General features: G+C 45.7%; 2 protein-coding genes across 3 annotated transcripts; both read left to right on the top strand.

Annotated features, from left to right (window-relative positions):
- The first annotated feature begins 1,180 nt into the window (after nucleotides 1-1,180).
- LOC147748797 (myosin light polypeptide 6-like) lies at nucleotides 1,181-124,458 on the top strand. Of its 2 annotated transcripts, XM_086963889.1 has the most exons (7): nucleotides 1,181-1,405; nucleotides 104,482-104,509; nucleotides 117,272-117,415; nucleotides 117,810-117,983; nucleotides 118,526-118,603; nucleotides 119,228-119,267; nucleotides 124,145-124,458. In XM_086963889.1, exons 1-6 carry the CDS (start codon nucleotides 1,238-1,240, stop codon nucleotides 119,254-119,256), a joined length of 621 nt encoding a protein of 206 aa, XP_086820015.1. In that variant the 5' UTR covers nucleotides 1,181-1,237; the 3' UTR covers nucleotides 119,257-119,267; nucleotides 124,145-124,458. The 2 variants fall into 2 exon arrangements, with proteins under 2 accessions (XP_086820015.1, XP_086820014.1); XM_086963888.1 differs by lacking the exon at nucleotides 119,228-119,267.
- LOC147748798 (uncharacterized) lies at nucleotides 92,018-92,695 on the top strand. The gene has a single exon (XM_086952124.1). The coding sequence runs from the start codon at nucleotides 92,018-92,020 to the stop codon at nucleotides 92,693-92,695; it is 678 nt and encodes a 225-aa protein (XP_086808250.1).
- Nucleotides 124,459-243,793: the final 119,335 nt, after the last annotated feature.

Here is a 243,793-nt window from a genome sequence, read left to right as displayed (position 1 = left end):
GCCCAATACCTAAGCTGGGCCTGGCTGATAAGACTAGAAGCCCTACAATGATTTTGATTCCTCAGTATAGTTGCTAGTGGCCCTAGTTTTTATTTTAGCGAATGAATTTAAACGATGTTTGTCACACAGAAACTTTATTCAAAGCTGATTTATGGTTTAATATCCTTTTTTAACTATTGTATTGCATAATTGATTGTTACTTTTAAACTCTTTTACTGTTTGAAGGACATGTACTTTTTAAATATGATGTGCTTTTTAAGATATTTTATATCGAAATAAAGCTTTGTTGAACTGAACTGAACTGAACTGAAAACAGAGTGGGTTAGGGAGAGCCTGCCTTGCCTGTAAAAGCAGCTAGATTAAAGAAATTAAAGAAAATAGGGCTCACAGACTGTAGCTAAAACAGACTGTGTAACAACACAATTAAATAAGCCAGTCCTCATGTGAGGTTATAAATACAGACATGGTTTACTAAGGCGGGACTAACTAATCAGTAGCAACCATGTAGGAAGGACAGTAGCAGGAGCCAATTGAAAAGATGGGCAGAGAGTGGGCAGAGCTTTAAGTCCATACCTGAATACAGCAGGCCTCGCAGAGCAGCGCATACGCTGCCCAGGCTCGACCTAAACATTTTATAATAATGATGAAATACTACCACAAAATGTGCCAAATGACACCACATAATTTGCCTTTTCTTACCACATAATTTACTCAGCCCTGACACATAATTGCCCTTTCCCTGCCGCATAAATTCCACTGGCCTTGATTATAGACAAGTGATGTGTAATCGTCTCGCATTCCCCCTGAAATGGACTTCAAAGCGCCTCTTGCCGGGAGACTATGATCCCCCGGATGCAAGGTTGTTCCCCGTCTGATTGCCCAGCAGAAGGGACTGGACAGCTGGTTTAGGGCCACGTAGTTTTCCAGCACCTCACGCAGTAACAATCCCCGGAGTGTAGAGAGAACAATGCCCACCGAAGCCCGGGCATGCCGGGCATAGCATGCCTCCTGAGAATATCCTATGGGGGGATGGGGAACAATGTGCACCGCCCCCCCCCCCCCCCCCCCCCCCCCCACACACACACACAGCTCTCTAAATGAATCTCTGAAGGGTTCATTGGCTGTGACGTCACGCTGTCTGGCATATTTAACCAGGGAGTGGGATGGTAAACCCGGAGAGCCCACACTGCTGCAGGTGCCCCTATCGACTCGCGTCACCCAGCTCGCACGCGGCACTATGCCACCAAAGAAGGAGCTGCCCGTCAAGAAGCCCCTGGGGAAACCCGCTGCCAAACCCAAGGCGGCCGAACCGGCGCCAGCAGCGAAACCCAAAGCTCCAGTACCGCCCCCGATCCCGAGGCAGGAACAACCCAAGGAGCCCAAGCTCGACCTTTCGAAGGTGGTGGTAAGTGAGAGCGGCCCCCTCAGCCCTGGGCGGGAACTGTCGAAGCTCAAAGACGAGGTTAATACAGCACCTGCCCTACGCATGATAAAGGGATTCTAGTCAAACAAAATGAGGCCACGAATGACCACATTCCCCAGTAAACGTCCCCTCTTTCTGCGCGCATTCTTTTCAAGAACTGTGCACGTTTCTGTTAAGATTTCCACCCACTTTTCCAATATAATTTGCACACCTTTACTTTTTTTTTTAAATCGCGCCGCTTCACACTTCTCTTTAAAGCTCTTTCTGCAGCCTGAATGAATTTGAGCCGACGGTTACACCTGAACTGACAGAATAAAACCCGCATTCTGTGGCGACCAACCCCGTCCGTGACGTAATACTGCAGGCATTCAAACGATACATATTTGCAGCAGAAGATATCAATAATGCTACACATGTGTGGCAGAACTCTTGGATTTTATTGCACTGGGTAAAAAACGATGCATCAAAAATGCACGTTATGCATGAAGACCACCAAAGCTTAACAATATTACAATATTCACACCCCATGTGCACTTGATACTAGCTGCTGTCCAGACCTGTAGTGGAAAGTAGGTTCTGTGAATTTAAATCACCTGCATGATAATATTTGCTTCCTAGAAGCAGCGCAAAATGACTACTAAAAGACTGAGCGAAAAGCATTCGAAAAGGAATTAATCGAGGATTCGTGGTGCAAAAATGAGGAGTAATCCACGTTTAAAATTGGTGAAAATTTACCCCAACTACTCGCCCACACTCATAGGCCTGAGCGCAGTTGTTCTAGAACAATTTGCGGCCATCAGTGCTGCATCACTGAAGTCATAGGGATTGGGAAAAAGCATCACACAAACAACAAGTGCAGCAGATGCATTCAGCAAGAGAGTGGTATGCGTGTAGTGTGTAGCTGGTGGTGCAATTTGGAGCACACTTGCAAATATATTATTAAATCATCCTGCAGTTCTACGCCATCATTTTTCAACAGCACATTTCCCATTGAAATGGCCATTACGTTTGCACAGGCACGTTTTACTGACACAACTATACAGCACGCAAATTAAAATGTACGGAAATTGGGTTTCAGCGAATATTTCATTTGTGCATCACCAAGGAAAATGTCTAGCTTTGTTTTCATCCAATTAAAATCCCTCCTTCCATCATATTTCAGAATTACAAAAAATGTGCTTCATTTGTGCTTTCCTAACTGCTGATATATTGTGAAATATTTGTTTAGTTCATTTACAAGTATTTATATTTTGTTGATTGACAGCAAGATTGTCATAGTTCACTTTAGAAAATTCTCTCACTTTGCAATCAGAGAAAAAAAAACAAATACCAATCTCTCTTTTAAAAGAATAGGCATCAATTTATCAAAAGAGGGCGCTTGACATTGGACCTCTTTGAACACAGGAAATGTTACGAGATCATTACAAGAATTGAAGGTCTCTTTATTGCTCATTCATCTTCTAAACTCCAGCATTGTTAATTTGTACAAATGTTGTTATTAAGGCACCCAATTCTGAACCACCCTTCTTTCTTTACTAACTAGATAACACCTTCATACCAGAGGTGTTGTAAAGGACAAACTTGTGAAACAGTTTCTTATCCAGATACGGAAAGAACACAGGCCTCAATGGGTGGGTTGCCTCCTCAGTCCTGGGTAACAGCTGAAAACCTGTCAGGGGAACAAGGGCCAGGTAACTCCTCAACCCCCCCCCCCCCCCCCCCACCCCACCTCTGAACTGGGCTCTTAGCAACGTGATCGGCGATAAAGTGACATTGTTTCAAATGCTGCTCATGATAGCACCTCTTGGGGGTTACTGGCTTTTGGTTTTGAGTGAGCTTTTGGGTGATGTCTTGGAAGAGTTGCCCTACTTTCAGGTCCGAAAACAAGATAGCAAGCAACGCATCTGAGTGGTAACCTTGCCTGCGTCCCCTGACTGGGCAGAAAGCACAGTATAGGCTTCGAGTTTTTCAGCATATTTAAAGTACCAGTAAAACAGTCCAGCTGGTTGCGGCAGCGGTTGTGGGATCACTGGGAGGAGGAAGGGTCGAAGGTCCCAGTCCCACTGTCAACAATAATGCAAAGTTGCTCGAGGAGCCTGTGCCTATCTGTAGCTCTCAGCTACAGCCTTCCCATCTGTCTTTGCCTCTGTCTGTCTGTCTGTCTGAGAATAGCAGACTGGTGATGGATGCTTGGATTGATCTCAGCCACAGTTCATTACTTAGCGCAGCATTTCTGTTCATTCATTCTATGCTCACTCTGGAACTACAGATACGGTTCAACCATCGGCACATCAAGCTTGCGTCATCTGCGCATAGCCATAGTACTGAATTGTCTTTCCTTTCACCCTTACTTATAATCAGATAAAGTATCTTTCCTGCTGTGAGAAACCATTATGAACATCTGGGAACAGGGGGATTTCCATAACTATGCAACTGTCGGTTCCCATGCACTAAAATGTTAGCAGTGTACTGTTTTGCAGCAGGTCTGGGATACCACATGCAGGAAAAACAAGCACTGGCAAAGTCAATAAGTTAGGGTGTAATGTGCTAATGCTCAGCAGGAGTGGGTAGAAAGCACATTAGTTGTAACATAGTCCCTCTTTCATGAAGCTCAATGCAAACACTCGATCAGGGGCAAATGATCCACCCAATGAGCCAACAGCATATACTGTGCCAGGCAGAGTCTAGATGCGACTGAGTGTGTTGGGACAGAAAAGTCCCTTGCATGGTGATGGACATGGACATGCACCTGTGCCCTCAGTACCCTAACTGTAATGATGTCTGGATCCCTGATGCTGATTTTTGCTGTCATGGGTGATCAAGGATAACTTATGGGTTTAAAAGCACCTGCTGCAGAGTTCCTTGTGTGTCCAGTAGTTTTCAGGCAACAATAAAAATAACTTGGGTGATTAATGTTCCTGCTGGAAATAGATTGTAGGTTTGTGTAGTGACAGTTTTATCTCATAACTATCACTTACAAACATCTATCTGAGCAGAAAATAACAAAAACTACCTGGATTTCCGGAGAACTGGCGGGAAAAATCTTAAAAGAAGAAAGGCAACTAAAAGCATGGGGGATTCGAATAAAACCGCATCCCAACCCCGGCTATTCCAAACCATTACTCCGCAATTTTCAAGAATACGCTAACTCAACCCAGAACAAAGATCGACTTGATGCACCCAAAAAATCCATACTGAGAGGAGCCCGTGGAAGCTCAGCCGAAAGAAAGGCCAGAGATCCCCCTCTGCTAAGAAACAAAGGAGACCCGGATCCAAAACAAGAATGGGATTGGGTAGCAAAAACAATCAATATCAGACAGACCGGGCCATGACAGTCCGAAGATCGAATTAGAAATGCCTCAAAAACAAAGCCGCCGCAAAAACTGTGTTCTTGGAACATAAACGGGCTAGGTGCAAAAACTACAGATAAAGACCTATTGTTATACTTCCAGCAGTATGACCTAATTCTATTACAAGAAACCTGGTTGGCAGAGCCGTTCCATCTTCAGGGCTTCAAAACATACCATCTCCCAGCCAGGAGAACTTCAAAATTCGGACATCAGAAAGGAGGCCTAACTACATACACCTCGATAAAAACAATAAATACTGCAAAAGAACTGCTGAATAAAAACACATCTGGAACGAAAAATGGAATCACTGCAGTCCAGCTGGAAATATTAACCCCGGGATCTAACAGACAAGAGTTAATCCTGGTCAATACCTATCTGCACCTGAAAGGGAAAAAAAACGGCGCAAAATCCCTGGTGTTAGAACTGTCCAAAATAATAACGGAAGTTGAAACTCCGAACCTTATTGTATCGGGAGACTTTAATATGTTCCTTTCAAAGACCAAAGGAAAGAATCATCCAACAGAGATCACTTGCATGTAAGGGGGATCCCTTCATTGGAAGAGTGCCCATGGGGTAAACAAAGAAATTTATCAAAAAGCCTACTAGAGGATCTAACAAATCTGGGCCTGATTTCGATAAATGGGCAATCACCGGGGGACCGACCCCAAGCAGCTACTTTCCACAACTCCAACTCCAACTCAGCGATCGATTACACCTTCTTATCTTATTCACTTTTCACATCGGTACACGATTTTAAAATCGGCACATCTGATTGCAGCGATCACCTCCCGCAAGAATTGACACTGAGGGAAATGCCGTAGTGGAGAGAAAAAACCGTGACATAAAGCAATCTATATCAGCGAGGGTATTAGGTTCGGGTGATGGGTGGGTCAAACGTCTAATAAGTGTCCAACGAAGTCTTAACAATCTGCCAAGAAATTCTCTGGGTGGAATCACTCCGTATGAACTTTTGTTTGGTGCAAGAATGATAATCGAAGACCTCGATTGTCAGACTTCAGTGGTGGAACAAAAAGCTTTTGATATCAAAGATGGTTTGGCTGTTTTACAGGACTTGAATGAAACAAGAAGAAGTCTAAGTAACACAAAGCTAAAGCCAACGGCCACTGAAGAGAAACCACCTGTCCCAGCAAGACCTGTCTGGATTCCAAAGATTGGGGATCTGGTCAGAGAAAAGATCGCAGTGAAGAAGGAATTTGGGCCTTCCTACAGAAAAGAAGTACCTGTCTTAGCTATCAGCGGAACAAGATCAGTAGTACTACCGCCCCTTGCTGGTAAAAAGGAGAACCGAGTTGTATCAATCGACCTGGTAAAACCACAACCATGTGGCCAATAATAAGTATTAGGCCCAGTGGACTCCCAAGAAGTAGCAGAAGACCAAATCTTGCTACAATCCAAGAGGTTCAAACTGAGAAACTAATCACATTTGATAAACCTGCAGTAAATAAAAAAGCACTATGCAACAAAGCAATGGAACTTGTGCCTCTTGAAACCCAAATTGCAACAGTTCGTCAAGAAACGCCTGTCTACAATGATGTAGCCTCGGACTATGCTAATATGATAAAGGAAGAAGCGACTACAAAGATTAATAACAATTGTGATGCCATCCAAACAATTGACAGAACTGCATCTGGCTACTTCATCGATTTTGATGACTTTTCTAATGATCCAAGTGAACATGAAGACAAGCCAGCAAACAAAACTTTCAAAAACAAAATTACAGAACTCTTTCATCAACTTGGAGAAACATATTTGATTTCACTGTGGATTGAACTGTGGATTGTGTTAGGTGTACTTTTCCTCCTGCTCTGGCTCATCTTAGTTTTAAGCTTGGGAAGAATGATTGATGGAAAATACAGTACAATGGACACAGCAAGTCAGAACATCAACTTAGTTCTAAAACCTCACAGATCCTCTCACATTGAAAAAAGAGAACTATCATCAGTGAACATCACCTACAGTTCGGTTTCCAGGAGGGATTGGGCACTGTAGAACAGGCCCTTAATCTGACATTGCTCATGGGCAAATATGCTTGGCCAAAGGCGGTAACCTTTACCTGGTCTATGTGGACCTAAGCTCCGCATTTGACTGCGTAATCCATTCCAAGTTGTGGGAGATCTTGAGTAACTTGGGCGTAGATCCTGCACTCCTGAAATTTCTTCGAGAGCTATACTCGGATGCAAAAGCTTGCGTGAGGTATGGCATCAATGGAGAGCTTTCGGAATCATTTGGCATTGCAAAAGGCGTCAGACAGGGGTGCGTCCTTGCTCCATTTTTATTTAATATCTATACAAACGGATTGGAACAAGCGATGCTGGTAGATAACAAAGACCTCCCCTGCATAAACACCCGGCCAATCCCTGCATTACTATATGCTGACGATTCCGTCATTTTAGCAAGAACACCTAATCAGCTCCAGCTCCAACTGGACAAGTACTGCCAATACATGCTCTCTCTTGGACTAAAAGTAAATAAATCCAAGACTTTTGTTATGCATATTGGCAAGAAAGCCCAGAAATGCAAACCTCTTTATATCGAAAACACTAGGTTAGAAACTGCTAAAACATATCCTTATTTAGGGATCCTTATCGATAATCATTGTAAACAATAAATTGGTAACAAGGATAAGGGGCGCACAGCTATGATTATGGCAATGTTAGGGTTCAGGAATAATGACAGCGACTGCTACTAGGCAGAAAAGGAAGGTTACCAAACTTCCTTAAGTATCCTGGACTAGTCCAAGATGTAAACTAATTCTAGATTCCTACCGAGCAATCTTACAACTTCGTATATTCAGAAGAAGTCACAATGTGATATTTACATCAGAAAATTATTGTTAGAACACTGGTATAAGAGCAAAAGTCCCAATTCTCATCCAGTAAGCATGCAGACACCCGAATCTTGAGATACGTTTGGTCCAAGTTTATTCCAAGTTTCAAAGATCATTCCAAATCGTCCTTGATTCAATCAAAAAGTCTATTCAATTCCAAAGTTCATTCCAATTATTCCACAAAGTTCAAAGAACATCCACTGCAGCCAACACGTGTTTCGTTGGGCATTTATCTCATGCCAACCAACTTCCTCAGGGCTAAACAGTGAGCCAGTATTCTCCAATCTCAAGATCCTTTCAGCAAAATTTTGTGCAAAGACTTTACTATATCAATATCTCGGTATGTAATCGTCTAAGTCTCTGGTCCCGTAATGTCCGTTTATTTCACGTATTTTACTCTCGGGTCTATAACCCGGCTCCGGTTTCGGCGAGTATCTCCGCCTGTCACCTAGTTACTAGTGACAGGCGGAGATACTCGCCGAAACCGGAGCCGGGTTATAGACCCGAGAGTAAAATACGTGAAATAAACGGACATTACGGGACCAGAGACTTAGACGATTACATACCGAGATATTGATATAGTAAAGTCTTTGCACAAAATTTTGCTGAAAGGATCTTGAGATTGGAGAATACTGGCTCACTGTTTAGCCCTGAGGAAGTTGGTTGGCATGAGATAAATGCCCAACGAAACACGTGTTGGCTGCAGTGGATGTTCTTTGAACTTTGTGGAATAATTGGAATGAACTTTGGAATTGAATAGACTTTTTGATTGAATCAAGGACGATTTGGAATGATCTTTGAAACTTGGAATAAACTTGGACCAAACGTATCTCAAGATTCGGGTGTCTGCATGCTTACTGGATGAGAATTGGGACTTTTGCTCTTATACCAGTGTTCTAACAATAATTTTCTGATGTAAATATCACATTGTGACTTCTTCTGAATATACGAAGTTGTAAGATTGCTCGGTAGGAATCTAGAATTAGTTCTTATCGATAATCATTTGTCCTGGAAACCTGCCACCTCCAGCAAGAAATTGCAGTTTCAGCGCACAACATCGGCGTTGACTTCTTTTTCAAGGATGCTGGGCAAGCCCGCCCCTGCCGTGATTCTGAAAATCTACCAAGCCAAATGTTTGAGTGTGGCTACTTATGGAGTGGGTGTATGGGGCTACACGCCCGCTACTGAGCTTCAAATAATCGAAAACGATTTCTTGAAATATATATTAGCCCTCCCCCGAAGTGCTCCTAACTACGGTACCCATATTGAGCTCGGTTGGGAGTATCTATCCGACACCATTAGATACCAACCGATCCTCCTTTGGCATCGTATATGGACTCAGGAGCAATGTCTCCTTACTAGGTCACTAATAACTGATTGCCTTACATTGACCTACTGGAAAAAAATTCCCTGGCTATTATATGTTTTTAAATTTCTGAATGATCTGAATTGTCCAGCATTTTTCACTGACCCTGTCTCATTAACGGCTATACCAAGAAAAACCCTGAAGAATCTGTGTGTCGCCCATTTAAGAGACCTACGTATGTGTTCTGAAATTGGCAAACAATCAAACACTCATTTAATGACGATACAATCCTCCTATGGCATACAACCTTATCTGTCTTTTTACCTGTCAAATTATGATAGATATGTTTTAACTAGATTTCGGTTTGATTCATTTTACCGTCTTGTTTCGTTCCCTGAGCCCTCTGATTGGTCACGTGAACTAGCTAGTTGTCCTTGTGATGGCTGTTCTTCCCAGTCTACCTTGCATGTAACTTTATTTTGTAGCTTTTACGAGACCCCGCGTAAACGCTGGCTGGTCCCACTTCTCCGACAATCAGGTCTGAGAAGATGCAGACCTGCTCTTTTGGCACTTCAGTTCTTAGATACCCCGTTTGTTGCCAAATCTGTAGCTGGCTTCCTTGAGGCATGTCTGAAAATTCATTCTCAACTATTGGTTAGTGCATCGTAAGACTTTATTCTGATCATGTGAACAACTTGTTATTTTATTGCTGTACAGTGTGACATTGTATAGACGATTTTAATGATTAACTCATAGTTTTATGTATCTTCCAGTCAATAATGCTCAAATAAAAACTTTTTATAAATTGCTGTAAATATTTTTCTATAATGTACTTTTATGATTGAAAATTCAATCGAAATAAAGTTTCTTTTGACTTTGACATCAGTGAACATCACAGCCATTCCTATACCTGGTGGTGTAGCATGGGACAACACTGATTACAAAATCTATGGCCCGGTTGAACTCTTGAAATATCCACATCAGTTCAAGATTTCTTGAAGTGACTTTGTAGCACCTAGTACTTTCTCTGATGATTGGGACTTTGAAAATATTAATAATATGATGTCAGATTTAGAAATGTCAGCAAAATTTACAGAACATGATTATTTACAAGGTTCATCGAGTTATGAAGAAATGTATTGCTTTAATCATTTTGGGCATCATTATTTGCATAAATCTGCTAATCCTAGAAATGTTTTCAGTTATAATCAATGGGAACATTGTCCAACTCCGCCAAAAAGCAGTCCAAAAACATTTTATGAGAAATTCCCATACTTCTCAGGATTTAATATCACTGATCCAGAAAAGTTTTATTTTAAAATTATAAATAAGACTGGAATAAAAAACATGTTGACAAACACTAAACTGATTTATTCTGAAAAATTTTATGAAAAAAATGTCTCCATTTGGTTTTGAATTTTGGAAAAACAACATTAAGACAAAAACTGTCTGGGTGGGGTACAAAAGAATGGCAGGTACAATGTTTAGAATCATTATTCAGAGCCTGCATGATCCCAGAACAAATAATGTTCCTGAATGACACCATTCAACAAACAACCTGTCTTGGTCTAGCCAAGATAAAAGACTTAAACAAACCGTCTATACCAAAACCCATACCTGATAGTAATAGCACTGTAGAAGTGGAGATAGACGTATCCCATATTTTAAAACAAAATAGAACAAATCCTGATTGGAACAAATGGTTGATCTGGCCCACAGACACTAGTAACTGTCAAGATAGATTCCTGAACAAAGTACAGGGGTTCAAACAGAATAGGCCAGACCCAAGATATTCCCAGAGACAACATCCAGGGATAATTACAACATATAGTGTAGGAAAACTATGCCTCGAATGGCTACAGAAATCCACACTACCTGAAATTAAGCAACACTTAACTTTACTTAAAGAAGGTGCTGACTTGCGAGATTTCTTACTGGGACCTCGCAAACAGCGTCAAAAACGTTTCATATACACCGGTATATACACAGCTTACAATGAAGCTTGGAAAATAACACAAATTGAAACTGCAGAAAAAATACGAGAAATTGATTGTATTAATTTAGAAAAATCACTTTCTGTAGTGGACAATGGGTTAACGACTCTGTCCTCCAGAATGTATTCACTGGACAGCATTGTATCATCTACTATTGATATAATAGAACAGGATATGCTAATGTTACAACATGGCCAGTCCCAATTACGTTCTATTGTACAGTTAGGCTGGACGTTACGAAATTTGCGTTCAGGCAACGTGCCATGGCGTCTAATCAACACAACGTCATTATTTTTTATCTATAACCTTACTGATAAACAAATCTCTTTGGCACAAAGAGGGGCAGACTATACGGTGCTGAGCATTGAAAAACTTGAAAAATTACCATTGACAATGTCACAACGACCGGTCATTAAGTGGATAATCCATGGCACCATTACAATCCCGATAACAACTTTTCAGTTTCAATATTGCCAAAAGTATAATCCAGCAGGCCTGTATGAAAGGTTGGGTAAAGGATACATCAAGTCAACCTGGAATTTGCCTTATACACATAGATATTGGAGTGGGGGCAAGAAAGAGGTATTCCTTAGTGGTAACAACTGTAAACAACCAGTGGTAAAGGAGTCACGGCCTGCGGCCGTGAAAAAGTGAAGTGAACGAGCGCACACTGGGGAAGCCTGGAACTCGAGCGACCATATGGAGAGGGAGGGGGGTGGATAGCCTGCTGGGAGAAGGGCTGCCTTTGATGTGGTGTCGCGACCATATGGAGAGGGAGGGGGGTGCCTGGTTGGGGCTCAGATTTGCATGCAGCCACTGGAGAAGCCTGTTGATGGGGACTGGGAGGAAGGGTGACAAGATGCAGGCCCTGCAGTGAATAATTATGGGAGGTGAGATGCTGGCCTGAGGCAGAGCACACCATATGGAGAGGGAGGGGGGTGGGCCGAGTGCAGGAGAAATGCTGCTGGCAGGGGGAAGGCTCGGGCAAGCTCGTGCATGAGGAGCTTGTCAGGTGATTCTATTCTCGTGAACTCTTGGGAATCCGGCTTGAAGAGAGCCAATCAGCTGCCTGAAGATTTTGAGCTATTGGCATTGTAAATGATAATGCCTTTTATTTATGTGTTTAAAAAAAACATCAATAACAAAATGCATTGTCATTTATAATACCAATAGGTCAAACGTTCAAAAATGTAAGATCTATTGCATTGCAAATGTTTGTTCTTGCAGGGTTCAAGGTACATAGATCTGAGACACATTGCACAGTTGTGTCGGGAGGAGCAGGAACTTATGTGTGTAAGGGAGAGCACATGGCTGTGTGAGGAGGAGCTGGGACTCGCAGGGAGTTATAAAGTTCACACAGTTGTTTGAGGAGGATCAGGGCCTCACAGGGTGTGAGGAAGATCACACAGTTGTTTGAGGAGGAGCAGGGCCTCATAGGGAGTGAGGAAGATCACAAAGTTGTTTGAGGAGAAGCCAGGCGTTTTAGGGAGTAAGGAAGATCACGCAGTTGTTTGAGAAGGAGCCGGGCCTTCTAAAGAGTGAGGAAGATCAGATAGTTGTGTGAGGAGGAGTAGGGTCTCATAGGGAGGGAGGAGCAGGGCCAGGAAAAAACAATTCCATGATACATTTATGGACACCTAAAATTAAGGCACGCTGACGGAAGAACATGCAGCTTGTCTTTTGCCCGATTGGTCCGTGATAAATGCTAACAAAAGCTTATGCCCCAGGCCAGTTGTGCATATGTTTATTTGCCAGACAAGAGGAGGGTTTAGTGCATCCTTAGTGAGGTAATTAAAACAAGCTGGAGACCGGTGACTGATTGGAAGGGATGGGAGAAGGGAGGGAGAGCAGAGAGAGTGGGGTGGAGGGGCGAGGAAAGAGACAAAACAATGAAAGCATTACCAGCGCGGCGCTTGTGTACGAGCGCCGTGCTGGAGACCGGTGACTGATTGGAAGGGATGGGAGAAGGGAGGGAGAGCAGAGTGGTGGGGTGGAGGGGCGAGGAAAGAGACAAAACAATGAAAGCATTACCAGCGCGGCGCTTGTGTACGGGCGCCGTGCTGATAGAGCTCATACCTAAAGTTTTCCCCAGAGACCAGTGCAAGTCCACGCCCGGGGCAGCTGTGAGATGCAGGCACACACAGCAGTGCCCCCTGCTTTGAGGCAGCATCACAGCCCCCCCTCTGGTCTGCCTGCCGGCTCTGCTGTGAGGCAGTTGCGGATGGAGACATTTCACTGATTGGGAAGAAGGGTGTAGAGGACCCTGGAAAAGACAACAGTGAAAGCAAAACCAGCGCTGCGCTCATGAAACGGGCGCCGCGCTGATAAAATATGTATGTATGCCCACTTTTGTTAAACAAGGGGCTGAAACGCATTTGTTTTGAGCACCAAACAGTATTCAATTGCACAGACTGCTCGCTACAGCCATGTTGAAAACACCCCGCCCTGTAACGTCCGGCGCTGCGCTGATACAAGTAAAATTGCGTGAAGCGTGTGAAAGTTGAATTAATTAAAAATAACATCCCGCGAAGCGTGTGCTCCGAACATTCCCTACATGTTTTAACAAGCTGTGGTAAAGGAGTCACAATGCGGGCGTGAAAAAGTGAAGTGAAAGAGAGCCTGCTGGTGGGGACTGGGATGAAGGGTGACAAGACGCAGGCCCTGCAGTGAATAATTATGGGAGGTGAGATGCTGGCCTGAGGCAGAGCGCACCATATGGAGAGGGAGGGGGGTGGGCCGAGTGCAGGAGAAATGCTGCTGGCAGGGGGAAGGCTCGGGCAAGCTCGTGCATGAGGAGCTTGTCACGTGATTCTATTCTCGTGAACTCTTGGGAATCCGGCTTGCAGAGAGCCAATCAGCTGCCTGAATAGAGCCTTTGGGGAAAGAAGCAGATCAGCGACATAAGTGCTCACCCCTGTTTTCTATTTCTGCAAAATAGAAAAGGGGCGAGCCCTAAAAATCACTAAGCGGTACACTTCTGTGTCAAGGAATTAACTTGAATGGAGCCTGCGAAGGTTCATCAAATAACCTTTCATGTCACCTGCACGGCACCCCTGCTACACAGATAGAGCCTTTTTTCAGACAGCTTTCCAACGGCAGCTACGTTCTAATAAGTGACCACAGCTGTTGTGGCATGGTGCCAGGAAAAGCCTATCTCGTAAGCGTTACTTCCATGGTCACTTGTTGTATGCAAGTATTGTATCCAAACAGCAAACCGGACATGGAGGCGGCGATATGGCCTTCTTTGAATATCTCTTCAATTCGAATTGATACTTTAAGCAGAATGAAGTCTATTCTTTTACAAACAACTGTGCCTTTAACCTCGTCTAGAGAAACGTATGATCTGAAAGTTGCAAGGACACGAGCAGAGATACATGCATTATTATCAACAAATTGTCCCATACATTTTGTAGAAATGTTAAGTCAAATCTTAAACATGTCAAATACCAGTGGCATCGCACATATATTTAAGACAATTTTTTCGGGACTGCTACCACCCTTTGAAGCAGTTCTTGGCATCTTCCCGAACTTCGTACATTCTGTGTTCAGCGGCTGCCTCTCATCTTGGGACTCATAGCAGGAATCTTATTTTTGTTCCTTCTGCTCCGATATGGCAAGTCAAGTCACAGACAAAACTCAGACTACAATGGAAGACACGATCCTAGCAAAGCAATACCGAGAACGGATCACTAAAGTCCTCGGCTTGGCTCGGCTAAGAGATCTGAATACTACCTGGTTTCTTTCATTCAGACCAATCTGGCAAGATTGCATCTTACCTGTTCTATGATGCCTGCTTTGTGGAGAAGAATGCGTGTTAGACGACTGTCTCACACTCCCATCAGTAGTACCTATGGATGTCGATACTTTGCTTGGTTCGTTGACGGCTCATGCTACGTGTTGTCCCCAGCGGCTACCCATTCTGATGACGGCATTCGTTGAGACCTCACCATTACGATTAGGTGGCGGTGAGGTACGAGATGAAAGCGGCACACAGGTACAATCTTCCGTGACCATTGCTGATCTAAACACTGATGATGGCAATGCTTCACACATATGCACTATTTCTACTTTTTTGGACCTGGCCCAACTTTCACCTACTGTTGTAGACGATTTTTTTACCAGCCTATCTGAATTAATGTTCTCTCCTAACAACGAGAATAACTTTTGAAATAGCGAGCACACAACGTTCCCTGAACTCTGAATTCGGCCTTCAGTTTTGATAAACAGAACTTCTAAAAAACATTGGAACTATTTTTCTTCCCAGAAACGAAATTATTTTTCCCTAGTTCCCAAAATATTTACCTTTTTTTTTTGGCACATGATACTCTGCTTAAAGTAGAACTATTCTTAGAGAACAAGATTTCTAATTTTAAAATCTCTAGAGACAATATTTTGATTTAGCCTCTAGATTTAGCCTCTAGCACATGTACAGTCTTGTATAACTATGTGATGAAATGGTCTCGACCTTCTCTTCTGTATTAAGAGCCATTTCATAAATGTACATTTCGTGATTCATTCAGTCAACATTCTAAAATGTACAAAAATATGCATTATCTGAATGACAACACTGCTTACTAAAAGCGTACAGTATTATACTCATTTTTCGTGTATATACCATTTCAAATGCTATATATGTATTTCGGGCTGGGATGGAAAACACATGCATCGTTATATGTTTAGTATTGCTTAGTATTTAGTAATGATGGACATTATAAGTGGAGTGGGTGTTGTGAATGTATCTAGGACCCTAATTAAGACATCCCGATTTATGCCCTTATGTGGTTATAACAAATCAAATCCTTATAAAGGCATAAGAATCATATCCATATTAAGTCATAGCCAATGCAGTCCAAATACGGCAAGGCTACTCCCATAGACTCCTAGAAAGCAAAACGCGTTCTTAAACAAACCAAGCCGCCAGCAGCCCGAGAATTCCCCCTGCTTCTGTTTTGATTTGTCCTATAACTCCTGGAGTCCTGAATAAACTGCCAGTTCTTAGTGACGTCTTATGTCCAACCTTACGTCAAACTCGGCACATTCCAGGTATAAATATACCAACATCTGCCTTAAGCAACACACGGTGGTTTGGAGCAGATCGGCTATCTACTTGCCCGACGCCCTGCTGATGCGAGTGCCGAAGGAAGCCGACCCTCCCTGCTGACGCACTGAGAGAGACGCTGTCTTTTCTCCTGCCGAGAAATCCAGCTCCAGTGTTTCCCTGACACCCTCGCGGGTTGCTGGGAGATCGGGTCCTGAGAGAGAGATACAACACCTCCTTCATTCTATGCCCAAGGTACAGAGCTGATTAGACCCACAGAGAATTCTTGATTCAGATTTTTGGCAAAAAACTGTAACTCATCTACTCCTTCCCTGTACTAGGCTTAAGTTAGGTACACTGGGGTAGGCGTATCTTAGAAACACCAGTTGAGTACGTTTAGTCATCATTTTATTGTTGTATGTATTTTATCCATTTTAAGTATCTTATGGCTTAGAAACCATATAAATGCTTTTACAGTATTATTTCATAATACTCCTTTTACTGTACGCACTTTACTTTATGACAAGTATTGCAAATGTGGCAATTCATTTCTCTTGCATGAGAAAGAAGACTGCTCAATAAATAACCCTTTTATTGAAAACGCCTGTCTCTCTATTTCTCTGCATTTCTGGTAAAACGAAGCATGCACGATTGACTGAGTAAAATAGCTATCTATTGTTTCAGTGACTCCTTGTTCTGGAGGGAGCAAAGTTGTCATGTTTATGCGGTTGTCAGAAGCTAATCCCTTCTTGTCTATTCAGGAAAGCTAAACACCTTCTTGTTTACTCGAGAAAGTTTCTAGTGACCTAGCTGGCACACACAATTAAGTCTAACATATTCAATGGAGACCTAGTCGACCTCAGTCCTACGTCTAAACTATCGTTTATGTTATTCCAATGCGCAGAGCCTATTGGGAATATAGGAACTACACTACACCCTTCTTCAAGCCCTGAAGAAAAGACCGAGAGACAGGGATTCTGTTGCCAGCTTGAGGAAGACATACAAATTGGCTATTGCCAATCGTAAACAAGAAATTAAAGATGAGGTGTGGAACAATCTGAAGTTCTACAGGATAGTAGTACATTTTGGACAACTATTAACCATCCTTTTTTCTCGGGGCAAGAGAATTCAACACTGGATTGTGTCATCCCAGATGATCGATGGCTCTCACACTTTAGTGAGATTTATGGTAATGAGTGCCTTGCTTCCCTGGAAGATGACAATATTTTCAAACAGTCCTTGCCTCCCCTAACTTTTGAAGTGGTTGAGGTAGAAAGAGCAATCCTGGAAATGTCTAAAAACAAAGCCCCAGGCCCGGACGGGGTCCCAGCGGACCTATATGGCAACTTTCCTAAATTCTGGGCTAAGATTCTAACTAATGTTTATAATGCCTCAAGCTTAAATGGGTTCCCTGCATTATGGGCTACTTCCATTATAATCCAAGTTTTTAAAAAGGGGCAGAGAGGGGACCCTTCCTGCTATAAACCAATCTCTTTGATAGAGTCAGCAGTAAAAATCCTGGGTAGAGTCATCTTGTATAAACTTAGGGATTAGTTAGATAGCAGAGGGGTCCTCTCTAACCTTCAATATGGCTTCAGGGAGAAGAGAAGCACCCTAGATCAATTCCTGAATCTACAGCTCCTGATAAGTAAATACACTCTGGCCAAAGATGGGTCTCTTTATATTGGTTTTATGGACCTTTCCTCAGCCTTTGATCTGGTTAATCGGGCAAAACTTTGGTCAATCCTGTTGAATATAGGCATTGACCCACCTTTGGTTAAATTTTTAGCTGTTTTACATCAGGGTCTTTTAGCGTCAGTCAGGGTTACACGGGATGGTAGATGCACCAGTCAGTTTAGTTTGAAGAGGGGCGTCAGGCAGGGATGTATCCTGGCCCCCCTCCTTTTTACCTTATATATCAATGCCCTGGAAAAGTCCCTAGGGGGGGCCTCCCTGGATGTACCGCGTATAGGAGATTCAGTAATCCAGGTTCTCCTATACGCGGATGACGCTGTTTTATTGGCCCGTACTGGCCTTGGTCTCCAGAGGCTGTTGGACTCCTTTGGGGATTTCATGGGGTCTCTGGACCTGAAAGTTAATAGCAAAAAGTCACATGTCATGGTGGTTGGTAAACGCTGTAGTAATTCGAAGTTAAAATCCTTTTTTTGTAATGGGACTGAGGTAACTAAGGTGCCTGTTTTTACATATCTTGGGGTCATCGTCAATGGGAGAGGTACCTGGGGACCCCAACAGAAGCTCAAAAGTAACGCTGTAGCCAGGTCTACCTCAGCACTCCTGGGTTTTGCTAAGCGGCTGGGGGCAAGACCGATGGAGGCACTCATGAAAATGTATAAATCTAAATGCTTGGCTATAGCCACGTATGGCGCCTCTCTATTGGGCTACACATCCCAGGAGAAGATCCAAGTTGCAGAAAACAAGTTTTTAAGACCTCTTCTAGCAGTACCCCTGTCTACCCCAACATTTTCATTACATACGGAACTAGGGTTGGGATATGTCATGGATCAATTGAAAGTTGCCCCACTGATCTGTTGGATAAAGACTTGGTTAAATCAAGAAATTACATTGAACCATCTGATCATAGGTGATTGTGTATCTATGGGTAAGGCTAACAGGGTGCCCTGGCTTGTGTACGTAAGATCAATGTTCACAAAACTCGGGCGCCTCGAGATTTACACATCACTGGACTGCATTAAAAGGGAGGATATAAGCTGGACAAAGACTAGTTTTTTAAATATGCTAACATTGGAACGTGAGGAGCAGGAGTTAAAGAAACCATGTGCAAAAGCCAATGATGTGTTATTAACTACTCCCTCACTTGAGCCGTATTTAAAAATTGTAACTAGACCTTTTCATCGCCAGCTTTTAATCAGATTTCGAATTAACTTTATTCATTTAACCCTTGGCGTTTTCCCTACTTAGGGCAAACCTGAAAATTGTAACCCATGCAGTTGCGATAATTTTTCTATACAAGACACAATGCACTTTGTTATGTTTTGTGAGTACTACTCGGACATTCGGAAAAAATGTTTAGTACCGATTTTAAGAGAGGCGGGCTTTCTACAAGTTAGGCCCACTCGTACTTATCTTCAGATGTTAAGTAGAACTCGCAACATTTTTTGTGTTGCTAGGTTTCTGGTGGTTGCTGTTCGGAACAATGCTAAAAGATTAGCCGTCCATAATACCCCTGTCTGATTTTTATCTGTTTTTAAAAAAAACGTAATTATGGGCCCTCATTGTGTATTGCATAGTGATTGTAATTATTGATTGTATATAAATTATATGAAAGGTTTTTATATTGTCTTTTATGATTTTAAGTAATCAAATAAAGTGTTTTGACTGACTGACTGAGCTTCAAAGACGGGTACCACATTTTATGTGGTTGATGTGTTTGCTGGAGAGTTTTCTATTTAATCTGCAGGTCAGGGGTTTGAATCATGGTGCCACAATGATATTCAAAGACCACATTTATTTAATTCCTTGGCTCCCAGGACTATCAAGCTGATAAACGCCGCTCTTCAACTGGATCATTTCCTGCTACCTCAAGCACACACTAATTACCACTTAAGGCAAACTGAAAACAACAAAGAACTGGTAAAATTCTCCTCCCGTTTTTTAATTCCTAAGCAAAATCTTGGAGGATGACTTACACGCCAACTCTGTGAACACATCCAATTAAACAATATACCACCAGTCGGGTTCAGTCTTCTCAGAAGAACGGAATCTGCTCTAGCAGACATCTGAGAAGTTTAGGCGTTTCTTCCTATCAGCACTACTCTTCATTATCTGTGGGATGCCCTAGGAGATGTCATCTCACCATTGTAACGACTGTACTTGACGGTAGTAGTCCTTCCTTTATTACATATTATTCCATGTGTTCTGCATATGTTATTCTTTGATTATCACAGCTGTGCTTGCGATAAACTTGATGTTCTTTGACTTTTAGCCCGTGACAGTGTACACGTCAGGTGTGTTCTGAAAGTGACTGTTTGTCAGTCACAGTCGGAAAGGCACTGGACTCGGGGGCTCCTGCTTCTGGAATAAAAGTAGATGAAAATTATTTCTTCTTGCCCGAGCCTACTTATTGGTGATTATGCCTCACTTTCAACCATTCAAGCTGCAATTGTAAATATATACAGCTGACACAGAGGCCCACGTACAGCGGGGACCGACCATGAACATCCGACGAAAACCACCTATTTCATGAGGCACATCCAGGGTTTGAGGAAATACAACTGCCTGTGCTAGAATGGAGATAGTAGAAAATTGAAGATGCTAGCCCTCCACCACTTATCTCACAACTTTTGTGAATACAAACAGACAATTGTTTTGTTTGTATGGGCGAGTTTATTTAACCCTTTTCCTAATTTTTTTTGTCTTATTTATAGAAACGTTTTAGGTGAGAAAAGGCACAGAAATACAAACATTTACATTATTTACAGCTCACACGCATACATCTTTCATACCACTATTGCAACTAACATATATACAAGTAATCGACATATTTTATACACACTATATATACAAGCTTCTTTATGAGGAAGAATTTCAATTTTTAAACCACAAATAATGATTCTCTGTGGAGAGTCAAGTTGTTACGACGCCCAACAAGGGTCAAACAACAAAAAGGCAACAAGAAAATAAATTGCAAATTCAGTGGTTGAAAATAGTAAATCAATTATAACACAAATGTTAACTCAAGGATGCCTAATTTGCTGTTTTTTGCCAACGCGTTTCGAATCTGAGTCTGATCCCAGATTCTCCTCAGGGCTCTTTAAATGAAGATTCTGTAAAAAAGAGAGGAAGATTGCTTTAGCCACTGTACATCTAACTATTTTGTTCCCCTAGGCGGAGAGATTGTTAAGATTTTTACCTCAAAAATGGAAGGCGCGGTCCCGCGATGCCATTTTCAGGTGAGGGCTTTAGTTTAAGAAGAGGTTCTGTTAAAGAAATTATGGTGGTTAACCAACCATCCAGAGACACACAGGATTTAACGGCTTCAAACCTTCAAAGCATAAAGGTCCTACCTTTAAATGTGGAAAGTGAGGTCGCTAATATTTCTTTTTGGCGCTGTGTTTATTTCGCTGTTCAGGCAGAGCTGCTGCAGCCTAGAACATGTAAACAAGAGCGGCACTGAGTATATGTGGGGTTTTAAATTAACAGTGACAAAGTGTGCGGCGGGTGGGGGTTGAATCATACCTGGTGACTGTTTTTCGAGCAGGAGACTCGCTGCTTCGCCAGCCCGTAGCTCCTTCGTTTTCGCGCAGGCGGCGAGCCGGGACCAAAGCAAAATGTTCCCAACAGTTGGTGTGATTCACGCTGGTTTCTGGGGGGATATCGGGATAAACATTTAGCGCTGGGGCGCACAAGCTGGCTCATCTAGATACCACGTATTAGAGCTTGGGTACTGACCTTCTTCGCCAACTCTATGGAGATAGTGGCATGCATTCTACCCCAAAGCAAAACACATACTTGTGGTTATGGTTCGATTCAAACCTTTGGCTACCACAGAAGCCTATGCTTGCCATGAACAGCAGCAACTTTCAGCTCATCTTATTGAGCAAGGTTCTCCCACTCAGCCAGTTGTAACTTACCAGGGTGCTGGTATTGTCTGGATCACTGCAATATATGTGGGATAAACAATCGCGACCTCGTGGGATAAACGTCGGAGCACAGAGACAGAAATAATGTGCCATCCTAGAAGGGGCACTACGAGACAGCAGAGCCATCACTGTGACGTCACGGAACAGCAGCTGAGAATGTGACATCACAGGGACTTTTACCAAGCTCGTAGTGTGCCTTTCGTCTTACCTGCTGCTGCCATTGGGGGCTACGACATCGCCGCACCTCCTGCTGTGCCGTTTCCCGGATTGTTGGTCAGGACGAGGGGGAACAAGGAGAAGTACTGCAACTCCCAGCAGCCTTTGTTGGCGCCCTCTGACGCCGTCATACGACAGCGCCAGGAGGCGCTAAAAAGCATCTAGAGCTTCCCGCAGCGCGGGATGCTCGCGGGCGTGCCCGGGCACTGCCCGGGCAAAGCCTGGGCCAAGGGCGGGCCCATCCGCGCCTGTCGTAGCCAGGAGGAGGCAGGGCTGGCCCACCCCTTTTTAAACAGCTAATTGGCACCTACAAGGACCTGCTTAGTGACTGTGAATTTAGCTAAATTTGTGTTCATTCATTCCATATTCTTTGGAAACCAGGATTTGGGATAAAAGTTTAAAATGAGTAAGACCATTCATAAGGGAGTAATTGGGACACTATATGCCTTTCTGCTGAGAGCAGAATCTGTACTTATCAAAGAGATTGAGCTTACCCAAAGGAGATTGTCTCTAGATCCTCGTAGAGCACCTGCTGGGGCTCCATTAGCATGTCCTCAGGAGGGTTTGGGCTCATTTTCAGACTTACTGCAGCAATTATCCTCTGGGTCACCTCTAACACCGATAGCTGTTCTTTCCACCCCAGTTAGAGATCCTACCCCCACTACTCTATCCCCTGATAAGATGCTAACACATCAGCAGCGCCAAACCCAGGCCAAGAAGGCGGAGGGTGTGGTTACAGCACCTTCTAAAAAAAGGGATGCAGGTGGGTTACCCCTTACTTTATCAGGCCAGTAAAGTGGCAAAAACTAAAGGGGCCACCCGTGGTAAGAAAGGCCGTGATCAAGAGGCTGCAACACCAAAGGTCTCCAGTCCGATATCTATTAGCTCCCTGGCCAGTTTTAATCAGAAGCCACAAAATATGGAGGACAGGCTTTAAGTCAAACTTGAAGAAAAACCACAGGCAATGTTTGAGCCCCTAGTATCAAAACTTATAGACATTGCTCAAAGATTGACTAATATTGAGCACCAACTATCCCTGCCAAAATGTAATCCTATTAGTGGCCCTATTGTTTCTAATGAAGTGCTTGTTTCTGTACCAACTCTTCCCGCCAGTGACATGGTTATGGTCACCATATTGTCCCAGAAGCACCCCCTCAAACATTGGGTAACTTATTAGACTCAGAAGCAATCGCTCCACATAGGAGGGAAGTACTCAGAGGTACTGCTAGAAGGGTACCACAGTGAGGTGTGTATAGCCATACTTGTAATGAATTTCTCAATCTACACCCCCCCCCCCCGAGGCCACGCCCTATACTTGTACTCACGAATGTACCTCACTTACAATCTGGCACTGAGGAAAACTGGGTTTTACTTAGGAACAAGGACCTCCATTTAATAAATGCCAAAACAGGGCTGGGAGGTTATCTATTTGGGGGTTTTAAAATGACACGCAGGATCGCGTGGATAGGGAAATCGAAGAAAATAAGCAGAGGCGATTGTGTGGTGGTGAATTTTGGGTCCCCCCATCTAGTCAAAATGATCCTTGATAGGGCTGGATCAAGGCATTTGAGTAGGGAAGGTATCAATATCCTACCCTTAGGGTTTTTTTTTACCAAGCCACACCGCTGTCGACAATGGCAAGGGCTGATTGTAATATTGGAACACATGCTCAGGGAATGTACGAGTACCCTGTCCCAAATTTTAATAGATTTGAATCCTTCACTAATCTGGAGGATAAAGATTGACTGGGTCCTCCGATCTTGATCGGAAAGACCCTACTTCAAAGGGATGAGCAAGGTAGGGGCAATCGAGTGTCGTACATTCGTAGTTTGGGTACATCTCTAACCCCCGGGGCACGTGATAATGTTACGGTTCATCCGTGTAACTCCACTGATAATGTTCCAGCCTTCCACTTGTCAAAGTACGGACAAGGCCCCCAAATAAGTGTTCCGAGGGAGTCTAGCACTTTTTTAAAAATAGCTTCTTGGAATATTGGCTTGTAAGCAAAGTAGCTTCTACCGAATGGACCTCATTTATAGAGGACCAGGATATAATATTTTTCCAAGAAACCTGGGCAGTGGACCAGGTCTTTTGTGAGGGATACGTCAATTTCTCTAAGCTAGCTGTACAGGGTGAAAGGGGTAGACCTAAGGGGGCTTGACAATGTGGGTCAGGCAGCTCCACCACTTCAAGCTTGAGGAGATTGCTATTGACTCTCTGGACATTCTCCTTGTTAAGTTATCACAGGGCAATTCCCCGGATGTTTTACTCAATAATGTTTACTCTAGGGGTCAGCAAGGCAGGAAGGCGCCAGATATTGTAGGCCTTCTAGATGTTTTTTTAAAGGATCACAGAGGCAATAGTAACATCATAATTAATGGGGACTTTAATTGCACATATGAACCACTTGATTGTGAGGATATGAATTTTAGTGTGGAGGAGGATGACCAGTGGTCAATCCCACCTCTGGAACTTCCGCCCATAAAAAAGTGGACCAGAGCAGCACTCCAATTAAAAGCATTCTGTCTGGAACATGGGTTGAGAGCAGCAAATGGTCGCACGAAGTCTGATATACTAGGGATGCCAAAATATAGTAGTGGGCATCGCTTTAGTCGCATAGACTACTTTATTATAAATAAGGAATTTTGGCCTAAATTGTTAGATATGATGGTGAAAGCCCGGCCTGAAAGTGACCATAATCCTCTTTTAGTTTCTATGCGGGCTATAGAACCAAACCATGTCGAAGAGTTGCAACACTGTCCAGATTTTGTTGAAGGTCATTTGTCAAATGATACAAGACGTCTTAAATGGGCCAAGGTTGCACTCAACCCCAAGAAGCTGCTAGATATGAGAAACCTAGTAGCTAATACTATAGTTACTCTTCAGACAGACGCTGAATTGGGGGTACACTGGGATAGAGCTGGCCAGACACATGAGCATCTTTTTAATCAACGGAAAAGTTTTTTTATTATGAAAAATAAAAAAGGCCCCGTATCATCCAACGCCAAGGCTGCAGTTTGGTATAATTCCAACTGTCGCCCGGCCAATAGAACTTTGGCAGCTGCAATTAGGAATAAAGAACAGGTCTCAATAAGGGAGAAGAGGCAGGCATATAAGGCAGAAAAATCCCAGGCAAAAAGAGACTGGGATGAAGCTCATTGGGCTGAACTACTTAATGCATGCTCTGGGAGGGATATGACGAGATTCTGGCATCTGGTGAAATGGGGGAGTGGGGACCCTAGAAATGTTCCCACAAACCACGTGGAACCAGGTCAGTGGGTCCACCACTTCAAATGTCAATTTGCTAATGATTCAGGAGCTCAAGACACCTTTGTAGTGCCATCTTCCTCCCCTTCCCTCTGCATCACTAAAAAGGAAGTAGAATCCGCTATTCTCCAGGTCCCTAAAGGTAGGGCTCCAGGTCTTGACTGCATTCCTGCAGACCTTTTTCTGCAAGACCTGGATTCCTGGGCAACATATATTCAACTATTAATGAATGCTATCGATAAGGGAGCGGTGATCCCCAGTTCCTGGGCAGGTGCAGCAATCCTTCCCATCTTCAAAAAGGGGGATCGCTCCCTACCAGGAAATTACAGGCCTATAAGCCTGATTGATTGCATTCAGAAGGTAGTGGCAAAGTGGTTTTAGGTAGAATGCAGGCATGGATGGAGGAATGTCATATCCTCTCAGACTTACAAGCAGGATTTCGACGATGTATCAGTACAGTGGACCAGGTTTTAAGGTTTATTCTCATATACTGGGGCACTGTTACCCTGGGGAGAGGCTCTATCTATGCAGCTTTCGTGGACCTTAGGTCAGCTTTTGACCTAGTTCCATGTTCTAAGCTGTGGCACAGTCTCTTAAAGTTGGGTATGCTGCCATTGGCTATCCTGGCTTTTGTTGTCAAACTGCATACGGATAATTATGCCCAGGTTAGGTGGGATAAGGCAGGCCGTACCACCGAAAAGTTTTCGGTTGAGAAAGGTGTAAGGCAGGGGTGTGTACTCACACCCACCCTTTTTTCAATATATATAAATGGGGTTTTGAAATACTTTGAAAACTTCCCCACAGATGCCCCAAGTCTAGCTGGGCTAAAGATCCCTCTCCTAATGGTCGCCAATGACACTCTCATTCTTTCCAAAACGAGACAGGGCCTCCAACGTGCCCTGTCAAGATTTGAGGTGTTCTGTGCGGATCATGACCTCGTTGTCAATGTTGACAAAACAAGGTTTATGGTCATTCAGAACTCTAACAAATACATCAGTGAAGTTAGGATGCAGGAAAGTGTTCTTGAGCAAACAGTGATTTTCTCATATCTAGGGGTAACCATAGACAAAAAAATGAGCTGGAAGCCGCAAATAGACTGTCTCACGGTGAGACATGCTCAACTCTCGGGTGTGTTGCTTAGGGAGCACAAATGCTCCTATACCAAACCCATAGCTCCAGTATTGCAGATCTATAACTCCAAAATTGGTGCTTCAATCCTCTATGGTTCAGAGTTGTGGGCGTATGCAAAACTGGATTCCTTAGTGGTGGGCCAAAATAAATTCTTAAGATCGTTAATGGGCCTGCCACAATCTACCCCACTGATCCCCCTTTATTTGGATTTGGGGTGTCATTATATTAGGGATGTAGCCCGTTATAGATGAGTATTATAATGGAGGAGACTCTGGGTGACTCCCGAGTTAGCCAACTATGCCCTGGCTGTGTTGGAAATTCGGGATATGGATGTAACTAATAAAATTGAGTGGTTTCGGAGTGTAAAAAATATTCTCTGTGAATTGGGACTGAGTCAGCTGTGGACTTCCCCTGTGGGAAGTACGTTTCCCAGTAAAACAGAGTTAAAGGCAGCTTACTGGCACATGATATATTTCCAGAAGTTTTCAGCTTCCAGTAGTCTTACCCTGTCCAGCACCTTCCTTGAAATTAAATTCGAACCAAAATATGAACAGTACTGGGATCTAATCACATCGACACATGATTGAAAATGATTCCACCAGTTTAGAGTGGGGACATTACCCACTAAATATTTTACTTCAAAGTGGTCTAATTGGCATGCAAATAATAGTAACTGTCCTTTTTGCCCTGATAGGGCTGAATCTTTGGCCCACATTTTGTTTGTATGCCCAGCATATAACAACCTGAGGCGATGCTGGTTGAAACCCCTGTGTTTATCTTTGGGGACTAGGGTATACAGTGAGGCTTTTAGATTACTTAAAACCGCAGTAGATGGCCCCACTGTGATTGCCACAGCCAAGCTCTTGGGCTGGGTGTGGGTGATTCAACATTAAGCTGAAGGCTTTGACTCGAAATGGAGAAGCTGCACCTCAGCCCTGACAGAACTCCTCTGGCTCCTTCTGGACGAAAAATAAACTTCAAACTATTTTTCGTTGTCTTGGAAGCCTTCAAGGAAAGAGGGAATGAATGCCAGTGCCCAAATACACCCTGGTCACTGCCTTCGAGCTGCTAATACTAAAATAACTGCTCATCCTAAAAAATACAGTTAATAAATCACAGTGCTTAGGCCTCAACTCTCAAACCCCAAACCCTGTACTGACAAACTCCAGCTAGAAAGAAAGCTCTGACGGCTTGCTGGTTCCAGGAGACATTTGACACCCTTCCTTTTCAACAGAGCGGTGCACAGAAACTCCAAAGTCACCTCAGCAGCCAACATCAGACGGCAGCGATTCGAGCCCTGCAACAGACGCCAACCATGTAAAAGACATGTTCAGATTCACAGGCGCGCGCTGCGGAGTGGCCAGACTGAGGCAAGATGGATAGTATACATACAATGATTTTAAAAAACGAAGAAGTAACAGACTTCAATGATCTCACGCCTGTAGCAGAGAGCCGTTCGTAGCCTGTCCGTGTCATGTTTAAATCCTGGTAGGATGGCTCAGTGAGTTACGCTTTTTACGCAACATCCGCAAAAGGCGTACGTACCAATCCCAGCAGGACTAGCTCAACATTTTTAATTCTTTTGAAGAGAATAAAATGAACATCTTTGAGTTGGGTCGTAATTAACCTGCATTATTGAACACCGTGGAACAATTATGTTGTGGTTGTTTGCTACAAACATGGTTACTACTAGTCTAAACATCGTGTAGCCTTCGGGTATGCGTGTGCTTTATACATTAAATACATTATGCATTCAGAAAACATGCTGCTTTGCTTCGGACCCTTAACTGAGACTCGTGTTTCCCACAACTGCTTGTTTTAGAAGTATTTATTTCCTACAGTATTCGTTTACTTTTAGAATAAACATCTTCATATGTGTACCCACCTCTAGGTATACCACTAAAAAGAATTGTGTTTGGGCAGGTGCCCTGTTTTATGAGAATTCTTTAGTTCGTAAATATAAAACCAACAGGAACCATATGTTGTTGAGTTGTTTTCCGTTGCTCCTGAGAATGTTCTCTGTTGATGTTTTATAATCAGTTGTTTTCTCTTTCAAAACACACTTACACATACTCAGAGAAACAACGCCGATTTGTTTTACTTATCTTTCATCCTTTGCTTGCAACTCAAAGGCTTCATGGCAGAAGCAGAGCAGGAATCAGGGTGCTGGACAAAAGAACCAGCAAGCCATGATTCCTAACGAGGAGCCAGACAGAGCAGCTGAGCCAGGTGAACCAGTGGCGGCTGGTGGAAATTGAAACTGGTGCGGCATAAGCAGAAGGAATCAACGTATGCGCGCGCAGCGAGCGAGCCCAACAGCAATAAGGGGGGTTCGGGGGAAGATTTTTTTTTTAATTGCCATCTTTTTGGTGCGATTTTCAGCACTATTTCTGTGATAAATGGACTAAAAATTCAGTTCTTCTGGGTATTCATAAAAGAAAACTCATACATTATTTCAGAGAATTTTTGGGTTGCTAAGCAAGTCTGACTTCTAAAGGGGGCTAGGGTACTGAGCAAGACTGCTTTGGCTCTACCCCTACCAATAGAAAACAATAGTTAGCGATGTGAACATGTTCAATGGGCAAACCTGGGGTCTAGGGAGAGTTCCTTTCCTGAGAAAAAAATGTAAAAAAGATTGACAAATGGTGCATTTTAAAGCAAATGAATGAGGTCATGGCCACGCTGTAGCTGCTGTGGGTAAGAGCCTATCCGGAGCTGACGCCTAGCCTGAGAAGTGACACACTCTCCCGCCAGCCTCTATCAGGCGTTTACCCAGTGCCCACTGAGCTGGCCCCCCTTCCCTCTGCCAGCAGCTGTCATGACCTACACGCTGCAATCCCACAAGGCCCAGAGGAGCCACTTCCAGCGTGCCATTCTGGATGCCAGGCTAAAGCAATTAATAGAGTCATATTGTGCGCACTGACACAGGCAAGGTAAGCTCACTGAAGGCCGGTGGAGGCTCTAGGTGCTGGCTAGCCGCGAAGAGCCGCACCTTAGTAAGAGAAGGGGAAATTTGATAGCAGGAGGCATAATGTGGGAGAATTAAGGAGGTTGTGGAACAGAGAATCAGACTGGGGAGGGGTCAGGAGAACTGAAAGGCCCTGACAACTTGCAGCTCTAGGCCGGTTTCAGCATAGACTGGGTCACCTAACTACACGGGCCACCGTAAAATGAACAAGTGCTTTACGCCCACCCCCTCGCCGCCTTCCACCGATGAGGTGACCACTTTGGTATGGCCAGGGACTACCTAACACCCCCCTCCCTTATCAAACCTTATTAATAGACATGAGAGGAATTTCTTTGGAAGCAGGGGTTGTACAACCCCCGGCCGTATTTATTAAACATAAAAAAATGATTAAATAAACAATATTTACATGAGTTCGCAGAAAACATTTTCAAGACATTGATTACAATTGATAAATACAGATTTCAGATGCTAACCTTAGTATAATTCTAGTACAAAGGTATTTCCTATCTGAATCTAACATATCATCCATAATCATACAGCATTTACTTTTCTGGGTATCCTATTTGGGCCTACGGCAAGGTCACTAACTGGTGTCAGATCCTTATCAATTAACCACACCCTCCAGTTGAAGTGTGCATGCACAGAGGGCCCGTTTACCCTGAGTGTACTCCCCCTCCCAGTTACCCCCGTACGCTCTATTAACTCTATGAAAGGGGGCCCTTGCATTTCTGCGCTGTTTACTGGCGTCATTGTGCACGTGTGGGGTGGCCAACCAGCCTAGAGAAAGCGTGACTCCCCTTCCCCCACACCCATCTAGCCAACTGGCTGTAACTGCCCCTGGAGTTCTAGGGGAGACCACTTGTCCCTCCCCTTGGGCGACCCCATTCAAGAATGGCACCGCCCTCTAAGGACCTTAAATTTACTGCTCACCAATCATGACCTTACCGCCAGCGTAGTTGACCGACTATCTGGCCCCCCCAAACTTCCTCACTGAAAGGTCATGCCCCGTCTTGAAAACTTCCCAACCAAGCAACTATATTTTCTAACAGGATTTCATTCCCTACCCTAGTCAGGTGGACCTCGTCTTTTAATAAGCACGGCTCTCCCCTGATATACCTGTGTGCGATTGTTTGTAGCTGAATAGACCTGAACAATTTGTCTTTTTTATTTATGATGCTTCTTACTGAGTGATTCAACGCTTTTACAGAATCTCCCCTCTCCATTTAAATCTGGGTACAATCTGAGACTATACTATGGTGCACCCCTGGCATGTCTTAGCTAACCAACCCACTTCTGAGATTATGGCTTCCCCAAAATCTCCGTGACGACACCCCTGAACTGACTAAGGCAGAGCCCCCCTTTTCCATGAAAAGACACCCTAAAACCGGCCTGTTCAACTCTGTGTTTGTAATTTCCTGAAAGAAAAACTTCATTCAAACGTCTTACATATGAGTGGCCAATGACCCAAACAACATGTTGTCCTGCTTCCTGTGGGCGTGCCCGTCCTTGTATTGGATCTTGCTGCTGGTGCGCCGCCGCCAGTTTCCCACCTGTGTGACAAGTTTGAGAAACTGTAAATGCAAGCAGAGATGGGACATGCATCAGTACAAGTGTGAAGTGCCCCACGCACAGCATGTGTAGCCGCACATAGTGCTTATAACAATTGGAGGACCATCTCCCAATCCTTTTTACATTGCTGCTGTGCAGACCTAGAGCTGTTGCTTCAGTGGCAGCCCCTATTCTGAACGAGTGCATTCCAAAACACCTAGGATCCAAACCTGCCCTGTTTGTTGCCATCTCCATAACCCTTTTAAACTGGAACCTGGTCAGCGGGGTCCCATCTGCATGTATTAGCAATGCTCCCTCCACTGTACTTTTCCTCTATCGCAGGAATGTTTGTAGCTGAGTCACGGGGCAGCGAGTATTATCATATGCGCTGTGGAGTACTATCCCCTTGCCCCAGGCTTCCTGATCTGTTTTGGACTTTTTACAGATATTAGTAACGTGTCTCCTTGCACTTTTGCATGTTCAAGCTGCAGCCCTCCTTGCACATCCTGTTTATTTTGCACCACCAGCTCCCCTATCCTAAAGGCTCCATAAAAGGCCAGTGAAAAGGCGGCTATGAACAGCAAAGCCTCCCATGTTGAGCTGCAGATGCCATCCAGAGCTGCCAGTAGAGATGTTAGTAGTTCTATCCTAATTGGGCATCTTGTGTCTGGTGCTGCTCCCTGGAGGCATCTCCACCCTTTTAGGGCCTTCCTAACAATGAAACTATTGGTAGGGTCCCCCTGCCCTTAATTTGCGTGAAGAAGGACATTGCGGCCACATGTCATCTGGCTGCCGCCACTGAGCGCCCTTCTTTATTCAAAGTATCTAAATACTGCAGGAGTGCCCCTGTGTCATGCCAGCTTTCAACCCAATTTTTTCCCCAAAAAGCGCAGTAAGCCCAAAACGCCCCTTCATAAGCTTTCCTGGTCCTGGGAGCTAGGCTAGCTGCCACGAGGTTCTGTAGTTGGGGGCACCAATCCGCCAAAGTACTTCTGGGTAGAATGTCGGGGTTGCCTCCGCAGAGGGTAGATGTTCCCTGAAACCTGCATCAGCAGCATTATTCAAGACTCCCGGGATGTGTTTAGCCTTAAACTGTATATTCAATTTCATACATAACAACATTATCTCCTTCAACAGGCGGAGGATCATTTTACACCGTGCAACCTGCTGGTTGATGCATTCTACCAGCGTCATGTTGTCTGACCAGAAAATCACAGATTGATTACGCAGATGTTGAGGCCAAACAGTGAGTGCCATCCAGATGGGAAAGAGTTCCAGGAAACCAATGTTGGCTGTCACACCATTCTCCACCCACCATGCCAGCCAATGTTGCGCCACCCACTCATTCCCAAGTTTGGCACCAAATCCCACACTGCCCGCAACATCAGTCCATAAACCTAACTCCGCAGAAGTAGTGGGAGGACCGGGCCACACCACCCTGCTGTTGAAACCCTCCAGAAATGCTATCCAATTACGCTTGTCCTGGCGAACCTCAAACGACAGTCTTGTGTAATGGTGTTTTTCTTGGAGACCTGTCATGGCCTGTGAGATGGAGTGGGAGAATGGTTGTGCCGTAGCTATGACTCTCAGCGCAAAGTTCAACTGACCCACTGTCTGTTGTAGCTGATGTAAGGTTACCTTATCTTTTGCCAGGCATTGTTGTAATGCTGTCTTAAATTTCTCAATTTTTTCCATAAGTAACCGGAAACACCCCTGTACTGATTCTAACTCGATGCCCAGGAATTCTATTGTGGTCGCTGAACCCACTGTCTTCCCAGCCGCCAGGGGAACCCCAAAGGTCCGCATGAGCACGCAAAATTCCTTCAATGCCCAAGCACACTCCCGGGAACCCGCTGACCCCAGAAAAAGGAAATCGTCCAGATAATGCATGACATATTGGTGCCCTGTCACCTGTCTAAAAACCATTCCAAAAATGAACTGAATTTTGCAAAGTAAGCGCAGGAAACAGAGCATTCCATGGGCATGCACATATCCATGTAGAATTTGTCTTGAAATTTAAAACCCAGAAGGTGGTAATCTAGAGGATGGACTGGCAGCAAACGAAAAGCAGACTCAATATCTGATTTGGCTAGCAAGGCCCCGGGGCCCAGACCCCTTAGCATATCTACTGCCTGGTCAAAGGAAGCATATTTAACACTACAGATTTCCTCACTGATGGCGTCATTCAATGAATTGCCTCTAGGTTGCTGACAGATTATAAATCAACCTGAACTCCCCCTCCTCTTTCTTGGGGACCACTCCAAGGAGTGAGCAAACAAAATTGTGTACAGGGATGTGATCAAAAGGACCAGCCCAGGTGAAACTCTTTTGCAATTTTTGTTGCAGCCACCCCAGGATTGGTCCTTACAGAAAGCTGATTTTTGCAATCTAGTGTCCCTATGTAATCAAATGCAGGAATCCTAAAGCCATACAGAAACCCTTCTTGTAATGTCCTAGCCGTGGCATGATCTGGGTGGTAAACAGACATAATATCGAGTCCAAAATATCGTTTGGACAAAATATCGAGTAAAAAATATAGACTAGCCAAAATATCGACCAGACATAATATCGACTACAAAAATATCGAGTAATATCGATATTAATAGCCTAAATATCGATTCAAAAATATAGACTAGACATAATATTGACTAGATAGAATATAGACAAAAAAAATCGAAAATAAGGTAGTTCTTAATAATTTTTAATAATTGTGTAATATAAATCTGTAGCAGGTTGTGGGTTTATAGGGGAATAGGGTGGGAAGTAATTTAATTATAATTCAATAATTATGTAAATTATTATTATTTGTTAATTAATTGGTAAATAATTAAAATATAATTGGTAAAAAATAATAAATAATTAATAATTAATTTTTAGTAAATTATTTTCTGTAGTGGGTTGTGGGTTTAAAGGGGAATAGGGTGGGAAGTAATTTTATTATAATTAATTAATTATGTAAATTAATAATAATTGTTAATTCATTATTAATAGGTAATTAATTAAAATATAATTGGTAATTAATTATAAATATTTAATTGATAAATAATTAATATTTAGTAAATTATATTCTGTAGCGGGTTGTGGGTTTATTGGGGGATAGGGTGGGAAGTAATTTAATAATAATTAAATAATTATGTTAATTAATATTAATTGTCAAATAATTATTAATTGGTAATTAATTAAAATATAATTGGTATTTAATGATAAATATTTAATTGATAAATAATTAATATTTAGTAATTTATTTTCTGTAGTGGGTTGTGAGTTTATAGGGGGATAGGGTGGGAAGTTATTTAATAATTAATTAATTATGTAAATTAATTAAAATTGTTAAGTGGGAATAGTAATTTTAAGCCTTACGCTATCCAATGTTTTCCCTACTGTTGCACCCACTGGAGTGGGAATAGTAATTTTTACCCCTACGCTATCCAACGCTTTCCATACTGTTGCACCCACTGGAGTGGGAATAGTAATTTTTACCCCTACGCTATCCAACGCTTTCCCTACTGTTGCTCCCACTGGAGTGGGAATAGTAATTTTAACACTTACGCTATCCAATGTTTTCCCTACTGTTGCACCCACTGGAGTGGGAATAGTAATTTTTACCCCTACGCTATCCAACGCTTTCCCTACTGTTGCACCCACTGGAGTGGGAATAGTAATTTTTACCCCTACGCTATCCAACGCTTTCCCTACTGTTGCACCCACTGGAGAGGGAATAGTAATTTTAACCCCTACGCTATCCAACGCTTTCACTACGGTTGCACCCACTGGAGTGGGAATAGTAATTTTTACCCCTACGCTATCCAACGCTTTCCCTACTGTTGCACCCACTGGAGTGGGAATAGTAATTTTAACCCTTACGCTATCCAATGTTTTCCCTACTGTTGCACCCACTGGAGTGGGAATAGTAATTTTTACCCCTAGGCTATCCAGCATTTTTCTACTGTTGAATTCACTATAGTTGTTACAATAAATTTTATCCAATTTGCTATGCTACGGTAAAAATATGATATATGTTTAGTTAATAATATGTATTTATATATATATATATATATTTATTCATTTATTTTTGTAATTTACATTAATTATTTATTAATATTACATTTATTTAATCATTTTAACTAAGTTTATATTAAATATATTTATTTTTATATATATTAGTTTTAACTTAATTTAAAGACATAAAAAAACGATATTTTGACAGTCTATATTATTTACAGTCGATATTTTAGAGTTGATATTTTTGTACTTACCTGTATAAAGATAGAAACTCGATATTTTGTCCCTCGATATTTTCTCATCGATATTTTTGCAAGTCGATATTAATGGGCTCGATATTATTTCAGTGATCCGATCTAGGTATTTGTTTAACCAAGGAGTCATAGCCGTAACGTCAATGGGTGAGTGTGTTACAAGTTGTGTCCTCTCCTCACTCCTGTTTCTTCTTTCGCATATATCCTGATTTTTTTTAGGCATTTTGATTCTGGGTGTGAAGGGTTAGCGCAGATAGAGCATGCATGCCTAAACTTACAGGTGCCTTGGGCGCTGGTGTATGTCCACCTATTAAAATCCCAACATATCCCATTCCGTCCCCCACTGCTCCCTGGACTAGGGGCCGTGGTTTGGGGTGGCCGAAAGGGCTGAGAACATTGAAATGTGTGACCCCTGTTGAAGTTTTGCACTGGGTTAGCAAGCTGCCCTGGCCCAAACTGATCCAACCATGCGATCGTGTCGACTCGGTCCAAGGAAAGTGATGGGTCAACTGCCCTATTCTTCCTGAAATTTCTGGCATATTCCTTCCACCCTATGCCCCCATATTTGTCATGAGACATAGTAATCCTGCTCTGGTAACAAGCCATCTCTGCTTGTATGTTAGGAGGACGCTCAGCTGTTATAGCCATAAATACTGAAAAAAGCCCTAAACCAGTTGCTCAAATTCTCCTCTACCATGAATTTCAACAATTCACTGCGCCATTCACTAGGAAGCATCCAATCTTTCTGTTTCCTTGAATAATCCATTTCCCTTTCGTCCACGAGCAGAGAGAACATAATCACGGAAGCAACAGACCATACTAATTCTTTCACTTCCCGTGTTACATGCCTGGCCAAATGCTCCCTTCCGGTGCGTGACTCACCCAAGCCCAGTAATGGTAATGTCACTTCCTTACCTATTGAAACAACTCCAGCTGGCTCCGTCAGCTTGTCCTTCCCATGGCTGCTCACTGGCACATCTTTGTCGTTTCCTACTAAAGGAACCCCCCCAGTCGGTTGCGGAAGAGATGGAATAGCTGGCCTCTCGCCTGGCGTCCCACTTGGTGTTGCAATGATCTTTGCTACCATCTTTTTTGCCTCCGCCAAGGGGTCCTCCCCTACCTCTTTTGCCCCCACTGAAGTTGGCAACATCCCTGCCCTACCTAACCAAGGGAGAACCGCCGCTATCTGCCCCTCAACTCTTTCCCTGAGGTCTGCAAGGCTCTGCCCTAGTTTATCAACCTTAGCCCATCTCCTATCTATAGTCATCATCGTGCGCATCATTGACTCCATCATGTGCTCCATGCAGGAACACTTTGCGCCACGCTTACTGGCCATAGCTCCTAAGTCCAAATTGCCGGGTCACTTATCAACTGATAAACAGTAACACCGTGAACACAATGTTATCTGCACTTAAGTGTTTTCTCTCCCTGAGAGCCTCCCCACAATATTTGCCTGGCCTGGAAACCTGTCCAGGTCCTTACCTGCACGCTGTTGGAGCCGCACCACACCAGCTAACCTGGGTGTTGGGCGAGTAATCTCAAGCCCGTGCGGTCCACAGAAGGAGTGAAATGCAGGCTGTCTGTGACCTCTGTGAGTGATGTCCTTGTGCCACCTCCGATGCACCAGTGCGGAGAGTCTTTTTTTAACTTGGATTCTGTAATTAGGACAAGTAGAATGTTATTTCTCTTGAAATGTCATCAAATAACAATTGTGTTTAATACAATTCCACACAGTATAGCGAAAGGTCCTTGATGTAAGTGTAATTGGAACAAGTTCCTCCACCAATGCACACTTGGCCCCCCAACAATCGCCTTAAAAAGGAACTTAGACCAAGCTCCCCACTGTTCTCTAAATGTTATCTTGATGGTAGCAAACCACTAAACCCTGTCTCTAAAACAGAGAGCCTACCAACACTCGACGACAAGAAAACCTCCGATGTACACGAGCCCCCACAGCCCCCGCGCTACCTCTAAAGTGGGAGAGCAGGAGAGAAAATTCCGTAGGAGGGACAAAAACAGGCGCACCGTGCTGCCTATCCTTGGTTTAAAACAGAGCGTATACCGTCCCCCTTAGGCGGCCAATTCAAATAACTGCTCTGTTCATGGGTTCTGTAACGTATCAAACACCCCCTGAGTACCGCTCGCTACCTGCTAGTTAAATGGGCCCGTACAAGAAAATTCCTGCTGGCACCCAGAGCTGGATCAGACCCCTTGCCTTCAGTAGTGAAGAGGCCTGCAAGATCACTGCAGTGGACACACTATTGTCTGCCGTTGGACTCAAACACTACGGAGAGCGGGACGAAGCTCTGTAGCACCGTAGCACAATGCGGGCCTGCCCACCCCGAGTACCTCAGAGAAACGCTGTGTGCGCCTCTCAATACCAACAACTCCTTATCTCTCCCGGCGTGACACGGTGTGATGCTAGTGTCCCGGTAGCAGTGAGGCTTCCTGACTCCGCCCATGCTTGCAATCACCGCGCAGCATTCACGCCGCCCGAATGCCGACCACGCCGCGAACCTGCAAAAGGAGAGAGAAAACAACAAAAGGAGGCGCAGCCGAACTCTCCCGCGCCGCAGTACCGCTCAGAGTCCTCTGAATTCTGGAACCACAGACCCTCGAGCCGTCCACCTGTAAAGAGAAAACAAAAAGAAAATAATTACAGCCTCTCTGGAGGCTGGATGCGGCAGGCTGTGGAGCGCGGAGTCAAAGAGGCAGACTCCCGTGCTCCTCAGCCTTTTAACCTTTCCTCGCCAGTCCGGTTCTAACTGGCCTGAACTTCGTTCTTTGGGTGAACCGGAAGTGATTCAAAGACCGGGGACCAACCACCTTTGAGGCGTGCCTGTCGTGTCATAGCTGTGCGACAGATCCGCCTCCGTGATCGAGGGAGGGGGGCCGGTGTGCCCGCCATACTTTTGGTGGGGGCGATGCCGACCCCGCATTTCTCTGACTGGCGATAATGTTCCTTGAGTGACAAAGGCAGACAGTGGAAGCCTCTGAGACAGGCAATTAAAGCCCATGAGAGACAGAGACATGCAGACGCAGCTGCAGTGACAGCAAATGACTGAGGTGGCTGCGGGCAGCGGGCGCGGGCGGGGGGGCAACGCCCCAAAGCCCCGAATGGACGCACCACCACTGAGTAAGACCCTTCTCAAGCCCTCTCCAGGCTTCTTGATTGGACTCGAAGCACAATCCTATCAGAAGCTGGGCAGTTCTGTGTGGCTCCTTGCCCTTTACTGCTTGTTAATAAAAGCAGCAACAGATATTTTTTCTGTTGTATGGTTGAAGAGCAGACTTGACGGGATTTTTTTTTACCTCCTGCACTCTACATATTGCATGAAAGCACAACAATTGAACACAAGCATGTTCATACTGCTGCACTCAGCTGGCATCTTAGGAAGAAGGTGTATTTAGCATGACACTTTTGGAGGCACATACATTGGCTTCCCGGGTTACTCAGAGGAGCAAATGTTTGAATATAGTGGAAAATAAATTAGGCCCTGACAAGCATTTCCCTTTTTCATTCTAGCGCTTCCTTATTCTTTAAAAAATTCTGTTCAGAGTTTACTGAGTGGAAAGGTTTTAAAAAAGAAACCACGCCATTTCCAAACACTTAAAACACTGAATTCAAAGTATAGTTTTGAGATAACAAGCTACTTGCCTGCTTTTCCCCCGGGATTTTGAGATTTGTTTTCACTTACTTTTTTTAAACAATACTTTACAGACAAACATTTTGAAAATGCTAACAGTTTGGTACTTACAATGTTAAGGTGAACCTATTGGCTTTGTCAGTGCTTCTTGTCTTTGTTGCTAGCTCTTGAGTACTCAAGCTAATTTGCTGGAAGAACTTGCCAGTCTCGTCAACGGAGGTGGCACTGGTTCGCCTCTCTTGTTTTTTTTTCCAGTGCTCCCGAGACCTATGGTTTGGGTGTGCACTTCGCTGACAGCAGCACCATGGGGTTTCACATCACCATCAATTGTTAAGAGTTGGAATTTGTGTGTGTGTGAGATGAGAGCACTTTCATGCGAATGTATGATGTTACAACACATACATTTATAATGCATGCCTTTATAATGCAGTTTTTACATTGCAACATCCTTTACAACGCATTCTTTTACATAGCATGCCATTACATCGCATTTTCAGAAACTACCTTTACAACGAATTACACTACATCGCATTATACCTTTACAATGCATACCATTACAAGGCATACCATTACATTGCATTTAAGGTAAGTGTTGGATAGTATAGGGGTAAAAATTACTATTCTAACTCCAGTGAGTGCAACCGTAGGGTAAGTGTCGGATAGGGTAAGCGTACTATGCATTGTAATGGTATGCGTTGTAATGACTTGCGATGTAATGCCTGCGTTGTAGTGACATGCAGTGTAATGACATGCATTGTAGTGACATGCAATGTAATGGCTGCGTTGTAATGGCATGCGATGTAAAGGATGCTGTGATGTAATGACTGCAATGTAAAGGTAGTGTGATGTAATAACTGCATTGTAAAGGTTGTTTCCCCATTCATGCACCACTGAGGATCCTTGTGGAGCACAGACAAGCCTATATGGATGCTAAGAGGTGCATGGCCGTTTGTGCGTGCCCAGATTTTCTATGCGCACTTCTCTGATGTTCTGTAGGTTTTCACCCCTATACCATTCCTCTTGACCCCGCTGGTTTATAACTCAGCCCTGGCCAGCCCCGAACCCCACCCATAAAAAAGAAGCCAGACCGATTTGCAAATGGGGCTGAGGTGCTTTACCCCACCTGCTGCAACACACCTGCTCATGTACTCTCGCAATTAGTTCCAAAGCAACAACATTCCATCCGCCTCGCGCGACATGGTGTTCTCAGTGTGAGTGAATGCGTGCTGACACCAGACCACGTCCACAATATTTCATTTCTTCTTCCTTGCTTGCTACCTTCACACAAAACCGTTTTTAGTTGCTCATAGCAGAAACCTCAGAGTGACTGTAGTGTGTACATAAGTTATGAGGTGTACACATGTTTTAGATAATTTCTTCCCTCACACACTGGCACCGTAATCATTATTGCGGACAAAGTGGGTGACCGTACTACCCAGGATTCAAGTAGTTTAAGTTGGAAAAATGTAGTTAACCTACCCCCAGAGGCGGCACCCCACGTAGTAATTTTAAGTGGTGTGCCTGAGCTTACCAACTCTGCACTAGAAACCTTTGATTCCCTAAAAAATAAAGTGATCAGTTGGTTGAACATCCACAGGCCCCTTCCCCCAAACATGAGAAGTGAACTGCTGATGGTTAGGAGGGTTACATGGGTGGGATGCACCACGAAGAAAATCAAAGGTGATTGCATCCTGGTAAACTTTAGGAATCCACAGATCGTTTCTCATATTTGCAATTGGCTGAATGGTTCGGGTAATACAACCATTCAACCGTTGCCATTGTCCTTTTTCTACCCACCTCCAAATACCCGATGCATCTAGGGATTGATGAAGGATGGACAAGGGTGGGAACAAGTTTTCAAGGCAGAAGGCACATGCCTATCTGTTATGATGCACCTACCCCTGGTGATTATTCGTATGGCAACAGGTATAGCTGCCTTGACCACGTAGATTGACCACAATGGGATGTAGGTCCAGGGGGAAGAGAAGGAGGGGTGGCCCAAATAAATCTCTGTAATAACCAGGAAATAGCCCAGGCTATCCCAGCTCCAGTGGTGACAGTGGCGGATATTCTTGATAATGGTCACCTTTCCCGAGAACACTCACTCCCTGGCCCAGCGAGCACCATCACTATCAATGAAGAACCCTCTATGCAACCTCCCGGCAGCCCCCCCAGCTCTTCTGTACTAAAAATCCTTTCCTGGAATGTAGCGGGCCTTTGTAACAAACTGGCCTGCCCTGACTGGGGATCATTTATAGACCTGAATGACATCTGTCTGTTCCAGGAAACATGGGCGCGGAAGGAGCAATTCCGTTTTGGATTGCCTCATTTTCAGTCCCCGCAAGGTGGGGGGGGGGGGGAGGCAGACCGTCGGGGAGGTTTAACAATCTGGATAGCAACCCATTTGGGTTGCAGTGCTAGAATTATGGACACAGCATCAGGGGACATGCAATGCGTGATTCTAGAGTGGCAGAATGGCTACAGACTCGCATTAGTCAATATCTATTCTAGACCTGTGAGTCTCAGCTCTCAAATGACGCAGGAAATTCACAGGTAAACAGGATGGGGACTAGGGCAAGGACAGGTGAGGGCAAAGGTTAGTAGCAGGAAAGAGGAGAGGAGTAGAGCGGGGAGGGGTAGGGGGTAGGTAGTTCGGTAAAAGTTCCAATGGATCTGCTGCGAGGCATTCAAAAAGCAGGTCCGTTTCTTCGCAGGCGCCATCTTGAAGTTAAAACGCCGGGTGAGAATTACGCCAGAAGTCTTGTGTTGCTATGACATGTAGGAACGGCCGCCATAGCGTCAGACGCTCCCGACCATTCGATGTCCGGGGACAAGAAAAATCCAAATAATGTCCGGGGACAGGTAAAATTTTTGCTAATAATTCTCATTAGTGCTAATTTAGAGTTGTGGGGAATAGGGAGTTTTTCTTGTTAACGAGCTAGTTCTTTCCATTCTGCTGGGCTATTGATCAGGGCTTGTGTGTATGGGGGATCACTGAAACAATATTGATGTCAACAATATCGAATCACAAAAATATCAAGAAAAAACATATAGAATACCAAAATATCGACCTCCTATCTCCAAACAGGTAAGTGCAAAAATATCGAATAAAAAATATCGAAGTAAAAAATATAGTTAGTCAAAACATCAAATTTTTTAAAATGCTTTACATTAATTAAAAATTTATGAAATAATAAATATAATTAACTTAAACATACTTAAAATTCCTTAATAACCTTAAAAATAATAAATAATTAATGTAAGTAAAAAAGAAATATACAAATTTATTTGTTAATACATATATATATATATAGAAGCTCCCAGTTGCACCGGCAATCCCAAGGCACTCACCAGCGGGTGCAGATTCCGCGCCGATACTCGCGGTCGATTATTCAGGCTCAAACCATTTCCATCAAGAAATGTAAAACGCACTCCGGGGGTAAGCGGCAAGATTTTATTTCAGCCCACAAACTTGTGTAACAGACACGTTTTGGACGCAAAGTCCTTCGTCAATGTTTACACATTGACGAAGGACTTTGCGTCCGAAACGTGTCTGTTACACAAGTATGTGGACTGAAATAAAATCTTGCCGCTTACCCCCGGAGTGCGTTTTACATTTCTTGATGGAAATGGTTTGAACATATATATATATAAACATAATATTAATAAAAAAATTACAATATTTTTACTGTAGGATAGCGGAAAGGGTAAAAATTACTATTCCCACTCCAGAGAGTGCAACAGTTGGGAAAGCGTTGGATAGCGTAGGGGTAAAAATTACTATTCCCACTCCAGAGAGTGCAACAGTAGGGAAAGCGTTGGATAGCATAGGGGTAAAAATTACTATTCCCACTCCAGAGAGTGCAACAGTAGGGAAAGCTTTGGGTAGCATAGGGGTACAAATTACTATTCCCACTCCAGAGAGTGCAACAGTAGAGAAAGCGTTAGATAGCGTAGGGGTGAAAATTACTATTCCCACTCCAGAGAGTGCAACAGTAGGGAAAGCGTTGGATAGCGTAGGGGTAAAAATTACTATTCAAATTCCAGATAGTGCAACAGTAGGGAAAGCGTTGGATAGCGTAGGTGTAAAAATTACTATTTCCACTCCAGAGAGTGCAACAGTAGGGAAAGCGTTGGATAGCGTAGGGGTAAAAATTACTATTCCAACTCCAGAGAGTGCAACAGCAGGGAAAGCGTTGGATAGCGGAAGTGTAAAAATTACTATTCCAACTCCAGAGAGTGCAACAGTAGGGAAAGCGTTGGATAGCGAAGGGGTAAAAATTACTATTCCCACTCCACAGAGAGCAACAGTAGGGAAAACGTTGGATAGCGAAGGGGTAAAAATTACTGTTCCCACTCCAGAGAGTGCAACAGTAGGGAAAGCGTTGGATAGCGTAGGTGTAAAAATTACTATTCCCACTCCAGAGAGTGCAACAGTAGGGAAAGCGTTGGATAGCGTAGGTGTAAAAATTACTAGTCCCACTCCAAGGAGTGGAACAGTAGGGAAAGCGTTGGATAGCGTAGGGGTAAAAATTACTATTCCAACTCCAGAGAGTGCAACAGAAGGGAAAGCGCTGGATAGCATAGGGGTAAAAATTACTATTTCAACTCCAGAGAGTGCAACAGGAGGGAAAGTAAATACTTCATATATAAATAAAAATAAATTAAATATTAATACCAATCACAAATTTATTCAAAGTAATTAACAATTTTATATAATATTATAATTATTCAATTAAAAATACAAATAAAAATTAATTATTAAAAAGTATTACCTAATAATACAAATTATTTACCAATTAACAATTAATTAATTAACAATTAAAAAATAATTAAAAATTTGAACAAAAAAACAATAAATAAATTAAAATATTTAATTAATTACAATTAAATTACTTCCCACCCTATTCCCCTACAAACCCACAACCCGCAACAGAAAATAAATTGATAAAATTAGCATAATTATCAATTAATCAATTAATTAAAATAAATTACCAATTATATTTTATTTAATTACCAATTAAATATTTTAATATCAATTAATTCGAAATAAATACCAATAAATAAATAAAAAAATGTAACTAATTATAATTAAATTACTTCCCACCCTATTCCCCTATAAACCCACAACCCGCTACAGAAAATAAATTAATAACATTAATATAATTATCAATTAATCAATTAATTATAATTAATTACCAATTATATTTTAATTAATTACCAATTAATAATTAATTAACAATTGATTCAAAATAAATACCAATAAATAAATTAACATATTTAATTAATTATAGTTAAATTACTTCCCACCCTATTCCCCTATAAACCCACAACCTGTTACACAATTATATTACACAAAAATAAAATAACATAACATTTATTAATTAAAATAAATTTGAAAATAAATATACACTTTTCACACATATACTAACATAAAAAATACCTTAAAAAATTAGATATTATTAAAAAAATAATATTAACTTACTTACCTCAAATTCGATATTTTTGTTGTCTATATTCTGTCCATTCTATATTTTTGTTGTCTATATTCTGTCCATTCTATAATTTTGTAGTCTATATTCTGTCCATTCGATATTTTGAATTCGATATTAATGCTATTCTATTCAATATTTTTGTTTTTTTCCCCCTGCGTCGTCGCTACCGTCAGCGCGTCAGTGACCTGACCCGCTTTCCTTTTTAGCCCACCTGAGACTCTGCAGCGGTGTATGGGGCATCTGACGGGATTAGCGCCGCGTTTAGTGCTTGGTGACACTCCCACTTCGACCTGTACTGTTGCGGAACACTACTCGCGCTACAGACTAGGTGTGAAATTATTGCGGTCATTCTCCTGATCCAGCGCACAAGAAACTGCAGTTGTTGGTCTTTTTTTTTCCCAAATCTGGGGCGGGTGGTTCTGTTCTACCGCCTGTGTGCTGTGCCTCGCCTCACTAATTACGCGCTATGCTGTGCATTAGATATCCCTGCTCTCGTCCTCCCCGGTTGGTCCCGCTTACTCCTCGCGAACTGCTGCATTTGGGGTTACGATCGTCTTAGTGCAGCATTGTGACCGCCATCTTGTTAAAGGTCCGCTACCGGCAGGATTGCTCTCCCCTGAGTGCGTCTCGCGTATGCCACTCATCGCCTCTGTGAAAGAAGGTCTTGGGACTTAGCTTCGCTGAGGATGTTGAGCTTGGCCGCTCAGCAGGGGCATTTGAGAGTTCCTGTCGGCATCTACAGCACAGCGTTATTATTAATGGCATCACTGCACTTACAGTGCCCAGGAATGGTCCTGGGTACTCTAGGAGCACAGGGCTCTAATCTGTGCCCACACCTCTGGCATAGGGCACCCAACTAGAGGGGTGACTGAAGTATGCCAGGGCAGTGGGTTCTGTGGGCATGGCCCACAGGGATGTGTGCCATGTCGACTCTGGTTTTAGTTCTGTACTTAGGTTCTCAGCCTGCAAAGGCAGTATGTGGGTGCCAGGGTACAGGGCCCCTGAGGGTGGCACAATAAGTGCTGCAGCCCTCAGGGGTCTTCTCTGGTCACCATGCTATGGGTACCTAGGGTACCAACTACTAGGGGCTGACAGGTGGCAATAGATGCCAATTGGGTTTTGTTTCAGTACCGTTTTAGGGAAGGAACACAGGCCCTGGGTACCTGATTGGCAGGAGCCCATGGCACACTCAGTCAAAGCACATCAGCAATTCAGAAAAAAGTGGGGGCATACCAAGGCAAGAAAGATGGCACTTTCTCACAGTTTCCCATCCCTGAGCCACGTGCCCCCGCGCCGCACCCTACCCCTGTTTTGCTTTCCCAGCCCTGTTTCCTCACACTTCCCTTAGTTTGTTCCAAAATCCTACGTTCCTACTCACAAGATGGACCCGATCCCATGGTCGAAGCCGGTTCCCCGCTCACGGTCCGCTCAATGTCAGCAGTCCTGGCCATAAAAACATTGCCCCTTACCACTCTACCTTATGATTGCCTGTTTGGCCACAAAAACACGTTCAATTGATCCTGGAGACCCACTTGCTGTAGTGTCACAAGTTCGATAAACGCAGTCAGAAAGAATTAACAGGTTACGCGTCATCCCTTTCGTGGCAACCCTCCATGACACATGGTAGGTAGTGCAATCGGAACAGGTGCAACAAATTCTTTCATCTTAGCTGGGATCCACCCAGCTCGAACCCGACCACTTACACCAGCCAGCAGGCTTTATATTGCCAGCCGCAAGCCGACCCTTATCTCACACGTGGGTAGTGGCCACAATCTTGCCCCGTGTTTTACCTGCACCTTAGTGTTGCCACAGACACCTTCCACTGTCGTGCTACCTCATCCCTGCAACACAACAAAATTAAAACAGCCCTTTAATTTGTGCTATGGGCACTATATCTACCCAACCGTCGCCAAGGCACCGCAGACAGCTGTCCCACTCACGGTCCGTGCGATCCGTGAACCGCGACCATTATCCTCTTGGTCACTTGCCAGTGACCAGGGGCTCGGTAGACGAATGTCCACCAATGTCAGGTGCTTCAGGTAAGAAGAGGTGAAGCTTGACTCTGCAGCCACGGGGACCAGGAGACGTCGACGATGAACAAAGTCCACAGGCGAGCTGTCCCACGAAGGATGTCAAGTGCAGGGGGGGGTCAGTGTCCGGATTGAACACCAACAAGCCTTGGCAACTGCAACCCACGCGGTCAGAGAGAAGATGCTTCGGTGAGGACCAGCAAGGTCCTTGGGACTCCCCAAGCGATGGAGAGTAAAGGCACGTCTGGAGCGACCAGGTAAGCCCATGGAAAGTTAAAGTTGCCTTCACAGGGACCCACAGGCCAACGGACCAGGGATCGCGAAGGGACCTCAAGATAAATCACAAAATACCAGCCCACGAAACACTCGTGGAGTGTAGGACGGTAATCCTCGGTGGAATCACTGCTCTTGGTCTGGACTACAAGTAGCCGAAAGCACAGCTTCAGGGGTCGCCGGAAAGCAAATGCTTCTGCAAATGGACACCGTGCCCAGGGGTTCGGGTTGCACGGTCCCCACGAGGGATACAGGTGTCAGGTTTCTGAGCACACTAGTCAACCTCAGGGACATTTGGAACCATACCTCCTGTATTGCAAAAATCTTCGGAGTCCTCAGGAGCTTTGGAGTTGCAAACCGGCCAGATGCATCTTTGGTACCTGCTTAGCACGGGACTAACTCCTTTACTCCAAGGGAGATTCTTCAGTCATCCAGCGTCGTGCAGATCGTCAAAGTGGTTTCTGTAGCAGAGTTTAGTCCAGATAATATCTAAAGTCCTTTAAAATGGAGTTCCAACTTTATACTCAAGGAAGGGGTGGGACAAACTCTGGGGACCCACTATGGAGGGTCAGGACAGAGGGGTGGCTACACCCATATCCTTTGTCCAGTTTCAAGCCAGAGCAGTGCTGTCATATTTCTCCCTCTAGGAGGGTGGAATCATACCTCCCAGTACCAGTTACTGGTGTGGAGGTATAATTTCAAGGTGTTTGACAGCAAACACAACAGTTTTCTGTGCAGCCGTTTTAAAGTTATCGTTTAATGCGAGGTTATAATGCACTTAAGAGTATATGGTATGGCTGCATGACAGAACAACCCCGGAGAATAGATTCTGAAGGCTGCAGAGGGGCCCTGCTCATGCATGGGCACCCTCTCACATAAAACCCAGCACCCTGCCTTCAAGATTGATAAAGCTAGAGGCCAGGCCCTCTCACTGATTGCGGGTGAAAAGAAAGATAGGAATAAGGCCGTCGTCGAAGCAGAAGTTGAGATAGCTCACCTTGAGGCGGGACTGGGGGAGGAGGTGACTTGTTCTAAACTGCATGTCTTGAAGCTCAAACAACTCGAGTATAGATCAATGGTCACGGATACTGCCAGACCCCTGAGTAGAGAGCAGCAGGGTAGGTTGTATGATGTCGGAGACAAGGTGGGGAAACTCATTGCCTAGTTAGACAAGAAGGATAGAGCGGAACGGGTCACCCCGGAAATTGTGAATGCGGATGGTGTGCGACTCACAGACCCACAGAGCGTAGTGGACAGTTTTGCTGATTACTTTCAGACAGTGTACAGGTCGGTTTCGGATCTGCCGGAGGAGGATTCTCTCCTGCTTCTGCGGGATCTACGGTTACCATGCCTATCTAGCAAGGATCGTGACCTCATGGACGCTGTTTTTACGGCTGATGAGGTGGCTCTAGCGGTGCGTTCATTGAATGCAGGTACGGCGTGGGGACCCAATGGACTCCCGATTGAGCTTTACAAATTATGGCCAGATAAGATAGCGCCTCACCTGAAGGACATGTTTGTGGAAGCCCGGGAGGCGGGAGTGTTACCTTATGATCAGAGGATTGCCTCAATTGTGGTTATACACAAGGAGGGAAAACCAAAATTGAGCTGCGCCTCGTATAGGCCAATTTCATTGTTGAATGTGGAGCCTAAGATACTAGCTAAGCTCCTCGCTAATAGATTGATTAAAGTGATTGGCGAGCTGATACACCCGGATCAATCGGGCTTTATTCTGCATAGAAACACAGCCTTAAATCTGCGTAGGCTACATGGAGTAATAGCTAGGGCTCACACCCTACGAGAGCCGGCCATAATAAGACCCCCCAGGATATAGCGGCATGGATTTGCAAATTTAGCGGCACAAATATGGAAATTTAGCGGCACAAATATGGAAATTTAGCGGCATTTTTGCGGCACTTTATTTTACTCAGGTGAAGGCTGTTATCCCTTGGAAATGCAATCCTCCATTTGCTTTAGTATAGGTTCTGAGAAGCCCAACAAAGATGGCCTGGTAGCATCCAATAGGAAATGGCATTCCAGAAGCTACCTTAGTGAAATTAAATATTTGCCTAAGATCACACAATGTGCCATGTTACAGCAAGCTCGGAAAGCCAAGGTCAGACAGCCCAGGCCAGGGCACTTCGAATGTAAGCAGCTGGACAACTTCTGAAGGTCCCCCAACCAGGGCCGTTCTGAGTACGCAAACTAGCCCAGGCAATTATGTCTGATTGGCTGGGGGGTGAAGAATGGCTTGGATGTTTGGCCTGGCTTTCTAAGAGGGTTCTTTGTTCTGTAGTTGGATGATGAAGCAGTTCCTCCTACAGCTGGAACACTCTTCGGAGTAGCTGTTACGCTTTATAAATAGCTGATTGATTGATTGATTAACTATTTGAATGCCATGGATGTTGACTTAACATGCTCTGTTATCCGTCTGGTGCAACTGCCAGTGAGCTGTGACCAAAAATGCAGGAATGAAAACAATGCTTCCCTTGGATCATAAATACAGTGTGCTACTCTGATAAATTCAATCATCCATAGAATTTTGGAAAATCAATAAAAGTACAGAGTTTATCACAAATAGTCTAAAACAGCAGTCAGCTAAGCATGAACAGTTAGTTATATGTATTAGTTGCATCTCAACACAATAAACACAGCGAAATGTGCTCCACAGAGCCATTTGTGCCTATTGATATATACATGAAAGGAAATGTGCTATTGTACAAAGGCACTGCCTTTTGACAGTTCACAATTGAACCTACTATGCAACTCTGATGTGCACAAGGGCAAAACGGATTTCACAAAACATTCACAGGATTGTTTCTGGGAATCTGCACCTGGCACAGTTTTCTAGACATACCCTAGCAACATATTGTGCGAATTCCAAAAAACTGTAAACATCCATGCAAACGTCAGAAGCAACTACAAACATACACGGACACTTTTATCTGTGAACAGGGTCCTGAATGTACAATCCCGCCCTCTAAATAAAATGCGGAGCCAGGAGTCATGGAAGGCACTTCTTTATTTATTGCCTTTTGCCTTCTAACTGACTTCGTTGGGAAACCTTGAACTGACTTGCGAGATTTGGGATTTCCTTGCGACCTGCCTTGCCGGACCCGCTGCGCGGGTCCCGCTGCGTAGAGAGACTCCCTGTGGGGCATAGAGAGGGAGCCCTACTGCCAAGAACACCCTTTGGACACCGGCGGGGCTGCGAGCTGCCTAGCAGGGACTCCAGTGACCAGGAGTCCCTGCGTGCAACACCTGTGGCCGCTCTCCCTGCCGGCACCGCCCCTGACAAGCGGAGTCAAAACCCAGCGTCTCCCTTGACCAGCGGGAAACCTTGAACTGACTTGCGAGATTTGGGATTTCCTTGCTACCTGCAACGCCTTGCCGGACCCGCTGCGCGGGTCCCGCTGCGTAGAGAGACTCCCTGTGGGGCATAGAGAGGGAGCCCTACTGCCAAGAACACCATTTGGACACCGGCGGGGCTGCGAGCTGCCTAGCAGGGACTCCAGTGACCAGGAGTCCCTGCGTGCTGAGGAAATATAATTTTTGATCGAGTAGTGTTCCCCAGCGAGTACCCCACCGTCTCCATGTACTAGCTTGCAGTGCATGTGATTTCCCTCCTGTGTCTGCTACGAAGACGCAAATACATTTGCGTCCATCTTTAACATGTCCCCTTTCAGATCCGCCATGAACGGAATGTATATTCAGTTCCTATGTATGCTGTGCCACCGTCTTTGTGGTACACTTTTCACGTTTTTCAGCTCTGGCGAAGTAGGCCCAGATTATGCCATTGAGCTTTTTCTTCGAGTCCTCTCCTGCTTTCTGACTCCGAGGGCCTCAGCCCAGGCTACCTCTGTGCCAGTGGCCCCCACCTTACTCCTTGCGCGGCTCCGGCGCATAGCCTAACCTCTGCCTGCCAAGACTGTATTCAACCTTCGAATTATCTGCTCCACTCCTCGAAAACACATTCCTGTCTCGTAGCTCAAGTAAACATCCTTCCAGCTGCAGGAGCAGAGGGCCCGGCTCTCCTGTCTCCGTGCAAGTAATTCATAGACTCCGTTGCCATGGTAGGCCTATGCCCCCTCACCCTGCATGCCAACACGTAGACGCATACATGCAGACAGTATAGAGTAGTCTCCGCCCGAGAGACCTTTTCCCTTCCAGATACTACAGTTCCTTAAACACATGATATCAGACATGATTTGGGATTAGGTTGATCTGACATCTCAGACTTATGTCTACACTTGTAGTGCTAAGTGTCAAGTCCCCTTCACCCTCCAGTAACACGTCAGACTCACGTCAATCTGCTGCGCGCGCATCTCTGCCATGAATTTCTGCTGACATTGCAAGATTCTCTTATGTATCCACCCATTTTGTGACTTCATGATTAATGACGTTTCTAGTACACGCCTTCATGCACGCCCATTGTACCGCCTTTTTGATGACGTTTTCATGTTTTATCTCTTCTTTTCCAGTTGTTACGCCTACTACATGCTCATACATTGTAATGCATTGACTATATATATGTACTTCTGTAAACAATATGTTGTCTGTCTGCCCTTCCTGAACCTGTGTGGTGATGGAATGGTTATGCCACCTTGGCTCGAGCCAATAACCCAATTCCTTTTACAGGAATAAAACCCTTTTGAGTTAACCTCAATATCCCGGATTTTGCCTCTTATTTTTCTGAGTTATTCTTATTGATTATTGATAGCAAATTAAGTATAGGTAATCGATTTTACCACAGTTCTGGCGCCCGAACAGGGACCCCTCCCCCACCCCACGCGCCGGAGGTGCGTTGCAGGCCTAGCCCCCTGCCACAGCCGGACGGACAACTACGCGTACCCGCAGGATTTCCTGTATCTCCCTCAGGCCAACGGAGGTGACTGAGGCTGCGATCGACACCCAGACGAGGCGGTGAGGAGTGTGGAGGATCCCGACCTGAGCCTAGCTGAGAGAGCAAGATCCGAGGTATACAGAGGCCCACCAGATTCCGAAGTTCCGAAGTATCTACGTCGCGAGTCGAGTCCGAATCCAGTCCGAGCCCAGTCCAGTCCAGGGTTTCCGAGGCCTTCTGTTTCCGTGCTTCCTGGTGAGTACCGTTGCTAGGGACGCATCCTGACGTGCGCATTAGTTTGTGCCGGTCAAGTCGGGTTCGGGTACACGAGCCTGTTCTGCACTGTTTAGCAGTGTATCTGTACTGTATAGCAGTATATCTAGTTTGCACCCGCACAAGGTGTATCTGTGCCGTTTAGCGGTACATCCTGTTACATGTCATTGTACTCAATTAATGTGGTTCGTTCTTGAAATGTTTTAATGTGTCATTCAAATGTCGTGGTATGAGTGAATGTTCGATTTTCATTGTTGTGCTTAGACGTGTTTAATGTGTAGTGTGTTCATATCTAAGTAAGAACCAAGTAGCCAGATTTCAGAATGCCGTTGTTTTCCAAACTAAGACAAATAAAAACCCGTAAAGGGGTTCTAGAAGAAGCTGTTCCCGTTCCACCTAGGGACACTCCAGGGTACTTTATGTACCATAAGCACGGCCTAGATGCTGTTTTATTTCTCGACTTATGGGTAGATTACACTAAAGAACTGTCAGAGAATCAGAGATGGCCCGCTGCTGGGACATGGGATGCAGATTGCATCATGAGAGTAGAAGAAGCATTATGGAAAAAGAAAGCCAGACAGTCACAGAAAGATGCCATCGAGTTATGGCGTAAAGAGTCGCATAGACGCACAGAAAAAGCTCACAGATTAGAAGAAAAGAGTAAAGAGGAGTCTGACAAGGCCCGAGAAGACGCATTAGTTGAGGAAGGTATCAGAGTAAAATTAGAACAAGTAGACAGACAGCGAAATACACTTATGAATGGCATGTTCCCCATCCTGTCAAAAGGCCTGCCAAAGGCCTCTCCAGAAGTACCGAAGGGCCTACCACCCCATTGCTCCCGACTAAAACGTACCAGAGGACAGCAAAGGACGTTTTCCTTTCTTCCTACTTAGATGATGTTGCTCCCACCTATGTTAATACCCCATTGCCTGCGCCAGTGCCTGCGCCAAATGGTCAGAATCCCTATGCCCTTCCTCCCCGACAAGCTACTCCTCCCCGGAATCCTCCTCCTGATCTACCTCCCCCTACTTCCCTTGATACAGATCTGACTAACCCTTTCGGAGCCGGTGCCTCAGGAGGCGCGTCCGGAGGGGCAGGTTACCAGACTCCGCCACCGACCCATCGCCTGAGTCTTAGAGAAATAGCGCAACAGCGTACACCTAGAACAGATATTACATTTTATGGAGATCGTCTTGCAGATTGTAGATATGATCCAGTACCTGGTAAAAAGAACGACGTGGATATGTTACTTGCATCAGTACGTTTACGACGAGTCACGAACTTCCTAATGACACTACCTGAAATGACAGAACATATGGATCGAATATATAAGTTTGTGCAGACAGGAGTAGGGCCTGAAAGCATTATGGAGGCCATGGCTCATCAAAAAGTGGATACTAAAGCCAAGTTATTACGGTTTCTTATAAACTGTTTTATTCGAGAAGCAGATAGGCCGGGTGCGAACCCGGAAGATTTGAAAGCACTCCACAAATGGGGCCGACATATAGCCGATGGACAGCATGACAAAGAAGCTTGTATAGATAACATGTACCGAAGAATCAGAACTTCAATAACTAAGATGCACGAGAAAAGACAGGCCGCACTAGACATAGATGCAGATAAACAAGAATTCACAGTGGAGGAGGCAGAGGAAGACCCAGAGACACCAGCACAGTTGCCAGTTAGAGAAATGATAGCGTATGTAGGTAAAGGAAGACCGTTTAATAATTCGATGCGCCCAGTGCGCCCAGAATGTAAAAGAATATATCAGGAAGCCATGTGTAATCCTAGAACTCCCGAACACTTATTCCAAGCCACTGACAGAGTACTTCAAGAGCGCATGGGGTATCATGCACTTGACTCTATGGATGAACAAGAATTAGCCAGGTCAGCCGTGCAATGGGCTGACAACTCTGAGAAATATGGTGATGATGTATTAGCGCATACGTTCCTGAACTTGACACCGAGTGAACAGCGTTTGGCTGGTATGTACATGATACAGCATCTGCTCTTATTATATAAAAGCCAACATTCTGATCCAGGTCCCCTGCGCGATATACTAATAGAACTGGTCACGAACAGATGGAAAGGTCTAAGTACTGATCTAATTAAAGTAATTCTAGAACACCGTCACAAGTATAGTACATTCCTATGTCCACAGATCAATTCAGCACCCGTTATGGAGCGAAAAACCATGTATTATATGGATAGACAGAATCCGTTACGAGAAGTGCACCCCGTACAGAATGCAGACCACACGCTTAGACGCGTATTCGTGTATACACCTGTAACTAAAATTGAATTGTTGGAAATGAAGAAATTAGTACCCAGTCACGATAAAGACCCTGCAGGTTTTCACCGCGAAATCAAAGATATGTTACTAATGGGCGATTACACTTATCCCGACCTTATGAAAATACTGAAAGTACTACTACCTCCAGGCATATACGAGAAACTCAAAGAAAAAGAGTGGGAGGTGGGAGACGCAAAGATTGATTGGGCTGCATTACAAGATGAAGAGAATACCCGAGTGCCAGGCCTAGGGCTTGGAGACAAAGTTAAAGCGTTACCAGGTTTATTAGTGCAAGTGTTGCCACGTTTATTGAGTACGAAAAAGGAAGATTGGGGTGCTATTTCAGCATGCAAACAGAAACCTGATGAAGACACTAGTGATTTTTACACACGATTTGAGAAATGTTTTGGTATTAATAGCGGTCTGAAAGCAAGTAGCGAGTCATATCCACATCTTTTTGTTACGAAATTAGTCGAGAATTCCTTACCCCAGGTCAAGAATAGAGTACTGAAAGTAGAAAGTACTTGGCAAGCTAATACTCCTTCACAAATGTTACAAATGTTACAGTATCACCAGAATAGACTTAGAGAAGAACAAGAACATGAACAAAGACGTATGAAGGATACAAAAATGAAAATGTTAGTTGCTCAGTCAGCTCCCGCCGATGGTCAGAAAAAGGGTGCGAATCAATCTAGTAATTCATCAGTTCCTGTAAAGGGTGTATGTAATTATTGCAAACAGCCAGGTCATTATATAAACGATTGTGCAGTTCTGAAACACAATATCGCCACGGGTAAGACTAAAGAGAGACCGCGCCCTCCTAGACAAGATCAGACCTCACAACAGGTACCCCAGAATATACAACATATTGCACCCATGCCAGCATCTACACAGACCGTAGCGATACCCCAAAACAGCCCATTACTGCAACACAAACCACGACACAGCAAATGTATCAGTATGCACAGAACGATTACCCTGATTACCAACGATACACATGAAACAGCCTAGAGAGTGAATTCCGCTTGCCCCTTATTGAAGTTCCTGTAGATCAAGATGGTCCTTATGTACATAGTCAAGTATTAGGGAAAGACAGAAAGTTTCTCATTGACACAGGGGCAAGCAGAACCACGATAAGCCACAGTGAAGTACCAGGGGCACCCCTCTCAGGCTCACAGAACGTGTCCCTTGGGTTTTCAGGAAAACCCATTGTTAATGAAGTATCACAACCCCTCCCTCTTGCAGTAGGTCCTCTGACACGGACTACAGATTTATTGCTCACGAAGTCATGTCCAGAAAATCTATTAGGCATAAAAACACTGAAAGCTCTAGGAGCCATTATTTGTTGTTCTCCCGAGGGAGTACGATTGTTTTTGCGAGATTTCAAAGGCCATTATGTATCGAGAGATATGGATCCCCGGCTACAGAACGTCCCTGCACACTTGTGGGCACAGGGCCCCACTGATGTAGGTTGCATGCACATTACCCCATATCGAGTCACACTTAAGGCAGGAGTGGTATTACCACGAATCCGACAATACAAGTTACCCCCAGATGCTGTAGTGGCTTTACTGAGAATAATTGACGAGCTCATTGCACAAGGAGTGGTTGTAGAAACCGACTCCAATGTGTGTAATTCTCCTATCATTCCTGTTCTTAAACGTACTGACCCAAATGCTCCACCTGTTTATCGATTAATTATTGATCTGCGCGAATTGAATAAATGTATCGTACCGCAGTACCCTGTGGTCCCAGATATCTCTTCATTGCTGACTGCTATTGATTCAGAAGCGACGTTCTTTACTGTAATAGACCTCAAGAACGCCTTCTTCAGTGTCCCTATTGATCCAGAGAGCCAATATCTGTTCGGATTCAGTTTAAATGGACGATCTTTCAAATTTGCCCGTGCACCTCAAGGATTCACAGAAAGCCCCAGCATCTATAGTCAAGCATTGAAAAAACAACTTGATTGTATCCACATGCCAGTTCACACTGCTCTGCTTCAGTATGTCGATGATCTGCTGATCACCGCTCGAAGCGAACCCGAATGTGAAAATGCATCACTGATTGTTTTGAACTTCCTGGCCGACAAGGGACACAAGGTGTCTCCTTCGAAGCTGCAATTCTGTGTTCAGCAAGTTGTGTACCTGGGTCACTTGCTGTCCAAAGTGGGGAGACAGCTCACACCTGATCGCATTCAGTTAATTGTTAACATGTCGCCACCCAGAACGCAAAAGGAAGTGCGGGCTTTCATAGGCCTCACCTCATACTGTAGACAATGGATTCCCCAATATGCATTTCTAGCAAAGCCACTCATTCAGTTAACAACACAAGAGGCAGCGACTTCGTCTGTCCTCCCTTGGACTCAGGAACATACACAAGCTTTTGAAGACTTAAAGAAAGCCTTATGTCAAGCACCTGTCTTAGCAACACCATGTTACAGTAAGCCTTTTACACTTTTTGTCACAGAACGTGAGGGTACTGCCTTGTCAGTCCTCACTCAGGAACAAGCAGGTTCACACAAGCCTTGTGCTTACTTTTCTAGCACATTAGACCCAGTCGCACAAGCCCTTCCAGCATGTTTGAAATCAGTTGCAGCAACAGCTTTAGCAATCAGACAGAGTGATTCTATTGTGTTAGGACATCCATTGACAGTACAGGTTCCACATTCTGTGGAAGTTCTTTTAAATCGAACTCAGACCCAACACCTGACCATAGCAAGATTGACAGGTTACGAACTGACATTGTTTCAACCACACATCGAAATCAGACGCTGCAGCACATTAAATCCTGCCACGTTATTGCCAGTGAATGGAGTAGATCCATTAGCACATGATTGTATTGAAGTTATTACTATCACAACAAAACCCAGACAAGACTTGACAGATGTTCCGTTACCAGATCCAGACCTGACACTTTATGTGGATGGTTCATGTATGAGAACCAAGACAGGTGAATTAGTGGCAGCCTATGCTGTCACGACAGATACTGAAGTCATTGAAACCAATTGTATTGACACTTTGTCAGCCCAAGCCGCAGAGCTTATTGCTCTGACACAAGCATGTATTCAAGCCAGAAATAAGAAAGTCAACATATATACTGATTCACGTTATGCCTTCGGAGTCGTTCACGACTTTGGAGTCCTTTGGCGAGAAAGAGGTTACTTAACTTCTCACGGTGCCACCATCCAGCATGGTCCCCTCATTCAAGCTCTGCTAGACGCAATACATCTACCAACTGCAATCTCAATCATGAAATGTAAGGCACATACCAAGGTTACTGATGTCATTTCCCAGGGTAACGACCTGGCAGACCGAACAGCAAAGCAAACTGCTCAAAACCGAACTCATGTAACTGATCAGACACAAATAGCGGTACCAGCACACTGCATGTCAGTTAGGGATCCCGCACATGATGTAATTGACATACAATCACATGCAACACCAGATGAAATTAAGGAATGGACTAAACTAGGAGGGGTCCAAACAGACCAGGGATGGATGACAAAGGGAAAATCTACATGGTTTCTCCCTGATTCTATGGTACAAGTCATCATTAACACAATACATAGTCCCGCACACCTCGGAGAGAAGGCAATGCTAGACAGTATTCAACACATATGGTCCAATAAAAACTTACGGGCAGCAGCCAAACAGAAAGTGCGTACTTGCATGATTTGTGGTCAGTTCAATCCAGGTAAAAGCATCCCCGTAGAGCAAGGTGGATTTCAGCCTCCCGACCACCCTTTTGAAGTCCTCCAGATGGATTATATCCAGATGGAACGGTGTCGAGGATTCAAGTATGTCCTCGTAGTCGTGTGTGCTCTTTCCCGATGGATAGAGGCTTACCCAGTTCCCGATTATACTGCTCCGACCACTGCCAAACAGTTGGTTCGTGAATACTTCCCGCGGTATGGTTTGCCCCGTATCGTGTACTCAGATAATGGTCAGCCATTCTCATCCGAACTTGTGAAACATATTACACTTCTGTTAGGTTACCAGTGGAAGTTCCATTGTGTCCGGCATCCCGAGGCAGCAGGTCTCGTGGAGCGTCATAATCAAACACTGAAAATCCGACTTTCCAAGATCTGTAGAGATAAAGGTATAGACTGGATAGTTGCCTTGCCGGTCGCCCTCTTCTATATGAGGATGGTGGCCCATTCCCGTTCTGGGCTATCCCCGTATGAAGTGGTCTTTGGTAGGCCACCGAATATGTGGGGGACGCCTATTCCACGTAAAATAACTGATGTTGATTGTCTTATGCTGACAGATTACCTTGCCTCCTTGATGTCTGCACTACAATCTTGTCGTTCACAGGTAGCTGCAGCCTTTCCCGACAACACCGAGACGAAGCCCCATGAGGTGGTTCCTGGTGATTACGTTTACGTCAGGAATTTTGATCGGAAGAGCCCGCTGGAGCCCCGCTGGCAATCGCCGAAGTTGGTTCTGCTCACGACGAGGACAGCTGTTAAGATAGAGGGCAGGAAGGGATGGCTGCATTCCAGTCATATTAAAAAATTCTTTGGACTTCCTTCGGACTTGGACACTAAGCCCTGCCCTCCTCCACAAACTGATACGAAACTCCCTTTGGTTGAGAAAACTGCTTCAGAAAATTACAGACAAAAGTTACGATCTAGCAAGTCAGACAGTTTAATTGTTTAAGTCCTCCCCTAGGTGAATCGGTTAAATTAGTTTCTGACATGTATCCCCTAGATCGAGATAGAGAGACAGATAGACAAAGACAACATAAGAAAAAGGCGTATTGCAAATCACTTCGTAGTCGCTGTATAGTGACACTACTTGTTATGTTTTTTCTATGTTTGCTGGTTATCATTGCTGGTATTCTTCTACATATCTATTATCCTATATTCAAGCGTGCACAATCTGCTTATAATGCTACTGCTGAACATTCTTTTAGCGAATTACCGCCACATGAATTATCATATAGGCTTGCGCTGCGCAACAACACTTTCATTAGTATGTTACATCACTCCCATCAGGTTACAAATGCTACAAACTGTTGGATATGTGGTCGACTCCCTCCCTACCAAGAAAACAAGGGAGTTCTTCCCCTTTTTCCGTACCCGTTCACACACAATGGCACATGTGGCGCATGGTTTAAAATGCTCAATGCCCTAGTTTCTACTGCTGCTATTTATGAAGGTAACTGGGTTTGGGGAAACCTGAACTCAGCCTTGCTTAAGGTATGCTACCCTGACAAGGAGGGACTCCCCGTTAGTACTGGAACCGATCTAGAAAATGAAGTATATGGATTAGATAATTACACAGTCACTTTCATGATTTTATCTGTCGAATCTGAAGCTGCTCCTGTTCTACCTGCTATGGCAGTTTTGCCAGTTACTGGTGAACTATGTGTTCGCAAGAATGGTTCTGTACACGTAGGTCATAGTAAATGTACTACTGTAGTCGAATTCAGTGATCATGGTAGATCCACGTTTAGGGCTTTACGTCATTCCTATTTTGTTTGTGGCCATACTGCATATGTCCGTTTGCCTCTAGATTGGGATGGTACCTGTTACATTGCATTCCTTCTGCCACCTGTTTTCCTAGCCCCTCCTGACTATCATAGAAACACTAACCTGATTAAGCATCGTTATCAACGAGATCTCCCACTTGTCGATTATACTGAAACCACATGGGAACAATATACAGATTTCAATAAAGGTTTTTTCCCCTACTTAGGTACTGTTTCCAATAGTAAGCTAATCCGTAGATTAACCAGAACCCTCGAAGCAGTGGTGCTTGAGACCACTTCAGCCTTAGGTAACTTAACGGAGGAGCAGTCCGCTATGCGGGTTGTTGTTCTTCAAAATCGTCTTGTTATTGACGTCATCTTGGCAGATAGGGGTGGAGCTTGTAAGGTCATCGGGTCAAGCTGCTGTATTTTCATCCCTAATAACGCGCCAACCGTGTACAAAGCTATTACACGTCTCCATAAGATTGCAAGTTTAATTCATCAGACTCCAGGCACCTGGACTTGGTCCGGTTGGTTCTGGACAACGTTATCAGCCTGGGGGTGGAAGATCCTATCCCTCCTAGGTATTGGCTTTCTCGTAGTACTCAGTTGTTGCCTGTGTCTCCAATGTGGACCGGCAATTTGCGGCCTGTGTGCCACTTCATGTATTCCACGTTCAAGTTCCCATTCAAAACACGAGAAGCAAGAAGAGCAATTGATGTTAAGTGAACAGATTGATCAATTGATGAGAATCGATGTATCATGAAGGGTCCGTGGGGAACAAGGAGGGAATGAGGAAATATAATTTTTGATCGAGTAGTGTTCCCCAGCGAGTACCCCACCGTCTCCATGTACTAGCTTGCAGTGCATGTGATTTCCCTCCTGTGTCTGCTACGAAGACGCAAATACATTTGCGTCCATCTTTAACATGTCCCCTTTCAGATCCGCCATGAACGGAATGTATATTCAGTTCCTATGTATGCTGTGCCACCGTCTTTGTGGTACACTTTTCACGTTTTTCAGCTCTGGCGAAGTAGGCCCAGATTATGCCATTGAGCTTTTTCTTCGAGTCCTCTCCTGCTTTCTGACTCCGAGGGCCTCAGCCCAGGCTACCTCTGTGCCAGTGGCCCCCACCTTACTCCTTGCGCGGCTCCGGCGCATAGCCTAACCTCTGCCTGCCAAGACTGTATTCAACCTTCGAATTATCTGCTCCACTCCTCGAAAACACATTCCTGTCTCGTAGCTCAAGTAAACATCCTTCCAGCTGCAGGAGCAGAGGGCCCGGCTCTCCTGTCTCCGTGCAAGTAATTCATAGACTCCGTTGCCATGGTAGGCCTATGCCCCCTCACCCTGCATGCCAACACGTAGACGCATACATGCAGACAGTATAGAGTAGTCTCCGCCCGAGAGACCTTTTCCCTTCCAGATACTACAGTTCCTTAAACACATGATATCAGACATGATTTGGGATTAGGTTGATCTGACATCTCAGACTTATGTCTACACTTGTAGTGCTAAGTGTCAAGTCCCCTTCACCCTCCAGTAACACGTCAGACTCACGTCAATCTGCTGCGCGCGCATCTCTGCCATGAATTTCTGCTGACATTGCAAGATTCTCTTATGTATCCACCCATTTTGTGACTTCATGATTAATGACGTTTCTAGTACACGCCTTCATGCACGCCCATTGTACCGCCTTTTTGATGACGTTTTCATGTTTTATCTCTTCTTTTCCAGTTGTTACGCCTGCTACATGCTCATACATTGTAATGCATTGACTATATATATGTACTTCTGTAAACAATATGTTGTCTGTCTGCCCTTCCTGAACCTGTGTGGTGATGGAATGGTTATGCCACCTTGGCTCGAGCCAATAACCCAATTCCTTTTACAGGAATAAAACCCTTTTGAGTTAACCTCAATATCCCGGATTTTGCCTCTTATTTTTCTGAGTTATTCTTATTGATTATTGATAGCAAATTAAGTATAGGTAATCGATTTTACCACAGTGCAATACCTGTGGCCACTCTCCCTGCCGGCACCGCCCCTGACAAGCGGAGTCAAAACACAGCGTCTCCCTTGACCAGCGGGAAACCTTGAACTGACTTGCGAGATTTGGGATTTCCTTGCGACCTGCAACGCCTTGCCGGACCCGCTGCAAGGGTCCCGCTGCGTAGAGAGACTCCCTGTGGGCATAGAGAGGGAGCCCTACTGCCAAGAACACCCTTTGGACACCGGCGGGGCTGCGAGCTGCCTAGCAGGGACTCCAGTGACCAGGAGTCCCTGCATGCAACACCTGTGGCCGCTCTCCCTGCCGGCACCGCCCCTGACAAGCGGAGTCAAAACCCAGCGTCTCCCTTGACCAGCGGGAAACCTTGAACTGACTTGCGAGATTTGGGATTTCCTTGAGACCTGCAACGCCTTGCCGGACCCGCTGCGCGGGTACCGCTGCGTAGAGAGACTCCCTGTGGGGCATAGAGAGGGAGCCCTACTGCCAAGAACACCCTTTGGACACCGGCGGGGCTGCGAGCTGCCTAGCAGGGGCTCCAGTGACCAGGAGTCCCTGCGTGCAACACCTGTGGCCGCTCTCCCTGCCGGCACCGCCCCTGACAAGCGGAGTCAAAACCCAGCGTCTCCCTTGACCAGCGGGAAACCTTGAACTGACTTGCGAGATTTGGGATTTCCTTGCGACCTGCAACGCCTTGCCGGAACCGCTGCGCGGGTCCCGCTGCGTAGAGAGACTCCCTGTGGGGCATAGAGAGGGAGCCCTACTGCCAAGAACACCCTTTGGACACCGGCGGGCTGCGAGCTGCCTAGCAGGGACTCCAGTGACCAGGAGTCCCTGCGTGCAACACCTGTGGCCGCTCTCCCTGCCGGCACCGCCCCTGACAAGCGGAGTCAAAACCCAGCGTCTCCCTTGACCAGCGGGAAACCTTGAACTGACTTGCGAGATTTGGGATTTCCTTGCGACCTGCAACGCCTTGCCGGACACGCTGTGCGGGTACCGCTGCGTAGAGAGACTCCCTGTGGGGCATAGAGAGGGAGCCCTACTGCCAAGAACACCCTTTGGACACCGGCGGGGCTGCGAGCTGCCTAGCAGGGGCTCCAGTGACCAGGAGTCCCTGCGTGCAACACCTGTGGCCCTCTCCCTGCCGGCACCGCCCCTGACAAGCGGAGTCAAAACCCAGCGTCTCCCTTGACCAGCGGGAAACCTTGAACTGACTTGCGAGATTTGGGATTTCCTTGCGACCTGCAACGCCTTGCCGGACCCGCTGCGCGGGTCCCGCTGCGTAGAGAGACTCCCTGTGGGGCATAGAGAGGGAGCCCTACTGCCAAGAACACCCTTTGGACACCGGCGGGGCTGCGAGCTGCCTAGCAGGGACTCCAGTGACCAGGAGTCCCTGCGTGCAACACCTGTGGCCGCTCTCCCTGCCGGCACCGCCCCTGACAAGCGGAGTCAAAACCCAGCGTCTCCCTTGACCAGCGGGAAACCTTGAACTGACTTGCGAGATTTGGGATTTCCTTGCGACCTGCAACGCCTTGCCGGACCCGCTGTGCGGGTCCCGCTGCGTAGAGAGACTCCCTGTGGGGCATAGAGAGGGAGCCCTACTGCCAAGAACTCCCTTTGGACACCGGTGGGGCTGCGAGCTGCCTAGCAGGGACTCCAGTGGCCAGGAGTCCCTGCGTGCAACACCTGTGGCCGCTCTCCCTGCTGGCACCGCCCCCTGCCCTCCCCTATTTTACAGGGCGGAGCACCCGCTGCGCGGGAGCGACCGGGGCTAAGACCGGGTAAAGAGCGGGCCGTTCGAGGATGGAGAGGACTGGACTGGGCCATCCCTCTTGGTCCTAACCCTCGGACTCTCTAGTGACCATTCACCATGTCATCTCGTGAGTACAAAGAGAGGGCTGCCAAATCCAAATTGAAAAATGGTACCCTAGACGATTTTATTACTAGGACTCACTCAGCCATAGATACAGAGATTGCTAAAATGCAACGTCGAGTTTCCATTGAACTGGATGTTGCAAGGAGGCTGTCACAGGAGTTAGCTGCGGCAAAAAAATCTTCACTAGGGTCCATAGCTTTCGCAAAAACTCCTGACCGTTTAATTGGCCCACCTCTTCCCCTGATTGAAACAATGGCAGACATTCACCAGCCATCAGTACCCACTATATCCATACCGAAGGAGGATTCACCATCAGTATCCTCTAACTCTTTAAAAACGCCTATGGTTGGGTCAATAGGGGAAATGAAGGAGTGTAATAGAGGTTCACCGGAAATGGCGCTAAAAACAAAACCTATAGAGCAGATTGGGGGAATTTCTGACATTAAACAGCAAGGGCCATATACTAAAAGGAAGCGTAATAACCTAACAGCATATGCTAGGAAAAAGGCCAAGATTGCGAAGGCTCCGCTAGCCACTAAACCACCATCTCCGCCCCCAGTGATTAACACACAGCCTTCTGATTTGACACCAGAAGTTGATGTAGACTCGCTGGCGATAACTCACAATAACAATAATCTCGTAATAGAGAATGAAACTAGTGGGGTACCATTCTGCGTCATAAAAGGGAAAGATGTTGAATTTCTGACTGTGGTATGGGAAACACTTAAAAAGCTTTTAAATCCCTTTGAAGATAGATTATCACAGATAGGATCCCAGCTTTTAAACATGGAAAAAAGCTTTTCAAATTCAGGGAAAAAAAACATCCCATAAGGAAGATAAGGATCTCATGGCCAGTCTTGAGAAGCTTATAAAAAGTCTGCTGAATCCCCTGATGGAAAAAACTCAAATTATAAATCTAAAATTAGATCAATTGGAGTTTTTAACATCCAAGAACACCGCTCTACTGGAGAGCCTGGTAGGAAATAACAAACAACCCGTTACTACTGGTGGTCACACTAATAGTAATAGTAATAATACCAGTTTAGGAAAAAAGGGCCCCAAGAACAACCAGACACATTTACAGCAACCCAAACCTGCAACATCCACAGATCCTAACGGTATCACCCCTTGTATAGCACCAGCATCTTTAATTAAAATTAAGCAGGTGACTACAGCAGGCCCTAAATCTAGCAACTCTTTGGCGGTGACTAGACCGGTTAACACAGCCGCCCCGACCCTGCTTAACACTGAAGGGAAAGAAACTCCAGCTAGTAAACCTCTGGTCCCTAGTAAAACCCCCTTACAAGGTAAGCAGATTTATGTAAATATACCCCCGGAGTCTGCCCCTTATATGGCAATCCTGACAGGTGTTCCATTAATCCCAGAGAATAAATATGAGAAAAGCGAGGACCTCTTAAATAAAACTAAATTCTGGCTAAATACCAATAGGCCTTTAACTGAGGAAACACTACGAAAATCTTAAGTGTGCGGAGGGTCCCCTGGGTTGGGCCAAGTAAAAAAGACCTGGAGGGTGATTGCATCCTGATTAACTTCAGAGACAACTGGGTTAAGGATATCATTTGCAGTAAGGCGAGGTTTGGTAGGGTGGTGGATATTCAGTGTGTGGGTCTTGAATATTTTTATCCCAACCTCTATCAGACTACCCCAAACCAAAACCCCTATCATCGAGGTTATAGTACAAATGGCAAACATCACATGGGTTGGGCACACAACCTGAACATGAATCAAGGCTTGCAAAACTATTATACCCCTTGGCATGAGACAGTTCGCTTTATGGGGCCACCAAGTATGGGCAACTTCACACAAGTCCCTTATAACCCACAAAGACCAAGGTTCCAAGGCACAGATTATTCTGGTTGGTTCCCAAATAATAACAATAATATCCCACTGAGGAATCGCTTTGACCCTTTAATGGGTATGGATGGGGTAGACTGACTACCATCCGGGACTGAAGGCTTCGCACCTACTACCCTGAATGTGGGAAAGAATGAAGACTTAGGGACATGCACCAATGATGATGATTTAGTGCTGGTGACTCTTGAATGTGACAATGTGAATGCTGGACCTCCTCAGCCAGGGACTGCTGTCACGCCTTTGGGAAACATCTCCATGGGTTATGAAAGGAATAGGCCATTATTGCCTGAACAAAACACCTCCGATACAATAGACGCTTTGGGAAGCAACCATGGAACACAAGGGCCATCATCATTATTATTATCTTTACTATCTTGGAACATTTCCGGATTAACAAGCAGACTGGAAGATGAGGCATGGTTAGACTTTGTGGAAGCTCATGGAATCCTGTGTTTTCAGGAGACGTGGTCTAGGACCACTTGTGACATCGAGGGTTTTCAATCATTTACTGTTTCGGCTGTTCCATCTACATCGGGGAGGGCAAAAGGTGGAATAATGACAGCATTATCTACAAAACTACAGGAGCTTAAAACCTCGAAACTGGAGCTTAAAACCTCGAAACTGGTGGAGACAAACTGGTACCAAGTGCTGTTATTAGAACATCTCTTCCCAGACCCAGTGCTATTAATTAATTGGTATTATAATATCTTCAATGGACATGACATCTCGATAATCCAAAGTTTGGAGGATGCATTGGGTAAAGTACGCAGCAGGCACCCTTCATCGTCTCTCATTTGGGTTGGCGACTTCAACTGTACGTTGTGCAGTTTTGGAGGCTCGAATGTGTGTGGACTAGAGGACTCGAACGCCCAGCCTCTGACCCACTTTAGACATACACCCCAGGGGGATGCTTTGAATAATATTATTATCATAAATGATCTGCGTGTAGTAGACCCCTGGTCTGCCTCAGATACCCTGCATATACCAACCTTTCAGGGCACGAGGGGGGAGATGAGCACAATTGATTTTGTTTTGGTATCCAGCACCTTTTTCAAGTATGTCGATAAGTTGGAGGTGGTGGCGAATCCTGCAAGTGATCATAACCCTTTAATGCTGTTATTGTGTGTGCCAACAAAAGAATCACCAAGGATTTGGGAACAGACAATTAAGTATAATAAGAATCAGGGTGTCACATTGAAATGGGGGAAGGTAAATGTGACAAAACTGGAGGAAGACATTGTTGCTAACTGTCAAACGGAAATGGAATCATGTCTAGCCCCAGGATCTGACTCCCACCAGGTTATCGAAAGCTTTGAGAAGTTGTGTGGCCATGTAGCAAAGCACCTTAGAAAACCCAAGGGGAAGGGAGGCCAAAAGGCCTTTAGATGGTTTGACTCTGTGTGTTCTGCTACACACCGATCGTTAAAACTGGCTCTGCGCCAAAAAACAAGAAATAAAGAGCTTGTAAGGATTAGCAGAAAGGCTTATAGGGATGCTATTGCAAAAAGAAAGCAGGACCTAAAAGTCAGTGCCTGGGAAGATCTTGAAAAGGCTGCAGAACTAAAAGATAGTAGGCTCTTTTGGGAGGTCATAAATCGTCCCCTCTTTAAGAGCGACAATAAAGAATCTATAGTTATGCAGGTTACCGCTGATCAATGGGTTCAACATTTTAGTAAGATTTTTAACCCCAATTCCATCTCAATAATGGCAAGTACCGAAGGGACAGGGGATCTGGCTGCACCTCCCTCGGCTTTGACCCTCAGCTCATCACTTACACTGATTGAGATTGAGGAAGCCTTAGGGAAAGGAGCATCACTAAAAGCCCCAGGCCCAGATGCTGTCCCCCTGGACCTTTTTAAGTCCAATGTCAATCTGTGGGCACCTATCTTACTGAATGTCTTCAAGGGTGTTGTGGTTGGGCGTATCCCTGGCACATGGAAGGAGGCAACTGTAGTGCCGATTTTTAAGAAGGGCAATAGGTCTGATCCACGTTGCTACCGCCTGATTTCCTTAATGGATGCCTCATGCAAAATTCTGGGTGGGGTAATCTTGGCGAGATTAGAAAGCTGGGCAGATTCTACAGGATTCTTAGTTGACTCTCAGTATGGTTTTAGACGTGGAAAGGGGACAAACGAGCAGTGCCTTAACCTGGCACTAATTTTAGGCAAGTACATGAAGGCAAAAAAATCCTCTATACATCTTGCCTTCATGGACTTGACGAGTGCTTTTGACACTGTTTGCAGGCATAAGTTGTGGCGGATGATGGATGATATGGGCTTTGAGGAACCTTTAGTCACATTGCTTCGCAGGTTACATGCAGTAACAACTGTATCTATTAGATTTGGTTCTGGAGGGGAAATAACAAAACCAATACCTTCAACTGAAGGTGTGCGTCAAGGATGTATCCTGGCGCCTTTTCTCTTTTTGGTTTACACAAATGGATTAGAACAGTACCTACTAAATCAGGGTTGTGACTTCCCAAAAATCAATGGTAAAAGTATTCCCATGCTCTCTTATGAAGACGATACTGTCCTAATGACATTGACAGGAAATAGCATGCAAGTGTGTCTAGTTGCTTTCAATACATTCATGCTTGATCTCGATCTAAAGGTGAATTTTGAGAAATCTTTTGTAATGTCTTGTGGCCCAAAAGGGTCAACTATTAGGAAATTCGTGGTAAACAATCGCATAATTGGAAAAGTGGGAAACATTAATTACCTTGGTAACTTGTTTGACAGCAAACTAAGTTGGACGCCGGTGATGAAGGTTCGAGCCCAGAACATGACAAGGGCGATAGAGGGTATTTTTCGTTTCTGTAGCAAACTGGGGCAAAAACATATTATGCACCTCAGAACCCTTTACACTTCAAAATGTTTATCAGTAGCCACTTATGGGGCAGGGGTGTGGGGGAACGAAATGCCATCCGTGATACAGGTGGTGGAAAATAACTTTATAAAAGGGTCCTATCAGTTCCTAAAAGCTCCTCAAAAATTTTCTGCCTCAAAGAAATTGGTATGGCCAGTGTTTCTGATACAATTCGCTTGTCCCCTCTACTGCTATGGGGTAAAATTTGGCAATCTGAAGACCTGCAACTTACCAAAGACATTATCACCGATTGCATGGCTTTAGAAAACTCAAAACAGATTCCCTGGTTGTCTTATGTTTATAATATGCTGAATAAGATTGGACTGGGCTCCTATTTTGACAATCCGGGAAAAATCGAGGGAAACTATAAGGATGACATAAAAGCAAGGTATTGGAAATCACTGAACCCACCGTCTATAGTCAATGTTACTGACAATGCTATTGCCTATGCCTGTAAACCCCAACCTCAGTTTTATCTAACATTTACCCTTAATGTGCAATGGCGATTCCTACTAACAAGGTTTAGGCTGGAGATCCTGCACTTTTTGCTTGCATTCCCGAAACAAGGGGGTTGGTGTGAGAGGTTGCCCCCTTGTCCTTGTAATAATAGGGATAGACAAAGCACCCTACACCTGGTCCTTTTTTGCTCCTTATATAAGGAGCCAAGACTCTGGTTTATCAAACCAATCCTGAAGGGGAGGCAACCTTGCACTTATGAGGAAGGGTACGAATATCTGTCATCATTATCCTCTGTAGAAATCTGCTGTTCCATGTTAAATTTTATTAGAATCTCACTAAAGATTAGGAAGACCTATGGGTAGTACTACATGTATAGAACTTTTCCTGGTGAAAATCATGTCTTGTATATTCTTTTATGGTCATTATTATGTATTTTTTAATTCTGGAAACTGTGCTTTTAAACTAAAACTTTTCAATCCTATGAGGCATGATGAATTGTATGTTCAATACTTTTATGATTCATTTTATGTATCGAATAAAGTTTTTGAAACGAAACGACTTCGTTGCCCCACTTCCTGTGTATCCGCCTGCCCTGTCCCAACAGCGGGTCAGGCAGATACGATACAACACCTCCCCCCTTTGTACAAAACATTCTTACTGTCTTTAAAGTTTTTCAATGAGACGAACTGGTCGCTTGATGTGTCTTCGTGGACGGCGGGGCTGTTCCGACTCCGGTGTCTGCCGGTCTCTCACAACTTCGTGGCTGGCTGGGCTGAAATGATCTCGGTCACTGCTCTCACTCTGACTCAGGGAGTCGGCACTAAAGTCATGAGTTTGGGTTTCGTCACACTCCGGGGGCGTGCATCTCTTGAGGTGTGATATGTTTTGAGTTATTTGCTTGTGATCTGCCTCGGCTGTGATCATAGTCCCTTTCCGACTGGAGACTCGCAGGGGGTGAGCGAGGTATCGACTGTCCGCTTTCGTCGTGAGATCACGTCTGACCATCACCCAGTCTCCTTCCTGAATGTCTGCGTGTTTTGCATGTATCCGCTTATCAGCATATATTTTCATCTTCCATTTCTTGTCATGATCTAGTTTGACCAAGGTGTCGTGGTCAGTGGTCACGGCTCGAGATTGTGAGGCATTGTTCAAAGCAGGTAGCTTGGTGCGAGGAACTCATCCTAGCATTAGTGTGGCTGGGCATTGATTTGTGGTGCTGTGAGGTGTGGTGCGGTATGCCCGCAGTACCTCATTCAAGACCTGTTGTGTGTCACGGTGAGCGAGCTCAGCTTGTTGGATTGCCTTCTTGAGTGTCCCCATAAATTGCTCGACCATGCCGTTGGCTTGGGGCCATAACAGTGTTATCTGTTTGTGCTTGAAATTGAGGTGTGTTGCAAATTCAGCGAACTCGTGCCCGTTGAACGGTGGCCCATTGTCTGATTTTACTCTCATGGGGATGCCCCAGGCTGCAAAGGTTTCGTCAAGGATGGGTATCACTGATGTCGCTTTGGTGGAGGAAACTTGATGTGCCATGGGGAATCGTGAATATTCGTCCATGATGACCATGATGTACTTGCCCGACTTCACAGGCCCAAAGAAGTCGATGGCCGCTTGCTGCCATACCCCGTATGGTAGGTCTGACATCTGCAGAGGGGCCGGCGGTTCATCACAACTTACTAACTGGCACGGGATACAGTCTTTAAGTGTGTTTTCCACCATCTGGTAAAGTAATGGGAACCAGACACGTTCTCTAAGTGCTTTCTTGGTGGCGACTATTCCTCTGTGGCCTTCGTGGGCCAGGTGGATGACGCCTTGTCTTAGTTTCTGCAGGATCACTATCCTCCCCCCTCTCAGCAGGAGGCCCTCGATACTAACGGATAGCTCTTCCTGTATGTGTTTGAACGGCAATAGTTCTTGGGTGTTGTGGCTACCGTTTTGAGAGCTGTCCTGTAGGTGTCTCCATGAGTTGGTGCGTACGCGATTCATGACGTCTTGGAAGACGGGTTCTTGCATTGACGCGCCATGGATGGCTTCCCGTGGTACAGTCGGAGGGCACGCATTGTCGATGACGAAATGAATATACTCCTCTGCCATGGAACTTCTTTCCTTGGTGTGTGGACGGGGGTGTCGTGACATGTAGTCTGCTGGATTCTCTGATTTTCCAGGCTTATGGATGATAGTGTATACATAGTCTTGGAGGCGCAGTCCCCATCTTTCGATGCGCTGGGGCATTTTGGCTCTGGGGTTTCCGAATATAGTGACAAGAGCTTGATGGTCCGTAATGAGAGTGAAGTGTTTCCCATATACAAAGAGGTGGAAGTGTTCGCAGGTCCATACCACCGCGAGACTCTCTTTCTCGGGCTGCGAATATGCTTTTTCAGTATCAGTGAGACTGAGACTGGCATAGGCAACTATGTGTCGTTGATCAGAGTCCTCTTGATATTGCGCGAGGATAGCGCCCAGTCCGACTGGGCTGGTATCAACAGTCACTTCAGTCTTTCGCTTGGTGTCGAAATATGCGAGGTTAATGGCTGAGCCCACAGCTCTCTTGATTTTGTTGAAGGCTTGGTCACAGGCCTGTGTCCACAGGAATGGTTGTCCTTGGGGAGTGAGTTCTCTGAGTGGGTAACTGATTGTTGCATAGTCCTTGATATATCATGCGCAGTAGCTTGCCATCCCTAGAAAGGATCGGAGGTCACTGACGTCTTGTGGCTGTGGAGTATCTGCCAGGGCTGACACTTTCTCTGAGTCAGGTTTCATGCCGTCCTTGGAGAAAATGTGGCCATAAAATTTTAAGGTCGATTTGTGGAATTCACACTTGTCGGGATTCAGAGTAAGGTTGGCATTAAGCAAAGCATGGCAAACTCTGTTTAGTGCTGTGTCATGTTCGGTCTGATTGTTTCGAAATACCAGGATATCATCGCTATAGTTAAAAGCATTAGGGATGCCTTGAATTACTCGCGTAATGGCTTCTTGGAATATCTCGGCGGCCGAGGATATCCCGAAATTAAGTTGCTTATAGCGGAAAAGTCCTTGATGGGTTGTGAATGTTGTGATATACCGTGACTTCTCATGTAGTTCTAATTGATGGTATCCCTTGTTGAGGTCCAGTTTTGAGAAGACAGTCGCTCCATTAAGGCGGGCGATCATATCACTAATGTGAGGTCCTGGGTGTCTTTCTCTCTCGATGGCTGTGTTGGTGAGGTTCCGTGACGATCGTAAGCGGTGTTTTTGACTCGCACGAATATGGTCGAGTCTGGTATCTATGAACCGCAAATGACGAGTTCAGTGGGTGTACGCGTTTTCACTGTGCTAGCATAAACCGTTCGTTTGTTTCGTGGGTTTCTACATCCGAGCCCACGGGTTCCATCTTAGATGCGGCATCCATTTTGTCTCTTGCCCTCAAGTAGCCAGTGAACGGACGCTGTCCGCTTCGCGACCCTGGGATTCCCAAACTTTTGCGGAAGACACGTTTCCTTTGAAAGTGTCTTTATGATGAGGGAGATGACACTGTAAGGCAGATGGCCCCGCTCAAGGCTCATCTTGCCGTGCCGGTCTATTGTCTTAGTTGTGCATTCATTAAGCACGTCCCCTTTGATGCCTGCAGCTCGTGTTTCCCGATACCACCCCTTTTACACCCTCTTCGATCTGCTTACTGTTTCTGTCTTCCTCTGCACCTGTTTTCGTCTTTTCCTCAAACTGTTTACTGCTGATTGGAATGTACTAATGGTGGGAAGATGGACTTTTACAGTTGGGAACTACCAAACGTTTCTGTACTTATGTTCCCGGCCCTGAATACATGAAAGCAACCCCTTATGGTCTTTTACGATGGGAACCGAGTTGTAAACCTTTGTGTACTGTGTTATCTTATGCATGAAAACTGTATAAAAGGAGCGATCCACAGAGGCAAATCGAATCAGACTCCTCAAACCTACACGTGTTGTACTTCCTGTGACTTCTGTGTTCCCTGCAGTAATAAACCTCGAATCTTTGACGCCGAAGGAAGTGTCCCGTGTCTCTGCCATTTGTACGCCGGAACAGGTTACCCACGAAGGTTTTAGGTGTTATCCCTGGCACCGCTGGGTCTTAAGAAAACCCAGTCCTTCATTGGGCGCATGCATGTCCACACATAGGCGTACTTTGTTGTCTTTCCCCTTTTTAGGTACTACCACCACCGGCGATACCCAAGGTGTGGGACCAGAGGAGCGTTCAATGATGTCTGTCCTTAATAGATCCTGTAGTTCATCATCTACGGCCTGCTGCAGATGGAATGGCACCTTCCTGTGGTGCTGCGCCACCGGCGTTACTAGCTCATCGATGTGTAGCTTGACCTTGAATTGGTTGAGCTTCCCTAGACCCTTGAAGAGATTCGGAAACTTGCTGACAATGTCAGGGGCATCCTCTACCATGTAGAGAAGGTCTACAAGTTTGAGTCGTTCTGCTGTTGGCAGACTGAGGAGACAGTCTGCTGCGTCAGGACCTTCAACTACATGAATGTATGCTTCAATTTGTCGATATTTGGATGTTAGTGTGGTACTAAATCTGCCTAGGCATGGCAGTGGTTTTCTGGACATCCAGGTGTAAACTCGGACTGCGGCAGGTTCTAGCTTAGGTTTGGGCGTCATGCTTTGATTTTCGAGGGTGCATATATAGTTCAAAGACGCTCCAGAGTCCAGCACAAATTTCGCTGGGTGGTTTCCGATTTTGATGTCTAATTTGGGATATTTCTTTAATCTGTCCGGGTCCGACACCATGCATATGTATTCGTCACTGTCCTGTGACACGGGTGTATGTGGCGATGATTCTCTGGACGTTGACCTTCTGGATTGGTAGGAGCTAATTGAGCGATCACTTGATCGTGACGAGCTGTCTGAGCGTCCTTCTTTCCCTTTTACTGCTCGAGCATGATGGCGCGTAGTCGGCCGCAATGTGATTGACTTCCGCTCAGACTGTCGCGTTTGACAGGCCACTTCAAAATGATGGTCCCTTCCACATCGGTGGCATTGTTGACCAATGGCAGGGCATTGCCCCGAGTGTGGGTATTCTTGACCACACCGGTAGCATCTTGATGCAGGTTTGCTACTTCTCTCATGTCACGGCTCATAACGTGATGACGTTCCTTGACGAGATGACGTTCGTTTGGACGTCTGCGTGAATTTTCTTGACTTGTGGTGGTCCGAGCGATGTTTGACGTCTGTGCGGGCTTGCATCCTGAAGACCTGTTCTTTCTTTTCAGGCTGGGTGGCTTCCATTTTCTTCGCGTGATCTTCCGCCTGATCATTTATTCTCGTCATCTCTTCTATTTCTTCCAGCGTGTAGTGTTTCTTTAACAGGCGGCAGCGCAGGGATTCGGACTGGCAACCTTCAATTATGCGTAGTCGCAACGCATCCTCTGTGTTGAAGGTGTCGAACTCGCAATTTCGAGCCAACCGCCTGATGCGTACAATGAAATCACCCATGGACTCGTCCTTTTCTTGTGACGCTAGGTTAAATGTGTAGCGCTCGTAGTCCAAGTTGCGTTTGTGTAGGAATTTCCGGTCTAGGGCCCCTTTTACGTCATCATATGAGGCGGCGTTGGCGGCGGGCAGTTCTTTGATGATTTTCGCAATGTTTTTCCCCACTAGGTTTCGCAGTGCTATTAATTTTTGCTTGGAGTCCTGCACTTGGGATCCAGTCATGAAGTCTTTGAAATCCTCTGCCCAGCTCTTCCATTTTGGTCCCATGCTATTTCCGGAGGTTAGCTCCAGGGGATCTGGCGGGCGCAGATAGGATATTCCCATGAATACTTGCGGCAATTGTGGGGGTTGAGCCGCGGCTCCAGTGCCTGAGGGTTGTGAGGTGTCAGGCTGGGTGGTCATCTTGAGCCCGTTAGTTGATTCACTTGATCAACTGCTGTTCGGTGCAGTTCTTTTTGTGTCTCCTTCACTTAACCCCTTCCATGCTGGTGACGAACCCCAGCCGTCATGCACTACGGTGCTCGTGTGCTGATGACGGCTGGGGTTCGTCATGGCCCGCCCGTGTTCGTACGGCGGCCGCACACAGGAAAAATCGCGGCCGCTCGGAAGGGGTTAAAGGCCTTGCCTGACTTTAAGATGGCCGCCACTGAAAATCCAATAGGGTCCTATGGACGATGCCTGACTTTAAAATGGCCGCCGCTCGGGACAGAACTCTCCTCACACAGTCATTGAAATTGTCTCTCTTTTCTATTATAGAGGTCCTCAGACTTCAGTATTTTAGTCTTATAGGGGAATTCAGGCACACCCTCGCTCATTCAATGCAACTCACAGAGGGGTGGGCTCCCGGTCGTTTCCACACTTCTCACGTGTCTCAGCTGGAACTCCCTCAATCTCACTGCAGTTTGTGTTCCAATGTGGACCTTGTGTGCTTGGGCTGCGCTTGGTGTGCAGCGCTCCTGTTGGGCAGCACTCCGGCGTCGCGCGGGTCTTCTCTGCGATATTTGCACTCTTTTCGTTTCGATCGCGGGGCTGCCGGCTCTCCGATCTTCGGCTGTGATTTCGCAGTGGGCGCGGGTGATGTGGGTTCTGTGTTATCCTACCCTCATCGCCAGTGTACAATCCCGCCCTCTAAATAAAATGCGGAGCCAGGAGTCAAGGAAGGCACTTCTTTATTCATTGCCTTTCGCCTTCTAACTGACTTCGTTACCCTAATTCCTGTGTATCCACCGCCCCTTCCCTTCCTGCCTGCCCTGTCCCAACAGCGGGTCAGGCAGATACGATACGACACTGAATTTCAAGAAAATCGAAATCACTGACAATGATAAATGGCCACTGGGGGACACAATGTGTATGCTCCTGCATGAAGGACAAATAGTAACACAAAAGAAATGTGGTGGAAACTGTTTCATAGTCATTTCTCAAGGGTTCAGTCCTGTGAAGCTCCTTCTTTGCAAGGTCCAAACTTTCAATTATTGAGTGACGTTTCTGCTGCCTGGACAACAGAGAGTACAAAAGGGGGTGGTGATGGACGGAGCATCTGAACCAATCAAACACTCACACCCAGTCAACAGATCTGAGTTTAATCCATCACCGTTCTTTAGCCCACTCTGCCACCTCAGTTCAGACATGGCCATATGCACATCAGTCTGACCCTGTGCCTCATGGGAACAGTCCAGCCCGAACTGCCAAGCCATGCCTTCCCTGGACCGGAAACAAGCTTCCAAGGACCGGTTTCTGTCATTTCAGCCGTCTTCAGCCCGGCTTGCTTAAATCCAGTGGTAAAGTGAGCAAGAGACTCACGTCTGAGCATACCCTGCCAACTTATGGAGAACAAAGTGGTACATCACCCACAAGGACCATCACCCACAAGGCTCTTCACTGTGCTGGCGCCAAGGGCCTTAGGACCTTAGTGTCGACCTATGTCCCAGGCAGAGCATTACGCTCCTCCGGTCAGAATTTGTTGTCTATCCCCCGAGTCGCTAAAGCGAGATGGGGAGGTAAGGCCTTCTCTTCCCTAGACCCCAGACTTTGGAATGAGCTCCCTTTGGAACTCAGGGGCCAGGATTCTCTTCTGCTCTTCCGAAAGGGCCTTAAAACCCTGCTCTTTACTGAAGCCTACTCCTAGATCTCCATACCCTGTAACGCTATATCTGTACCTGGCTTTATTCCATCATCTGCGCCTTGACGCCTTTGGGCAAAGTTGCGCTTTCATAAATTGCCATTCAATCAATCAATCAAAAGGGGGTGGTGATGGACGGAGCATCTGAACCAATCAAACACTCACACCCAGTCAACAGATCTGGGTTTAATACATCACCGTTCTTTAGCCCACTCTGCCACGGAGTGGCGCACGGCAGGGGTCAGTGTGTCCAGCGGCGGACAGTGGACAGAGGAACACAGACCCTGAATGCTCAGGCTGCCAGCCCCAGCCAGTGGTGTGGGAGGGTTACACGTGCATTGCGGACCTGCCACCACGTACTGGTCCAGACTTCTGTCGAGCTACTGCTGGGGGACGACACAATTGACAATTGCAGTGGCCCGACTGTCTCCCTCCTTCTGTCCTCTGGAGAGCCGAGGTCACATCTGCCCACAGGGCCCTCCAGTGAAAGCCGTCCCTCCCAATACCAGCGCCACGGACAACGATCCCACGCAATCCCTACCACCTTTGATCATCATCAACTGCACCTGTGGTGGACGTGGCCCGGCATTCGGGGTGTACACGTGCGTGGGCGACCGCGGACTGCTGTGCCCTTTCCGGCGCCACCCTGCTAACGAGAGCAATGGGCAAACAAAGGGGCAAGACTCATGACCGGGGCGCTGCGGCGTACCTGCAATCAACGGGCTCCGAGGACCCGCTGGCCTCCTCCAACATGGACATCATTCCGCCGACTGGGAAAAGGTCCCAGGACGCAAAGTTGGACCTTATCCTTAATGAAATATGCGCGACTCGCGAAGCCCTGGAATCGCGAATTGCCAATATGGCGACTGGCCTATCACTATTAAGGGCGGACCATAACAAATTGGCGGAACGGGTAGCGGAGCAGAAGATAGCGCTGAATGACCTAGTGCCACAACAGACGGAACATTCCACGAAGTTGGAGGGCGTGGAGAAACAGCTTAAACAACTCTGGGACAGGGTGGACGAGGCCGAAGGACGGGCGCGCCGCAACAATGTCCGCATCTTAGGCATTCCGGACAGAAGCGAGGGGAGGAACCCCACCCAATTTGTGGAGGACTGGTTACGGACACTGGTGGGCCAAGAAGACCTCACTGCTCTGTACAGCGTGGAACGGGCGCATAGGATGCCTCCACGGCCCCCCAAACCGGGGGCGCCTCCTCGTCCCCTGATCGCGCGCCTCCTCTACTACAGAGACCGAGACACTGTACTGCGCGCGGCCAGAGAGAAAGCACCGATACGTTTTGAGGATAAGAACATTTCGGTCTATCCTGATTTCACGCCCACTGTCCAGCGCGCCAGGTCCACATTCATGGGTGTAAAACGCAAATTAAGAGACAGGAATATGAAATATGCACTGCTGTTCCCTGCTCGGCTTAAAATATTACACAACAATAAATCTCACTTCTTCAACTCACCAGAGGAGGCGGAGGAGTGGATGGAGGTCACACTGACGCCGCCGACGTCGCAGGACCCGTTTGAGGATCGCAAAGAAGGCGAACACAACGACCACAGAGACCCACCGGACCGACAGCACAACACTCCCAGCCCGGGACATCACTCCTCCCATGGACCTTCAGCGAAGGCACACCCTCATGATACTCGGATGACTAGCCACCCATCATCAACTCAGCGGCAGCGGCTCACAGAGGAGGCGCTGGCAGCTCACGACGCGGACGCACTTGGGGACAGGCACACCACCACCACAGACACCCATACTGAGGTGTCTGGGTCAATAGACAGCCTGCCGCTGTTCCCGAAAATTACGGCCCAAATGGCAGAGGAGTTCTGATCTGCTGAGAATATGATCCCCTCCGGGTGGTAACGTATAACTGAACCCCCCCCCCCCTTTTCTTTAGTATGTGGTGGGTTGCATGGGGGACCCACTTTGTTGAGGGCTAACTAGCCCATGCAGACCGTTCAGTGACAGTCGACAGAGGCCTGTCACCCCCCGGTATGCACACGGACTTCATTGACTTGTGCCCACGTTGGGCACCACGGTTTGGCTCCTGGGCACGTTGGCTTGGGGACCTTTTTGTTCAGGGGTTATATGTTATCACGACCCTCTCACCTTATCGCAAAGCAGAACTGACATGGGTACCCGGGTGTTTCACTGGGTCGCATCACACGGATGGATATGGGGGCCACTTAATAATTACCAACTGTGCACCTGGAACGTACGTGGCATTGGAGCAGTGCAGAAACGTCATAGAATATTGGCCCAGCTTAATCGCAGGGGGACACAGATTGCATGCCTACAAGAGACACATTTGAATGCTGCTGAAACTGTGAAACTGCGCAAGAAATGGAGGGGGCAGCTTTTTGCTACCTCCTATTCTGCGTTTTCGAGAGGAGCAGCGATATGGTTTCGCGGCTCTGTCCCCTTCCAGATGTTGGAGCAAAGAATTGATAATATAGGCCGATATGTATTTGTACGGGGACTGCTAGACGGGGATGCTGTTGTATTTGGATGTGTGTACTCGCCGAACTCCAATCAGTCGGAGTTCTTGTTAACAGTGAACGGGGTGCTGGCGGAATGGGCTGATCATCGTTGGTTCATTGGGGGTGATTTCAATGCTGTGCTTGATGTTACATTGGACAGGTCTCATCCTCCTTTACAGGCGGCTGAGAGTAGGAAACAAGCGGATGCTCTTGCTAGATGGGCTGTGGGCTGGGACCTGACAGATGCATGGCGCAGCACACATTCACAGGAGAGGGAATATACTTTTTTCTCCCCGCCACACCAGCTTCACACCAGAATCAACCACATTTTCTGTTCCCGCTCCATAGCAGATACAGTTGTCCAGACCCAACACATGGGGAAAACTTTATCTGATCACAGCTCGGTAGAACTCACCTGGCAGTGGGGCAGGCGGCTAGCCCCCATCCCCACTTGGAGACTGTCTCCAGACCTCCTTGAGGACTCGGTATTCAGGGCCTCTCTATCCGATGCTATAGTAACCTATTTCTCCGCGAATACAAACACGGCCAGCACCCGTCAAGTGGAATGGGACGCATTTAAAGTCTGTCTGAGGGGGGCAGCAATGACCGCTGGAGTGGGCAGGAAACGGGAGGTACTTAATCAACTGAAGGAAGTGGAGGGCTCACTAGCGTCCCTAGAGAATGAGGCTGCCGGCACACATGCACCCTTCACTCCACTACAGGAGGCACACATTAGGCACGCAGAGCTGCTGGAAGACTTGAGGCTCATAGACTATCGAGAATACACGACCAGGCAGCATACACATGCGGATAGGGCTGGCCCCCTTCTAGCTCGCCTCCTACGGGACTCCCCAGTCAGTCACCCTATTCTGAAAATATTAGACCAGACGGGCAGCCCGACTACCACCCAGGTAGGGATTAACACGGCGTTCAAGGAATACTACACCACGCTGTACAGTCCCCCACAGCCCCTCCCCGAGGTTGCTTTCGAGGCTTTCACAAGGGACTTGGAACTACCTCAACTCACTGACCGGCAAATCAAAGACCTGAAGCGCCCCATTACAATAGCTGAAATCAGACAGGCAATACGAGCCCTACCAAAAGGCAAGACCCCCGGTACGGACGGCCTACCAGCCGACTTTTATGCAACATACATAGACCTACTGGCCCCGCGGTTGCACACTGTTTATTTGGAAGCACTACGGACAACTGCCCTACCACACTCGTCTATGCAGGCATTAATCACGTCCCTTTTGAAACCTGCTAAAGAAGGGCTTCAGATGGCTGATTACAGACCCCTGTCCCTTCTCAATACTGACTCCAAAATATTGAGCAAGGTGCTGGCATCGAGACTCGTGCAATACGTACCACAGCTGGTTCACTCGGACCAATGTGGTTTTGTTCCGGGCCGCAACACGGCCATGAACCTCAGGCGATTGGCCTAGCTCATGCTCGGAGACCGGGAGGACACGAGCTCCGAAGGCTGCATATCCCTAGATTTGAAGCTAGAATTTGATTCCCTTAGATGGGACTATATGTTTGACACATTGTCTAAATTCGGGATCCCACCCGAATTCCTCGCTTGGGTCAGATTGCTGTACACCATCCCCACAGCTAGAGTGCGTACTTCCGGCCATATATCAGCTCCTATAGCTATAGCGAGGGGCACCAGACAGGGCTGCCCGCTCTCCCCCCTCCTCTTCGTCCTTGCCCTTGAGCCTATGCTCTGTAAACTCCAGTTGATAGCCCCCCGATATGGCATCCTGAGGCATGGGACAGCACACATAGTGTCCGCTTACACGGATGATATTATCTTATATCTTCGAGACTTGAGGGGCGACTTGAGTCCTATTGCCCAGGTCTTTGAGGACTTTAGGACGATCTCTGGTTTGACCATAAGCGAATCCAAGTCCTATGGATTCGCATTTGCAGCTGCGGGCCTGACTGCCCCCCTACCCTTCACCCCACACGAGTTCCAGATGGCTGAAACCACCTTCAGATACCTGGGGATGCAAATTTATAGGGAAGCTGACAAGATGATTGACGGCAACCTTGGGAGGGCCATCAGAGCACTGAAATCTCAAATACAATTTTGGCTCACACTGCCACTCTCCATACCCGGCAGAGCGGCGATATCTAAGATGGTGATGCTCCCCCGCCTTCTCTACCACTTCACTAACTTGCCACACCTGATCCCAGCAGCGACATTTAAGACACTAGACACTCTACTCACCGAACTTGTATGGGGGCACGGCCGTAGGCGTGTAGGTCTGTCCAAGCTGCAGCTCCCCTCTGACGCCGGGGGCATGGGCCTGCCGGACTTTAGAGCTTACAACTATGCGTGTCAGCCGCAATGGCTGGCCTTCTGGGTGGCGGGCCGCAATCTTAAGGAGATAGATATGTCGGATAGGGAGCATGCAATGGGAAAAATACATACGTTACTTTTGCCCAATTCGGTTGTACCGAGAGATGCCCTGCCTCTCCTCAAACTAGCGATAATTTACTGGCGGAAGGCATTAAAGTATACGTCTCCTGCGTCGTCGTATGCACCCACGATCCCGCTCCTGGGCATCCCGCTAGCCACGGGAACTCTAACGGCGGACTCGCTGGAGCAGTGGCATGATGCAGGAGTATCGCACGTAGGTGACCTGTTTGCGGAAGAACACCCGTTGTCCTTTGAGGACTTTAGAACCACCCATGGAGTCCCTAGAGGCATCTTCCTCTTACACGCTGGCCTTCGCCATTATATCACACACAAGTGGTCCCCTGAGGGCCAAGAGCCGATTACAAACCCTCTCATCACAATGCAATACCTGATGGGCACGGGCGCCCACCTGACAAGATGGCTCACCGCTAGCATTAAGACGGGGAGGGCATTCAATTTGTCACCACTCCGGGAAGCATGGGAGGGAGACATTGATAGGCCCCTGATGGACAAAGAGTGGGATCGTATCCTTCAGTTTCCCAAAAAGGTAGCCAGGAACCCCAAGTTTAAGTTCATTCAATTGATGCTACCACATAGAGCCTACCTGACCCCGCACCGCATACATGTGATGTTCCCTGATGCGAAAAGCAATTGCCCCCGATGCGACACCGAGGACGCATCACTACTGCACATGCTTTGGCAATGCCCCAAACTAGGATATTACTGGACCACGGTCCATGATTCGCTAGAGAGAGCGGGAGCTCTGTCCCGGTCTCATACACTAGAGTACACATTGCTGGGGTTGGGACCCTCACAACGCACCAGAACCGTGGTGGCACGTTTCTCGGACCTGGCCCTGTTGCTGGCGAAGCGTGCCATCACGATGAGATGGAAGTCACCCAAGCCTCCCAACCCTGAACTGTCGAAGGCGGAAGTGGTGCGATGGGGTAAGGCAGAGGGGGAGGCACTGCAGCGGGAGGAATACAGAGGTCTGCGGAAAACACCAATCTCGCTGGACTGGTTCGCCACATTGGGAATGTTTGAAACTGGTGACGACGGGGAAGACGGGGATACATGTGCCTCGCCGAATGTCGGATAAATGTGTCCTTAGCCAGGCTGTCATGCACTGTCACTGACTGTGGTGCACTACGAGGAGGTGTGAGGGACCTCATACCACTGTACTTGACTCGTTCCACCTGTGTGTACAGTCAGATGAAGCCATATGTTGTAATGCCATAAGGGACCCAGTTTTTGTTCATTCAGTCATATATTGTTGTGAGAGTGTCGGATGGGTTAGTTGAGGGTGGGGGGAGGGATAGCATTGACCGGGGTTTGTCTATATTGTGACGGTTATAGTCATCAGCAAAACGAAAAATCAGGATAACTATACAATTATATGTTTTAAGCGAACACGCAAATGCATTACCCTGCTTTCTATGGGGACTGGAAATTTCTGTAACTGCTTTACCTACTATGCTAATAAACAGATTTTCAAAAAAAAAAAGATGTGCTTCCGGCTAGCTATTTTCGGGAGGTGCAAGGACTCCAGCGCAGTCTATTACGGGAGGGAAGACCCCGTATCGCCTTGGCCAAATTGACACTTCCCTGGTATGATGGGGGAATCGCTCTCCCCGATAGCAAACGTTATTATTGGGCCTCTCAGCTGGCAGCCATTAATCACGGGACCTATGGGCCTGTTACAGACCCCAGTTTTGCGATGGACAGGTGGCTTCTCCCTGGTGGTAACTATAACAGGGTACTATATGATAGATCCTCGGCCACGAATCTCACAGGACCTACCAAACATGTTTAGGAAGGTGGATACCTGACTATGGTTACCCCAGATTTTTTGCCTAGTGTTTAGCTGGTTTTCGACTTAGTTGGCCTGGGAGCCTGCGAATCAGGGCCCCAGGCTATCTGCTCTCTCTTTAAAATTAACTCCATGTACCCTAGGTACATCTCCAATTGGATACTGGGTCACCTCATGAGCCCCTGTACAGTGTACTATAGGTACCCAGGGCATAGGTGCATCCAAGGCCTACCAGGGGCTGCAGCATATCTTTTGCCACCCCTGACTGGCCATCCAAACTGACACAACTGGCTGATCACTCAGCTGGGGCAAGGTGGTGTAATCACCCCTTGCTTAGATATAGTATACCTATGTCTAAACCTATATCTGGACACATATGCACCTATAAGTCACTCCTATGGCAGGCCTTAACACTCCTGGAGGCAGAGTGCTTGGTTTTATGTGAGATGGTGCTCTAGCATGAGCTGAGCCTGTCTGCAGCTTTCTGAACCATGTCCTTATAGCTGTTCTAGGATATTGCCATATCATATACTCTTAAGTGCATTATGAACCTCCCGGTTAAATGCTAACTACGGTTTGGCTTTATCAAAACATGTCATGTAAGGTGTCATATGCTTTGGAATACTACCCCCTCGCCAGTCGTGGCGACGGGGGTAGCATTCCACCCTTCTAGAGGGAGAAGACATGTTACTTTCCTTAAACGCGGTTAAATCTAACCAGAGCCTCAGCATCACAAAATGGATGCTTCTGCCACAGACAAAAGTCTGGTCTCCTGCTGCTGACCGAAACTCCGGCAGGGGAGGCCTGTTCAAAAGGTTTCCACCCAGACAGGAGATAGTGGATTGGGGCAGGGAGGGCTGAATGAAACTAGACACTGCCTGGGGCACACAAGGTGTCCCATGCAAAGCCCAGTTCAAACTGGTGCTGGGTCACTCCAGCCCCAGCTCTGGCGCGAAACTGGACAAAGGGAAAGGGGTGTAACCACCCCCTTCCTGGGTCTCACCCATAGGAGGAACCTAGTTGGTGATTCAGCCCCTTGATTTGGAATAAAGGTAGGAGCTGTGCCCTTAGACTTTAGGTCATCCTGACTGAAACTTTGATACAAAACTCTGGACCCTTCGACATCCTACTCGACGTAGAAGACTGAAGAATCTCCCTTGTGGTCAAGGAGTGACCACCCTGCACAAGCAGGCATCATCAGCGCTCAAAGGTTTTCTTTGTTGTTGCTCCCACCGGAGCTCGAACGACAGAGACCAACAAGACCTGGACTCCCAGACTTCCAACAGCCTGATCCACAGCCCCAGCAAAGCTGAGACTCGTGGAGGCGACGTGAGACGTGGGACCGGCCATCTTGGAAAGCCAGCAAAGTGCTTCCTGTGCAGCTCCCGAGGCACCCTCGAAGCTGTGCTTTGGGGATTGAGAAGCCCCAGCCCCTAGCAGCTCTTGCACCGAAGATTACCTCTCCACACTCACCGAGTGCTGCGTGGGGCCCTTTTGCATTTTCCTTCTTGATGCGTTGTCCGGTCACTTGCCCGTTGGCTAGTGGCCTCTGTGACGACGAACCTTCACATTTTCACTGCTGGCCTGGTTGTTCTAGACTGGCCCTTGCTCCCCTGAAAAGGAGCAGCCCATCAGACCTTGCCGGTCTGATCCAGAAGCCATCTCCGACAAACTTCACCACAGCACCTGATCGCAACCCGACATCGCCTGGTTCCTTCCTGGTTCCATCCTGGTCACTGGCTAGTGACCCAGACTCTGTCCCCTCTGCTTTCAGGTACTCTACATCTTCGATCCACCCTTGGATCCAACCGGACTCTTCTCTCCTGGTCGCCCGCAGCATCTTTTCATCAAGGCTCCATAGAACTCCACGACGAAACCCGACGCACTTTGACACCTTTGCACCCGCTTCCTGTGGGTGAGGTAACGAGGGTAGTCCGGTGCTCCTGTAGAGATTTACATCCCTAGTGTCCTAGTTTTAAGTGGTTAAGTTCTAGTCCAGTCGGAAGACTTTCAAAACTGCAACTTTCCAACTTTTACGAACCATTGACTTCTATTGGTGCACGAGGTTGCCTATAGACACTGCACCCGCATCCTGTGGGCCTCCCCCGACCTAACCTTTGTTAGTCCAGTGTAGCCCCAGTGATTCTCAAGGCCCTCGGCCTTACCATTGTTCGCGACGTGGTTCTTATACGACTATTTTAGTATATGGTTTGAGTGGCCACCAGAGCCTATCCATATTTGTGCAACTTTTGTATGTTATATGAAGTTCTTTGTTTAACGCTTGTGCTTCTGTCCTCATAAAGAGTACAGGGGAATATTCTAGTAATATATACATATATTTTATAATATATAACTTGAGTGGTGTCCTTTCATTTGGTATTAAAAGGATTGCATATGGTAAAACAGCAGGCTTTACATGCCCTCTTGAGTTTAGCCTAAGACTGCTTTTGTCCATGCTAGCAATAGGATAGCTGGTCTATAAGGTTGACTTACAACCAATCACCATAGGGGTCGTTTGAACTGGTGCAAGGGGCTCACTAGAACAGTGAACATCATATACCAGGCCACTTCTCACAGTGCGTATCTGGCGAGACGCCACAAACTTGATGGGATGGTGAGATTGATTAACACTTGTTACTCAGTTGTTTGCGTCTGAAAAGTTAGGCAAGCTTTGGCACACAAAAGGGTTTGATAAGTGGGACTTGATTGGGATCTCGACCATTGGTAATATTTTGATGAAAGGGAGGATCAAAACGTTTGAGGAATTACAGACGGAATTTGAGCTGGGGGGGATCTGAGTACTTCAGATATGCACAAATTACACATGCGCTGAAAACTGCTCTTGCGACGGAGACGGACCAACCAGAGGCCTCGCCCCTAGAGGACAGGATTCTGGATGGTCAAATGCCGGAGATGACTATTTCCCTGAGTTATAAAAAAATTATTAACCATAGGGCTTATCTGCTTACTGAGGTGAGGGAAAAATGGACACAAGATGGTCTTGAAATAGACGATGAAGATTGGCAGTCAGCTGTGTCTTCACCGAAGGAGGTTGCGATCCCAGCAAGGCTAAGGCTTATTCCGCTGAAAATATTACACAGGGTGTATGTTACTGGACCCCGACTGGTCCGGATGGGTCTAACTGAAACGGATTTGTGCAGAAGGGGGTGTGGCCTTGTTGCTACGTTTATCCATGTCCTTTGGGAGTGTCAATATATAGTTGAATATTGGAACAAGATACACAATACGATGAGTGAGCTTTTAGAGATCATCATACGGCCGGAGGCTAGGAGAAGCATACTTAATATTTGGGAACCGACAGATCTAAATGTGGCACAGACGAAATGGGCAACGTTGGATGCCATGATCGCAAAACGTAATATTGCTCAAAAGTGGGGATCCGAGAGTATACCTACTCTCGAGGGTTGGAAAGAGGATATGGACTGGTCCATGTTCCGTGAAAAGACTGTCTATGTGGCAAGAGGCCGACCTCGTAAATGGTCCACAGTGTGGGGTCAGTGGAATCGATACAGGGGTGAGATTTGTGTACCACCTGCCAATTCTACCTTTGATGTTCCGAATTCACCCTGATCACTATATTTTTTTCTTTGTCCCTTGTTCCCCCCTTCCCCCCTTCTGCATTCTTCTGTATTAAGTGCTGTAATATTGAAAGATGTCACCTCTGTTTAATGCCTTTGACCTCATGATGCCTTGTTTTTAAATAAAAAGAAATATTTTTAAAAAAAGGATTGATAAAGCCTGCCATAGGGTTGACTGATAGGTATATATGTGCAGTGATAAGGTAGATTTAGTGAATCTATATCTAAGTAAGGGGTGCATGCACCACCTTACACAGGTTGCAGTAGCAGATCTGTGGTGTCACTTTGAGTGGCATCTCAGGGGTGGCATAATACATGCTGCAGCCCCTGGGAGGCCTTTTGGGTACCTATGCCCTGGGTATATAGTATACCATATACTAGGGACTTATAAGGGTACCCCAGAATCCAATCTGGAGTGTACCTAATGTTCTTGCAATTAATTTATAAGAGAAAGCAGCTAGGCTGGGGTCCTGAATAGCATGATCCCAGCCAGACTAAGTCGAAAACAGTGAAACATCAGCAAAAGGTGGGGGTAACTATAAGAAGCAGATCCTACTCGCCTACACTCGTACCACCCCGCGCATTGGAGGTCTGTTGCTCGCCCATCAAGGATGCTAAATTTTGAACTAGGTACAAGCCCGTGCTCGGGGAGACCTCACAGCAGCAGATACAAAGGGCGAGGCTAGACGAGCCCGCCTTTAGGGCCCGGCCCCCCGGCCCACGCAACGCCATTGGTCAGGGTATCTGGCCGGCCGCCCTATGGGCGGCCTGCCGGACGAAGTGCTTCCGGAGTAGGGGGGTGACGCACGTCCGGTGGGGGCGTGGGGGCAGAGGCCATGACCTATTTAGGTAAAGATTACAAAGAACTCGGCCTCTTCCCTCGCCAGCACCGGACCTGCTCGCACCCTGCTCAACGACCTCACTCCCCTCGCCTTAGGATAGCGCTTCTGAACTTCTGAACTTTTTTTTGAAAGTTAAACTCGAGTTTCATTGGGCCCAGTAGCTTCCCATCTCCCGTAGTCGAGTCCCTCTCCAGATCTTGCCGGAGAATCGTGTGGAGCAGCGGGTGGCTGGCAGCCTGCGGGAGGACCGGTGCATCGATTCGGTCGATTCAGAGGGAGCAGCGACCAGCTCGTCAGGTGAGGTGTCGGGGCTCGTTAGGCTGTGGGCGGGCGCGGGTGCTCCAAGACAAGGTCAAACCCCTACCCCCCCCCCCCCCCCCCTCTCTCTTGTACAAGGCGCGGTAGGCGTCTCTGGGGCCCGAGTTCGACCACATGGGTAAGGGGCTCCGGCACCTTTCACCTTTCGGCCTGGTTGGTTGCGCGGGCAGGGGAGAGGGCGGCAAGGTCCGAGGTGGGGTTTTTTGGTGCAGAAAGGGTACGTGTCGCTAGCGAACCATGCCGGCTAGGGGCCAGAGCTACAAGCGCAAGGACAAAGATCCTGAGATAGCGCAGTTATTGACTCTTTTACTGGCTAAGTTCAATAGGGATGATGATAGCAGTGAAGAGGAGGCAGAGGAACAGCTCTCCAAGCCGAGCCGGAAGGAGAGGCTCCGATCAGGGTAGAGCGCCCGGGCAGGCAAGGTGTCCCCCCCAAAGCCGCTTTCCCGCCATTAATTAAAAAGCCCAGAGTGCAGAAACCGGGCGGTCGGGGAATTCATAAGAAGAAGGTGAGCAACAAAGGGGCAGGTGGGAGTCATCCGGTGAGCATTCCCCTGGAGCCAGTGATCTTGATAGTCCCTGCCCCCATACCGCAAGCACAGCTGCCCGTAGTACCGCACTGCAGCGCCCCTAGTGAGCCAGTAGTGCCCCCAGCGGAAGATGCGACCGGGGCTATCATGGATGAAATTCGGGGGGCCTTAGCAGCGCTGGGATCTTCCCCGGCAGTAACAGAGACTGCCAATGCAATTCGCCCGCGGGACGCGACCTCCCTCGCAACTTGGGGGTACTGGTACGGGGGGCGCGCTAAACTAAATCTTAGGCGCCATAAGGACAGTGACGCAGGGGCCGGCACCTCAGGGGGGGGGGGAGCGGGAGCGTCGCCGAGTGTGCCTTCTCCGCCCCCTCCACCGGCATTAGCGACCGCGACCGCTGCCGTCGCGCCTTGGGCCCCAGGGAAGGCCGATGAGGGCGCCCTCGGCGAGATTAGGGAACAGCTAGCCATGTTAGTTAAAGCACAGTTCTCGAGCATATCGACTGCGCAACAGGGGGTCCCAACCCCGTCATATGCACAGAGTACTTCAGGAGGTAAGCCTGAGAGCGCGGACAGCAAATTAGGAGGGGGTGCCAAGGCTGGAGGGGGCCATGGTTATGTGCTATCTAAACCGGGCCGTTTGGCGACACATGTGTCTCTCGAAGTAAAAGAGAAGATTTGGAAGGGAGAATACGTGGATATCTTTTCTTTAATCAGGCCAAAAAGATGGGAAGTGGAGAGCAAAGACAGGGAGGGGAAGGACAGCTCCTCTAGGGACAAAAGACCGAGGGTAGAGGAATCTATCACAAATTGGCTCTTTGGCTTCCAGGTGTTTATGACAGTAATCATTGAGAAAAAGCCAGAGTTAGCAGGGTCTTTGATATTTTACATGCATAAGATTCTGAAAGCACACACAACGCACAGTGGCACGGCGTGGCTGGATTACGATAGGGATTTCAGGTGGGAAAAGGTGCAGGACCCGGACATGGGATGGGACCAGGTAGAGGTCAATGCATGGCTGGAAAGCGTGAATGGCAAGTCAGGGGGATCTCAAGGCAATAGGCAGCCTTTTCGGACCTCCCAGGGAGGACCTGGGGAAAAGAGGGGGGCATGCTGGGCATTCAATAAGAAAGCGTGCACCTGGTCCACCGAGAAGTGCAGGTATAAGCATGCGTGTTCCTTTTGCGGGCACCCTTCCCACCCTGAATTCAAATGCATTAAAAAGTTCAAGGAAAGGGGAGGAGGGGGCAAGGAGACCAAGCCTTCTCAGCCATAAGCTGCCCACTCCTGTAGACATTGGGAAACTGATTTTTTGGCTGAATCAGTACCCAGACCGGTCAGCAGCCAAATTGTTGTACTTTGGGTTTTCCGAAGGGTTTCGCATTCCAGCAGGGCCGGACTGGGAACCAGAACCGGCCCTGGCAAAGTGCTCGGCCGGCCCCCCTCCCCGCTCCGGGAGGAGAGGGGAGGGGGGAGAGGTGCGACCGCGCTCTGTGACAGGGCCGGTTTTCGGCCGTTTTTGTTACAGGGCCGTTTTTGCAGCATAACGGCCCTGTAACAAAAACGGCCCCAGGGGCCCAAAACCGGCCCCCAACCATGCGGCCCACCGGGGAATTGCCTGGTGCCCTCAACGGCCAGTCCGGGCCTGCATTCCAGCTCAGGGCGTCCTATCTGTTGAGTATTGCAATAATTTATTGTCCGCCAGGACTCAGCCTGTGGTAGTAAAGTCGAAAGTAGAGAAGGAGCGCGAGCTGGGGCGCGTGGCGGGCCCTTTTCCGGCCCCACCACTCCCTGGTTTTGTGTGCTCTCCGCTGGGTGTGGTACCTAAGAAGGAGCCGGGCCAATTCAGAATGATTCACGATTTGTCAGCTTCAAAAGGGGAGTCAGTGAATGACGCTATCGACCCGGCTCTTTGTTCGGTGACATAATCCTCCTTCGATGCGGCTTTGAAGAAAGTGAGGACTCTAGGTCCTAATGCTATTATGGCCAAGACAGACATAGAGTCAGCATTCCGCCTGTTGCCTGTGCACCCTGAGGATTATCATTTGTTGGGTTTTCAGTTGAACCGCCAATTTTACTATGATCGGTGTATGCCTATGGGGTGCGCTGTCTCATGCAGATACTTTGAAACCTTTAGTTGTATGCTCCAATGGTTGTTTACACTCAGGACAGGGTGCAAGAATGTAGTGCATTACTTGGATGACTTCATGGTGATGGGACCGGCTGCCTCGACAACATGTGCTCAAGCATTGGAGCAGTTAGTGGCCATGTTCAGGGAATTTAATATTCCGTTGGCCCCGGGCAAGACTGTTGGTCCGGCGACATGTATGTCTTTCCTTGGAATTGAGATTGATACAGTAGCATGGAAGTGCAGGTTGCCATCAGACGAGGTGCAGGCTTTTTCCTGGGCTATAGATGCAGCGTTGGCTGGTCCTAAGGTAACCCTTCACCAGTTGCAGGTCTTGGTGGGTCAGTTGAACTTTGCACTCAGGATCATACCAATGGGCCGCCCCGTCTCAAGATCGATAGCCAGGGCTATGGTGGGCGTAACTCTGAAGCATCACAGGGTGCGTCTCCGAGCGGAAGTTAGAGAGGACCTGAGAGTGTGGCGTGACTTCCTGACAAACTTTAATGGCGCTGTGGTTTGGCCACCCCCCCCCCCATGTCTAACTCTGAATTGGGTCTGTTCACGGATGCTGCAGGCAGCATTGGTTTTGGGGCTATCCTGGGTCCTCAGTGGTGTGGGGCGGAATGGCCGGAGGAGTGGCATAAGAGTGGACTGACAAAAAACATTGCATTTTTAGAGTTGTTCCCAATTCTGGTGGCGGTGACCTTATGGGCAGAGAACTTCAGGGATAGATCAGTTACATTTTGGTCAGACAATATGTCTGTAGTGGAGGCTATTAATCGGCAAGGGGCTACTTGTAGACATGTTTTGAGATTGCTGAAGCGCCTAGTGTTGATATGTCTGAAATTAAACTTGTTGTTCAGGGCAGCACACATCCCAGGTGTTGACAATCATGCTGCCGATGCTTTGTCTCGTTCTAAGCTGCAGGAATTCCGGAGGTACCACCCCGAGGCGGAGGACCGGATGACAGTGTTCCCACCATCACTGTGGAAGATTGGAGCCCCGCTTTAGCGGGCTGGTAGGTTCCTCATTGAGTGACCGCACTCGGAAAGCATAAGAGCAGAGTTTCTTGTATTACAGGACATTGGTACAAGAGGCGGGGTTCTCATGTTGGTGTACCGATCAAGCGATGTATCATTTTTTACAGGAAATCAGTGATCAGGGCAGGTCACTCTCTTATGCTAGGCCTCATGTGTCTGCAGTGGGGTTTTTCGCCAGATGAGCGAGCTTACATGACCCTGGGGCATGATTTGTAGTCAAGAGAGCTTTGTCTGGTTGGGCCAGAAGGGAGGGGCCCCAAGCGGGATAGTAGACGCCCAATAGACGTTAGGACCTTGAGAGACATACTGAGTGCCCTCCCTAGACTGTGCACCTCTTCATTCGAGGGCACGTTATTTTCAGCAGTGTTTTCCCTTGCCTTTTACGGGGCATTCTGCCTGGGGGAGATTGTAGGCACATCCCGCAGCGATCACGGGGGGGGGGGCTTCAGTTTGGGGACACCAGGGTTAGCACTGGGTGTTTGGAGGTGATCCTTAGAAAATCAAAGACAGATCAGTTGGGAAGAGGGGCTGTGATTCAGCTGTGCCCCGCACCGGAGGCACCTATTTGCCCGGTCGCATGTATGCAGTCATACTTAGCCATCCGCCCCGGGGGGAAGAGTCAGGCCTTATTCGTTCATGAGGGTGGGGACTGTGTGTCGCAGTACCAATTCAAGGCGGTTCTGAAGATGGCCTTGGTAGAACTGGGCCTTGGGGATTCTGGCTATTCATCGCATTCCTTTAGGATAGGGGCTGCTACTTTGGCAGCAGGAGCAGGGTTGTCACCTAAGGCAGTGAGGAGGGTGGGCCGCTGGTCGTCCAACTGCTACAGGCGGTATGTAAGGCCTGATTTGCTTTGACTTAATGCCACGACATGTCCATGCCTGACTTTTCTATTTCCTCTCCGATTAATAGTATGCCGAGAAGGTTGGTGTGGGTATTGGGACACTCGTTCGTTCGGCGTGCAGCAGTGCGATTGCGACACCGGCGAGTGCGGAAACCACCAAGTCTGGAGGGGACAGAATTTTTGTGGCACGGTGTGGGAGGAATGCGCATCCGGCACCTGCGGTGGCTCGTGGAAGAAATAAGAGAACGTGAGGGACAGAAGTCCCCTGAGTTGATCATCATCCACCTGGGCGGCAACGACATGGTAGACCGGGGACGCTTGGCGGTCAAAGAGGCACTGCTCACGGAATTTGCTTGGCTGGGGCGGACCTTCCCACAGGCCAGGATAGCATGGTCTTGCATGATCCCACGGCAATGGTGGGGCGACGGAATCCGGGCGAGAGCTTTAAATGTGTCAGTGAGACGTCTCAATGGGGAGCTGGCAAAGTTGTGCTCAGAGAAGGGCCGCTTGCTACACCTCCAGCACAAGATGATTTCAGGACCAACTATGTTTCACCATGATGGAGTACATTTATCTGACTCTGGCGCCGATACCTGGATCAAAGGGATATGGTCATTTGTGCTGAACTTGGCTGCAGGGGGGAAGGGCGACGGACCTTTGGGCCCTGGTCTCCCTTGTGGCGGAAAAGAGACATTGGACCAGTGATAGACTTACAAAATGGACGGGAGTCCACCTTGCGCACTCCCTAGGCCAGCACTGAGGGGAGAGAAGGTAAGCTATCCGCAGGGGGATGGAGGCCACCGGCTGGGGAGGCTAGGGCGACAGGTACGAGCCTCCTAGGCAGCCTGGTGGACGAGAGGTGGGGCCCTGGAAATGGCGGACAAGGACCCGAGGGCTGGGACTCATCGCTCAGGGGCGCAGGTGGATTGCACCTTGCCTGGGCATCTTAACCTGGGGAGATGCGAACCAGAGGGCCCCTTGGTGCTGGGGGAAAGAAGAAGATTTATGAGCAAATACATTTTGAATAATGCAAGTTGATAATATGATTTAATAATAAATGTTGATTATGATTTGATAATATGTTTTAATAATCATGTTTGTCATGTTTATGAGTGTTGTCATTAAACATGGCCTTTTTACACCCACCCTTTCTCAAAGTCCTGATTAATTGGTGGGTTGGGGGTGCGTGGGGCATGCTGGGGGATCCGGGCCCTAACACATGCGGGCACATCGTCCTTACCTGCGCCCGGATTGTGACCCTTTGCTTGCCGATAGCCCCTATCACAATAACCTTCTGGCACACAGCATAGCGCACTCGTTACTATCTCGAGCCTGCCCGACACCCGACTCTCCTCTTACCTTCCTCGGCCATGGGACATTCGCGCTTGCACTCCTTTTATTGTATGTTACGCCAAGCAGTTTGGGAAGCCTTGCAGGAACGCTCGAAGTACGCGGCCCAGACGTAGCCCTTACCCAGCCACCATCGTGCATGAATAATACAAGAGACATCGTGAAAATTCGCAAGCATATGTGACATTTACATCGCTGAAAAACGAGTACAGCACATCACGCCTCACAACAATATGCTCTAGCCAAACAACTGTAAAATCCGGAAGCCTGTAAACAAGTACGTAGCCTGCAAGAGAAGTACAACACATCCTGCTTTATATGTGGACAATTACATTGCACATAAAACTAGTACAGCACATCGCGCCTCATAACAATCTGCCATAGTCATACAATGACATCTTGTAAAATTCGGAAGTTTGTAACCAAGTATGTAGCATGTAAAAGAAGTACAATGCATCATGCTTCATATGTGAACAATTACTTGGCCTGTAAAACGAGTACAGCACCTGGCGCCTCATAACACTCTTCCATAATTATACCTTTATAGTAATATGCCAGAACAATACATTCAACCCCGTGCCCACTCACAAGCATTTAAACAAATGCGTAGCGTGTAAAACCAGTAGAACCATCGTGCTTCACCATCCATGTGCAATGTTAATACCATCTTTTAAGTTTGAAAAGCTTTATTGAGTTGAAGAAAACAATGTAAAACATCAGTACAATAGCACAAATAAAGAGCAATAGGAATTAAAATAATTGTGGAGAATAATGTGCCAATAAACAAGATAGGCCCCAAAAGGGGAAAACGCTATACAAAGAAAAAATGCTTTTATAACTTTTCATTTTGTGGGGAAAGAAGAGAGAAAGAAAGAGGGAAGAAAGGGAAAAAAGGGGGGATGGAAGGGGAACAGCAATAGAAAAATGTATGGTAAGAGACATTAAGAGGTATGAAATACAGAGAATTTCACAGTAATAATAATAACAATAATACTAAATATAACAATAACATGTGATCAAGAGGCACTTTTAGATAAAAAGTCTGTTAAAGGGGACCAAAGTAAATCACGTTTTATCAACAATGGAATAGAAGAAGCACATGCACGATCTAGTCTATGATGATGGCAGAGCAAATTCCACCAAGCATTATAAACCACGTTTGTAGTGTCTTTCCAATTAGTTGTTATAATTTGAAAAGGGATAGCTATGCAAAGATCAATAAATTTACGAGTATGGAGTGGGACATCCCAAACTGGGGCCAAACCACCCAGGAATACAGAAGAAATAACAAAGGGAACATTAGTAGATAAAATCTTATTAAGTGTAGACCAAATGTGGGACCACATAAGATGGACCTTAGGACAAAGAAAAAACATGTGAACAAAGTCACCAGGAGTGCATGAACAGGACGAACACTTCATAGTGTCTAACAATTTAAATTTAAACAAATCACAGGGAGTATAAAATAATCTATTATAAAAAAAATAAAGGGTTTGTGTGGTACTAGCGGAACGAGAGGTGGAATGAAGTTTGGACCAAATAGAGTCCCAGGTAAGTGAGGGGAAAGTTTGATTGAGGTCCGATTCCCAGATAAGTTCCAGATTAGTTTTAGGCCTGTCAATAAGTGGGGGAGAAAGTAATTTATAAATAGCAGAGGCCTTATGGGGAACCTGAAAGTTAGGTGGAGAGGCAAGGAGGGGAGGTGAAGAGGATGAAGGAGTATTGTGTAGGATAATAGTGGATAGTTGGGGCAGAAGTTCATGAAAGTGTGTGCAGTATTTGTTAGAGATACCGAGGAGTCACGAAGTGCTGGAAAGGTTAATAAGGAATTGTCAGAAATAAGATGATGGTAAGTGAGAATTCCTTTGTCAATCCATTCCTTCCAAAAGAGCGCACGATTGCGTAATTTAAGAGATTTATTATACCAAAGTGGGGTATTCATATGAAGAGTAGATGGTACAGAGAATGAACGAAAAAGGGCAAGTGTTAAAGCTTTGGAGTGTTTGAAAATAGGAGAAAGTAGCTTAGGAGGTGGTTGAGTGAGATTGGAGGCAATAAGGAAGGAGAAGGGGTGAAGTTGAGCCAATTCCAGAGAGCTCCAAGCCGTAGTAGGAGGATACGAGGTATCAAGAAGAAAAGGCCAAATTTGCTTGAGAGTAAAAGCAGAATGAAAGCGGGAGATATTGGGGAAGTTAACACCACCAAGATGTTTATGTTGTTGAAGACGGAGGAGAGAGACTCTAGCCTTACGCTTATTCCACAGGAATTTGGAAAAAAGACTATTGATAGACTTAAAAAAGAAATGGGGGAGAGAGATAGGAAGCATGGAGAGACAGAAGTTCACAATAGGAAGGAGCATCATTTTAATAGTGGGGAGACGACCCCACCATGAAAAAAAAAGAGGGGACCAACGTTCTATTAGAAAAGAGAGCTTTTTAAGGATATCGGAATGATTAATTTTGATAGTTTCTCTAATAGTGTTAGCATATAAAACGCCAAGACATTTGATAGAGCCAGAGTTCCATTGGAAACCAGAACCCTGAAATATGTGAGTAAGACAGAATTTATTGAGGGGAAGGACTTCAGTTTTATCAATATTTAATTTATATCCAGAAACAGAGGAATAATCATGTAATAAAGAAAAGAAAGCGGGAAGGGCAACAACAGGGTTAGAAATGTAAAGCAAAATATTGTCTGCATAAGCAGTAAACTTAATCTCAACATCTTTATAAAGAAAGCCAGAATAGGAAGGGGATTGTCGAATTTTCTCAAGGAAGGGTTCGAGTGCCAGAATAAAGAGAAGGGGGGAAAGTGGACAGCCTTGTCTGGTTCCTCTATGAAGGGGAAAATAATCAGATTGCATACCATTAATCCATATAGAAGTAGAAGGAGCAGAATAAAGCAACTGAACAAATTTAAGAAAAGTGGGACTGAAACCGTGCCAGCGAAGAGCGCCAAACATAAAATCCCAGTTGACACGGTCAAATGCCTTCTCGGCGTCTAGAGTAATGGCAGCCAAGGGACTGTCCATTTTAGCAGAAAGATGAATGATATTAAGAAGGGTTCTAGAATTGTCTGTAAGGGATCTTCCCTTAACAAAGCCGGATTGATGAATGTTAATCAAATCAGGGACAATGGAATTAATCCGTAAAGCCAGAATTTCCGCATACAATTTACAGTCAGTATTAATGAGGGAGATGGGTCGGTAATTTTTACATAGGGAAGGGTCCTTATCTTTCTTGGGGAGAAGAACAAGCATAGCCTGCGAAAAAGAACCTTTAGATTCACCAGAGGAGAGAAAATGGTTAATTAACTGAAGAAAATGAGGAATCAAGATAGATTTAAATTGGAGGAAGAAACGAACAGTAAAGCCATCAGGGCCAGGTGTCTTATCTTTGGGGAGAAGAGAGAGAGCAGCAAGAATTTCCTTTTCTGAAAACGGGGCATCAAGAGAAGAGAAATCCAACGAAGGATTGGGAGATTTAGGGACAGAGTTAAAGAAAGAGTCTAATTGCTCTGCAGAGGGGGAAGACTCAGGAGTATAAAGAGAAGAATAAAATTGAACAAAGCAATCCAAAATTTTGGCATCAGAAGACTGGAGCGAGCCTTGTGAATCTTTAATCGAGACTATTTTCAATTTCTGTTTTTTAATTTTGAGATAATTTGCCAGAGCCCTACCAGCTTTATTGCGACCACCATATATCTTCGCATTAAATTGAAGAAGCTGATTGGAGGCCGATTCCCAGGAATGTTTATTAAATTGCAGTTTAGCGGAAATGAGAGAGGACAGAGAATCAGGAGCGTTGGAAGTGTAATAAAGATGCTCTAGTTCTTTAATGCGTTTTAGATAGGAGGAAGCCTGGGATAATGCTTACTTTTTTTTACGTGAAACAAAGTCAATAATACAACCCCGAGCAGTGGCCTTGAAAGCATCCCAAAGAAAGTGAAAGTCAGAGGTGGAGTGTAAGTTAGTAGTGAAAAAGTCATCCATGAAATGAGTGAAGTGTTCAATGAAAGTGGGATCAAGTAAAAGGGAGATGTTAAAGCGCCATCTACGGGCCTGAGGCGTGGGAGAGAGGTAATCCATATCTAAAATAACTGGGGCATGATCTGAGATGAGGATAGAGCCTATTTCTGAGTTGGTCATAAATTGGAAAGCATGATGGGAGAGAAAAATATAATCAATACGGGAGAGGGAATTATGCACAGGAGAAAAAAAGGAAAAGTCCAGAGAGTCAGGGTGGGACAACCTCCATGAATCTATAAGGCCTCTGGAGGAGATGGCTTTGTGGAAGGACTTTTGCATTTGGTTGGGAATGTAACGAGCTTGTGATTTGCGGTCCAAAAAAGGGTCCATCAATTGATTACAATCTCCCCCAACAATCAAATCTTCATTAGCATTAGAAGAGAGAAGGGAGGAGAAATAATTCCAAAAGGAAGAATCAATGCCATTCGGACCATAAACATTACAAAGAGAGAGATTAACATCATTAACAATGCAGTCAAGGAACAGCCACCTGCCATTAGTGTCAGTATTTTCATTTAGAATTTGAACAGACAACGCTTTATGAAATAAAATAACAACACCATTTTTGTGATTAATAGCAGGAGAGCAAAAAACATCCCCAACCCATTGTCTACGTAACATTGATAACTCTTGAGTAGAAAGATGTGTTTCTTGTAAAAATGCAATTTGACATTTTAAACGAGCAAGATGAGATAAAACACGTTGTTTCTTGATAGGGTTACGAAGACCCTTAACATTCCAGGAAATGAGTCTGAAACTTTTCATATGAGGAGATTAAAGGAAAGTAAAAAGAGAGAGTAATACGGGTAAAAAGAGAGAATATATAGAGAAAATGGCAAGGAGAGATGGAAACTAGCTAGAGGAAGTGAAAAGAAGAACGATGGAAGTAGTAGAGGAGCCCAAGTAGAGAGAGCAAAAGGAAAAAGGAGCAAGGCCATCATAGGAAGGTGAGATGAGAAGAAGTGAAGAGATAAAAATGGAGGAGAAAGGGAAGGAATGAGTAACTTCACAGTGCCAAAAGAAAGGAGGAGAGGAGCAAAGTAAGGTGAATAAAGTTGAAAAAGCCGAATAGGGTAAAAAAGGAAAGGGAAGGAGAAGTAAGTGAAGGAAGAAGGAGGAAAGAGGGAGCCTAAAGCAACCCAAAAGAAGACAGCGAAAAGAAGGACGGCAAAAAGAACCAAGGTGGTTCTAGCCATACAGAACATGTAACAGAGAAAAACAATGAGGTGAGAGCGGGAGCAGCAATGAAAGACGACCGAATAGAAGGGAATAAGTCGAAAACACAGTCCAAGGAACGAAAGAGAAAGAACCAAAGGAGAGAGAAAAAAATGCACAGAGAACCTGTGACTGAGAACGACATAAGAACAAATGAAGGAGACTTACCAAACAGATATGCAGGGAAAAACAGCATACTGGGATGACGGAGACGTACGATAAAACAAAACAATGCAGAGGAGGACTTTCGAAACATCAGGAAACGCACCTAAGAAATAAAGGATAACAAAAAAAAGTGAGGTGATGTGAGGAGAAACAACAAGCCATAACAGACAATAAAAGAAACACAGAAAGGAAACAATAAAGGAGAAAAAAAAATTAGGAGCTGCTTTGTTCCATGGAGTCCTCTCTGTGGGAGTGGATGAATCTGCGGAGGTCAGCCGGGTCTTCGAAACTGTAGGACCGTTCCTTGTATGTAACCTTGAAAAAACAAGGATGAATCAAGCCGTATCTGGCATTCATGGTTCGAAGTGTAGGCCGCAGATCCAGGAATTCCTTACGACGCGCCGCTGTCTGTTTGGAGATATCCTGAGAGAAAAAAGTTTATGGCCGGACCATATCAGTTGCTTGTGTTGTTTAGCTGAGTGAAGTATAGTCATAAGGTCAGAGTAGAGGAGAAAATAGGCGATGATACCACGAGGTTTCGATGGAGTGGAAGATGTTTTGGGACCCAGACGGTGCGCTCGTTGAATATTAGCATCCACATGTTTCAGCAGGCCAAGTATCGGTAAAACTTGTGTTTTCAGGAATAAAATGATGTCCGACCCTTCAGAATTTTCCGGAACACCATAAATACGAAGGTTGTTGCGTCTATTTCGATTTTTCAAATCCTCAGACGTCTTCTTGAGGACTAGAATCTCTTTGGTGAGGGTATCCACCTTGGCAATAACATCTTGTGGTCACTGATTTTCTGTTCAACTTCGGTGACACGTTTATCAAGGTTGGACCACTTATCGTCCAGCCTTTGCAATGTAGCAGTGGTGTCCGCTATAAAAGGGCGGAATAATTTGAGTTCCTCCATTAAATCCTCAAGGGTAACGGGAAGAGGAGATTTGGAGGGAGATGGTGGGTCCTTCTTGAGGCGTTTGCCTGCAGGAACAGCGTCTTTGCGTGTAGCGGTAGCTACATTAGAGGTCTTAGAGGCATATCTGTGCTCCATGATGTAAAGTCCTGAGAGAGGAACAGCTTGAGGTAAAGAAGGAGTGACGGAATATGGTGAAAGGCTGCAAAGTCCTCTGAAGAAAAACACTGAAACTGTGAAAAATAGAGACCACCATCAAGGAGAGTCAAACTGGATATCAACAGAGCGCAAAAATGAAGAAATGATGCGTGCGGAGGAAGCAGAAAAGCAACTGCGCACAGACAAGTCAAAAGTTGATGAGAGAAAAAACTGAAGTGGAGGTCCAGCAAGACGAAGAGAAGCAAAAAGGACTCAGAACGACATATTAGATGACAAATAATCGTGGAAGCACTGCAAAATTGAAGGAGCACAGCCAGGAGACAAGAAGCATCAGCAGGAAGAAAAATAGAATCATTGGGAAAAAACATCACCGAAAAACGATGAAGAAAAAAAAAAAATGGCGGCCGTTTCCAAGAAGAAAGCATTTGTGCAAATTATAGCCTCAAAAAACGAGGAAGGCGTACAGAAACATACCCAGTTGTGGAGGGGCAGTTCCGACGCACAAATCAGCCGTTTTCGGCAAGAAATGAAGCCCAGAAGCGGTCCCTTCGTGTAAAAAACGCCGCAGAAATCGCGGAGCTCAGGGGGGGAGCGGCCATCTTGTTTGCCGCGTCGCGCGCCCTCTCCATGTTAATACCATCTTAATGCTGCCCGGTCGGCGGCCACGTGTATCAAACACCACCTTCCGGAAGAAACACTAGCCAAAGCCGGACCTACGACCCTCGCACATGCTCACACAGTTGCACGCCCACTAGCGACAGTGAACACCTTGTCCCCGTTAGCGCTAGCAAGATCGGTAAAGGATTCAACTGATCGCCTGTACCACAACGCCCATCGGCAACGTTACTAGGCACCACGCTGCCTCGTAACCATAACGCCCCGTGGGGCTTGCCCAGCAACCGACCTCCAGACCAAGCGCCCCACATGTAACACAGCCCCCCTTACCCCGACCAGGCCAGAGAACCAACTCGCCTTGAAGTTCTTAGCGAGTGGGAGAAGTAGGTTTGGGGGAGCATGACCTCTCAATCTGCCAAGTAACCCTGACTAAGCCGCCCGACCAGGAGAGGAAAACACGACTCTAGATTTAGCCGCAATTGAGCCCACACCACGAGACAACAGTCGAGACGGGTGCACGGCGCAACAGAGGACACCAGGATGAATAAATGAATATAAATAAAATGTGTGAAGCGCAAACTTAGCCCAGGGGCATCAAGGCACTGCGGAAAGAGATCAGAGTAAAAAATGTCTAATATTTCGAGGGCTTAAAGGTTAGGACAAGTAAAGAGCCATGTCTTCAAGGTTTACGAGTTGGGGAGGTATAAATACCCTCCCCAACTCACCGGCGCGCCGGAAGTGGCGCGCCTAGCGCGCCTAAGGCGAAGGGGGGACTCCTCCATTAGTCCCGGCACTAGAAGGGGGTGGGTTGGTGCCCAAATTACTCTAAAGGGCCGCCCCTTTTAGGGTGGCCCCCTGTGTAGGCCGTGGGCAGCCCATTTGCTACAGAACACCCAACCCCTCTTAATTATGTGCACCCGAAGACGGGTGCCAGCTTAACCCTATACTATACTTTGGGGGGGGGGGGGTGAAAAAAATCTCCTGAATACTATATTGACGCTAGGGCCTATTAAGGTTGTGGGTTTCGCTGGTACCCACCGAGATCAAGAGTTACCTAAGCTAACCATTGTGTTTTGCTCCAAACAGAGCACACCTCTGGCTGTGATGATTTCTAGCCTTAAACTCACTGCAACTAATCTGTGAGGCGCTAAACACACTGTTCCTGCATGTGCATCTGCAGCCTATGTGATCGTGCACAAACTGCTACTGCCCTATGAAGGGTTTTACGAGCTCTGCACTTCTCTTGTGCAGGCATGAGCACTCTGACCCAAAGCTCTAAAGTTTCCAACGTCATTACGGGAGGAGCTCATATTTATTTATTTATGCGTTTTTATATAGCGTGGACTTTAATCGAAGGTATTTGTATTTTAATTTTGTATTTATTTATTTCACTTTTCACTCTGTAAATCGGTGATATATACTTGTCCAAGCCGAATCGCTTCAGACATTTCTCTTACGCTGACTGCCTTATCTCTTTCTTCCCCTAGGGTCCCCCTTTCTCCTCTCACCAATCTCAGCCTCCAACTCTTCTCCCCCACATTTATTTATTTATTTATTTATTTATTTATTTTAATTTCTCTTTTCACTCTGTAAATATATGATACATCCTTGTCCAAGCCGAATCGCTGGTAAAATGGAATCCTGATAAAATCTATTATTTGTGTATATGTATATATATATATATATATATATATATATATATATATATGAAGAAACACTTTCCTGACGAAAAGAGGTGAGTCGCACACGTATCGCATTACTTTTTAACAGCTGATTTATTGAAATGCTCCATATTCCGTTTCCTAATGCATTTCGACCGTTCCACGGTCTTCTTCAGAGGAGGAGCTCGGCAAGTCTTAGTGGCGGCGCTGTAGCTGCATGGCTATAACGAAGCTTCTTTTCATTGTCCAGCCCATCATGGGCGTGTCATTTTACCTTGAGCTTCTGGTCAATGTAGTCACTTTGCCGCCTTCGTCACAGCCCTTCAATGGGAGACGCTTGTGCCAATTAGTGCTGATGCGATATTCCAACAACCCGCTTTAGGAACTGCTGGGACCTGTACCATGGTCCAGTCCATGGTGGCTGCCGCTGCCCTGTAGCCTTGAGGCAGGAAACTTGAACGGTCAGATGCGGGCAGTACCGGCGCTCTTCCCAGGCGGTGCGGTGTTCCACGGCCAGACCAAGCCGTTAAATATGAAGAAACACTTTCCTGACGAAAAGAGGTGAGTCGCACACGTATCGCATTACTTTTTAACAGCTGATTTATTGAAATGCTCCATATTCCGTTTCCTAATGCATTTCGACCGTTCCACGGTCTTCTTCAGAGGAGGAGCTCGGCAAGTCTTAGTGGCGGCGCTGTAGCTGCATGGCCATAACGAAGCTTCTTTTCATATATATATATATATGTGTGTATTTGGAGATAACTCTAACCACTAGTATATGTAGTAGACCCTTGTACTCACTACTATTCCTAGGTGGTTCTTAGAGTTTATCCATTTGTATCTCTTCCTTGAGTGTTACATTTGCATTTTTTTTTCCTGTTTGTATCTTTTATGTAACATCCTAAATCCTTATGTATCGCAACTGGTTCTTTTGTATAGCGCTCACACCTTCGGGTAATGTTGGCGATGTAGAAAATCGCATAAAATAAAATAAAAATACAAAACCAAACGTTACATTACATGTTGAGCTAAAGAAGACTTAGAAATTCCCCGAATGTAAAGCAAAAACCGGGCTGTGTGAACTTCTCACGCACTGACTTCGAAAAATTGGTGCACACCATTTTACCTACTATGGTGCTTTAGAAAAGGCTCCTCGCCATAACTGCTCTAGTTCTGGATTTTCACACCAGGGGGAGCCAGAGATATTAGACACTGGAAGCCACGCCCACTGGTGTGAGGCAGAAGAGGGTCGGGCTGGTCAAAGTTTGCTCTCGCCTCTCTGCCATTGGCTCCCAAGTGTTCCGCTGTAGCACTGTGACGTCAGCACCCGTAGAAAGGTCTCGCGCAGCCGGAAAGGCGCTGCATTCCGGGAAGAGGCAACACAACGCAACAGAGTCAAGATGGTGAGATACAGGCGGGATCTGTTAAGCTAGGGAGCTGACTGCAGCCCGGCGGGAGGGGACCCGGAGCGCACAGGGAGGCCAGCGAGCTTAAAGACTGTACAGACAAGGCACCCCAGAGAGAAATATCTTTATAGCGTGTATGATTATAATAAGGCAGCAGACGGAGGCCTGGTGATAGTAGGGAGCGCTCAGAGGTTAGTGTAGGGTGTGGCTCTTCAAGACAGAGGGCAGTACACCGGAGCTCGGCCGACTGACATAGGAAAACAGATGCCGGGTCTGGGGTAATGGTGGCATGTAGAGCAGGAAGTGTCTCATAAGGGGAATATTTGAAAAGGGCTTTCGTAGCAGAGACGCGTAAACTGCACGGGGAGCTAGAGTCGCAGGGCTTGTTGATCATCCTTTGGGGGTTAAATCGCGTCAGAAGCCGCAGTCGGCTCAGTAAGACAGGCTTTTCAAGTTTTAGTCTTGGGAGAGGCCTTGCAATTGAGTAACAAATAATGCGTTCCAGTCTAAAACATGAAGAGCTATTTAGCCTGGCCTGAACCCGCGGTAGCTACGAGCTGTGGACAGTTTAAGATTTGGGTTCACTGCTCCATTTGCTGCAGAACACCCACCCCCTCTTCATTACGTTCACCCGTAAACTGGTGACAGCTTAACCCTGTACTAGACTGGACTAATATGTTGTGCTTTGGGCGTGAAAATATCTCCTTAATAGTATATTGACGCTAGGGCTTATTTAGGTCGTGGGTCTCGCTGGTAGCCATCGAGCTCAAGAGTTACGTAAACTCACCATTGTGTTTTGCTCCAAACAGAGTGACTTCGGCGAAGACCAGATTATTGGTAAGTATAAAGAATTTCCTTTTTTTTCATGTGGTGTGTGACGTTTAGAAAGGTGCGTCGTCTTTCCTCTTGATTCTGTCAAGCCTTCCACCCTGCTTCCTGTATCCTCACCCCATCTTTCTTTCTTCTGCTCTCTGTAGATTGAGTTCACCCCAGACCAGCTCACTGGTAAGTGTTGTTTAGGCTTAGAATGGGGCCCACGTCATCTGGTCTGGCATCTTTGTTTCTTTGTGGACCGTGTGATTTAGTTGTGTAGTTGCAGTGCTACCCATTACACTAACATGATTGAGTTTTCATTCGTCATCCCCTGTCCAGTGCCTGTTTCCGGTGTGCATTTTAACACTTCATAAGTTGATTCTTTCTGTAGTGCATTATGACAACGTAAGATCGCCTTAAGGTGATGATTGAGAGCCCCAGTGGTCGGGACCCCCACACATGTCATGGATGGTTCCGCGGATCGGTCTATCGCTATTGGCCACAGGAGTAAGAATATGGCTGAATTGTTATTAGGCTAGTACATACCCTATAATATAAAGCAACAACGTGATGGATGGAATGCTTTAACTAACAGCATCTGGTGTCTGCTTGTAGCACATTTCAGTCCGCCTTTTTTTTGCCCAGTAAGATATTAGACATAGGCTAGATCTGTGACTTGGCCCTGCTTATATGTAAACTATCTCGACAGCTGTTGGGTTAGGTTCACTTTTAGAAGAGAACATTAGCACCCCCAGGCAGTATCCATCCATTGGGCCTCATCTGTGAGGTGCAGATTGATTCCAGTGCCACACTGACTGCGGGATCCATGTTTGGGCTTATCTGTCATGCCTTGTGTGTCTTACCTAGAAAAAGGTTAATGTGTGACGTGCTTGAATTTATCCCAGTCACTGGAAATTACTTTTAGCAAAGGTTAAGTGTTCACCTTCCAACTACTGGTTGCTGCATTTAGATGTTAAACGGGTGTTGGCGTAATTATGCAAAATTACAGCAAAGTTACACTCCAGTGCAGGCATAACCAATCATTTAGTGCTATTTTCTTAGCGCAAAATGCACCCTTGCATTCAAAATGGGCACATGGCCTGCATTTTGCACTAAGAAAATACCGCTAAATCCAACAGACCACGAAAACCAGCAGTTGCTCTTGTTTCCTAAATTTTGTTCTTGCTGTAGGATTTTTAAGCCAAATTACTCACGATTATGCAAATGGATTTAATTTTATGTCAGAGTAACACAGAATTACCACAATTACTTCACCTTAGTTAAAATTTTGCCCAGGCCTAGTTAAAATTACAAAATGGTGGGGGGAAAACAGAATATGTTGCATTATTGGGTCAACCCTTACGAATAAATTGGTTCCCCATCACGGTGGGCCTGTTCAATGGTACCCTAAAGCATCAATCTTCTGGTCTATTGACAGGTCTGGCTGTAGATACAGGGGTATTAAATCCATTTTTGGGACTCCTTGTCTAATATAGCTGTGAATAAATCCCAGTGGCAGTTTTACACCAACTAAAAAACCTAGTGTAAACAATACATTTTTACAAAAAGCCTGATAATCCCTTATTGAGAGCAGTGTAAATTCCTTGGTTGGTGGGGGCAACAGAAAATCTAATTGGTACAAAGCTGGAACCGCAGCCCCATAGCTTGCTCATTGCCCCCGCCCCCATGGAGCAGAGGACACTTTAGTTGAGGGATAAAATGCCATGACACTGCCCCGATCTGTGGCGATCCTTTGCATCTCCCCACAAACCATGGGGACACTCGGGGTGCAAAGGCCTCCGATACTCTCCTGACTGGTTCTGTGTCAGTCACAGGGTGTTCGCTACAACTCACCCCTTAAGGTACACTTTGGTGCCCTGTGTGGGGATGCTGTATGGCTTTCTTGGGTTTCCCTGTTATGTCCCTGACTGCTCTTTATACTGATCTGAGCTGCATGTTATGGCTTTGAAGCAGTAGTGTAGATGTAGATGCTGACTGGCATTACGTTCTATTTCTGGGATGCAAATTGATTGTTAGGCGCCTGTTCCTGCCTTGCTCTGGCCATTCACTATCCGTACATGTTGGAGCTAAAGTCGCACATCGGAAAGGTGTGAACCCCAATTCTCTTTTCACATGAAGAAAATAGTTGTTTCCTTAGCCAGATGTGCACATTGTATTAGCCCCTCGCGGCCGATTAGTATCCGAGCCCCTGTGAAGCAACCCTAGTTGGGGATATTAAGTATCGTAGCAAGAACAGAACTTGCTGGTCTTCTTGTGGTACACAATGGCACGTCTGTCCAGTGCATACATTGACAGTGCCTCGGGCGCACAGATGGCACTTGTGTGTTTTTTCATTACAGTGGCGTAACGCAAAATGAGGATCAACCCCTGGAGAGCTTGATGAGTCAGACCCCCCAGGATATAGCGGCATAGATTTGCAAATTTAGCGGCACAATATTTGAAATTTAGCGGCACTAAAGTGGAAATTTAGCGGCATTATTGCGGCACCTTATTTTTTTCGTAATCATTCCTTTTCAGCCTTTAATCAATGCAAACTGATTTAACAGGGTATTCCACTGTAAAACTGGCATCTTTAAAGTGTCTGCGGCTCTACGGAAGCACAGGTCCACTCTGCACCTCGTGAGAGGGGGCCCCATTTCTCCTTGGGTTGTTCTAGCACTCATGTATGCACCCCTGCCGGGGCACCACTGCTTCCTAGACCCACCCATTTTAAACAGTAATTTCTATCACCCTTTTTTACATTGAAAATATATTGTGAATACAAATATGACCCATAGAGGAAGTCTTGCTTTGCTGCTAGAGCGCTTTACTAAAAAGTAATGCAGCTAATTAAGGGTGGCAATTTAAGTGCCACTCTGTGAGTGGACAAAGACAAGGCAATGCATTAAAAAAAACTATCCTCTTTTCTGAAACCCAATCATCTAAAAAGGGGCCTTAAAATATCCCCAGCAGTTCGGAAGCGCTGCTGCAGGGTACATAACTGCCAGGGTTTCAGATTGCTTATGTGTGCCATTTTCATAAATTCACTGTAAATATGAGTGACTTTCAATGACTATGAGTGACACTTTCTCCTGAACAAAATCAAGCAATGAAGTTAGGGAAACAGATAAATAACAGAAATTGCCCCAATTTGAGCAATTCGAAACTCTAAGAATATCTTGAAACTGCACCAAAGTACCAGAAATGGAAAGACTCTAGCCTACTGCCTTTGTAACCTGATTTACGGACTTTGTAGCAGGCATAATAATCCTCTGCCCTATTTTATTATATATCCCTGAGCTTGAAGTCTGTTGTACAGTCTGGCGAAGTTAGTTACAACGAAGCATGGCTGTGTTGTTGGCATATATGACGTGTGCTTGCTAGTATCAAAATGAAAATGTCCTTTGTTAAAAAGATTCTGATACTTAACATGCAATGGGTTTGTACGATTGGTAACCCCAACAGCAACCAAAAAAAGAATTGCCTCATGATGTGGGATGATGTGATTGGCTCAATGAGTGTGGTGCCAGTGGAACACAGACAAGAGGATTTGGCAAAGCGAGATGTATACCTATCCAGGTCCTTTGGAAAGAAATATAAATGTCTGATGCAGCACTGGTAAATCTGGAAAAACGTATAACTGAAGGTATATTTATGTAGTATAACTGACAACTGTAGTCAGTGGCAAGTGTCTCGTCCTAGGTTGAAGGGGAAACAAGTATGTTCTTGAAATGTTTTAAATATATTGTATTTTGATCCAGGACAAAGAGGATGAATCCTTTTTGCTTCTCTCACCTACCTCTGAGTACGTGTTAAAAACATATTTTATTTTAACAGAAGAGGAGAGACACTGCCGCACACCAACTCGTACTACAACAGATAAAACGGCCAAGTACATGTTTTAGTGCTCCCATGTGATTGCTGATTTAGTGCCCGGAGCCACGGCTGGAAACTTAATCCTACAAAAACGTCATTCATTCATAGAAGAAGGTGTCTTGCATTCCTCTGGGACCACCGGTAAGAAAGCGCTCCTTCCAAAAGCAGGTGAGATGAAGGATTTGACCTCACTGCGGACGCTAAACTTTTACAGTCTCCCCTGACACGTCATTTTACAGACCCCCACCTACGAATGTGGAATGGAAGCTCCGCCAAGCGCCGGGCCTATATCCGGTGATTAATGACCCTGCGCTTCCACAGAGCACCTAGGAGGCTGGAGAAGGCCTCTTCAATGGCAGAAGAGACATGTGGACCCAGCTGGTCCGGGCGCTTGTGCCTTCTGCATGCGTGTCAAAGCCAGCCATGCAGCGGGGTATTTCCGGATGTTTCCGGTATTTCATTAATGAAGCCTGGCCTCAGCATGCTTATATGGACATACAGGCCCGCCTGCAGAGAATCAGGGATACAAGCGCTGGAACTCAAGAGCAGAGAGGACGTGACAACAGGAGGAAGCAGGTATTGGACAGCTGGCCGGGATCACGTAGTGACGTGTGCAGGCACAGCCAATTAACGGGCTTTGTTTGTGTTGCAGACACTTTCTAGCAAATATCGCGGTGATGATTGTAATTATCGCGGCCATCGCGCTAAACGGCCGATTTCGCGATTTTTTCGTGAATCGCGAAATCGCGAAACTCTGGAGGGTCTGATGAGTGACCCCTTGAGTCTCTATCACAAATACTAATTGGCTTTATGGCTGCCCGGGGCTCCTTAAAGGGTAGGGGGCTACGCCCCTGCCTCGGTACACTGATAGTGCTATGCTGTGTGGAGTGCGCACTTAATTTGCCGTTTATAACAAACTTTGGAGGAGTGTCCCGTAGAGTTGCTTGCCCCAGCCCCGTATTGGTCTCCAGCTTTCGCGACTTCAATGCTGAGATTGATGTGAGTAGTGCAGTGACAGTTTCCATGGGCTGATCGGTGCAAATAGTCACGTTATGGGAGTGTTCATTGATAGGCGGTCGCCGCTGAGCCTTGATTTGTGGGTGCTTTAACTTCAAGCAGCTCCAACCCTTCATGCTAGCAGTGAACCCGTTTGGTCTGTGTTGGGCTGGCCTTTGAGGGTGTAGCGATCACCTCGCTCGTGGGCCCAGCGTCTGGAGGGGCGGCCAGCCTGAAGAGTCCTGCGGCCAGCGGCAGTCTTCCCCACCCAAGATGGCGGGCCCGGTCCTCTCGGTTTGCTTTCGCTTCCTTATTTGGTGCGACAGGACGCGGCCTGGCGGGGGTGGGAGCATTCCTGTCTGAGAGGCCCTGCATAGCTGGAGGCTGCCCGTCCCGCCCTTCCTGTCTTGTCAGCGGGAGGAGGCGCTCACCGTGCTGGTCGGGGAAGTCCTCTGGCTTGCAGGAGGTCCCTGTTACGTTTAAAAAATCTGACCCCTTTGGCCTTGCTTTACGGTTCCCAGGTGGGAGGGCCTATTGTATTTTATGGGCACATTTTGAGACACTTCACTCTTATTTCTTATCGTTACTCCTCACTTGTTTCTTCCATCTTTCTCCTACGTATCCCAGTTTTCTCCCTTGCCGCTTTTTTTTCCTGTTATGGTTGTTACTGAGCAAAGAAAGGGATCATCAATGTTTTTCCCCCAGCGACACTGATGTTCCTGCATGTGCATAACTCCCCTTTGAGAAACAGCCCACTTGCTTCAAAACTAATAATGCTTTTAAAGTCCAGCAGCACCTGGTACTTCTAGACGCTTCTATAGAAACTAATGGAGATATGTACTTAAAGTAAAACTCCACAGGAAAGAAAGTTACATTAAAATATTTAGAATGGTTAAAAGTATAAATAAATGTGTTTTAATGCAAACAATCAGAAAAGTAAACCTGTATTTAATTATGAATATTTCAGTAGCCCTTCATTGAATTTGTATATTATGTAATATTTTTTCATTAAAATATAATGAAAATCGTAATTGTATACATCACTTCATAATTAATGCAGAATATACATTTTTTAATTTCACTTGAGTTTTCATTTTTAATTTGCACTTTAGAGAAATTAAAATGTAATTAACAATTAAGTACTGTTTTTTTATTTTGTTCATTTAAAATACATTTATAAATTAATTTGCATTAGCACAAACCTTGTTACAGATTAATTAAAGTTGAATAATCTAATAATATCCCTTATACTTGACCATAGAGAGATCTCCACCCTGACTGTGCAGTCTCCTATGAGAAGGTATAGGGAAAAGTTAAAAAAAAGTTTATTTAACAAAAATATGAAACTATGGTTTTGTTAACCTGTCCTACTTGCTGTACCAGTGTTTCTTTAAGCTTTGACGCAAATGGGGGGGTAAATAAAGACGAAATGCCTTGATTTGGTCACCAGACAGGTGGGAGGGATGTGGAGAGATGGGATGGGATGGAGAAGCATGATTGACCGGAAGAGGGTTGATGTGAGATGGGAGCCCATGGTGTTTATAAATGTTGGAGAAGACAGCAAGGCGGTACCTATCATTAGTGACACTGGTGCAGCGAAAAATTTTACCAGGGTCCCACTGCATCACAATTATGAATGTTTTACACTAAAAAGTGTGCATGGGGGCTAATTTTCCTTGCTAGCATTAGGGCAGATGGTGCCCATGGTACATAAAAGGGAGCAGCGTGCAGTTGTTCATTTTCTTTCAGAAAGTTTTGAGATTACAGTGATGGTCAGACATGGTGGGGGAGGGGTGAAAGAAGAGGAGCTAGCCTGCTTTTCATGGCTACAGCCATGATAATTGCAGCAGGTGGAGTGCCTTGGGACACACATCACCTCCATTATAGAAGTATTGTTTTTGGTCAATTCTGTTCTTGTTTGCTGATGCTTTTTTAAAAGTCCCACATTTAGTGTGGATTACATGCTACAGAAAGCACCCCTGAAATTATCTCGTGATCATCCCTCCCCAAATCCTAGGCATGTAGTTTTGGAGCGAGCCCATCTTCAAAATATTTTGCAGGGCGGTGCTCTGCAAAAACGTTTCTAGACCATGTTGGCAATATTTTGTGTTTGTAATGACTGCGCTTATTTAGGAGCAATTTTAAATGGGGCTTTCTTCACTTTGAATCGAGGCTTGTCCTAGGATTGTAGGCCACACAAATGAGCACTACTGGGCCTCTTTCTCACCCATGGCTCTGTTGGTGAGTTGAAGACACCGCCAGAATTTCTCCGTCCAGTCGTTTTTATAATTCTGTGATGGTGAGATTTGCCTTGCACCTTCTCTAGTTCATGGTGCTTATATGCATACTTCTGACTTGAAGTTGTGTTCTGTAATGTGTCCTACGTTGGTAGGTCATTCTAGCGGTGTGGCCTCAGTAGACTGCATGGTCCCTTCTGAGAATAGGATAATTAGTTGAGTGGTTTGTACTGGTGGATTTCTGAATGATGGTAGTGGGCCGGTGAAAGCTAGGACCAGATGCCTGGCTCTAGATTGGCTAGAGTTTCCTGTTGAACCTCTAGCCTGTAACAAGTTGAACTTTCATGGAGGCGTTGTGGCCTAGTGTCTACAGCTGCTGACCATACAACATGGAGAGCCAGGTTTGAGTTCACAGCTTCAGACCTCATCCTGTGAAGCCCAGCAAATCTCTCTGCCAAAAAATAGTGTGAGGTAATCTCTCTCCTGTCAAGTGCTCTTACATCCTTGGACAGGGTTCTGCAAACTACCATAAAAATGAGGTTTCTCCTTGTCACTTGCGCTTTAATTTGACACCTTCAATTAAACACATTTGATGTGAGAAATATACTTATCTAGTGGTTGAATTACATGTGTGAAACTAGAAAATCTGGAATCTGTCCCGTCTTCCCTGCTTGACCAAATTGTATTATCCTGGGCAAACATTTTAGGTAATTGATCTCCTTTTTGTTCACCATCAAATATGTTTGTTCAGCATGTTTGCTGTACAAAAATATTTTGTATGATTTATTTAACCTCTAATGTAGCTCCAGCTATAATAAGAATTTAGGCCACATATAGGGTACACCAAAACTAACTTGTCTCTTTGTTCGCTAAAAGCATTATCGTGGGGAGATGGGAAAGCAGGGAAGTTTCTCAGTTTACGTTTATAAAAAAAGAAATATTTTGATGCTTATCAATATAGAGATACCATCTGAAGGATTAAGGTTAAACGCTTCTGCGTGTTAATGTTGAAGAAATGCACTTAAAAAAACATTTTGCTCTACTTGCCTCTCTGGTGTGCATGGCAGTCTCTCCCGGATCGACTATTTCTTGACCTATGCACCCTCGGTAGGCAACTTTATGCGGCCTAAGACGTATTCTCTGGGCCTCTCTGATCACTCCCCAGTGGGCATAGATTTCACGCATGGAGCTCAACAGCCAAGTCACACCATAGTTATTAATCCATGGCTGCTTAAGATCCTGGATATCAGGGAGGAGCTTGGTGTGCAGACTGGTTATTTTCTGGAAGAAAATGTGGGAGCTGTTGCTTCAGTACAGACTACCTGGGAGGCGTATAAGGTAGTCCTGAAGGGATATGCCCTCTTGTTGAAAACAAAATACATAGCAAATTGACGAGAAATATTGACACAGCTAGAGGACGCACTGAAACGACTTGAGGCAGAATATGCAGTCCAGCCTTCAGATGAGACACTGAATGGCCTAGTACTTAAAAGGAGGAATATAAGCTGAAGGCCCGCAAACACGTTAGCTAAGCAAACGGCTACCCACCATAGACTGTACGAGTTTGGGGATAGGGCCGGGAAGATGTTGGCTTGGTTGGAGAGGAAGGAGCAGTGCTCTAGATGGGTGCCCAGATTACAGACACCTGCCGGAGGGATTATATCCTGCCCAGATGCAATAGCAGAGACATTTGCTGATTATTTTGAAGGGGTGTACTCACCATCTGCTGTATACAATGCGGAGGAGTCACGGCACCTTTTGGCGCAAAGCGATGTGCCGGCTGTATCGGATGAGGACAGGGATCTAGTAGAGGCAGACCTCGCTGATGACTAGATCCGGAAGGCTATAGGCCCAAAAAAAAATCAGGTAAAGCTAAGTGGCCGAATGGCACTCCAATAGAATTCCTTAAGGCTACAGCCTCCCACGTGGTCCCACACTTGAGGGGCATGTACCAAGAAACTTTGGAAAAAGGTATTTTACCCCAGCGACTGGCTAGCATTGTCGTCATACACCAGGATGGTAAACCGGTAGAGGATTGCCGTTCCTATAGACCGATCTCCTTAATTAATCTAGAAGCGAAAATACTGGCAAAGGTACTTGCTACGAGACTGGGTACGGTGATATCCTCTCTGGTACACCCAGATCAATCAGGCTTCATGCCAGGATGAAATGCAGCTCTTAATATTCGACGTCTTAACCATGTGCTGGCTCGGAAGTGCTACCTCGAAGAGGATGCAGTCATACTTTCCCTCGACGCGTCTATGGCGTTTGACTCCATTGAATGGTCTTATATGTTTGAGGTCCTGGAAAGAATGGGACTGGGCCCTAAAAAAAATTTTTTATTTTTATTTTTTTCTGCGCAGAGGCACCAGACAGGGATGCCCTCTGTCGCCAATGCTGTTTGCTATGATGTTGGAGCCTCTGGCGTTATGGATACGGAGAGACGTCTTGACCAGGGGCCTGCGATAGTCACATGACGAAGATAGAGTACTATATCGTCTGCGTATAGTGATATTCTATCTGACAAAACCCTATCCAAGTAGTCCTTGATATTTTTACCAATTTTGGAAAATACTGCGGTTATGCTATCAATTGGAGCAAATCAATATTTATGGCCTGCATGGCAATGTCCCACGTCTTCCGAAGGATTGTGCCTTACGAGTTGCGGAGGACGGCTTTTGGTATTTGGGCATATTTGTAATGCCTGATCCGACCATTTATGACCACATCCTAGTGCCTGCGTTGACGAGTCTGCGAGCAGATGTCCAACATTGGAGATCCCTCCCATTGTCATTGATTGGCCGTGCAGCCCTTTTTAAAATGCTCGCTTTGCCACGGTTTCTATATATTTTACAAAACTGCCCACATAGAGTTCCAGATGCCTACTTTACAGCGGTAGAGGGTGAGCTGCGCACTTTGTTATGGGATGGCAAGGCCCGAGGATAGCACTCCCAAAATTAATGAAGGGGTGGTACGATGGAGGTATCGCATTGCCCAACATACGACTATATTATTGGGCCTCGCAAGTAGCTATAGTAAACAGATGGAGGTATGCCCTGCCGGATGACCCGGCGTGTGCTCTTGATAAGTATCATATGGGCAGAGCTGGCTACCTTGAGGCACTATATACTGGCTCACGAAGAACGCAGATCATAGGACCCGCAAAACACACACTGCAGATATGGAGATTAGCTAATTCCAGACTGGGTTGGACGAGCAGACTTAAAAGAATGACGCCGCTGTGGTACTCGTCGAGGCTAGGTATGCTCTGTCAACATCTGGGATTCGACAAGTGGGTCATGATTGGTATTTCGACCGTAGGAGACCTGATTAAGAAGGGTAAGATACTTCGGTTTGAAGAGTTGCAGAAGACTTACCGCCTAGCGTCAACCGAAATCTTCCGCTATTTGCAAATAAGACATGCTTTGATGGCGTCTTTCTCTTGCTGTGACAACATACCGGAGTCCTCTTTGCTAGAGGATCGTCTGTTAGACGGACAACTACACACTAAAGTGATCTCCCTCACGTACAGGAAGCTTAGTAATGGCTTATCAGACTCGCTTAGACAACTGAAGGAGGAATGGGAGGGTGATTTGGGGGTCATTGAGGATGAGGACTGGAGGGCAGGCGCTGAAGTCTTCCAGGGAAGCTGCCATCACACTTAGGTACCGCCTTGTTCAACTTTGTGTTTTTCATCGCTCCTATATGACTGGAATAACTCTGGCAAGGATAGGTACCAAAACTGATGATCACTGCTTTAAGGGCTGTGGGCAACCTGCCACCTTCTATCACATGGTATGGGACTGCCCAGCGTTACAAAGCCGGTGGGGTCGAATCACAACACCTATGTGGAGAAGTGTGGCTCACTGGTTAGAGCAGGCAGACCCTGAAGCAGAGGTCAGACCCGGGACCAGGGTTCGATTCCCGACGCGGCAGGGTGTTGAGCTCAAATGTCCACGGACTTGATAATTCTCGCTTCGGTGCCTGACCTAATCATGGGTTCACACTCTGCAACTCTGGGCATTAAGCTTGCTTAATCTCCACAACGGCCCCCCCGCGGCGGGATGCCTGGCTTTCACCTTGGGGATGCCCTGTAGGGGCTATCTCACAGGGAAAAACCAGGACGGGTTCCCAAGGCAAGCGCGGAGATACCCCTTCGGGGGTCGATTCTGGCGCTATATAAGAAATGTAGTAATAATAATAATAATATGCACTCTGCCCTGGGTAAGGGGTTTACCTTGACTCAGAGGCTGGCCCTGCTCAACATCTGGGAGGCGACAGACCTAACTGAAGTGGAACAGCAATTGGTGACGTTTGGGCTTTACACTATTCAAACGGGAAATCGTCAGAGGATGGGGTGGAGTCAGACCACCGGAAGTGGCAGTGTGGAATAAGGAAATGGATAAATGTATGATAGCCGAGAAGGAAGTATTTATCGCTAGGGGGTGCCCTAAGAAATGGGGTAGGAAGTGGTCAAAATGGAATCTGTACAGAGGAGATATTTGTGTCTCACCAATGGTAGAGTTGGAATTGAGGAGGACGAGGAGTGGAGCACAAATTATGTAAAGTATACCTTTGCCAAACTTGATTTATATATGTCAACAATATGATGTGATGTAATGAGATTATTATCAGCATCTGAGTGAAATGTCATTTGTGTTGAATCAATAAAAATATATTTAAAAAAAAAACATTTTGAAGACCTCTTATCATATTCTAACAGGTTTGTTGGCAAATAGTTTCAGAGTTCGGCTGGCTGGTTCCAGTGCTCGTGGAGTCTTGGCTTTTTAATTTGTAGGCTCCCCTCACCTCCATAGTTTAGTGATGAAAACACACGCTACAAGTGTAACTCGATTCTGCAGCACAACTGAAATATTAAGCATGCTTTTCAGCTGCCTGTCGCGTCTAGGGAATCAGGTGACCGGTTGTACACCGGCACATACCGTGGCTCTGGTCCTGTAATTGACACTTGAGCAGAGAACATTGTCTACTACTCGCCCTGCTGACGTGAGCAAAGGCTTGGAATAAGAGGCTATTTTTCCTGTCTGGATCTACGGCCATACGCCCTGGCAGGTTTATCTGCAAATATATTTTGGGGAGGGGAGTGGGATTTAACTGTGGTAGGTGACCTTGCTTTGGCAAGGTGCGGACTGGGGTACTGAACCAAATGTGTGCAAAAGCAGTATTGCACAGATAGGATCTCGGTCCTCCTGCTCAGTGGCAGAAATGCTTTATTTCCCCCACCCCTAAAAAACAAAAAGTACCAGGACCCTCCATATCTATGCATATAGACTCCAGAAGGTAAATGCCTCTTGAACGCAGTGATTCCGTTTGACTACCCCAATCCGCTGGGGCACCCGTCAACATGCTGCCAAGTGTGGTGGTTGTGACCAGACCGTCAGCCTACTTCCATACGTTTTTACCTTTTTGTTTACCCCCTTGGCACTGATCGTTTGTTTTTGGTGTAAACGGTATACTCACCTTCCCCCCCCCCCCCCCCCCCTTTGCGTTTGTGCTTCTATGTTGACACCCGTTTCTGTGCACAAACCGTACAGCCGTGTTCTTGCTTTTGTTTTACATTGGGTGCCAACTCTCACCGCGACCTCCATGTCTCCATTTCAAGTCATAATCCATAAACGTTCTGCGTCTTGGATAGGTTGTCTCCTAATAGGGACGCCTGTACAGACCTTCAGCTTTAAAGGGTGGTTGCCTTTTTGTGTGATGCAAACAAGGGTGATTTGTTCTTTCTGCCTCTAACGACCCCCCTCCCTCTACTCCTTTCGTTCTCTCATTGTAACTGCGGTCCCATGAGTTGTGTTGACTTTCCGCTTGCTTTCCTCTGCAGAGTACAAGGATGCTTTCCTCCTCTTTGATCGCACCGGCGATGGCCGGATCCAATACAGCCAGTGTGGTGACGTCATGCGGGCCTTGGGCCAGAATCCCACAAATGCAGAGGTCCTTAAGGTGCTGGGAAACCCCAAATCAGAGGGTGAGTGTTTGCAGCACCCAGTCACTGCTTTTTGGGTTGGCATACCTTTGAGCTAAGATTTTACTTGTGTGGGTGAGTTTGTGATGGCTCTGACCCACTTTAGTCGGGGAGGAATTTGCTGTGTCCTGGGTATGTAACATGATCTGTTAAGTGTATTTTCTTGCATTGAATTGGAGATCTCTGCCTTGTTCACAGTTGCTAGATGGACCATATCAGTAAGTACCCCTTTATTGGAGGTCTGGGGTGGGACAAAAACCTGACTGGAGGTGGTGGGGGGTTTTGGCGACTTGGACGCTCCCGTTGCTTAAAGTTTGCTGCTGTTAATGTGTACTCGCCAGCATGGCACGCTGCTGCAGCAGGTGGCTGCTTCTCTGAACTCTTCTCTCCTTCCCAGAGCTTAACACCAAGATGCTTGGCTTTGACGATTTCTTGCCCATGCTGCAGACAATTGCGAAGAACAAGGACCAGGGTACCTATGACGACTTTGTGGAGGGGCTGAGGGTCTTCGACAAAGAAGCCAATGGCTCTGTGATGGGCGCTGAACTGCGACATGTACTGGTCACTCTGGGTAAGAGGCCATTTTGGCACAGTGCCATTTTCAAGGCAGAGTACAGTTGACTGTTTAACTCCTGTTGTGTTCAGGGCCCCCCTTTCTGATTCCGAGCTTAGGATGCTACCCACGTCTGGATATTGCAGGTAATGTGCCCTGTTTCAGCCTTACAAAGTGTCCTATGAATCTAATTTAACTTTACATTCTTTTGGGCCGAGGGAGGACGGGGACAAGGTTGGGGGACAAGGTTGGGTTACAAGTGTTTTTGGGATTGCCCCTTCTACAGGGTAGAGCTTTGACTGACTAATAGTTAGACTTGGTGACCCATGTCCTGGAAATTGGTGGCTTCCTTGTCTTTTGGGCGCGGGCCACTTCAAAACATCTACTCTGTCTGGTTTTACTCTGGTGGCTAGTCTCACCAGCCAGTGCTGCTTCTGAGTCGGAAGTGCATTTTTTGGGTAAGTGGTGGGTCTGAAGCTGTGCACGCTGCTGCAGTCTGGGCAGTTAATCTGGAAGATGTTTGATCGAAGCCTGTGTGTGTTCTTGTCTCCTTTGTGCAGGTGAGAAGATGACAGAAGATGAAGTGGAGTTGCTTCTGGCTGGGCACGAAGACGCCAATGGCTGCGTCTGTTACGAAGGTAGGCGTGATTCATGGTCTGTTATTCTTTTAGTGTGGTTCGAGGGAGGGTTGGCTTGAGGAGGCTAGTTCGTTTCTTACCAGCTCCTGACCATGTCAGTTCACATTCAGTTTTTTTTGTATGTTTTGGTTTTGAGTGCTTCAACACCAGATTGTACAGACACGTGAGAATTGAGAACATAGTATAACAAATCTCCTGCTCCAAACCCGTCTGGTAAAGTGTTTTTTTGAGGTGTGGGGTGAATTTCCAATGCAGACTTTCAACCTCATATTAGGTTTCCTTACCTATGAGGCCAGCGGCCCCCCCCAAGGTGTTCAAGGCCATCAATGAGATAATAAGCTACCCAAGCTAGAGGGGAAATGGGAGGCACACACTTGCTATTCATTTTCAGTGGTAAGTTGTATGTGTTCGCGTGTTTTGGGAGGTTGGGAAAGGTTATTCATCTAATGTAATGTTGTGAGCTGGGAGTGTGAATAAGTGTATAAACACTAGGAATCCAACTGTGAATCAAAATTGTTCCCTACAATGGCGGGGAGCACACTGTGTGTGTGTGTGTTAAATATGTGTGAATAAGTGGACATTGGTTCTTTAATTTTGTTCAACAATATTTCTTCCTTCCCACAGCATTTATCAGACACATCATGTCTGCTTGATGGGCCCCGGGGTATGCATCCTCTATGAACTCCTTTATTTTAAGGACTTCCGTTTGCTTTCTTCTCCCCCTCCACCTTACCTGTTCATTCCTCTCAGCATGTCTCTGCATGGACCTGCCTTGAAGGAAGCCTTTAGAAAGTCTCGCATCTATACATTTTCTTTCAGCAAATGTATATATGTATCTGCCATCCTGAATAAGTGACCCCTAAGCTGTGTGCTGTTCTTCTAACCCCAAGATCTGCATTTGCTGTGACTGCTTAAGAGTAGCCCTGACTGTCTAGGTGTATCTTGACAGTGCTTCTGTAAATCAGTTTATTTTCTCTCGCCCTTCTTGAAGGTTAGACTTTGCTCCTGGAGACAGTAACATGTTTTGTGCATTTTGCCACACTTTTTGGGCGTTTAGACCAATGTGAACACTTGCTGCCTCTGCATCCGAATTTCCTTTTCCTCAGTACCTCATTGACTGCAGCACTACTGCCGGTTAGTTAGTGATGCTTTTTGTAGCTTTGACTAGTCTTCTCTTTACATGACTCCCACTAAAGTCGCCCTTCTGTTTACCAGATCCGTGGCAGCCAGGGCTTTAAGTGGGGCCAGTTCTTTCCGGTGCTCAGCACCGGCAGTTGTAAAAAGCAGGTGCCGAGACGGGTCTGTATCAGGCTCTCCATTTTTTTTCCCTCACCGTCGGTGAACAGATACATCTCCACACTGCGGCAGTACCACTGCTCACTGCCTCTGAGGTAACTTCATAGAAACTCATTTATTGCTTTCACAGTCTCCTAATTTCAAAATGGACGCATTTAAATATTTTTATACAACAAAGTCATAGGTGCTCATTCATCTTATGCAGCTAACAATCATTGGCAAAACCAATAGTCCTGACATGTTGTTGGTGTAATGCTACTTACTGTATAATATATCTGGATGTAAAGATAGAAACCGCAAAATGCAAGCCTACCTATTACATGTGTATGGCTACTGCCCCCTGAGAACTGCCTGCTCTGTCTTCACATGCATGTGCCATAACACCTCGAGGAACAGTAGTACCTGACCATTTGCAGTCCTGCTGTTTTTTCTTCTCTTCTGTGCCTGTTACCCTTTGGAATCGTGAAGTGAATTTAGTTCTTGCATTCAGTCTCTGGGTCCTCAGATTGGTTGCACGCTGGCAGGTTCTGAGTGACTCAGTCTTACCTTTTTTCCTGGACTGTCATTCTCCCTTCCCCTAAAGAGTTATTGATGTCTAAGTGAAAATCATTTCTGCAAGGTGTCATTGAAACCAGCAGGAAGGTCCTAGGTGACTTATTCACGTGTATGTACGTGGTACTGACTCACGCCTGCTCCTCATAAGAGCTCAGTCAGTCTTTCCCATCTTGAAATGTTTTTATCTTTATACTCCTTAAAAGTCAGCCAGTGGAAATTGGTGGCAGTGGGGGACCTATGCAGGTGCTTTCCGCTAGAATGACCAGAGTTTTCTGTATTCCTCCCCACTTATTGACTCTCATCCGCAGGATATTAATGTGGTCCTTGCATTATGACTGCTCCAGTTTGGCCTCTTTGATTTACATACCTGAAACTTATATTGTCCCAAAACGTCAGCCCATCCCCGCCCCTCCCGCCGGCTTGCGGCTGGATGGGGGTAATTCTTAAGTCCTCCATGTCACGGTTGAATTTATATGTGAAAATGAGACTCTAATGTGAATTGCTAGAAAGCAGTCTATTAGGAAAACATAGTTAATGTCATGGCCTTTGGGGTGTGAAGAAAGGTTTTATCTGCTCGTAATGGGGATCTTTATTGATTCCTTCAAATGCTATCCATCAGTCACCAGCTTATTTGCATGCTTTCCCTTACGAAAAAAAGTGCAACATTTTGATGCATTTTAACGTTTCAGTCATCTGGTTGGAGACCCTGCACCTCAATCTAAAACTTTTTTTTTTTTTTTTTTTTTTGTCTAACACGACTTGTTTGGGCTAATAGTGTGTGAACTGACCTTGGAGCCCCCTAGTATTTCCCAAAACTGATCTTCTAATGTTACTTTCTCTTGGCCCAAACGGTATTTATTTAGATCCGCTAAGAATGCTTCTTTTTTCAGGCATACCCTGTGCTTCCTCAATTTAGGACATTTTGCATAAAGACCAGAGCGCCTATATCTCTATCCAGTAGGCCTGCTCCTTCATAAATTCTAAAAACAACAATTGATGGACAGAATGCAGAACCATGTGGGACGGGTATGCTCAGACGCGAGTCCCATGCTCTCCACACCACTGGAGTCCAGCTATCCTGGCTGAAGACTGCTGATAGCCAGAAACCGGTCCTAGGATGCTTGATTCCGGTCCAGGAAAGACATGGCTTGGCAGTTCGGGCTGGACTGTTCCCATGAGGCACAGGGTCAAGGCTGATTTGCATATGGCCGTGTCTGAACTGGGGAGGTGTGGAGTGCAAAAAAACGAAGGATTTAGGCCAGGGCCGGACTGAGAACCAAAACTGGCCCTGGCAAAATGCTCGGCCGGTCCCCTGGGGAGCGACCAAGCTCTTTAATGGGACTGGTTTTCGGCCGATTTTGTTACAGGGCCGATTTTGTAGCTATGCTGCAAAAACGGACCTGTAACAAAAGCGGCCCCCAGGACCCAATATCGGCCCCCACCATTGCGGCGCACCGGGGGATTGCCCGGTGCCCGCAATGGCCAGTCCGGGCCTGATTTAGGCCCCGATCTCTGTACTGGGGTGAATGTATGACATTGTTCTGCATTCTGTCCATCAACTGTTATTTTTGCATCCTTCATAAATGCTGAGCATCTTCAATAACCTAGGTGGTCATCCAAGACCGTGAGACAGGCAACCTGCTGGTCATCCAAGACCATGAGACAGGCAACCTGCTGGAATCCAAGACCGTGAGACAGGCAACCTGCTGTTGCCAGGAAGATGGTCTCCTTTATTTAAAAATTCTATCAGACAAGTGGAGTCCAGGCTCCTCTCCTCCAGAGTAAAAGCAGCAGCTGTGTTCCTCTCTGCAAGTCTTAACCATTCCATAGTTTATCAAGGAAAGGATCAGCTGTTAATCCAAGGAGTGGTTCGTAACTGATTTGTTTGGTCTGATTGGGCATACACCGTCACCCACACCCGTCTTTGAAATCTCCAAGCTGTAAAGGAGGAAAAGCAGGACGAGAGTGAGGGGATCTAAATGACATTCTCTATTTCTGGCTAGCATCTCTGGTACTTCTCGACTCGTTGTGCAGGTAAACGATAAAGGGCAAAATAATTTCCCCCTTTTTCACAGCAGCCCTTGGAGTTTGGTCTAGAAAATCGAGAACTCCGTTTTTTTTTTTTTGTGTCGGAAACCTAAGGCACCGTACTGAACTTTTATGTCAATTTTAATGTTAAATAATATCCTGAAGTTCCAAAGTGAGTGACTTTTTTCAGGAAAGTTTAACCTGGTTTCAGATGTGTCCATTGCTACAGAGTATATGCGGTATGACCTGAAATCGTGGGCAGCCTGATGCATTTGTTAACTTGTTTTTAGGATATAGAACTCTCAAATCCAAAAAAATGCAGCCTGACGTTAACACCATTTCCATTAGCAAAGTTCTAAATTCTTGAAGTAGCTTATTTTCTTGCTGTTCTATTACTCTGCAGTTTAGTCTTCTGCTTGTATTCTCTCGTAACAGAATTCGCATTACTTTTATTTTGTGGATGATGACAGGTCTTTGGCAAGTGCGACTACCTGAAACGCCCCTTGCTGCTTCATGACGTGAGCCCTAGGCAGTGATTCTCAGACTCTCGTGCTCCTCGGCTGTATGAGAGAGTGAGACTGGGGTGCAAGGATCAGAGCATCTCGCTGCAGAGTCCTTGGGACGCGTGCTTTGCTGTTCCTGATAGTTCGACTCTATCCCTGCAGCCTTTCCTCTACACTGTCTCTGGGACTGCATTGCTCTCCCATGCCACCTTTTCGCTCTTTATGAATGGCCCTCCTGCCTGCTGTCCAAGACTGGCCTCTCTGCTGTCTTCCTGCCCTCTGTAGATTACTTCAGAACTTTCTGCAGAAAGCAGAATTGCACGTGCGCTGCTGGGCTGGCCTCTAGTGCTGTAGAAGCAAGCCTTTCGTTGACTCCCCTTGCGTGGTAGGAAATGAGCTCCCATGACGCACAGACCTGTTGGGTGGTGGGGAGGAGTCTAGAACCCTTTTTCAGTTTTTGGTTGACCCTCTACATGGAAAGTTTGCGTTGGGAAATAAAGAAATGAAAGTAAACTGCTTCCAAAATTAGTATCGCGGGGACCCTAACCTATCATCTAAATTTCCTTTTAGGACTTTCTAACTCGTTTCCTGGGTATCTCAGCTAGAAATAAATAATTGTAGGACCATTTTTGGAGGGCACGAGGAATGCCCATTTCTTCTAGCATTGGGTGGTTAGTTACAGAAACAACAGATTCTAAACAGCCATGTAGGGGGTGGGGCATTGCATCTGACTTTGATCATTCTGTGAAGCCCAGAGGTGCAGCATTAAAATAGGACGTAATCAGTATATCTGCAGTAAACCAATATTCTGCTTTGTTGTGTCAGAGCAGGTACTTGGATACAGCAATGAATCCTAGGGGATAGTTCAGAGTAATCCATAGATCCTCTCGGGTTAATGGTGCCTGTAAGATCTGCTGTCTTGCCCTCTGAGAAGAAACTGCTGACTTGGGTCTAGCTGGCTTGTAGCAGTTGAGCTTCAACTTACATCGTTGACATTCTGTGAAGATAAAGTGTAGAGAGATTTTCTTGACTAGGCACGAGGAATCTAAGCCCCAGGCGTCATGGGAGCCTGTTTCCCACTAGTTTCCAGCGTACATGCTCCTGGGAGAGGAGCTGTGACCCATACTCCTTCTCACTCATGTCTGCTTTCTTTCCACAGAACTCGTCCGAATGGTGATGAATGGCTGAAGTACCCTCCCAACCTGCACTCTTCTATGAAGTGACTTTTCCACCACCAAGCCCCGCAACATACTTCACGTTTGGTTCAGTGCCTTTATCAACCTAGAGCTCTTCGCCACCTCAGACTAACAAGACCAATTCTAGATGTTGCTTTAATGCTCTGTTCTTGCACAGAATGCGTTTGAGGGCTGGCCCTGTTATATATCCAGGTTGCAGGGACCTATGAAATGAGTACATCTTGTCTCTCGTAACTTGTTACTACAGTTTTCTGTAATAAAGAATCTTTTCACACTCCCCGATTTGTGTTTTCTGGGTGAAATGGGGATGGTGGATTGCTGCCCACTCACATACATTGTGATAGTTGTATTTAAGAAGCTGTATGAGAAATGTAAATTGTTTTTGTTGTGCACCAAAAAATAATGTGCACCAGCACATTGTTTAAGGAGTAGTGTGAAGTGTACCCAGCATTTGGCTGCCACGCATGGCCAAATGCTGCACAGCTGTGGGCATCAGGACTGGGATTGGTGTCTGGAATGCTAACAGGAGTACCTACCAGGGACTGAGATTGGTTCACACATTCCACCTGTTGGAACTGGTACACAGGTTATCTGGCAGAAGCAAGGGCTACTGAACCTCCATCATGGTGATGGAGTCCATTTATATTAAACCCTGGGCCATCCTGTTTGGGACTATGGAAACAGAGCACCAAATACTAATTTTAGCGCTTAACTCAAGGTAGCGAGATGAGCAGTAATTTGATATTGGGTTTTATAGAGCGCTCTTATGCTCTAAGGCGTCGTGGCGCTGATCTGCACAAAAGAAGATGCAAGAATAACAGCAAGGGGAAGATATATTATTTTCAGTAAAGCCAGGTTAACATTTTTCCCTAAATGAGTGGGGGGCGTTTCTAGGTCAAGAGTAAGTTGATGCCAGAGGAGCGCAGTGTTTTTCATGAAGCTTCTGCCACCCCAAGTAGCTAGTCTGTGACGTGGCACAATAGTTTTCTCCAGGCTAGAACGAAGGGGTCTTTATATTTTATTTATTTGAAAGTTTTATATAGCGCGAACAAGATCTTTGCGGATATCAGAGCGCTTTACAAAGACCAGGGGTAAGAACAGGGGAGTGCATAACAGGCATATGGGCATAGCGTAATTGTAGGTAATAAGTGAGTGGTAGGATAGGTACATGAGGGAGCATAGTCAGGCAGGTAAGTCAGTAATACAAATAGTACAAATAAGAGTGAGCATAGACCATCAGGTAAGTCGATAATACAAGTAATACAAAAGAGCAAAGAGATCAAACCAGTAGTACAGATCGGCGCAGAGTTTTAAAAAGTCCAAAGTAATAGTTCAAGTGTATTTAGCCATGAGGATAGCTTTTACTTTCTTAAAAAGAGGAGTGGAGGAGATAAGCCTGGTTTCAGGAGGGAGTGAGTTCCAGATCCTGGGCACCATTCCTGAGAGAGCGTTTGTAAGTTTTTTTTCCTTCTGGAATCTTCGAGGCTTCAGCAGAAGATTGTTTGTGCTTCTAGTGATTCTCGAGCCACCAGAAATTGTCAGCTTCTGAGTGAGGTAGCCAGGTTAGTTCAGGTGTACAGCCTTGTGCGTGATGCAGGCAATTTTCAGATGTACTCTGGCTTCAAAAGGCAGCCAGTTCAGGGATTTAAAGTCGGGGGAAATATGCGAGTGTTTTTTAGATCCAGTGATGAGTCTCGCTGCCGTGTTTAGCGAAGCTCTTTTAGGAGTGCAGTTGTAGTTAGGGGGAGTCCGCAGAGGGCGATGCTGCCGTAGTCTATGCGAGGGATGACTAGTGCTTGTACTGCAGTTTGGAAGTCTTTGGTTGGGAGGAAGGGTTTACGTTTCCTCAAGGTATTTATTTGGAAGTTCGCTCCCTTAGTTGCCTTGCTGATATGCTGCTGCATGTTGAGATTGGTGTCAAGTGTTATGCCTAAAGATTTTGCTGAATCCACGATGGTCGGTTGGACATTGAGTGCAGTTAGGTGCTTAAGCCAAGTTTAAGTGGTAGAGATTTTCGCGGGAGGTGAGATCAGAAGGAACTCAGTTTTCAGAGCATTGAGTTTGAGGTGGTTATCGGCAAGCCAGGATTGGGGGCTTCTGATCGTTGAGTTCAGAAGTATAATGTCTCTGGGGGATTGTAGTTTGAGATATAGTTGGGTGTCATCTGCGTACATGTGAAAGTGTACATTGGATGCTTGTAGCAAGGTGGTAGCAAGGGGATATACCAGCAGAATTCCTTTTCCATTTATTCAAGACCTATTCTAATAAATGCCTTCTAAGCAGTACATAGATTTAAAAACTGTTCGCTTTTTCACTGAAGTCTGTGGAGATCATTCAGTGCCAGGGTAGCAGACAGAAATTTAAGTCCATTTTTAAGCATTCTAGCTTCAGAATTTTGTACAGTTTGCAAATTCTGCATACTATTCACTTGGAGGCTGAGATCTAGGCCATTGCAACAGTCAATATGTGAAAATACTAAAGCAATGGCCGCTGTGCTCAAAAGGTCAAGAGGGATCAAATTTGTAATTTTCTTCAGGGTTTTTAAAATAAAAAAAGAGGAGAGAACTGCAATAACCCGGTTTTTATGTATGTTAATTTTTTGTCCAAAAGGACTACTAAGTTCCTGACTATTCTTTGGGATGGGAAGGGTTCTCATATCTTTAGGCCAGCATGATGGGGTCCAAAAGGATGTTATGTCCAAATAGCATCACCTCTGTCTTAGCCGAGATTAATTTAAGACCTTTTTTCTCATCCAGTCGCTAACTGCAGAGATAAAGTTGTGAAAAGAATTATCAATACCTTGATGGCAATTGCAAAGGGATACTATTCTCTGGGTATCATTGGCATATTAAACCACTGAAACCCAAAATATCTAATAAGTGCTGCTAGCGGAGTAACCTAGACGTTGAACAATGATGGGCTTAGCGATGATCCCTGGGGAACCCTGCATGGTAAGACCTAAGATTCAGAGGTGTATTTATTAGGATGAACTAAATGACTCTAAGTGAGGAAAGATTTAAGTAAGGTAATCGATTTGATGTATCAGAATTTTCTCATGGACCTAGATTCCCCATCTCCCTGAGAGTAGGAACAAACACACACTAAGGCACACTGATTAGTAGTCGGAAAACTCAAATTAACCTTCTTCTGATAGTGCCAGGGCATTGCAAAAATGACTGCTAATTACAGTGGATTTGGAAGTAGAAATAGTAAGGATCGTGCGCAAAAGCTCCGTAGAGAAGTTTTTTGCCTGTTCTACTTTTTTTTCCGTGAATTTTTGATTTGGTAGCTATGAGAAGAGTTTTGTATTTGGCAATGCAGTTTGAATTTTTTTTTCAGTTTTACTATAGTTTATTTTATTATTTTATAGTGAGTGCGAACCAGACCTGTGAGGGTATCCGAGCGCTTTACAGGATTAAGGGGTAGTATAAAAGCGTAGGGACTGGAGGGATCAAATTGGGAAAGGTAGGGGATACATTATACAGGAAAAGCACGCTGCACGTTTAAAGTCCAGGCTACTTGTGATATAACAATTAAAACAGGTAGATAAATTATACAAGAAGGCACAGTCTCCGGTGTGGGGGGGGGTGCCCAGGAGTGCAAAATGGGTATCTTCTGTTGAGGCCATGGATCGTGCCGAGGTGGAGAGTGGGGCAAATCAATGCGGTGATAGTGAAGTATTCGTTAGGCGAGGTATTTTCCCATTAAAGAAGGTTTTGGTTTCCTTCTTAAAGTGTTCCAAGGACGAAAGTCTTCTAATGGTGGGTGGGAGAGAGTTCCAAATTCCTGGCACAGCCCCAGAGAAGCCTCTATTGTAGGTTTCTTTTCTTTTCTTCTGGAAGCGTGCTGGTTGCAGCAGCTGGTCTTTGGCAGATCGGGAGTTTCTGGCTCCTCCGGATACCACAAGTTTTTGTGCGAGAAATGAAGGGGAATTGGGAAAAAGGGCTTTTTGAGTAATGCAGGCCTGTTTAAATTGGATTCTGGCCTCTAGGGAAGCCAGTGCAGAGTTTTAAGGTGGGGGGGGAGATGTGGTCGAATTTTTTTGAACCAGTTAGGAGTCTGGCGATGGTGTTGAGGCAGGCTTTCAGTGGGGACAGGGAGTTCTTGGGTAGCCCTGCGAGAGTAGAGCATCCATTTTCGAGTCAGGAAATGACTAGTGCCTGGGTTGCCGTTTTAAGGTCCGCCACATCGAGGAAGGGTTTTAGGTTTCTTAGGTAACTCTGGTGGAATCTGGCCGTTTTGACCATCGGGTTTATATGGCCGCGCATGTTCAGGCTGCTGTCAAGGGTTATTCTAAGAGATTTGCAGAGTCAACAATGGTAGGAGGGCAGTTTGGTGCTGTAATGGTCACCATCTCTCCAGACGTCGCCTTCCTAACGGAAACATGGATGAACGCCTCCTCCGCCCCTGACATCGCCATCGCTATCCCTGACGACTATAAGATTACACGCAAAGACCGCACCGACCAAACAGGAGGAGGAATCTCTATCGTCCACAAGAAATCAATCCGCATCTCAACCAGCTCTGACGCCAACCTCGCCAACTCCGAACACCTTCACTTACAGATCCACATCGACCCCAAGACCACTCTCAGAGGCACCCTCCTCTACAGACCACCAGGACCCCGCGCAAAATTCAGTGAAGACATCACGGACTTCATCACCCCACACGCGCTCCCCTCCAAAGACTACATCCTCCTGGGAGACCTCAACTTCCACCTTGAGAAGATCAACGACCGCAACACCGCCACCCTCTTAGACAACCTCGCCAACCTCGGACTTAAACAACTGGTCACTTCCCCCACCCACATCGCAGGTCACACACTCGACCCCATCTTCACCTCTAGCAACCATGTCTCTTTCAACCACACTACGGAGCTCCTCTGGACTGACCACAGCTGCGTCCACTTCACCTACAACAAGCCGAAACCCATCATCCACCTCCAACCAACTCTACAAAGAAACTGGAACAAAATCACCAAGGTACAGATCTCCTCATCGCTCCTTCAAACCTCCCCAGCCCTCTCTTCTGACGCCAACGAAGCCGCCTCCAACCTCACCCTTTGGTTATCCAACACCGCAGACACCTTAGCACCACTGAAAAAACGCCTACACAAAATCAAGAAGGCCTCATGGTTCAACGAGGACCTCAAGAAATCCAAGAAACTATGCCGCTCCCTTGAAAAGGCCTGGAAAAAAGACTCGTCCACCAGCAACAAGGACGCCTTCAAAAACGCCATCCGTACTCACCACCAACTGATCCGAAAAGCCAAAAAAACAGCATTCAAGGATCGACTCGACAACAACGCCCACAACAGCAAGGAACTTTTCAACATCGTCAAGGAATTTTCCAACCCCTCGGCCAACTCCAACGACATCACCCCCTCTCAAACTCTCTGCGACTCCCTAGCCTCTTTTTTCCACAACAAGATTGTTGACATCCACAACAGCTTTGACAACCAACCCGGAAGCCAACCCACCCTACCATCAGCTGACTATCTTCCCCCCGTTAACACCCTCAACGCCTGGAACCCAATCACCACTGAGGACACCATCCGCCTGATGAATTCCATCCACTCTGGATCCCCCACAGACCCATGCCCTCACCACATCTTCAACAAAGCAGACTCCGTCATAGCTCCGCACCTCCGAGACGTCATCAACTGCTCCTTCAACTCCGCTACCTTCCCAGAAGACTGGAAACACGCTGAACTCACCGCTCTTCTGAAAAAACCAACAGCAGACCCCACCGAACTCAAAAACTACCGCCCCATCTCACTTCTTCCATTCCCGGCCAAAGTCATCGAGAAAGCTGTCAACAACCAGCTCGCCGCCTTCCTCGAAGCCAACAAATCCCTCGACTCCTCACAATCTGGATTCCGAGCCAAACACAGCACTGAGACCGCCCTCATCGCAGCAACAGACGACATTCGAACTCTACTGGACAATGGAGACACAGTCGCCCTCATCCTCCTCGACCTCTCTGCAGCCTTCGACACAGTCTGCCACAGCACCCTTTTACAGCGCCTCAAAAACATCGGAATCCAAGGAAAGGCACTGGAATGGATCACCTCGTTCCTCTCCGGAAGAACCCAGAGAGTCCGCCTCCCACCATTCAAGTCCGAGGCCTCTGAAATCATCTGCGGCGTACCACAAGGATCCTCACTCAGCCCCACCATCTTCAACGTATACATGAGCCCCCTCGCGACCATCGCCCGCCAACACAACCTCAACATCATCTCTTACGCGGATGACACTCAACTGATCCTTTCTCTCACCAAGGACCCCAGCACCGCCAAAACTAACCTACACGAAGGAATGAAAGAAGTCGCCGAATGGATGAAACAAAGCCGTCTGAAACTGAACTCAGACAAAACAGAAGTCCTCATCTTAGGTAAATCCCCCTCTGCTTGGGACGACTCCTGGTGGCCGGAAGCCCTCGGAAAAGCACCCATCCCGACAGACCACGCACGGAACCTTGGCGTCATCCTGGACTCTTCACTTTCAATGAACAGACAAGTCAGCGCCGTATCCTCATCCTGCTTCAACATCCTTCGCATGCTCAGAAAAACATTTTGCTGGATCCCCACCGAAACAAGGAAAACAGTCACCCATGCTCTGGTCACGAGCCGACTGGACTACGGAAACACCCTCTACGCAGGTACCACCGCCAAACTACAGAAGAAACTACAACGAATCCAAAACGCCTCAGCCAGGCTCATATTAGACATCCCACGCAACGAACACATCTCTGGTCACCTTAAAGACCTCCACTGGCTACCCGTCAATAAGAGGATCACTTTCCGACTGCTTACCCACGCACACAAATCACTCTACGACATCGGACCAGATTGCCTCAACTCTTTGTCCTTCTACACCCCCTCCCTCCAACTTCGATCTTCCAGCCAAGCATTCGCCACTGTCCCTCGCATCAACAAAACCACCATGGGAGGCAGATCCTTCTCATACCTGGCTGCCAAAACATGGAACTCACTCCCCGCTTACCTTCGCCTCACCCAGAATCGCCTAGCGTTCAGAAAACAACTTAAAACGTGGATATTTGACAAATAACCCCCCTCCCCTCCCCAAGCGCCTTGAAACCCTCTGGGTATGTAGTGCGCTATATAAATTTTATGACTTGACTTGACTTGACTTGGATGTCTGGTTTGGGTGGGAAGATCAGGAGAAATTCAGTTTTATTTGCATTGAGTTTTATCTGGTTGGCAGTGAGCCAGTGGACTGTCCACTTCAGGACCTGGTTCAGGGAGAGAATGTCCTTGAAGAGATTTTTATGTAGATCAGAGTATCGTCTGCATACATAAGGTAGGAGATGTTGGTGGAATTTAGCCCCTCGGTGAGAGGTTCAAGGTAAAGATTGAAGAAAGTAGGGGAGAGGGTTGATCCATGGGGGAGTCTAACCGGAGAGGGGGATGATAGATCAACTTTGAGGAGGACTCTGTGAGCGGTTCTGGAGGAAGGATCTAAACCATTCAAGGACCGTTCCATCCATCCTAAATTTGAGGCATTCTAGGAGAATTTCGTGGTTAACCGGGTCCAAGGCAGAGGATAGGTCTAGGAGGATTAGGAGACAGGTTTTGCCTAGGTTGAGGGCTTGGAGGGCGTCATCCACTATGTGGAGGAGTTTCCGTGCTGTGCCCAGGTCTGAACCCTGATTGGGAGTCATCTAGCAGGTGAAAGTTGTTGCTGTGAAGGCTTAGCTGCTGTTGTACACATTTTTCCAGAACTTTGGCAAGGGGAGGAATGTTGGATATGGGTCTATAGTTCTCGGCTGAGGCAGGGTCCAGCGTTGTTTTTTAGGATGGGGATAACTTGGCCAGCCTTGAGCGAGTCAGGAATTGAGCCCTGTAGGAGAGGTGTTGATTATTGTGGTCCAGGAAGGGTGATAGCCTGAGAGGCAGAAGCCAGGTAGTTAAAGGAGAGAGGATCATTAAAGTGATTGTTCGGTTTTAAGAAGGCAAGAATTCTCGAGAGAATGTTCATCATAGGTTTTAAACTTGGACCAGTGCGCTAGGTGTTTGGGAGGACCGCGCGGAGAGAGGAGGTGGAGCAAGCAGATTTTGGTGGGGAGTTCCGGATTTAAGTTCATTTCCAAGGGCAGAGATTTCGTCGCAGAAGAAGGAAGAGAATTCCTCGCTAGATATTGGGGGTTTAGGTTTTTCTTTGGTGGATTTATTTAGTTTGTTGGATTTGTGTTTTACCAAGTCGAACAGCTTGCAAAGTCGATTTTTGGTATTCTCCAGTTCAGACCTGAAGAATTCTTTTTTTTTAGTGTTGAGGATTTTCTCCTTGTAGGCATTTCTGGCCTGGCGGAGAAGTTTTAGATGTGCTGCTGAAGGGTGTTTCCAGTTTCGTTCAGTCTGTCGAAGGGATCTCCTCTCCTTGTTGAGAGAGCCGCTGAACCAGGGATTTTGGTCTTTGACCTGGGTTCTTTTTAATTTTATAGGTGCCATATCATCCAGAATGTCGGATATGGTGGAGGAGTAATGGATCGCTAGGTTGTCGACCGAGGTGCAATGAGGGGGGGGTCGGACACAACGTGCTGCCAGTTTCTCGTGATCAAGGTTCTTAGTGTCTTTAACGCATCGTTTGGGAATCACGGGTTGAGGTGTCCATGTTTTGTGGGTGCTGGGCAGGAAGGTGATGGCGTGGTGGTCAGACCATTCGCAGGGGTCAATAGAGCTAAGTTTGACCGCTGATTTCTTAGCAATGATCCAGTCTAGAGCGGTGCCTTTCGAATGAGTAGGGAGGGAGCAGGCTTGGATAAGGTCTTGATCGGCCAAGAAGTCTCTGATGACATTGACCTGAGGGTCCTTAGGATCGTTCCAATGCAGGTTAAAGTCGCCAAGGGAAATGTCATTGGAGTTTGGAGAAACCTTGGCTGTGATGATTGTGATGTATAGTCCTTTCTCCATATTCTCTCCTGTTTGCAACAGAATTGTTTCAAGTTCAGAATTATACCAGGGAGCAGAGGGACTACTTCTTTTTAGGATTTTACTCTTTTATTGGCGCAAGATTATCAGTAGCTGCCTGAATCCAGTTTGTAGTTCCTAGCAGCAGCATCTGGATCTACTAAAGTTGCTGGATCGGAGGATAAGAGTATTCCTAAACTCTGAAACCTGAACTTTCTTCCCAAGACTGAAAGATTTAATACTATTAGTCTTGGATGGCCTAAAGTTAGAGGGGAGGGGGGGGGGGGGGGGGGGGGGGGGGGGGAGAGACTGCGACTGAAAAAACCACTGCCTTATGGTGAATGTCTTCCCATTCACTATAGGCCTCCTAGCCCATAGGAATGAATGACTAGGTATTCCTTAATAGTGATTCTCAATTACTGATTCGTTATTAAGGAATGTTAAAGAATCGCTAATATTTTAGCGATTTCTACCTACATTCCATTTAGCGAGTCCTTAATAGCGATTCGGTAAAAATCGCTATTAAGGACTTGATAATTGGAAGTTATCTACATCTGGCCCATAGTTTCTAAAAGAGCATTGGGGTCTTGTGGAAACCTAGTTCTAGCGCCCTGTGGGCGATATAATAACAGACCATTAAGTGACTGATTTTTGGAAACTTCACTGTTGAAAAGTAGAGCTTCACAATCGATAACCATGGCGGGGAAGCAAGAGACAGTGAAAACTTCTATGTATAACTGAAAGCACTTCCCCTTTCTTGTGCGTTCTAGCCGATCTGAAAATGGCATACTCTGGGGGCATGGCGGCTAGGTGCTCTGAATTGCACGTGGGATGCGCCCATGATTCCGTAATGAAAGCTATGCCAACATGGTGACATTCTAAACTCTGCGCAGCCAAGCAAATGTTTGACTAAGGATCTTTCGTTAATCAGCGTGCAACTGCTAGCTAATCTTCTTTAGAATTGTGGACTTTAGTGCTAGGGTCGTTAATAGCAACATTTAAATAAAAGAGATAGCAATTCGTGAAAACAGGTCTGAGTTCCGACACTAAATAGGGACTGAATATTATACAGCTAGGAATCTTACCTTCCCTTAGGCAAAGGAGAGAATTTCTGGAAGAGTAAAGCCGCATGTGGTTTTCTAAAACTTGGGAACCAGGGGGACAGGCCCCAGGCATGGACAGGCGCAGACAGGCTTGCCTTTGGCGCGTCGGGTGCGCGTTGTGTGCGTTAAGTGGCCTGTCCTACTGAGGCATGTCCAGGGGCGTGGTTATCTCCAGCGCTTTCGAGCACTATGACCTGCCGGAGAAAAGAAAATTAATTGGGGGTCCAGCAACCCCGATCAGAATCGTGGGCTTCCCCCACAAGGATGGACTACTGGTTAAAAGTAAAATAACAGTGAGAAAGGGAAATCCTAAAAACGGCCCAAGCCTGTTTCAGTATGGCGGCCAAAGGAGCCAGGCACCTCCTAAAAGTAGCACCTGAGTGGTATACAATGAATTTAAAATAGCTGGCACACCATCCTTGCTGTAGTCCATTTTCGGGTTACTCGCGAAAGTGGTGTGGTTGGACATTCAGAACTCAGCAGTTTGTTAAATTATGCTTAATAATGGTCTGTCCCATCAGTGTATTTACTTGGACAAGAAGTACTTTTTAATACCAACAAGGAAATACTACACAAATATGACCACCTAGATGCAATGGATCACGAACAAGAGTCTACTAGCTGCAGGGGACAATATCTGCTTACTATGGAATACTTGAACAATTGCTACTTCACTGTGCTTTTCGTGAGTGGATTTCTTCGTAATCCATTACCTTGAGGTGAGGCTTGTGTTCAATCTGGATCAGCTGCTATGGCCCATGCTTGTTTCTAGCTGTAATGGCAACAAGAGCAGCCCAGTAGTTGTCTTGAACATGTGACAGCAGAGCTAGAACACCTACTATGATTCTTTGGTGTATATTAGATGTATTTGAAAGATATAAATGTAGCAAGCAATCAAAAGCTTTATCAAGCTTTGGTATAAGCATAGGTCATGCATTCAGACCAGGGATCGAAGTCCACAAAGAAAAGTATGGAAACTGTGTTCCTGAGTACAATGGGGAGTGGCCTGCAAAAGGGGGGGGGGGGGGGGGCTCAGACGTGGCTAAAAGAATACACAATCATTTGAAATAATTTTAGCCTTTGGCCTACAGTTGGGTATAAAATATAATACACATTTAAATGAAAAAATAAATGCAACTTAAATCAATCTGTGTGAATTGCAGAATTTTGGTAGGACAGTTTGGTTGGGTAACGCAATCACTTAACATATCTGCGAGTGTACCCGGGCAGTTACTAGTTTGCATTTATAGTGTCAAGACATCCAAGCCTGTGACCGCAGAGTGAACTAAGTAAATGATTATTTAACAACGCATATTACTCACATTATAAGATAGGTAGAGCAGTGGCTGTCGCAAGTTGTGTTTTTAGTAATGCGCTGATTGTTGCTAGCTCAAACCTTTTTTAGGTCTCGCCTATGCAGCGCGCATGCGAGGCATAGGAGACCTTTAGCCATCGTTCAGCTCTTTTTCGAAGCAAATACTCATGCTTGTGGCAGCATGCACCTTGTGGGAGTGCGCAGCGGCGCGCCACAAGCACGAGTATGTGCTTTGAGAAAGAGCAGACTGTGCATGCCTGCACCACTCCTGGGCCAGCAAACACGATTGCAGTGCCGTGCACGGCTCTCTTGCTTTATTTAAGGTCTCTGCGTGCGCTCGTGCACACACACCACTCAGGTGCTTGTTTACTTTTTTCATCCCAATTAAAGCCCTGACCGTGCTACATAGTAAACGACTTGCTAGGCGTCCACCGTTATCCACAGAGGCATAAGACATCTCTTTGCGACATTCCTAGAGTGATAGCAAAACGTGTTCTTGTGTGACGAGAGAAAGCAACTGTTTGTTCTCCCTCGTATGACCAAGTCCAGCGGCCACGACAAATAGGATAGTGCCTGCTTGAGAAAGCTGTACGTTCTGTATTTGTTTTGCTCAAGCAAAGCAAGTTGCCTCTGCTCCCTTTTTCCGTTTCAGAGCTTCCGCCACTGGCATGTACTTAACTTTCGCCAGTTCTCTAATATTTGTAGTTCGGTATGTTGGCGAAAACTTGTAACTGTCTTAGTGTTACCTTGCTGTATTTGTGTACTGGCAAATCAGCTTGGTACATAAAGCTGCCTACCCTAGGGGAATTCTCAGTGCGAGTTTACCAGACTGAAAAACAAGATTTAAACAAAGCACCGAACCACTTACAAGATATTAATAAAGGTCTGTCTTAATGCAAAGCAATGAGCTCAGCATTCATTGTGGTAGCTCTCCGATGATGTCGAACAGTAATACTCTACGCCATCAAGAGTGTAGATGTGAGAACCTTTCGGAAGGCCTGATGCACTATCCTACCAGCTCCTGACTATTGTCCATAGGTGCTCTGTTGCACAATCCTCTGATCCATGTCCAGTGGTGCCCTATCACACAAACGTCAAATCAATGTCTGCTGTTGTGCGATTACGCAAATCTTTGATCTTTGTCTTCTACTGTTTCATCACACAAGCCTCTGATACTCATCTCCTCATGTGCTGTCTCTCAAGCTTCGGTCCATGTCACACCGGTCTTGAAATTCCTGTGTGCATCAACTTATCCACATCTCTTGACGGCTGGCTTGGTGGGCGAACCTTCTCACAGCTGGCTATTAAGCTTTGGAGCACGCTTCCCCTAACCCCTCGTTTACTACTTGTACCAGTTTTGTTGCTATTTTAAAAACCTATTTGTTTGACCGACAGCAGGTTATTCAATGCAACCTGTCCACCCTCTACCTGCCCCAGTTCCTTGACAACTTCAGGTAACCTTGTGCTCTATAAATATTTCATTAAATAAATTAAAAACGGAGAGACAAACTGAAGATAAACTTGCAGTTTCTATGAATGTACAAGAGCCCTTTAAACATCTAGAAACCCATAACAATAATGACTTATTTTATTGAACTGTATAGTTAATGGTGACGTTGGATGTCCCGTCTTATTTTAATTAGATTTTTTTCCATGATGGGGCAATTTAAACCTAAATTCTCAGTAAGGGTTTTCCGGGGCTGAGACCTTTTTTATTTTTTCTAATTTTATATAGAAATTGACTCAATTATATGACTTGAACTTTGCTCAAATATGTAAACTCTTGTTTAAGACTGTTATCGCTACTCTGTTGATAGCGTGTCCGCTCACACACTTGAACACAACTCCAAAATCCTTACTATAATAAGGGAAGAACGGCACTCCAGGAGCTATTGAAGTACCGAAAATTATTTATTATAACCCAATTAGAGTCAAACTTACAACTATCCCATTCCCATTACCAATAATCAGTCGGTTGGCAGTGTTGAAAGTCCAATCGTTTATTAGAACAAACAAACTCTGCCAGAGGAGCTCCTTGCGACCTAACCCCACGAGGTCCGCCAAGAAGACTGCTGGCACATTGTCAGAACATCACATATACACTGTTACAATTCGAAATTGTTACCCAAGATGGAAAAATACAAGTTGGTGCAGAGGGAAAGACCATATATGGGAGACAAAGCCCTCTCGGTTTAGCTCATCTTATATTAGCAAGGTCACACGGGTGACTCCCTTCTGCTAACTCCGGGAGAGTCTGCACTGTACCTCCAGGAATGTGCATATCCGGCCGTCTCCTTCTACCTATAACCTTGACAGGCCTAACGAGCAGAGACAGCAGTTTGCAACAGTTGGGCTGTATCTCAAGGGAACGGTTTCGGTGAAATGCAAGGATAGGGCTTGCTAATACAGAGCTCGAGCGAGGCCGCAAAATGGCGTCGGTCTTGTCAAGCAAATGCAAAAACGTGTAACGTGGCGTATGTTCCTAAAATACTGCTTTTACTTGTGTATATTAGTATTTGCGTGCCTTTAGTATTCTAGATGCATCACGCTAATAAACAAAATAAAACAGTTCTATAGTTTGGGGGACCGGAAGTCAATTCCGGTTCCTCAAACCCTCCTTTTAGCTTGATGTAGCTAATAAAGAGGAAATCCTAGTCCTGGAAAACCTCATCAATGGCCATTAGTTCATGAATCTCCTGCTGGAGCATCTGAATTTCAGGGACGCACATGGCAGTCACCCTAGTAGCACTATAGGAACAACAAGCCGGGCCACATTGTACGAGGATGCAACAGGTGAAAATGACACCGGCTGACCCAGCCAGTATCATTAATAATTTCCAACCCCATGTCGTCGGAAGCCCCCAGAACCACCCAGACCATGACCAGGACCCATTTTCGGTATGCATTTCAGCTGCTATGCGATGTAGCTTTTGGATAGCTAAATGGACAGTGGGGGCGGAGTCTGGAATATACACGCAACAGGAGCTGCCAATCACTTGGCATGCTCCTCCTCGATCAGCCAAGATAACGTCCAAAACCATTCGGTTTTGGAGCGAAACGAGCCTTGTCGCCTGAAGCTCTACGGTAATATTGGTCATGATATCAGTAGTGATATTAATGACATTCTCCACTATTCTGGACAATCGTCTTATCTCTCTGCTATTGAATATGGGTCCCCAGAATGGGACCAATCCCTTGCTAAAGTCAGTAAACTGCTGTAAGGAGGTGTCAGTCTGATCTATTTCCGTTGCTATGAGCTGTCTACGTAGCCTATGGGTACTGCTCTCGCTGAGTGTAGCTGGTGTGTTCTATGATAGTCTGATGGCGCTATGTATACAGGCAGATACAAGAAAGACAGATAGCACTGTCCAGCCCAACCTCGGGGTAACCAAGTGTAAGCATTCTCCCCGCATACGAAATACACATTGGGTGGCGTTAATAATGGCGGGCTACTAAATATCTTCATACGGTAAGTGTAGTTACAGACACTCACCAACCTGTACACGCCCCATCCCCTGTACGCAGAAATCAGAAGAGGTGAGGACCTGTTCAGATGGACAGATGAAACGGTGCAGGTCAGACCGAATTCTCAACCAGGGCTCAATCCGGGCTCCCCTGAGGGCTCGCCTCGGGCACAAAGAGGCCGGACGTCAAGGCACGGACGGAACAAACGCTCCAAATCACGCAAGCGCGCAGCCTCGGCCGATGGCACACAGGACACTGGTAGAACCGAAGACTCATAACAATCTGGCACGGACCACTGACGATTCCGGGGCCTCGGCTCCCTCTTCTGCTGTTAATGCTGTGAATCCTGGATGGGTGCACCTGGTCGCCTGAGACCAGCTGTATCGCAGCCTTGAGACGCTACTGCCTATGTCTCCTGAGCGTGGATAGGGTTGTGGGGTGGGGGCTCGGGGACTACACGATAGTGGCTACCACTCTCCTGTTCGAGAGAGGGACACTGAGGGAGGGGGGGTGAGTTTGCTGTTCCTTTTTGGGATGTTGGGATCCATTGGTATGGGTGGGCCCGAGCCCTCTGTTTTGGTCTCGGGACTACCCATGCCGCGACAGGTACTTCATAGTTCATTGAGGTATAGGGTGGGGGGAGGCAGGGGATGGGCGGTCAGGGTTGTGGCTGCTGAGTTGGAACTGTTGGGGATTGTGGGACTAGGGGATTGGTGTTTTTTTCCGGGGTAGATAGTAAAATGCATGTGTGTGTCGTAATGATGGTCCGTGCGGTGGGTGGCGCTGGAATGGGGGGCTCGCATGGTGGACTCTAGTGGACTATGGCTGATTCAACTCCCTGAAGACTCTATGCGGGTGATTACGTGGAATGTCAGGGGTTTGCTAGACAAAATTAAACGTGGGGCAGTGTTGCGATGGGGGAAAAAGGAAGCAGCAGATGTGTTATTGCTCCAAGAAACCCACATGATGGGCACAAAGGCACTGGGCCTGCAGAGGTTTGGTTATCAGCAGGTTTTCCATGCGGGGTTTTCCAGGGGATCCAGGGGAGTGGCCATATTGATACACCGCAGAGTAGCATACGTCCATGAGAAGCAATGGGTGGATCCCCAGGGTCGTTACCTGTTTGTTAAAGGCATGGTGGGCACGGAACCGGTGGTGTTTGGGAGTATATACGCCCCCCCCCCCCCTGCAGTGGGCCCTGGCTGAGAGGCTGTTCGCAGTGTGGGAAGACGTCTCCGGGTCAATGGCAGTAATTGGGGGAGATTGGAATGACGTGATGGATGTATGTATGGATCGCCGGAGGCGTCAGGAGGTGACTGGAACCCCTCCCCCTTTCCATTCCACCCACCAGATTGCATGCAATGAGTGAGGGGCTGGGCTGGGTGGATGCTTGGCGACATATGCACCCTGCAACCCGTGAGTATACCTATGTCTCAGCGGTACATGGGTCATTCTCACGCTTGGATTATGTGTTTCTACCTCGAGAATGCTTGAGTAGGGTGAAGAGCACTGACATCTTGCCGAGGGGCCTATCCGACCACTCCCCCGTTTCAGTTAGTGGACCTCCTGCGAAAACGGCAGCCGTTCAGATGGAGGATGTCCTCGTGGCATCTACTACAACCGGCATATGCTAAACATTTGCGAGAAACCACAGACCACTATTGGCGGGAGAACCTGATAGAGGGGGCTGACGTAGAAGTGGTGTGGGAGGCTATGAAACCTACCATACGGGGAGTAGATATCGCATGGTGCTCGGAGGCCCGTCGGCGGCGCCGGGAACAGACTGCGGAAGCGGCTGAGCGAGTAGTGACCCTAGAACAGGAACACCGCGAGGGTGGCGATGAGATCGGATTACGGCTGCTTCTGCAGGCACAGCAATCGTACGCATCCCTATTGATGGATGAAGCCAGACAGGCGTGGCTGGCCACAAGAAGTAGGGTGTATCAATGGGGGGACAAGTCGTGCTCAATGCTCCATAGATTATGCCAACACAACTTCCAACCCCTCATGTTGCCGGGTCTCACAGACAATAATGGGGAGGTCCTGACTGACCCAAACGAGTTGGCTGCGAGCTTTGCCACGTACTTTAAAGCCCAATATGCCTCATGCGACCAATTGCCTGAGGGCAACTTAACCCGGTTTCTCGCGGAACTGCCGCCCATACAAGTGTCGGACGAGATCAAGAAGGCCTTAGATGCGCCCCTCACAGCGGAGGAGCTGGGAAACGCTCTGGGGCAACTCAATGCTGGTAAGGCTCCTGGTCCAAATGGTTACCTGTGTGAATTTTTAAAAAAATTTCATGTACAGCTGGGGCCACACTATCGCCGAGTTCTCGAGGTGGCACGAGCACGGGGCGCACTGCCCCTGACTGGCGCCATGCTGAAATAGTGGTCTTTCAGAAGCCTGGTAGACCCCCAGGTAGCCATGACTCGTATAGACCCATTTCCCTCATCAATATCGAGGCCAAAATATTGGCCAAGGCCCTAGCAAACAGTCTGGCTCCGTATATCACAGACCTGGTCCACTCGGATCAGGCAGGCTTCATGCCCCACAGGGCGACGCAACATAATATCCGTCGGGCACAGGCGGCGATAGACGCTGTTGGAGCCTTAGGGGACCAGGCGGCATTATTGTTGGCCGACATCAACAAGGCCTTCGACTCGGTTAGCTGGTCGTACATCTTTACACTACTATCCTGGCTCAACCTAGGCCCAACCTTCCGGTCATATATCAAACTACTCTATACGGACATCACAGCCTCGGTGCGCGTCGCTGGGGCGGTGTCTGAGACATTCCGCATTGGCCGGGGGACTAGGCAGGGATGCCCCCTTTCCCCCTATCTATTTGCCTTGGCCATGGAACCCCTGGCTGCCAGAGTACGCAGCGATGCGCTGATACGGGGCTTTGTGTGGAATGCCACCCTGACAGATAAGATTGCGCTATACGCGGACGATGTCCTCTTCTTCCTTACCGATTTGCAGCGCTCCGGCCCACGTGTCCTGGAGGTCATGCAACTGTTTGGGGAGGTTTCAGGTTTATATCTAAATTTGCGTAAATCCACCCTATGGGTACTGCCTGGAGGCACGGTGACGGATCCCTGGGCCTCGGAATTGCAAGTGGCCACAGCTGGTCTGAAATACCTCTGGGTGTTTCTCTCAAACTCAGCGGATACTGCTTGGGAACGTAATATAATGCCCGTCTGGGAGCGGGTCCAGACAGATGTCAAAACTTGGTCTCGAATGCCCCTGTCGATCTTTGGCCGGTCTGCTATTTTTAAGATGGTTGCACTTCCGCGCCTACTCTACCAACTACAGAACCATCCACATCCTATCCCGCCCCAGTGGTTTCGGCAGGTTAACTCAGTGCTGGGCTGCTTCCTTTGGGCTGGAGGTGCTGCCAGAGTGGCGCTGCGCACATGCTTTTTGTCCACATACTGTGGGGGGTTGGCCACCTCGGATATACAGTCATACTACCAAGCCGCTCATCTCCTTGTTCTAAATGAATGGTGGTATGGTGACGGTGGGGATCCAGCCTATGCCCTAGAACGTGCATTGATGGGCGATAACTCGCTCCACACCATCTTATACTCACCCCGACTAAGTCGGTCGCTGCCGAGGGTCGCTAAACTTGTCTTTGCGATATGGCGACAGGCCTTGCGTCGCATGGGCTGGTGGGGCAGACTGACCGCGGAAACGCCACTGTGGTGCAACGGTTTACTACCCGAACTGTCTACATTATCAGGCTTTGATGGCTGGGACACTATAGGCATCTCGCAGCTAGGTCATGTGATGTCCGGGACGACTCAAGTCCTTTCAGGCCCTCAGTACCGAATTCGATATGCCCCAATCTCAATTTTTTCGATATTTACAATTCCGGCATGCACTGACGCCCAGTATAACCAACCTGGACTCACTCCCTGAATTCAGCCCAATCGAAGCAAAGGTCTTCATGGGTGACCTTGGGGACAAGAAGGTATCACGCATTTACCAGACTATGGTCACCCATTGCTCTTCCACCCTTCTTCCACTAAAGGCGACCTGGGAGGCAGATATCGGTCCGTTAGATGAGGATGATTGGCGGGAGGCCTTAGAATCCCCGAGGGGTGCGGCTATAGCAATATGGTTTCGGCTCATACAGTTCAAGATTCTTCATAGGGCCTACTATACCCGAGAGCGACTGTGGAAGGCGGGCCTGATTGGGTGCCCGGAGTGTTTGCGATGTGGGACAGAGGTGGGTACGTTGCTCCACACAATATGGTCGTGCTCCAAACTGGTTGGCTTCTGGAGGGGTGTATGGGGCTGCCTGTCGGAGGTGCTGGGCTGGACCCTTCCCCGTACCCACCGTCTGGGTCTCTTGCACATCCTGGAAGGGGTTGGCGGTAATATCTATAAGAGACACCTACTCCTCCTGGGGCTGGTGGTAGCCAAAAGAGACATGGCCCGAGCATGGAAGGACGTGAGGCCCCCCCCCCCTCTGACTGCATGGAAGGCTGGTATGGACTTCTGTATGGGTCTAGAGAGACCAATCTTTGAGGCACGAGGATGCCCTCGTAAACATTTTAAAATATGGAAGAGGTGGGCAGATTAGAGGCTTGACACTAGACCCCCCCCGGCGGAACAAGAGGAGGACCTTTAGCCCCATATGAACCGGCGAAATCCATTCCCACACACATACTAGACACGTCAAGAGCTTACGTCAACGCAGTTCGTGCACACGTGCATGGGGTTAGGGCGGGTTCCAGGGAGGGCTCTGGGAGTTGGGTGGGTAGATAACTGAAAAGATGAAGGTGGGGTTACTGTTTCCTTGTATCCTTGATTACATTGGTTCCTTGCATAAACGATCGGACTTGTATTGTAATTGTAACAAAAATGTCTGGTGGTATCGTCCTGATTATGGGATGCCACCCTAACTCATATGCTCATCTTTATCAATAAACCTGTTGTGAAAAAAAGAAATCAGAAGAGGTTTTCAGAATGGGAATGGGTACGGTGCGCTCACTGGTAACATTTCTGACCACAAAATGCTGGAAATACTGTGAATCATTAAAATTAGCCAAATCATAGAGTTCATCCTTTAACCAAGTACTATTTTCAACCTCTGTATACATATTCATACAGGCTTCTGGATCTAACAATCCCTGTCCCCCATTTCCTTCTGGGTCAAATCCCTGATGTTTCTCAATGTACGCCAGAATCATATTCTAGTGCTTCTCAGTGTATTGTTTGGGATTTTCTATATAATGATTGTACATAGCAGAAAACAGTTTAAACCATGCTTCACAACTCCCTAAATAGGACAACGGTAATGAGAGGAACAGGTCATGTTTATGCATAACAGATGGCAGGAGCCCCCAAACCCAACAGGGAGCATTTCTACAAATACATTTTTCGCATAAGTCTGGCGATGCCGTTCTTTGTGGGGTGCTAAGGTGAACATAAAATGTTCAGGTGGGGTACAATAGAAGGTAGAAAGGTTTGCAAGGGGTATTTATGTTCTAGATATATGAATAAGCCCATAAAAATAGCTAATATGACAGTTATAACCAACACGAAGGCTACCTTGACCCTCGTGGTCCAGGTAGAAAACATTGGTTCATAAAATAGCAAGTATCGAGGTGCAATGGGAAGTTCTTCTTCCACTACAATACGACCAAAAGGGTACATTCCTAGCTAAAAGTCCAAAAATAAACTCGGGCCTAGCAGTCCGTTCTGCCAGAGGGTTCTTCTCCCTGTGTCCGTCAGTCTCTCACAGGCAGACTCCTATTGTTCATCTCAAGAAAAACGAAGCGTTCTGGTCAAAGTGGTTCTGTTGTACAACCTGACCGTTCACAGGAGTTAGTCTTTCTTTCTGAACAGAGCACAGTGATCAAAGTTCCAGCTCTCAACGGGTTCCGTCCAGTGTCTCGCTCAGTACCTCAGACCTGCAATCTAGCAAACCCTGTCTATTCAATAGAGTCTTTCCTTATCTCCTAGCGGTGGGGTCTGAGGCACCGTGATGCTTTCTCGGCCGCAGGTTGTATCGCACATGACCCGGAACTTCCTGATCAGAAAACAGCACAGTAGGTATCTCTCTCTCATTAGAACCTTCGCTTGCCGGGGTATTCAAAACAGGATTCAGAGCAATTGCAGATTCAGCAGAGATCTCGTCACTCCCTCCTCTTGCCTTTGTTCTATCTCTCAGGCGTCGGAAAAGGGTACGAATGCAGTGGCTCTCTCGGTCTCCTGGGTCAGAATTCCCCCTGAGCGTCGCTGATCATATGGAAGTGGAAGCGGCAGCTTTTTCAGATGGGAGACATGAATCCAATGTTTTCTCCCATCCACTTTGATGGCCGTCCGCGTGGCAAGCAAGATTTGTGCGGCTCGGACCACCTTGGAGCCAGACTGGAGTCTCGTTCGAACTTCTTGACCAGCACCCACTGGCCGGGTTTTAGTCGATGTCCGGGGCCCTCTGGCAGAGGCTGCAGTACAGATGCTACCTGCTGATGAATAGAACGGAGATCTTTAGTCAGGGCATACAGATAATCGATCAACATAGGATATTCTATATTAGAAAAGGATCGTGGTCTGGGTACCCCCCATATATTAGCGGGCCGCCCAAAGGTTATCTCATAAGGAGAAAGGCCAGAGCGAGAATGAGGGGTAACCCGCAATGACATAAGGGCCAAGGGCAAGGTGTCAGGCCATTTCAACCCAGTGCTTTCCTGCATCTTAGCCATTTTAAGTTTCAGAATCCCATTGTATTTTTCCACGAGCCCCGCTGACGGGGTGTCGGGCTGCGTGGAATTTTTGTTTTATCTGTAATCCCTCACAAATATGCTTAACAAGGGCCCCATGGAAGTGTCCCCCATTGTCTGACCAGATCAAACGGGGCAAACCATAGCGTGGTATAAATTCCTTGAGAAGAGCCTTTGCTGTGGCCAGGGCAGTGTTCTCTTTTGTGGGGTAGGCCTCGACCCATTTGCTAAAAGCACAGACCACCACCAACACATATTTCAAATTGTTGACACGTTCCATGTGGATATAATCCATCCGGAGCACTTCAAAGGGTAACGTTGGAGGTGCAAAGTTCCCACTCAGAACATTTTCTGCCTTCCCCGGATTGTGTTGTAAACAGACCATGCAGTACTGTAGCAAACGGACAGCCGTCCTTTGTATGTTAGGGTTATTCCATACTGGGTCTAGCAGGCCACAAATACCTTTAGCTCCTACATGGGCAGGACCATGGGACATAGTTACAACGGCCTGCACCAATGCATTAGGCAGCAACCATCTCGGTTTTTCAGTCAGATCGACCCAACAATTATTCTCGTCCAATCTTCCCACTTCCTTTTCCCATCTCTCTAATTCGGCAGGGGTGGCCTCCATCTGTAATTCTCTCACACTTTCCATAGTATTATCAAACAATTCAGATTCCTCCACCCATCTCGCGGATGACATTACAAACCTAGCCGACATTGGGGATTGGGCTGTCTGTTTGGCCACCTGATCTGCGAAAGCATTCCCTTCACCTACTTCATCCACTACTGCCTTGTGTGCACTGCATTTTATTATGGCTAATTTCTTGGGCAGAGTTAGGGCATCCAACAATCGTAATACCAGGGGACCATTGTGTATTTTCTGACCATGAGAAGTAAGGAAGCCCCGTTCCTTCCACAGCTGCCCAAAACTATGGGCCACGCCGAAGGCGTATTGGCTGTCTGTGTAGATATTAACTTCGAGTCCTTCACTTAATTCACAGGCTCGTTATAATGCCACTACTTCAGCAGCTTGGGCTGACCGGTGTGGTACTCGAGATGTTTCAACTACTGTCTTCAAAGTCGTAATTGCATATGCAGCTGTTGTTGTTCCATCTGCTAATTTAAAACAGGACCCATCCACATATAACTCCACCAGTCATGTATATCATTAGTAGTTTCACTCGTAGGGAGTGGTAGCAATGTAGCTGGATTTAACGTAGCACATCGTGATGTGCGGGGCAAATTGTGTCAATTCATACCCAGTGAGGCGTGCGCTCGTAAAGTGCTGTGTTTTAGTTTTATTTAATAATGTTTCCACAGCATGCGGCACCATCATGGTTAAGTTGGAATTTAGAACGAGTCCTTCCGACTGCCGGATGGCCACCGCTACAGCTGCAGTGGCCCTCGGGCAGCTAGGAAGTGCCCTTGCGACATTATCCAATGTGGCTGACAAGTAAGCGCAGGGTCTTTGCTTACCGCCAAATTCCTGCGTCAACACTGAAAGCGAGCAACTGTCGACCTCATGCACATATAGTACAAAAGGTTTACGGTAATCCGGGGTACCCAAGACAGGAGCAGAACAGAGAGCAGTTTTTAAAGAGTCAAAAGAGCGCTGGCATTCATCCGTCCAGGAGAGGGGTTCACGCACGTCTTTAGTGGTTAGATGCAACAGAGGCTTAGCGAGAAGAGAAAAATTAGGTATCCATTGGTGACAGTAAGAAGTGATGCCAAGAAAAGCACGAACTTCGCGCTGAGTGCAAGGGACAGACATGTTAGAGATGGTAGTAATACGTTCAGGAGTCAATCGCCTACCCTCCTTCGACAGTAGATGACCTAGGTAGGTAACCTCCTGTCAACAGTATTGGAACTTAGACAAGGACACCTTATTCCCCTTTGCTACCAAATGGTGCAATAATTTAACAGTGGCGGCCTTGCATCCGTCCTCTGTGTCAGAGGCGATCAACAGGTCATCCACGTATTGCAAAAGCACATTGCCCTCAGGTAAGACTAGATCGTCCAGCAGAGCCTTAAGGGCCTGACTATAGATGCTCAGACTTTCAGTATAGCCTTGAGGTGCACGACAGAATCTGAAGCTTTGGCCAGATAACGAGAATCTGAAGATCTGTCTCCTATCGGGATGGATAGGAATACTGAAGAAAGCATTCTTCAGATCAATGGCCGAAAAATACTGGGCAGTGGGCGGGATCATGGTAAGGATGGTGGTGATGTCCGTCACCACAGGATACTGTGGCACAACAATCTTATTAACAGCTCTCCGGTCAATCACAAAACGATAAGCATCACTGTGTCCCTGTGTGGCAGGATCAGAACTTTTCTTTAAAATCGGGAGAATTGGGCTATTACAAATATTAGCTGCTGTTTCTTCCACCACCCCTTTGTCAATGAGGTCTTGAATGATTGAAAGTAGAGCCCGTTCACCGGCTGGTTATATCTTATACTGCGGTATGCGTGGTAATTTTGCGCCAGTTTTCAAAGTAATATGGACTGGGGGAATGTCTAACTTACCCACGCCCGCACCTCCAGTTGCCCACAGGGCAGCGGGACTGCCGTTAAATTCAGGGGGAAGAGGTTCGTTTTTAGCAAAACATTGTTTCATGCAATCAGGGAGGGGTTGTATCGTCAAATAAACCCCATCAGGGGAGCAGCATATTTTTTCATTCAATTTCTTTAGCATATCTAAGCCCAACAGATTCTCCCCACAATGCGAAGTTAGCAGGAAAGGTGATTCAATAGTAGCAGGACCTATCGTGAAGGGGAGTGGTTTAGAGATGGGACTGACTACTGGGACTCCTGAAAATCCCACGGATACATTATTTTGCCCGGACGGAGTCGCCCCTGGAGCCAATGATCGAGCAACTGAACTATTCATTGCTCCTGTGTCAATTAGGAAATTATCAGAAGTCCCCATCAATTCCCCCTTCACATAGGGTCTTTGTTTATTGACTGGGATCGACACTTGGCCCCTACTCTGTCCCTGGCTGTCCTATGGGTGGACATACCCATCCTGATCCTCGAATGCGTAATCATCATGATAATACTGTCTGCCTTGGTGACCGTCAAAATGATTCCGTTCAGACTTGCCTGATGCTTCCTCCCTGCTCATATCACTCCGATCTGGGCGTCCTCGCCCTCAGACTGTGCCGTTCTGGGCAAGTAATAACGGACACTGCACTTTCCAATGTCCCTCCTGTTTACAATATGAGCATTGGTTTATCCCTACGGTTGGGGCCCCGCATGTGCCTCTACCTGTTCCTGCCCCCCTGGACACAGGCCCTCTTGTCCTCGGACAACTTGCTGAAGCAGCACCCGTGTTTTAAGATCCTTGGCCTTTTTCTCTACTTTACCTTGCTTTTGTTTTCCCTATGCTCGTAATATTGGGCCATGCTCAGAATCACGGTGGGAGTGGAGGTAGTCCAGGTGCTTTCTGCGGCTTGCAACCGTGATGAAATTTCCGGTGCCAAGTTGGTAACAAATCTATTCACAAACAACCTAATTCCACCTTCCGTAGCCAAGTCCTGTCCGCTGAAGTCAATAAAGACCCCTTCGAATCTAGTAAAGAAGTCAGACACACTTTCGTCCTTTTTCTGTCTACAGGCAGTTTATCCCAGTCAACCTTTCGCGGGGGAAGCAGGGTATGCATAAATGCTATTATTTTTGCTTGCAAGGAGGTAATTTCATTTCTGGGCTTATCCCCAGGTTTACAATCTCGGTCCCAACCTCTCAATTCGTCCCAAGTTCCCCCTAGTTCAGCATGATCGGCTTCATGCACCTGCCGCCATATAGCGACGGGAACCAGTAACCCAAAGAATAGTTCGACATCTGCCAGTCATCACGGCTGAGGCCGCAGCCTCGGTCAGTTCTTTGTAATAGGCGGTAGGGTTCTTGCGGGGATAAGGGAAGTTACGATTTTAAAGCAAGAACCTCACTTCGTTTCCACATAGTGTACACTCATTGTTCCTGAAACCGGGCATCCACTCGAGCCCGTATCACCTGGTCAGCATTATCACGTGCTTCGGGAATTTCGGGATGAAAAATGGGGTGCACTACTCGCATAGGATGCTGGGAAGTCCAATTGGGGCTTTTTATGAACATTCTGCCTCGGTATTTCACTAAGGTGTCGACATTCTTGAATACCTCCCGGGGGTCCATATTAAACTTATGAGTCCAGTCTTGGATGGTATATAGTACTTGAGGGGCCCTCCCATCTCGGAAACATAATTCCCAAGCCTCGATGAGGTGCCATAAGGTATTGAAAAGGAGGGGTCCTATCCCGTGCTTATAATACATATCATGGCTGGGAGTCTCCTCCGGAGGGGCCGGCTGGCTTTCATCCAACCTCGTGCTCCCTCTGTGAACGCAGCCAAAGCATCGTTTACTAAAATTCGGCATTGCCCCTGTCTACTTAAATTAAACTGAAAGGGAATCAAGAATAGTTAAGCATTACACTCTCATACACATGGCCATGTCTCCATTCGACTTCACTCTTACACAAATCAAGTAACCGCAGCGTGAAAACAAACCTTCAATTCACAGTGACATAAAAGACAAAAATGAAAACACAGATATTTGCAAAACAGAAGGTGGAGCCCGTCGACTCCCACCTATTCCAAACCTTCAAAACTCAAAATGTCTCCTTACAACAGTCTTGTCCTTAGACTGCCTAGAGATAGCCACACAGGTTTCTAAACCACAGACCGATCTACAGGCTATTCGACAGCATTCATGGTTCACCTCCCAAACTATTCTGGCTAAGCCCGCTTTTTCAAGCGCTGCTCCAGATCTGTCCGAGTGCTACCCAATCTCAACTGCTGGCGTTCCTGAGAGCAGTCTGGCCTGGTGGAAAACCGCGGTTCACACCAAGGCGTCTGGTCTCTATCTCTAGTTACTTTCATCAACAAAAACAGGGGCGTCTGCCCGTGCAGGTTCAATGCTGCCCCGTCAGACCCCCTTTTACAAAGTTCTCCGTGACCGAGGGTCACCACATGCCAAATCTCAAATCCAGAATTCAGAACAATATCCAACACAAGACAATACACTCACCTGGTGCACGCAGGTCTTATTGTACGTTCTTCACTGCCAACTCCCGTTCATGCCAACGTGGCTGGTTCTTGGGTTTCACCTGAAGGACTCCGGCGTGGGGTCACTAGCAGCTGGGGTTTTCGCGATCGGGAGTGAGGAGCAGACCCCAAATTCTTTGGTCTATTCTTCAAACCCCTAATCAAAATTTGCCCCTTTCAACGTCCCGTCTCTTCTCTGATTACAGAGGGACGACCCCAACGCGGAGTCACGGCGGAGTCGCCAACTGAAGTACCGAAAATTATTTCTTTATCATAACCCAATTAGAGTCATACTTACAACTAGTCCCATTCCCATTACCAATAATCAGTCGGTTGGCAGTGTTGAAAGTCCAATCGTTTATTACAACAAACAAACTCTGCCAGAGGAGCTCCTTGCGACCTAACCCCACGAGGTCCGCCAAGAAGACTGCTGGCACATTGTCAGAACATCACATATATACTGTTACATTTCGAAATCGTTACCCAAGATGGAAAAATACAAGTTGGTATAGATTGGTGCAGAGGGAAAGACCATATATGGGAGACAAAGCCCTCTTGGTTTAGCTCATCTTATTTTAGCAAGGTCACACGGGTGACTCCCTTCTGCTAACTCCGGGAGAGTCTGCACTGTACCTCCAGGAATGTGCTTATCCATATAGTTCGGGGGACCGGAAGTCCATTCCGGTTCCTCACTATAACCATTTAAGTCATACATTTATTCCTCAGCCTTAGTGGAATAAGCGCATGACTGAAATGCTGATCACTCTATCCTTTCCTTCTTATAGTAAGGATTATATATATTTATATAAAATATACAAGACATCTACGCGTCTTTTCCATTGATGAATGACTAAGCATGGGATCCCAGCCCCCAGAGTTTGGATTTTCTTCTGGAGGCAATCCTACCCCCCCTCCCTCCCTCATGAATCTCGGGGCGCTTGACAGCATCTCCTCAAAGGTAACCAGCATTGGTATAGCCAATAGGTCTTGCATTTGGGACTTAAGTGTTTAGCCATGCAACAGTTGGTGTTGGTGCACCAAGGATATTCTGCTGCATTACTAAATACGTATAGGGTCCCAAAAGCGAGACCTATTGGCTATGCCAATGCTTGTTTGTTTTTTTGTTGCTGTTTTGTTTGAGTTGCCAGATCTACAATAGCTGGAAATATTTTTTGTTAACAGTTCTTTGCATCAAATGAACTTGTTTTCATTGCTCTGAATTTTGTTTCCATTCTGGGTGTAGGGAGCAGTCATTCCCGTGGGTGTGGGGGCTGCCTAGCTGTTTGCATGTGCCACACTTTGCAAATGAGAAAAAGCCTGGTGTAGGTGTAATTTACAAGTGTGGAGTGAGTGAGCTCCAGGCAGCATGACTCACTCACACAGGAGTTCATGCACTGCACTTGTACACTCAGCATGGTTTAAGGAAACTCAACCCACTCCCTCCCAGGCATCAAACACATATTTACCAAGAAACTGGTGTGGGTGCCCGGTGAAAGCGTGCATGGACGGCTGGTGGTGTGTGTGGGCCTGATGAAAGCGCGCACTGACGGCTGGTGGTGTGTGCCTGGTGGAAGCGAACACTGACGGCTGGTGGTTTGTGTGCTTGGTGGAAGTGTACACTGATGGCTGGTGGTGTGTGCCTTGTGGAAGCGTGCACTGACAGCTGGTGGAAGCGTGCACTGACGGCTGGTGGTGTGTGTGCCTGGTAGAAGCGTTCACTGACTGCTGGTGGTGTGTGTGCCAGGTGGAAGCGAGCACTGACGGCTGGTGGCGTGTGTGCCTGGTGAAAGTGTGCATTGATGGCTGGTGGTGCGTATGCCCGGTGAAAACATGCACCGACGGCTGGTGGTGTGTGTGTGTGTGCCTGGTGAAAGCGTGCACTGACGCCTGGTGGTGTGTGCCTGGTGGAAGCGTGCACCGACGGCTGGTAGTGTGTGACGGGTGGTAGTGTGTGTGCCTGGTGAAAGCGTGCACTGACGGCTGGTGGTGTGTGCGCCTGGTGGAAGTGTGCACTGATGGCTGGTGGTGTGTGCGCCTGGTGGAAGCGTGCACTGACGTCTGGTGGTGTGTGCCCAGTGGAAGCGTGCACTGACGTCCGGTGGTGTGTGTGCTTGGTGGAAGCGTGCACTGGCGGCTGGTGGTGTGTGTGTGCCTGTTGGAAGTGTGCACTGAAGGCTGGTGGTTTGTGTGCCCGGTGGAAGTGTGCACTGATGGCTGGTGGTGTGTGTGTGCCCGGTGGAAGTGTGCACTGATGGCTGGTGGTGTGTGTGCTGGTGGAAGCGTGCACTGATGGCTGGTGGAAGCGTGCACTGATGGCTGGTGGTGTGTGTGCTGGTGGAAGCGTGCACTGATGGCTGGTGGAAGCGTGCACTGATGGCTGGTGGAAGTGTGCACTGACGCCTGGTGGTGTGTTCCTGGTGAAAGCGTGCACCGACAGCTGGTAGTGTGTGTGCGCCTGGTAGTGTGTGTGCGCCTGGTGAAAGTGTGCACTGACGGCTGGTGGTGTGTGCACCTGGTGGAAGCGTGCACTGACGGCTGGTGGTGTGTGCACCTGGTGGAAGCGTGCACTGACGGCTGGTGGTGTGTGCACCTGGTGGAAGCGTGCACTGACGGCTGGTGGTGTGTGTGCCTGGTGGAAGCTTGCACTAATGGTTGGCGGTGTGTGTGCCTGGTGGAAGCAGGAGCATTCACAGTGATAGAAGACACAAATGAAACTGAGGAAGAGGAGGGGGAGAAGGGAGGGGGAGTGGAGCAGAGGAGCATGATTCACAGCTAGGAGACACAAATGAAGCTGAAGGTGGAGTGCTGAAAGCAGCAAAAGAAAAAAAAGAAAAAACAAGCCAAGCCACGAAAGTGAAAGTTAAAGTGATTGGACAGAGGCAGAGGGGAAAGCTACTTAATGACCCGTGACGGTGAAGACAGATGGCGGTTGCGCGCGTGCATGCGCATATAAGCTTCATGCCAGCAAAAGCCTCTGCTAGGTAGCACTTTTTCTTACCCTTTACTAAAGGTCGACCAGAGACCCAGCACCTCTTCACATCCTGAAACAAGTTGCCACAACCATCTTGCCCACTATATTGGAAATGATCAATGCCTCACTTACCACTAGGGTGTTTTCCCCTCCTTGGAAGGAAGCGATGGTGAAGGCACTCTTAAACAAGCATTTGTATAGCAAGCATTGGCATAGCCAATAGGTCTCGCCTTTGGGACTTTATAAGTATTTAGTTATGCAGTAGAATACCCTTGGTGCAACAACATCAACTGTTGCATGGCTAAACACTTATAAGGTCCCAAAAGCGAGACCTATTGGCTATGCCAATGCTTGTTTTAATAGGTTTCCTTTAAAAGGATAAATTCCAGATTCGATCAATTAAAGCAGTTAGTGGCTCCCAAGCAGCCTTCGGATTTGCCAATTAACCAATTGCACACATTCACATTTCTTTCAGGTAGTGGGTACCGTAGAGATGAGGCTGGTCTTCTGAAGCTCCCTCAACCGTTTTTTCAGTTCATGGTAAAGGAGACCCTCCATCGCCCCTTTAAACCTGTGGGACCTCAACCATCCAGCGACAGTTGTTTTTCAATAAAAAGTATGGGGACTGTTTTCTAAAAATTAAATTGATAAAGCTTGGGCAAGTCTTTCCCCTGTCCACTGCGACCTCTGATTCAAGCATCACAATTAAACGAGAGCTTACTGCTCACATACAGAGCGAAAAAAAGTGATAGGTGCTCAAGTGATCCCATGTATAAGGCTCAGCCGTAAAAAGGTTTGTGTGTGTGTAATATTTAGAATAAGACAATAGACCATGGAAACTCAAAATATTGGTGTAAAGTTCATTGTAGTTTAAATTAGTCCAAATACAATAGTTTAATTTCATGGATCCAATTGTGTTGACCCGTGGTGGTTTGAAGGATTATCAGGACAATAGGTTATTGAATATAAGCCGAGATACAGAGGGCTATGAGTTCATGTGATTCTAGATACACGCCTAGTGTAGAAACAATATAAAATAAAGTGCACTGTCCAGCTTCAGATCAGAGCACAGTGTATGTGGAACCATTTGAGTACAACCAGGGTGGTCCAAGCCTATGAGATAAAACTTTAATGAAACTGTCTAGATGTGAATGTGGCGTGCATTGTGAGAGAGAAGTGCTACAACAATCAGTCTCCACGTTCAGATGGTGACTGCTTTAACTGCAGTGTGCCAGTTTGTGCTAGGCGACTGCCAAATTCAGTTGCCTACCTGCGGCATCCACGTTGGCCAGCGCTGCCTTTTCCCAGAGGCATATGAAACTGAAGAACCAACAACCCCCCACAAACACAGGGCTGGCAACACCGAGGCTCTTCCTGTTGACGTGGAGGTCGTAGGGGGACTACAAGTATACCAAAAACCTGTGATCTAGGATCCTCAGGGCACGTTGGTCCATGGACAAAAGGTCATAGTCTGCACTTGCAAGCACAGACACTTACTCAAGCTCTAAGCACCTCCGTAGAGCAGGGCATTACTCTGGATGGTCAAGGGTGTATCCTGTTTGGTAAGGTTTCCGAAGATAGTTGATCAATGGATCCTATATCCCTTCCTGCAAGTCCTCCAAACTCCTCCAGGCCAGGGAGGAGGGCTGAAGAAACCTAGAACAACGGTACTAGCGTAACCTTAACCTCCAGGGTCACCAAGCAGTGTCACTCACACAAAGCACATTACATCATCTTTGATAGCACTAAACTTGCCACATGGATGGCGCCACATATTCAGCGGTAAACTAAAAGGAATAATTCAATACCATAACAAAGCTAAAGCCATACTGTTTTATGTAAGAACCGTTTTATGACTTAAGACGTCCCTGATCAGCATACAAAGAAAATGTTAAGATCACAACCTTGGTGTAACAATACTTGCACTAAAAACAGTTGTGGAGCTACTGATTGACCTAATCGCAGGCTGAATTATTTTAAGTAATTCATTTATCTTCAACTGTAAGGACATGCCTTTTTTTGTATGGTCACCCCCAAGTTTTTCAACTCTCACTGCCCAGACCCTTATTTTTTATTTTACAGAGTTTTATATAGCGCGAACGTGACCCGAATCGGGTATCAGAATGCTTTACATAGCACCAGTTGCATTACATGAGGACACATTCATTTTATTTTAGTCACGGGGAGATGAAGTGATTTGCCCAGAATCACAGGATGTTCGGCGTCATTGCCAAGACTCGAACCCAGTTCCCCAGATTCGAGGTTGACCGACTTAGCCATTAGGCCAACTCCTCTACCCTGAAAGTATGTCAAATTGGCTGTACCCAATTTAAAATGGCTAACTTTACTGTAAGCCCCCAGTTAATGATACCCAGGGCATGTAAGTTAGACTGGTACCATGATGCTTGCAGCACTGATTGTGCCAACCTGGAGGTCCTCCTAGTAAAGTGAGTCCCCCAGTCCACCATTGCAGGCTGGTAGATCAGTCCTTCACTGCTGACTAAGTCCCAATTCCCCATTACATGTGTGTAATTCACCCCTCTAGCAGGCCTACTGAGTCCTAAAGGCAAAGTGTAACTTAACAAAGGAAGAGTGTCCGTAGAATAAGCGTTCAGAATGATTATAGCACGTGAGATTGAGGCCAGTTGTAAGTGGTCGTATGGAAAGACCAATTTCAAGAAAAAATGCAAGATTTTTTCAGGAAACCCTCACTCACCCTAGTGGTGACATGCTTCCTCATCGGGTCCACCGGGAGAGATCGAATACCTCCCCGGGGTGCTGCGACGCCAGGAGACTGCGGAGCAGGTTTTCGTGAGGGTAGGGAGTGAAAAAAGTAGTGAATTTAAAAATGTCCAAGGTTGTACCAAAAAATCATTTATTGGTTGGTCAACCTGACATATTAAAAACTTTCTATGTGTGGGGAAAACTAACCAAATAAAGTATACTGGTGTTTCCCTTTTAAAGAGAGGTCAACATGTTTCTGCCCGTGTTATGTGTGACTTTACAGGGCTTTCTTCAGGACCAGTTTGCGAGTGTCACCTTGACAGGTCTGGGCACGCTAAGGCCCACCCTGCCAAAGGCAGTGAAAGTTAAAAATAGCACTATGTGTGAAAAGGTGCATGAAAATAAAATCATACAAACTTGTAAGTATGGGGTTTTACCTCTATTACGAGGAACCTAGAAGTTTGTAAACAAATGAACCACGCCCCATAGAACTCAGGAGGGGGGTGGGAGCGAAAATGGCGCACCGCCCGCAACGCTCTGCACCCTCTCGGTACCTAGCTGCTCCCTGACTGGATCTCGTGGATCCAGTGAGGGAGCAGCTAGGCACCTTTTCACACATAGTGCTATTTTTAACTTTCACTGCCTTTGGCAGGGTGGGCCTTAGCGTGCCCAGACCTGTCAAGGTGACACTCGCAAACTGGTCCTGAAGAAAGCGTACAGGGGTTACACGCTGACCCCTCTGCTTTTTTAACTCCTGAACTGTGAGACCACAGTATCAAACCACTTGTTACATTAAACCTGACTTGTATCTCAAGTCAAAATTAATGTAACTTGTTGCAGTGTGCACCTTTAGGAAAGCTGCCACTTTATTGCACTTGACTCATGTTCCTTCCGGGGCACGCATAGAGCCTTCTCGACGAGACCGCTTTCTGCCCTCCTGGATAGATGTGCCAACAACTTTCAGGAAGGAGAACAAAGCGGGATTGCAGGCCAGGGAGGTGTCACTGCCCTACTACAAGAAGCCACTTGGGTTTTAGCCCCAAAAGGCAGTCTTTAAAGGTGAAGCTGCCTTTGAAGGGCAGATGTGTAGCACGGGGTTGGATCAGAGGGCAATTGCATTGATTTATTATTGTTTGTAAAATCCATATCTCCGGAACCCTCTGGTGGATCTTTTTTTGTTCTAGTGTCTACATTTTCTATAAAATACAGTCTATTTTTAGGTCGAGCAGACGTACGCTCAATGCGTGAGCATTGAGAGTGTCTGCTACAGACCTAATGTTGCCCGTATTCAGGAGACTGGACACGACTCAGACGCGCGCTTTTGCAGTCTCGGATTTGCCCGCGGGAGCGCGCGTCTGAGCCAAGCTTGCGCAGATCAACTCACAGCCCCTGCTCACACACAGCCAGCCCCCACCCCTCTGCATGCACGCATACACACAGGCGCGCGCGCGCACACACACACGCTGCCGCCCCCACCCACCCACCCCCCTGCATACACACACACACGCTGCCGCCCCCCACCCACCCCCCTGCATACACACAGACACGCAAGCACGGAGCCCCACTCACCGGACACATCCAGCCCCCACCCCTCTGCATGCACGCACGCACACAGGCGCGCGCGCACACACACACATACACACGCTGCAGCTCCACTCACCGGGACTTCTACTCCGCAGGACTCTTCCGACGTCAACGGGCACAGGGACACCGGCACTCCGCTCCTTGGCTTCCCGGGCGGACGCCGGCTGCACGCAGGGCTCTCCTCTCTGCACCGGAGCCATGCGCCAGCCACTGCAGCCTGCCTCTTGGGAAGCTCCGGTCGCGTGTCCGGCCCCGCCCCCGTCCCAACAAAGGTTGCCTGGCTTCCTGTTGAAGCCGGGCTGCTGCGGTGAGTTTGCTTTTTAACCCTTTCCTGTCTGTAGACACGTCACCCTGGGCACCACAACAGCACATAGGACTTCGATATGTGTAAAAGTTGTGTTTTATTTTATTCGCCCGCTTTTCTGTGCTGACACTTCCTTGTTTCCCTGCGCTGCAGAGACCCGGGGGAGCCCCTCGTCCGGGTGACTTGCATTTTGAATGGGGAATGTCATGGCGCTTCGCGTGTCATTCATTATCTCTGTCCCCGCCTCAGACCAGTTTCTGCTGACGTTGATATTCATGCAGTCTCACAGTTATTCTCACGTTTCAAGTCATGGAGAATTTGCGTAATTTATTGGCTGAAACATTCTTGTTTGTTTTGTGGCTTCAGGTGTCTGGAATTCCTGCGTTGGTGTGGGACACTAGCGTCCCTCTGAGTCTTGTTAACTGTTCCGGTTTGCAGTTCATGACATTTGACCCCAGGCCGCTCTTACATGCTTCCTTTCCACTCCAGGTGCAACAGGCATTCTTTTACCCTGCTGCTGCCAGAAACAAGGTGGGCACACATAGATCCATCCCTAGTTCTTCAGATTCCCTGCTGTCTGGTTCTATTCAAGGGAGTGTATTTGAACTCAGTGACTGAGCACAGCTATGTACAAGCAGACTTGCACAACCAGTCAGCACCTTCTCTGTGTGTGTGTGTGGTTGGAAGCTCTTTTGCTCTCTTTTCTTCACCGGTAGAGATGTGGCTGTTGAGCCGGAGGATGATGTAACACTTACACAATGAAAAGAGTCTAGCTAAACCTTTATTCCGGTGCTTAATTTGTAAAATAATATATGCATAAAAGTGCCGGAGCTCAGTTTTCTCGGGAGTTAACCACAGATTCTACTGAATGCTGGGATTGTTGAATACTGAGGCTGCCTTGTTTTGATTCCACCTCATCAACTTTTCTTACACCACTTTACTCTTCCTCTCTTATACCTCACTTTCCAGGTTCTTTTTCTTACCCCTGCTGCTTTAGTACCAGTTTTCTTATCCTTTCTTCCTTTTTAGCCTTTCTCTGTTGTGCTCTACACCAAAGTCAGATGACGAAAAATAATTCTTGGACCTTAAAAATAAGTACTGGTGCCCACTACCTGCACTACATGCCCATCCCTGTCTGTTTTTAAATCTGAAACACTCAGCTGTGTTGTGTTGGAGGCAATAGGCTTTTGCAGTAACATCAAGATCTCTGTTGTGACACTAGGTGTGGAACCGGAGAACTACACTGCCAGCTTCTCCTAGTCACCCTCACACCCTCACTCACCCTCACACCCCCCTCACCCTCACAACCCTCACACACCCTCACATCACCCCACCCTCTCACATCCTCGCACACTCACCCTCACACCATCAAACCCTCACTGACCCTCACACCATCACACACTCACCCTCACACAATCAAAGCCTCACTCATCCTCATACACCCTCACACCTCCTCGGCCACACACCCTCACTCACCCCCCTTCACCCTCCCTCACTCACCCTTACACACCCCCTCACACACCCCCTCACACACCCCCTCACCCACACACCCCCCTCACCCTCACACCCCCCCTCACCCTCACACCCCCCTCACCCTCACACCCCCCTTCACCCCCACACACACCCCTTCACCCTCACACTCACCCTCACACACACACACACCCTCACCCCCTCTCACCCTCACCCACCCTCACCCACCCTCACCCACCCTCACTCACCCTCACCCACCCTCACTCACCCTCACTCACCCTCACTCTCACCCTCACTCACCCTCACTCTCACCCTCACACCCCCTCTCACCCTCAAACACCCTCTCACATCCTCACCCCGCATCACTCATTCGCCACCACAACATCAATCTGTGCAACCATTCAACAACTACTTCAAATATGTTCTCTCAATGTTTCAAGCTTTATTACAAATGTAACAAAAACATGTTAATATTTCACTTCTGTTCTAGGAGTTTTGTAGCAATAAAAGACACAGAACATAATCTTCACAAGTTATTTACAAAACTTTAAGCTATTGCCATTATAAATTATAATACATTTTATTTAAGTATTAATTATGTAAAAAAAATGAAAAGCCATTGTTATTTGTAATATCAATACATGTAAGTCACGTAAATACAACACATATTGCATTACAAGTGCAATATGTGTCACATTTGCAAAAATTATAACTATTGGCATTGTAAATGACAAAGCTATTAATTTCGCTATTTTCAAAAACAAAACCTAACTAAAAAAATTTGTCATTTACAATTCCAATAGCTCAAACTTTCCTAATGCGAGACCTATTGCATTGCAAATGCTTGTTATAAATTGGAGTCAGATTTCTTGAGTGTTGTCCATTCCTTCTTCAATTGTGCTGTTTAAAGGCTTAACACTTGTTCTGCTGTGTAAACCTTGCTGCTCAGTGCCACAGCTACCCAGGGTTGAGCTGAGAGTTTTATAGTTGAAACCTACTGGCCCTAAAGGGGTTGGTAAGTGCATTACACAGTGAGGTCGCACAATAACCCCACATAACACACCCCATTTCTTCACACAATCTCCGCACACTCACTCTTATTGACAAATGCACTTGACTGTTCAGTTTCAAGGGTAGGAGTTCTGTCACTACCTTAACTAATGCAGTCTCCAACCTTTTAGAATTTGGATTATAGGCACAATGCTAGTGCTCCCCCCTTTAACAACAAATAAGTCTGAAGTAAAGGTTTTTTCACCCAACGAAAATATATATTTTCATGGACCACAGTTTACGAAAAACATTGATGGTAAATCCCATGAGCTGCTTGTTATCTCAGAGATGGTACCACAAATGTCATCATTGATGACCTCAAACATTGCATCAACGTTGTCACAAGTGACCTCACTGAAGCAAACTTGGTGCCCCTGCACCCTAGAACCCACTGAGCTCGACAGTAAGCTGTACCTTGGCTCAAGGCTTCTGCTCAGCATTACGTTTGCTGTTTCAATTAGGGAAAGGGAGGACGTGCTGGCAATATATCTGCTATCAGTTTCTTAATCTAATAGCCAACTGGGCAGATTTTTTGTGTGTGCCGAGCACATCAAGGGGGCAGGCACTGTACTTTGGCCAGGCTCTGGTCTCTGCACACCCATAAGCGTAGCTCCTTTAGCCACACCACTTGGGTAATTAAAAAAAAATGTTTTATACCTTTTAGTGCTTGAGGTCAGCAGATGTGTGAAACTGCAATTATTTTTAGCTTTAGAGAAGTAATCACTGATGTCTGTAGTCATTGGATATCACCAATCATGCCTCTCATGATACCATCTATGTGAACATGTGTGAGATCGTAGGCAGGGCTTTGGGGTGAGTTATGAATGCGTATCAATCTGTCTGATTTAATGAGTGTGAGAAAAAACCTCTACTGGGAAATAGTGTTGGGGGAGCAAGTGTGGAGGTGATTAACCTAAGAGGATGCTTTATTGAGAGTTATTACGGTGACAATAGAGTGCCGCCATGATGTGTCGTCCACTCGGAAGAACCACCTAGGTCAAAGCTCTCTACGTGCTGCAGTCATCAGCAGGCACGATGGCCTTTAGGAGATGCAGCATATGATATGCTGCAACTAACTTATTTTACCTGATTCAAAGGGGAACCACAATGACCAGGTACCCCTAGTGGCTGCTGCCTTCAAGGAGAGGACACACGTGGGCAGCTCTTGCCCCTAGCTATGAACAACCTTGATGAGTTCAAAAAGAAAAGAGAAACGACCAAAATGTCTGGGTATGCTCCTCCTTGAATAGGCAGGAAGACCTGCCGCTCATTAAAGCAGCCACAAATGAGAGATGTACGTACCAATGCTCACGAGGTAAGAGAGGAAGGCAAGAGATCTAGGGACTCATTTATATGTTGCCTGTGTGTATACTCCGTTGCAACGGCAATGGAGTTTAATACTGCCAACATGAAGGTCCACATGCCTGATTTGAATGCCGGTGGACCTTCGGTTTGGCTATGGCAGTGTCCACTGCATCACCACCATAGCCAAATATCTCTGACAGCGTAAGGGCCGTTGGAGAAATGGCTTTGTGTCCACCCGCCCACCCAATCAGGATCAGTGGCCATGCAGCCATTTTTTTTTACAGTCCTTCACTGGCAGGCAAATACTGGCGATGAGGGACAGTTAAAACTGAATAACGCGCCCTCTGCCATGGGAGATGACTCCCACGGTGAGGAAAGCATAACTTTTTTTATTCTCAAAAAGAAAATCTAGTTTCGGAATTTTGTTTTTGAAAATAAAAAAAATACCGTGTGGTGCAAGGTTACTTCATGCTGACGCAGCCATGCACCAAACAGCGGATTTCATTGACAGAAACCGCTGTGACTGCAGTGCCTGCCAATGCTCGATAAATGATCTCCAGCTCTTCGGTCATTTATAAATTCAGTGGCCAGGATTCCCACCAGTGCGATGGAAGTATTTACTCTGCTGCCCTGGCAGAACCATGGCCTGACTGTTGAGTTATAAATGAGGCCTAAAATCTTTCATGTAGATTGCTAAAACAATGACTCGTAGAACAAATGTAATTATGATATACCTATATTTAACCATTCACATGCTAACCAGGCTGAAATTTACTTGTTTGTGTTTCACAAATATGAGTCTGCTAAGGCAGTAGATACCAAACCTTCAGGTGGAATGCAATAAATAGGCTTTTAACTCTTCGCAAAGTGCAGTCTGCTTCAACGTTTGGCTGCAAGAACTAACAAGCATTTGTAATGCAATAAGTCTCGCATTAGCAAAGTTTGAGCTATTGGTATTGTAAATGACACATTTTTATTTGTTTTGTTTTTGGAAAAAGCGAAATTAATAGCTTTGTCATTTACAATGCCAATAGATCTAACTTTCGCAAATGTGACACCTATAGCATTTGTAATGCAATATGTGTTGTATTTACGTGACTTACATGTTTTGATATTACAAATAACAATGGCTTTTACAGTTTTTTAATAATTAATACTTAAATAAAAGTTATTGTAATTTATAATGGCAGCTTAAACTTATGTAAATAAATTTTGTGAATATTATGTTCAGTGTATTTTATTGTGACGAAAATCCAAGAACAGAAGTGAAATATTAACATCTTTTTGTTAAATTTGTAATAAAGCTTGAAACGTTGAGAGAACATATATGAACCAGTTGTTGTTGAATGGTTGCACAGATTGATGCTGTGGTGGCTCTGAGTGATGTTGTGATGGCGAACGAGTGATGCTGTAGTAGCGCATAGTGATGTTGTGGTGCCCCTGAGTGATGCTGTGGTGGTGCTGAGTGAGGCTGTATGCTATGCTATGTTTTGTTTTGCTATCCTATGTTTTGTTTTTGTTATGCTATGTTTTGCTATCCTATGCTTTGATTTGTTATGCTATGCTATGCTGTGTTTTGTTGTGCTATGCTATGTATTGTTATGCTATGTTTTGTTGTGTTTGGTATGCTATGTTTTGCTATGCTATTATATGTTTTGTTTTGCTATGCTTTGTTTTGTTGTGTTTTGTTAAGCTATGCTATGTTTTGTTGTGTTTTGCTATGTTTTGTTATGCTATGTGTTGTGTTTTGTTATGCTGTTTTGTTATGCTATGTTTTGTTATGCTATGCTATGCTATGTTTTGTTGTGTTTGGTATGCTATTCGATATTTTTTGCTATGCTATTATATGTTTTGCTATGCTTTGTTTTGATGTGTTTTGTTAAGCTATGCTAGGTTTTGTTGTATTTTGCTATGTTTTGTTATGCTATGCTATGTTTTGTTTTGCTACCCTATGCTTTGTTTTTGTTATCCTATGCTATGTTTAGTTTTGCTATCCTATGCTTTCTTTTGTTATGCTATGCTATGTTTAGTTTTGCTATCCTATGCTTTCTTTTGTTATGCTATGCTGTGTTTTGTTATGTTATGCTATGCTTTGTTGTGTTTTGCTATGCTATGCTTTGTTATGCTATGTTAGGTTTTGTTGTGTTTGATTATGCTATGCTTTGTTTTGCTATGCTATATTTTGTTATGCTATGCTATGCTTTATTATGCTATGTTTTGTTATGCGAAGCTTTGTTTTGTTATGCTATGTTGTGTTTTGTTATGCTGTGCTATGTTTTGTTGTGTTTTGTTATGCGTCCCTTGATGTGATACATTGAACTTCCACCTAGCAAAAGCATTGTTGTTGTCAGAGTGACTTTTAACATTTCACAATTCGTGCTCTAATTAAGTTATATTTATTTGTAGCATGTAGGATTTACGATTTTTTAGAATGAGTGCTGCAAAATGACCTCACCAAAACTTTTCTTGGTTCTTGAGACCAATTTTCTAACGGATAGTTTTCGCCGCCAATTTCATCTGAAAAAGCTGTACTACTTTTTAGGCACATGCATTGTTCCACTTTAAATCAAAACGGTGTGAAATTTACCTTAACATACTTTTAGACATGTTACAGTCAATGAACGCATTTTGCGTTTACAGAACCTTTTTAAAGTGAAAGTGTCAGTGAAGCTCTCGGCATTGCGCGGCAGCGGGCGGGGGTGTGTGTGTGTGTCTCTGTGTGTGTGTGTCTGTTTCTGTGTCTGTGGGCTGGGTTAAAGTTGAAAGCTGAGTAAAATTAACGAAAAGAGGGTTATAGTGGAGAAGCATGAGTTAGGGAGCAGGGAAAGTGCACTTTTTGTAAGACGTATTGGAAACCATAGAATGGCAGAGGAAAGGCAGCGCTGGGAGGGGGGCTGGGCAACCATGCCAGCATTCCGATTCACAAGCAGATGGTCCTGCTTATGACCTGTGGACCGCGTGTAGTGGCTGGTGGCAAATGGAATCAGAGCGGCCGCGGTCGCTTTGATGTTTTTGTCTTGGTTTGTGGGAGGGGTAGGGAGAGCGAATTTCTGTGCACGCGCCTGGCTCACATGAACTTTACGTGATCCGCAGTTGGTTAGACTTTTTGGAAGCCTTACTCTAAATCTCGCCTAACATCCCTACGGGATGGAATAGACGAGACCTAAAAATGGGGCTTAGCATTTTTTTTATTTTTTTATGAAGATTTCTTGCTGGCCTAATTTTGTGGCAGATGATCAACATGTACAAATCAGAAATCCAGCAGCTCTCCACATTCCACCTTAAATAACTACCTGGAGATGTATTGGTGGATCTAACACGGGGTATCTCATATCTTGGAAACTGAAGCATTCATAGACCTTGGGCAGGTCCTATTGCTTCAGTGCGAAATTAGGCTGTTTGTCTTGGTCTGTACAGATTAAAGAAGTATCAACAAGGTCACCAGAGTGATGTGTGCCTGCTATCCCGAAGAATAGGGCCCATTACAAAACCTAGGCACTGGCGTACATTTACACAGTGGATCCGATCTGAGGGTGCTGGCAGTTAAGGTTCATAGCCCAGTTATGACTCTTGATGCTGCGCCTTTCTTCATGGACACCACGTGCTGTGCCATGTCGTGCAAAATATAACTTCGTGTCCATCAAGGCCTTCATGAGTCAGATCTCGGCTGGGCTGGGCTGGACCAGATGCACTGGCATATCTGCATAGTAACGCTGTCTTCATCTCCGACTAAAATACCCCTTGGGACAGCTCAAGGTAGAGATGCAAATATTCAGTGCAGCAGAAATCACCGTCGGGGCCAGAATGCCTGTTTGCTGTTGGGTAAGTCACGTGCCCTGGTTGTGGGTCAGGCCCAAGTAAAATCAGTGCAAGTCAAGACTAGGTTACACTTGAGGCCTTGTCTAATCCACGGGCCTACTGTGGACAGTATTTGCCCAATTTTGATGACATGGGAATTTCCCTTAAATAGATGTTGAAGGGAAAGAATGGAAGAAAATCTTCCAGACCAGAAAGCGTTGCAGAGAAATAAACCTGCAAAATATAAAGCCTTCCTTCTGGCTATCCTGCACGTAAGTGGTCCTTACGTTGTTCAAACGGATAGCTTCAATAGTGTCGTGGAAGTGATGAGCCTGAAGCACAAATTAAAAATCCTCAACCTTCTTTGCCACATAATGAAATGTGGCATTTGCTGAATGTCGTGACCCGACAGATAGGGGGACAGGAGGACACTAGGACCCTGTGGGTCATTAGGGAGGTGACCAGGTCACCGTACACCACATCCGGTTAGGGACAGGGAGGACAGACTGACCAGGACAGCAAGCAGAGCGGACATGCCTGTAATCAGCTACGATATCAAACAATAAAAGAAGTACAACAAACCAACCGGTGTCTCTCCGATTGGTGTATCTCCGAGCTGCAGTGAGTACACGACACCTGCCGACGAATGCGGGATCGAAATCCAGCGTGCTGAAATCGCTATTGAAAACCAGGAGCCCACCCTGGATCGCGTCGTGGTCAAGAGGAAGAGGGAAGAGTGAAGCGCCATCCAAGCGTCTGCAGCGACATGGGAGCCAACCCCGATCGCCGCGAACGAAGCAACTGATCCGGTAAGCGCCAGCACAAAAGAGCGCGAGCTTCAAAGAACCTGAAAGCCAGCGCAAGCTCTCGCGAGAGTCTCGGCGGCAATATTGGGGCCAGGAGCGAGAGCCAATAAGAAGGAAGATCAGCGCAGCGGCCATTTTTAAGTCAGGCGAGTGAGCTTTCGAACTCGAAATCTCGTGAGAAGAGCGGTGGCCATTTTTAAAAAAGGACATAACGAAGAAACCCCATAGGAATCAACAAGGCGGCCATATTAAGGCCAGGCAAGACAGAAAGCAAGCAAAATACATGGAAAAAGAACAGAATAAAGAAAAAAAGGACTAAGAGAGCGCAGAAGAGGCTAAATAAAGCCAAATGAAGGAATAAAAAGAAGAAATATAAGGGAAAAAGATCACAAAAGAGGAAAATAGACAAAAGGCAAACAGAAAGAAAAGAGAAAATAAAAGAAGTGGAAAGAAAGAAAAGAGACAGCAAAAGAATAAAAAAAGAAAAAAGACAAAGAAAAGCAGAACAACAAGGAAAGGAGAGACAAAAACCCACAAAGGCAAAAGTGAAGAAAAAGAAGAATCTAAAAGGAAAGAAACAAAAGGAATCAGAGAACAACACACAAAGAAGCGACAGAACAAAAATAGAAAAGAGCATAGGAACGCAAGAAGGCAAGAATGGCAGACCCAAAGCCCAGCGCACAATACAGAAGGCCTCTGCTGTTCAACTTATCGGAGCCCCAAATAGGAATCAGGTGGGAAAAGTGGATCAGACTGTTTGAAAGATATATGGAAGCGACAGATGTAACAGACGGAAAGAGATTAGGATTACTACTGAATTTAGCAGGGGATGACGTTGAAGAACTTCTGGTGACACTGCCTACCGAAGAAACAAAGACATATGAGAAATTAAAGAAATGCCTAACGGCCAAATTTGACCCACAACGGAATGTTGACTTCGAACGATATACATTCACTATTGCGTGCCAACAAGTCGACGAAACGCTAGATGACTTCCCAACAAGGCTGAGAAAACTGGTGACACATTGTGAGTTCGACAAATTCGATAACGAACAAGCAATAAGGCTACGGATCATAGAAGGTTGTCGTGACACAGGATTCAGGGCAAGAATACTAAAAGAACCGACCTCATTGGAAAACATCCTGTCACTAGCGAGAGCAGGGGCGAGAGCAACGGAACATGCCAAGGGAATGGAAAGAGGTAAGAACGTCGAAATCGAAAACGCACACCTCATGACAAACAAATATCGCACAGGCCGGTGGAAGAATGACTGGAGGGAACAAAAAGAGAGGAGACAACCTGAAGGAACATGCTACAGGTGCGGAATGGAATTTCCACACAGAGGCCCGTGCCCAGCGTTTGGCCAGATGTGCAAAAGATGTAATGGAAGAAATCACTACGCCAGTATGTGCCAAGGCGTACAATTCAGAGATGACCAAGGAAGAACAGGAAGACAACAAGAGTCAACAACAAGACACGTCAGGTATGTCAACAGAGAAAGGAGAAGTTCATCACGGGGTCAGGCGAAGAAGAGGAAGAAGAGAAAGTGGAAAGACTATACCACATGTCGGAGGTTCACACAGAACTGAGTGGGGGAGACGAAAAAGGAGAAACAACACACCGTACAGGAAGAAGCACCCAGGAAAAGATGGACTTGGCAAAGATAGGAGTAGGAGCACATGAAGCGGAATTTGTACTGGACAGTGGTGCAACATGCAATGTCATGTGTGCATCAGAGTACGAGAAGATGGAAGCCAAGCCGATACTGAGAGCGTCCAGGGTGAAGATCTTCACCTGGGGGTCAAAGAAACAGGTAACAAACCTGGGAAATTTCACAGAGGAACTGAGGTATAAAGACAAAAAGAACAAAGAGGACATCCATGTGCTGAAATGCGACGTCCCAGGACCATGCCTGTTGAGCAACAGCACCACCCAAACAATGGGTCTCATAACTATGACATATGACAAGAAAAAATATGAAAGACACACTGAGAGCAAGCAAAGAGAAGACGCAGGGACCAGAGAAAGAGGAAGAGAACGAAAAAGAATCACTGAAGGAACAAACAAAACAAAGGGCGGCCGTAGAAAGAGAGGAGCCAACGGAGATAGTGCCAGCTGGCCCACAACATTGGGCACACGGCAAGGAGCTAGAAGCAGACGAAGAGAGGCTGGCAAGCGGAGAGCAGAAGGAGGACAACCGACAAACAGAAGCAAAAGCAGATGGCAGAAAACAGCGACCGAAAAGGAAATGCAAGGGGACACAGAGACTAAGTGATGAAACGTAGGAGTCAGTAACTGGAGAGACGGGTATGCAAGGGGACACAGAGACTAAGTGATGAAACGTAGGAGTCAGCAACTCTCTCTCTCTCTCTCTCTCTCTTTCTCTTTCTCTCTCTTTCTCTCTCTTTCTCTCTTCTTCTCTCTCTTTCTCTCTTTTTCTCTCTTTCTCTCTTTTTCTCTCTTTCTCTTTCTCTCTCTTCTCTTTCTCTCTCTTCTCTTCTCTCTCTCTCCTCCTGTCTCTCTCTTCTCTTCTCTCTCTCTCTCTCTCTCTTCCCCCCCCCCCCCCCCACCTCACAAAAATGAGTAAATGCTGTAAAGGGTGATGGGGCGAAATTGATCAGTAGAACTGTACCATGAACATTTGTGTGCAACAAAGGGGGAGACTTCGTGACCAGACAGATAGGGTGACAGGAGGACACTATGGCCCTGTGGGTCATGAGGGAGGTGACCAGATCACCAGACACCACATCCGGTTAGGGACAGGGAGGGCAGACTGACCAGGACAGCAAGCAGAGAAGTACAACAAACCAACCGGTGTCTCTCCGATTGGTGTATCTCCGAGCTGCAGTGAGGACACGACACTCAATGGAGGACATTGCAGTGGTTCGGGGCCTTAAGAATGCCCATCCTCATTCTGCAGCGCTCCGTCCATGCTCCAGACTTACCACTACCCTTTGACCTGTTTGAACTCTGTGATTGCCACTCTGGCGGCTGCTGAAAAAACATGGCGATACAGAATGGTGCTCTGATGCAGGTATCACAATCCTCCTCAAAAGCCGACGGCCTGTCCTTTATTTAACAGACAATCCTAAGCGGAGTTGGGAGATGTGGGAAACCACCTCTCCGGATATCTGTCCAGCTGGAAATGACAATGACCTCCTTAGATTGGGTGTGCTTCCGAACACTGCTGCTTGTCTGTGGCTAATATTTTCAGAAAAACAGAGATATTGGCTCCAATGTACAACCACCCAGAAGAGGATGAAATGTTGCTGTTTGTCCTTGTATATGGTGTCGGGGCCTCTGGTTCCAACTATGCCAAACAGTGCAATCAACTTTTATTGTTTGTGCTTTGAATATTGTAATGTGAATTTGTTCCTACAATGGCGCTTGTAGGGGATGGGACAGAATAACAGCTCAATTTACTGAACTTGGTGCCCCGTTATTTTTTTATCTCCTGTTTGCTCGGGGATCCGAATATAAGTGGTATGATGTTTATCGCACCTGGTATTTAACGGTTGTGATAAAGTATGCATCCATCGTGAAATTTCAGCAGGACAAACTTGGTGGCTTTTGGAGTAGGAGGTGGCAAAATCTGATTGTTATTCACCAAAAAAATGGAGTAGGCAAAAATGAGCCATCTAATAACATCTGAACACTTCGGTGTGATAACTAGTTTGCGACAGTGGCTAGTTGTAATGAGGCCCACAGGTCCTCATTGCATGTCGGGCCGGAAGGGGATGACTATATACCACATCTGGTAAATACCCTTGCCCAGGCAGTAGGTATTTCCCATGTGCAAGCAAGAGGTTGTGCAGGGATTGGAATTCAACCCTTAACTTATAATTAAAGACTATCCCTCATCTGGCTAACACGCAGCCCATTGTCTCTGTTTGGTACTCTAAAGCAGATGTTTCATCCATTCCAAGGTCCAATTCCTCCTCAAGGGCACCCCAAGACACTGCTGAATATGACGGGGGAGGATGGGAGTCGTTCATCCTTCTGGACACCAGCAGAGACATTGTCTCTCAGAACATGCTTAGATTGGTACAGAAGGGACACACACACCGCCACATCTCCATACTTACGTGTTTACCATAATATTAGGTTAGATAAAGGGGTGTTTTAATTTCTAGAAGTGGTCTGTTCCATAACTCAAAAAGTGTATTTGTAAAGTGCACCCCCCCCCCCCCCTTGGGGCAAATTGATGCTAAATAACAGATTGTTATTGTTACCCAATTTCTTAAGGAAGGACTGCCAAGACTGGCAGGTGCCCGATCACTCTTGTTGCTTGCCTTTCGTGAAGTGGGGTGATGCGCATGTTCTGCGTACCACAGAATTGAGATAATACCACATGTGCCTCAACAGATCGGAATGCAGATTTCTAGGGAGCATGGTCCTCCTGCCTTCCTCTTTGTAGGGCTCACAACCAATACAATACCTGCCTTAGCCTGCTACCTTTGGAACAATAATTAATTAACCTGTTGCATTCACTTGTATAGTAGTATTTATTGGACCTCAGCTCAACCCTGTTCGCAGGGTAGGATGGTGGACCCCGCTATGCCTTCAGAGCGTGGAAGAAGGTGATAACCCCGGACTGGGTGGACTTCCTTGCCACTACCTGCCCCCACTTAACTAATGACAAAAATGTTGAGGCCATTAGAACATCTGGCTTCTGTGGGAAGCAGAATCACTAGCTCCCTTAGAAGAGCAGAAGAAGAGAAAGGGCAGTTCTGCTGCTCCAGTGTTCTCTTCGCACTTAGTCATGGAACGCAAAGCTTTAAAAAAACTTTAACTTATCTGGCGCAAGGCCTATTCCTCGGATAGTAAAGTTATCTATAAATCGGCTCCTACAGCCATATTCATCAACCAAAATAGCGATCGCAATAGCTGCGAATTAGCTATTGCGAATGCAATTCAATGAACCGCAATTCATGAAAGGAAAACTGACCATTTTGCGAAATCGCAAACATTTTTTGGCGAAATCGCTATTAAAATCGCAGATCCTAGGTGGAACCCCCTTAGCGAATCGGAATTAGCGAGACTCCAATGATTCTGCGATTTCATTTGCGAATTCGCTAAATCTTCGCAAACCAAATTCATGAAAAATCGCATTTAGCAAAAAACCTCAAAATCGCTATTTGCGAGGCGCAATTGAAGGAGAACACAAACCAGGTGGAAACCATAAAGTTAAAAAGAAAAAAATAATAATTCCCAAACTAGCCACAGGTGCGGGCCTGACCAAACACACTTAAGGAGACACAGTAGGAGAATGAGGACAGTCACAATGCCAGGACTCTACATGGTGGTCAGGCGGCGAAGGCTCCAGGCTGCAGCAAAGAACAGACGCAGGATCCAGGAGCGAATTTTCCGCCAGCGGATCACACTTCTGGGCCAAACTGCGGAGGAAATCTACTCCAAGTACCGGCTGGATGGGGCAATGATTACAAAGCTCATCCGGGACCTTGACCCCCTGATGCAGCACCCAATGAGGAGGACCAATACCGTGCCCACCTATGTCCAGGTCTTGTGCAGCCTGCATCTCCTGGCCTCCGGAACCTTCCGGGGATAGTTGCCGTTGCAGGGAGGATCTCCCAGAGCACCATGTTCCGCTGCCTAAGCAGGTTCCTGGAGGCCATGCTGACCCGGCTACACCATTACATCACATTCCCAACCACTCAACAGGACTTGAACCAGACCAAGCTAGATTTTTACAACATTGCCCCATGTAATTGGATGCATTGACTGTACCCACATCCACATCTGCCCACCTGCAGGAACAGAATACATGTACCGGAACCGCAAGTCCTACCACTCACTGAATATCCAGATGGTGTGCGACACTAAGACAATCATCATGGACATAGTGGCACAATACCCAGGGAGCACACATGACTCCTTCATATTCCGGCACAGCGGCATGCACACACGACTGGTCAGAGGAGACTTTGGAGAAGGACGCCTTCTAGGAAAGTACACATGCCAACAAATAGTACATCGCAACCATGTAGCTGCGCATGACAGGCACTCACCCTCTGCTCCTTTCATTCAGGTGACAGCGCCTACGGTCTCCGTGACTACCTCCTCACCCCATACCTCAAACCTGCCACACCACAGCAACGGCGTTGCAATGCTGCACACATCCGCACAAGAAATAGCATTGAGCGGACATTTGGTCTATTGAAGAGCCGATTCCGCATACTACACAAGACTGGTGGGGCCATCAAATACCAGCCTGAGGTCAGCTGCCGCATCGTGGCCGTGTGTGCAATACTCCACAACATTGCTACCAAGCGGAGGATACCTGTAGAGATCTCTGGCAGTGAGTCAGAAGGGGTCAACCGCCCACCTGCACATGTGCCTCATGCACGCGGGGAGAATCCTGCTGAAGGACATAGGTGCCGCAACCACATCACAATGAACTGTTTCTAGTGCACCCACTCCCCTCACCCAACACTTCACTCATGCATGACAAATGAAATAATGACATGAGTCAGATTAAGTTGTGACTATTAAATCTCATTGTTTTTTCACAATAATATAGATTTTTTTTTACATATGACATGAGAGCTGTATTCACTCATCATACATCCCCATGTATGTGAAGAGGGCATGCTGTATCATCAGCATGGCCCTGCTGGTTCAGTACAATGAGTCAGTGGCGCCTCCGGGTGGACGCAACCAGTCGCCTTTCAACTTCCTCAACATCAGTATTAGCCCGTGTGGCTGCAGTGGGCCTGGTGCTGCGGCGGGGTACCGTCACCAGCGGCAAGGACAGGCTGCTGTAGCTGGAATTGCCCTCACTGGCATCATCCCCTCACTAGCTTGGCCATGGCCAGTCGGCTGCATACTCTGCACTGCTGTGGTGACTTGCTCAAGTGCCCTAGCGATGTCCTGGCAGCATTGCAGCATCTGGATCTGCATGGCAAGGGAGCGACGCGATAGTTGGGGGGTGGCATTTCCAATTATATGATTAGAACTTGTGTAAGCTGACAGGCGGGTCAGCAGCTGGCGGTGGCGGCGGGGGGTGACATCCTGCTGGGACAGCAGGACCTGGCTGTTTTCATGGACAGCTGCGGTCGGAGTTGCATGTTATCAGTGAGCTGGCCCACATTACGCGCAGTCTTGTGCAGCTGCAGGTGGATGGCTGCCAAGTGACGTGCCTGCTTCTGGTGGACTCTGAGCATCCGACGTTCGATGGACAGGCCAGGATCCGGGACATGTACCCCCTTGCCAGCGCGTGTTGTTACGTCCCGCTGCTCCCTCACCAGTCCGCTGGACTGTGATCGCACAGTGGCTGTGCGCCTTGTCTGCTTCCTGGCTGCTGCTGTTGTGGGCTGTGCCACTGCCATGGGTGTTACATGGGGTGGTTGTGCCGCACCTGTGGCTGCAGGGATGTCCCTGTCCACATGGGGTGATGGTGGTACTGCTGCTGCTGACTGTGATGGACGATTGTGCGCCGAAGGCGCGCCAAAGGTAAGCCCGTCTGCGCCCGTCCGCGCCTGGACCGCGCCCAGTGCCAGGACCCCTGGCCCCCCCCGACGGAAGATGACCCGACTGTCCTACGACGCCACCGAACTCTTCGCACTCAACACCGGCGGAATCCCTGGATGCTACCGAGCCACTCCGAAGCGCACCCGCGGACCCTTCAGCTGCCACGCCTGCAAGTTCACCTGCATCCGGACCTGCCCCGCTCCAGCACCTGCCAAGCCGAACACCAGCAGCAACCACCTCAAGTGCATCCTGCTCAACACCCGCTCCGTCCACAGGCACACCATCGAACTCTGGAACCTCCTCGACACCACAGCTCCTGACGTTGCCTTCCTCACGGAAACCTGGATGAACGACTCCTCAGCACCCGACATCGCCATCGCCATCCCAGAGGGATACAAGATCACCCGAAGAGACAGCGTCAAACAGACGGGAGGAGGCATCGCCATCATCCACAGGAACACCATCCACATCACGACCAACACCGACGACACCCTGACAACCGCCGAACACCTTCACTTCCAGATCCAGACCGACCCGAAGACCACCCTCAGAGGCACCCTGATCTACCGGGACCACGCACACAATTCAGCGAGGACATCGCCGACTTCGTCAGCCCGCATGCCCTCCCCTCCGCTGACTACATCCTCCTGGGGGACCTCAACTTCCACCTGGAGAACAACAACGACCGCAACACCATCACCCTGCTCGGCAACCTCGCCAACCTCGGACTCAAGCAGCTTGTGTCCACCCCCACCCACCTCGCCGGACACACACTCGATGCCGTCTTCTCATCCAGCAAAGACATCGCCTTCAGCCACGCCACTGGACTCCACTGGACGGATCACAGCTGCGTCCACTTCACCTTCAGAAAAACGACGATCCACCACCACCAGCAACAAACTGCTCGAAGAAGCTGGAACAAAATCACTGCAGACCAGCTCGCCGCCTCCCTGAGCCAGCACCCTCCCGCCAGCTCAGAGAACCCCAGCCAGGCCGCCGACAACCTCACGGAGTGGATCAGCACCTGCGCAGACGAACTCGCCCCACTGAGGACCCCGCCCAGCAGACCTGGCAGCAAGAAGGCCCCTTGGTTCACCGACGAACTCAAGAGCTCCAAGAAGAATTGTCGAGCCCTCGAGAAAGCCTGGAGAAGGGAACCAACACCGGACAACATGACCGCCCTCAAGCTTGCCACTCGGAAGCACCACCAACTGATCCGCGCCACCAAGAAAACTGCATTCAAGGACCGGCTGGACAACAACGCACACAACTGCAAGGAACTCTTCAACATCGTGAAAGAGCTCTCCAACCCCAACGCCGGTAACAACGACATCACCCCATCGCAAGACCTCTGCAATTCCCTCGCCTCCTACTTCCACAACAAGATCGCGGACATACACAACAGCTTCAGCACTCAACCGACGCACGCCAAGACCGAACCACCGCCCACCACCACCCTCTGCGCCTGGACTCGGATCAGCACCGAAGACACCATCCACATGATGAACTCCATCCACTCCGGATCTCCGACCGATCCCTGCCCTCACCACTCAGACGCTGTCATCGCACCCCACCTGCGGGACATCATCAACACCTCCTTCGACACCGCCACCTTCCCCGAGAGCTGGAAGCACGCCGAACTCAGCGCCCTACTAAAGAAACCTACAGCGGACCCCACCGAACTCAAGAATTACCGCCCCATCTCGCTCCTCCCGTTCCCAGCCAAAGTCATCGAGAAGACCGTCAACAAACAGCTGGCCGCCTTCCTCGAGATGAATGGATCCCTCGACCCCTCACAGTCTGGCTTCCAAGCCAACCACAGCACCGAGACCGCCCTCATCGCTGCCACCGATGACATCCGAGCCTTGATGGACAACGGAGAAACAGCGGCCCTCATCCTCCTAGACCTCTCCGCGGCATTCGACACTGTCTGCCACCGCACCCTAGTGCAGCTCCTCAGCAACGTCGGAATCCAGGAGAAGGCACTGGAATGGATCATCTCCTTCCTCGACGGAAGAACACAGAGAGTCCGTCTACCACCGTACAAGTCAGAGGCCACCGAAGTCATCAGCGGCGTCCCTCAAGGATCCTCGCTGAGCCCCACCCTCTTCAACGTCTACATGAGCCCCCTCGCGGCCATCCCATGCCAACACAACCTCAACATCATCTCCTACGCCGACGACACCCAGCTGATCCTCTCCCTGACCAACGACCCCGCCGCTGCCAGAGCCAACCTTCACGAAGGGATGAAAGACGTAGCCGACTGGATGACGACCAGCCGCCTGAAACTGAACTCAGACAAGACGGAAGTCCTCATCCTGGGCTCCTCGCCCTCCGCCTGGGACGACTCCTGGTGGCCCCCCGCCCTGGGCACCGCACCCAAACCGACAGACCACGCACGCAACCTGGGCTTCATCCTGGACTCCTCCCTCACCATGACCAGACAAGTCAACGCCGTATCCTCGTCGCGCTTCAACATCCTGCGCATGCTACGGAAGATCTTCCTGTGGATCCCCACCGAGACCAGGAAGACTGTCACCCAGGCCCTCGTCACCAGCCGACTGGACTACGGCAACGCCCTCTACGCCGGAACCACCGCCAAGCTCCAGAAAAGACTCCAGCGGATCCAGAACGCCTCAGCCAGACTCATCCTCAACGTCCCACGACACAGCCACATCTCCGGACATCTGAGAGACCTGCATTGGCTCCCCGTCAACAAAAGAATCACCTTCCGTCTCCTCACCCACGCACACAAAGCCCTACACGACCAAGGCCCGAGCTACCTCAACAACCGCATCAACTTCTACGCTCCCAAACGTCATCTCCGATCAGCCAGCCACGCCCTCGCCGCCATCCCCCGCATCCGAAGAGCGACAACAGGAGGAAGGTCCTTCTCCTACCTGGCCGCCAAGACCTGGAACTCCCTCCCGACCGACCTGCGCCTGACCCAAGACCACCTCTCCTTCAGGAAGAAGCTCAAGACCTGGCTATTCGAGCAGTAGCAGCACACCCCCCACCCCCCTAGCGCCTTGAGACCCTCCGGGTAAGTAGTGCGCTCTATAAATGTCTATGATTGATTGATTGATTGGGTTGAGTGGAAGGATGGTACTCTCCCTCGGTGTCCTCATCGATGTGTAGGGCCTCACTGTCTGTGCTGGGTTGTTCAGTGCCACCTGTGATGTAAATGGGACATGATTATTGACATGTTTCTTGCACATGGGAGGTTGCTACATGCATGCAGACTTGCATTCCCTGACTGGCTTTAGGAATGACTCTCACTTGACAGGTCTGGCTGTGTTGGGCTGTCTGGTAATTGTGGTCACACTACGAGTCCCACAATGCAATTGGGCATTTCTGGTGTGCATGGCCTGCATTACTGGGGTTGTCTAATGGGTAGCTCTGGAGTCATGGCCATTGTTAGGGGACAGGGTCGTAGTTGCATGGCACTTACCTTGGGATTGTTGGGTGGGTCGGGATGAGTCCAGCCGGGTAACCCCCACACATGCGTCTGGAATCAGGGTGTCCTCCACAAGGTCTTCCAGTTTGGTGTTGGGTGGTACAGTGGGCTCTCCTCCTCCGGTTGCAACTCGCTCCCCCAACCTCTCAGCGATGCGTTCTTTCGCACGCCCTCTGAGGTCATATCACCTCTTTTTAAGTTCCTCAATGGAGCGCTGGGTCACTCCCACTGCATTGACCTTTGCGCAGATGCGCAGCCAAATTCGCCTCTTGTCCACCTCAGGCACCCTCCGTGAATCCTTACCGAACAGGCGGTCATGGTCCTTTGTCACTCCCTCTATTAAGTATTCTAGTTCCTGCTCGGAAAATTTAATTTTCCTTTTTCTGCCCGGGGCACTGCTCCCTGTTGCTTCCTGGGACATTTTCTGAGGTTGTTTGTCTCCTGGTGTGCTGCTGCAGGTGGTCTGTAGTGGAGCTCTGGCTAGTGCTGCTTCCACTTTCAGGCTCAGGGATCAGAATGAGGGAGGGAACTGCCTACTTCCTGGTTGTGATGTCATCATTGTGCTTGGAATTAGACTTCACGTTTTTGCGATCTCGCAATTAGCGGAATGATGCACAATGGCAAAACATTCACCCCCAGTCACAGATCTGGGTTTAATCCTTCGTTATGTTGCACACCAAGCCACCCCAGTTCAGACATGGCCATATGCAAATCAGTCTTGACCCTGTGCCTCCTGGGAACAGTCCAGCCCGAACTGCCAAGCCATGTCTTCCCTGGACCGGAATCAAGCATCCTGGGACCGGTTTCTGGCTATCAGCCGTCTTCAGCCAGGATAGCTTGATTAAACCCAGATCTATGACTGGGGGGTGAATGTGTTGCCATTGTGCAACATTCCGTCCATCATCTTGTGTGTTTGCTGTTCACCCTATGTGGGAAGGGTATGCCCAGACGTGCGTCCCGTGCTCACTACGCCACTGGAGTCAAGCTATCCTAGCTGAAGACGGCTGATACAATGGAAAATATCTTTCCCAAGCAACTTTACAAAACACAATTGCAATAGAGACTGTAAACAAGTAAAAGAGTTAAAAAAAAGATTAAAATATACAGCAATATTTAATAAAATTCATTATGATAAAACAAAACCATTTCAATATTATACACATTTCATTTGTTAAAAATACAGAGGTGGCAAGAAGTAGTTCTTTGACGCGCGTTTTGACACAAAAGAGTGTCTTCGTCAGGAGAGCCAACCAGTTACCTTAAAATTCAATTAAAAATGGTTTAAAAATAATCGAACTCATACTATCTTTACAGTCTTACAATGTCTATTGATTTACAAATACAAAAGCCTTGTTGCTATCTATCTACAATTCCTGAGAATTTAATAAGCAGAGTGTTGATTAATAACAATTAATCATCAATATATAGGACCAGTAAAAGAACAGTCTGCATATTAAATGTTATTTCAAAACATTGCAATATATGACAGAGGCAATACATGATATAATAAAAAACATGGTAGTGGTAAGAAAAGGAGAAAGATTAGAAGAAACTTTTTTATCTAGATCTTATTTTATTTTGTATAACTATATAACCTATTCTTTCTGTTTCATAGCAAAAAATTAAATGTTATTAGATAAGGCTTACTTGTAATTTACTTCATGTATTGTTAATGAGAACGAACCTTCATGACCGAGACCTTGTCACTTGATGGTGAGGTCGCGTTTTAATTACTCTAAATATAATACCGCCAATAGAAAGGACATAAATTACTTTCTTAAAATGGAATTAATGTCAATTATTTTAGGAGTTACTTTCTGGGGATAAACTCTTTTGCATTTTGAGAGTAACCGTCCGTTCTGTCAAAAACAGAGAATTTCTTTTTCTCTGTTCTTGAGAGTTAGGCGTAATTGCACTAAACTGTCGGACTTTGATAAACAAGCTATAGAAATGAAGACTTTTTTTAGCAAGAGGATACCCTCAGCGGCTGGTGAGGGAATCATATAAAAGAGCGCGTTTCTATGATAGAGACCACCTTTTCAGTGTCAATAAAAACAAGGAAGAAAGCAAACTAGTTTGTGTTGCCAAACATTCTACTTTAAATAGTCAGGTTAAGCGTATTACAAATTCGAACTGGCATTTTAAACATTAACACAAACCACAAGAAGATGGCAAAGCCAATGTTTGCTCATCGTCGAAATAAAAATATTAAAGATCTAGTGGTACACTCTTGGTTCACCTAAAAAAAGACAGAAGTGTCGGAGGAGCTTCGGATGCGTCCTAAATGGCCGCGTAAGCCTAGAGCTCCCGAAACCCTCGCTACCCATTGAATATATCCTGCACATGATCCTGTTGCTGGATCATGAATCACAGCAGCGGAGGAGAAGCGGCGCCGGGCGCAGTAACTTGCGCCCCGCTAGGCCGCGATACGCTGGAAGGAGAGGGCTGAGAAGATAGTGGCCTGCCCGATCTGAAGCGGGTCTCGAATTGCTGTCAGACCCCGGCCGGAGTGTAACAACATCGGAGCCGAAACCGGAAGTTGCCGGCTCGGCCCGCAGACGTCCCAGCCTTTTCCCCCATGACAAAGGGGTGACCCCCCCTCTACCCCCGCAGTATATTACGTGCTGGCCCGCGGACGGGGCACGCTTGAGCTGCTGCAGAAAGGATCGGCGCGCTACCTGCGGCTGCCACAACGGAACTTATGCTGCAGGATGTGATGACTGCGATCAACGGGGTGAAAACCTCTCTCGGTCAAAAGATGGAGTCCTTGGATCATAAACTAGACGCGGTCACTATAAAAGTTAACTTAATCCGGGCGGACCTCACCAAAACTAGTGAAAAGGTAAATTCACTAGACATCAAGACGTCCAGTCTTACCGATGATGTAGCGCAGTTGCAGCAAGACGTTCGTGATCTCAAGGCCTCTGGCGAAGCCGCAAGTCGCAAATTGGACGAATATGAAGGAAGGGCCCATAGAAACAACATGCACATTGTTGATGTACCTGAGAAAGCCGAAGGTCAGGCTGCGGACCTTTTTGTCGAGGACATTATACTCAATTATTTGAAACTCAGATGCCTGGGAAACTTTTTTACAGTGGAAAGAACGCACAGGGTACCGGGAGGGAGACCGCGAACTGGGGCACCGCCCCGGCCGATGATTGCGAGGGTGCTTAATTTCAGGGACAGAGATGCTATCCTGCAGGCTTCCAGGACTGGGGGCCGTCTGAAGTACGAAAATTCCACCCTCAGTTTTTTTCCAGACTTTACGCAGGCGGTACAGAAACAACGGCAAACTTTCATGGGTGTCAAAAGGAAACTTTGTGATAAAGGGCTGAAGTATGCCATGATCTACCCTGCCAAGTTGCGTGTTGAACATGAGGGCAAGGCGTTTTTCTTTGATAATCCCGAAATTTCCTCGGACTGGTTGGAGAGTCTTTCCTCTTGGGATGAGCAGCGACGACGGCGCGGTGATGAAGATGAGGGCGCGCAAGAGCAAGAATAATGGCTGATATTGTTGCAGATGGGGTTGGACCGATTTGGGGGGTGGACCCTGGCTGAAGAGTGTGTATAGAAATGTCAATTGTAGTAATGATTTCAACAGGTCCATAGATAATTTAGGGGTCAGGCAGGGAATAGGAGGGTCGCAATCCTCCTCAGATTTACTTTTCGATAGTTACGTAGTTAGAACATGGGGAGACAGGCACACTGCGAGTTGGGGGCGGATGTACACAGTGAGCAGGGGTGCAGGGAGGGGGGAGGCCGGAGGGGCTTTTTTTTGGGGGGGTTAGTTGTTTTTTCATTTTGTTTGTTGTTGTTTATCAAGACATCGTATTAGAAAGTGGCATGACTGTGTTGCAGTGGTTGGGGGAAGGCCGCTCCTTCTGCATCTTGGATGATGGGGGGTAGGAAACTGAAAGTATTGAGTTGGAATGTGAATAGGCTAGGTGATAAAATCAAGCGTAGTGTGGTTCTTCAATATCTTAAGCGATACGCCCCCGACGTGGTTCTGTTACAGGAAACTCATTTGGTTGAGAATACGTGTAAGGCACTGCATAGAATGGGATACAGATTGGTGGCACATGCGGGCTTCACTTCGGGCTCCAGAGGGGTGGGAATCCTTGCCCGTAAGGCACTCCCTTTGGTGATTGATTCTGTTTTTGAGGATGACAGGGGCAGGTATGTTGGTGTGACGGGCCGCTGGGAGGGGCATGTTCTCTCCTTGTTATCGGTTTATGTACCTCCTGGCATGCAAGCTCTCACTTTCACCGATTTGGGAAAAGCTCTGCTAGATCTCCCACGTGGCCTATTGATTTTGGGGGGTGACTTTAACGCTGTGGCCTCGGGAGTTATGGAAAGGCATCCACCGCGGGATATGGGACGAGCTCAGAGATGGTTGGCTGATTTCCTTGATGCCATGGGTTTGGTTGATGGATGGAGACTGCTCCACCCGGAACAAAAGCAGTACACTTTTCATTCTGGGGCCCATGGTAGTCTTTCTAGATTAGATTATTGTCTTATACCTGCAGCTCAAGCATCTTACGTGGTGGAGGCGACACACCTTGCTAGGGGCATATCTGATCATTCGCCGCTCTGGTTCCGTTTCGGTGTTGCCCCGAGGTCTGAGGGTAGGGTAGCCCCCATTAATCCCTGGCATCTGCGTAATCCCAAATTCAGGGGAGACCTGATCAAGGCATTAGATCACTATTTCCTGAGAAAATGAGGGGTCGGTGTCATCTTTGATCACACTTTGGGAAGCCTTTAAGACGGTTCTTAGGGGTCAGGCTCTTTCATTGATAGCAGGAGCTAAGAGAGACCGCAATAAAGAAATTGTAGTGGTGGAAGCTGAGATAGGTGGCCTGGAGGTGGAATTGGAGCGGGAGGTGACTCGCGCTAAGCTGCATATCCTTAATCTCAAGCAGCACGAGTATAGATCGCTGGTCACTGATAACGCTAAAGCCTTGAGTAGAGAACAGCAGGGTCGGCTGTATGACGTAGTTGATAAAGCTGGGAAACTTATCGCTTGGTTGGACAAGGATAGGGCGGATCGTGTTGTCCCAGAGATTGTGAAAGAGAACAGAATACACCTCACAGACCCCCAGAATATAGTAGATAGTTTTGCAGATTATTTTCGCACTGTGTACACTTCGGTCTCGGATCTTCCGGAGGAAGACTCCCAATTGATGCTGCGAGACTTGCAGCTTCCTTGCTTGACCAGGGAGGACCGTGAGTTTATGGACAGTGCCTTCACCGTAGATGAAGTAGCACAGGCGGTGCACTCTTTGAATTCGGGTAAGGCGTTGGGGCCTAATGGGATCCCAATTGAACTGTACAAGCTTCGACCAGACAAGATCGCTCCCTACCTGAGACACATGTTCCTTGAAGCCCGGGAGAAAAGGATACTGCTCTACAATCAGAGAGTAGCCTCTATAGTGGTTATTCATAAGGAGGGCAAACCAAAATCGAGTTGCGCTTCATATAGGCCTATTTCATTATTGAATGCGTAACCCAAGATCCTTGCCACCAGATTGATAAAGGTAATCAGCGGATTGATACATCCCGATCAATCGGGTTTCATCCCTCATAGAAACACGGCCCTCAATTTGCGTAGATTGCATGGTGTGATCGCCAGGGTTCATACCCTAATGGAGCCCACTGTAATAGCATCACTTGATGCAACGATGGCCTTTGATACTATAGAATGGCCTTATTTTTGGGCTGTTTTAGCAAAATTTGGCTTTGGCTTTGATTTTATCCGCTGGGTTAGCTTGTTGTATACTGAAACCCTTGGCCAAGTAGTGGTGAATAACCAGGTCTCGTCTCCATTTTGTCTTGGACGCGGCACCAGACAGGGGTGTCCCCTTTCTCCCCTTTTGTTCTCATTAGCTCTGGAGCCGTTGGCCGCCTGGATCGGCTGGGAGCCCTCAGTTCGAGGTCTCCGGTGGTCACCACAGTGGGAGGACAGGATCTCTCTGTATGCGGACGATATTTTACTTTATTTGGCCTCACCTAGGAAATCTCAGGATGCTGTTTGCAATGTGTTGACCTCCTTTGGTAGGAATTCAGGGTTATTTATCAACTGGGGAAAATCACTTTTGTTCATTCTTAATGGGGACACTCCGCTTCCCCTGCAAAACTGTCCGATTCAAATAGCCACAGGCGGGTTTAGGTATTTAGGGATATTTGTCTGATTGGACCCTATAGTTCGTTATGAGAGGAATCTCCTTCCACCCTTGTTCAGACTTAGAAGCGATGTGGCCGGCTGGAAGAAGCTCCCACTCTCCCTGCTGGGGCGAGCAACCCTCTTTAAAATTATGTCTTTGCCTCGTTTTCTTTACGCCCTTCAAAACAAAATAGATGTAGTGCCAGCTAGCTATTTCCGAGAGGTCGAAGGGTTACAACGCAGTCTGTTATGGGATGGTAGACCCCGGATTGATTAGCCAAATTGACGCTTTCATGGTATGACGGTGGGATTGCGCTCCCTGATATCCGCCGATACTATTGGGCCTCCCAGTTGGCGGCCATTAACCTCAGCACTTATGGGCCCTCTTCTGACCCTGGATATGCGATGGATAGATGGCTTCTTCCTGGTGGCAATAATAATAGGGCGTTATATACTAAGACGGCGGGGAGAGGTTTGACGGGGCCGCCTAATCATGCGGTGCGGATCTGGCGTGATGCCACTAGCTCTTTGGGATGAAGGGACCGTTTGACGCAGGCCACCCCACTATTTGATTATGACAGGTTGGGCAAGCTTTGGAACACAAAGGGTTTTGACAAATGGGACTTGATTGGGAGCTCGACTAGCGGCGACGTCTGGGCTAAGGGAAGGATTAAAACATTTCCGGAATTGCAAACTGAATATAAATTGGGAAGCATTGAGTACTTTCGCTATGCACAGGTCAGACATGCGTTGACGGCGGCTCTGCCGGAGGCGGCGGACCTGCCCGAGGCGTCACCTCTTGAAGACAGAATTTTAGATGGCCATCTGCCCGAAAAAACTATTTCCCTGATTTATAAAAAGTTGATCAATCTTAGGGCAGATCTCCTGGTTGAATTGAGGGACAAATGGTTGCAAGAGGGTGTTGAATTAGATGATGAAGACTGGCAAACGGCTGTGTCTTCGCCGAAGGTAGTCGCGATCTCAGCACGCCTTCGGCTTGTTCAGTTGAAAATATTGCAGAGTTTTTTTTTTGTTTGTTTTTTTTAAAAACCTTTATTTGCAATAAGTAGTGGAAGACAAGCAAGAGACCATCAGTGACGTACATACAAAGCATACAATGATTCAGGTGTAGTGTAGTGCAGCGGCACACATGAAATGTCCAGGTGCTATGCCCAGATGGGGGAAACATAGCGGGCAGAAACGAAGTCATGTTAACAGCAGTGGCATGTGACGTTACACATCAGTACAGAGCATACAAACACATCAATAATACGACTAACAAGCATATACCTTCTCCAAGGAGGAGAGCAGCGGCAGGACAGTGGGTGTGTACTCACAGTTCAGCAGTCCCCGAGGTAAGGCATCACAAGCAGCACCACAAGGGAGAGGCCCTTAAATCCCCGCTCCCCCGCCGACGATCATATAGCATACCCCACACACCTAAATAAGCAGTAATGCAAAAAAAGACAGACCCTCTCATCGTGTAAACTGGACATGTGGCAAATAAACTTGTAATTCCAACAAATGAAACCCCATTAACCCACCCCAACCCGATCCGCACTATCCGAATCAGAATCCTGCACAGTTCTGGTGAGGAGGTACACCTGCAGTGGGCTCCAAAAGTCTCTGGGCCTACAGCGCACAGGCATCATTTCTGCGTAAACATTGTATTGGTCCTGACAATAAAGGATATCTTTCAACCAGTCCTCGAACTGCGGTACTCTGCCCCGTCCCCAGCAACAGGCCACGCGCCTCTTTGCCAGCAGCAGAGCTACATCCACAAACCTACGATATAACGCTGGCACATTCTTGGTATAACCCAACAATAGGACCATAGGGTCGAGTGGCACCCCATTGTCGGTCATAACCTGAAGAGCATCATGGACTTGCACCCAGTACTCCGAAACAACCCCACACTCCCACGCCAAGTGAAGAAAATCGGCACCCGGTAGATGACACCGAGCACATCTATCATGCTCCGCTAGACGGAACCTGAGTTTCCTAGCCGGAGTATAGTAAAAACGCTGTATGAATTTGTAGTGTATGATCTTCAGGCGGCAGCTAGAGGAGATGTTGGCGGTCACACCGCAACAATACGTCCACTGGTCATCAGTGATGGAAATTCCAAGCTCAGCATCCCACTGGGCCCGCGCCCGCCCAGGCGAGGCAGCTCGTTGTTTCCTGATGGCACCATACAACCTAGACACCAAGTGACGCCCATCAGAGAGTAGCAGCACGTGAAGCGGCAGGGTCACACCCGGCTCCCCGGGGAACTCAGGTAACAGCGACCTCAGGCCCTGCCGTAGCCGGACATAGTAAAACATTTCAAGCGGGGAGTAAGCCCCACCCCCAAAGAATTGCTCCAGGGTACGGAAGGTGCCCTCACGAAACAGGTCACCCCAGGTAAGTATCGCAAGACGCCTGCACAGGCGCTGGAAACCAGTTTCCTGCAGAAGAGACAGAGCAGGGTGATACATCAGAGGTAACGCAGGCGAGTAGAGAAAATCAACATCTAGCGTCTTAGCGACACGCTTCCAGGCATCAACAGTGCAAGTAACCGTCGTTTGGTGTGTGTCAATATCCCCAACATTACCCAGGACCATGCCCTCCAATTGGAGAGGATGAGCAACCCACTGTTCAGCGGCCACCTGAGGCATAAACGGCGTGGGGCGCATCCAGTGGTAGGCGTAGTGCGCTTGGGCGCTGATATAATATAGTTCAAAATCAGGGACGTCGAAGCCCCCATTGACGTAAGGCAGCGTCAGTGTAGACCACGCCACTCGTGGCTGTTTGCCCCCCCCAGAACAGCCGAAGCAACTTCGCGCGGAGACGTGTGAAAAAGTAAGCCCCAGGATGATACGGAATGTTTTGAAACAAGTATAGGAAGCGGGGTAACACCACCATTTTCATGAGGGAGGCTCTACCCGCCATAGACAATGGTTAAGACATCCACCTCGTTATGTTATCCGCAAACTTAGTTATAGCCACACCGTAATTAAGTCGTAGCGTCTCCTCTTTGAGCAATGACACAACAATACCCAGATATCGCAGCTCCGAATCACACCACTCCAGGGGGTAGTCAAGCGGGAAACGATGAACCGCTGCAGTGAGCGGAAAGAATTGGGATTTCTGCCAATTGATATGAACTCCAGATATACCGCCAAAGACAACAAACTCACGTAGTAACGCGTTAAGATTCAACTGCGGATCCTTAACATAAAGGGTAACATCATCAGCATACAGGGATATACCAATCTGCCGCTGAAGGCAATTAGACGCACTCTGTTGATGCAATTGTTGAACCCTACATGCAAGAGGCTCTATAGCAATGGCAAACAGGAGGGGAGAGAGTGGACACCCCTGCCTGGTCCCTCTCGTGATCGGGAAAGGGGAGGACAACACACCATTCACAACTACTCTGGCCATAGGGTCAGTGTAAAGCAATTTAACCCATGAAATAAATATTCTGGGAAAGCCCATCCTGCACAGAACGTCTATTAAATAACCCCATTCCACCGAGTCAAAAGCTTTCGTCGCGTCTAGAAAAATAGCAGCCACCGGGAGCTCTGGAGCTATGGTCGGAATCAAGGAGAATAATGTTCAAAGATTATGGGACGTTGCCCGACCAGGCACAAAGCCTGACTAGTCAGGTAGCACTATAACGGGCATAAGTTCAGAGAGACGCGTTGCCAACACCTTAGCCAGAATTTTAACATCGCAGTTGAGCAATGAAAGAGGCCTATAGGAACCCACGTCAAGGGGATCTTTTCCAGGTTTGAGCAAAGAGGTGATATCAACCTCCCTCATAGACCCTGGTAGGCGCCCTACCTCAAGGGATTCCTCGAACACCTCTCGCAATACCGGAGCCATAATATCCACGTAACATTTATAAAATTCGGCGGGGAGACCATCCAGGCCTGTAGCCTTGCCATTATTAAGAGACATGATGACACTTCTGATTTCATCAACCTCTAGGGGCCTACCCAGAAAAGCCCTATGATCGTCAGAGAGCCAGCAAAGCGACAGCTCATCTAAAAACCCCCCATACCTCACATCTCCTGAGTGCTGGGAAGTGTATAAGTGTGTGTAGTGTTGCAGAAACGTGTCCTGAATAGTCGTCGTGTCTGTACAGCGCGTACCATCAGCCAAGACCAGTTCCAAGATATCTGAACTATGCCTCTGGTGTCTCGTAAGAGCAGCAAGAACCTTCCCCGGTCTCTCACCTTCACAATACCTTCTAGCCATCCAGTATTTCCCCCTATGCTTCGCTTCCCTGGCCGCTTCTTCCTCGTACTCCGAAAGTTTACCTCTAAACTGGTGCATGAGATCAGGGTCAGAGCCATCAAGCAGCCTACGCTCCAGGTGTCGCAGGTCGGCTTCTAAGTCAGCAAGCGTACGAACAATAGTCCTGAGTACCCCACAACTCTCGGAGATTGTGACCCCCCGGATCGTAACTTTAAATGCCTCCCATACCACTTCCACACTGTCCACAGATCCCCTATTCCTCGGGAAGAAAGCCTCTATTTCCTCACCCAGCTCTGCCTTAAAGATGGGGTCCAATAGGGCCGAAGGGAAAAGCCTCCAAGGCGGTCGCGGTCGGTGCAGCCAGGCACCGATACCACAACCCTAACTGGACAGTAGACAAACTATTTGCCTGGTTCGAACATGGCCACATGTCAGGACATATGCCCTGCGTTGGAAACCAGGAAAGTGCAACAAACTGCCGTGTAAGCATTAATAGAATGTCAGTCACAGCCCCCACGCAGCAGCGCACTATTTTAATATCTGGAACAGGAACCAGGTTTACTCATAGCGTTTACGCGATTTAAAGATACAATCTGCAGTTCTGTGTCTTTTAAAGGAACATCAAACTAGTTTGAGTCCTTCCTTTATGTCTATAACTTCAGCTGCATCCCTTTCCTGTAAATAAATACCCAGCGAGATGAGGGCTTTAGTAGTACCCTGCATGGCGCCAGTGCAGCTATTCCAGAATCCCCGCTCAACCGGGGACAATAGTGGGAAGAGCCATTGCAGCAGCCGTTCCGAGAGTAGAGCCATGCCCAGCCCCCTTACTAGTTTGACCAGCATGTGAATAAGAGCTAACCAGGAGACAAGCTCTCCTAATATTTGGCATGTTAATTATACAAGCATATGGTTGAAATAGTATGAAAGACTTAAGATTCAAAAGCATAGCCCCGCCTTGCTTGCTGCTCACAGGTATAATTTTGTCCCCGTTATTCCTAGCCTCAATGAGACGAACAAGGGGATGGTGTTGTGCTGGCGTGTGTTAAAGTGGAAGATCCTCCACTCTTCCTAACAAGCATGCATGGAGCCATTCATCTGCAACACAAACACAACAAGCATTGGCATAGCCAATAGGTCTCGCTTTTGGGGCCTTATAAGTGTTTAGCCATGCAACAGTTGATGTTGTTGCACCAAGGATATTGTGCTGCATAACTAAATACTTATAAGGTCCAAAAAGTGAGACCTTTTGGCTATGCAAATACTTGTTTTTATAATGCTGTGTGATACCTTCGGATCCATGTGTCTGCTTTTCTATTATTTCTAATTTGAAGCTAGGAGATCTTCACATGTCTTCAATGTCTGTCTGCGTAAAGTACCTTTTCAGTCATGCCACGGCACTGTCTGTTCATTGTTATTGGAAAATCAATAAAATACTGTTTAAAAATGAAAAATAATAATTTCTTTAGTAGATGGTCCCGGAAACTAAACTTCTCTTAAGCATTCATAGTGGGATCTGTTTGTAAGTCATGGTCACCTCTGTTTATTTACAGTAATTTGTATGTTTTTATGACATGTACTATACTTTTCAAAGAGAAGACTGTCACATGAGTATATTTCTTATAACTTAATGTTTATTCACATTTTTTGGGCAAATCTGTGAATTTAGTATTTTGAGTGAAGTGTTGCCTCCACAGGAACAAGCCTGTAGACAATATATGACTTTAAAAGTGTGGTCTAACAATGGGAGAAGTTCACAAGATGTTATACCCTGAATTTGTTTCTGGTCCTTATTCAATTTTGTCAATGGAGTAAATGCTCATGTTTCCACTCTTAATGCTGCATACATTGTAATTAGAAAGGCACTTTCATTTTTTGAAAATAAATCACATTTATTTGTAGTTGGGGAGAATAAGGCTGTATCTTTTGTGTATAGCTTGACTCTAGTTTGCCTTTGCCGTGAATACAATGCATTTCAATCGTTTCCATTATTTCATGGCCTGTCGTAGGACTGGGACAGGCCCGGTCTCAAAATATACTGTCAAAAATCTCATAATATAACTTGGTTGACTGTTGGCTGATTGAACTTCGGTGTGAAAGGAGGGATCTCAACATTGAGTGAAGTTGGAATGTATGGATAAAGTTGTATGAAGATGAAATTGTGTGAAGACCAGTATAAATACACCAACAGTCAACAAGTTATGAGATTTTTAACAATGTATTTTGAACCCTGAAGAATCAGATATAAATCTACACCTTGAAGCATGTGTTGACTATTCTTTTATTCCTGATTGTTCTTGCTGCTTGTTTCCTCTTATTGGGAATAATCCTTTCCCCTCATGTAAAGTCTGATAGACATTGTGAATTGTGTTCTCTTCCTTCTGGTAGAAGAAACGGAGGCGGTGAGATTTAAAAAAATCTTCCCTATTACAAAGTGGATTCATCCTGCTTTTTGTGAAAGGATTTCAACCTAAGGATACTATTGCCAAATTGGCCATGTTCCATTAAATCAGAGAACTATGGATTCATATCACTAGTTGCACGTCAAGGGTTTTTATAAAGATGTTTGATATTCTGATGGAAAGGAAATGGATTTAAGATAATAAAATGATTTTTTTTGTAATTAAGTGTATAAAATATTAAATGCCAATTGCTGTTTTCTAAGATAAAATAAAATATACTTAAGAAAAGGTGAACGTTGTTCTTGAGAAAAGACTACTTTATAGAAATAGAAGGTTCCCCACATTATGGTAGTCTCTACCTTTGAGTGTAAAATTCCCTTTATGTTTTCTTGTGTTTCACTCTGTTCCTTTTGGGCCCACGGGTAAGAAATGTTTTTGGGCCCCATTTGTGAGCATGTTTGACCCAGTGTAGGAAGGTGGATACCTGACTATGGTTACCCCAGATTTTTTGCCTAGTGTTAAGCTGGTTTTCAACTTAGTTGGCCTGGGATCCTGCTAATCAGGGCCCCAGGCTATCTGCTCTCTCTTTAAAATGGACTCCATGTACCCTAGGTACATCTCCAATTGGATACTGGGTCACCTTATGAGCCCCTGTACAGTGTACTATAGGTGCCCAGGGCATAGCTGCATCCAAGGCCTACCGGGGGCTGCAGCATGTGTTATGCCACCCCTGACTGGCCACCCAAATTGACACAACTGGCTGATCACTCAGATGGGGCAAGGTGGTGTAATCACTCCTTGCTTAGATATAGTATACCTATATCTAACCGTATATCTAGACACATATACACCTATAAGTCACTCCTATGGCAGGCCTTAACAAACCTGGAGGCAGAGTGCTTGGTTTTATGTGAGATGGTGCTCTAGCATGAGCTGAGCCTGTCTGCAGCTTTCGGAACCATGTCCTTATTGCCATACCATATACTATCAAGTGCATTATGAACCTCCCGGTTAAATGCTAACTATGGTTTGGCTTTATCAAAACATGTCGAGTAAGGTGTCATACGATTTGGAATACTACCCCCTCGCCAGTTCTGGCGACGGGGGTAGCATTCCACCCTTCTAGAGGGAGAAGACATGTTGATCCTACTATTCCCGGTTAAAGTAACCAGAGCCTCAGCATCACAAAATGGATGCTGCTGCCACAGACACAAGTCTGACCTCGTGCTGCTGGGAGTCCTTCCAGCGAGGGAGGCTTGGACAATAGGTTTCCTACCTTGGGAGGTGCTAGCACCACCCCAGACAGGACTTTGTGTATTGGGACAGGGAGGGCTGAAAGGATTGAGACACTGCCTGGGGCACACAAGGAGTCCCATGCTTAGGCCAGTTCAAACCGGTGCTGGGGCACTCCAGCCCCAGCTCTGGCACAAAACTGGACAAAGGGAAAGGGGTGTAACCCCCCTTCCCTGGTCCCACCCATAGAAGGGACCTAGCAGGTAATCCAGCACCTAAGATTAGCATATAGGTAGGAGCTGAGTCACAGGACTTCAGATTATCCTGACTGAAACTTTGAAACTCTGGACCTTCATCACTCTACTTTGGAAGAAGACGACTGAAGAATCTCCCTTGTGGTCAAGGAGTGACCACCCTGCACAAGCAGGCACCATCCAGCGATCGATGACTTGCTTTGCCGCCGCCTCCCGCCAGAGCCCGAGCCCAGAGCCTGACAAGAACCGGATTCCCAGACATCCAACAGCCCGATCCACAGTCCCTGCAAAGCTGAGAACCGTGGAGGAGACGAGAGACGTCGGACCGGCCATCTTGAAAACTCTGCGACCTGCTAACTGCGCAGCCCCCAAGGCCCCCTTGAAGCTGTGCATTGGGGATTGAGAAGCCCCAGCCCCGAGCAGCATCTGCACCAAAGATCAGCCCTGCACACTCCACGAGTTCTGCGCGGGTCCCTTTTGCATTTTCCGGCTTGGCGCGTCTGTCCGGTCACTTGCCCGTTGGCTAGTGGCCATCTTGGCAACGAATCTGTGAAACTACACCACTGGTCTGGTTGCTCCAGACTGGCCCTTGCTTCCCTCAAAAGAAGCAGCACCTCAGACCTTGCTGGTTTGAGTAAGAAGCCTACATCGATTCCTGCGTGGGTTGCCTTTGCCAAGGCTTGTTGACCCCAATCTTGAGGCCGACACCGCCGACAGCGAGAGCCTTCGTGGGACAGTCTGTGCCTGCCTCCTGGTAGTCATCGACGCCTCCTGGTCCACGTGGCTGCAGAGACAATCTTCCCATCAGCACCTGATTGCAACGCGACATCACCTGGTTCCATCCTGGTCACTGGCTAGTGACCCAGACTCTGTCCCCTCTGCTTTCAGGTCCTCTGCATCTTCGATCCACCCTTGGATCCACCCGGACTCTTCTCTTCTGGACGCCTGCAGCATCTTTTCTCCAAGGCTCCATAGATCTCCACGACGAAGCCCGACACACTTTGGGACCTATGCACCCGCTTCCTGTGGGTTAAGTAACGCAAGTACTACGGTGCTCCTGTAGAGGTTTACACTCCTAGGGCCAGATGTAGGAGCCCTAATACCGGTCGGTAACGGCCGAATTCGGCCGTTACCGACCGGTATTAGGGTTTCCAGATGTAGGGGGCCTATATTTTACCGATTCTGTAAATTTACCGAATCGTTAAATTTAAAGAATCGGTAAAATACCGAATCGGTATATTTACCGATTCGGAATATCCACATGTAGGTGGCACTCCTAAGAGTGCCACAGGCCCTTAAGAATCGGTATTTTACCACCCAATCCTATTGGGTGGTAAAATTCCGAATTCAGGTGTGCATGCATATCTGTGCATGCACACCTGTGCAATGTGACACACAGACATGCCCTTAGGGCATGTCTGTGTGCCATATGGCACACAAGTCCAGAATTGGAGTGCTGAGGGTGTCAAAGTGACACCCCCTGCACCCTTGCAGAATTCGGTATTTACCGAATCAGTAAATACCGAATCTGTTATTGCTACACTGGGAGGGTTTAAGGTATTCCAGAATAGGAAAGGCGCACTACCTAGTAGCCGCACGGTATCGTGTTGTAGAGTGTCAGACTCCAGGCAAGGAGGCGGGCGGTAATCCCTCGTAACCGCTCAGAGGTGGATTACAAATCCACACTAATTTGTACAAAATCAACAAAAGCCCCTGCTCTAGGAAAATGTCATACAGGCTCGCTGAGTCCTGGTTATGGTGCAGTAGTGAATTGCGCACATCAATAGTGTTTCAGAATCAACAGAAAGAAAGTTCAATGAGGTAGAATCCTTGTTATAGAAAACAAATTTATTGTTCCTCTTGTTCTGGCCAACACGTGTTTCATCGCAGGGAAACAGACTGCGAATCTTCAGGGCTGGGTATAGATACAAAAGATGCATTTGTATGGTTGATTTGACATGAGTGAAAACGTGGTTGGTGACCCTTGGTGATAAAAAGCAGGCATGCCATTGGGTGACATTGTGTCATACATGTGTGACTTGAAATCTATGTTACTTGTGACTGTGAAAGGTGGTAATCTTTTTATCGTGGGTATACAGATTGTGTGGATGTGACTTTAGCAATCTAAAGTTATTAACATCCTTAAAAGCAAACACATTGACCAGTGTGCGTGGATAATATTTCAAATAGGAAGGCATGGGAAAAAAACATGAAAAATAGCGAATAACGAGTGAAAAAGTGTCCGTGCTTGTTGGTGGGTACATGCCCCATTGTGACTTGTAGTGACTTTTTAGTGTCTCAATTATATCAATTATATTTCAAAAGAAGGCTTTTTGGCAAAATACATTCACAATTCCATATAGTAGGCTAGGCAAGAGCGAATAGTGCTGTTATATGTGTAAAAAGAGATGTTTTTAACCTGTTTATTCTTAGTTAATGGATTTTGTCGGTTTGCACGATGATAAATATAAATTGATAGAGCCCTAGTGCTCATTCCCATGTAATCGATACTCCAAGTATTATTATATTATCATTGGACAACATCCTTTAGTACGCCACTGGTTAATGTGAGCGCCAACTTGGGAAAGGAGGATATCTATTCAAGAGGGTGTGCTTTAAGAAAGTACTTGTATATTTCTACTCCGAACACCAAACAAAAAATAAATAATAAATAAAATAAAGTAACTCGTGTTCGTGCAGGACACGCATTTTATGTTATCACAGTAATTGGAGTGTGGGATATATTTATTGTGAGGCTAAATTTAATTTTAGTCCCAAAAAGTATCTAAGCATAGGTGTACAACTCACCCTTTTGAGAGAAAAGCCGGAAGTAGCGATATGGCAACGAGTATTGTTAATGCGCTAGGAAGCGTAGTCAGGTGGTTCCTACAGGTAAACATAGTCTTGTATCAAAAGAGGTGATGAAACGAGACAGTGATATATATCGTGTCATGTAAATACATTACGGGAGCTATTGCAACATTGAAACAAACCGTCGATATATAATCCTACCTTAATAAGGTTGTAGGAAAACCATGGCCGGGAGGAGAAGAGATTAAAGCTGTTACGCTCGAAATCGGGTAATCAGGCGGGTACACCTGTAGAGTAAGTAATGAAAAACCAAGAGTGGTTTAATCTTCTCTCATTATAGTTCGGTTTGTTTTGGAGAAGGGAAAGGATTGGTATGCAGATGATGCGAGATGATTTACCTGAAAAGATTTGTTCCCCCTCCTGTGGTTCCCGGTGCCGTTGTTCGAAAACGGTCACCTGACAGGAAGTGGGGGTGTCTATTTAAGCCTTACTTCCGGTATTTGCTCTGTCAGTCTAAAAAAACTAGACCGGTAACGTCCCGTTTAGTAAGTCGAAACGTTGGCCGTATTTAGAAAAAATACTACATTGTAATATCGGGTTGGGTGAATCATTGAAAAACGGTGGTTACAGGTAGAAATCTCAGAATAGGCGTTCTGATAAATGGAGTGAAATATGCGAAAACCCAAGAATCAATTGGTATTCCGATTTAGCAGAATGAGTTAAAACGGAAGCTAAAAATCAAAAGCGTATTCGCATAATTAGGAGTTAACACGGTTGATATCCGGTTGGGTGAGAGTATTAAGAGCGAAAGTTCCACTAATTATACTGATTCTTGGTTCTGATGATGGTAGTGTTTGGTGTTGTTTAGTGTGACAGTATGCAGACGATTTAACGACAAAGTACATATTTATAAAACAAAGTAATCTAGTGAGTACATACAGTTACGTAATTTCTAACAAGCAGCAAAAAGAAAGGCGTGTAAGACCACATATTTAAGCAGATATGTTGTGGTATATTCTTAAAACATAGGTCTTATTCAGAAAATTTATACCCCTATTGCAATGTGGAATTGGGTTCAAAACAAAAGGTTCTAGTTCTTTGTGAGGACTAGGTTTAATTTGAATTAGATTTAGTTCCCTAAGAAGTATTGCATCTCAGGGTCGTAGTTTAAGCCGAGTTCAATACTGCGAAGACGCATGATCCAGGTCGCTTCTTTGCGTCTCAATGTTAGCTCTCGGTTGCCACCCCTTATGTGAGTGGGTACTGTTTCAATGCCATAGAAACTGATGCGGAAATCTTCTATGGTTGACTGACATTTGGCAACATGTAAGGCAACAGGATATTTGGGGTCTTGTTTTTGTATTGCTCTCATGTGTTCAGAGATCCTGTCTTTTAGACATCTTATTGTGCTGCCCACATATTGTTTTCCGCAATGACACTCGATTATGTACACTACATATTTTGTAGTGCAGTTGATGTTCATTCTGATGTCGTATGTGTCCCCATTGGGACCAATGAATTTCGTTGTCTTGTGTTTAGCCCATTTACACATTACACAAAAGCCGCATTTGAAGAAGCCTTTATTGCGTTGTGTCAGCCAGTCCGGAGTTGTGTCTGTTCTTGGTACGGTGGGACTGAGTCTGTTCTTCAGGGTTCTTCCTCTGCGGAAGGTTATTTGTGGAGTTAGAGGTATTAAATCCTTTAGTACTGGATCACTTTTAAGCAGGTTCCAGTGTTTAATCATGCTGGTACGAATTGGTCTATGTAGACTGTTGAATTCAGTAATCATCCTTACTGTGGAATCTTTCGCCTTGTTAGAGTTGTTACATTTAAGTGTCTCTGGTCTCGTGATTTTGTTAAGTCTCTTTTTTGCTGTGGACAGGATGGATTGGGGATATCCACGTCTTTCGAATCTCCGTTCCATGTCTTGTACAGTATCCGCCAGATCGCTGTCTTTGCTACAGTTTCTTCTGGCTCTGAGGAATTCACCAAATGGTATTGATCTGATCTGGTGTGGCGGGTGGTAACTGTCTGCTCGAAGTATGGCATTGCACGATGTTGGCTTCCTATAAAGTTTGCTGTGTAATTTATTGTTGAGAATGTAGAATTCCAAGTCTAGAAACTCTATCTTAGTTTTGCTGGACTTCATAGTGAAACTCAGTTCCCAATCGTTATGATTAAGACTTTTTTAGTGGAGCTAGAACGGATGCGCAAAGGGAACAAGACCCAACCACCACGAGATACCACAGATCAAAGACCCATAGAGGCAGCAGGGGTGGCAAACGAAGATTACAGAAAAAAACTGAGGTCAGGAACAGCAAGGAAATAGAGACCGGACACAACGAGGTCCAAGTAGTCAACCTTTCCTCTTTTCCACTAACTACTGATATGACTAATCTCCTTTCCAGGGGTTTGAACTTCAATCCCTTCTCAATAGGAGACACATGCCAAACGAAAATAGACCTCTTTAAATTTGTACGAAGCCTAAAATTGAAAAAGTATTTTGCTGGAAAAACTACCAATACTAGAAATGTTAAAAATATTCCTGATGTATTAACAGACAATGTGACTACAATAAAAGATATACAAGCAATACACCTATTGTTATCTATTACTGAATGCGAAGACAGCCCCGTAGAGATGGGACAACTTCTAGAAGAATTGAACATTGACACAGATCTGGGGGTTGTTAGTGGCTTGAAAAATAAATCCACTTGGACACCAACATTACCAGGTGGCAACAATATTGACATTTTCCACAAGCGAGTTCTTGATGACATCAACAAAATCAACACAAAAAAACTCAACGAAACATTTGCATTTAAAGATAACCTCAACAAAGGTGAGCGCCTTGCCCTCTCTACACTCACACAGAATTCCACCATTGTGATCCGCGAAGCGGACAAAGGAGGGAACATTGTAATCATGAATGCAGACGATTATAACAACGAAGTACTAAGTCAATTAGCTGATACTTCTTGTTATGAACCGATCACACTTAACCCTATGGGCACCTTAACAACATCGATTAACGACCACCTACACAAGTGGAAAGAAGATGGCCTACTGAACGAAGAAGAATACATGTACCTTAAAGTGCACAAACCAACATTTCCATGGCTGTATACCCTCCCTAAAATCCACAAAGATCTCCCCTTCCCACCAGGCAGACCAATTGTCTCTGGCATAGGGGGACCAACCGAGAGATTGGCTGAGTATGTGGATTTGTTTCTAGGCCCACTGGTCAAAAATCTACCCTCATTCATCCAGGACTCCAAGCATATACTGAGTGTGCTAAATGACCTAGAATGGCAACCGAATACCACCATAGTGACTATGGACGTGGTTGCTCTATACACGAGTATCAACCCTGTCCTAGGTATAGAGGCCATAACACGAGTTCTATCTAACAGACCAGCCTCCCTGTGGGCACATACCCAAATGTTAATATCCATGATGACTCTGATTCTTAATGACAACTTCTTTATGTTTCAAAAAAACTGGTACCGACAAAAACGTGGAGTAGCCATGGGCTCCAAATTTTCGCCATCTTTTGCCAACTTGTTCATGGGTTCCTTTGAAACGGACCACATTTGGGGCACTAAGGGCAGCGAATACACCGACTCCATACTATTTTGGGGTCGTTATATTGACGACTGTATCCTACTGTGGACAGGCTCAGACGAACTTCTCCAAAGTTTTTTTGAACATCTTAATCATAACGATTGGGAACTGAGTTTCACTATGAAGTCCAGCAAAACTAAGATAGGGTTTCTAGACTTGGAATTCTACATTCTCAACAATAAATTACACAGCAAACTTTATAGGAAGCCAACATCGTGCAATGCCATACTTCGAGCAGACAGTTACCACCCGCCACACCAGATCAGATCAATACCATTTGGTGAATTCCTCAGAGCCAGAAGAAACTGTAGCAAAGACAGCGATCTGGCGGATACTGTACAAGACATGGAACGGAGATTCGAAAGACGTGGATATCCCCAATCCATCCTGTCCACAGCAAAAAAGAGACTTAACAAAATCACGAGACCAGAGACACTTAAATGTAACAACTCTAACAAGGCGAAAGATTCCACAGTAAGGATGATTACTGAATTCAACAGTCTACATAGACCAATTCGTACCAGCATGATTAAACACTGGAACCTGCTTAAAAGTGATCCAGTACTAAAGGATTTAATACCTCTAACTCCACAAATAACCTTCCGCAGAGGAAGAACCCTGAAGAACAGACTCAGTCCCACCGTACCAAGAACAGACACAACTCCGGACTGGCTGACACAACGCAATAAAGGCTTCTTCAAATGCGGCTTTTGTGTAATGTGTAAATGGGCTAAACACAAGACAACGAAATTCATTGGTCCCAATGGGGACACATACGACATCAGAATGAACATCAACTGCACTACAAAATATGTAGTGTACATAATCGAGTGTCATTGCGGAAAACAATATGTGGGCAGCACAATAAGATGTCTAAAAGACAGGATCTCTGAACACATGAGAGCAATACAAAAACAAGACCCCAAATATCCTGTTGCCTTACATGTTGCCAAATGTCAGTCAACCATAGAAGATTTCCGCATCAGTTTCTATGGCATTGAAACAGTACCCACTCACATAAGGGGTGGCAACCGAGAGCTAACATTGAGACGCAAAGAAGCGACCTGGATCATGCGTCTTCGCAGTATTGAACTTGGCTTAAACTACGACCCTGAGATGCAATACTTCTTAGGGAACTAAATCTAATTCAAATTAAACCTAGTCCTCACAAAGAACTAGAACCTTTTGTTTTGAACCCAATTCCACATTGCAATAGGGGTATAAATTTTCTGAATAAGACCTATGTTTTAAGAATATACCACAACATATCTGCTTAAATATGTGGTCTTACACGCCTTTCTTTTTGCTGCTTGTTAGAAATTACGTAACTGTATGTACTCACTAGATTACTTTGTTTTATAAATATGTACTTTGTCGTTAAATCGTCTGCATACTGTCACACTAAACAACACCAAACACTACCATCATCAGAACCAAGAATCAGTATAATTAGTGGAATTTTCGCTCTTAATACTCTCACCCAACCGGATATCAACCGTGTTAACTCCTAATTATGCGAATACGCTTTTGATTTTTAGCTTCCGTTTTAACTCATTCTGCTAAATCGGAATACCAATTGATTCTTGGGTTTTCGCATATTTCACTCCATTTATCAGAACGCCTATTCTGAGATTTCTACCTGTAACCACCGTTTTTCAATGATTCACCCAACCCGATATTACAATGTAGTATTTTTTCTAAATACGGCCAACGTTTCGACTTACTAAACGGGACGTTACCGGTCTAGTTTTTTTAGACTGACAGAGCAAATACCGGAAGTAAGGCTTAAATAGACACCCCCACTTCCTGTCAGGTGACCGTTTTCGAACAACGGCACCGGGAACCACAGGAGGGGGAACGAATCTTTTCAGGTAAATCATCTCGCATCATCTGCATACCAATCCTTTCCCTTCTCCAAAACAAACCGAACTATAATGAGAGAAGATTAAACCACTCTTGGTTTTTCATTACTTACTCTACAGGTGTACCCGCCTGATTACCGGATTTCGAGCGTAACAGCTTTAATCTCTTCTCCTCCCGGCCATGGTTTTCCTACAACCTTATTAAGGTAGGATTATATATCGACGGTTTGTTTCAATGTTGCAATAGCTCCCGTAATGTATTTACATGACACGATATATATCACTGTCTCGTTTCATCACCTCTTTTGATACAAGACTATGTTTACCTGTAGGAACCACCTGACTACGCTTCCTAGCGCATTAACAATACTCGTTGCCATATCGCTACTTCCGGCTTTTCTCTCAAAAGGGTGAGTTGTACACCTATGCTTAGATACTTTTTGGGACTAAAATTAAATTTAGCCTCACAATAAATATATCCCACACTCCAATTACTGTGATAACATAAAATGCGTGTCCTGGACGAACACGAGTTACTTTATTTTATTTATTATTTATTTTTTGTTTGGTGTTCGGAGTAGAAATATACAAGTACTTTCTTAAAGCACACCCTCTTGAATAGATATCCTCCTTTCCCAAGTTGGCGCTCACATTAACCAGTGGCGTACTAAAGGATGTTGTCCAATGATAATATAATAATACTTGGAGTATCGATTACATGGGAATGAGCACTAGGGCTCTATCAAATTATATTTATCATCGTGCAAACCGACAAAATCCATTAACTAAGAATAAACAGGTTAAAAACATCTCTTTTTACACATATAACAGCACTATTCGCTCTTGCCTAGCCTACTATATGGAATTGTGAATGTATTTTGCCAAAAAGCCTTCTTTTGAAATATAATTGATATAATTGAGACACTAAAAAGTCACTACAAGTCACAATGGGGCATGTACCCACCAACAAGCACGGACACTTTTTCACTCGTTATTCGCTATTTTTCATGTTTTTTTCCCATGTCTTCCTATTTGAAATATTATCCACGCACACTGGTCAATGTGTTTGCTTTTAAGGATGTTAATAACTTTAGATTGCTAAAGTCACATCCACACAATCTGTATACCCACGATAAAAAGATTACCACCTTTCACAGTCACAAGTAACATAGATTTCAAGTCACACATGTATGACACAATGTCACCCAATGGCATGCCTGCTTTTTATCACCAAGGGTCACCAACCACGTTTTCACTCATGTCAAATCAACCATACAAATGCATCTTTTGTATCTATACCCAGCCCTGAAGATTCGCAGTCTGTTTCCCTGCGATGAAACACGTGTTGGCCAGAACAAGAGGAACAATACATTTGTTTTCTATAACAAGGATTCTACCTCATTGAACTTTCTTTCTGTTGATTCTGAAACACTATTGATGTGCGCAATTCACTACTGCACCATAACCAGGACTCAGCGAGCCTGTATGACATTTTCCTAGAGCAGGGGCTTTTGTTGATTTTGTACAAATACCGAATCTGTATTTCCCATTGATTCCTGTGGGCTTCAAGGCCCATAGGAATCAATGGGAAATACAGAATTGGTATTAACCGATTCGGTAAATACCGACTCTTACAGAATTGGTAATTTTTTACCTACATCTGCCTCCCTCCAATTTACCGACTCTTAAATACCGAATCGGTATGAGTCGGTATTTAAGAGTCGGTAAATCGGATTTACCTACATCTGGCCCTTAGTGTCCTAGTTTCAAGTGGTTAAGTTCTATTCCAGTCGGAAGACTCTTAAATCTTTAACTTTATAACTTTTACACACCCATTGACTTCTATGTGTGAACGTGTGTGCCTTTAGACACTGCACACGCATCCCGTGGGCCTCCTGCTCCCTAACCTTTGTTAGTCCAGTGTAGCCCCAGCGATTCCCAAGGCCCTAGGCCTTACCGTTGTTCGTGACGTGGTACTTATACCACTTTTTTAATATATGGTTTGACGGGCCACCCCGCCCTATCCATAATTGTGCAACTTTTGTCTATTCTATTAAGTTACTTGTTTTGCGCTTGTGCTTCTGTGCTCATAAGGAGTTCAGGGGTTTGTTTAGAAATAAATACATATATATTTTGAATATATATCCTGTGTGGTGTCCTTTCATTTGGTATTAAAGGGATTGCATATGGTAAAACAGCTGGCTTCACATGCCCTCTTAAGTTTAGCCTAAGACTGCTTTGTCCATGCTACCTCTAGGATAGCTGGTCTATAAGGTTGACTTTACAACCATCCCCATAGGGTTGTTTGGACTGGTGCAAGGTGCTCACTAGAATAGTGAACATCATATACCAGGCCAACTTCTCACACCCAGTTTCAACGAATTCAAGCCCTTGTGATGCCAAATCATGTTGAATTACATGTTAAACTATCGGAAAAAGGGGCATGCAAAAAAAGCTGGAAAATCAGGCTAGCTTGGGTCCCTCAGCCTATAGTACCAAGAGAATGGCTAAATAAGCTTTGATAGTGCCATTTCTTTTTTTTTTAATATATATATACATTTGACTTTGGCTGAACGCTGCAGAGTTGCCTGCAGGGCCTTGCCTTTAGTTAGGCCCTGCTCCCAACCTTTTGCGAAAGGACAGCCTCCCACAAACCCTTTGGACGGCTAAGCAGAGACTGGCTTTTTTATGGCTTTGTAAAACCCAAAGTGAGTTTGCAAACCTTTTCAGGCCTCGTTGACCATTGCTTGACCTCTGTGAGGTGTGCAAACCCGTTCCCAGGTCCACAAACCTGGAAGGGTCCCAAAAACGGTTGAAGGAGCCTTTCCTGGGTTCATGGTTGCCAAGGCAGGGTTTGCAAACTGTGGAGCATTGCTGCAGGTCCACAAACCCTGGCTCTGGGACTACAAACCCTGCAATAAAATCTAAAATAAATTTACCACCGGGGAAAGGTCCCTTTGAGTTGACCATATCAGAGCCAGGGAGTATGGTAATGCCTCCCATACCGTCCTATGCTGCTTCAATTTTTTTTTTAAGATGCATAGATCAAGCCCCAGGTGCTGTAATGACGACCGCAAAAAATGTATAGAATATCTGCCAGCCAATGAGAGGCATCGGGTCTAGTGTCCTAAAACAGACTACAGATGCAATCTCTCCCTCGTCCAATGGAAAATCTTCATTTTTAGGTCTCGCCTATGCAGCGCGCATGCGCTACATAGGAGACCTTTAGCCATTGTTCTGCTCTTTTTTGATGCACATAGTCGTCCTTGTGGAAGCACCCACCTTGTGGGAGCGCACAGGGGTGCGCCACAAGCACGAGTATGTGCTTTCTAAAAGAGCAAACTGCTCTCCCGTCTCGACATCCTTGTGCTTTGACTTTCGTTCGCGGTAAGCGCGCGCGCCCACCACTCGCTGGCTCACCTCCTGCTCTCTATCTCATCTCCCTCCCTCCCTCCCTCTCTCTCTCTCTCTCTCCTCGCCCACACGCTTCGCCCTCTCCTTTTTGAAGAACGCTTGTCTTTCATTTTATTTATTTCTTTTATTGCAGAAAGCATTGAGTGGTGATCTCTTGAGGGGACTTACTCTTTTTATAATAAAAAGCGTCAAATCCAACACCAGTTGCGACCAACGGCCATGATCTTCTGCTTCATTGATAAGAGGGGATTAGATGGCAGTTCACATGGACTCGGCTCCCTGATTCAGCAGCCGCTGCAGCACGCAGACTCTTTCTACCAACCAAGCACAGCAACAACATGGGCATGGCAGGTTCCCATTCAAATACAGGGCGCCAAGTGGCAACCATTAGAGCTTTATTTTACAGCCACAGTCACAAAAGCCAGCTTCTTGCGCCGCTACACTTGGTTCCTGTGCGGTGTAGGAGTTGCTGGTGCTAGAGCGAGTAGGTGCTGAGACAGGAGCCACATCTCCGCCGTGACTCAGATCCCATGACCCTGTGGAAGGATGTGCAGCTTGCGCTGCAGCCACGGCTCGGCCGGCCAGCGCTTCCTCCTGGGTAGCAGCGATTTCAGCTGCACTCTCAAACTTTGTTTGCGAACCAAGACTAGCGCTTAACAGCCCAGGCTCCCCTGAGCACATGACTGCAGAGGATATGTGCCAGGGGGAGACATAGGGACAGTGGTGCGTGTACAAAGACAGCAACACACATGCACATACACACTCACTCACACACCCACAATCCCTCACATACACACACTCAACACACTCTCACACACACACAATCCCTCACATACTCACACCCAACACACACACTCACGCACATACACACACAAACACGCCACACTCACTCACACACACACTCACTTACATAAACACACCCCAACCCGCAGTGTTCACATTTAACAATAAAATGAAGGTGGAATTTCAAGGATTCTTGACTTCCCCAACCCACTTGTGATGTTTACAGAGTGATTTACTCATTCACCCCCAGCCCTGCAAGGCACAGAAGAAACGCACCAAAAAATTGCCCCTTCTGAATCAAGGCTACTAATCTGCTAATATTTAACCAGGCACACTTTTGCTCACAGTGCCTTGTTAAGTGTTGCTTCCTAAGTGCCATGCTCACGACAGCATGTCTCTGTGTACCTAGGTGTGGAGCGTAGGCCGGGGGGGAGGGTGGGGGTAATTGATATCCGTTTGGACTTCAGACCCTAACCTTTGTCTTGACAGAAGATGCTGTCGCTTTAAAGGGCTCTGAGCATCGGTTCAAACATGGAGGGCTGTAAAAGAGGCAACAGATGCAAACTATAAAACAAAGACAATTAACCCCTGCTCTGCCTCTCAGCGCCCAACCCAACCTCCACACCTCTTCACCTAGATTTTAGCAAATGGGCACCCCTCTCGAGCTGGTAGACAGCTCTTCCTTTCTGTCGCTCGGAAGCGCTTCGACAACACCACTAGGCGTGTAAAGTTTCAGGAAGAGGCGCGTTAGCGTGGATGAACTTTACGCACCAGCTCAGCAAGAGATGAGGTTACACCACAGTGCGAGCAGTAGGTAAATCAGTGCGGACCCTTCCACAGACCACACGCGCCAATGACATTCTTTCTGAGGCAGACGTGAGGGTCTGCTTGAGGAGGGGGGAGGCTGTAAACTTTATCTTCTGCACTTTTATGTTTTTAGAGTGGCACTAGTAATCTCCGCATCACCCGGATCTCGAGAGCACGCAATAGGAAAGTGGGCAGATAAACACATTTTCAAAAACATGACGACCCCTTTCTGGGTAGTTTCACATCACTCTTGCACTAAACAAACCTAATTAAAACTGCCAGTTCTACAGAGCTAGCAACCCCCTATCATAATTCCTGACCTTCAACAACACATTAAGTCTCTTCTGTCTAGTTTGAGCTCAAATGTGATAATGCTGAAAGTGACTTTAAAAACAAACACAACTAGCATTGGCATAGCAAATAGGTCTCGCCTTTTGGGACCTTATAAGTGTTTAGCCATGCAACACTTGATGTTGTTACACCAAGGATATTGTGCTGGATAACTAAACACTTATAAGGTCCCAAAGGTGAGACCTATTGGCTATGCCAATGCTTGTTTTAAATTGGAGCCGTGAACAGTTTATGAACCCGCTTTGCAGACCATCCACAGACTAAAATAGGCAAGTTATACCAAAATGTGCCGCCCATTCAAGCCCACCTTGAACCTTTTTGTAACGCAAATACCTTCAAAAACTACTCAACGGATCTACACCAAACCAAAAAGTTTCTAAATGAAGTTTCATTTTCATGCCAAGTTTGGCATAAATATATTCAGTGTTTTTTTTTATCTAGCTGCATGCATAATTACCCTGTAAGAGCTAATGGGAAAACACATCTTTTTTTTTAATACCACCCCTTTACTTTTCCACTTTACATGGAATTGCACAACAATCTGCATGCCAGAACTGCTCAACCCTAACTACACTGTGGCGACCACCACTATGTAATATTCATATTTTGTTCACAATCTGCCTCCTAGTACTAATTGGATTTGGTATCTTGTTATGTTATGTTATGTTATGTTATGTTAATAGGTTTAGAAGCGCTCCAATACATAGTCAGTTTCTTGGCGCTACCGTGAGGAAAACAGAGGTGAGGTAGCAGGGTGAAAGGGGTCTAATTATTGATTGAAGTGCCAAGTTTTCAATGCCTTTCTAAAATGAATGAGAAGGGGAGAATTTTTCAAAGCAAAAGACAGAGAGTTCCATAATTTTGCTGTGCCTGTCACAAAACTCCTTTCGCCCAACTGGCCTTTTTAAATTTGGGGATAGTAATATTCATGAAGGATGCTGACCGTAGAGATCGAGTAGGGGTGTACCATTGGAAGTATTGGATCAGGGCTGCTGGACCTGAATTATGAATAGCCCCGTAGGCAATACATAGTTAGGGCTTTGAACATAAGTGTCTTTCTCACAGGTAGACAATTAAGGCCTTACGACCCTGGTTTAGAGAATTCCTTCACAGACCAGAGTCTGATGTTTGTAAACTGTGGTGAGTAGAAGGCACTGTGGGGATATTTGATGTTTTGTTAATTATAAATAGGGCTCCCGGTTTTATGGTATTTATTTTTTTAACATTTCCGTCTGTATTTATCCATATTTATTTTTGGGCCATTTTAGCTGTATTTATCCATATTTATTTTGTGTTTTGCTTATTGATGAAGTTGTAAAACTGTACATTTCCATGTTTATTTAACTGATAAACGTGCACTTATACTTTGATGTCTGTAGTGATTTAGCTATTTAAGCTGCCAAATATTGCATAACAATACATCCTCTGGTAAATACTAGCATTATACTACAAATGTATATTGACATGCTGTTATTTAATGAAATTTCATCCTGTTTTTTAATTTCTCATGCTTTCCATCTGCTCAACTGTTGGCCTAAAATTAATGCAAGACAGCAGGAGGGTCACTTAAAAGCAGCACAATTTTCTGTATTCATCCACTTTTTTAAAAAAAATGCAGGCAGAAAACACATTGTTTTCTGCCTGTATTTATCTGTAAAAACGGAAAACAGGGAGCCCTAATTATAAACAGATATACTTGAGTTTTCGGCTGTGGCAGGTGATCTAGCCGATATTCTTGATTTCCTGGTGTGAATTAAGTGGAGGAAGTCGGCATTGTTGCAGAGTCCCCCTGTCCATCCTCAGTGGCTGCCCGGGAGTACTTTTAACCTATATGCCTGCCTGGGTAAGATAACGCGTATGCTAGATCGGTCTCTCCAAGATACAGAAGACCAGTTTCAGAATTTCTAAACCATGACACTTCAAAGCCAGTGCTATCAGTCCTGCCAAGTATCACACATCAGACGTGACAAGAACACATTTCATTGCGGTGCACCGCATCACCACACTGAAATGCATTGTCACGCATAATGCATAGTGGCAGTCTCAGATGTACATTTACTGATGGCAGTAAACGTGAGTGTGGCAGCTGGCTGCAGGTACTGCCTGTGGTCAGCCTGCTCCGACGCGCTGCTTCCATGGTTTTCTTTGATCCCAGCTAAGCGCCTGCCAGTCCCAGGCTCTGCCTCTTTGCTACAATGTATCACTCGAGGCCGCGCTGCAGGGCGGCATTGTGTCAGCCTGCCTTACGTCATATCCGTTCACAAGCTAGTGCGTTCCGAGTGTGGGGAGTTTATTCTTCTGGAAGGCGCCCGCAATAATTATGGGGCAGCGCCATTGCTTATATTGCACATGCTGTCCCGGCCACACTCTGCTGTAGGCCATCATAATCAAGGCCTCCACAGCAGTTACAATTTCGGAGCCGGAAGAGAAAATTAGTGCAGTGGGTTTAACGACAACCATGACCGACCATGTCGGTTTACAGCACCGCCGGCTGCCAGGTCAGGGGTCTTAGGTGCACAACGCGAGGATGTCGCCTCCTGCTGCAGTGTTGCTTGTGAGACTGGGAGGCTGCCTAGGTGATTGGAGCACATCACAGCCGTGCTACTTGCACCTGATGGTTGCTGTAAATTTTAAATGAAGACCATCACCCCGCCGTGAATTGTCGAGGGAGTGACCCTGACGCAGCCAGGACGACTGAGGAGTCGGCTGGCCCACCACCGCGGTAAACCCATTGCCGTGGCTCCCGCTTCGCAAGTTAGACTGTAAGTGCTGCAGCCAGCCGCGCATGTGTGTGTTAATTTGGTAATATGACGATGGCCGCCGCCACATTGGTTTCTGATTGCACTCTCTTCAGTGCACTTTAAGCATCATCTGAACTACTTAGTAAACTTACTGCCAATTTCGTTTTAAAAGGATAGGTGGCGGTGAACTGTAGTTCTAAAGCAAGCCTTTGCTTTTCTGAATGATTCTCATGACTGTGGAGCCACGTATGTCCCAGGGAAATACCTCTGCGTAGCATTCAGTCCTGTACGGAAGCCCGCAAATAGAGTGACAGACAGACCTGTTTGTGAAATAACAGAGGCTTTTTATTCATGCCCTGCCATGGGACTCCTCCGCCCACACTGGCACTGGCTGCCCCAGTCCCTTTCGGGCTGCCTCACTTTAGAAGAACTTTGGCCTAGATGTATCAAGCATTTTGCGAATCGCAAAGGGTGAAATTCGCAGAATTTCGGCCTTTGCGACTCGCAAAAGGCATTTTTGCATTTTTTGAAATGTAACAAAAAAATCGCAAAATAAGGAATCGCAGAAATTAGCGATTCCTTATTTTGCTTAAGCAATTAAGGAATCGCAAATTTTGCGATTCCTTAAATGCGATGTATGTTACTTTTTGAGATTGTGAATTTGGGTTAAGAAATCGCAAATTACCACCAACTTGTAGTTGGTGGTAATTTGCGATTTCTTTTAAAAAGGCCCTATTTGGCATTTGTGAGGGTGGCATGTGACGCACATACATGCCCATAGGGCATGTATGTGCGCCACATGCACACACATGTACATTTCAGGGGTGCAGTCTTTGAGACACCCCTGCACCCTTGAAATAATTCCCAAATTGCGATTAGCAAATTGCGAATTCACAATTTGAGAATTATTTCACAATCATTCCTATGGGCCTCCTGGCCCATAGGAATGCATGGGAAATTATTCCTTAATTGCAAATTTGCAAAATGCGAATTCGCAAATAAGGAAAAATAAGAAATCGCTAAAAAATAGCGATTTTGTACATACATTCCATTTTGCGATTTCTAAATAGCAATTCCTTGAAAATCGCTATTTAGAAATCGCAAAATGGAATCTTGATACATCTGCCCCCTAGTGTGTAGGGTGCACTGCCACATGTCTATCTGTCCGTCAAGAGAACTGCACATGAAAGGCTCGATGGTAGCTCATGGATAAGCGGTGACGCTAACTCGGCCTTCTGCCCCTCTCTAACCCCCTCTCCTGTCACTGCTCCTACCCCAGCCCTCAGTACACTGACCAAACCATTAGTCCCTCCTCTCTCCTGACATCTGCCCGCCCGATATACTCAGCCCCCTCAGTATCCCAGAATGTATATGCAATGCATTGGAGAATAATCATTTCCCCATATGCATAATGTGCTAAAGAGGGAACCCCGTGCCTGCAATGATCTTACGAAAACTATAAATATGCAAACATCTTTCTAGGCCAGTTTGTGAGCTACAGTTCATCTTGGATTCTTGTTGTGTACTTCCATCCTCTTCTCTGTTGCTACTAGCTTTCCCGTTTCATGTTTCTCCCCAGTTGTGGAGAAGTAACTGCCGCAAACATACTTGTAAATGTCATGGTGCAGGAGAAAGCGCTGGGCGGCCTCGGTTTTTGATGCTTTGAAGCAGTTTTAAGATTATATTCTTTTAGTTCCTCAGATGGGTGTAATTTCTGTAGTTCATGTTTCACTTGTCTTTACTGTTTGATTTTTGTTAGGCATAAAGTGTCACTCAAAGTTCTTGAATGGCACTCATAAATACAGTGAAATTATGAAAATGTCACACAAATTAAATCTGAAACCTTGGCAGCTATGTGCTATATAATGTCCAGCTGCAAATGTGCACTTTTCACAGAGTAAGAATTGCTGGGCCTCAAATGAACATTACTGGGGGTGGGGGGGATCAACGCAAACATCCATATCATCCATAGCTTATGGTGCAAGCATGAGCTGCTAAGACAGCAAGGCCAAGCTTTGCGTCAAAAACTAAAAGCCTGCTAGAACAGGTGAAAACAAGGGGGGCACAGACTAAGTTGCCCCAGACACCGACATGTGTCATGCCCACCCAATGCCTCTAACCCTGCTCTGTCTACACACAGGAAACTGTTCTGAAACAATATGCTTTCTTTACAAATCCTATTCTAGACAGAACACATTTGCAGCTGCGACATGTTGTAAGGCAGCCTGCTGGTGAGCCAGCACAAGGGGCGACGCAAGAAATAAGCACTTCCTACTTGCTATGGACCTTCCCTATGTTGTCTACGAATATATGACGATATCCCGCATTCTTTCATCCCGCATACCATCACTCCGCATGTTTTAGTACGCAAGTACCATTACTCCGCAAGTCATAATTCCTCAAACTTTTACAACGCATAAGACTTTACTACGCATGCCATTACAACGCAAATGCATGTGTGGTGCAGTCATATACTTTGTAAAAGTACTTTATTTAAAGATATATATATATATATATATATATATATATATATATATATATATATATATATATATATATATATATATATATATATATATATATATATATTCACTGAAAAAACCATGGGTTATAGAACATATATAGTTAGGGATTAGCATTTACAAAACCTTATTTTACTCACACAAAACCATTGAAATTTCATATATAGTTAATTGCACTAACTATATATCGCGCACCCGCAATCCACTGCTGATCATGTCACATATTACATCATTCATGACATGGTAAGTGACATTACTGATGACATCACTGATGACATTATCCAGTGACTGTATGTTTCTGTAAAGTTAAAATATGTCTTACATATTGAAGAATGAGTGGATGTATAAGTGTCTGGATGAAGGATTTAGTAGGTGCATGACTGACTGTATGAGTGAGTGATTAAATGTGTCTCACTGAGTGCATGGGTTAGTGACTAAACTGTCTTAATTTGTGCATCATTATGTCTGTTGTTCTGTAAACTGCTGCATGTGTTGATCAGTATCTATATGAGTAACTATATGGGATATTGATTGGTTGCCCAAGTATTTGTATGGGACACTGAGTGTGTGGGTGGGTGGCTGGGAGGTGTATGACTCTGTGCATAGATGTGTGAGCAGTGGATTCACTAGATGTATGGGTTCAAAAGTGCATGTGGAAACAGCTGTATGGGCGGTTGACTGTGTGCATGAGTCTATTGGTGAGTGAATGGATATCTTAGTGCTACATGTCAAAGTAAGTACATATGTAAAACACAGTACATGTGAGAGTTGACATATATAAATAACTGTGCATGAGAGCCAGTGAATGTGTGAGTGGCTGTATGGATCATTGTGAACTTGTATCAGGGATTGTATAAGAGAGTAAATGTGTGTTAGTATATGTTTGAATAAGTAAGGTGTGTATAACTGTATAGTTGAGGAAATGGAGGTGTGATTGATTCTTTGCATGACTGACTAGGTGTGTGAGTAACTCCATGGATGAGTGACAGTCTGTGAGTGTCTGTTTACACTGATTGTATCTAAGGTTATATTAGAGTCTGAAGAGGTTCATCTTATTATCACATGAATGATATCATCAGTGATGTGATCAGTAATGTCAAATGAGATGTCATCAGTGATGTCATTTGAGATGTCATCAGTGATGTCATTTGAGATGTCATCAGTGATGTCATCAGTGATGTCATTTGAGATGTCATCAGTGATGTCATCAGTGATGTCACTGACCATGTCATGAATGATGTAATATGTGACATGATCAGCAGTGGATTGCGGGTGCGCGATATATAGTTAGTGCAACTAACTATATATGAAATTTCAATGGTTTTGTGTGAGTAAAATAAGGTTTTGTAAATGCTAATCCCTAATTATATATGTTCTATAACCCATGGTTTTTTCAGTGAATTTTCAAGGTTTTGTAAATGCTAATTCCTAACTATATATGGTCTATAACCTATGGTTTTTTCAGTGAATTTCATTGGTTTTTTAAAAGCTAATATCTGTAGCTGTAAAATGTATTCTTTAAATCTTAAAATATATTTTACATGTTTTTGATACAATGTTTTTTAAATTTTTTTTTGTTTCGCTCCCGGTCCGCGAACCGGTTAGCTTCCCGTTAGCTCAATTTGGAGCCGCGACTCGGTCCGCCTACCGGTAAACGTTCCGTTTGCGTAACTGTTGCGTTAGCATGACGTTTTGCGTTGTCGCGTAATACGTCATGTGACGCGCCAAGTTAGCGTACCCGGAAGCAAACTGGAACGCGGCGCAAAAGCGCGTAAAGTAAACACAGCAGGTCATGTGACTCGGTAATAACACTTTTCATTGGTTCATTTCACTTTTGGTTTCCTAATGATGTAATACTAGGTCATGTGATCTAAAATTAACACTTTTCATTGGTTTAGAACTTTTGCTTTTCCCAAATGATGAAAACCCCTCCTTCTTTCCTCACTCTGACTTTCATCTTGGTGAGAGAAAGACCCTTTATTAACATTGAGATATGGCTTCATTAGTAGCTTCAGCTGGTTCTTCCCCACCACATCCAAGGAAGAGAGGACCACCTGCTGAAGTTATTATTCAAGAAGAAGAGGAAGAACAGGAAGAGGAGGAAGAGCAGGAAGAGACACTGTTTTTGCCAGAGGAGCCCAGGAGGTATAATCGGAAGGAGAACTATATTTGGCAATTTTTTAAATTTCCCGAGGGCCAAAAGAAAGTAAATGCACGCTACGTGTTTTGCCGTATATGTAAAGAAAGACTGTTCAGGGGGACTGATAAAAAAATACAGTTTCGGCAACTACACTATGCATCGGCATATGAGTAGGTGGCATCCTAACAACTATAGTGCTGCCCAGCTACGTGACGAGCAAGAAAATCCCCCTGCGATGGCCAGAAGATCGGTTGTACAAGAAGTGACGGGACCAGAGGCGAGGGAGATGGTCCCAAACCTACAAATGAAGTTTGGGGAAGTGAAACAAGTGTGCGTGCGCTGTAATCAATTCATTTGCTACAGAGAAAGTAGCATTACTCTAATTATCAAAGCTATTGATAATCATGTTTGCCCGAAACGCCCCAAACAATAAATTCTTCTTTTTTTTGTTGCTCCTGTTGAGCCCTTTACAATGAATCGTTTTTGTTTTTCCCTCTCCCCCAAAAAAAACAAAAAAATATCAAAATGTTCAGAAAATACAAAAAAATTAAATAAATGTTCTGAAAAATAATTAAAAAAATTTAAAACAACAAAAACAAAAAAAAAAGTTCTTTTCAGAACTACCTCCCCATTATTAAAAAATTGGTAGAATATTTGGAACTCTGCCAACCTCTATTTCTTTTAGTTCGCTTCCCGGTTCGCACTCCGGTACGCGAACCGGGAGGGAATCAAAAATTTTTTTTTAAAAAAAGAACAGTAAGTATAAGGGAAGGAAACAGACAGTTATGTTAAAAGAAAGACAGCTATAGGGAGTAAACAAAAGATACTGTTACCCGCAATCCACTGCTGATGATGTCACATATTACATCATTCATGACATGGTTAATGACATCATCAGCAGTGGATTGCGAGTAACAGTATCTTTTCTTTACTCCCTATAGCTGTCTTTCTTGTAACATAACTGTCTGTTTCCTTCCCTTATACTTACTGTTCTTTTTTTAAAAAAAAATTTGTGATCAATCAGAAACAATGACATTAATAGAGTCAGAGTGAGTGAACAAGAGTGAAGAAGTATGAGAAGAGAGGGACTGAGAAAAATAGTGGAAGGAGTAGAATAATTAAGTAATAGAGAAAGGAATGAGGGAAGTAGCAAACGCAGGAAAGTAAAGATTAAACAAATGAAGCAGTAGAACTAATAGAAGTTAAATGTGATAGATTAAATGATTGATTCAGGATGACGATAAGGTGTGGCCTCTCCAAAAGTTTGTTTAAGGTGAGGCCTACTCAGGGTTGCATATCAAATTTATGCTTGTTGAAGAATACAGAGGAGATAATACATGTGAAGGCCTACCATTGAAGTAAAACATGTCCACTTCACTCTTGAACAACGGCCAGACCTCTTCTGTGTCCATAGACAGACCTAAACTTCATTTGCACAATGTCATTCGTAAACTTAGAAAACACAAGTAATGTAATTGAAAAACGTGGAGTTTCTTTTGCTCATTTCACAATCACATCACCTGTGTTGCCTTTGCTTAGGTATCTCATAGTGCAGATGTAGTCCAGCATATGAAACAGTACCCAGAAGTGCAGCAGTGTATGCATTAACTTTGATATTTACAGAAGCCTCAGTTTCTCCATGTCTACCTCACATTTCTAAATGTATATCATAAGTACAAAAAGTAGAACATTAATTATACATGTTAAATGGCTTATTTTTGCTGTTCTCAGAATGTATCAAATTTCACTTAAATCAGTGACTTGAAGGTATTCATCATGTAACAGCGGGGAAAAAAAAACACAATCAAAATGATTGTGTTTAAAAAACCCATACAACATAAGAAATCTGAATTCAAAACTCCTTAAAATTAACTTACTTTCCATAACGTCGAAGGATGTCCTATGAACAGCGTACACTCTGTTGTGCTATTAATATTTTCAGCCCGCCACTTTCTGAAAGAAAACCTCCATCGTTTTGAAAAATATGTTACATACGATAAAAGACTTCTCACATTCTACCACATGTTTGCACATGGCCAAATCATGTTGGAGCGATTTACAACTCTTGGAATTCTTGTAATCAAATCCCGTCATTTTCTATTTTCGCAACTTTCAGAAAGAAAACATTTAAGATTACTTTCACAATCCTGGACTACTAATATCTTACCCTTCTTGCTCACTCATGTTCTACTTTTCCTTTGACACTGATACTGCTTACTATGAAGCAGACTTACTTGCATCAGGTTTAAATAGTTGGATTTTTAAAATGACAGTATAATTAAAAGTTTTGGACCAATAATCTAGACAGCATTGCAGACTTACATTCCCTCTACTCCATGAACCTCTTGCAATTCCTCAGAGCAAATCCCGAGATTCTTTCCTTAAAATTTTGGTTTTAAAAACACCAGGTAAGAATTTTTAAGGTCATACGGCAATTTTTTTTTGAAAGTTACAACAGAATCGTTGCAGAATGACCAGCCGTTTCTAGACTTTAAATAAGCTGTGTAATGTCCTGATGTTGTTGAAGGACCATCATGATAGATAATTGCTGCAGTTACAAAAGTCCTTCCTGATATTGACAACTGCGAAGCAACAATTTTTTTATTAAAGTTGTCAATTTTGATCCATCAGGCCTACATCGTTGGATCATTAAAATGACATACTGGCCATATCTTCGTATAAATAATGTTGACATCATTTCAGATTTACATTGGCTACACTCCATTTTGTGATCAGCTGCTTTTACTAGCTTATTAAAGGACACTGATTTACTGTCTGGCAAAGTTAAATATATAAATCTTTCTGAGTCTACACTAGTAGTACTTGATACCCTACAGTTCTCGCAGTCATGCTGCCATTGATAAGAAAGCCCAAACAGGTGATCTACATCTACACCCTCATCTTGCAATACATCAAGCATATACATTAAAAACTCCTGACAATCATGCTGAATATTTTCAGAGAAGTCTGTTTGACCTGAACATTCGTCTAACAGATAACGAACTTCAGACACACTTTCTACTTTTGTTCTATCAGTGCTACATTTCTCTAACACAGAATTCAACAAACAGCATAAACTTTGTTCAGAATTGATCACAATCTGTTCTTTTAAAGTCTCTAGTGAAAAGACAACATTAACCACTACATTAACATAGCAGTTGACACCAGAACTGTTTTCAAATTGAAAACCGACAACATCTTCAACAGAATCCATTTTCTTTCTGCTTACAATTTTCGGTTCATCGACTTTTGGGCTTTTTGCTACAACCTCCCTACGATTACTGATATTTCTTCGTTTCCGGCCTACCACACGTTTCTCAAACAAAGGATATTGAGGCAAATGTGGCGCATACTCTCTTCTTAACCTATTGTATTCATTAACACAATCTAGATCTGCACAAATGTTTGTGACATCACAGTCAATCAAGTACAATCCTGATAAAGATCTAACTCGTGACAAAGCCACATATGCCATACCTTCCTTGAACACAGAACTTCCAATATTCACCAATGCACTATCTACACTTAAACCTTGCGATTTATGGATTGTCACCGCATATGCCAAGCAAACAGGAAACTGTTTACGGCGAACATATAAGTCTTTAACAAGCAAAAACCTTGCAGAACAACAACCAATTAGCTGTACTTCCTCAATGCCATCAAATTTCATTTTTAAAAATTCAATTCCGTCTCTACTTCTGTATTTCTCAAAATCAACAACATTACCCATTGATCCATTTACCAGACCTCTTTCAACATGTAAATTCCTTCTCAAAATGATTCGGCAATTTAAACACACATTCAAAGTCTTTTCAAAACCCGCTGTTTTAGATATAGTCTTCTCTAATGAATCCAATTTTGATTTCAAATTCTCAGACAAAATAATTGTTGATCCCATATGCTCTATTCTGTCAATAGCTTCAAGTTTCACAATCTCTTGCTTTTCTAAATTCAACATTTTGTTGTTGAAGATGGCACATTCTGCAAAAGTTGGCATCAAACATATTCCGGATTTCTTCTCAGTAATTTTCTGAAAAATATTCTCAGGCACAACGTCTTGTTCTGGATATAAATTTGACAGTAATCGTGCATGTAATGCTTTTTTTCCATGCTCGGTCACTTTTCCAATTCTAATATCTTGTAGAATATTCTTGTAATCTTCATCCTTTGCCTGACGCATATTTTCATGCAGTTCAGCATAATTGAAGTTTAACCATATATTGACGTTGCCAATGCTCCCTAGGCACTTCCTGGTATCTTCATGCGTGAGTATTTTGAACACAGGTTGTCCTTTTACTTGTGTCAGTTGTAGAAGATCTCCGAAAACAATGATGTGTTTGCCACCAAATAACACATCATACTCAGTTTTAAGAACTTCTTGCATTCTCAAATGCACAAAGGCAAGCATGACATTGGAAACCATGCTTACTTCGCCAATGATAAGAAGTTTCATTTCCCTCAAGACTCTTGAAACTTCACAACAAGCATCCCCAGATAACTTGTGGTATTGTAATTTGTTGTCATGCTCCACTGGCAGCATCAGTAGACGATGCAAAGTAATACCTTTAATGTTATGTGCTGCCAGTCCAGTTGGAGCGGTAACAACACAAGACAGCGATGACTCAGTCCTTTCCTGCAAATAACAAGAAATTGCTTTAATAAGGAAACTTTTTCCAGTTCCCGCTTCTCCACTCACGTACAGTCGGACAGGCTTCAACGACGTACATGAGCACTCTTTCTTCTCATGACTTAATCCATGATCAATTTGCTTGGTAACTTCGTCATATATTTTCCTCTGCTCAACGTTGAGTTGTTTTTCCAAGTCTTCTAAGTTAACCGCATCCTCATGAGCATGTGCCATGGCTCTTTCCACTTCATTCATAGCAGTGGCAGCTTCATTTTCGATAATAGGTCCTCCTAGTGGATCCTGACTCAATGAAACAGAACTCTGACTGTCCTGAGAACTGTCTCTGGCAATCTCGGCTGCAATCGTTGCTTCCTGCTCAATTTCCAAAGTCAACATTTCTTGATATTTGGGAAAAGCAGGACATTCTATGGTCTCCTTGGCGGCAGTGAAAGAGTCTTCGTAACAGAGGAAATCTCCAAGCAGTTCCTCTTCTGCACGCCAAGGCTTGAACAGTTGCAAAAGTGCTAAATAGAAAAACTCCTTTTTTTCTGGAGATTCGCCACTCAATTTTCGATGATTTACCAAGTGGCATTTTCTTTGCTTCACCAGACATCCCTCACTTCCAATTACAGCATACACTCCTTTCTCAATATCTTCTTTGATGTTCCTTTTGAATATGTAATTTTGTAGAACCTCATACAAACAAACATTCTTGAGGTGAGTGCTTCGATTTGGATAATATGTATCCAACATGTTGGTCTTCAAAATGTCGGTACTGTTTGGCTCCTTTTCCGCCAAATACTCAATTTCCCGCACAGGTTTCAGAACTCGATTACGCGTTGCAGCAAGACCAAGACTCGCCCAACCGATACTCCTGGATTTAGAATAAAGACTTGCTGAAGACAACCGGTCAGAACATTCGTAAGCTCCAATTTCTCGATGCGACAACATCTTCAGACTGAAACTGTACAACTTCTTACTGAGGCTCTTTTCATGGGAAATGTCCTCCCACATATCCTTCAATTCTGTCTTTTCTTTTTTGGTGATGTAAGATGTCACATACCGAGCCACAGCCATACAGTTGTCAGCCACAAACTGTATATCCATGTTAGCATTCCACATGGACAAAATCACTGGGTTGTAGTCGTTGATGTACTTGGACTCTTCGTTCCTTTTCAAATTGTATGTATTTTTGGGTGATTTCCTCGTCACATTATGTCGCAGAGAAGACATTAAACTGTTCACTCTTCCTTTAGAAATCACCGGTCGTGGAAAGCTGAAACGACATTTGGTGTAGAACTTGTCCTTGTTTCTGAATTTACGACGACAGTACTTTCCACAACGATGGCTTTGGAAACGTAGAACTTGTTCTCTTAGGCTTTTCTTCTCCGTTGCGTTTGGAACAGCACACGTAGAATACTGTTCTATGAAATTCATCACTAAGTCATCCGGATCTGTTCCAAATTTAGGTGCATCCTTGATCCACAGCAACATATGTATATGAGGAGAACCTCTTGCTTGGTACTCCTTTCTCCAGAAGAAATCCAACACCTCTCCAAGAGGTGGATTCTTCTTATTTGTGATGAAAGACATCATAGCTTCAAATCTATGATTGAAGTACCTGCATACATTCACTGGATCCAAAGAGCACAGTTCTCCGGGTATCTTGAATTCAATGTTTTCAATGTTTCCATTTGCCTCTCGTAGAAATTCAAGTAAGTCTTCCCAGCCATACTCGGCACAGCTCAGAGTGAGGAACCATGTCGGAGCTCCTAAGTTCCTCAGCATACATTTTAAATCACCATGACGACGGTACCAGTATTCATTAGTACCACGCTGACACGCCATGAGATTAATTAGGTGAGAATCCAAAATACTGTCTTGGACATTGACTTTATGCATAAAGTCACTTGCCGAGATGTTTCGCATCTGTATACCACTTTTTAAGATGTGGTTCACTGCATATGACAGTCCAGACAGATCGCTTTCAAACAGGAGATGAAACAAATAGGGAATGCATTGACGAAACCTAGGATCTTCTGCATACAATCGTAAAGTCCGGTATTCAGACGCAGGAATTTGATGAGGTCGCTCATCATATCTTCCTCCTTGACCTGTTGGAAATAGCTGTGGGAAACACCGAGCTTCCAAACTTTCCTCCCAAAAATGGGACTCCCTTTGGCTTGTTTCATTTGAAACAACTCAATAGCATTCCCCATGACTTCCTTCGAATGCAAAGGATGAACACTATAATGTTCATATATTTCTTCACTTTTAGAGGCCTCTACTTTCTCAATTTGGCCAGCACACAAATCGCTATCCTCTTCATCACTTACTTCCTCTTCTGCAACATATACATTCTTATAGTACTTATTATTTTTCTTCAACTACAATGTTGCCTTTTTGACTTTCCTAACATCCACTAAATCTTGCCATATTTTCTTATTCTTTGTCGGAACCCCGTTAACTAAGATAACCAGAGGTTCCTCTTCCACTTTTTCTACTCCAATTGTGTTTATGTTTTTGTTCAAATCTAGAGGCAAATAAACAACTCTTCCCTTTAATCCTCTCTGTAAATCTGATGGAGGCAACTTCCCTGTCTTTGGCTCCATTCTTACAATAGCCTGAAAGGGATGGATACTTTGAATCAAAATAGATTCATAAGTATTTAAATCCTTCAATTCAGAAGGAATCTCAACCAATTCCAGATTATTATGAACCGCCCTAGCAGGCATCTGGTTTTGGTTTAATTTGTTACAACAATAAGTACACACACGTTGATCCGATCCCAAATCAAAACAATTTTCTACCATCAAGTATGTGGCAAAATCCTTCCATTCACTATTATTTTCCCTTTCACTTTTTGCATATAAATCCACTAACTTAATCTGATTCTTGTAATAAGTGCGTCGACAACACACACAAGTGAAATTAGGCCTCTCACTTGATTTCATCTGAAACGTGGCAATTTCCTTCTGAAAATTATCTGTACTGGAAACCTGTACATTATCTTCAACATTACCCTCTACTTCTGGGTCAATTTGAACATTCTCATCTTTACTTCCAAAGTAACAAAACTCAATTTCTTCACAAATATTCTTGACATCTATTTCAGAACTATGCAAAAGAGCAGCACATAATTGTTTAAGCATAATTGCTGGACTCTTAGCATGATACAACATTCTCACTTTATTATGATGCACTGCTAGCATCCTGAAATGATGAAAAACACTCTGGCATACTCTCCTGGAAAGACAAGCCAGTGAATGACCACGCAAACCTGTCACTTGTCTCACTCTGCAAGGATCTAATTCTTGCAACAACTTCATTTTCTGCTTCAAACTTTTCTTATTAAATGTCCGTACAAAATCACAAAGCAAATTGATGGAATCCTGTCGCACACTGCAAATAGAACTACACTTCCAAATGTACTCAGGACCTTTAGGACGTCTTTCTAAAACCTCATTACCTAACACCTCTTCTATCTCTGTTGTCACAAGTTTTTCTTTTTCAACTGGACAACCATCCTTCACTTCATAAGCTCGACCACTGGTGTCAACTGCAAACACCAAATCACTATCCTGAAAATAACTCTCCTCATTAAAAAATGCCTCACAACTTGAACTATGCAACCATTCTCCGGAAAAAACTTCACAAAAGTTACTACGATTAACTACTCTCTTCCATCTACTATTTGATTTGAAATCAGAAATTACCTTGTTTAGTGTCCTAATTCTATTGATTACCAAAATAAACAACTTTCGCTTAATTTCGAAAGCATGATCAATAATTTTCTCTACATTTTTCTTTTTCTTATAAAATGCCACTTTCTGTTGGCCTTTCTTAATATTTTTTAATAAATTAACTATTATCCTGTTGCGGAACATTCTTTTTCGAATGTCCCTAAACTGTTGTTTCCTTCTACTATCATGCACAGAGTTATCTCTTGCTCTAGCAGTAACATTTTTGATTGGTCTTTCCTTTCCATTTAAATTGCTTCTTTTTTTCTGGACTGAAACATTTTCTGTAGAAATACTTTTTTTACTACAAATATTTCTTATGAATGATTTCGTGGTCTTACCCGGAGCTTTCTTGGTGATTTCACAAGTTTTTTTGGGAGAGGACTGCTGCAATAATAGATGATCCTGCTGTCTTTGACGTTTTCTAGCCTTTCTAATTCGATTCTTAGTTGGCATTTTCAAATTTTGAAATGATCTGCAGTTGAATCTGTGGAAAAATATAATAAAAAAGGTTATTAACCACTATTACCAAACAGTAAATGAATAACAGTCATCAAAAACTTAACACCCTACTTATTATTTAACATAGCAAATCTTTTGCACCACCACTGCGTCACAAAAGTGACGCACAGTGGTACAAAACAGGCATACACCTATCATAAATCTCTCCGTAACATTTTAAAGGATTGATTCAGGATGACGATAAGGTGTGGCCTTTCCAGAGGTTTGTTTAAGGTGAGGCCTACTCACGGTTGCAGAAGAGTTTTTCGCTTGTTGAAGAATACAAAGGAGATAATACATGTGAAGGCCTACCAATGAAGTAAGTCATGTCCACTTCACTCTTGAACAAAGGCCAGACCTGTTTTGAATCTGTGGTCAGACCTAAACTTCATCTGCACAATGTCATTCATAAACTTAGGAAACACTACTAATGTAATTGAAAAAAGTGAAGTTTTTTTCCTTTTTTCAGAATTACTTCACCTATGTTTCCTCATTGACTTAAAATGTCCTTAAGACACATGAAAGCGTTTTTTGATTGCCCTTGCACCATTTTTGGGTCATTTTTAAAATGGCTATGTAACTCCCATAATCAAAATCAAAATTTGCCAAGCACAGGTGGGAGCGTATTTACAAGAAAGTTGCCCCATGGAGAAAGCTCTTCAATTAAAATGGGAAAAATAACATCATAGACACTCAAATGCCTTTTAAATATGCTCCAAACAACCTATGAAGCTCTAGCAGTACATATCCAGAAATGTAATTGATTTCAAAAAACGTTTTTGAACACTACATATAAATCAATTGTATACCTACATTCAAGAGGAAATGACTAAAAATGTCCTTAAAACACATAAAAGCGTTTTTGTGAATGCCCTTGCACCATTTTTGGGACATTTTTAACATAGCTATGTAACTCCCATAATCAAAATCTAAATTTGCCAAGCACAGGTGGGAGCGTATTTACAAGAAACTAGCCCCATGAAGAAAGCTCTTCAATTAAAATGGGAACAATAACATCAGAGACACTCAAATGCCTTATAAATGGCCCAAACAACCTATGAAGCTCTAGCAGAACATATCCAGAAATGTAATTGTTTTCAAAAATCGTTTTTAAGCACAACATATCTGTTTCAGCTTACATGAGAGACCATGGAATGGGCTCCATGTACAACAATAACTTGTGTTACTGCATGCCAGATTTCTACACAGAATATGCAATTACAATTTCTCAAAGAAACAAAATCTATTTGTATATCACTTGAGACAAAGCAACATTTTAAAAACACAGCTTTCTTCATCATTTTCTCCTTAAATCATACTATTCTCTATCTAAATTAAATAAATCTTTTCTCACCTTAGCAAATACTTTTTGAGTTTCAAAACAGTCTCAAAAATACACCAAATTGTCTTCAGCAGAACAAAGAGGATGCACTCCAGAGGCTGCAGCTATAGAAAGCACAGAAATGCTGATATTCATTACACATATCTCTCTTATTAGCCAATCAAAACCCTTCCCTCACTTTTTTCAAATCAAAACCCTTCCCCCCTCTGCCCTCTCTGCCTTTTTTGCTTAGCAACCACCTCCTGAAAAACCTCTCATGTTTGCAAGTTCACACAACAATGTTTCAATTGAACTCTGAACTCTCAGTGCACCTGCGTATCCAGTGCAATCTTTCATTAAATGTTTTTTCCTTGACCATTCAAATTACATCTTTCAAAGAACACATCCATGCACCCTAACTTTCTGTTTTCAGAAATGGAAATGCACCAATCACTGCTAATGAATCATTAGCACTGGAAATCCACTGTTTTTTTTCTTTACAAACTCCTACTGTTTCAACTGCCCTTTCATTACCACACTTCATCTGACTGCAGCACAACCTTCTCCCACCATGTTTAATGTCTGGATGTGGAAATTAAGTGGTTGGGCCAAAGAGGATTAAAATGTCACCAATTGATACCATTGGTGAAAACCTTTATGCATTTGCCAAAACCTGACCTGTTAATTGTGCACTGTGGAGGTAATGATTTGGGCACTTTGACTGGGGTAGGTCTGGAAATGCTTTTAAAGGACACCTTTGAGCAATTAATGGCACTTTTTCCTCAAACTGCCTTGGTATATTCCAATATATGCCAAAGACAGAAATGGAGGTGGTCCAACCAATTTTGTCCACAAATTGAGAAGTCGAGGAAGCATGTAAACAAATCTGTTTCAGCTTACATGAGAGACCATGGAATGGGCTCCATGTACAACAATAACTTGCGTTACTACATGCAAGATATCTACAGAGGAGATGGAGTTCACTTCTCAGATGAGGGCAACAGAATTTTCATTTTGAATTTAAGACTGTGCATTGGTACCTACTTATAAGTACCTAAATGTACCATAAACCCAAAAGCTCTTCTCAGAGCTACCCTACATCTGATCACTCACAATTATTATTTTTCTCTAACTTTTTTCTCTAATTTTCAACAAACTACGCTCCCAGAGCGCTACCCGGTACGCGAACCGGAAGCTAACCGCGCAAAATTTCTAAAAAAAAATAATTTCCAGCACATATGGTCCTCCTCAGCCACCCTCTGAAAACCTAGGGGGTCAAGATACATCTACCGTGCCCCCTTCTACCCATTCTGAACATTATTTGCCCTCCATCTTGTATCTTGATTCGACCAAAACACAAAATGGTGGACTCCCGTAACGCTGCTGGTTCGCGGACCGGGACGCATACCGGGAAGCGGTCCAATAAAAAAGGTGGGAAAGTAATTCACAGAAAAACGACTGGAGACACTCTCACCAAATATAGATTAGCTCATACTACATAACAATCCCTTTCATTTTCACAAATTTGATTGAAATTCCATTTAGCCATTTAGCCTGAGGACCTCTCTAAATACCGTGAGGTAAATTACTTCACAAAACACATCTGAAGTGTTGGAATTGACAACCAATGAAAATGTTACTTTCATTTTCTACTTTTATTACCTGACATTTGATTGGTTATATACCTGAATATATATAAAGGAAGAGAAGGAAACACAGCCATTTTGACTGCTACTTCTTGTTGTACATTACAATTGAATTATCACTAAACACTTCAACTTGTTTGTAAAGGTAAGTTGTTATTTTTAAAACTGAAGTATATTGTGCACTATAAGTTAATATGGTAAACTTTTTCTGATAGTTATATACTATCCCTTAGTAGTTATAGATTTAGATAGACTTCTCTGTTATAGTTATGGATGGAGTTAGGCTTCTCTTGGTTAAATCACAGACACTTTTTTATATTCCTACTTCCACTCTGATACTATACACTGCCAAAAGATAAATTCACTGATAAAAACTGCCTATCTAAAATTAATCCCAACAGTGCCCTATCTCTACTAATATATATATTTTTTATCCAAATTTCAGGCAAAATGGAAGGCGAACAGAAAGTTGAATTTAAAATTGTCCTGCAAGAGAGCAGCCAAGAAATCATTTATCAAAATGAAAATGAATTTATGGATGAAACTAGGGACCAAGAACTACTGCAATGTGTGCAAGCAGTAGATGACCTCCTTAAAAATGAGGACATTTTACACCCTCAGAGACTACAAAGTATATTCAATGAGAATTATGAAATTTCTGACAGTGAAATGTTAGAAAGTTTAATAAATTATGAAACACAATCACAATAAAAAAAAATGCTTAAAAAATAAAGAAATTAAAAAATAATCAACAAAAACAACAAACAATTAACATACAGTATTTGAAAAGTCTATCATTCTTTTTTCCTTATAGTACGCTGCCCAGAACGCTTTCCGGTTCGCGGACTGGGCGCTCCCCACGCAAAAAAAAAAAATTTTTTTTTTTTTGCCCTGCTGGGCCCTTTTAAAACCTCCACATAAAACCTAGGGGGTCAAGGGGGGTCTACTCTGCCCCCTTATGGTAATTTCCCCCTTTGTTTTGGCCTCCTCTTGTCTCTCGATCCTACCGAGAGACAAGATGGCGGCCGCTCCGGACTGTTTAGAATGTTGACAGACACCGGAGAGCCAATCAGCTTCGCATCGCAAAGTTCCGTTACGCGAAAAGTACGCGAACCGGAGCGCTACCCGGAGCGCTGTTACAGATATATATCTTTTTTTTAACGTTAATTTCTCAAAATCCACTGAAGCACATATATTGAGACCTAGCAAAGGCACATCGGCCTAACAGTCCCTACAATTTTGCCAAGTTTCGTGCAAATCCATTCAGCCATTCGAGCTAAAAGTGAGGCCAACCGCCCTATGGAAAAATGAATGGGAAAAACGCGTTTTGGGACCCCCCTTTTTTCTCGGCCCCCCCTTGACGACCCCCCCCCAAATTTTCAGGGGCTGCTCAGAAACAAAATGTGCCATTTTCCTGAAAATTTCAGCCAATTCCGTCCACAAACGCCAAAGTTATTAGACATAGAATTTTCAAAAACCCCATAGGGAAAAAATCCTAACTATATATACCTACTGGCGACCGCCAGTAGGTATATATATATATATATATATATATATATATATATATATATATATATATATATATATATATATATATATATATATATATATATATATATATATATATATATATATATATATATATATATTATATAAACAGCACGCTTTATTGTGGTGTTGTCAGTGGCGGCAAATGCATTTCGGCAACCAGGACTTCTTCAGTGCCCATCACTGTTACGAGTCCTTTCCTTTCTGTTACTCCATCCTGAGCAAAATGCGCGTCTGCAGCCAAGACTCCTCCCCCTAATATAGTGGACACACCTGGGCAGTTCAATGGCAATCCTGAGAACTACCCATCCCAGAATGCGCTGTTTGGTCAAAACTGGGCCGGTGGCGTGGGAGAGCAGGTTGGAGACAGTGGGTCTGTGCAGGCAATCAGGTGAGTGGAAACGGCACCCTTACAATTCCCAAAAGTCCACGAGTGTTCCCTTGGGCTCCCTCGTACCACCACAGCCGTTCTTCTCAGGTTAGCGTGCGGGTATGCCAAATGCGAGGCATCACGCCCAATTGAGATAAAATACCTCCATCTTCCCGACTTCACCCGAGGGTCCTGGCAGTCTCCGGTCTTATTGATTCCTCAATTACAAACAGCGCTGCAGCAGCGGGATACCAGATGAGAACCGGGACACTTGCGTGGCAGGGCCTTCTTTACTGCAACTCTGGCAGGCGCAGAATACATGGAGAACAATTTCTTAGTAGAAGAAATAAGAGGCCAGAGGGGGCTTCAAGGAAACAGCACGCTTTATTGTGGTGTCTTCAGTGGCGGCAAATGCATTTCGGCAACCAGGCCGTCTTCAGTGCCCATCACTGTTACGAGTCCTTTCCTTTCTGTTACTCCATCCTGAGCAAAATGCGCGTCTGCAGCCAAGACTCCTCCCCCTAATATAGTGGACACACCTGGGCAGTTCAATGGCAATCCTGAGAACTACCCATCCCAGAATGCGCTGTTTGGTCAAAACTGGGCCGGTGGCGTGGGAGAGCAGGTTGGAGACAGTGGGTCTGTGCAGGCAATCAGGTGAGTGGAAACGGCACCCTTACAATTCCCAAAAGTCCACGAGTGTTCCCTTGGGCTCCCTCGTACCACCACAGCCGTTCTTCTCAGGTTAGCGTGCGGGTATGCCAAATGCGAGGCATCACGCCCAATTGAGATAAAATACCTCCATCTTCCCGACTTCACCCGAGGGTCCTGGCAGTCTCCGGTCTTATTGATTCCTCAATTTACAAACAGCGCTGCAGCAGCGGGATACCAGATGAGAACCGGGACACTTGCGTGGCAGGGCCTTCTTTACTGCAACTCTGGCAGGCGCAGAATACATGGAGAACAATTTCTTAGTAGAAGAAATAAGAGGCCAGAGGGGGCTTCAAGGAAACAGCACGCTTTATTGTGGTGTCTTCAGTGGCGGCAAATGCATTTCGGCAACCAGGCCGTCTTCAGTGCCCATCACTGTTACGAGTCCTTTCCTTTCTGTTACTCCATCCTGAGCAAAATGCATATATATATTTTTTATTAAAATGAAACATTATTTCTTTCAAATTATATTATTTATATGAATATCTATATTAATATTACATATATATATATATATATATATATATATATATATATATATATATATCACGTCATCGATAACATCCCCTTTGGAGAACTGCTAAGGCTTAAACGAATTTGCAATAGTGATGAGGATTATCAACTTTGTGCTACTGAAGCTCTTGACAGATTCAGGGAAAGGGGATATAAAGAATCAGTTCTTAAGCAATCCATTGCGAAAGCCAACTGCAGACCCAGGGAATCTCTTCTATCTAGCTCAGAATCTAGTTCTGAAGCAAGCACAGAATCAAGCAATAGTCCACCCAGATTGATTCTGACTTTCAATAGACAGGAACGCAAAATAAGGTCTATCATTAACCAGAGATGGCCAGCCTTAAAAACTGACTTGGTACTGGCCCCCAGAATAGCGGATAGACCTAATATCACCTATAGGAAAGGATCAAGCATGAGAACCCAACTGAGTCGAGATTTTCCTGAGTTAATTAAACAAGACAACTGGATGGCCAGGCCTGGCTTCACGCGTTGTTCTAGTTGTAGAGCATGTAAATTTGGGATTAACACCACCAAATACTCTACAACTTTTAGACCTGACCCTGTGGAAATCAAAGGGAAACACAACTGCAAAACAGATTTTGCAGTATATGTTCTGACATGCACCTGTGGCCTCAGATATGTAGGCAGTACAGGTAAGCAGGTGCATGTCAGAATCCTTCAACATCTCCGAGCAATCGTGAACAACGACCGCTCATACCCTGTGGCCCGCCATTTTAAAGCCATCCACCAGAATAATCTTGACTGTTTGACATACTTTGTCATAGCCTCCGTACCAAAACCTATCAGGGGGGGGGATAGGGATCTCATGCTCAGGAGATTGGAATCTCAGTTCATTCTTGAACTGGATAGCCGCTTTCCGAATGGTCTTAATACCACGGAAGACCTGCATGTGTTCCTGTAACGTCCTTTTGTTGGTTAATTTATATTGACTTTCAGCTAGTATGCCAGTGCCTAATTTTCCTGCTTCCTTCTCAGTTTCTGTACAGTATTATATTCACTGAATCAATTTCATTTCATCATGGCTTCCATGTTGAATAGTGATTAGGAGTTTTTGACTCCTATACACATATGGACATTTAGTAGACAAAATGAAAAAAACAAATAAAATTATCACTACAAAAAATATTTTTCCCCTTTATTTTATTCCCTTCTTTCTGGGGGGCACACACATTCCCAAAACCTTTTCAGCACCTCCAATTTTGGACACAGACTTATGGGGCGTGATTATAGGTAGTCATTTAACTCCTTCGTATTTTACGATGTAATCTGATGGCCATGGCACACATAATCAATCACAATCAATACAACAAGCATTCATGCTGATATTATATCAGGCAGACCTATTGTCTGATTAATTTGAGACTGCATTGGTGTAACATAGTGGCATCAGATTTTAATGATCCATCATTATTTTCTTTTTGTATATAATACGCCATTTAATTATCAGTGATTAATTGTCAGCACCACGAAAAATTGCGATGTTTGCACAGTGTCTCAACTTACATGTTTTTTATAAAAATGCATATATATTTTTATAGATCACAAATATTTATTTTTTTTAATCATAAAATGAATTGTATTCTGATTGTGATTTCAATAGCGCATTTATGCTGTTATTCTATTTATGTATTCATTTATCGTGACACTGATTTAGAGGAAAGACTGCCTTAGCCTAAGCTATGTAGTGTGTCTTTTATGTCACTCTATCACGTGGTTGTGGAAAAAAATGCCCGGGAAAAACTTTTTGTACTTAAGCCATTGTGAAGTTACTGACTGATGATCTGTGAACAAGGGCGGACGCCCGAAACGCGTAAGATCTGGTGGCCTTGAGCGCACAATAAATCGTTTTAGCCCATAACGGACGTTGGAGTGGCGTGGCTTTCTTTCCTATCATTGCTGTGGCGGCTGCTGCGCTGGTTTGGTGAGAGAGCTGCATTTGCGCATATATATATATATATATATATATAATGGCTGGAGAATGTGCTGCGCAGATCTGTGGCTGACAGTTTGTGTTTCTCCCTTTGAAAAAGGAGCAAGGTGCTTTGAAACGCGTCAGGGATGGTAATGAACAATTGGAAAGCTGAGCCGGTTTTCTGGACCCTTAGTGACCTTTAAGAGAGCGAAATCTCTTAAAGATAAGTTGGTCCATAGCCATCTTGATACACTTCCACCTAAATCGAATTCACTCGCGGCAATGAAAGGCTTCTTCCCTTGTGGAAGATGCAAAGCATGCGCACATAGTAAAAGAGTATTGGGCTATGAGGTTCCAGCCCTAAAAGACAGAAGACTTATAAATAAATTCATAAAATGCAAACAACGCATGTTGTTTACTGTTTAATGTGCCCCTGCAAGTTAAAATACATAGGGAGTACCATAAATGCTGTCAAACTGAGAATATTGGAGCATATGCGTGCCATCGCCAACAAAGATCTAACATATCCAGTGGCGAGGCACTTCGCAATCAAACATCAAAGTAATAGAGATTTGCTCCAATATTTCGGACTGGACCACATCCCGGCACATATAAGATGTGGAGATATGACATTGAAACTCAGAAGGCTGGAATCCAGGTTTAATATTGACTTGCAAACAAAAAATCCTGGGGGACTGAATAGTGGAGAAGAACTTGCAGTCCACCTAGGAAACTAGTCCATCCTTTTTCGATTGAGAACCCGCAAAGTAAATGTTAACAAAAAAAAAAAATTATGAAGTATTTTGAAACATGCCGATACATGGCCTAATAATAGAGGACAAAAGGCGGCTCCAAAACATGGAACCGCCAAACGCCGATCCACGGCAAGATTGGTTATTTAATAATGTGCAATGTAACATTTAACTATAGTTTTGATGTACATAATAATATTATTGGTATGAAAAAACTATGACGATAATTGGGCATTTTTGAATCGATAATGTCAAATTTGCACTATCTAAGATGGCGCTCACCAAACATCTATGGTGAACAGTCCTACCTCTATCTTGTGAACTTCATGACCGAAAGTGTTTTTTATAAATACATGCTTCCCGGGTTCACACTCTGTGAATACACTGAGGAAGGGAGTTTCCCGAAACGCGTCTGTGCGAGCGTTGTAAATAAAGAAGTAACTGACAACTACCCCGCAAGTGCCGTGCTTCTTTCCCAGCTGGGAGAGGGGGAGTCTTGGAGCGGTAATATATATATTTATATTTAATTTATTTAAATTAATAATTATCCTATACACCCTAAAAACGAATCCCACCCTAGTCCCTTTAAATACCCAGCACCCTTAAACACTAACCCATCCTGACCCTAAAAATACCCCTGTACCCCAAACCTAGCCCTGTTCCCTATTAATACCCCTGTACCCCAATACCCAAACCTAGCCCTGTTCCCTATAAATACCCTTGTACCCCAAAACCCAAACCTACCCCTGAACCCTAAAATACCCCTGTACCCCAAAACCCAAACCTATCCCTAAACCCTAAAAATACCCCTGTACCCCAAAACCCAAACCTAGCCCTGAACCCTAAAAATACCCCTGTACCCCAAAACCAAAACCTACCCATACACCCTAAATTACCCCTGTACCCTAAAACCTAAACCTAGCCCTGAACCCTAAAAATACCCCTGTACCCCAAAACCCAAACCTAGCCCTAAACCCTAAATTACCCCTGTACCCCCAAACCTAGCCCTGAACTCTAAAAATACCCCTGTACCCCAAATCTCAAACCTACCCCTAAACCCTAAATTACCCCTGTACCCCCAAACCTAGTCCTGAACCCTAAAAATACCCTTGTACCCCAAAACCCAAACCTACCCCTGAACCCTAAAAATACCCCTGTGCCCCAAAACCCAAACCTACCCCTGAACCCTAAAAATACCCCTGTACCCAAAAACCCAAACCTACCCCTGAACCCTAAAAATACCCCTGTACCCCAAAACCCAAACCTAGCCCTGAACCCTAAAAATACCCCTGTACCCCAAAACCCAAACCTACCCCTGAACCCTAAAAATACCCCGTACCCCAAAACCAAAAACCTACCCCTGAACCCTATAAATACCCCTATACCCCAAAACCCAAACCTAGCTCTAAACCCTAAAAATACCCCTGTACCCCTAAACCCAAACCTAGCTCTAAACTCTAAAAATACCCCAGTACCCCAAAACCCAAACCTAGCCCTGAACCCTAAAATTACCCCTGTACCCCAAAACCCAAACCTAGCCCTGAAGCCTAAAAATACCCCTATACCCAAACCTATCCCTTAACCATTAAATACCCCTGTACCCCATAACCCAAACCCACCCTTAAAATACCCCATAACCCCTAAAACATATACTCCAACACCCCCAAACTAAAACCATATGCTTAAATATAAAAAACATATGCTTTTACCAATCATGCTTTTACAACGAATTTCGTTGTAAAAGCATGCGTGGTAAAAGCATATAATATATAATGGCATGCATTGTAAAATTTTGCGGAGTAACGGTACCTGCGTTATAATGGTATGAGGAGTAAAGGTATGCGGAGTAAAAAATGCCGAGTGACGGTGTTTTACCGTTTTCTACAGTGCAGCAACTTTGAATGCTGCACTGCGTTGCATACAATATTAGGAAATCGCGATTGCCTGGGTACAAAGTTATCACCCACACATTCACAAAAATCTTTTGACACAGCTGACATTTCATTTTTTTTAAATGTTTTTACTGAAAACTCTAGCCTGTAGTATATCATTAAATTGAATAATAAATTGCAAAAACACGAGTCACTATAAGCAGATGTTAAAAGGGTTGCAGAGCAGTTCACAAGGTAACTAGCGTCAACCTGTGGAACACAAGTAGGCTAAAACCCCAAATCCATTACAGTCTACCTGTGCCAACCAGATATTGCATGACAGATTCTGTCACCCAGTGCCACTCTCGTGAAGTGTACCCAGTCCTGGGGTGACATGCCCTGTAGCTTACAAGAAAACCAAACACTAGCATTCCGATTAAATCAAAACAAAATCACTTAGCTTACAGTGTTTAAGAGCCATAGACCAGACCATTTCGGTTTATAATTTATTTATCATCGATAGATATATTTATACTTTACAATAGTATTTTTTTTTTACAGTAAGTACATAAATATTGTGAGCTCAAACAAAAGTTCAAAACATACATAAAGGAAACAGAACAAAAGCAATACAACATAGCGTGTTTCAAAGAACACTCACGGGGGCTGGCCAACCCTCGTGTGCGATCGGATGTGATTCCGACCGGCTCCGTCCCAGGCCCCGCTGACCTAATAAAGGGCACGAATAAACACAGATTGCCTTCCGTAAGGAGGAGGGTGAGTCTGCATGCGAGGTAAGCGACGCTGCTTTCACTCGGGGCGAACCGCAGACCCTACCTTTAGGCACCCCTGGCAGAGGCGCAGTCCCCGTATGACGGCCCGAGTCTGGCGGCCTAAGTGAGGAGAATTCTGCGCTGCAGGAATCATAGACAGCTGCTGTGAGGTGGGAGATGTCCGGACCCCAGATGCGCAGTGGGGCCCTCTCAATTTAAACTGTGCCTTGAAGAGGGGTGGCTCGGCACATGACCCCCCCCCCCCATTGAGTCTGCCTGACCTTAAGATGGCGTTGTTTGTATGAAGATTGAAGCCATCTAGAAGCTGAAGCTGATGTCATAAAGTAGGGAAAGGCCCTTATGCAGACAAAATCCCAGATGTGGCGGGTGTTGACCCCTCCCCGGCCACCCCGCCATAAAGGACCTCCTCTAAAAAAGAGAAAGAGGGCGGGGCTCTGAGGTCTTGGACAGGACTTCGGGCCCTGATTGAAGACCCCAGTGAGAAGTCAAGTCTCCAGGAGAGGAAGGCTTGTGGTTCTGTGCTGGCCCCTCCGTGGGCGGTATTCACATTGGTCAAGAGTTGGTCTGCGGGTGAGTGGCCCGAGCTGACTGTACACCCTGCCCCAGATGCCACCCAAAAAGCCACCAACAACAAAGTCTCCTATTACTTCGCTCCGTCTAGGGCAGGGACAGCTAGGAAAGGAGAGATGCATTCAAGTGGCAATATGGCTCTCACTAGAGCAGATTTGCTGGCATCCCTCAGGGAATTCAGGAAGAAACTGCGCGAGGACATCAAGATGGACGTGGATGCTTCCTTTGACGCATTCAGGACGGAGATGAAGGTGAAGTGATGGCCTTGCAGGCCGATGTAGATTCGGTAGGAACGCGCACCATTGACATGGAAGCAAAATGCCACGAGCTGGAGGATCGCGTGAGGCCTCTGGAAGAGAGAGCAGTGGAGCTACGCGACCAGCTACGAATATCTGTGCTCAAATGTGAAGATTTAGAAAACCGCTCCAGACGGGACAATATCAGGGCCAGAGGCTTGGAAGAAGGCTGTGAGGGCCCCGACCTAGAGATGTTTATGGTAGGCCTCTTTCCCACTGTCCTCAGAGAGAGAGGCCCAGAGGTGAAACTGGAGCAAGTGCATAGAGTGGGGCCGAGGCTCCCCGGAAGCAACAGGAGGCCAAGAGACGTTCTAGCAAAATTCAGCTCCTTTAAAACGAAAGAATTGGTCCTTCAAAAAGTGAGAAATATGGACAAGGTAACCTTCCAGAACGTCTCATGCTCACTCTTCCAGGATGTGGCCCAGGCCACTGTAGTGCGACAACAGCAGTTCTGCACGATCATTGAAGCCCTGCGAGAACGTCAAATAAAGTATCGCTGGACCTACCCCTTTGGCATCGCATTTCAAATGGATAATAAGCATGTCCACTGCACAGAGATGGAAGAAGCGATGGGCCTGCTGGGAATCAGACTCCCCTCCCCGATACGAGCGACAACATCAAGAAATGACGAAGGGAAGCAACCGAAGGAGTGACGGGGCGGCAACCCATGGTGGACGAACGGACAAGGGAGCAATAAAGCACTGGACTGAAGGTGGGAGTGCTTGGAGACATTGGCTTTATAGGCTTTATAGGCGCCCCAGCCTAAACTCCACTAGGAACAGTGTAAGGGGAGATGCTGCAGAGAGAACAGTCGGGGAGTGACCCCATTACTGACCCCTTGGATCAATCAATCAATCAAGACATTTGTAAAGTGCGCTACTTACCCGTGAGGGTTTCAAGGCGCTGGGGGGTAGGCAGCTGTTGCTTCTGCTTGAACAGCCAGGTCTTGAGTAGCCTCCTGAAGGTAAGTAGGTCTTCGGTCTGCCGTAGGAGGATGGGGAGGATGTTCCACCGGTGGTCTCTCTCCGGATGCGGGGGCGAGGGCGAGGTCGGCGGAGCGGAGCTGGCGGTTCGGGGTTTGGAAGGTGAGTCGTTTGTTGAGGTAAGCTGGTCTGGTGTTGTGGAGAGCTTTGTGTGCGTGGGAGAGGAGCTTGAAGGTGATCCTCTTGTTGACGGGAATTGGATGCCGAGGCTCCTATCCCGACAGATACTCAGTGTCTCTGGGTTCTTGTAAAACTGAGATTTGTGGGTAATTGAACCCGTCACATGAGTATGCACGTAAGTGCCATAGCAAATTGATTATTAAGGGGTTCCTGGGAGCGGAAGTGGACTCGCTCCTGGAGTTAGTCATAAGGAGGCCTTCCTCTGGGATGGAAGACCCCACAACTCACAGTTCCTGTTTATTCTTGTTTTATATGTTAGGTATCATGGTGCTCATACAGATGTTGACTCTGGCATGGCCAGAGAGCTGGAGGTGGGGGGATGTGCAACAGGTGGAAGGGCTGGTGTGGGATCCGCAGAAGAATGTTAAATGGCGGTTAATTGCATATCCTGGAACGTCAGGGATCTTAACTCCCCTAATAAGAGGCAGAGTTTGTGGAAATTCTCAACCGACCACCAGATTATGATAGCTGCCCTGCAGGAAACCCATTTAAAGAAAAGCAATGAGATGCGACTGAAAGGCAAACAATACCCGCAGATCTTCCTCTCCTTGTTCCCCACAAAACAAAATGGAGTGTCTCTTCTCTTCCACTCCTCGATCCCCTTCAATCACCAAGCTACTAAAACAGACTTGTAAGGGCGTTAGCTGATGGTCCGGGGGGAGTTTAGAGGTAGAGCATGCACAATTGCCTCGATTTATGCACCTAACACAGGGCAACAGGACTTTCTAAAGACGTTTTTCCTTACTCTGGAGGGGTCTGCAATGGGAGATATCCTACTGCTGGAGGACTTCAACTTAATTTTGCACCCGGTTCTGGACATGACTGACCCGCACAGGGCAACGGGAGGGACATTCAGTAGGGCTCTTAAAGCCTCTCTTCAGTGTTTGGGTCTACTAGATGCTTGGAGGGCAGCTCACCCTGAGACAAAGGACTACTCTTTTTTTATCGCACTCCCACAAAACCTACTCCAGAATAGACCTCATCTTCCTCAGTCAATCCCTTCTGTACACAGTTTCGGGTACTAGGTTCCATCCATTATGCCTCTCAGATCATGCCCCCCTGGAGGTAGTACGAAATTGGCCAGCCCCGCGCTCGAAACACAAGAGATGGTATTTCCCCAATTTCCTTAGCAGGGACAAACTCCTCAGAGGCGAACTCAGAAAGGCGATCACAGAGTACTTTAAAACCAACGATCTGGCCCTTACATCTCATGCTAACAATTGGGATGCCTTTAAGGCGGTTATTAGAGGCAAGAGAATAGAGCTAGCCACCATGCTCAGAAATCAGCAGAGAGGGGAGAGATTGCTGTTAGAGGGGGAACTCCAAGCAGCAAAAAAAGCACACCAAGAGAGCCAGTCGATCCAAACTCACTGCAAAGTCACCTCCCTAAAGGGGAAATTAAAGGCCATATACACTAACAGGGCAGATAAATCTATTCTAAGGCTTCAGCCCCGGGGCTAAGAAAGTGGCAACAATATAGGCACTGTACTAGCGCGGCAGCTGAGAGCAAAGCAAGTAAAAAAAAAATATCAAACAAATAGTGGATGACGCAGGCGTATCCCAATTCAACAAGGAGGGTAAAGCTAACGCCTTTGGGAATTTTTATCGCAACCTCTATGTTGCCGACTTGCTGGATGTCCATGCCGAGGAGGGTTACCTAGGGACTACCAATCTGCCCCAGGTCCCAGCCCACATCAACGAGGAACTTAGTCGCCCATTAACCGGGGAAGAGGTCCAGAAGGCGATAGATGCCTTGAAATTACAGAAGGCCCCTGGCCCGGATGGGCTACATGCTCAATTCTATCGTACCTTTGCACCCGAGCTGACTCCACTTCTGGTGACCCTCTTTAACAACATAGCAAAGGCCCAAACTGTGACAGATTCCATGGGGGAGGCATTGGTCACCCTTATATCTAAACCAAGGAAGGACCCTAAAGCTTGCTCCTCATACAGGCCCATCGCACTATTAAACCTGGACGCAAAATTATACTCTAAAATACTGGCCACTCACCTTGAAAACCTTCTTCCAGCTCTGATTGATCCTGATCGGTCGGGGTTTATTAAGGGAAGGTAGACCCATGATAATGTGTGGAGAATAGCGCACATAATTGAGAAAGTACAGAAGAAGGGCATTCATGCAGCCCTGCTCTTGTTAGATGTGTTAAAGGCCTTCGACCGGGTCGACTGGCCTTTTCTCCTGCTAACACTGAGACGATTTGGCTGCAGTGAAGCATTTATTGGTATGGTGCGAGCCAACTATCACTCTCCCAGGTCTCAAGTCCTCGTAAACAGGGTGACCTCCGATTCTTATGCACTCTCGCAGGGGACAAGGCAGGGCTGCCCACTGTCCCCCATGCTCTTTGATCTTAGCATTGAACCTCTGGCAGAGCGGATCAGGGCAAACCCAAATATAAGAGGAGTTACATTTGGCAGAGATAACCACAAGATCACTCTCTTTGCGAATGACATCCTGCTTCCCATCATGGACCCACTGAACTCACTGCTGGCCATACAAGAGGGGCTTGATCGCTTTGAACTAGTCTCCGGCTTTAGAGTAAATCCTTCAAAGTCATTTTTGCTCAACTTAACTCTTTCTGGAGCGGTGATAGAGAGGATATAGGAGACCTCCCCTTTCTGCTGTACAGGCAAGGACATGACATATCTAGGGGTCAAGCTCACCCCAAAGATTGCTGGCTTTTGTAAGGCTAACTACCCACCCTTGTTGCGACAGATTAAAGAAGACCTGAATAGATGGAAAGCGGTCTATACCTCCTGGATAGGGAGAATTAATGCAATTAAAATGAATGTCCTTCCCAGGTTACTTTACCTCTTTCAGGGACTTCCGGTGGACAGGGACCTTTTTACAGAACTAAAAACGATGATCACTAAATTCATTTGGCAGGGACAAACAGCCCGACTCTTGTATCGAATGTTAACCAGATCTCGAGCAGAGGGTGGTTTAGCCCTTCCAGACTTCCGGGGATACTACAGAGCTGCCTAGCTCCGGGTGCTGACGGATTGGTCCCTCAAAGAGTCCTAAAAACATTGGCTCCATTTGGACCATCAAATAACAGGCACTACCATCTGGGATCTCCTGTGATTAAAGAAGCAGCATAGGCCCTTAAACGCTTACCTCAGCACCCCAATGGCCACCACCCTGCGGGTCTGGGACCTGCTAACAAAAAAGTTATCCCTGACAACCTTCCCGTTTCCCTACACCCCCATTCACTTCAACCCAGAGTTTCCCCCTGCGATGCGGGAGGGGCCATTTAGACATTGGAGAATAGGAGGCTGTCTTACGATCTCTCACCTATACAACAAAGGGGAACTCCTGACGTTTTCAGAAAGCGCCAAAACATTCCAACGGCAGCCCACAGAGAGCTTCCATTACACACAGCTTAAACATTTGGTGAAGCAGCCCCAGGTGCGGCTGGCCGTTACCAGGTATCTGCTCCCAATTGAAAAGTTTGCACAAGAAGGGGCATCCTCCAAGGGGACTATTTATTTTCTGTATTTCCTCATTAGGGCGCTGAGCCCACGGTCGACTCCAAGACACAGGACTTTCTGGGACTCTACCCTCTCTAAGCCACTGGAAGAGAAACAATGGAGTCGCCTGTATAATCACATTGCTAAGCACAACCGCTCTGTACATTTGAGAAAGGCTCACTATAAAATTATGTACGACTGGTATTTGCACCCCTAGAAATTGCATAAAATATTCCCTAGCACTATGGACAGGTGCTGGAGGGGGTGTGGGATCTTGGGGGACTTCCAACATATTTGGTGGGACTGCCCCGTTATTCAGCCATTCTGGAAGGAGATTCTCTCACAAATTAAACTGATTTTAGGGTATCCCATTCCGGACACCATAGACCACACTATCCTGGGGATTCGAAATCCGACTCTGAAGCGGCAAACATAAGGAGATCGCTCCATCATGTGGTTGTGCCTGGGAGCTGCTAAGATGTCTATTGCGGCAACCTGGAAGAGGGCGGAGGCTCTGTCCATCACGCAGAGGCACGCCAGATTGTGGCGAGCGTTAGCGCTGGAGCGATTGACAGACATAACAGAGGTTTCAAGAGAGGGGTTCGAGTATATTTGGTCCCCGCTAGTGGAATATCTATCAGAAGGACTGCCCTTATTTGCATGTAGCCCCAGACTGCGAGCCCTCCACCTCTTTCATATTTAATTGGATGGGGGAGTACTTTATGCGAACATTCGATGAGAGAGAGACGACCCGAGCCCTCGCCCACGAGACCACTCGGCCCGCTTTGGAACACATTCACCACGATACATTAGTTCGGTTCACTTTTAGTTCTTTTTTCCCTTTTTTTCCCTTTCTTCTTTTTATTTCTGGTTTGTGCCCAGCCTAGGGCTTAAAGTTGGGGTAAGATGCACAAGTGCATCTTGGCAAAGCTCCTGCATTAGGGAAATCGAGTAATTATTGAAATTGAAATTGAAACACATTTACAGAGCGCATGGCTACCCAGGAGCGTCCCAGCGCTTAGACCAACACGAGAGTGGACAGAAAGCTTAAGGGAACAGAAAAGTCTGAGCTGTTTTCGGAAAACCTGGTGACTGGAGATAATGCGTAGGTGCATTGGCAGGGAGTTCCAAAGTTTGGCGGCGTTATAAGAAAAAAAAGCAGTCCCCCACTTCTGGCTTTTCTTATTCTGGGGACGTCTGCCAAACGTAGTTCGTCTGATCGAACTTCACTCTTAGCTTTATAAGGGTGGACCAGGGCAGAGTGGGGGCCAGTCTCTTGCATAGTTATATGGGTGATGCACAGGGCCTTGAATTTGATTCGTTCCTAAACTGGGAGCCAGTGCAATGAACGTATGGTCGATTTTACTGATTGTCTGTTAGGTAGTCCTGTCAGCAGTCTTGCTGCACTGTTCTGGACTACCTGGAGTTTAAAAATGACTGAGGCGGGGGAACCTAGATAAAGTGCGTTCCCGTAGTCCAGCCTCGAGAGTATGAGAGATTGAATCAGAACCTTTTTGGCCAGGGGAGGGGGGGGGGAGGGGGTAGAAGGAGGATTTTGCGGGCCATTTTAAGAAGGCCAAAACAGGTTGCAGTGGTTTTTCTGGCTTGCATCCTAAAGTTCAGGTCCTGGTCCAGCCAAATTCCAAGACTCTTGATCTCAGTCTTAGGGGCTAGGGGGGGACCCATGCTGGTTGGCCACATAAGACTGGGATTAAAACTGAGGGGGTTACCCAGTAACATGAGCTCTGTTTTACCACCATTGAGTTTGAGCTGGGACAAGTTCATACAATGTGATATGTTCTCTAGACAGGTATGGAGACAGTTCAAATTGTTGTCCGCTTGGTTGAGTGCGGCCACCAGTTGTGTGTCATCGGCATAGGTCACTATGCAAATTTCTAAGGGAGCAACAATGGCTGCAAGGGGGGGACATATAAACATTAAAAAGGGTTGGGCTAAGTGAGGAGCCCTGAGGGACCCCACTTGTCAAGGGGGTGGGTCTGGATAAGATATTATCCTTGAACACCTGAAAGGATCTTCCTTCCTAGAAAGAGCGTAGCCATTGGAGTACAGTACCTGTCACTCCTAAATTTCTCAGACAGTGTATCAATATCTTATGGTTCACCATGTCGAATGCTGCGCTAAGGTCAAGGAGGATAATGGCTGTAGATCCTCCTGAATCCAGGATGTTTCTGCTTTCCTCAACCACTGCTAGCAGGGCCGTTTCGGTGCTCTGACAGGGTTGAAACTCAGTTTGAGCTGAGGGGAGCAAGTTATGGGTTTCGGGGAAGCCCGAGAGGATATGATGGACATATTTCTCTGCCACTTTGCCTGTTTCTGGCAGAACAGATATATGGCGAAAATTGCCTAGATCTACTTGGTCTAGGTTGGGTTTCTTAAGTAGGGCTTTAACCATGGCCCTTTTCCAGCTAGTGGGAACCGTTCCTGTAATGAGTGACGCATTAATCAGATCCGTTATATTGGGACCTCTTGTGGCTGCTGCTTGTTTCAGGATGTTAAAGGGCACTGGATCCCTTAGTGATCCGCTTTTGACTGTGGACAGTAAGGTGAGCAGAGTTTCCTGGGGAAATTAGGGGGAAAATCTCTAAGATGTGTTTGGGGGTATTGGGTCCTCATTTATCTGGGTTTCCCTTTTTTCGTCTATCGAAGGCACGGATTCCAAGATTAATTGGACCTTAGTAGTAAAAAAGTTTGCCAGCTTGTTACACCGTTGGCCCAAGAGGTCCTGTGTGATACTAGGAATGGGCGTTTTAAAAAGTTTGTTAATAATGTTAAAAGTTTCTCGGGACGAGTTGGAGGCTGACAGGATCTTGCCCTCATAATAGGAGGCCTGGGCCTTTTTGGCTTCTTTTTTATAAACGCGGTTCGCTATTCTGTATTCTTCTTTTTTTGAGGGAAGGAAATGTTTCCCCCACTGCCTTACTTTAATCTTGCATTGTTGTTTTAGTGCCCGCAAATCAGGAGAAATTATTACAATAAACAATACTAAAGGTGTAGATTGGGACACTCTAGTTCGAATACTTTTGGGGCTGAGACCTTGTTAACAAACTGTGTGTACCTTAAAGATATCTGTAACTCTTGGCCTGTATGCTGTACTTGATGCGGCTACAATATTTTTCTCTGTATTGGTATAAACTTAATAAAAAGATTTTAAAACAAATAACACTCACACCCAATCATACTCTACGAAGACATACATACCAAACAATAAAAATAGTTATATCACAATGGGGAAACAGTTGTTCCATTTTTTCATTGGAATTCTGAGTTATGTATCGTACAGATTGAGAGCTTTTTATGTACTTGCTTAGCCAATTGATATACATCACTTTCCATTTTCTACTTACTTTGTTCTCAACTATGTCTATTACGAAGTTATCTATCACAATGGTGTTCTTGTGGGATAAAGGCTCTATACACTCAATAGTATCCTTGGGACTCTAGAGCTCCCGGTCTGTTGTTGAATAGTCTTTTTTACTTAGCCTTTCGCTATAAAATATCATAGCATCCTTTATCATTATTATGAATTTTGTATATTTTCATATTTCAGACCAGGATTGAGACCTGATGTGACCTCCCTTTAGTGCTTGGACGAAGTTCAGAATGGATGGCAGTTGCCACCATATATAGAGTACAGACAGCGCCCTGATGAAGGTTGCGCTATTTTCATCATATTCTTCAAATTTCCGAAAAGCTCGTGAGTGCTATTCTGGTCACATATATCCTGTTTTATATATAAGAACAAATCCATAAAAATCTCCCAATCTGTACGATACGTAACACAGAAGTCCAATGAAGAAATTGAACAACTGTTACCCTATTGTGATATAACTGTTTTTATTGTTTGATACTAGCAGCCCGTCCCGACCTTGTCCGGGAGCAATCATGGCTCAGGGCCCCCGCCCGCCCTGACATTGTGCACCCTGCCTACGTCACTGCTCACGTCACTTTTTCCTGCTGTAATGCCCTGTTTGGTACCTGCTCAACTTTGTACACTTTTGTCACCTGCACACGTTTCTTTTTGCTCCTGTTAACCTGCCCACGTCACTTTTTCCTCCTGTAATGCCCCGTTTTGTCACCTGCACACATTTTTTGCTCCCCGCTCAACTTTGTACGCTTTTGTCACCTGCACACGTTTCTTTTTGCTCCTGTTAACCTGCCCACGTCACTTTTTCCTCCTGTAATGCCCCGTTTTGTCACCTGCACACGTTTTTTCTCCCCGCTAAACTTTCTACCTGCACACGTTTCTTTTTGCTCCTGTTAACCTGCCCACGTCACTTTTTCCTCCTGTAATGCCCCGTTTTGTCACCTGCACACGTTTTTTCTCCCCGCTAAACTTTCTACCTGCACACGTTTCTTTTTGCTCCTGTTAACCTGCCCACGTAACTTTTTCCTCCTGTAATGCCCCGTTTTGTCACCTGAACACGTTTTTGCTCCCCGCTCAACTTTGTACCTGCACACGGTTCTTTTTGCTCCTGTTAACCTGCCCACGTAACTTTTTCCTCCTGTAATGCCCCGTTTTGTGACCTGCACACGTTTGTTTTTCCTCCGGTACCTGTGGCTAGCTCACCACTCCTCCCCGCCACCGCTCCTCCCTCACGTTTGCTTTGCTGACGACCGCTCCTCCCCGCTGCAGCTCCTCACTGTCTGGCCGCCGATCCTCACCACCTGTCCGCGGGTCATGTCTGCTGCTCCCCCCGCTGATCCTCGCGGCTCCTGTATGCCGCACCTCGCGTGTACGTCGCTCCTGACATCAGCACGCACGTCGCGGCCGGCGCTACTTTCAAGGGACTACTTTTTTTTTAACTTATATTTTTTA

The sequence above is a fragment of the Lissotriton vulgaris genome, chromosome 1_1 (assembly GCF_964263255.1).
Source record: "Lissotriton vulgaris chromosome 1_1, aLisVul1.2, whole genome shotgun sequence".
In the NCBI taxonomy this organism is placed as follows: Eukaryota; Metazoa; Chordata; class Amphibia; order Caudata; family Salamandridae; genus Lissotriton; species Lissotriton vulgaris.
The sequence above is the reverse complement of the archived record's forward strand: the minus strand, read 5'-3'. Positions and strand labels throughout refer to the sequence as shown.

Coding starts and splice junctions, on each gene's coding strand:
- LOC147748797 (XM_086963888.1), top strand. CDS start 1,238: ATGCCACCAAAGAAGGAGCTGCCCGTCAAGAAGCCCCTGGGGAAACCC. Junction 104,510..117,271: donor CACCCCAGACCAGCTCACTG/GTAAGTGTTGTT, acceptor TTTCCTCTGCAG/AGTACAAGGATGCTTTCCTC. Junction 118,604..124,144: donor TGGCTGCGTCTGTTACGAAG/GTAGGCGTGATT, acceptor TTCTTTCCACAG/AACTCGTCCGAATGGTGATG.
- LOC147748798 (XM_086952124.1), top strand. CDS start 92,018: ATGTCCATGCCTGACTTTTCTATTTCCTCTCCGATTAATAGTATGCCG.